Genomic DNA, 243,793 nt, shown 5'->3' on the forward strand with positions numbered 1-243,793 from the left:
CATTGAATCAGGAGGCAAGCCCAGCATACCTCGCGTGAACGCCGTAATATCATCGCCTTCCGTCTGATAAAAGACATACAGGCTGTCCCACACCGTCTCCTCCCCACGCTTCTCAGCAAATGCAGTGACAGTGAGATGTGTACCCCCAAGCCCAAGCACTGGGCCAGCGGGATTAGTAATAGCAAACGTCTCGTTTGCGAAGAACGTCGTATTCTCGGCTTGGTACGTAACGTTATATCCTCTGATACTTCGATCCGCCATTTGTGCGTAAAAGTATGTTGTGTAGCCCAGCGACGTGATGGGATACACGTCCTGTATGGTGCCCATGGTGGCGTTTTGCCACGAGTTGATGGGATGGATTTCTGTGGACGTGAGGTTTTCATTCGTGTCTTTCCACCAGAACTCGACGTCGTTGTCCTTGTTGTTTAGCATGGCGTAGGATGTCGAGCCGGCGCCCCAGCTGTAGCAGCCGACGCCACCGTGGCCATTGAAACCGGACCATTTATCGGTCGCGATCCACGTTTCCTCCGCTTGGCCACTGTACCAAGCATATTGCTGAAACGTCGATTCGTCGATGGCGTACCAGATGTTCTGTTTTAATGATGATGGTGTCAGCGTATCTACTCAAGGCACTCTACAAACATGGAACTTACCATGCCCTTTCGTCCTGTAAATGGGACTGTGTTATTTAGACCAGAAGCGGTGGGGAATTCTGTAAAGTCAGTGTCACCATAGAAGTCACCCTTCCAGCACGCCTGCAGCCCAGTGGTCGGCGAGTCGAATGCTTTGAGGTTGAGGTCGCTGAGTGGTCCGGGCTCCCAGATGTCGGTGACGTTGGTTTGCGTCAGTTGCTTGACTGTGTTGTTCTTGTCAATGTAGAAGATGTGGAACTACTCGTAGTTAGTACATCTACTCGAGAAGAAGACTAAGAAGGGGTCAAAGTCAGTTTCAGAGTACTCACAAATTGGGTTTCATTGATGGCAAACGCGACCGCGGATATGGGCGATGCGTCCTTTGCATCACTGGCCACAGTCTGAGCTTTGGTTCCACCGATCCATTGCCTGTCTGTGGTGTATTGCATGAACCGGATGTCGCCTGTATGATGCTGGAAGTAGAGCGTGAAGATTCGTCGTTGGCCTTTATTCCACGACTCTCCAGCTAGAGCGATACCAGTGCCGTCTGGGAGGAAGTAGATACAAGGTTAGTGTGCATTTCACATTCACCTTACAGATATGTACTCACTGAATACACCCTTTTTCGACATATACTCGGCGTTGAGAGAACCGCCGATGCATGATTCTGGGTTATCGCGACAGAAAGGATGAACAATGTCCTTATGTCTGCGTTGCGTTAGAGTAAGGAGTGCATGAAGAAGTACACTTGTTGAAACTTACGACTCCTTCTTCCTTAGACCCAAACCCAGACCGAGTCCCAAGCCAAGACCGATGAGTGCAAGAACACCGAGACCAATGAGGATGAAGAAAGTGCGCTTCTTCATGCCACATCTTCGATCGTCTTTTGGTGGCACTGGAGGGGCAGGTTCATGATAACTCTCATACGAGTCGACATGCTCTTTGAAACCGTAGGGCCGGATGTTTGGAGACGTGATGGTAGTGCCTCCATGCGATGAAGGTGACATTGGTCGGCCTCCATGAGGGTAGTGACTGAACTGGCCGGGCACTCTGCACATTCGTGGATGAAGTCAGTGTGTGTATCACAAGTAGTTAGTACAGGGCACATACACTTGAGGTCCGGAGAAGTCTGGAGTAGGCGTGCCTATTGGGTCGAGTGTGCTATACGGAGTCTCTTTCTCTGTCGAATACCTGCTATAGCGTAAGATTATGGGCCAAGAAGCGGCCGTGCGGTGTGATGATTACATTGGAAAAGACAATGGGAGAGATCAGACTTACCCTTCTTTGTATGCCTCATAGTTCTGCGGCTGTGGAGACTGGTGGTACTCTTGTTCATATGGTAGTGGGGGTGAGACTGCTGGCGAGGTGTTCGAGTTGGAGTAGGGTCGTGAAGAACCATCGACTGGGTATATCTGATTGTGTTCCTGGAAGTGCGAAGGTGGGCTCCACTGGCTATCGGCATAGCTTCGGGGACTGCTCATGTCCTCGCGATATTCTTCACGTCGATCCATTTTGCCTGATAGAAGGTACTAGGTATGAAGGGTGGATCGGAATCTTGACGGAACAGCGAGTTCACTAGCTTTGAGCTTGCCCGGGTGGGCAAGAGACATGCTCCAAATGCGGCTGCGCCTCTAGAAAATGCAAGAGAAGTGCTGACGGGTAAAGACAGGGTAGCATGCATACCTGAGCGCGCCTGAGTGCTTCTAGGTTTGTGGATCATCCGGACATAGGTTAGGGCATGTCTACCGCACAACAGTAAGCACAGCAGTTAGCAGTTAGCATGTACCTAGTCATGACAAGGACCAATTGGGGTTCGTGAGGCTTGCTGTCAGCACCACCGCATTCAGAATTCATTCAGCGAACACATTATCATTCGTTGAATGCTAGTTATGGTTCGATCGCGCGCATAGTGATGCCAATGGAGCCGAACATTTGATTCTCTTCAGCTGCTGAATGTCTACCGTAAGCACTCCATAGCCCAAAAGATTCAACAAGAAAACAGTTGTACAGTACTGCTCTCACGACAGATCTGTATCGCAAGATATATGCGTCCGTCTGCTTCGATTGCGAGAATATAACCTTCTCGTCGGAGATGCAGCTTTGTGGCTTTCGGTAGCAGCCAAAGTTCAGCCCTGAGCTAGGGTCGGGCTGAAAGCAGAACTAATATTAGGTTCGTGATCTGCTGGGTCCATTCATGCATAATACCATCTCGCTTGCCCCGGAAAAGCCGAGAATATGTCAGCTGGAGGAGACAAAATCGTACGTTCGTTATACAGGTGTGGTGGGTCAGACGGCGAGGTCTTCCTCTAGATTGCAGCGTCGTGCGGGAGCGTCCGGCAACCCCGCAACTCAACCTCCATAACCTGGTGTCGCATTGTAGCAGTGGGTAGAGGAGTATGCACTCAACCGATGTGCGACGCTATGAATCTCACCGAGGAAGCCAATATGCGAAGGCCCAATTACTAATATGAAGGCCGCTGTGACTGGTTGGGTAGGTGTACGTACCCAGATACACAACGTTGCGGCTGTTCGGAAAGTCCGCACTGCGCGTTCGAACCATATTTCGGGCTGAGCTCATCGTGGTAGGTTTGAGTACCACGAGGTGTGGTGACTCAATGGTAGACCTGGCTCACCGGTTGGTGCACAACATGTGTGATTTGATCGTCTGGTGGAGAGCCGACCTGGCGATGCTCACCCTGTCAACTTGGATGCTATCAGCAACGTACGACATTATTTGCGCACCAAAGCGGATACAATAAGAAATGTGGGACATAAGAGCAGTTACAGGAGGAGCGAGGCTCCAACATTACGCTGTGTCTCTATCCGGATGTTTTTCTGTAGCCTCATTAAGGGCATCATGTATCCGAGCGTGCTTCTGAAAGTCGCCGACGACTATGAAGCCGGAGACTTATTGCAAACCAGTGCAAATCCAATGGGGTCCTCATGGAGCAATCAGTGGAATATGACCTGTATAAGTACGCTTCGCAGAGCACACAGCAAGGCGCAGCATCACGTTGTGACGCGAGACCTTTGAGCAATATGTCAGCTCCACACCACGAGAAAGACACAGGGTGAGTTGTACCATCCGCAGACGCTGCAGTAATGCATCAGCTAAAAGCGTGTCAGGCAGGTGTCAGACTGGTTTGAAGAGCGCCCAATAAACAAGGCCAGCCGTCAACAGATTGCTCGTGTACTTGTCGATAGGATCGCTTTAGTAGGCATCGACTGGGCTAAGCCTCCGGGTGGCACAGAAACGGGCAAGGCAGTGCACATGCTGGACTATGCGTGCGGGCCCGGGTTCATGGTAAGTTCTAGCTGTACGAAGTGCATGTGAGACATATACTGACTTCGTACCTCCCTGCAGAGCAAAGTTCGTACACTTGCGTACAATACGCAGGTCCCTCGCTGATTGTAAATCAGATATTCGGACCATACGTATCTTCCATACACGCAGTTGATGTATCTCGTACCATGATTGAGAAGTATATCAACAACATAGACACATTCGGCCTTGGACGCGAAAATATTGCAGGCACGGTCGGCAACTTGCTGTCAGACCCGACCGAGCCTTCTTCGCTCGACAGCGAAGAGTATAGCAATTTCGACCTCATCACAGTCGGCGCAGCTTTGCACCATTTTCCCTCTGCAAAGGACGCTCTCTGGATCTTAGGGCAGAGGCTGAAGCCCGGAGGTGTCCTTCTCGTTCAGGATCTGTACAGCTACGTTGTAAGCGAAGCTGTGCAAGAGACAGGCAAAGCGAAACATACGCAACAGAAGGAAAGTGACATGGCATCGATGATGCGGGAGGCTGGGTTGGTCGGTTTCCGCTTTGAGGTGCTGCAGGGAAACTTCGAGATTGAGCTACCAAGCGAGGAGGTGGGCCAGATTCAGTGCTTCATAGCGAGGGCTGCGAGGCCGCTGAGTTAGACCTAGGAATATTTGATACCATAGGCGTTGTTGCAGTAGTTTTGTATGCGAATCCCATACCTAGGTAGTTATGTCTTGTCTGGTGATGAAGCTATTCGTGAGTCTGAGGTGGTGTGGCGTATGTGTGGCTGAGGAGCTCAGCGACAGGATGATGCGCTAATCTGCACTAGCGCGAACCAAATGAGTCAGGGGGTCATGACGAAACGCCCGCACCGTCCATTCGATAGTGTCGAGCCCAGCCCACGAAAGCTGACCCTTTCACACCCACACGCCCCTACGCCCCTACCCACACTGAAGACGCGATATTACTCGCGATCGACAGTGAAGCCCAGCAGAGAGCCGCCTCACAAGTCATCCATAGCAGACGCGTCTGCCCCGCCTTCTTCTTCACAGCAGCCGCCCTCCCCCACATCCGCACCCGACGCCGGCCCAAGTCGACGGCAACCCCCGCGCGACACATCGCGAAATTTCCACTCCACCCAGCAAAGCGACAGGAATGGATTATATCTGCCCGAGAATCATGGCTTTTTTCTGGTACTCCAATCTCCCCAAGATCGCGAAGTTGGGCGACGACGTCCGCACTGGTCACCGCGTCTGAGCGCGACACTGCCACTCCGAACATCTCTATACACCTATAGCCTCCTGGCGTAGACGTCAGAATTTGAGGGAGCGTTTCAAGCGGAAACGCAGCGACAGTCGCGCTCACAAGTTGCGACTTGTGACAAAGGACGTCCAACCGATCCGAAACAATCTTCGCCTCCACCCTTCACAGCGCGCGCACAAACATCACGACCGTGCTTGCAGCAGTGAACGAACAGAGGCTCGCCCAAAAGACATCTGCGCAACCGAGAGTTTCCCTGGTACCAGCGGTCACATTCCCCGCAAACGAACCGCTCAACCGTGGTAGTGCTGCACCCGTGACTTTCCTCAGGGACCACCTGGACACGCACTACATCTGTCGGACGAGACTGTGAACACTCCTAGCATACACAGCAACAGCACTCAATCTCCATCGCCCCGCGACACGTCTACGACACCACAAGTCCTGCTCTCTACCTGCAGGTCACGGACCTGCCCTTACCACGCAATCCACGACGCCATCATGGCTTGCACCAAGATACCCGCGAGCGTCATCATGCCGCCCCGCGAGCTGAAACAGTACAAGCGATGGCAATGTCTGCACACGAATACTAGGCCAGCTGAGCAAGGCTACATCCCCACAGCACGCGAATACGAAGACTTCCACCAGTGGTTGAAACGACAAGACTCTGGATACTTCTCAGACCCATTTGACGACATCTCCGGTCACATTACCCACGGACGTTCTGCGGAGACGTCATCCTCCTTCGAATCGCCAGTCGCATCGATATGTCAGCATCCTATGCACCCTGTAGCAGCCGGCCAGCTACAATCACGATGTCCCGTCTGTATGATCGACCTGCACATCAGATACATGAATGTATTGTCAGAGGCTCTCGAAAGCGCAGGCGGTTGCGCGCCATCTTGTACACTCACCAGCTCAGAACACCAACACACCGTTTACAGCGCCTGGTGCAAGGGGAAGATCGGCACACTTAAGGAGCTATCGAGACTTGAGCTCATGGCCGAAGAAGAAGCTTCATGGTCTGCGCAGCATCCAGAGGTCGCGCACGAAGACGTGCGAACCGCAGCGAAGGCCGTGGAGCTATACTGGTCAGAGACTACGGGTTGCTTAGAAAAGCGACCTCGATCGAACAAACAGACTGCAGTTGTCTTTGCTCCGGACACCGATTTTGAGCCCGGACGACCCAATCCGTACTTCCATAGGCGATCGCTGCGTTACGAGCCTGGGAAACACACAGTTGTTGAGGAAGGGGAACAAGAAGATGATGTCTCAGAGGATTCGGAAGACTACTCTCACGGAAAGATACATCATGTCGGCTCAACAGACGAGTCAAGCAACATTACTTCGCGGTCTGAGGCGGAGGAGTCACATGCCGTCCTTGACTCAACCTGCGAGATCGAGGAGGATGATGGAGACAGTGACTGGGAAGATGTTGACTCTGACGAGGACAACTCTGACTGCGAAAGCGAATTCAGTGACAGTGACTGCGCATACTTCGAGATTGAGGAAGAAGCGAGCTTCATCGTCTTTGGCGACGACTGAGCTGATCCACAGCGATCTACCTCATACACTCATCGCTACGCGGCCACCCAAAGACAGCCTCACACGAAGCGATCGCTACGAATCATGTACATATACCCAAGATAAGAAGTAGAGGCACGAAGGACTGTGTCTGGGGAGGAGGATAGAGAGGCAAAGCATACAAACAGGTCTCCAACAAAGGCTGGCAGATGTCGCGCGGCGCGGACGTGAAGAGAAGCAGCGGACTTGATAGCACACATGTGAGTAATCGGAAAGACACTCATCTATCGTCAATGACAATAATTCATTATTCTGACACGCCTGATCCATTTCTATGACTCTTTTTTCTTCATCCTCAAAGCATCATTGCAAGCCATTCCCACGCATCCCTTCATCGTGGCGCTGCCCTTCGCGCATCATTGCCAAAAGATACCATGTCCTGGAACTGGCTTCCTAGCTTCTTCAGCTCAGCCTCAATTCAAGAGCACGCCGATGCACTTGGATACGTTTTCCACTCTGAAGGTTACTACGAATCAGCCTACACAGCATGGAAAGGCGCCTTCAGGCATCGTAATACACCTTCCAACGTCTATGATGCCGAGTGGTGCCATAACCTTGAACTTCTCGGTCTAAAGCTTCACACGCTTGACCGACCTGAGGAAGCTTTGAAGCGCCTCAACGAAGCGCTCACCTACAAAGAAAGCACACTCTCCCACGACGATATTAAGGTGTGCGATACCCTTGTCAGGATCGCGAGAGCGCTGGTCGCTCAACACAAGTATAAAGACGCAGAAACGTCTTTCCGGCGAGCACTGGACGGATACACACGCTTTCTCCCTGGGGGTCGTACCGAGATGTTGCAGATATCCAACGAGTTTGCATTTTGTCTAGCTTGTCAAGCCACGCCTGCTGCTGTACAAGAAGCGGAGGAAGTGGCAACAAGGACGTTGGAAGCGAGGGAAACGCATCTAGACAGGACACATCAGGAGACGGTGGAGAGTATGTGGACGTTGGGATTTGCAGTGGAAAAGGCCGGGAGAAGAGCAGATGCGATGCGCTTGTATAAGACGGCGTACGAACAAGGGAGGCGTTTGTTGGGAGAGGAGCATGTTGATGTTGTGGACTATAAAAGTGATCTTGATCGGATGGAGAGGGAGGAAAGAGAGAGAGAGGAAAGGGAGAGAGAGGAAAGAGAGAGAGAGGAAAGAGAGAGGGAGGAAAGAGAGAATGATGAGACAGTGCAGTGACTATTATTATGAATCATATCAACTGTTATATCCAGGCGTCATAATTGTATATACTTGAACTTTGAATTGTCATGGCCTGGCGGGCGACCTACAACACTACGCCTTTTCTTTCCCCTTTCCATAAGCGTCCACAATAGGCGCCTCAGGTACATCAATACCCCCAATTTTCCATTTCATACCGGGGTACGAATCACTGAGCACGCTGATGTCGACCTTCTTGCCCTGTGCCTCAGGCGGCAATGACACCTTGGCTGAAGCCTGCAATCTCGACTGTGCGCCCCCAGATGCATTTCCGCCGCGTCCACCCCGTCCGCGATTGCCATTCTTACTGGGGTCGGGCCAGTTGATGCGCTTCAGAGCGATGATCTCGTCGGTACTAGAGTACGAGACAATAGCGAAGAAGCCTTCCGTCTGCGGCTTGGGGTAGCGTGGTGCGAAGATGCGTATACCGCCTTGTTGCATTCTAGCCGGGTTCTGGCGTGAGATCTTGAAATCCAAGGCGAGCGCGTTGACGTTGCCCAGGTCGAGCTTCAGTACGGGCAAACGAGAGACTGGCTCGATGAAACGCTTAATTCCAGTAGGTGTGACTCCAGCGAACTTGGCTGCACGTTCAAGCACCGCGGGCGATGCGGTAGTTGTCTCAATGAGATCTTTCGGACTGGCCTTAGGGTGCTCGAGACGTTTCTTTTCACTCTCAACTTCCACGCCTGGGAAGATCGATAACGGCCCGTCATTTGGCCAGCGCGCTGACTTGATAGCTTGGAGGATCGTGATCATTGTCTCGCATGAAGAGAGGTAACCCAGTTCAGTGAGTACGTCAATCGATGCCTGTACAATACGGATACTCTGATCCAACACACTGTTTAGATCACCGACATAATCGGATATTGGCAGGTCGATCCGCGAGAAGTGCGCCTGTAGAAGTAGGAATGACTTGACGTGAGGGTCCCACAGGGGTAGGCCGAAGTCGTCCGCGGAAATAGGAAGGGCTTTCGAAAGCTCGGCGTTGATGAGGTCTTCGTTATGGCGAACAGGCAGCTCGTCGTATTCGGTGGCATGAGAGATCCATGATAGAGCGTCGGCGAAGGTTGCGTCGCGCTTGACATTCTTCACAAGGTAGCGAATTGTTTTGTGGCTGAGGTAGTAGTAACTCATAATCTTGCCGAGTGGTGTTGGGTCAACTTCGCCTGTAGGCTCGACAATAGCGCAAGAGGACTCGTCCAGTTCACCGAGGGAGGTCTCCACCAGCTCGACCATATAGTCGTTGGCCAAGGACTGCGCGGCAATCGTGTTGTGCTCCTCTGCTGAAATCTCTAATCCGTAGAATGACGGGTTCTTATGCAACCGGCGGAAGAAGAAAGTCCAGGTCAGGTAATCGAGCGCGTCTTGTTTTGTAGCAATAGTACCTGCAGAGATTTCGGCGCCCAAATGGTTGTCCAGCACCTTGTGCAGAGACGATTCGACGGGAAATCCAGTATGCAGGAAATGCTTGTAGAACTCTTTCTTGGCGTCTTGCGTAAATATACGCGCAATACCAGAGTCATCGAACTGAGGACGTCCGGCACGACCCAGCATTTGCAGCACATCCGTGAGATCCATATCTTTGTACCCTTCTGTTTTGGCATCGAAGAACTGCGTACCCTTGACTACGACAAGATGGGCTGGCAAGTTCACGCCCCATGCAAGTGTACTAGTGGCGACTAGGATTTGAATCTTGTTGTTCGCGAAGAGTTCTTCTGAGAGCGATCGATCAGTCTCGACAAGACCGGCGTGATGCAGGCCTATACCAAAGCTCAGTGCCTCGCGTAATGAGTCATCCTTTACTCGGTCGAGATTGAGTGCCAAGTCGTCTTCAGACATGTGAAGGAAGCGTCTTGGGTTATCTTCCATGCCGCAAAAGTTGATCAAATCGCGAGCCGTCAAACGCGTCTGTCTACGGGAGGCTACGAAGACGATAACTGGCTTTTCCGGTGAGTGAGCTTTGATTGCCAGGAAAGTAGGTCGGTTCATCGATTGCATGAGCGGGCAAAAGCCTCGCTGTTCCGGGAAGCCATCGATGAAGATTTCCAGCGGTACCGGACGCACAGAGTGGCGGAAGTTAAACAAGCCTTCTTTGACACCAAGCCAGTTTCCAAGATCGGACGCATTAGCGCAAGCAGTGGACATGCCAAGAAGACGGATTGACCCGTCTTTCTTCTGTGATGCGATATAGTTCATACGAGAGACAATGATCTCCAGAATTGGCCCACGGTCACCGCCCAGTAGATGAATTTCGTCGATGATGACTAGACTGACTTGCCGAACGTATCCACGAGTCTGCCAGCTACGACTGATACCATCCCATTTCTCAGGCGTTGTAATGATAATATCGGCATCCCGAATTGTGCGTGTGTCCGGAGTGTTGTCACCAGTCAACTCAACAAGCTTGAGGCCCATTGGCCCAGCTAAACGCTTGCCCCAATCCTGAACTCGCTCGCGAACAAGTGCTTTCATAGGGGCGATGTATACGACCTTCGAGCCGGGCTTCTCACGGAACGCCCACCACATTGCGAGCTCCGCAGCAACAGTCTTGCCACTACCTGTCGGCGATCCAAGCAAGACATTGGCAGGTGTATGGTATAGGCAATGGAAGATCTGCGATTGCATAGGGTTGAAGTACTGGAAGCGCTGCGCGTATACTTCCTCCAACAGTGGGTTCTTCAAAGCAGCGATCGGCAAAGGCTGAAGATTCAACAGATCGGTATAGACACTCTCTGTGTCCGGCCGAATGAGATGTTGGAAGGATATGGGATGGACAGTCTCGGCGCCTAACCATCGATCAGATAAGGCGCGAACATATACTTGCGTAGGCAAAGGATCAGAAAGTGGGATCGTGAAGTTCAGTTCGTGATCATCGTAGAGCTTTCGGCGCGACAGGATGAAAAACTCGTGATGGTAAATCTCAGATGTTTCCGAGTTCTCGACCCAGATCCAGAATGATTCGGAAGTACCATGGTGACGATCGTTCCAGACGAAGTCGGGCGTGAGGAACAGCTGGATGCGGAGCACATCTCTGTTGAGCGGAGCGATCTCAGATTCAATGCTCAAGGTTGGGAAGTTGTTCATGAGCTTTGAGATGACGCCACCCATCTTCTTGTTATGTACTAGGTCTCCGATCTCCGTTGCATCCATTTCGCGCAGGGTTTGTATCGACGGATATTTGTGATCGAGCGCGCGCAAGACTGGCTGCGGCAACTCATATTGATGCAGTGGGTGCTGGAAAGACCAGCATCGATGTTCGATAGATTGGCAAAGACTTAGCAGTACCTGACACTGGTAACCCCAGCGCCTATTAAGCGCAATCATGAATAGCGCACGCGCGATACGTGCTGCATTCTGGGTCACATAGTTCGTGTCTGAAACCAGGGTGAAATCTTCCAGTCGTGCTCGCGAGATGTGAGCTTGGAGAAGATAGTTTGTCTTTCCATGCGAAGTAGCATACCCATCCTTGACTTGTGTGATCACATGCCCTTCTTCTTTGAGGGCTGAAAGCTCCTTCTCCTCGGATTCGCGTGATTGTACCTGGTCGAACTCGCCACTCATGCTGACCATAGCCAGAGCATCCGCGTCTGTGCTACGAGGTCGCATCATTGTGTTGAAGATTTCTATACTTGATTGCTGGACGTAGTACTGGCTCGCAATACGCCCGACATCTTTCGCTCGCAGGTCTTCTGTGGTCTCGTTGAAGATGATCATTTGACTTCTCTGCAAGATTCGTGCGGCATCGATGATAAGCTTTCGACGTCTCCCGACAAGCTGTGGGTCGTCGCGTATCTCATTCCATTCAATGCCATACATCAGCGGGCTCTTCTGCATCCGTACAAAGAGGTAAGAGTAACCGAGCCAAGTCACAGCTTCAGAGACAGTAGTCACTGTACCAAGTGATATCTCGGCATTGAGATTGTCTATGAGCTTTGCGGAAAATCTGGATTCGATAGGCTGTTGCTCAGTTACGGCGCGCATGTAGTGATCCAGCCTGTCGTGTGTCGTACAAATGAAGCCGATACCTGTATCCTGGAATTGGGGTCGACCGGCACGACCAAAAATTTGCAGAACATCCAAGATGCCCAAGTCGGTGAACTTACCTTCTTGTGCGTTGTAAACTTGGGTGCCCTTGATGAGGACGGCTGCCGCGGGTAAATTGACCCCCCAAGCCAATGTCGCTGTACAGCAGAGCACTCTTAGAACGCCCTCAGCGAAAAGGCGCTCGATCAGGTTTCTGTCAGAACGAGGCATACCAGCATGGTGAGTACCCATGCCCTTTCCAAGTAGCTCGCGTAATTCTCGGCCCTTTGACTGCTTCATATCGCGTACAGCATTTTCGTAACGAGGATGGTCCTGCGGATCGAATAGATCGGTGCACTGTTCTTCCATAGCCATGTCGTATAATCGCCTGGCTGTTTTGACGGTGTCTTTCCTCGAATGCACAAAGACCATGATCTGGTGGCCCCGTTTGAGCATTTCGACGACCTTATCATAAGCCACTCTCTCCACGTTCTCACGTGACTTCGCTGTGCCTGGCTTGCCCTTGGCGCCGATGAAGTGCTGCTCCAAAGGTACAGGACGGAATGAAGCGTCAAAGTAGAACAGACCGGCCATCTTGTTGACTCGGAGAAAGTCGGCTACGTCGACATAGTTGGGTAAGGTCGCAGAGAGACCGACAATCCGGATGAGTGATTGTGTACTCTCCACTTGTCGCTGAGTACGCGCTACCAAGCTTTCCAATACAGCGCCGCGCTCGTCGTGGAGCATGTGAACCTCATCGATAATGAGCAGACGTACTTTCTGTACCAGCTCGGTGTCTCCAGTGCTTTTTCTCGTCACCACGTCCCACTTTTCTGGCGTGGTAACTATGATCTGGGTGTCCAGAATTTCGGCTTTGGTAAGGTGCATATCACCAGTCAGTTCGCGAGCCTTGATACCCAACCACGCTAGGCGCTTTCCAAGCTTGTCTGTGACCTCAGCAGCGAGCGCCTTCATGGGTGCGACATAGATGATCTTGAAGTCTTCCATCATGACTGTAAAGTCGGTCGCCTCAGGCTCGTCGATCGGGTTCGGCACAACATTCTTGGCCACGGTGTTGAGAATGGTGAGCATGGCAGCATCTGTTTTACCAGCACCAGTAGGTGCGCAGATCAGCATATTCTCACTGGTTTTGTAGGCGACTGGGTACACCAGACTCTGCATGCGATTAAGGGATTTGTAGCCTTTGAAGGTACGCTGACAGAGGCCGTCCAGTTCCTGGATCTCGAGAAGCCTTCGGCCGACGCCGACAGTACCTACCGGAACTGCGGGGATTTCGTATTCTTCATACAGGTTGTTGTCGCGATGCTCAGTATCTGGAGGTAGCGCGTACTTCTTGCCATAAGCCGAGAGCTTGTTGCCGGCTTCGTGAGTCCGATAAACGTGAGGATACTGGGGACCTGTTCGGTCCATAGAAGGTGCCAACGCGGCAGTCTTGTGCTCCCAATCCGCCCGGCGCAACGCTTCTTCGCGTTCGGCTCGGGTCTGTAAACGGCCCATGGCACCATTGCTTTGAGCGGGAGTAGGGTTATGCAAGGATCGCATGATGTCCTTGCGATGCGATATGAGCTCGGCCACAAGGTCCAACTCTCCGTAGCCAACAATGTCTGCGAGCATCATCTGTAGCTCTTCGTCTGTGCATAGTTAGTATGCTGCAGTAATCGAGTATTGGCATGAAGCCTCACCATTGCTGTCACTTGACAGGATCGCGGTGATCTGCTCCTTCAACGCTCCAGAATCCAGACCGGAACCACTTTGGGCTACTGAAGAGCATTTCTCTGCGAGCCATTGCTGGCTGTAAGCCTCGCCACCAACTTGGCCATCGGGAAATTGGTCGAGGTGATCACTGCTGAACTCTTCTTCATACTCGTCGCTGATGATGTCCCAGATATCTTCGCCGCTGACGGTTCCAGAGAAGTCATCATCATCGAGATCGAGGTCGTCTCCGTAGGCTGGCGCCTTCTCAGTATCGGCAGGGAGATTGAGTTCGGCGATGGCTTTGCGCATGGCATCGAGCTGCTCGAGCCATTGCGCCTGGGCGTCCTCGACGGAGGGCGACATTATTACAACTTCTCCGAACGTTGGCGGTCGATCTGATTCAGGTGCGCTCGGTGGAGCGCTCTTCACGATGGAAAGCGTGATTGCCTCTGGGTCAGGCTTGGCAGAATCGATGATGGGTGAGTGTCCTGGATTCGGCTGGACCTGCCCCGCCCCCGCGCATTAGCGGCATGACATAATCAGCGCGCCACATGCTGGTTCCGCCGACCATGAGACGCATGCTGGCGCCAGGAGTGCTATCTCGGGCCACGACTCCAGGCTTCCTTTCTCCACGACCCTACCACGCGCATACAAGCTACACAACCTTGCCCTACCAGTCTCACCACTCACCTTCCTCACGAATAAAATAAACCCGCCGCCAATATGAAGGTCCTCTATATTGGTGTAGGAGCCCATTCACCGCCGCTTCCAGTCTCGGATGAGTACTAACCATGTACAGATCCTCAAGAATGAGACCAAACCCGCGATCGAACTTTGCGCCGAGCGCGATCTGTCCAGCTTCGGCCGCTTCACACGGGGAAGCGTCGGAGAGTTCGTACGTCACCTTCACCGCACAGCCAGAGTTGTGGCAGGTCACACGGACCGAGGGACACAAGCTGATAGCAGTCCAGATGTCGTTCACAGCAAAGACAGTCGCTTCTAGGACACTACCAGGGCAAAGACAGGATGTCGAGGAGTCAGGTACGTCCTTCATCAGCGTAGCCGCTTCATGCGCAGACATATGCTAATCGAGCGCGTCCAGATTACACATTCCACGCCTACGGCCGTTCCGAAGGCGTGTGCGGTCTCATGATCACCGACCACGAATACCCCTCCCTCGTAGCCCACCAGCTTCTCTCCAAAGTTTGCGACGAGTTCCTCTCCAAATACCCGCGCTCCGCTTTCGCCAACGCGACCGAATCAGCCAACATGTCTTACCCCGAGCTCAAAGACTACATCGTCAAGTACCAAGACCCACAACAGGCCGACAGCATAATGAAGATCCAAAAAGAGTTGGACGAGACCAAGATTGTGCTACACAAGACCATCGAGAGTGTGTTGGAGCGAGGAGAGAAGATTGACAACCTAGTTCAGAAGAGTGATGAGCTGAGTGCATCGAGCAAGATGTTCTACACACAGGTGAGTGTTCAAGAGCTGGCAACTAAAAGCTCGGTCATGCTAACACAGTCACAGGCTAAGAAGCAAAACTCTTGCTGTATTGTCATGTAAAGTCCGGGCACGTTTTGGCGAATTTATCATTTTATTGGGCGTTGATACCTGACTTGTGTTCGAGACAAGTAGTCTTGCATACCTATTACCACATGTCAAGGCTGATTATCTCATAATTTCCTTACTTGTCATTTTGCTCTGAAGAATTTACATGTCGACTGGATAAGCATCGGTAAGGATTCTGCTCCAGCGTCTGCGCTGTGTAGCCGAGCTGGCGTTTCCTATTCATCTACACTGATGGCTACTTCCTCGTCCTCTTCTAGATCCATCGGATCAGGGAGCTCGTCTTCGTCTTCATCTGAGTCGGAGTCGGAGTCAGACGCAACGGAATCCTGGTCGAAGAAGTCCTCTGTCACCTCTGCTTGTACCAGCTCGGTCTCATCCTCCTCGTCGATATCGCCAATTTGCCGCGCATAAGCTTCTAGGTTGGTGCCCACGAGTGTCTCAGTCCTGTCCCAGTTGTTGAAATCCGTGTCAGCATCATCGTCGTGACGCGGATCTTGCCAGACAAGAAACATTTCGGTTGTAGCCAGCAAAATGTCAACCCAGGGCTGCTTCCAATCATCTTGCATTTTGCCGAGCCACTCTTCGATGCCGTTGATGAGGGTATCTTTTGAAGCTTCGTCGGCGAGTTCGCGGTAAGTGACGTCGGGTTCATTGGGCGATTTGTTGCATAGCAGGGTGCGACATTGCCGTACATTGTACTCCCAGCTGTTCTTGAACGATGTCTCAGCCCATCCATCCTCTTCAGGACATCGATGGGGTGACTCAGGGTCGTAGGCAAGGCAGCGTCGAGCGAAAGCGGCACTAGAGCGATGACGAGTATCCTCCGGTGTGTCTGGTGAGTACGAGAGGCGCTTTTTTCGTTCCTTGCCTGTTGGTGTTCGGGGAGCTACTTCATCCGGTCCTGCTACGCGTGCAGGAAACTGAACACCCTTCGCATACACATCCACTGCCGTCTTGGCGCTGTACGCACGAACGACCTCCACGTCCGCAGCGGGATGCGCAGCCTCCCAGGTATCTTCCAATCGCGCGACATCCTCCAAGTTATCGACAACGTTGACTAGGTTGGTCTTCCGCATATAGTATGCTCGCTTGGCAATCTGCCAGCCTTCCGCTGTGGAGCCGGGACGTAAGACACGCCACGGGCCGCCGGAGTTCAACCACTTATCCCATAACTCGGCAAGCAGCTTGAGATGAATCTGCAAAAGACACATTGAACACCAAGCAATCGTATCCTGTTCCTCGCCTTCTTCCTCGCCTTCCTCCTCTATTTCGTCCTTTGGTTGTCTTAGAGCATCTGGACGTGGATCTCCAGGATGTAGAGGGTGTCCACATCGCTCCGCTAATACATATCCCGAAAATGATGGATCTGGAGACTTCCTCTCCGCTTCTTGAGTCCCGTCGAGTTTCGAGCACTGTCTGGCGCGCCACTCCATGAAGTCCATGTACTCAAACGCGGTGGGTAGGAGGACATCGTCATCGTTTTCAACAGCGATACCAAAGGCGGACTTGCGCCAGCGTTGGTAGAGTTCGATCTCGTACGGCAAGAAGAGCGCAGAGGCCTTGGGTACGATTTTCGGTGTAGGCAAGGCCATGTTCTAGTCGCGTGATACTAGTGGGTGGAGAAGCGCTGTTGCGAAAATGCGATTGCGGTTTGGAGCGGCAGAATGGAAGAGACGATGTTGAAGATCTCGTGCTCGTATCACGCAGTCAGAAGGATACGGACTGCAGGACATGAATTTTCAATGTTGTATAGCGAAGTGCGCGTGAGTGTGGGATTATGTCAACGGGGTGGGTCGCAAAGCTCAGTGAATGACGCAGCGCGGACATTTTGTAATAACAACAACTGAGCATTCACTCTGCTATTCACTCCGATTTCTATAGAGCACTCGTTGAGATGCTGATTCCGCATATGCATACTCTCCATGGTTATCGAGCTGCTATGACAGTGCCATCATATCCTTTTTTCTCAGATTCGGTCACGTCGAAGAGCACAGCACCTGGTTCCTGAGCCCCTGCACCTGTATTCTCGTTACTGAGATGGAATGCAGAGTTTATCGTCGCTGCATCCCAGTTCTCGTCTGATATCGCCGAGCTCTTCTGATACATAGCCTGCTCAAGCTTCTCGTAATCACGCTTGTAGTCTTTTGTATCCGCATGCGCTTCTCCCAGCGTCTGTCTCGCACCTTCATACGTATCACGATACTTCTGCAAAGCCCGCACAAAGCTCCCCTGTTTCTCTAGTACTCCGGCTAGTATCCACATGATCTCCAGAGTTTCGCGACCATGTGAGCCGAAGCTCTCAGTTCGCCATGAAAGGCAAACTATGGCCAGTTCTTTTGCTTCTTCAAGTTTGTCCGTATGTGCGATTGTATGGGCGAGGTCACTCATCGTCTGGAAGCGCTCTGGATTATCGTAAAACTCGCTGGAATCGTACCAAGAAAGTGCACGACGTAGCAGGGCCTCTGCTTCGATGTACTTTTCTTGAGAAAGTAAGATGCGTGCCAGTGTTGCAGCAGCTTCGGGCACTGTGGAGTCATTGTCCTCGCCAAACATACGCTCTTTCTCTGAAAGCGACTCTCTTAGATAATACTCCGCGTCGGCGGATCGACCATCTAATTGCAATCTCAACCCGATTAGATCCAATTCCTTGACCCAGCTAGTATCGCGTGCTACATTTCGTGCTTCAGAGGCTTGTTTCCAGGTGACGTAGGCTTCATTATAGCGACTTCCTGCTAGAAGAAAATAGCCGCGCTTGGTAAGGGATTCTTGCGTGCTGGGATGCGCAAGACCAAAATTGCGGACTCTGACTTCGAGCGATTGCATTTGGATTGCTTCGGCTTCTGAACGACGGCGTTGAAAAGATAATACATCGCCTATGCGATCCATGGTATCCAGTGTATCGAGATGTCCATGGCCGAGAGCTTTCTGCTGCAAGCGTAAGATATGGCGATACAGAATTTCCGATTCCGCATTTCTGTCTGTCTGGAAAAGTAGGAGTGCTTGCAGTTTACGGCATTTGAGTGCTTCGGGTGTCTTTTTACCTCCTGTAGTTTCGAAAGCCTCAGCCGCAACGCGGTAAAGATCTTGCGCTATCTCAAGCCCGGTTCTTTGGTCGTAGTAACGCGCAATCTTCCTGGTAAGCGATGCCCATGCACGTAAGGGATGTATGGCAGCATTCGATGGCCGGTACGGAATGGCAGCATATGCATGTGCGATCAGAGGCTCGCATCTCTTGAAGTCACCGTCATCTGAGTCGTGAAATCTATCATCGAGGATACGTATGAAGTGTTGACTCCAGATATCGAGCTCATCATGTTGAACGAGCCACCTTTTAGTCGTGAATTGCACCAGCGGATGCATAGAGAAATGCCTCCTGTCCCTGTTCATCTTGATCAGGCTAAAATCCCTGAGAGCGAGCCAGTCGTCCTCAAAGTCACGAGGGAGGCTCTTAGGACAAGACAACGACTGTTGCTCTATTTTCTTTCGGCGCGTATGAGGCCGTCGCTTCCACCATGATTTGCGGATGTTCCGTGACGAAAGTATCACTTCGCTGTATTGCCCCTGGAGAAGCGCCTCCGGAATGTCCTGTCGATCAAAGAGACACATCAGCGACAAGAGCCTAGAGGCCGAAGGCATGGTCTTGCGGACGTACTCGAATGTGATTTTCCATGTCTTGACGATTGAGTTGGAACGCCCTGCCTTACGACGTAGCTGTGGAATATCCTCTTCTAAGGCGTTTGAATCTTCCTCATCCTTCGTGCTAAGCTCTTGTAAATAGTCGCGTATTGGTAAGGACCGTCTGCTGATATAAGCTGCCGCATGAGTAATTGCGAGCGGGATGTAGTCGACAGTCTCAACAAGTAGTCTCTTGTCCTCATCTTCGTGGCTATCTTCTAGATGCGTTTGTAGGAGCGCGATTGCCTCTGCTTCACTCATTGGCTCCACATGCTTTATGTTTTTGTAATTGCAGGTGATCTGAAAAGCAGCGTCTCGGCTTCTCGACGTGACTAGGACTGAGCCATTTGAAGATTGCGGTATGAATTCTCGTATCTCTTTGGACTGGTCGGATCCCTTGTATTTCGGCGGTAGACGGTTGAAGACGTCCTTGTCGTCCGCGTTGTCGATGATCATCAACCATGTTGCATTCGCTTCGTTGCGCAGCCAATCGTAGACGAGACCAAAGACATCCGCGTCCTTGTCGCTTGCGCCATTGATGCGCAAAATTCTGGCAATCTCACGATAGCTCTCTTCCATCTTCGTAATATTCTCCGCATCGATCCAGAAAACCCATGTGTTTGGAAAGTCTCGTTGGACTCTGTAACCGTACTCAATTGCAATCTGTGACTTTCTGTTCTCAATTTTAGCTGCTGCAAATTGCCGTGCTGGGCAACGGGGAATGCGAAGGCTGTAGATAGTTCAGCCGGGTGGTTGTGTACGTACCCGATGCCGCCTGCTCCCACAAGCGCATGTCGCGATCCAGGTCCCCTCAAAACAAGGAGATCAGCAAGCACAGATCTCTCGATGAAGTCGACATCCTTGCCAAAAGGACAGATGAATCTCGGCGTCAGAAGTGGCTGTGAAACTGCAAGTTGTTGTTTGTTAGATCGATGAAGCCCACGTTCTATCATGGGCGACGCCAACATACCTGCGCCACCTCTGTTATCAGCTGCGATAGCAGACTCCAATGTCAATGTCGACACATAGCCTCTGATTACACCTTCTATGTGCTTCACTTCGCTGTCATAACGAAAGCTTGTAACGGCTTTGAGATTGCGAGACGCATTTGAGTTGACCCGCGGGCGCATCTTGAATATGATATCCGACAGAGCCTGAATTTGAAGTTCGAAGTCTTTGATAAGTGGTTCCAACGCTTCCTGGCTTTCTTGAGAAACCCTACCATCGTCAATAGCCTGCCGAATGCGCCTCAAAGAATTTATCAGCGTTGGAAGCTCGACGCTGAGTGACTTCAATGCCCTTGGCAGACCCTCGGTTGTCGCTCTGAAATCGTTAAGCCGCTTGACAACTTCTGTTGTGATGTGAATGATCGAGATGATGTTTGCAGCGACGCCAAAGGCTTCCATGACGGGGAGGACGGGAGGGCTGACTGAAGGCAAAGAAGCTACGGGCAAGGAACACCCAGCGACGAGGAATCCACCGCGGGGCATCCAGAGAGACCTTGATTTACGCATGAGCGCGGCACAGCAAGGCTGCGACGACTTGTGATGCATCGACATGGGTTGCTAGAAAGTCATTCGCTGAAGGCGCGTACAGCAGACGCGCGAAGAAACCCGTGCGATCAATTCACGCGCCCTTAGGCAGCAGCCCTCTTGAAAGTGAGCATGCCCAAATTTTTGTTGAGTTGATATTGGCATATCAAGAGTCAGAATGTTGCGATAGTCGTGCTACAGTGCCCATGGGCAGGATTGATCCCTTAGAGAAGTGCGAAGCGTGTTGGGCTGGAAGGCGCCTGCCAGGCGCAGCCCCGGGGGCGCGCGCGTCCAGGCGTCCAGGTACGGCGCTAACCTAAAACACGATGGATGCGAGGTGGGGCAACATCTCACCAGTTGACGCGTACAACCTTGCCCCATCACCAACGACGTTCGCAGCACTGACAAACTACTGCCGCGGTCGAAGAAGTCAATCAGCTGAAACGACGTGAAAGAGAACATCTTGAAGGATCTGTATCGGAATAGCAAGCTGATTACTACCTAGGTAGAGCTACCATCCTACCGTCTATTGCTGCAACAGCGGTTGACCAACGCCGAACCTGGGTACTAACTCTACACCTCATTAAGTAAATAAGCAAATTGGATATCTCGACATTGAAACATTCAGACCGATTACAACCCCCTCGATTTACCAACACCTTCGTACCGGAAACCCAGAGCTTCGAGAGGCACAGGATCGACGACGTTACGTCCATCAAAGACGTACATTGGACGGCGCATGACCTGCGAAACGCGCTTCCATGATATCTCCTTGCGCGTTGTATCCACATCACCGTTGTGTACTGAGTCGCCGCGAACATGCCCGCTTCTCGTAGGCTGCTTGTTGCTGAACTCGTCCCACTCCGTCAATATGACCACGGCGTCGGCATCGGTACACGCTTCGTAAGTCGAGGAACAGACCGTGAGTCTGCCTTTGATGCTCTGCGGACTCGGGTTACTGCTCTCGATGTCGTGCAGTATTTGCGATTCCTTGACTTGTGGGTCGTAGATCCTGACGTTGGCACCTTCAGCAAGTAGGTTGTTGACGACTGTGATAGCTGCTGACTCGCGAGTGTCTCCTGTGTCCTTCTTGTATGCAAAGCCAAGAATAGCAAGCGTCTTGTTCGAAAGCGAATTGTACAGGCATCGCACTATGCGGCGGGTAAATCGGTCCTTCTGGTACTCGTTTATGTCGACTACTGATCGCCAGTAAGCGGCGACCTCAAACAGGTTCAGGGACTCTGCGATGTATGCAAGAGACAAGATGTCTTTGCGGAAGCAGGAGCCACCAAAGCCGACCGATGCCTTGAGCATTCGAGACCCAATGCGGTTGTCCAATCCAACGGCATAGGACACCTCATCGATGTCGGCGCCTACTGCCTCGCACATGGCACCCAGTGCATTGACACTGCTGATCCGCTGAGCGAGCAGTGCATTTGCAGCTAGCTTGGCCAGCTCGGAGCTAAACAAGTTGATCGTGATGATGCGATCTGGGCTGACCCAAGCTGAGTAGATTTGAGAAAGAGCTCGTGCAGCCGCCAACCCTTGAGGAGTCTTAAGAGAGCCGATGAGAACGCGATCAGGGTTCGAGAGATTTTGGATAGCGGTTCCCTCGGCCAAGAACTCAGGGTTTGATAGGATCTCAAACTCGACGCCAGGTCTACTCGTTGCTCTCAGAACATCTCGCAGCGTATCTGCCGCCCGGCATGGCACAGTGCTCTTTTCTACGATGATCTTGTTGCCTGTAGCAACAGCACCAATCTTTCGCACAGCAGACTCCAAATAGGAAAGCTCACTGGCATGTCCGGCACCCTGACCCAATGTCTTGGTGGGGGTATTGACGCTCAACAGGATGAGTTCGGCTTCGGCAATGCCGCGGTCGACATCTGTGGAGAAAAAGAGGTTTGGCGTTCGCTTGTTGGAGATGCCGTCGCGGGCTGGCTTGACCACATCCATGAGGCCAGGTTCGTAGATGGGGAGATCTTCAGATTGCCATGCAGCAATGCGCTTGCTGTCATAATCGACCACCGTCACCTGAATGTCGGGGTTGGCGTTCGCCATGACTGCCGAAGTCGGTCCTCCCACGTATCCTGCACCGATACAACATATCTTGGTTATGCGTCCGAACAATTTGGACTCATGGGTGGAGCGGTATGAGGGCGCTGGGGTGGGCGCATCTTGCCGTGTGTGACTAGACATGAGGAGTGTGTGAGGGTTTGCAAAAACGAGTGTATAACAGGATGCCTGGTAATTGAGCAGGACAAGGACAAAGAAGCCTTCGTGGAAGTGAGCCGGATACCTATAGGTACACAAGGGTATCGAGATGTTGGATGAAGTATCCACCAGCCATAGTCACGGACCGAGCGGCCGAAGATACTCATGGTCGCCTGGACGGCTATCGGCATCTTCTATTATCGTTTACACGATCTCATTTTGGCAACTACTGGTGCCGAGGATGGACCTGAACGTATCGGACGGCTAGGAAACGCTTGGTTGGGTGACATGATGGTGATGAGCGCTAGCGTGACGGAAGTACCGGGGACGCCACAAGGATCAATTGATGGGGTGCCTGCCAAGCCAGCCGGGGCCTTCTTAGTAACGTCGCATGTTATCTTTGTGATGTAATCCTTAGCACGAGTACTCCACCACTCGGCGAGGCTTGACATCGATTTCGCATTTTGGCCACTATGGCTATGCGCGTAGCTTTTCAGTTAGTTCTGTTGCAGGACTCCAAGCTCCGCCCCGAGTTACGCAGTTTTTCGCTCCGCCCCAGAGAACGCGCAGAGAAGCCAAGTGTCATAGGACACTAACCCATAGGGACTGTTCTTATTCTGCTAATATCGGAACCCGGCAACGCATGATTACAGCGGATGAAGCCACTGTGCCCAAACTATGGCTTAGTTGGACTTCATGGCGCAGTCAATGGTCAGCACAGTTTCAGCGGGCCAGCGCACACGTGCAGCCACTACACATTATTCGCCCTTGCTTGAGATGCAGTGTTAACTCCGGTCCCCGACAGCCACACCTTACCCGGATCCATCGTGTGACACGGCACACACCGTTCTCAGCGGGTCCTGGGCAGACAGGCATGCGAAGGAGCTAAGGTGTCGGCCAACCGCAGCATTATCCGGTCGTGGTTGAGGATTAGACGCGAAGAGACTTTGTTGGCCCTAGCCACAGTGACGCTATAATCTCTTTCAACTAATACTTGTCGGATCAAATACCGGTTCAGCCACCTGAATTTGAACATCCCTTAGACTGTCGAAACGCCTCATCGCGAGGTAGCACGCGACTCCTTCCTCACGTCGACCGACAAAGACGACAACATCATGGAGAAATTCGAAATGGCTCAGGCCGAGCCTGTACTCAACCAAGTGGCCGAAACCGATGAGCAATATCCTGTTGAACTGGATATCAAGGAGAATGAACCGCTACTGGACCTCGAAAGCCAACAAGATGGAAAGCATGTGCTTTCTCAGCGTCCTACAGAGCCAGCTGCCAGTAGGACGAAGACGTTCATATACCTGGCGACTTATTTTATAATGAACTTGAGTCTCACATTTTACAACAAAGCTGTTATGGGTTCGGTATGTAGCAGGAGCAGATACGAGGAGTCGATTTAGCTAACGAGATACCCAGTTTCCGTTCCCGTGGATTCTCACAGCGGTACATACCGGAAGTGCTGCTCTTGGAAGTTCAGTCTTCTTGATGTTCGGGCATTTCCAGCTAACGAGGCTGACGCCGCGCGAGCATCTGGTCCATTTCATGTTCTCGCTCTTGTTCACGCTGAACATTGCAATGTCAAATCTGTCGTTGTAAGTTTCCATTACCTTACATACATCTTCGTACGCTAATAACTTCGCAAAGAGCTATGGTCTCTGTTCCCTTCCATCAAATCATGCGAGCGACATGCCCGCTCTTTACCATTCTGATATACCGTGTTATTTTCTCCCGAAGATATGCACTGATCACGTATCTGTCCATCGTCCCGGTAATGCTAGGCGTCGGACTGGCTACCTTTGGTGACTACTACTTCACCGCCATTGGATTCACCCTGACACTCATCGGTGTGGTCCTCGCTGCCATAAAGGTAAGTAATACCCGAAGGATTATGCACGTTCTCGCGAAGGATGCTAACAGCTCGAAATAGACCGTTGTTACCAACCGTTTGATGACGGGGCGCCTGCGACTACCCGCTCTGGAGCTGCTCCTCCGCATGGGGCCCCTGGCCGCAGTGCAATCTCTGCTGTACTCGGTGCTCATTGGCGAATTCTCAGAATTTCTTGCTTTTGTGAATGCCGGACACTTTACAAGGGAAAGGATTCTGACAGTCTCGGGCAACGGCCTGCTCGCATTCGGCCTCAATGTCGCGTCTTTCGAGACGAACAAGCTGGCGGGCGCGTTGACCTTGACCATCTGTGCAAATCTCAAGCAATGTCTGACCATCGTATTGGGAGCCTTCTTGTGGGACGTGCCTGTCAGTCCGATGAACGGCGCGGGCATCCTGCTCGCTCTGGCAGGTGGAGCGTGGTACAGTAGTATAGAGCTTAAGTCAAAGGCGAGAGCAAGTGGATGAGCGAATGACACATGGCGTCGCGCTTTCTTAGCGTGACGCGCTACTCTAGCGAGAACAGAGTCCGTGCACATGTGATTCTTCTGTGACCCCAGACGTGCGTCCAACCGATCGCTTGGAGCCTGGATCCGAGTAAGACACTAGCATCCGTCTTTCCCGATATCCTGGTAGTATGCCTCGCTCTATCAACTTCTTTCGGAATCATGCCATTTATGCCAATCATGCAGCTCACCATACGAGATTGCCATGGGTGACGCCACGCTCCCGAGGTCTGCCTGACCACGGGGCTGCACGGTATCAATGCCAAAGGAGAGTTTTGTGGGCTATGGCTGGCCTAAAATTAGCGCTCTATTACCACTGATCATATCATAATCGCCTTCAGACGGCTGTGGCTCAATACACCTGCGCCATGCTTCGTCCTAGGACTCTCGTCTTCGGAACCCTGGTTTTCGCGACCCTGGTAGTTTTCTGGACTGCACTACATCTCAACTCCCTCGACACCATACGGCAAGCCGCGGTACAAGATCCACTCACCGCGAATATCCAAGAATCGCGTCTTCACCTGCTCATTGTAGCTACGAGTAGTGGTCTCGACTTGTGCCGCCTTCTTCTCTCCGCGTCGGTGCTCTTGTACCCACCTCCCGTTCTCATCGACTGGGCAGGAGCGGGCGCATTCAACGCTGCAGAAACTCACCTTGCGAAAATCGCGGGTCCTCTTCGCTACCTCGAGAGTCTGTCCCCCGCACAAGATACAGACATAGTCTTACTGGTGGATGGCTTCGATGTTACGTTCCAGCTCGGTCCGGATGTCTTGCTAAAGCGTTACTTCGAAGAAACGGCTGCCGCCAATGATCGGCTGGTCAACCGGTACGGCAAAAGCCATATGCGGAAACACAAGATTTACAACAGCATCCTTTTCGGCCCTGACAAAGTATGCTGGCCAGAAGATGTTCTTCGCTTAGCGTGCTGGGTCGTTCCTGACTCACCTCTTCACCCCGACGCTTTTGGCCCTTACACTGATGGATGGGGTGATATGAATCACGCAAGACCGCGCTGGCTGAACTCAGGCACCATCATCGGGCCCGCTGGCGAAATGCGCGAGATGTTTCGTGCAACTCAAGAAAAGATCAAGCAGACGTACAATCCCGAAGACGTGCTGCGCAACTCCGATCAGAAGTACTTTGCAGACGTATGGGGTGATCAAGAGTATGCGCGCATACTATCGCATGGAGATAAGCCCTACGGGATGCCCGAAGGAGTTCAAGAAATTGACCTACCAACGCTCAAGGAAGGCGAAGTGACTGAATATCACATTGGGCTGGACTATCGATCGAGCCTATTCCAAACAGCTGCGGGGTATAGGAACTACATTGCTTGGATGGCGACGAACCAATCCTCGCTTCCTTCATCATCGAAATCCGTGGAGCCGTACAGGATTGATCTACAGGAGGACGTGCTGCAGTCAAGGAAGCCATTTGCTGCTATATCAGATGATCCGGCCTTGAAGGAAACTTCGTGGCGAGATGTGTCTCTGGGTTTCAACACAGTTACTGGCCAGCCTTTCCCAGTGCTCCACTTCACAGGCGACAAGTCATTTCGAGACACTTGGTGGCCCCGCATGTGGTACTCTGGAGAGGCTGAGCGCCTTCAACGCGCGGCATCTCAAGTAAACGACGAGAAGATTGGGCCAGATCCTATCAATGGAGTTCGGTGGACCAAGAACATGCCGTACGACAGTAAAGTAGGCGAGCCAGAGGAGAAGTCGGGGGCTTGGAGTGACCAGGGGGCATCGCTCTCGTGGAAATCTCTTTGCGAGTCGCATGAACCTGCGTTGTACAGTGGAGAGCCAGAGAAAGTCTCGTTTTGGGACACTATATACCATTGATCGCGAAGCATCAGGCGTTGAATTTACTAAATCTTAATAGCAACGTTGTGTTTCACACCAAACTGTACGATCACATGTAAGGTCTCTCATCGAACTGGCACCAAGAGTGGAATGCACAAATCTTACTGCCTAATTTCGCTCCTGTTCACATAGCCACGCCGCCCCTGTCGTGGCAGTTTACCGAGCAGATGGTCCAAGCCACCAAAGAGACGGCATCTCGGCACACCTCTTCCGGATGGTGCCGGCAAGTAGACCCACTAGTGTACGCCCATCCGCCACCTCCCGGAGTTGACGCCGCACGGCTGGGATATCCGACTAGCTCAAGTGTAAGTTTAGATCCTAAGAAGGCGAACTGCCATCGGTGACAGCTCATTACCAACATGAATAATGCGCTCGGCCGGGTGCAGATGCACTGCCAACTACGGCGCTGTCGCAAGCATTATCTCGCAACGTGAGCTTCACAGTTCCGCCGTGTCAGCACGGTTTTCTGGATGATGCGCGGGTACAAGCAACTCTCCAACGACGCGGTCGCGCGCCTACCAGGCTGGAGTCGCCGGCGTTGGATACTTTTCGCAGCATCTTTTATACTCGTTGTTGTCTTCATTACTACCGTCAACAGCGACCGCCATCTTGTTCCCACTGCTTTCTCGTCGAGCAGCAAGAACAAGGCGAAACACTCCTCTATCCTCCACGTCCTCATCCCTGCGGACCACAAAGATGTCAATCTTTGCAAGACGATGCTCAGCGCTGCAGTGGCTGGGTACCCAACCCCTACGCTGATCAACTGGGGCGCCACATTTGACGATAAATCGCTAGTGGCTGGAGGTTCGCATATCGCCAAGATCAGTGGTGTGCTCGAATACCTGCGTAAACTTGGACCGGAACGCGACGACGACTTGGTATTGCTGGTGGATGGATACGACATCTGGTTTCAACTACGACCCAGCGCGTTAATCTCGCGCTTCCACGCTATCAACGACGCGGCGAATGCGCGAATACGGAAGACCATGGGATCGAGAGCCGCGGCTGCAGAGGGCATAAGTCAGGATATTGTCTTCTCCGCGCAGAAGCGGTGTTGGCCGTGGAAACCAGAGGACCCCCCTTGTTATGCTGTACCGCAGTCTTCGCTGCCAGAAGACATCTACGGCCCGCAGACCGATACCGATATCGGCTGGGATAAGAATCCATACGTCAAGTTCCGTCAACGGTACCTCAACTCCGGAGATGCCATGGGCCGCGTGGGCGCGATGAAAGCGCTCTTCGAACGCGCCATGGAGAAGGCAGATAAAGACCGCAACTTTGGCAGCGACCAGAAGATCTTCAGTGAGATTTTCGGCGACCAGGAATTTCAACGCGAGGTCATGAGACAACGGCACAGGTCTTTCTTCCAAAAGACGGGGGATTGGTTGACGGGGAGAAAAAGCATCCTCAGCCCGCAGTCCGAGCGGCATTTGCGCGAGCACAAGGCTGGCAAGCCAGATGAGTTTGGCATCGGACTGGATTATGCCAGTCTGCTTGGTCATCCGACAGTTTTCGCAGAAGAAGACTCAGCATGGGTAACATATGACGACTCCAAGTCCATCGCGCAAGCGTCTGCTGAACTCAACATCGCGCCAGTACGCGTCCACGACCTTGCCCAGGACATTACAGAGTCGCAACCACCATTCCGCCCCGCAGTCGTCGCTCCAGATGCGAAGTTTCCCGACAAGAAGTCTTGGAACGATGTTCCTCTCTACACGAACATGTGGACGAGTGTCGTTCCTGGCCTGATCCACCACAATGCGCATCGAGATGGGCTCAAGTCCCTCCGCGTTTCGGTCTGGGATCGCATGTGGTACTTCAATCACACTAGGAAGTTGTACGAGTCGAATGCCATGGGACCGGTCGCGCCCGTTGCTGTAGTACATGATGATGCGGGCGTGGAGCAGGCGTGGTGGAGCCCAATCGCGGAGAAGGGCGGGGCAAAGTCGGACAAGGACGAATGGCTGCCATTCAATGATTTGTGCAAGGACTTTGAGAAAGAGGTGTTTAGAGATGTTTAGATTCTTCAGTGTCTTTCTAGTCATATTTATACGATAATACCGATGACAATTACATGCAAAGATAGCATTTGGTCTATGCGTGTGTTGAGAACGTGGCAAGACACCATTGCAATATATCAGCTCACAGTAGTGACATCAGACGCACGATCAAATGTATACTGCCATTGTTCTAGGGATTTCAGAGACAGAAAGAGACAACACGATTCAAGCAGACCCACACGGAATCCCAAACGAACACCATCATAGCCGCAACACTCTCGAAATCGACATCAACGAGACGCACTCACTATACAAGCGTGCGACCTCACATGAACCAATCTGTAACACCGTCCCAATATTTAATCTCGTCGTCATCTTTCGTCGGACTCGTACTCTCGTCAACTCCAGTATGTCGCAATTTCATCGCCTCTTGCAAAGTAGGCCATTCCACTGCGCTCGTGCTGGCACCATCACTCGTCCATCGTGCAGCACTGGTAGGTGTGGCGGGTGTCTCCTCCTAGTGAGACTGGAAGTAAGACTCAGAGTAATACTCGTCATCTTCATCGTCGCAGTCGGAGTCGTCAATGGGTTCGACATCAACCGTAGTCTCGGGTGGTGTAGGTACTTCCTCCCAGGAATCCGCCATGGACTTCGTAGTTACCGGATCGATGATATCGTACTCGGAAAGAAGACTAACAGTGTCGAAGTCATCGGTGTCTGATTTGGAGACGCTTTCTTTATGTTCAGCTTCAAGGAGTGCAAGCACTTTGGAGATTGTGGCCCTGTGATTGTCTTGCGTGGATGGTTTGGAGTTCACGTGGCTGATGTCGAGGTTTGGTGAGCGCTGTGGGATGCTGTCCTCATCATTCCGCGTATTGGGCGATGTGAAAATATCTGAGAAGAACACGCTAGATGCTGCAGGCTTGTCCGACAGCGCAGTATACCATTGATAAGCGTTCCACGGATGTTCTACCTCCGACGTGTTGAACGGGTCCCCAAAGGGTGGACGAGAAGAGCTTTCGGGAGCAGGAGAAGTGGATGAGCTTGTTCCAAACGATGGGGTTCCGAGTACGGGCTGCTGGGCTGTGGAGGTGCTCTCGCGCGCGATGAGTTTGCCGTCGGCGAAGAACTTGGACTTTCGACCGGGTTGCTGAGGAATATAGCAACGCGCGTGGGGCTTTGCTGGAACAGTCACTTCTTGCGGTGACAGCCTGATACGCGCATGACCCGAGCTCATCAGCGTTTCCGACTGACGAACTTTTGCTGGAGTTGGTATTGAACGGCGTTGCCAACAGCCGTGAAAACGCGGGTTGACGTTCATCTTTTCAGCGTCCAAAAATGGAGGTTCCCGCCCAAGGCCATGTGCAATGGATGGAGTTCCAGTTTTTCCATTCGCTGTCTCGGGTTCGGTGGGTTGAGATGCACCAGAAGGGGATACACAGGTTGGCTCAATCATGTTGGAGGACATGTTGACAAGACTGAGGGGACAGGGCGTACAAGGGGTATTCGCCACGGTTGGGAGAAGAGGTGGTCCCTTTTGCTGGATATCTGACTCGTCAGTGGATGTGGTAGGCTTGGTCTATAGACTCCTCGAAGTGAGTGCACGATGTGCTGCTTTTGTTGCGGCGTGTTGTGCGTGGGACGAGGATGTAGGAGGAGGGACTGAAGACTCTGAGGGTTGCGGACCTTTTTCAGGAGCCTTTGATTCTAGAAATTTAGACTTGGATGGAAACCGTCCTGAAAGATCGGGACAGGCAAGAAAAGCGGAGATTGGGAAGAACTGAGAATTCTGCCGCTTAGTCGCTGCGCCATTAGAGGACATTTGAGACCGCAGTGCTTTGATCTGGGAGGACTGGGACTGGCTTGTTGCAGTAGCTGTTGAATCTGGAAGAAATTGTGGGGCCCAAGAAGGTCTGTCGATATCGAAACACGGAGGATTGATAGGTGCGGCCTTTCGACTATGGCTAGAAGTGTCGTCCATCCCTGGTTTAATCGGCTCATCCTCGTTAAGACGCAACGCAGCCATGGTCTTGCACAACGCGCTAATGTTTGCATTTTCGCATCGTTCAGTATCCTTGGTAGATGAGTCTTTGCTTCTATGGCGCTTTCCTCCCCGTTTGCCTCGCCGCCTCGTGCTTCCGGTAGTGGTGGGAACAAAATCGAAATTCCACTTTGGTTCGGTGGGCGAGTGTTGGAGCTCTGCTAGGATGCTGAATTTGTTCGCTATAAATGTTAGAAGCCGTCAAAGCGCATGGCATCTAGTGCCAACGTACGCGTAGGAGTGAAATCATGCTCATGAGGACAGGTAGTCAAGCAGTAATTAGCGGAAATGGCTCTGGTGTCGCGTACTCGACAATCTGAGCAGCGACCGTCCTTCAACGGGCGCGCAGGCTTGGAGAATCGCGTCGAGGTTCTGTCATTGCGGATCGGTTGTGCCTGTCCTAGGATCATGCTAGAGGTGTAACGAAAGGCAATGTTGGACTAGGAAATATAGGGCAAACGGGAGAAGGTGACGGAGCTGTAGGTGCAGTACTTCGGTTTATCGTGCGATAGCAAAGAAGAAGATTGAGGTGTACTCGGAAGGACAGCCATGGCGATAAGGGTGCCATGTGGCTAAGAGGAGCGTTACTGCCCTGCAAAGGAGCGCCGTTCGTCCTGCCTTGAGGTCGTGCCTTCTCCACCAGCGGTCAGTCAGTGGCTCCTTCCAGCTTGAGCCTTCGGTTTGATGTCTGACGCAGGAAGGCGCACCCGGTGAAGTCTAGGGTCCATGTGAATATCATGACCTCGGGAAGCTCTGCATCGTTAGTCGCTTCGACTGGAGCTGTCGGCAGGAATGCACAGGTAGCCACCTAGATGAAGTGGGAGCCAACTGATGAACAGTATTCCCTTGCATTACTAGTCAGCCGATACGCTGTATCATACAGAATATATCATTCTTGTGGAAGCTTGCTTTGCATCGCAGCGTCGCCGCCTGCAGACCCTCCTTGACTGTCACTGACCCATCAGCACGACATGTACTGGCGTAATTTCCGACAACCAGTAGATTAGTCTCTTTAAGCAGCACGACGACAACGCGTATGTAGAGAAAAGGGAACAAAGAAAGTGGTGGTGTTTCAGTGTGGGCGGTGGAGGATGACAAATGGAGCTTAAGCTATGGCCATGAGGTCAGAGGTGTGCAGCTAAAATTGGTGGGGAAGCCATGTCTCCATCTCTGCCTGGACTTCTCTGCTGTCGACTAACCCCACGTAGCAAATACCCTCGCCGCACACTTCTCCCGTCCCAGGGCGCTCCAGGATAATTGGCAACAAGCATCGAGCCGCAATTACCTGGAGCCGCTTCCGAATCTTCAGTCGCACTTTCTTCCGCACGCCCCAGCAAACATGGCCGACACCGCACGCGCAGCCACGGCGCAGAAGCAGCACCGGCGCCCAGGCTCGCGCATCGTGCCTGCCATCCCCTACCGTCTGTCCAAGTCTCAGCCATCAGCCAGACCCATCACACCAGACGGCTCCACCAAGGACAGTGTCGCCCAACCAGCTAAGCCGCAGCCGGAGCCGCAATCCGCGCACGAGAGGCAGGAACAAGAGCAAACTGAAAACCAACAGGCCGAGGCGGTGCAGACTCCTCTTACGCCAGAGTCAAACACTTCGGGCGCAGAAAAGAGAGAGCTCGATGCAACCGCCGCGCCTGGCCCGTTGCAGAATGGCCACTCGGCACCGGCAGACACTCGTGGTGAGCATTCACTACCGGCTCCTTCTTTGACGCAGCACGTACTAAACTCCCAAGATGCAGAGAACCACGTCAACGGCCATGCCGACGAGAAGCCTCCCGCGCCCGTGGAGCCCAGCGCCGAGCCCAAGCCTGTCACGAACGGAGTGCACCGCAAACTGACCATACCCGCCCACCTGCCTCCGCCCTTCTATCCCTCGAACAAGACGGACACGCAGACACCGCCCACAGAAGGCAGCGACAGCGCTCACACTTCCTCGCACCGCCACCAGCTCAGTGCTGGTGCTCTGGTCTTCCAGAGCGCGAATGAGTCACCGGCACCTCCTGTGGCTCCTCAAGAGCCAGAGCTGCACCAGCACGAACAGCACGCGCTGCCACGTCCTCCGCCTGGGTTCGGTCCCCAGCAGTTTGCGCCTTTCTTCCCCGGCCACGCCCAGCATCCCTCAGAGGCAGGAGCGCCCTGGCATGTGCCGCCACAAGCAGTCGCACCGCCTGAAGCTGCCTACGCAAACGGCTCCGAGTTTCGACCCTCGCAGTTTCCCAGCGGTCCTGTCCTCTATCCGGGTCCTCCCAACGGTCACTTCTCGCCGGAACAGGCAGCTTTTGTCGCAAACGGTACCCGCACCTCGCACTCGCAGTCACCAAGCAAGGCACAATTTGGCGACACGGTACCCACGTCAGACCACGGGGACGAGCATCATGCCATGCCCTACCAGAATGGCACTGCCCCTCCTACCGAACGCCTCGAGGAGTCGCCGTTTGAACTTGCCAGCTATTTGTCAATCCAATTCGCCAACCCCGAATTCGCCGACTTCATCCTCCAAGTTCGGTCACCTGAGTCCATTCTGATGTCAGTACCAGTTCACGGCATCGTAGTCGTGCGGAGCCCTGTCATAGCCGAAGCAATTCGTCGCAGCCCGGCCCCCAGCCACCGCAGCAGAGACGCGCGCCGACTGGTCGATGTCCTTGCGCTCGACCCTTTCACTACCGGCGAATCCCTAGAGGAAGCTGTCAGGGTTCTGTATGGCGCCCCGCTCCTTTCTGCCCAGACCTTCCTGTTCGGCCTTGCACCTTACATGTACGAGAACGACCAAGCGTCCCCTTCCAACGACGCCCGCATGCGCATGCGACAAGTTCTGAGCTACATTGCGGCAGCAAGGACTCTCCAGATGCCTAGCATGCAGGCGCGCGGTATTGAGATCGCACGGATGCTTCTCCGATGGGATACTGTCGAGCAGGTACTGCAATATACACTGCAGGCCAGCTCTGGGCCACGATCAAGAGGTGAAGGTCCCGATGCAGAAGACCCCTTCATTTCAATGCTGCTCAATCACGCTCTCGAGTTCATCGCCTACACCTTCCCTGCCGACTTCAAATTGTACGCGATAGCGCCAGAGTTTTCAGATGCTCCACGTCTGCCAGCACTCGTTGAACCACGTAACGCCGCGCATAACCCAAGGCTAAGCAAGATTCGGTTCGGTGACGCGCCACCGGAAGATGATCACCGTCCTAGCCACGCGACCGTCGTGCTGTCGACTATTCTGCTATCTCTGCCACTTCCACTCGTGGAACGGCTCTTCAATCATCGGGCAACAGCGAATCAACTCGGATGGAGTGGTGCCACTAAGATCTTGCGCGAAGTAGTCAATGAGCGTGAGAATCGGCGCCAAAAGGCATCGGCGGGCCAGTTGAAGCCGAGCCAAGATGGTACCATTCCAGCCGGCCTCTTGAACAACGTGTATCTTGAAGAACGCGTGGAGCAAGTCGAGCCATCACCTCTTCACCCTTCCGGCCATCGCTTGGCGACGAAACGGGTGGCCAGCGACACATGAGGAGCAGTCCGAACAAGTGGAGCCTCGACGACGTTAGTTCTTTCCCATGTCAGCATTCGACATTCGGCACGACTTTTCGGGCCGGCGACATACAAACCAGGTCGGTTCTTTCCTTAGGGTGTAAGCATAGTGAGCGTTCATGGGCGTTCACGCAGGCGTTGTGAGCGAGTCCTTCCACCAAAACCTTTCCTACGGTCACCAAAAGTACGTTACGATGTGACGAAGCATATTCCCCAAGATCATGACAGCATGCCAGCTTGACTTTGATTTGTACATCATTACGGCATAAATGTTTTCTTTTCTCTATGATGGTGGCGGCGTCTTAGGCAAATGTGTCGGAATCAGACGCAGCGCGGTATACAAAGGTGGAGGATGAAATCTCACGGGTTAGATAGGCCGCGCTGAAGGGCGGAAAAATAGCATCAGGGTATCAGCAGACTACATATGCGAAGCGCAGTGTTCTTGGAAGGTACGACGATGGGATACAGCCCTGTCTCGGCCGGAATTGCACGGCTGTAATGCGGAGATAACAATCAGGAAAGTTTCATGACGTGCCTGTTGCCGCGCACGTGGCGCGCCGTTGTCTGCAAGGCTGTACTCCCTAAGGTTTTGACTAAAGCATGAAACCGGATCGTTCCTCATAACGAAATCCCCCGATTGGAGTACGGAGTGTTGGACAAACCTTAGCAAGTACGTTTCGCCATGTCTTCCTCAGCCTCAACTTCCAAGGCTGGAGCGAGCCGTCGGTTGCTTGAGAATATGCCCGAAAGAGGAGGAAGTGTAGCGCAGCCCAGGTCTGTGTTGCACCCTTTCTAGCCGATGCCGCCAGTCAACTCCGAAGCTTGATATATGGTCTCCTGGGGCTGCTTGTCTCTCATTCACGTCTCATTTAGACGTCTTTCCAAGTCCGCGTTCCGCCAACTCTTTGATTATTCTATCCGTCATCTCCTGCTTGTGTGCTTCTCAGCAAGCGTTGCTACTGGTAGTTTCCGTTTCGAAGGACCCCATTTCTCCAACAAGAACCTCGTTGGACACTCACTGCCGGGCCACTGCTCCGTCTTGACACCCAGCGACAACACTTCCACTCGCGACAGCTACACTGGCAGCGGGAACGGGTTCAGTATGCCACCCACAAATGTACCGTCGCTGGACCCCGGTAGACAGACTGGACCGGCTTCCTATGAGTTGACGGACTTTGGCGGACCTAGTCAACAGCCATCCCTTGCGACTTTGAACTCGCAGTACAGTGCGGAGTCGTCGAAGGATCCAAGACACCAGCCATCCTATACGACTTTGAATTCACTGCGCAGTACACATAAGGAACGCGTGATAGAGGACAAGGACGATGAAGATACAAACGAGAGCAGGCTGGAACCTGATCGATCGAGTAAACCTAATGTGAACGACGCGTCCGAAGTACCGAATGGTGGGCTTTGGGCATGGCTGCAGGTTCTCGGAGCATTTTTTCTGTTGTTCAACTCTTGGGGCGTAAGTAACAGCCACATACAGAGTTCATGTAAGACCTGAACTGACCCTACACCACAGATTATCAATACATTCGGAACATTCCAAACATATTACGAAACAAATTTGCTCGCCAGCTCGAGTGCTTCAGCCATATCCTGGATCGGGTCTATACAGGCGTTCCTGCTCCTCTTGGTCGGCGCCCTCACTGGTCCCATTTATGACGCAGGCTACTTTCGCGCACTGCTCATCGTGGGAAGCTTCATGTTGGTTTTGGGCCAGATGATGCTCAGTCTATGCCATACGTACTGGCAAGTCCTTCTTGCGCAAGCGTTCTGCATCGGTATTGGGACTGGATGTCTGTTCATCCCTAGTGTGGCTATCCTTTCAACCTACTTTTCTACCCGGATCGGAACAGTGATTGGAATTGCCGCAGCTGGGTCATCGCTTGGCGGCGTTATCTACCCCATCGTATTCCACAAACTCATCTCTCAAATCGGATTCCCCTGGACGACGAGGGTGCTCGGCTTCATTGTCCTCGCCACTATGATTGTACCCAATGTTTGCATGCGCGTCCGCGTTCTGCCGGCAGAATCGCGGTCTCTTCTCGACCTGCGCGCCTTCCTGATGCCGTCATACAGTCTCATGGTCGCGGGATTCTTCCTTGGCTTCATGGGCTTATACATGCCGTTCTTCTATGCACAAACCTACGCTATTCAAGAACACATTACGAGTGAGAGCATGGCATTTTACCTCCTCGCCATCATGAATAGCACGAGTGTCTTTGGACGTATAGTGCCAAATTTGGTAAGTTTTTCCGCCACCCTCCAGAAACTACTTTTGTTCGGCGTGGAGTTACTAACTTCTCTCCGCAACAGTTCTCCGACAAACTCGGCCCTTTTAACGTCGTAATCCCTTGCTGCATAATCTCTGGCGTTCTCTGCATATGCTTCATGGGTGCCACCTCCTCCGCCGGCATCATCGTACTCATGGCATTCTACGGTTTCTTCTCCGGATCTTTCGTCTCGCTTCCACCCGCCATCGTAGTTCAGCTGAGTAGTGACGCGCGAGACAAGGTCGGCACAAGGATGGGTCAGGCCTTCGCTGTCGTGGGTGTGGGGCTGCTGATTGGAACGCCGATCGGAGGTGCGATTCAAGAACAAAGTGGTTTTGCTAGCTTGTGGGTGTTCGGAGGGTGTTTGTTATTCGGATGTGTGCTGTTGCTTATTGCTGCTCGGGTGGCATTCAAGGGGCGGAAGATCATGGTCAAAGCATGAAGTAGGAAACGTGAGCACGAAAGAGAACGAACCGTTACGCATGGAAGTCGATGACAGTCTATATCTTACTCAACATGAAGGGTATTCACCAACTCCAAATACCCGGAACAACAGACATTGAACAATTGCGCGCATCACTTCGCTTCACACCATGCCTTTAGGTCATCGTTGTAGCCCTCCCATCCCTTCTTCGTCTTTCCCGGGAAGCCGAACTGTCGTGCCACCGCGTTTTCACCCATGAGAAAGGACAGCGCGCCGCTGAAGACCTCTTCTTGTGTGAACTTCGTGCCGCCCGGAATGGTACTACTGGGCTCGAAATTGAAAGAATGTGTGCCTGTGAAGAGAAGCGGTATGGACCCTGTCCACGCAAAGGAGGTAGGTGTATTATGCTACAAACTCTATTAGACAATGTCGCGTCATAGTAGTACAGATATGACGTACTTCGATTGGAGCATCCATCTTTTGTCCCGATGAGAAGACCACGCGTATCTTGTTCTCGGGTTCGACGGGGCCGAGTGGGGTCAGAGAAGCGAAGAAGCCTTTGTGGTATTTGGGGAGGGATGCGAAGTCGAGAAACTTGCGATCTTGTAAGCATCGCGACAAACAAGCTTTGTATTAGGCCGAGAGAGGTGGTGCTCGTACTTTTGCGCGGACATCTTCCGGTGAGGATGCGATTTCGATGCTTGCTGTGACGGTCATAGCTGCGAGTTGGCAGATGAGATGCGATGATCACTTGGTAAGTTCAAGGGATAGGATTTGTTCCGACGAAGAAAAACTTGCACCTTAATGTGACGATAGGAGATGCAGTGACGATATTTATTGCAGATAGCGTGACGCCTTCGTATGAATCCATATCTACAGCTGCTCAGCGGACGAAAGATACCATGATATGCCTATGCCTTTTGCGGCTCAATGCGCGCATACATATCAGTGTGACTTTACACTGCAAGGGGACCTGGGAGACTCACTGCGCGTTAGCGTTGGAAGGTTGACGGAAGAACGCAAGAAGGGGCGGTGCGGCACGTCTTAGGGGTCGAGGCATCTCGCCCAATGAGCCGCAAGCGGTTTAGCCTAACCCCAGATTAGGCCGATGTCCCCCCATGTCAGCCCATGACCTCCCCACTTGCCTCTTCAGCCACCTCGTCCAATGTACCGTATCCGTCTCATCCATATGCATCTCGCAAAAACCAAGTCTAGATCATGGTCAATGTAGCCGGCCGTTCGAAAGGATGCTCAACCTGCCGCAGGCGCCGTATCAAGTGCGGTAAGCGCCATCGTCTTGCACATTAGACCTCAGGCTGACCCTACCAAAGATGAGACTCGCCCAACATGTCAGAGATGCGAAAAGGCTGGCTTCAAATGCGATGGTCCACAGTCGATCGTCTTTGTGCAAGGCAAAATCGTCAAGTCTAGGAGGTCACAGAAGTTGAAGAGCAAGGCGGCGGACCCGCCTGTAACGACTGTCTGGAAGAGGCAAGAAGTAGAAGAGTCTACCTCGGAATCTCCTGAACACCGCTTCGACCTCCCTGAAATCAGGCCTAAATTCAACGACAAAGAAGTTTGCATATGTTATGCACGCCGCCATCTTCTACCCAACGGTCCCATAGACCTAGGGTTACAGGAGCTTCAGCCCTCAGACATTGTCACGGATAACTACGCCGTAAGAGGAGCAAGCAGCCCATTATTTGTTCAGGCCGCACTCAGCTTTGCAACCCTCTTCTTCGGCGCGCAGCATCACCAGAGCGGGATCCTCGCCGAAGGTTATGCCATACATGGTGTAGCTCTCAAGCGGCTGAATCAGGCTTTGAGCCAGCCAGAACGCCGTATGCATGACGACGTAATCGTTTCCGTCATTCTATTGGCTATGCTTGAACTTTTCATGCCCACTGGACCAAGAAATTGGCTCAAGCACATGCTTGGGATGGAGCAGCTCCTAGCATTACGTGACCCAGCATCCCTGGTTCACGCGTCATTTCGGACACTTGAGCTGTACAAAGGTGTGCGGCATATGATACTGATAGCATCATTGAGGAACAGAACGTCATCAATCTTTGCGCGACCACAGTGGAAAGCTGTACTGAGAACAGCGCTCTCGCTGGAAACTCCAGATGAACAAGACTTGCATGACGTGCTCGCAGATTGTTCGGTGCTAATAGCTGCGAGTGACGAGCTCTTCAAGCTTCAGCATGCGTCTGGCTTAAGCTATATTCAACGGCGACAGGAAATGCAATGCAAGGCAGATGGGACCTTAGTCTTTCTTCGAGCGTGGAAACGACGATGGGATAGCAATGAGGAGAACGTCCATATCGAAGAAGAGTGTCTTGATCCGACCAGTACCCAGATTTCGCCACGCATTATATACCGGTTCATGAGCGACTCTGTTGCACGGATGCTGATGTTGTACAACACCGCATTGATCTACACCCTCCGTGTCATGGCGACTTTAGGAAGCAAAACTAACGGCACACAACACATTCCGAGCGATCACATACAGGGCGGCACAGGCGCGGATGTTATGACTGAGAGCTCCTACTATCCTGTCATCCGTACAGCAGGACTCGACATCGCCCGCTGCATCACTGACTATCTGCAACACAAACGTGCGCGAGGAGAAACAGACTTTGTCTCACCCATGGTACAGTGGGCTGTGATCACCGCCGGGCAGGCATTAGGCGGCGAGGAGTCTCCGGATGGCAAATGGATGGTCAGCCTACTGAAAGGAGACGCTATGTATACGATTGCGAAGAGAGCTTGGGAAGTTTGAAGGTACTCATAGGTAACTGGCAACGTGTAAGTCGAGAAACCGAGAGTTGCGCCGCTTTGTCGCAGCTGGCCCAGCGTTCACTAATATGATGCAGTTCCTGTGCAGTCGAAGTACGAAGTCACTCTCAAAAGGTCTGACCATGGATGAGTTATCGATTCTTCGTCATCAACACGTCTGAAGCCTTTCTTGGCAGTGCCGTGCCTAGACACTTACAATGCTCCTACTCTGGCAGCCCATATCCCTACCTCCCAACAATCTTCTTCTCGAAATACCGCGCAGGTATGTACACCAGGGCAGTCACAACGAATGTGAACTCATTCGCAATGTCACCACCATCAGCTCCGATGAGCCCACCTAGCGGACCGACATACCACGTTTCGACCATGCCAAGGATCCACGCGACGATTCCGATGGCGAAAGCGGTGCCGGCAGCAATACCCAGCGGCAGACGACTGGGATCGTTCCATGCATCTAAGTCGTAATTATCGAAGTTCATACGACGGAAGATAACGTGCTCGCTGCACAGAATGACAAAGTATTGAGTAGTCCAGTAGCCGAGCAGACTGAGAAAGTTCTGCAGGTAAACACTCAGTTGCTCACGGCCACCAATAGCGAGACCGAGGATGGCAGCGAAACAGACCAGAATCCAGATGAAGCGGGGAACGCGTGCAAAAGGACGGGAAAATTGCTGGCAAGAAATGGCGGCGCTGTAGATGGATATAACGTTTACGTTGATGCCGGAAAGGACCAGAAGCGTGAGGATCAGCTTTGCGAAACCGCGTGGGTAAAGCATGGTTTGGATGAGAAAGCCCAGGCCGTCGTTGTCGTACACTTCTTGCCAGTCTGGTCGGTTGTTCATGCCAAATGATACGACGCAGCCCGCCAGCATACCGATGGAAGTAGGAATAGCGATACCGAAGGTGGTCATGAGGAAGACCTTCCAGCGGGAGACGTTAACGGGGTAGTGGACGTAGTAGTCGGATGCCATGGTCTGCCACGATGCAGAACTACCGTAGACAATAGCAATCAAGCTCAAAACCTGTCCACTGAGGTCCGCTCCCTTCAGCTTGGGCGTATTGCTGTTATCGGTATACTTGCCCGTCTCGGCGAAGAAGATGATGAAGATGATGAAGAAGACGAACCACGCATAGCGCTCGTAGACCAGGATAGCTCGCAAGCCAATGAACGAAATAAGCGTAGCGACGACGGCCAGGATGACGATACCAACGATCAGCGAGATATGGCCATCTGCCACAGCAGTGAGGGCCAAACCACCCGTGATGCAAGCCACAGACGCCCAGCCAATCTGCACAATAGTGTTAAGAGCAGCAATAACCTTGTTAGGCCACCACCCAAACGCATATCTCGACATGGAAATCTGCCTCAGCCCAGTCGGCGCACCAAAAGTGGCGGCAAACCCTGTCGCCGCGCCACCAAGGATAGACGCGAAGATGGTGATGACGATACTCTGGCGAAGTGCTGCAAAACACGAAACAATCAGTCAAGCTGTTGCAAGTACGCGGGAAACGGTACGTTCTTACTCAAACCAAACTCATGTCCAAGGAACCCCGTCGCGAAACAAGACGTGTTCATTGTGCCCGAGGCCCAGAGGAAGAACATGTTGAGTTGGTGGTGCCATGGCACGTGGCCCTTGTCTTCTGGCAGTTTGCGACTGATGGCTTCGGATTCAATGCCTGCAGAGGTAGAGGTACGAAATCAGTATATGTCTCATATGCACTTCGTACAGTCAGAACTTACCTAGTTTCGCATCTAATCGCTCTTCGAAACGGCGCAGTTTGGCGAGGAAGCCTGTTTCGCGGGTGACGGCTGTCGTAGCGCCGACTCCCCTGCCGCTGTCCGTCGAGAGACTGGCTTCGTCCTGGGCTTTTTCCGCTGACAACATCATGGGCAGCGTCGATCGTGACAAAGACTCAGAAAGAAAGGTGACTAGAAAGGGTTGGACAAGACCAACCCAGGGTCAAACAGGGCGAAGCATGGTCGTTCTATAGTAAACTACCCCACCGCGCACACTCGGCTCCCAGCCGCGTCATGAAAAGCCGTTTTGACGCCGGTGGCAGGGTGCGAAGAAAAACGACTGCCGTATGCCGCCTAGCCTGTGTGCTTGCGAAGAACTAGTAGCTCCACTCTTATCTTTGACAAGCACTTCTGGGCAAAGCTTAGCCTGTCGGCAATCGTGGATTACTCCCTCGGTAAGGAGCGTTGCGTGTGAGCCCTGCATATGGCTTGATTCTTATCAGGAGTTGGTACGCTGATCAGGTGCGACTCCGGTTCGTGGCTGACTAGCGGGATGATTTCAGGCTTTCGAGCCGTTCACAGAGCGGCTGGATGATTTGCATTTTCGGAGTAGGCCGATGCGTAAGCACACCATCCTACAAGCCACGTGCGAAGCAGCATCCCATCGCGCGACCATTTCGCAGTCCGTGAAACATTATTGCCATTTGCATGAAGCAAGGCAGAGGGCATTCATTTGGCCCTCCAGCAGAAGGAAGCTATCAACTATGCCAGCTCTCCTAGTGTACATACTATACAATGTATTGACCCGTTCAGATCATGGTTAGGCATAAGTCATGCATCGGATGCAAATGTATTCATGGTTCCAGGAACTGTCCGCTACACCGCTTTTGCGCGTGCTGATTGCAAGGTACCGCTCTTTCTGAGCAAGAAACCGGCGGCCTTGCTGGTTAAGGGGGTGACAGTTCCACGCTCGGGTTGTGCCTTCTTTGCTCCCCTCGATTGCTTCTGCTTCATCTGTTCAAGCCTAGCCGGTATACCTGAACCCAGACCACGCTCCCATAGAGCATAGCTGATGACCTTGTCTTGACCAGTCTTGCTGCGCTTCTCAACCTTGGTAGGCTTGACGCGACGCAATTCGACGTTGCCCAGATTAATCAAATCGCCCAGGTCGGCCCTCCTCTTGGCGTCGGCATCAGATGTGGCCTGCTGCTTCGCTCGCTGACGTGCCTTCTGCCCTTCTACATGCATAGCGCTGAAGAGACTGGTAGGCTGGGGTTTGGCGGCCTCTAATACATGATTGTATAGATCGCCTAGGGTGTTCGCGGAAGAGAGGTGTGGATCGGAGATGCGGCAGCCGGTAAGTTGGTAAAGGCGTTTGTAAAGCTACATAAGTCAGCAAAGGTAAAATAAAAAGGGTCGATACACGTACAGCGAACTTGACGTTGATGTCAGTGACGGGAACGTGCCGCCATTTCGTCTCTTCGGGCTTGATAGCAGACGAATCTCTGCTGCTCTGCTGAACTGAGGTTTTTAGAGCCGCAAAGTCAGCCGCCAAACGCTTCGCTCTCTCTTCGAGGATAGCATGTCGCGACTCGCTCGCTGCAGCTGGAGCGATTTGGTTAACGGGCTCCGGGTCGGCTGCATGGTCAACAAGCTCGGTTTGGGGTACGTCTTGAGCAACTTGAGGTGGCGTAGTTTCTTGAACGACCACTTCCTCAACAATTGCCTCCTTGACGGGCGCTTCAACTGGCTTGGCGCGAGGGACGGGGCGGTTCGACATGAAGTCAAACGGCTTGTTCTCGCCATCCATCTTGACCACTGCTGCTTTCTTGTGTGCTGGTGTGTCGGGGTCCATGGTCTGTACTTGCTCCTGTGCAAGGCCGGCATCCTCAAGTTCCTCAACGACCTCTTCAACGAGCAGCTCGTCCGATACCTCTGGCTCAGCCTCCCAAGCGGGTGCCGTTTGCATCGTCTCCAAGAGATCTTCCAAGCTCTTGTGCTGGGGGAAGGCAAGAGCAAGCTCACCGCTTTCTGTCTTGACTAACTTGATGTCCTTGACCCAGCGTGGCCGATCGTAAACACCTCGGTTGGCAAACTTGGATAGGTCCATATCTAAACCAGCCTGCTTCAGGGCATAAATCTCGGCGACAGCTTGTGTGAAACTGGCACGCATATCGGTAATCCGGGTAGCTTTGGCGTGGAGGCCAAAGTTGTAGTCGGTATATGGGCGCTTGGTCTTCTCGTGTACAGTTTGCGCCATAAGCAGATTCTCGTCCTTCAAAGTGTACGGAGTGCCCGTAAGCTCTTCGATCTCATTGGCCATGTCCAGTGTCAGTGGCGTGTACGTCCGTAGCGTAAGTTTCTCGAATTCCTTAGCCAAGTCCTTTTCGACCTTTTCCTGCAGCCATTCCTCGCCACCGACCCGATGCAGGCCGCGTAGATACTTCGCAGGCTTGTATTGGGGGAATCTTGAGGCTTCCTCGTCAAGGACCTCTTCGTATTCGCCCTGGTCTTCAGGCGCTATGCGGACCGGTGATGTGGGATCATAAGGGTCGACGTGTGCACCAATAGGCTCCGAGTCGCCAAGAAGACGCTTCTGCCATCTTCGCACGAACTGCTGGTGCTTTCTCTTGTCCTGTTTGCCCGGTAGCAGGAAGGACTGGGGTGCGGTTGTGGAGAAGGCGGCGGATGGGGTGCGGAGATGGGTGCAGGGCGACGGGGCGGGGCGGCAGGGCAATGGCGACACTCGTTGCCGCATGCAAGCGGAGAGGGGATGTGAGGGATCAATTGCCCGCGAGGGGCGCGGTATTCGGCGCATTGGGTTCGAGATGCGGGTGATGCACGTCTGCTGGAAATTCCTTCGACATGTCGACGAGCACGCCAAGCCGCCGGACATCAGCCAATCAGCGCCCTAGCAGCCCCGAGCACTGGAGAAGCCCATGGTTTTGGAGAACATGCGTCGTCTGATCTCTGCCTGCACTTTGATTTTTGATCTAGACATGTTGGCGTCAGGAAAGATACTGTCATGTTCAAGTGTCTATTATGTATATCATGAAAACTTCTTTACTAGCCACGTAGAGCCCCTCTCGTCATACTCGGCTTTGGACACGAGCAACTCCTTCAACAAGTCGGGTTGGCTAGCGACGTTTGCTCCTCCTAGCCATGTGTGCTTGATCGGGTCATCTGCCCGCGCCACATTCAGCGTATACTCGGCTGGTACCAGAGCCCTCAGCTCTGTCTGCATTCGTTCCATGAAGCCGGCAATCAACGAGTTCCCGCCTACCACTACAACATTCGCCAACAGGCCGATTCTTAGAGCTTCTGGCAGTGTGCTCAGCGACTCCATGACGGCGCCAGGTATTCCAGCTTCCTGGATGCCAATATCGGAAGGGTTGAAGAGGAGCTCGGGCACGGCGAAGCGCTCATTGCCTAGAGGCAGCAGATCTTCTCTCGGTCCTTGCAGCGGCTGTAGCCCTCTGCGCATGCGTGATTTTGCAGGGTCGTGGGGTCGCGCATGCCCGTGTATAGCATTCTCGTAGTCCGGCAGCACATAGTCGACCACTATGCTCGAATCCAGCTCTCGTTTATCTCCCAGCCGTCCTTTCCAAGTGCGCTCCAGATCTTTGGCGAATTGCTGCGATGATGGCACGACGTACGAGACTGCTTCTTTGATCTCGTTGAGCAGGTATGTCTCCTCCATCATGTTGTAGTGCCGCAGCGAGGAGAGCTCTTTCAGGTAGTTTGTGAGCAGCTTCCCACTGACTGTGAGCCGCCGCACAGCCGATTGTATGAGCTTGCCATTGTAGAGAGGGAGGACGGTCGTGTCTGAGTACGATGTGTCGATGATGAGGAGGCATTCTTGCGGTAGCGATGCCAACGAGGACGCGATGGGAGGGTTGTAGGCATCGAGTGTCGCGCCAACGCATCGGTAGTAGGCCGCGAACTCGAACTGCTCGAAGATGATCTCGTCGCAGTTCTTCTGCAGCTCTTTCGGGCAGTTTGGCTTCTCTGTCAAGACCAGATTTGTGTCTTTCGGGTCACACTGCGTACTGTCAGTTCTCACACCCTTCACGAGCTCGCGACTGTGCGTACCCACCCTCAACCCCTCCCCCCCGGCGTCGCCCATGAACTCATGCTCCCATATCGCCTTCTCCGCCTCCCAGTTGACAATGAAGCCCTTTTCCACTGGACGGCGAAACGCCAGTTCTCCAAAGTCTTTACACAAATCGAGCTCGGCGCCGACGTAGGTGCACTTGTCGCGTGTGCTGCGCGCGATGCAGTTGGGAATGACACTGCAGTCGTCGTAGGTAGGCTCCGAGGCTGGCGAGACTAGACCGGCTTTGATCGAATATGCGCCATTGTCCAGGACGAGCGTCTTGTTGGGCGCTGCAGCCGCCGACTTCTTAGACCCTTTGGGTGCCATCGTTGGTGTTTGTTGGTCTGCGCTGACGGAGCGATTCGCGACGCCCGAATTGCGACGCCTGTTCACGTGCGGCCCACCTGACCCTTGACCCTTGACATGCCGCCATCAACTTCTTTTCCCAACCCCGATGATAGGTACACTGTGCCCGGGACGGCAAGACCTGGCAAGCCCGTCATGACAGATGCAGAATGGCTGGTCCAGCCACCAGCACATGACTACCGTTGTGGGAGTGATCCGACCAATATAAGCAGGTTGGAAGTGCGGAGTATGCATGCCCCGCGATGCACCCCTATCACCGTCCTGACATCCTTTATGCTTCTCCCACTGTGGCATTTCAGAGGCACCAGTGCTATCGGTCGCTTTCTTTAGGCCCTGAGGCTGGAATCCAGCTAGTCTATGACGTCAACCTCTCTTTGGCAACGAGGCACACGAGCCCACGAACACCATTCAAACAATCTTTGACTCTAGAGCCCTAGTATCCAGATTCCTTTGCAATGGACGACTGGCAAGACGCCGCCTTCTCGACGCGGCACATGCACAACCGCACTGGCCGCAGTGGAAAATCCAAACACACGAGCGCATTCGACGTTCACAAGACATTCGCAAGCTATTCTGTCAAATGTCCGGCATGGCAAAAGGCCCTGGGCGCAACTGGGGATACGCAGCCAGAACAAGATGCATCGCTGGAGCTGTATCGCTTGACCGAAGCCGGCGAGGGTGTCGTGGGCCAATTATCTTTGCCGGGCTTGTTACAAGCCTCAGTCATCTTAGCTGGCAGTCGTGACAGTCTTCGGCGAACGATCGCAGAGATAGAACCAGATGAATCAAACGAAGAGGAAGATGAGGAAGAGGTCGAAGAAGAGAGCGAAAACACGGAGCCGGAGTCTCCCGAAAGAACTCGCTTCGAAACATTCGAAAAGAACAGCTTCCGTTCACCAAAGTTCTGGTTGCGATGGAGCGGCAGCCCTACGGAATCCGGCCACAACGCGTCCAAGGCACCCGAACATAACGAGACAGATTTGGGGTACATTGTCTTCTCTGGCAACGATTGTCGCAAGTTCAAGGGCACCATCAATTGCACAAGTCTGAAGTGGAAGAATGTAGCAATCACTGGTCACAAGCTCGTGGCACGATCATCATCCGACGCACAAGTCACTTGGGGAAAGGCTGGAGTGTTGGTTTAGAAGGCATATTCTGAACCATAGCTAGCGACTGTGTTATCCACCAAATATCAGCAAACTTATCGCCAAGGTGGTCGCGAAACCGAGTGAGCGAGAAGCGCATCGTAGCCGTACTACCTCCGTTTGCAGCACGCAATATCAGCAACCGCTAATCGTTCCTATGTCGGATCAGTACAGTATTCCTGCAGAGAATTGACCACGGGTTGAGCGCACCAGGCCAATCCATATACGCCAACGATACCCATCGGCCATTACCAACACCTCCGGAGACCTTGGCCCAGCGCCTTCACTCACGTCAGCACAAAAGTTCTTCCCATGTCACGTCATGACTTACTTGTCTCCATTCACCTCAGTAGTACCAGACGTGGTGTAGCAGCTTAATTTGATCTTGGTACCCTTGGGATATTGACCCGGAGCCGAGCAGGTCGTCTTCGGGCACGTTCGATAGCGCAGCCCGTCGACGGCGACAGTTGCGTCAACGACGGCGCGCTTTTCCATCTGGGCCGCAGGAGCGGCCAAGGCGACCGATGAGAAAAGAGCGAGCACAACGGTCGTAAGCTTCATGATGTACTGATTTCGATGGTTGGCAGGAGAAGATACGAACAAGTTTGGATTGATCGAAGGAAGGACATAGACGACTGCGAACGGCTCTTTATAGCCCAAATTGCGATATCCCCCTCTTTCATATTTGCAGGCGCTCGCATTCGTCGTGTCATCCAGTCGCACGATGCAAGAACTATTGTGGGGTCCGCATTTCTTCCTTCACTTTCTCTATTTCTGTAGTCCCCGATAGATGCAGATTCGAGAACTTCGTTCAATAGATATGTCCCTTACGAGTTTCATCCTCGCGTTGCTCGCATAGCTCTACATATTGAGGCGGTCCGCGCTGCCTCTTGTTGCACGAGGGTTCAGCTTTAATTTGGTCCTCGTATTCATCCATTTGGCCCCGAACACAACTTCTACGTGCCAGACGCACTTCAACTCATCTAGACGATGTATTTATAGTCTCCTTCTCATATCACTATACTCTTACATAGTAAGTCCTTACGAGTCCTAAGTGTAGACATCACTGATGACATGACCCCATCCAGCCATATGACTTCCTTGAATTCCTCCAGCCATTTGTCCTCATCTCAGTTCATCATGCAGACCAAAGACATGCGACACTTTGTGAGAATATGGGACTTTATTCACCCAGTCGCACTACTCAACCTTAGCAAGCCATCCCTAGCTGGCTACCTTGACGCCCTTTTCTGGACCACTTGGTTAAGGCGCACTGGGATGTGTCATTCAAACAGACTTTCCAATGACATAATAGCACCAGAGATGACTTTTAGGCCGTGGGGATTACGTTGCGTTATGATAAACTCGAAGCCACTAGTCTTGGATATAGCTAACTCAGGCCCCCTTTGCCTGTCCGCGCAAAGCCATTCAGTAGATGCTTTGGGAGCAGAAGACTGGTCATGCGATCCCTTCAATGCGGTATCAGACAGGTTTGATAGCTGTCCATCAATCTGAAAGGGCGTCAAGACCCACACTTCCGTTTGTTTGTTGTGCTGCCTAGTCACGTGCATGACTCAGCCTGGACCACCTGCAGCAACTGACAACTCGAATGCGCGCTATAACCTCTGTTTCTTTCCTCTTAACGTCTCTTGTCATTCTCTTGACGGAACCGAACCTCGCGACCGCAACCTCGCAGCACCTCGTCGTCATGACGCAGTACCAAGCTAACACGGTTCAGTCACGCTCACTGCGACGTCGCCTCCTCAAGGACATCGCGGAGATCGAACAAGATCCTTATCCCAACGTCCGCATTCACTTCCAGGACAACGACATCACAAGAGCGTGTCTTGTTCTCACTCCGGAAGGACAGAAGCCACTCCACCTCAAGATCCGCTTCACCGGCCGATATCCGCTGGTGGCGCCCGACGTCACGATCCAAAGCGCAATCATCCATCCAAACGTCTTCAGCGACTATGTTTGCGCCACCATGCTGAACACCGATGAGGGCTGGACGCCGGCGTATACCCTCAAGGGTATCGCTATCCAGCTGCTGAGCTTCTTCTCTAGTGATTCGCTAGAGCAAGATCATGGTAATCGCACTGTCGATCTGGCTTGGTATCGGCAGCAAGAAGCTCAAACGTTGGGAGAAGATCGCTTCAAGTGCTCTCTGTGTAGATTTGGAGAAGACTCGTCACCAGTACCAGCTGGTGGAATGGAGGTCGACTCACCCAGACGAGATGTTGTCGCCCCAGCCCCTAGCCAGCATCAGAGAGGCCCCTCGGGGTTGTTTAGGCTACCAGACGAGATCCTTCTCGAGATCCTCAGCAATTCCAAGACCGTTGACGTTTTGGCCTTTGCCGACGCCATTCCCTTCATCAAGTACAAGATGAACTCCTACGACTTCATCCGCATTCGCGAGCTGCAATGCTTTTGTCTCAAAGAATCATTCCTCGACGCCAAGCTTGGTATTGGTATCGCCGTGACAGGCGGTAACCGGCCGGTCTTCCGAACAGAGTTTGATCTTTTGAGTCACGAGGCGTTCTACAAGCACCACATCCGACGCAGCGTTCAGGGTGTTAAGTTCGATATCTGGCTACCTCTACCCCTGAGCCGACGCCACTGGAATCAAGTTAGAGATCATGTGATGGAGAGCACGCTGGATATCCATAGGACTGCGAACATCACGAACCCTGGAGCTTGCTATGTGGATATCCTGTATCATACTATGAACACCGTTGTCGTTCAGTTCTCATCAGATGCGGAGAGCTACAGCGGCCCTGACGCACGCAGCACCTTGAGTCACGCGTCAGAGAAGGCCGTCGACGCGTATTTCGGTCTCTTCCACCTACTGCTATGCCTGGCGATCGAGAACTCTCACATCACTGACAGTGCCAACAACACGATCAGACGCTTCATGGCCGGTCCGCGCAACAAGGCAAACTTCCCCGATCTCGGTCACGTTCTCATAGCAGCTCTCATCTGCGACGACGGACTTACCGAAGACCTGACGTATGAGATCATCGAAGAAGCCATCATTCGCAACGTCGTCTGGATGCTTGATGAGAAGGGCGCTGGTATGGCCGAGCTCGCATACCTGGAACCCTCCAAGATCTCCGAATACCGTACCAGCAAGACATACGCTGCCTCTCCCACCTCATACCGCCTCATGATGTTCCTGAAGATGTTCAGCGCAGCAGCCCGTCCGCCCGGTAAGACCCTGGTTGAGCTTCGCGACTCGTTGTTTGACGCCCATGGGGCTCCTCCGCCGAGTACCTCAATGCGCATGGCCGAGGACATTCGCGAGATCCAGCAGTTCGACGCCTTTCCGCAGTTCTTGGCCAAGATGGGTCTCAAGGATTTGCCTTCTCAGCCTCAGTTCACTTCGTTTCTTCGACGCACCATAACCGACAGTGTCGCCGCTGGCTACTCAATCATGCCCCTGAGCCAGAGCCGACTTTACCTCTTGCGACAAGAGGAGGAACGCTACGTGGAGAAGTCGGAAGATTTGCATGTCTCGCGGGATGATCACTGGTGGTACGAGAACAACAGTTTCAGAAACCCGTCTTTCTTCCCAAATCGCGGCGGAAGAGGTGGTGGTAGATGGGATCGGGGCACGCGTGGTGGCAGGGGCCGTCGGTACTAGGTAGATGCTTTTGTGGACTCTCTTGGCTTCCAAGATTGTAAAGTGCGAGAATCTTTGCGCAAGGGCTCGGCCGCTTGACGCTCGATGTAGATAGTACCTTGCAGTACGATAGCTCATTTCAGCTCTTACTGTCCGTAGAATCAGCATTTCATCAACATCTCCCTGCTTCCTCGTGACGTCGCCTCTTACGAACTAGTTCAGAAGACGGGTAAACGGCCTGACTAGCATTATGTAGCATCTAGACTTCAGCCAAGTAGTCGAATGTGGGGAAAGGCGCAACAACGTCATGTCGCATGCTGTACCACAAGGCAGGTATTGGAGAGCACCGCACCTTAAGTTCTGGTCACCTCTTCCTCCTCTCCGACATCCCTACAGAGTCAGCCTTCATAACGACTCCATCCTTGCCTTAGCTTCTCTTCACATTTCACATCATGTCAGGTATGCTTTGATTGACGAGTGATCTATGCTCCAGTAGCTCACAGCGTTCAGACCAGCTCGACGACAAGTTCATGAACTCCGGCGGCGGTGGTAGCGCACCACCTCCCAAAGCATCGGGCGACAAGGGCGATTCATCAAAGAAGGACGGAGACAAGAAGGATGGCGGCAAGGGCGAAGAGAAGAAGGGCTGAGAGGCATCGGGGATGAGGTGGCTGGTAGCGGGGTTGGAGTTCGTCGATCAGGGACGCCTCGGTTGACGCGTCGAAACGCGCGACGGGATGCGCAAGCCTAAACACGTAGTCACGAACAATCGAACAGCTCAATGAAATACGATTATTGAGCATTGATGTCAAGTGTGTCGCCGATCAATGATGCATGACGCTCGGTGATGACTTCCGAGTCGTCATCTTGACGTTGACGCAACGCGACGTTCTCATGACGTCTACACACTGTTCAAAAGAACTTCATCTCGCACAAATCTCCTGCTGAGGACCCAAGTACCATAACTCCACAGCATCAGTCCCAGCGAAATCACCATGCCGAGTACGTCTCCCGCGCCTTCCACGTCATTCCTCTTCGCTAACATCCTATTTCAAGACCAGGTCAACGACCCCTCAAAGAACAGCGAAGACACCTTTGGTGTGCAAAAGTCCGCTAAGACGCCTCAAAAAGCCGCACAAGACCAGGAAGACTACGAGGCGCAGAAAGAACATTCGAACAGTGGCAGCAACACGCATTCGGGGACAGGCATGGAATACGTTGATCGGAAGAACATCAAGGGCGATGAGAAGCAGAGGAGAGAGGGGAACTGAGTGGCGCGTCATTCCTTAATACAAATCGAATTCGGATCTCTGCCCAAGTTGTGACTAGGGTAGCACCTAAAGATGGATGTACGAAGTCAGTGTTTGTCTCACATGCAGTTCGTACATCGGCAATTACGCATCCAACTTGATGCCTTTCTTGCACTCTCTGCAAAACTAACCAAAGGGCTCCCATTGGGCAACAGCTGCCGGCATCGGGATGCCGATGAACCCAATCAACATGATCAAGAGCGAGATGATCATCTTAATAGCGCCGAAGATAAGGAGGAAGGCCAACTTGGCAGCGGCAAGGGAAAGGATAAGGAGAACGATCCCAAAGAGCAATATGGCGAGGCCCTGCAAGATTGTTCCCACCACCTGCAATAAAGCCTGAATGTCGGGTTGTGAAGTCAGCAAGTGCATCATACACACTGTAGATCGGATCATTACGTACCCAAGATCGGCGGTAGAGAAGCTGTCGCATCTCTCCATTAGAAGTCGTGGGCGTGGACTTTCTTGTATGGTTTCCGCTGCTAGATTCGAGGCCCTTTTCCGCGGCGCTGATATCGGCCAGGCTATCTTTTTCGTCTTGGCTAACAGTTTGAGACATCGTTGCGATACTGCTTTGAAGAGTTTCGATGCAATGTATTGGGAGGGAGGAGGTACTGAGCCCATTCGGCAGGGCACAGCAGGGCTTTCAAGGTGTGCAGTGATGTCCGGGTAGCGAGACACGCGACCGTGGAGCCCCAGGAGGAGGTACTCTGGTTCTGCCCATGATTAGCAACACTCGCGCAGATCGAGCAGTGAATCACTCAAAATGCATGCAATCTACAGAGACTCGCAATACTGACAAGACAATAGGCGTGTCGGCGGAATCTTGTTCATATGTGCCTGTTGCTTTGAACAGCTCCAATAGAAATTACACCCCAAATGTCATGGAATGTGTGGGCCTAAAAATACGTACTTGGTAAGTCAGTCCGACGATAGAAAACAAGCACATAGTCTGCAAGTGCCCTGACCCAACGTCACTTTTGAGATAAACATGAAAAGCTCGATATGCGTACACCATCCAGTTCAAATGTCGACACGGCATCTAGTATTAGAGCACACGGCTGGCATCCATCTATATGATTACAGTCTTGCCCACATGTCCACAATACAATTCTCAATTTGGTACGAGCCACTCCTGAATATCCACACAATTATACCGTTAGCCTCCAGGGGACAGAACGCTCAATCAAATCCCTTCCAACCACACTTGAAATGGCGCTGCCATCCAGTGTACCCTTTATACATGGGTTGCCAATCTGCCGCGTTGAGATCCTGGCACCACATGTCTTTGGAAACCAGAGGAGCCTTCTTCTTGTTATCCTTACAAGCTTGCTCGCAAGTCTGCAGCCTCCATGGGTCACTTTCGATGCGATTTTCTGTTGTCATGTAAGGCCTGCATGGGATGCCCGGCATGGAATCGCAGCCGGTGACCTTCTTGCGGATCTCAAAATTGACTTTGGCCATATCACCATTGTGTGCTAGGAAAAGTTAGCGCGTGTCTAATAAGGCGATAAAAGAGTTCACTTACGTTCATATACGGTCACGTCAACTCCAAAAGGCATTGAATCACCGTACGGACGATTAACGCTCTGGATGTAGTCGGTGATTTTCGAGTCCTTGTTGTAACCGCGTACATTGTGGAAACCCGCGTGGAAGCCATTGGGATCGTACAAGTCCCATCCTAATTCCGCGTAGTCGTCGTACAAGAATTGCTGAAATTCCACTGTCCAGTGGCCGTTCCTGTCCATAGGTGTATGGCTAGGAGCTGGTGCTGCCGAAGTGGTGGACGACGAAGAACTGGTGGACGACGAGGACCTGCTAGACGACGAGGAACTACTAGACGATACCTTGGAAGAGCTTTTTGAGGTTGATGAACCCATGCTAGAGTACGTCCACGTGTTTGATGGCTCATCGGGATTGTTGTTTCCCTCATCATCATCCAAAGAGAGCGGTGCTCGGGTACATGCTGGGGCGTCGGAAGTTAGCGTGCCGGTAGTAGTCAGCGTTGTCGTGGTGTCGTAGCCTTTAGCCGGCTCGCAGATGGTCCTCGTGGCATCGATCAGCGGCAGACATACAGATGTAACCATCGTGGATGATGTACCACCGCCGAAGAAGCTATAGCTAGAAGGCATGGACGAAACGTCAAAACCCTCCGTGCACATGACGAAGCGATCAGTGATGGTGGTCCGCATGTTGTCGTCGCAATCTTCTGGGTCTGGTTGGTCCGCCGGTTTAGTTGGCGCAGGGCCAGGCTTCGGCCCACAACCGCCCGGAACGGTACAACCTGGGAGGCTACAAAGTTCTGGCGGGCATGGATCACACCCTGTTGGACCTGGACAGTATCCGTCGGCGCCTATGATACCCGTAGGCCGCGGGCCGGTATGACAACCGAAGAAGATGCACGGGTCACAGCCGAAGATACCACATGGAATGGTGAGCGAAATGGGCGGAACGACATCTTCAGGGCAGCCAGGCCCGAACCCTAGTCCCGCCCACCCGCATCCACACCCGAAAAGCTTACATTTAGGGTTCGTAGGTTTTGGAAACGATGTCGGCTTTGGCTTTGGCGGCTTGACTGATGGATCGTCATTGTCGCTATCGCTAGGACTGTCGCTGTCGTGATCCTTGTCACATTTGTGTGGGACACAAAGGCAGAAAGGCCGCTTGAAGAGCAAGAATGATGCGAGTCTCTGTGTGACGCATGCAGCGATACAGTTCTCCTCTTTGCACTCGGGGTCGCTGTCTGTAACAGAGTCTGGATCGCCTGGGTGACCATCCTTACCACCGTCGTCATCCGGGCCAAACCACCATAGATGACACCACTTGTAATTAGCTGGCTCAAGACATTCGTGCGGTGGTTCTTCATCGGGAGGGCGAGGGAACACATAGCCCACACAATACTTTAGGCACCACTCGAGGGAACGACACAATTCGGGACAGCCTACGCCTGTAGGCATCGGACTGGGAGGTATAGTGCTGCTCCCAATCACGATCGGAGCAGAAATGGAGCCACTTGCGGTGCTGCTTCCCGAGACACCAGGAGGGACGATGATGGAGCCGCTTGGGGTGCTGCTTCCACTCGGAGGGATAATGGTGATGCCATTCGAGGTGCTGCTTCCCGAGACCCCAGGAGGGACGATGATGGAGCCACTTGGGGTGCTGCTTCCCGAGACACCAGGAGGGATGATGATGGAGCCACTTGGGGTGCTGCTTCCCGAGACACCAGGAGGGACGATGATGGAGCCGCTTGGGGTGCTGCTTCCACTAGGAGGGATGATGGTGATGCCATTCGAGGTGCTGCTACCAGGAATTCCAGTGGGGATGACGATGGAGCCACTCGAGGTAGTGCTTCCCGTGAAACCAGGAGGGATGATGATGATGCCATTCGAGGTGCTGATACCAGGAATTCCAGTGGGGATGACGATGGAGCCACCCGAGGTAGTGCTTGCCGTGAAACCAGGAGGGATGATGATGATGCCAGTAGAGGTGCTGCTACCAGAAATCCCAGTAGGGATGATGATGATGCCTTCTACAGTAGTGCTGCCTTGGACTGAAGTCAATCGAGTGCTCGGGATTGCGCTTCCAGACGATTGTGCAGCCGAACTGCCTTGAGCACTTGACTGAGCCACAGAAGATGAGCCAGAAGGCGCGACGAGTGATTCAGACGCGGACACAGAGGTACTAGGTGATGCCGATGACCATGCAGTCGAAGTGCTACCGGCTTGGCTGCTCGATATACTCGTGGGCGCTACAGATCCCGCGGAAGAACTCCACGCTCCAGAAGATGGGGCGGCTGATGATCCAACGACTGAGCTTGTCGGGGCGCGGGAAGATGGTGCAGTAGAGCTTCCTTGAATTGAGGATGCAGTGGGGGGCGGCACAACGACACTTGAGCCAGCTTGAGAGGATATTTGACTGCTCCAAGCTGCGGTGGACGACGGGACAGAAGACGGCACGGAGGATGCCCACTGAGAAGACGAGGATGCAGCTTGAGAAGACGAAGACGCAGCTTGAGAGGACTGTTGACTGCTCCAAGCTGCGGAAGACGACGGGGCAGGAGGCGGCACCGAGGACGCCCATTGAGAAGACGAAGTTTGGCTGCTCCACACAGTAGAGGATGGCGGAACAGGTCCTTGCACTGATGATGGAGGCGCGGAGGCTTGCACCGAGGATGCCGACTGAGATGATGCAGCTTGAGACGAGGGCTGACTGCTCCATACCACTGAGGATGGAGTTGCGGAGCCCTGTACTGAAGACACGATCGATGGGGGTGGGACAGCGACTGCAGAGGACGGGCTCGCAGAGCCTTGCACCGAAGACACAATGGACGGTGGCGGGACAGCGACTACAGAGGACGGGCTCGCAGAGCCTTGCACCGAAGACACAATGGACGGTGGCGGGACAGCGACTACAGAGGATGCGGAAGGTCGAGGTGAGCCTTGTATCGAAGACACAATTGTAGGCGGTGGTATAGCGACCACGGAAGACGGAGGCGGGCGGGGAGAGCCTTGCACCGAAGACACGATGGATGGAGGCGGGACAGCAACCACGCTGGAGGCGACCGGGGGATAGTGGACGCTGGTCGGTGGAACGACGGTACCTTGTACAGATGTCGTGACCGAGATCGGGTCGGTAGGAATTCCGTATTGTCGGGGAATTAAGATGGACGAGGGATCCGCCGCACCCTGGATTTCAGCCTGTCCGCTGCCGACCGTAGAAGCGACCGTAGAGGATGGAGAGCTGCCGGCGTAGCCACCGGTAGCGGCCAGCCCTAGAAGAGTGAAGACGGAAAGGCGCATCGTCGGAAGCTGCAGTCGTCGTCCGCAATTGCTTCGATTTTGAAGAGGGCGAAAGAGGGTTGAGGAAGCGAGTGGAAGGCGCGGTGGAGGGGAAGCTGTACGAGGCCGGTGAGCGCGAGCTGATATACAACGGAAGAGCTAGGCACAAGCGCTAGTCGGGTGGTGAGGGTCTCGAGATTAGGGTCCGTGAGGAAGGCGCGACAGGGTGAGGGGCAAGTCCGCGTAGGCAACGGCGTGGCCAGCATGCTAAGTGAAAGAGTGTGCGGCCGCACACCGCTCGGCCTGGCAGAGGTGTCTAATGAATTGGAGCGCAAACATCTCTATCCTTGTCACCAAGAGAGACCGTGGCAAGAGCCTCGAGGTCATTCCTCTGAGCTTGTAGTCATTGAACCCAGTCCGTATCATCACTGCTCTTGCTCCTGGAAGTGACATCACGTTGTACTCTTAGCAGGATTGTCGTGTCCACTTCTCTTCCTGATCCTTGTACTTCCACATCAGTTGTACGTATATACCGGGTTTCAAACTCACGTAAGAGCTGTTGACGATCTAGCTGCAAGTAGACACCCATCGGTCTGGGTAGGCATGCTAGTGGGACTCGATTCACTCGGAGATTCGAGGTTAATACGCTGCGACTCACATTGATGATTCTAACAAGCATGAGACGCGTATTCCAAGCATTCTCGTTATCGAAACAGACCGGTCTGAATAGTTGCGACGCAACTGACTGCCACTCAATGGACTGACGTTGCAAGCGTATGCAACATCGTGAAAAGCGAGGACAGCGTCAGAGGGTAAGTTATTGGAGATGGTGAGATGAAATGTGAACGACTATGACGAGATCATATCCAATGTCTACGTGGAAGCTGAACTCGAAAGGGACTGAAGTCTAGTTGCAGCACACGGGCGAACGTGGATGTTTTCCGAAGCAAACGGATGCGACGCTGCAACCAGTATAGGTCTGAAAAAGATGAGAAAATAGCTTGGGCGGTAGGCAGAGCGCTGATTGAGAGATGAGGATAAGTTGCGTTGATGACCGCACGTTTGCTGGTGACAACGGCAATGATGAGATGGATGAGGAGACGAGCCACGCGAAGAGCGTACCTAGAGACGCGACCGCGATGCCCCACTTTCCGTAACGCGCTAGACACGCGTCAGGCGCCCCGCCGTCCCCGGGGCCTGCGCTTCGTCGAGATGGCGGCTATCACGTCATCCATGATACAGCACGTCGAGATGCTACCACACTGTACATCTGCATTGAACTTATTACCTTGAATTCCTTCCGGCCAGACTCCACACTAGAAACGCGCGCCAGCACCTATCCCCGCCTGATGCTACGGCGCATGCGCTCCACGATCATCCGTCCTCCGCGTCCCTCACGTTCTACACGTCTCGTCGATTCGTTACCTATACAAGCCGTAATATTAGTCCGCGATACGCTCGACTCGGCATCATATCAGTCCACTATATAGCCCAGTCCGCAGGAATATCCCTGAGAGATGCAGTCATGGGAAAGACTAGGCTAGAGGCAGCAGTGTGCTTGAGAACGTCGCGCTACATCCTGTCTATCATAAAGCTTGTGGACCTGCATTGCTATTTTCATCCAGAAAGCAGTTGTGCATGAGCCCGGGTACACGCCCACGCCTGGGTCTTGCACCACCTGCAAAGCCTTTGCTCTAGCCCTATGAAGATGCGTTTGGGTAGCCGGACATGGAATAGCCACCGCGAACATTTGTTGGATCGACGACGTTGAAGACTCATGGGTTCCGATGAGCCTCTGAATAGAATACGACATACCTCATTTTTCTAGCTCAATCGTCGACAGAACCTTCTCCGTGGCATGAGTACCGAGGAGATGACTGGCTGACTGAGGTACGAAACAACCAGTGATTTGGGGTTCTGTAGTTCTCAGAAAGATTGTTTCGTATGGCTTTCGATATCATGGCTTTCCGGTATATGGCATTTTCATGTCCGAATGCTTCGCGGCTACATTCTCACATCCCGAGGTCACCTTGACCGCATTTAGCAAATTGAAACCAATGTCAACCATACATATAGCGTGTTATGTGGCCCTGGACCAGAGGCTGGGTAGCTTAGGAAAACGTCTTTACGCATCACACAACCCGTGGCCAAGCATGCTTCATCAGTGGTTGCACTTTCCTTTCCAAGACCTTCGTCATAGAAGACACGCGCGCAAATTGGGATGTGGAACAATCGCTCCTTCACCTACGAAGTCACTGTGGCAGCCTCCAATAGCCGCTAGTCTTGCGCCTTGCCTCTTGTATCACGCTGTTCGTCTTGCTGACGTTCCTTGTATCTGTTGCTTCGTTCAGTTTCCCTGGCAGCGATCAGCGACATGACCTTCGTCACCGCCCTTGTCGTCGCGGTTGCCATACACACAGTTGTCGGCAGTATCAAGACTCCGCTGGCCTCCGCACCCATCTCAGACCGTAACATCACCCGCATATCTTCAAATTCGACCAGCCGTGAACCCAACGGACTACACCCCACGGTGGCCTTCTGGGACGATGATTATGCCGCGGAGGAGGATTGGAACAAGAATGCAGCCAAAGGAGGCGCCCTGATCTGTGGTCTCGAAGGCTCTGATCAGACCGCAGGCCGTCAGATGAAAGATACTCGCGAACCCCCATCTGCTGCAAGGCCTTACAATAGTGACCTCAAGATAGAGCTTCAGGACTGGTACTGGCGAGAAACTAGCTCATCGTCGTTCAGCTGCAGCTTTTCTGAGCACTGGCATTTCTCACATGCGATGCGCTCACTTGGTCTCGACGGACGGCCGACTTCAGCAGGCGGAGATAACCAGTGCTATAGGGTCGAGCATTGGGACCCAGAGAAAAGAGATAATGAGGGCAACCAGATCCCGGCTATCAATCAGTGGTACAGCACAGCAGGTAACAACAAGCAATACAGAGTGAGTTTAGGCTTGCGTATGAGCAGTAGTTAGATGCTGACGGCGTTACAGGCAACAAAGGCGCATTTTGAATTCGGAATCAACACCAAAGGAGGCGCTATCTATGGTCTCTTCCTTGAAAGCCCTCAAGCATCCGCCAAGACTATCTGGGGCGGTGGTACGAAGGAGCCGAACAAAGACGACCTACCTCAACTTCGCGCTTTCTCAGACATCATCTGGGGATTTTGGGTTCGTAACAACCCCAATATCAAGAACATTCGCTACTTCTTCATGATAGCCATCTCCAACGAGGTGACTAATCAAATCATCGCTTCTTGTCTACGCGACCGTAACACCGAACTAAGCGAGTGGCCGGGAACCGACTTCTCTACCACTACGGATCAGGGCCATGCGCTACTAGGCAAGTCGCGTTCAACTCCGATGACATATAGTAAGACTAACCCAAACCAGGATCTCCAAACGGTGCTGGGTTCGCTTACTTTCTCATGCAGCACAAATTACAACTTGGCCAAAAGACCATCAGCAAGATCACTATCTTCAGGCCGGAAACAGACGACGACGTCAGCCTTGTCGACGCATCTCTGTGTTTCCACGTGGTCGATGGCCCGCAGCCACCACCTGACGATGCTCATGTGGAAGGGACTGATCGCCTGAAAGCTCGACTTGTGCAAGAGACAAATTCAAAAGATTCATCCCCCAACAGCCTGGTCAGGGTCCACGAGATCTATATGTAGCCAACGGTTAGTGGGCGTTTCAGACATGAGGATGGTGTAGGCAGACATGCAAACACGGACTTGATGTACGAATTCCGTGTACTGTCTCCAGGTTTCTACAGCTAGCCCGTTTTAGCACATGCGCGAGTATTGTATCTATTCATTTCGAATGCTCTCCTTGTTCTGTGTGGTAAACAGACATCCGTGGTGGACTCTCCGTTCATCTCACTCCGATTGCGTACATAAATGCAGGTAATTTCTCAGAATGGTTATTGCGCAGCGGGAATCTTACTTAGCGAATAGTGCAAGTAAAGATCTGTTTAAAATGAGACTGCAAGCATATGTTGGGAGCAAAAGGCGCATATTAGCCGTCTTCGTTGTGGACGGCTGGGGGTGTGATATCGTCTCATTGTCATCACCGAATTAGGGAAGGTGTACCGATGGTCTGTGCGATTGAGCTGGCCATTTCTCTTATTGGATCAGCATTGACGTTCAAACACTCAAGTATTGATCAAGACCACTAATTGCTTCGATGCGCGACCGAAATGGCCCTATTTTGCGCCCACGCATACAGTCGTGGGGGCATGCTGCCCCTAGACATCACGGGCCTGCGCCAATCCGTTCATGCCACACCCTCTTGCGACACGTTCTAAAGCTACAAATTACAACCATAAAGAAAGAATAGAGTGCGCCTTTGACTCAGACTGCGGTCTGGTTCTCAATCACAACCATTCATGGATCCCGCACACCAAAGTGCAGACGCAACAACTCGCGCGAAGCAAGACCGGGCATCATCCTGGGTCGAAGATAGGCGCGTACTGCGCTTCGTTGAAACCGACACCTTCAAAGCTTCTTACCGGATGCGCCCATGGCACAGTTCACAGCTCGCTGGGACTCTCGCGACCCGATGTTGTTGACTATGATTACTCGGCGTATGGTGGAGGTTGTGCATCAGTGCTATCACGCATAGCCAGACGAAGGTCAGTAGGACTGCTGAGGGACGGCGATGAGAGCAGAGGCGCATGAAGACGCGCATTAAATCTCTCGCAAACGGGTTCCAGGTGTGTAAGGTCTACCGTCGGCCGTGCTGTTTCCCCGTCTAGCGACCCGCTATCCCTCCTCGAAAAGAGGCGTCTCCAGAATCCCGGTCTCCGTTCTGTGAGCGCCTTCCATTCAATGTCCTCTGGATCCTGACATTTGCCAAAGTCGACGTATCTGGAGACACTTACGACATAGGTTGATTTCGGAAACCTCGACTCGTCTGCGCAATTCCCAATGAACAGCCTTCGCGGAGTTATTTCGATGACCACTTCGGTAGGGCAGGCGGTGCACCGCAAGGCTTTATCAACATATCCATATTTGAGCTCCTCAGGATCGTGGTACGTGTAGAAGCGAGAGACAGCGTTTCTTATACCACAACCCATGGAATATATATTGAGGACCGAGTTCAGGTGTGGACATAACGAGTATGGAATCCCAAATACTACAGCCTTGGGGTCTACATCCTCGACTTCCGGAATACCACTGACCCATCTCTTTCTCAAAAGCAAATGACCATCACAGGGTAATGCATAGATGTCACTGCCCCACCGTTTTGACCCCTGTTGATGAACGCCTTCAGGGCGCAGGAGATTGTGTCCATACCGAGGGGAGTGCCGGAACCCGCGCATCGTTTCGTGGACGGTTTCCCAGTCCAAACCGTCGAACTTTGTTGTGCGCCGTTTGCATATCGTCCTAGTCCCGTACTTGAAGGCGGCCGGAGCGTTTTGACCCCAAACATCCCGACTACCAGGTGATTTGCGCTTATGGTATGAGCCGCAATAATAACATATGATATGGTCCGGATAGTGCTTGTCGAAGCACAGAACCGAGAACCTCGCTCGCTCAGCCTCATTCCCTTCTTTCTTGATCAGGGCGAAAGGGTTCTTGATGGAGCGGACCAATGTATTCGAGTGGTGGCTCGTCACTGCGAACGTCGCCATAGATGATAAAGGTAGAAGTTCCAATATCTTCCTGGATAAATGCCGAGGCAGTCTGTATAAATGAGTCTGATGGCCAGATTCCCATGGTTTGGGAATATTCATGGGTGTTTCTGTGTGTTGAGTCATCTCGTAAGTCTGGTTTGGTGTTTGCTGGATGTTGTGGTCAGAGATGACTTCTACGCTGCAGACCTTGGGGGGTTTGGGATCTTAGGCGATTATATATGCTCTGAAATCACCGTTGTGCGTCATATTCGGCGCGTGCGCGGCTATCATTTTGGGAGGTAACCACAGGCAGAAGGTATGTTGACCATTACGTAGAGCTGATTGGGTTTATCAAATCGCAGATGCAATACTCGGTACCGCGGGGTGGCCAGAACCCGTGTCGCATGTTGCTGCATACACATCACTGAATCTTGATAAGCAAACACCTTCTGAGCTAATGTATACATCTACCCTATAGTAATTGTGCAGAATTCGATACGAATTGGCAGCTACCATTGGCGTCGCGAGGACCATAGCGACAAGCCACTCACAACTAATTCTACGAGGACCCCCGTGGAATATAATCTTCTGATAAGGATGGCGGCAATAAATGATAATTCTGAAGAACACTCAGGGTTTTACTGCAAATCGTTGGAATAGGTCGTAGTTCTCACAAGCGGCTTTTGTTCTGACCTCTCGTCTGAATGTTTCGTAATAGTCGCCATCGAGCGGAGGAAATAACGCTATCCAGGCGGCGCGCTGGGGAAAAATGTTGGAATGTCCTAGGATAAACCAATGCGGAGTATCTGGGCAGACGGTTCAGCTTCCGGGTTAGATCTTCCGTGAGGGGTGCGAAAGCAGTGCGGAACATGGATATTGTAGCTGCGTCTGGGTAGACCTCACTCGTGTCTTGCGTGCCGAAATGACGCACGACGGCTTGTAAGTACTGCACATAACTGGAGCAGGGTTTGTAGGTGTACACCTCGATAAGACCCGATGAGTTCACTCTGGCAGCAGATATGGAGGTCGGGTGCATCGTGATGCCAAAAGGGCCGTGTTGTGAAATAAGTTTGGTTGTGCATGCTTACACGCATGCGAAGAGAACAAAGGTCCGGATCTTCCCAAAGATCTTTGCGGGTTTTAGTAATCAACGGTTTCCTCAGGGTCTTCCCTAGTCACCTACGTAATTTCTGCTTACCTGGATAACCACACGCCGCAAGCGTTGGCGGAAGCGGCTACGCGACATGCTTCCCACTCCAAGATCAGAATAAATAACAGGCGCTACTCTACGATTTGGAAGAAAGGCATGAATATTACGGAAACGAGCTTTAGTATGACCGCAATGCATGCCCGGATGATGTAAACGTCACGTGACTTGTGCAACCTTCTCTATCGATGTAGAAGCAAGAGTGAAACGATGCATGGAAAGACCTCCGTATGTAGGTAGACAGATATTGAGACGTCTCAGAGGCCATTCTATTCTTGAGCATGCGTCCATGCACTGCGGAGAGCCTGACACAGGACCCGAGTAATCCGCCCACCTGCGCTATACCAAGGCTAGCCGGCATAGCCACCCAACGTCAACGTTCATTGGCCAAAACACATACTCGGGGGAGTAAACAAAAGATCTCGCTGTCTCACTACTGCTGCGTAGTACCGCTATCGTGCCGGAGCGACACATCGATTGGCTGACGATGCCAAAAAGCGCCTCGTGTGTACACGCGGCTCTGATGCACTTGCGGCTATGTGCTTTTCGCTGTTGCCTGAGAGATGATGAGACGCTATCCCAGTCGGTGATGTGACTTAAACAGGCCTGTAGACTTCAGTTTGTCTTTGTTGCACCAAGCCATCTGGCTCTTTTCGTCTTCACCTCCATTTTCAGATACCAACAGATTACCCAAACCAACAATATGATCATGGCGCAGGAACGTTCTCTTCGCGTACTGAATTTGTTTGCCAGTGCCCTCACAACACCTTTCCTCATTGCCATCACCGTTCTCTCGCTGGAATCCCATAGTTACCGGTATTGGTACGACCATCGCGATGTAACTACATTCTGCTTCGGCTATATCCCCCTCGCCATGACTGCGGTTGCTTCAACGGCGAGCATTGTCCACCAACGAAGGCACAATCGTATGCCAGGCCCCAAGTTCGCTCTCCTGGACGGATTGGCGGGTATCGCGTATCTTGCAATACTCATTCCGATCTGGGCGGTCGAGGTTGACGATCTGGGGTCAGCGGGATATGGCTTTTTGGCTGGATACGCAACAGCTCCCATGATTGTCAACATGTAAGCCATTCAAATTCAAAGCCAGTCATCAGTAGGGTTGCTAACATGATGACAGGTTTATCCACTTCTACTTCTTTGCTTGCAAGGCTCGCGCGATGTGGTTTGCGTTGCGTGCTCCGACGGTACATGAGTGCCCCAACTGCCACCACGACTTGACGGTAGGCACTCCACAGATCAAAGAGACGAACAAGGATGGAGCGCGGTACAGCTTGCTGCGCGGAGAAGACTATCTCGATGCCGACGCTGATGCCGAGCGCTACATCGATGAGAGCGCGAGGCCTTCCGAGGAGCAGCTCCGACCTGAGGGTGATGACAAGGAAGACAAGGGCAAGTCCAGCATCGATGTCTGAGATGTGAACTGGCATGATCAGCTTTCGTGTTCTCATGTCATCGAATGGGATAGGACGCCGGAGTGTGAACGGACAACTAAGGGGTTGGCGCTGTGATATCGGATATATTGCGAAACGACTCGCATGAGGGAACACGTTCTGCGATCAAAGTTGAACGAGATTGGTATTGCGGCGATGGTGCAAGAGAGACGTATCATGTGTACGACACATCTTTTCTTAGGTTGGTGGGATATCTGGGATTCATTCGTGAAGGGTTTGCGCTGTCGTTATTCATTGGGCTTAACGTATCTACATGTTTTCGATCATACATTCCTATCATGTGTGGTTATATGCATCAATCGATTGCCTATTCAGACATATTGCGGCGGAAATCTCTCGCCTTGATCCCACTGCAGATTGCCACGTCAGTAATGATTCTATTGCAGTAGAAGAGATAAGACTTGCATGCTCCGCGATACACCCACCCTCCCATCGAAAACGGTCAACGACTTCCCCAAAACTTCCGGTGCGGTAGTTAAGCCAGCTTTGTGGGGACTTGAACGCTGTACGTAATGGTGTGATGCTCTGCGAGCCCCAGATTGGAGAGAGGATGTTCCAGGCGGAGTCAGACCCGTTCTGTGCAGCGGGGTTGTGGTTCTATACGTGGTTAGCCGTCATTGATCCTCTTGAAGCTGTCGTGACCCTCTTACAATGTAGTCTTTGGCTATGTATTTGAACGCCTCACTGATGTCCTTCTTGTAGATGAAAGCTTGGGCGAAGGCTTCGGCACGCGTAGCTGTCTGCGCTTCGGTTGTGTTCATCACACGCACGCATGGTGCCGGCTTTGTGGGACGCGCCTGGCGGGCTGCGAGTATATCTGACCTGCTATGTATCTCGGCTGGAGCCGCCAGGGCTATCAGAGGTGCAAGCATGGCACAAACTAGGGTTGTGAAGCGCATTTTGAGGATGATGTCAATATGGCGGCGCAGCGGCAGCGTGAAGATGTAAATGGCAACGAACGTACAGGCGCGAGCACACTTATACCGCGAGCACCATACTTGAGTATCACCGTTGCTCCTCGCACAGACGTGTGATCAACACCAGACTGACAATTTACGGCACAATCTCCCAAATTGATGCGCCGAGCTGCCCCACCGGCAATATTCCGGGGCATCTGCGAGGCGATGTCACCATTCGTGGTATAAAGAACGCTGTGGCCTTGGGATGTTATCGACGTCTCAGGTTACGGTCGGCAGTTGTCGTGGCAAGCATAATCGCTATCGTCGCAATGTGTAGGGCTGGACAAGGGGCTGGGGCTGGCTCAGATAGACAAGGACGCGAATTGGGCCGAAGCTTCCAGGGACGATGACGTTTGCGCACGTGTGGGGCCGACGCGTCCGGAATGCTGACTCATGCACGCGCGGAAGGACAGACATGCGCGCGCAAGCAAAGAGACCTCGGCAGCTTGACAAACATCACGCGATTTCTCTACCCTACCACGATATGCGCGTAAACTACCAGGACATGGCCCACCGCCCTCACAACGACTCAACCCAGGCCCGACCAGCCATCATCCTCATGCCCCGGCAGGCATCATATCCTCCGTTCTCCCCTGTACACGACCAAGCGAGCTCCTGAAGACTCACGCAGCAGTTCCTGCTCTAGCGTGCGAGGTACTCGTTATATGAAATCTCACCAGTCTAAACACCGAATCCAGGCATCGTAGCGCTCGCGCTCACCACCCTCGTCGCCTCTCCATCGTGACTAGTATCCTAGTCCTCGTCGTCGCTCTCGTCTCCATCGATTATCTCCCCGTCTTCACTCGCCCTCCGAGACATGGCGCGCAATTGGCCTGGGCCCTGCAGATTGTCGGGGTCGTAACCGCTATCGCGAAACATCTGCAGCTGGCCCTCCACGATCGCTACTTTCTTCCGCTGAATCTCCGCCGTGTCCTTGGAAAGATTCATACCCTCGCCGGAATAGTTCAGCCCACCTCCGCTTCGGGCAGCGAATCTCGCATGCGTCAGATCAGACGCAATCACAGTGTATTGGGATGGTTCAGCATATGATCCAGGGCTGTTTCGGAAGAGATCGCGAGCTCTGCTGTATACCCGAGGAAGTTGCACAACGATCACATTGACGTCTTCGTCGTCTGACGAGTGTGAGGAGTCGGAGGAAGCACTGTACTCTTTGTCTTCGTCGTGGAGCTCTTGCTGAACCTTCTGAAGCCTGGCCTGCCCGGCTTCCAAATTTGCCGGTCCACGTCCATGCGCTTTATTGGCCTCGCGATCGATCTTCTGGAATGCCACCTTCTTAGCCCAGGCCTTCTCCTTTTCCTCCTTCTTACGATCTTTGCGCTGGTAGGGCTCGGGTCGCTTCTGGATCGTACGGGACGTGGGGGTCGATTGCTTCGCAGCGTTGGACTTCGATACCAAGGGCGCCGTGGACACTACAGACCTGTAGCATCCTGTCGCTGGGCTCCAATGGTGATGGTATGTCGGACATATCGCTGCCGACTCGCTTTTGTTCGCACCTGATGCCCATTCTATTTCCAGCTTCGTGATCAACGCCTGCTTAGATTCATGGTACCAATGATCGAGCCCGGATATCTTCAGCAGTTTCAGGGTATCTTCGGCCTTCATGGCCAAAGCACCGACAAAGAAATTGAAAGCTCGCGTGTCATTCTCCGATAGAAGATTCATGAACGCCGGGCTCATGCGGAGGAATCCGAATTTCTCCATCGTACCATCGATGGTGGGAATCAGGCGCTGCTGGGGACGATGCAGCTCCTCATATACTCTATCGATGATCATATCGCACACCGCAAGTGCGCCCATCGTGTGGGCGAAAACGTATAGGTCTTCAAATTCCCGGATGGACCACTGGATCTCCGTAGTCCGGGTGTCCGGGTGACCCGCGTTGACCAATCCGACAACATCGTGCGTGGGCAGGGCCGCTCGGAAGTCGGGCGAGATGCACGCGACGAAGCGGGCGATAGTATCGGCATCTATGTCTTCTCCGTACTCGATCGTATCGACGGTCGGATCGTTTTTGATGGCGTCCTTTATAAAGGTGCAGTGCTCGATGGCTTGCTTTCGGCTCAGAATAGGTCGAGTGGGATGTCCGCGGCGCACGTCACCGGTCTTCCGCTTAAAGCTCAGAACATCTTCGGTTGCTCGACTGTTCTTGTAGCGTACGACCTCTGCAGCTTCGGCCTCTGGATCGCTCGTTACCTCGCTTGATTGCGCGGCGGCAGGGCTGTCAAGACGTATGATGTCAGTCCTATGGTCTGCAGTCATGTTTGACATAGAGTTACTTACCTCTTCCCTTTTTTCTCAAAGTCACAAATGAGGTCGCTTGGTCTCGATTCTGCCTTCACTTTCCTCGAGAGAAGGAACAACAGCTCCTCATCTTCTCCATGATGCAGTCCCACACGATAGTCTTCTGGCTTGGGCATCGCAACCTTCGTAACACCTCGTGCGGCCTCCTCTTGCGGCTGCGGTGTGGTGTATCGCTGAATACTGGGCACTGGTTCGTCGGCCATGTGTTCACTGCTCTCAAGCACGTTGGTATGGCTAGCAATCGTCAGCGGCTCTCCCTCTTCTATACCAGGTGATGGTATGCGCTCCGTCCGATCTGAGACTGTCTTGGGTGAAACCGTCTTGTGTGGAACTGTCTTTTCTGGGATTGTCTTTCTGGACTGCTCGACGACGCCAATTCTTTTCTTGTAAGCCTTCCGCGCCGATGGAGATACCCACACGAGACCTTTCTCCTCGAGGAACTTCCTCCCGTGGCTGCTGTAGTGCTTCCACATCCCTGATTCAGTAACCTCAGTCTTCTGCTTTTTCGGATCTGCGCGTCCTTCTGCATATCCTTCTTCTACCCATTTGGTGCCGCACTGTTTCATCGAGATGCCTTCGACGTCGTACCATTGCACCAGTTGTATATACTTGGTGTCAACTACCTGAGAAGTCCAGTCTTTGATAGCTGCTACGCCCTCTATGAAGGCTTTGATCTCTTCATCGCTAGGTATATCCTTCGCAGCAACTCTAGCGTGCGCATTCGGTGAGTTAGACTTCGTCTTGCGCTTTTTCTTGGGCGGAGAGTTCGCGTCCTCGTTGTCATTATGCTCGCCGGGCTCATCCGTGTTGGAAGCGGTATTTGTAGGGAGCACTTGGGCGTCCGCGGCGACGTAGGGCTCATTCAACCGACGCTTCCGTGCTGTGATTGACATCCGCGCTGAGGCGTCAACCCCTTTTGTAGGGTTATCTGTGGATGACATGATCACGGTTGCAGAATCTTTCGGCTGGTTTAATGTAGCGGCTTTCTTTCGTGTGTCTTCTGCGATGCTTGGATGTTGTGGTGCTTCGTCACCTACACCGGAGTGTCGGTAGAGAATAGTAGGTTGAGGCAGGAGTATAAGTAGATTGGGCAAAAGCGCAGCGGGAGGATTAGGCTCGCGGACTATGTAACAGGCACGAGCGGAGTCCACCCGGTGAAAACCATTTTCAGTCAGTCTCGTGAGTGCATGGGCTCATATCAAGAGGCGTCAGCCAACAACGGCGTGTGCGATCTGATTGTGATCGGAAAAAAAAGGAAGTGAAAGTAGGAGGCTTCAACTGGCTACGTGACAACAAGGTGATAAGGGAATTTGGCCTAAGACGGTCCCTCGCCCTTCTGCCTCATCCGCTCACCGCGGCGCCGATATGCTCTGGTCCGAACTTCCACGCCAAGAATCCCGGCAGGCTGACCTTCATTGCTTGTCGCTCGAGGCTTGCCAACTTTTGCTCAACTAAATCCGCCATTTCTGTCTCTCCCCTTTCATTCGCCCTCAGCCACTCGCCGTGCTTGGCCTTGATCGCGACCCGAAGTTGCTCAGGTATAACCGGTGGTGGAGTTGAATTGGGTGAATGACCGGGTTGTACTTGATTGGGATTGCGAAGGGGGCGGGAGCTGGAACTGGATGCGCGAGTTGCTGAAGATATTCGAGAGGCGTTGCGGCTTTGGGCGGTATTGACTACACGGTGAAAGATCAGTAAGTTGTTTCTCTTAGTCAAGTTGCCGATGACCGTATAGAAGACGCACCCGGTTGCTTCGCGGCCTTACCCTGAGACCTCCGTCTTGCTGCTTCCTGTCGCTTTTCTTTCTGTCCTCGCGGCTGTCCTCGTACGTGTACAACTCCATTCACCACATCCAGCTCCCGTGGATGCACAAACTTGAAGTCTTCACCGCTCAGTCCTTCTTTCTTGAACTCTTCCTTCTCAATCTTCGTGTAGAGCTCCCATGGTCTGACAGCGCCTTGCTCTTGATACCACACTGGGCCCCACCTCCTCACCTGATACGATATACCGTATTTGGTGCTGACGCTGCCATAGCCAGCGCCGTTGTACATGCTCACAACGTCTTTGTGTGTATAGCCATCAAATATGCACCATTCGATGACTGCGAGGGCGCCGACCGGGACGGCGGAGCTGTTGGTCGTACTAAGAGGAGTAACGGGCGCATGCGCAAGCAAGGGCTGTGTAGACGACATGCTGGTGGTTGGTTGGATGTCTAGTCATCTGGCAGTCGCGACCGAAGGGGAATATGTGGCAGGTGGCCAATCATGAGATAAAGGATTGCTCCAGATAAGGTAATTGCGTCATATGCTCAGCTTTCACTTCACTTGCCATCTTTCTTGCAACAGATTGGAAGCAAACTCCGCAGAGACAGGAAACGCAACGCGTAAATTGATTTCGCGATTAGCCCATAAGAGACAACAAGCCTCCCAAGGCCTCTGACCTGTCACATGGAAAAGCCGAGCTTCAAATTTGCGCTCCTTCTTCAAGCCAGCAGCAAGCTGCAAAACTCAACGAAAAAGAACGCTTCCCAGACTTGCCAATGCCAGCTCAGACTAATCTCCTCATCGCCAGCATCCAAGCCTATCTTCTGTATGCGCGCCGACCAGGTAATGAATTCGTCAACACCCCCGGCAAGTGTTGATATAGGCTCCTCAGGACCAGATGTACTGAGCTTGCTAGAGTGCGGAACACTAGAGTGTAAGACCGCCTCGCGCTCAGGGTAATGTCTGGAAAAAATGATAGGGTCGAACATATCAGGAAACCAGCAACGGATACCACAAGGATTAGCCCGAAGGCCATACAAGGATCTTTTGAGATGAGCACGCATGGAAGCGGTGTGTAAAGGTGCCTTGTTATAGTTGAGTTGAGTGAGCTGCGAAATCTCGGTGTTGAGAAAGGGAGAGAGGGAGGGGAGGGCGGATTTATATATAGAGCCAGCGCAACGCTAGCTGTCGGTTAGTCCGTGCGTGGTTGCGCGGAGCCTTCATCGACAGTGAATGACCCTGCGGTGACCTTATCTTGACTAAAGCCTGTTTGGGCTCAGAGTATAGAGAAAGGTTGACTTAATCAGCTGGAATAGGCAATTCACCGTGGTATTGCGGGGTCACTTGGGTTTCTTCGCTCATTTGCACTGTCCAAATCGCAGCTTCTCACTTTCACTTCCACCCAAGGCGCAATTATGCGCATTCACTATGAGTTTCTGGCTTGTCGGCCAACCTTGGCGCTCACCTTCCTGAACTTGGAGCTGCTTGATTCAATTCACACATCAAGCTCGCCATACAATCTCTACCTAATCACAGCCATACCATACCATCGCCTGGAGTATACATCCGCATAGCATGACGACCATGTCGTGCTCCGACGTGAGCGAGGCGGAGAAGTACCTTTGGGAATCGCTTCCTCCCGAGTTGCAACATATGGTTTGCGAATACGTAAGTAATATACATCTTCCTCTGCTATGTAATACTACACCATGCCGACTACATTGGTCCTGCCAGCGATCTTATGAGCAGGCTATAATCTTTGAAGTGTATCAGGATACGGCATTGCTACTCCTTCTATCGATTATCGTGCTAACGTATACTGTAGTTGCCCCAACATGCCATCTCCCGGCGTCTGAGCGTTGCTGTCTCCAATAGTTGGGATGACAAGGTCGCTCTGTTTGAGCAGTACCTGTACAAGAAGCCGTACCTTCGGATGGAAGCAGGCTCGCTGGAGCGTTTCAACGGCTTGACTACATCTTGGTCTCCGGACCGTCAGCATCACGATCGGCTCTCGAAATTTCGAGACATGTTGATACATGTCACACCTGAAGCGAGTCGGAAGTGCCTGGCAATCATGAGGAATCTCACTGCTTTGTTGGATCTTCCTCAAAGTATATCAAACCTACGGGTAGTCGCTTTCACCAATGAAAGCAGAGTGACTGCGCAGACCGAAAAGCTCTTTTTGAAGTTTTTCAAGCGCCAATTGTGGTATCTCGACGTTCTGTGCATACCAACATGGTATGATGGTGAGAAGGTGGAGAAGAACTTCATCTGGGGTGTATTGCCTCATCTTCTCCAGCAATGGGATTTCTTCCATCCCAAGAACGAAGAAGAGCTTGAGAGCGTTGCTCTCCACAATACTGCTGCTCTGGGCGACTCGGCGAACTCTTTCGAGTTCGATCGGGAGATTCGCATGCCAAAGCTCCTCGAGACGACTGGAAGCCCAATGCTGGGGGTCAAAGTCCGCCGGCCCTTTGACAGCCGCACGCATGAGGCTGGCAAAGAAGTGGAGATCTTGGTGAACCGCGATGCCCCCGCTCACTATTGCCGAAAGCTTTTGGAGCAGAAGCCAGGGCGCGAAGTTGTCTCGATCACCATTGACAACGGTAGCGCGGAGTCTCTGGTGCCACTACAGCCCATTCTCAAGGGTCTTGGTTGGGATAGCATCCTGGAGAGTCTCGAGGAATTCTCCGTTACATACCTTGATCTCGCGGAATACGGCAATTCGATGATAATCGAGGACGAAGACGACATCCTGATCAGCGCGATCAAGTCATTGACGATCAAAGATTGCGTGGGCATTCGCAGCTTCTTTGACGGTTGTCATGCCGCATCGATCGATCCTTCGTCTCTGATCCTCAAACAGTCGCTTCAGAAACTTGAGCAGGACGAGGAGACGGCACTATGCACACTCATAGCGTCTTGCAGTGACCTACAAACCCTGTGCCTGATCTACGACAAGGCCAAACCGATCTTCGAGGGCACCACCACACCAAGCTTCTGGGAAGGCAGCATCAGCAAGACTGACCAGCCCGATTACTGCCACTTTCCCCTGGCCACCATCCTCCCCAGTATCGGTCATTCATTGACATCTCTACATCTCGGAGCTGACCCAAGCCTTCGACTTCACACAAAAGACCTCAATTTGATCGCTACCCAATGTACCAACCTCATCAGCCTTGGTATCCCGTTCCCCGCCTTGACCGAGGACATTACCCCCGACCAGTTCTGTCAAGAGATATCGGATCTTGGTGTTCTACGAGACCTACTACTCCTCCAGTATCTCCACCTATCATGCCCGCCGACCGAGCCCGATGAAGATGGCGATCTGCCACCTCCAGTCGAAGACATAGCACGCTGCGCTCTGGAGATGTTACTGAACAAGTGGATATTGACTCACGTCAAATGCTTCACCGTGGCCTTTCGCACAGCGACGTTTACCCGCGACACTTGCCATTTCCGGGTACTATCATACACCAACAAGGTCGAACGCATCTCCGAGAAAAAGCTAGGAAGGAACATGGAAGCATTTGGTCACTTTGTACGAGGCGACTGGGACGAGATGGTGAGAAAGAAGACGGGACTTGAGCTGCCGCCAGCTGATGAGAACGACTCAAAGGATGGAGGTACGGAGGGATATATGGTGGACAGTGCACCGTACAGGCATTTTGACCCTTGGTCTACAGCTTCGCGCTGAGAGTGTTTGAGCCCTTCAAAGCGTCGTCGATGGCACACATGGCCTGCACCAGCTTCTCTTCTTGTAATCTGGGTGCGACGACTTGTACACAAAGCGGCGTGCCAAGGTAGACCGAACGATCAGTGTTGGTCCCTGCATTTCGTGTTAGTATGTGAGCGCTTCGGTATTTCCAACGAGTCGAGGAAAATAGTAATACTTACAAAGCTCCCTGTTTGCTTTGTCCCAACTTCCCAATGGCTCCGTGCTCGCCATCTCGCCCTTCATATCCGCCTCTTCAAACGACCTTACTGGTACAGTACCGGCAGGGTAGTCTAACAGTACAAACGAACTCGTGTAGCTGACGCCGTTGTACCGGTCAATGGGCGGCACAGGATGTGGCGCGACTGGGCAGATAAAGGCATCGATCTCGCCATGCGCATCTTTCCAGATGCTCAAAAACTCCTTTCGCAGCTTCTCGCGCTTGCCATGAAATTGCTGAACTTTGGGAAGATTCATCGGCTTCTTGCGTTTGAGTCGAGTCGATAACCATGGCGAAAGTGGCTCGTTGAACGATTCCAGCAAGTCGAACATGGCGTTGCCACCTTCAACACCGAATAGCGCATTGGCGAGGGATTGACATTGAGAAAAGAGAGGGGTGATGTCCATCTCCACTGCCTCGATACCAGACTTTTGCAGTTTAGCTTTGACTTCATCTAAGATGCTGGAGATTGGTGGATGTGGTTCAATGACTCCATCTCGCCGGACGATGCCGATCCGTAGCTTCTTTCGCGTAGTTGATGAAGAATTCCATGGCGATGGTATGACATCTGGATCCATATTCCACGGCTGCTGGGATGCGACTGCGCTGAAGAAGAGTTCGACGTCGCGCATGGTGTGTGCGAGCGGCCCTGCACTCGCCGGGATACCAACTTTTGTTGCTCCGGGAAGCATGCCGCCCTCTTGACCCGCATAGGGAATACGTTCCCAGCTGGGCTTAATACCGAACATACCATCGCACATGGCCGGGATCCTGATGCTGCCGCCCACATCTGTGCCTACACCCAAGATTGAGCCGCGCATCGCGATGAGAGCGCCCTCTCCACCTGAGCTTCCACCAGCGGTCACAGCAGTGTTGAGCGGATTAATAGTTCGCCCGAAGACGTTGTTGTGGGAGTCGAGTGCCATGAGCGTTTGAGGTACGTTGGTCTTGCAATAGAGAACTGCACCGGCGTTGAGTAAGCAATCGACTAGGATCGAGTTCTCTTGTGCCGGTTTGAAGCAGAGAGCTGCAAGCCCGATCGATGCATCATGACCTCGGACCCTGAAGGTGTCTTTCAGTGAGATGGGAACGCCGTGGAGTGGCCCAAGGGGTGCTTTTCCTGATGCCAGATGGGCGTCAAGCTCCTGGGCTCTCTTCAGCGCGTCATCAAAGAAGATTTCTGTGAGGCAATTGGTGACTTGGTGGGCAATTGCTGCTGTCTGCCATAATGTTAGTCCATCAGCCGCTACCAAGAGGTCTGCTCCAATTTGGGACGGCTTACTTTACAGAAAGCCCGTGTCACATCGACGCATTTGAGTTTCTTCCCTCTGATTGCTTCGGCCAGTGCCACAGCATCATATCGTCCGGTGATCTCCAGCTCCTCTTCTGTCAATAGCCCTGACTTGCGTGGTATATCGATGTAGCTCTTTACGTCGGCTCCTGGTAAGACATTCAACTTCCATTCTTTTGGTATGCGCTCGTTCTGTTCTGCTTTCTTCCGCCTCGATACGGACCGCCAATCTTTGTCTGCAGATGAGCCTCCTTGCGACATTGTGATGTATGCGACATTTGAGGAGTGACGCTGTGATATCGCGGACATAGAGGACGCGCGGGTAGGAGCCGAGGTATACTAGATTGGGACTAGCTTGAGGGGTAGGGGCCCGGGGACGTCGACACCTCCAGGGCTGCCCAGGTGGTCAACTCGCTTTCGCAGCGCCGTGGATGCGCGAGCAGATAAAGCTAGGCTAAAGCAACGCCTGTCGCTGTACGTTCTACCGAACCTCCTACTCATTACTCGCCTTACGCACCTTGGGGCATACGTGCGCTTAGCCATGTTCATCTTTGCTGCTCTTTCGCGCCACTTCCGGCTTCAACACGACTTATCGCAACGGACGGCCTCTGCTTTGAAAGGTCTTGTTATCCAGAGACGAGAGCTCGAGCGCGCATGGTGCAGGCTGGAGTGCCTATCCGAGACGGCAGGACGCCTCTTTGCGCTAGGGAAATGAGCGTACCGTACCTGGCATACCGGGAGAATGCGATAAGGGCTCAGTCTCGAAGAGCCACGAACAGCCTCAAACAACGACTACGAAGGCATCGGTACAGCCGACGGAGCACTTCAGAACGGTCACATGTCTACGTGTTCGGCCTGACTTTAGTTGCTGACATCTGACACGACGGGGAGTCGCGGTCGCGCTTCTTATCCCTGCCGCTGACAGCCAGGGCGCGCCGCAAGCGCTGTCCCAATTGGATGGCGTCTCCTGCCCCGGAATATTTTCCCACTCGGCCTGCCATCTGGCACCACGACGCACGCCGTGCCCCCATTGCTAGTAGCCCGCCCATAGACACCGCACTCGCTCTTGTACTCCTTTCCCTTCTCTACCTCTGCACCACTTCCATTACATTTTTTGTCTAATTCGATACTCGCATCCTTCGCTATGGCAGCCGGCAACTTCTCGCTGCCCCCGGGCCAGCACCCTTACTACCCCATTGAGAAGGAGATTGTGGGCTATCTGGCCAACGAGCTGGGCACGCTGGACCTGCTGCTCATGTTCGCTGCCGGCTGCGTCGCCATCTTCAGTGTCACGTACGTGATGGTCAAGCGCCTGCGCCCCAATGCCAGCACCGGCGACCTCTCCACCATCATGTGGTTTGTGCTGTGCGGCTGCATCCACTCGTTCTTCGAGGGCTACTTCGCCTACAACTTTAGGAATATGGGCGGACTGAACGACCTCTTTGGCCAGCTGTGGAAGGAGTACGCGCTCAGCGACTCGCGTTACCTGACCCAGGACGCCTTCGTTTTGTGCATGGAGACCGTCACCGCTGTACGTATACGTCTTGTTTGGGCTTCTCTCGAAGAAGGACAGCAACTAATCAACATTCTCACAGGTATTCTGGGGCCCCGGTTCCTTCCTCTGCGCCTACCTCATCGCCATCGACCACCCGCTCCGCTACTCGGCCCAACTCATCGTCTCGCTCGGCCAGTTCTACGGCGACGTACTGTACTATGCTACCTCGCTTTTCGACCACTACATCCTCAACCTGTCGTACTCGCGTCCTGAGCAGTTCTACTACTGGGGATACTTTGTCCTGATGAACGCTTTCTGGATCGTGATCCCAGGATACCTCATGTACCAGAGTGTCATGGCCACTTGGAGCGCGTTTGCGGCTGTCAACGACGCGGCGAAGCTCGTTGAGAAGATCGGCAAGAAGCGCAACTAGAAGGATGTTCCATGCATCAGACGCATACAAGCAGTGCCTCTGAGGAGGACACCAATACCGCTGGAGTGGAGGAGTGACTTGGCCAAGGACATCATTTTTACGGTTTGATTGTTGGGATGCGTTGAAAAAGCATTTTGGATACAGACACGGTACTTGATACCCTAGTTTTGAAGGCGTGGCTTGGACAGGACGCCCTAGATCGATAGACTCGGATAATGCTAATAGAAGATTATGGCAAGTAGATGCAGCTTCAGAACTCCTTTCAACGTATGTTCCCGGAAACTTAGCAAGTAACGCCGGGATTGCCGATCACCCATGTTAGTGTAAACCCTATTGTCGGCATTTTTCGCGTCGTAAGCTCGATCCTTGCCGCCCATCACAAACAGGCCGAGCAGTACATAAGCACTTGGAGAAGTTCCCGGCATCTTTACGTGGGCTAGAACTCTTGACACAAACAACCATGTATCTGTCGACTACTTCCCTCGCACACTGGTGTCTTTTTGCCCTATCGGCGACAGCTCTTCCCAACGCCGTAAATCATGCGTCTCCTCCCATCTCCATTCAGATGGCCCAGTCGATCATCTCCCGGAGCCAGGGTATCCTGATCAGCCAGACCGACTCCTCTGCCCTATTGCAGGCTGGATTTACGCAGAAGACGTTCCACGAGATCCTCTCCACTTATGCAAACAGTTCCTTGGCCCCAGCACTTAAGGCCTACATTACTAAGAGCGCCGACTCTGTGGTACCTGTCGTCTCCAACGCAACGCGCGACACGAAATACCCATTGGACCGTCTGAGCAGCGGAAACGGTCTACTACGATTATGGCAGGAAACCGGGGATGAAAAGTACAAAACAGCATTCGAAGCATTGAGAAAGAGTGTGGATTTGCAGCCTAGAAATGACCAAGGCGGGTTATGGTACTATGTCTACCCGTACTGGAGTTACCTGGATGGCATGTTTAGTCTGACTCCGTTCCTCGCCGCATACACAAACGATGTTGGTAACTCTGCCATGACTGAAGATACGCTAGAAGACATGGTCTTCCAACTCGATCTGCTATGGCAGCGCTGCTACTCGCAAGAAACCGGTCTCCTAGTACACGGTTACGATGCCAGCCACACAGCAGTCTGGGCCAACAGCGCTACAGGCGCTAGCCCTCACGTGTGGGGACGCAGTCTGGGATGGTACTGTATGGCACTCATAGATACGCTCGAGTTGCTCCCCGCAAATGCAAGCCACGCACGCCAGTACATCGGATCTCGGTTCCAACAACTCATGCCTGCTATCGTGGCAGCCGCAGACGGAAAGACTGGGGCGTGGTGGACTGTAATGGACCGACCTGGCGAAGAAGGCAACTACTTGGAGAGTAGTGCGAGCAGTATGTTTGTGTACTCTTTGCTCAAGGGTGTAAGATTGGGGGCTCTATCCACGGATGCGGCATGGAATGGCACCGCTTCATACAGCAGCAACCAGAATGCGTACGTAGATGTAGCGAAGAGAGCGTACGAGTACATCGCCGAGACATTTGTCGTCCATAATGGGAACGGGACGCTAGGCTGGAACGGCACGGTTGGGGTATGCAGTCTGAACTCGACGGCTAGCTATGAGGTGAGTAATGGAAGGTTGCAGCACAGTATGTCAATGCTAACGAGATATGTCAGTACTATGTGAAACAACCGATTGTTTACAACAGTCCTCTGGGGTCGTTGGCCTTTGTGAGGGCAAGTTTGGAGGTTGAAAGATTGGCCCTAAAAGGTTGAGAAGTGTTATGGTAGACACGTTGTCTTGGCGCGTACCAAGGCGGCCGTCTGCGGTCGGAAAAAGCAGACATAGGAGGCTAAAATAAACCATGAGATAATCCCACATTAAAATCTCCGCAACAAGCGCACTGAGTGGTTCGATAGCTTCCAAGCATTCGGCAGCGGGCAAATACAAAACCTGTTGTTGGCGTTTTCCATGCATCGTACCATCAAGGATGTTTGTTGAATAAGATGGCGGGGTTAGATCACAGCCCGCGGAGCATATCATCGCACTTTGTTACGCGCATCTTGGATGTAGTCGTAATGTCAGTAATGCCAGCAAAGCTGCAGCACGGGTTTGTTGATCGAGCCTGTCTTTCATGGATGTTCCCGCGGAATAGCCCAACGTGACTGGGCTGCGAGATAGCAAGCTGGGAATGTCTCAGCCGCCGTGTAAACACGAGGCTGGAAGGACTCGGACTCGAGCGTGTCTAGATGCCGGCGCTGCATGGCAAGTTTATGCTGATCTCGCACAAGCTCATGGGCTTATCGTAGTGCTTGTCGGCGACACTGGAACGTGCGGGCAGACTTGGCCAGTCCGGTTTTACTGGCGGGCCGCAGCCATTATTGGGTCATCAAACATCACACCGTCCCTCTAGCAGTTCGCTCGCCCTGCGCTACATTCAACGTTCCCCTCTTATGGGGTGACAGCACTCACCACACTCACCTATACACTCGCTGTCGAGATTGTTGATCCCGCAGCCGCCCGCACAGAGGCAGCTCCGGCGTAGCTCTGGAAACGGCCCGTCAGCCACGCCCTCGCAAAACACGACAACACTCGCACCCGCCGCCCCGTCCCCGTGACGTCTGCCCGCAGCTCCAATGACACTGGGACTCGATGCCCGCTCCCCCCCGGCCCAGTGACCCCGACAACACGGCTGGACAGCAGAGAAATGGCACGCCGGGCAAGAAGATGGGCGCGACGGACAAACAAGCAGCCATGGACGGCAAGGACTTTGCCAAGGCCATCGGCATCAACAAGCCCGCCAACGTGCGCGACAAGATAAAGCGCTGGCAGCAGGAGGTCGACCCCGACGCCGCGAGCAAGGAAGGCGCCGGCGCATCCGCCTCGGAGACGTCCACCAAGCCCGCCGCCTCGCCCAAGCCCGCGACCACGCCCAAGTCGAAAGCCCACGACGACAAGCCCAACTGGAAACCCACACATGAGCGCGGAAAGTCGGTCGGCGCCAGCCCAGAGCGCCCGGGCAGCGCGAAGAAGACGCCCGTCCCCCACAATGAACTCGACGAGGACCTGCTCACGGCAACAGCGCCTAAGAAGCGCGTCATCAGCGACTCGCACTGGCGCGCCAAAATGTCACCACCCAAGGAAGCCGCCGGTCGCCCACAGCCAAAGACGATCCCCAACGCCTGGGTGCGCCCCTCGAGGATCATCCCCAAGAAGCCCGCAAGCCCTGAGCTCAAGCCCATAGCCCCCGTCACGCCCCAGTCAAACCCTCTCCTGCCCCTCGCCGAGTACATAGGCAAGAGCACAGGACAGAAGAAAGCCCCGCCGAAGCCACGCAGACCGTCCAAACCGTCGAGCTCAGAGAACGAACAACGCCCGGCGAGCAGTGGGGCTGCAAGTGGAAAGACCGCCAAGAGCGATGAGACGCCATCAGACCCTACATCGCCCCAGCCCGAAAAAGAGAAGACGGAGATGGTGAGGATGCGGCGTAGCAGACGGCGCGCGCGCACATCACCCCGCGCATCCATGTCGGCAGAGGATCTTATGCCCTTCACGCCGTGGACTCGGCCCCCAGGACGCCGCTCGGGCTCAGTACAGAGCGACGACCCCCACAATATGGTCACGGTCGAGTACGCAGAGAGCTCTGCCCCATCGCTCAACGAGAGCCGCATCACGTCACCCCGCGACGACGAGCTGCGAGAGAGACGGCGCCGGCGTCGACCGAGAAGCAACGGTGCTCGCACAGAGGACGAGAGCACCAAGCCCGCGCCAAAGCCTTCGCGGAAGAAGAGTCGCAGGTCCTACCCAAGGACCCAGGAAGAAGCTGCAACACCCCTGATCATCCCAGCAGCCCCAGAGACGACCACTCCCACCAAGGCCACGGGAAGCCGCTTAGAAGCCTGGCTCAGCAGCACACCCGACCCTCTGGCAGAGTCGAAACCCCGACGCAGACGCAAGTCCAAAGACTCTGTGTCGAGCCCAGAGTCCGCCTCCAAGGCCGGCAAATCAGACATCACAGTATCCACCGATGCCACACAAGAGATCCCAGTCAAGAAGACGCGCTCGCGCCGCAGGCGGAAGTCCAAAGAATCCGTATCCTCCCTCGACCTGCCCGCTACCGTCGATGCATCCGAAGTCACTGCCTCAGAGGTCACTACCTCCACAAGGACGACACAAGATGAGCCACGCAAGAGGTCACCAAGGAGGAGAAAGTCGAAAGAGTCAGTCTCGTCTGTCGATTTGCCCTACAAGGCCGAAAAGTCAGATGTCAGCGCGTCCACTGATGCGACAAGGGACGAGCCTGTCGAGAGCCGCCGTAGCAGTGGTAGCGGTAGCAGACGGCGCAGAAGACGGTCGAGCCGCGAAATGACCATCAATACCCAGGATATCGACGAGACTCCATCTACTGTCGTCTCGGATACTACGACAGAGACGACAACTCAAGACCAGGAAAGTGAAGTGTCCGTCACTCCAACGCCCTCGCTGAAGCGCCGCGGTGCAAAGCGCGGCCAGTATTCTCCCACCAAAGGCCGATCTATGTCCTCTCCTCTCCGCGAGACCACGTCGATAGACGACATACCCAAGGATGATATCACCGACTTGGACACTGCTTCGTCCGCCCCTTCTTCCTTTGCTGATGCGCCTGTACTTGACGCCATGCCTAAGCCTCTGCGACCGCGACAACTTCTAGGACCGCGTATGTTCCCTTCGACTGGCAAGCGCCTTCCAACCATTGCTTCGCAGTCAGCGCGATCCTCGCAGGTACCAGCTTCTGACACAATCACGACCATCTCCGAGGAAGCAGGCACTGGTCCCGGAGCACCTGCATCAGAAGTAGGCTCGTACTTGAACCCGGAAACTTCGACCATTATCAGTCGCCAGAGTACCCGGCGGAGGAAGCTTGCCAGACATGAGGATCTTATCTCAGTGCTTTCCATGCCCAAGGCAAGCTCGAAGAGCATCGTCTCTGCCAGAAGTATTCGTACCAACAGGAGCCGCCTTGCCACTGCCACTGTCGACGACATCATGAAAGAGCTCTCCTCTGACGAAGCCAAATATATGAGAGAGCTCCGCACACTGGTCGATGGTGTTATCCCTGTCCTTCTTAGCTGCGTTCTCTCCAAGTCCGAGTCCGCTATCGCTGCTGGCCTGTTCTCTCGCTCCTCCAAGTCCGATCCTAGTGAAGTTACTAAGCCAATCGTCGACATGGGTGTCTGCTTAGAGCGACTTAAGAACCTGCACAAGCGCGTCCCTAGGGAGGACTCCGATGCACTTGTTTCCTGGGCTCAGAGTGCACAACGAGTGTACTCTGACTACATCGCTGCGTGGCGCCTCGGCTTCCAAGACGTCGTAATCAGTCTCGCGCCGGCAGATGACGATCCGTTCAAGCCCGCAAAAGTCGTCAATGGGCCAGATGACGGTGCCCCATGGGACGAAGGCATGCCGCGAAACGCTGAGGGATATGTAGTCAACAGCGATGGCGAGCGTGTTGACGTCGCCTATATGCTCAAACGCCCACTGGTTCGACTCAAGTATCTGTCGAAGAGTTTGAAGGTACGTTGAATTGACTTGTCCATGCTGCCGCAGATACTGACATCAATCAAGGGCATCAATCATGTGAAACCTTCCGAGCGCGTCGAGCAAATCTCGAAGATTTTCCAAGACCTAGTTACGACAGCACGCAAGCGGTCGAACGACGAACAAGCCCGCCTCGAAGACGAAGCCGCGGCTAGCGTTGATCCCACTCGCGCACGCGATCCCCGAAGTCTCGCCCCACTTGCCGGCGTTCGGGTTGATTCCACGCGCTGCGTGCGAGCTAGAGACCACTTCGACCTACATCTGTTCCATTCGAGTGGTCAAGAAATGAGTTGTCGCGTTGAGATATTACTCCGCGACAACGCACCAGGTACGGGAGTCGGAGGCGACCTCCTCTTCTGCGAAGTCGATCCTACAGGGCGATGGTTGCTCCTCCCACCTGTCCACCTCAGCAATGCATCAGCACGGAATGGCGATCTAAAGGGCGAAATAATTGTCATGATCCGTGGAAAACAAAACGATGGATCAGAGTGGAGCGAGGTCATGTCTTTGATATCCGATGATGAGCAAGCTGGCTTTGAGTGGGTGCAGATGCTCGGTCTCAACCCCATCCCACCTCAAATCTCTGAAGTCAGGAAGAACCAGGCCACACCCACCACACACAGGCCAACAAGCAGCCATGGATCCTCATCTCTACTTTCAGCTGCAACTGAATCGACACCCCCACAGAAGAGCAGGACACCAAGCCCTCATGAAATTGACATACCTATTGGCGAGCAACATACTGAAGTATCAAAAGTATGGCACTATGACACACCCGATAGGCGCAACCAATCCCGCACCATCTCGCCTGTAACTCCGCCCAGTCACGATGACTTTGTCTTTGGCAAAATAGACGACTCAGAACCCCACACACCCACAGATCCCATGCAGACGGCATACCAACTGCTCAATGATCCCGATCGAACACCCCGTGGTCTTGATGAGGCGGTGCGAAATGAGGGCACTGGATCGCCTTCGAGTCTGAAGCGGACAAGGGCGAAGAGGCTGTCTAAGAACCCTACCCTTTCTCCACATTCAGCACGGCCGTCCCGTCAGATCACTCTCGAAGATCCGGTAGAGCCAGAGAAAATCCAGGTGCCAGTAGCAGAGTCCAAGCCACGCCGGAAATCCACTAAAAAGCGACCACAAAAGAGTTACAGTGTTTGGATGCCATCTTCGCAAGTTGGTGATTCCGACGACTCTGAAGAATCGTACAGCTCCGAAGAAGACAACAATACTACCACCATGGATTCCGAGATCTCACCACCCGGCTCGCCTCCCTCGCCGCAACGTCCACAGGCACACAGACGAGTCTCATCCGTTCCCTCGCTAGAATTACCGAGCATCCCAAGACAAAGGAAATCAAGCCGGCCCTCTACGCCAACGCTGGATCAAGAAGATGACGATGACAATCTCCGGGAAGTCTCAGCCTCCGCGCCGTCGAAGCTGCAAGGAAAGAGACACGACATAGTTGTCGATGATATCGTAGAGCCCAAAGCAGAGGTCGAAGAGCCGCCTCCAACACCGCCGCATCGATCGCCCAGTCCAGCAACCCCTGTGACACTCAAGGGAAGTAAAACACCAGTATTCACTCCTACGTTACCTGGTTTCAAGAACAAACGCCGGTCATCTTCACCCTTGAAGCATGAGTATGAGCCATCTACCTGCACAGAGGAGTCAAGCGAGAGCGAGGAGGACACTGCTTCTGAGGATGAGGTGGACGATGAAGATGAAGAAAGCCTCACCTCGGAGTCGTCAGAAGACGAGTTGGATGACGACGTTCCCATGCCACTTATGCCGATCGGATACCTTGGGCCACGCGGGTATCCTGGACGCTCATACACCACTGGTAGAGAAGCCAGTCGTCCCACTTCATCAGAAAAGGTTGAGAAGGTAGAGGAGGAGACCAAGAAGTTTCCCAAAGTCTCACCTCCTGCATCAATCTACACACTCCCCAACGGCACCATCACCCCATCACAATCCGCGTCGAACACTCCATACAGAGCAGTTCCGCAGGGTTCCGGCAAAGCCTCCAAGACCATCGCATCCATCTTCGCTTGGTCCGATGCCGGCCGATGGGACAGTTTGCATCCAGACGAATGTAGCATCGTCGTTACGCCAGGTAAGATCGAGGTCTTCGAGATCACAATCAACCACTCCAAGCCTTTCCTGGCCGACGGCGACGAGATCATCACTCCCGAGGGAGGTGCTCCCCTTATTGCGGTTGAGCTTACCCCTCTGGTGCCGTTGCGCAAATCAACGGCCATTGATATCTCCATTCGCTCCCCACCCACCGCAGAGTCGCGCATCAAAGCTGGCAACAACATTATGTTGAGAAGTCGCAATGCAGCGGAGTGCGCCCAACTATACGCCATGATCAACCAGTCTCGTATCAACAACCCCACCTACATCGCGCTCCAGAACGCGCGCGGCCCCTACGGACAATCGAGCTGGGCCGAGGCGATGGACCGTCAGAACGCGGCTAGGACAAGCGCTGAGTCTTCTGGCTGGCTCGGAGGTACGCTAGGTAGGAGAAGTAGCTACCGCAAGTCAAGCACACGCGCTGCCTCCATCTCCGCAGCGACTGAGTCTTCTGTTGGAACTATGAACTCTGCTCTCCGCTCTGCACTAGGCCGATTTTCATTCGGAAAGAGCGGCGTCTTCAGCATCCGCAACTCAACACTCGGATCTCGCAGCACTGGCTCCTCATTCGACAGCGGCTCCAACTCCCCACGTGGCTCAGGCGCATCTACACCTACCGGCGATATAGTACGCGCGCCCGGTGCACCAGCTGGAATTACGAACACCAAGTGCAGGCTTTATGAGCGAGAGTCACTCAAGAAATGGCGCGACATGGGCAGCGCACGCTTAACAATAATGCTGCCCTCACCCAACCCAAGCGTGCCATCCTCGCCTACGAACCCTCGACAGCGCGCACCTGGTACCAGGGATCATACCCAGGAGCGACGCATTCTCCTTACAGGCAAGAAACACGGCGAGATACTACTTGACGTCACTTTGTCCGAGACGTGCTTCGAGCGCGTCGCACGCAGTGGTATCGCTGTCAGCGTATGGGAAGACCACTTGAACGAAGACGGTCAGGTCGGCGGCGTCGGCAAGACGGGTGGTGTCTTGGGCGCAAGAGCGAGGGTCTTCATGGTGCAAATGAAGAGTGAGAGGGAGTGTGCTTACTGCTTCAGTTTACTGGGTAAGCTGAGGTACTAGGCCACGAGTAAGGAAAGAGAAGAGAGGGACATGGACCGAAACGGCAAGCGCAGCACAGCAACTCACAACACGCCGCTGCCGCGCACTTCACGCGGTATTCACCATCCATTTTGCGCTTTTTTATTGCGAGCAAGCGTGGCGTTCGTTCATGGGATTTACACGGGCGGTATTTCAAGAAGGCTTCTGCGATACCACTTCCACTTTGCCCACATACAATTTTTCACTTTGTAATCACGCTGTTGTGTTTCTTACTTTCCTTGTCAATACTGGTTTTCATGCATATGGATGGAGTGTGTCTTTCTTTGTTTTCCATGGGGAATATACACGTGTCTTTTGCGCTTGATACCAGGTGTGTATTTGTTTGATGGTTCTTAGGCTTTCGGAAGTGCGCTGAGGATATGTAAGTGATGGACGAAGCTGTGATGGTAAGGGTGGGGTGGCTAGAATTAATGGAAGACGTGTCGATTAAAATTTCCGTGCTGAGCTAACGGATACGTGTCATTACGATGGCTCCACTGTGATGGCATACATCTTCTTGGCGAATACATGTCGTTACGAGGGTTATAACTATCACGACAAACATCCAACTGCCGCTTACATGACCTTCAGTACTTTGGCCTCGCCCACCGCGCCGTCTTCGTATCCACAAGGCCCTCATATGTACACTCCTTTGTGTCACCATACAGTTCTATATCGACTCCCAGCTCCTTCGCCCACACAAGCTCCGACTGCTTTGGGTCCTCCCGGTTGACCTTCAGATGCACAGCCACAGGCTCCGACTTCCCTCCAGCGTGCTCGACGAAGTCCCTTACCGTGATAGAGAGGTACTTGAGTCCTCTGCACTCACTTGAGACGATAGCGAGGACTTCGTACGCAACACGCTGGAGTGCCGTGCTGATGGCCTTGGTGCCCATCCTAGGCTCTGTTCCCAGGTTTGCGACAAACAAATGTAGGTATTCGAGTCCATGAATAGTGGAGAGAATTGTTGCTTGTTCGCCAACATCTCTCCACATATCGTCACTCAAGTGACCTACTTCAATCGCATCCCAGAGCACTGGGCAAGGAATGCCGACGTGTCTTAGATCTGGGAAGTACTGACCCAGAAGTTGTAGTTCCTGGTCAGGAACTTCTGACCTCTCTCCAATGCGCAGGGAAAGTGTCTTCAAAATCGGAGGCAACTTGCGCAGTAGGTGCCCGATGCCATACACCTCGCTTTGTCTTGCCTTCTTTCGCTCTTTTCGCGATACAGGCTTTGTTTGGCCATTGGCATCAGGAGCGCTGAGCGCAGTTTTGACTTGCTCGTCCGAGATGTCTCTTCGCGCGTGGAAGCAGAAGTGCTCCAATTTGCTGCAATGTCTTGTCACATTGCGAAAGACTCCATCCCGTACTTCTGGGTTCAGCTTTGGGTAATCCCATAGGTAGATGAACGTGTGTAGATCAGAGTTTCTGAAGGCATCGACGCTTGTGAATTGGCTTAATCCTGGGCAGTTGTACAGGCGTAAGAGACCGATCTTGTTGACTAGATAGGCATGTTGTGGAATGTAACCCGTCTTGAGAAGGAGATTGACTTCGGCCACTCGAAGTTCTTCCAGTATGATACCGTTGGGCATTTGTTCGAAAAGTCGAACCAGCACATTGTCCATCAAAGTGTTGTCTTTATAGTTGTCGTTGACGATCGATACTGAATGGACGCGGTATTGCCGCTTACTGTCGATCATCCCACGAACGATATCCGCCGGCGCATATGGGGCGCATATCAAGTCGAGCGGTCGGTCTTTGAGATCATCGAAACGCGTGCTGGGTGCAATTCGAATGAGTCGGATGCACATGCCAAAGTGACCGGTAAGCTCTCGGATCTGCGGAGGTGCATTGCCAGATAGATACTTTCCTGGGGGCGCCCGTACATGTGGTCCGATTAGTGTGTGACGCGTGACCGATGCGTTGTGAGATCTGATCCAGTTGCGCTGGTCCTTGTTCCGTGGATCTATGAATGTCCAGAGGCGCCGCATGAAGCCGTGCGTGCCTTGGATTCGAGTCAGGTCTCCAAAGTCGTGACTTGGTATCATGAGAAGTTCGGCCTTTGGTAGATGCTGATAAGTTAACAGCATCTGGTTTAAGACCGATTCGACCACCATGCTGTTGGGCCTAAACATTATCGCCCTGACCGGGGTGTGCTTGAAGTTCGGGAGCACGGTAGCCATGAACAATTCATATCGTGGAGGTATGTCGAAGGTGATGGCGCGGAAGTTATGTGGATGCGTGAGTAGCGAGGAGGTGTTGTTCAGGCACTGCGCGCTCTTTTTCGACATACACAGCTCAGCATATCTGACGAAAATGCGCTGTAGTTTCCGAGTCGCACCTTTGTATCCGGATCGAGTCGATAGCAGTAGGAGGTTATAAAAGTCGTGCTGAGAGAGCTGTAAAGTGTTAGATTGATCTTATACGTGACTTGTCCCGACCTTACATATTGGCAGACCAACTCCATCAACTCTTCGGGTAGAGCCCAGAACACTTTCTTGAGAGATCGTAGTCGGGTTATATCGAGAGTCGGGCGCAAGCGTTTGGGGGGAGGAGGCTCGTCTGGGCCGCGATCATGTGGAATCTTCCGTTTCTCGAGTCGCTGAGCATTGCCATGCTCGCTAGAGTCTGCGACAGTAGGGCGCTCATTCAGGTGTATAGGAGATTCAGAAATCATGCTCGCTGGAACGTAGATAGCTCCGCTTCTGAGGGGCGTCGCGTGCTGATAATTAGTATCGCGGGGTGGAGTGTTTGGAATGGAGTACGCGCGGGTGACTGCGACGGGCTATGAATTGCCGCATTGCCCGTTGCGGCTCGCTCTAGACCCGGATAGGAAAGCGACATTTTGCAGTGAATGAGCGTGTACTGGTGAAAGTGAAGGGGCGAAAGTCACTCCTCCACCGCACCTCCACCCAGCCACTGGCCGTGGAATGAGCGGGCTCTCGACGTGATCATCTACTTATAGCTTGGACTTTGAGAACCGCAGAAGCAGATGAAGTGGTTTGAAAGATGCGTACTATGGACTAAAGTCACGAACAAGACATTGACGAGAATTGCTCTGTGAAGCTAGGTCATCATGGAGGCCTGCCTCAGATTATAAGATATATAGGTCAAAGTCGAAGCAGTAAGTAACGGGAAAAGCTTTGGTAGTGGTGGTCCCAAACACGAAAGGATAGAATGAAAATCACGCTCTTGTCGGATAAGGACATCTGGATTGCTATCGTCTAGTTTGACTCCAAGGTTGCACCCAAAAAAAAACCTCGTATCCCTTCTTCAGCCCAGCAGCAAGCCGCAAAAGCAAACGAAAAGATGATGTAGCAGAATTGCAACGAGACCAATGAATTTTGTCGAGGAACGGGGGACACGCTCGGTCATACACTTCATCGCGTATCCGCCCGTTCCTATCACATGAGGCGCCGACTGGAGGTCGACTTATCAGTACTGCCGTACGGCTTTATCCGTACTGATAATTTCGTCAGTACTCCCAGCAAAGTACTGATATAGGCTCCTCAGAACCAGCGGCAAGAGGTCGACTGGCCGGTGAGCAGCATGCCAAGCACGGCTTTCGGCGCAGGGACTGGACAAGCGGGACACCAATCTCTAGGTTGGTGAAAGGCGTTGTCTCGGATGCCATGAGGATCAGCCCGAAGGCCATACAAGGTTGAAGGTAGGTAGCCGCCGAATCAGCGAAAGATGTAGAAGAGGTCCGCACGAACGCGAAACCGAAAAGAAAACCTTGTGAAAAATGCCGCATGAGGAAGGAAGGATGAGGTGGCTCCCCTCCTTGTTCCAAGATACAGAACAGAACAGCTTGGGGAACCCTACGGCAGGTCGCAATACCTGAGTACGGGAAGTCTCCATACCACAGGCATTGCTACTGTACAGTCGAGATGCTGAAGCAGAAGTGTTGCGCATGTTGAAAAAAGGAGAGTAGGTGTAGTTCAATTTGATATGATGCGTGCGAGCGCGGAGCAATAAAGGGCTTCGTGTGCATTCCGCGAAAGGTGCGGGTTGAGAATCGGAGTCAGTAGATGGTGGAGAGTAAGGGAAGAAGAGAGGGAGGGCAGACTACTTAAGACTACGGGCAGGAGCGGGCGGGCTAGAGAGCGCACGGGCCACGTGTTTGCTCGAACTCGCCACGCTGCCTAGTCGTGAATTCACCGAGACAATTATACGGTCATCTTCACCTACTATGCACAGCCTTCGTCTGTCGCTAAGCTCGGGCGCAAGCGATGTGACGCATCCTTCATTGTACTGAGATGTGTGCTGGAAGAGACCGATGTTCTTTCACTTCAAGTTGCGTCACAGGTTGTAGTAAGATCATGATGTGATCGCGGCGTGATATGAATCATTCCTATTCTCTCATCATCTACTCCAGGTCTTTGTCCTTGCAGCCTTCCGGTGCGATAAGAGGATTGCATCTCGCAGCCAATCCTCCGGGAAGCCTGGCGACATAATCCCAACCCCATCGACTACTCATGCCCCAAGCTGGGAAATCGGTACTAACAATCTGCGCACCACTCTCAAAAGCTAAGTCCCTCATCTCTGTAGTGCGGTTCAAGATGGTATCGATGGGTATATCAGCACGTGTTCGGATCAAGTAGCCCTTCTTGACAAGACGCTGGATATCTGCTGTGCCATTCCCGCGCGGCTCATTGTATTTGATGAATGCAGCATCAGAGGATCCTTCGAGCGCATTGGTGAAGACAGTGCGGTTTTGTAGCGAGGGGGCGCCGGTTTTGTAGAGCTCGCGAGGTGAGTTGGGGTCACTGGGTTTTGGGTCGTTATCGAAGAAAAACAGGAGGCGGCCGCGAACATCCTTTAGCTTCGGCCAGCCTTGTTGCAGGATGGACTGCTCGAGGGTAAGACCACTCTTGCGCACGTCATCGGGGCGAATGAGTTGCTTCTTAGGGAATACGGAGAGGATCTCCGCGTCGACATTCAAGAGGCGAGGGAGCGTCCAGTTTGTCGCTTCGCCAGGGCAGACACCGCCTAACGAACATGCCGGCGCATCGGTCTTGAGCTCGAGATCAATGGTGATAGGGACATGTCTTGGGTTTGCGTCTGACCAACTCTTTAATTGCTTGAGACAGTCGATGAACGTGTGGCAGACAGAATCTGGGTCGAAGTCTGTGACGTGGAACACCTTAATACCTGGCTTCTTCAGAATGTCACCATTGTAAGGAGTGGTGGCGTTTGTCAAGTTTGATAGCGTCCATATGACAGGGGGATAGTACAGGCCGCCCTTTTCATCCGAATGTAAGTCGAGCTCGAAAGAGCGCACGGACTGGTACTCCAATTGATTGTCGAGCTCTGCGTGCGAGTAGTAGTAGTCCTCTGGGGACGGTACGTATTTCTCAAAGACTGGTCGCTCGGCGAGTGAGACTTCACGATGGTAGGAGTTGTGCGTTCCGACGACTTGAATATGGTTGAAACGGATGTCAGACTTGGATGCTAGTGCGCTTTCTATGTGTTGTCAGCTTGGACATCCCCGCGCAAGAAGACAACATACGAGCGAAGAGCATTACGCTCGCAGAAGCCTGATACCATTAGCATCCGTTCGTTCTCGCATACCAGGAGTCATCCTTACCAATGATCCCAACATGTTGCTCTTTCCTTCTGAATTGAAGTCTGCGTTCAAGGTGAAGACGCACAAAGCAAACAAAAAGACCGCGAGCAACAAGGCCCGACCTTTATACGCCATCGCACCCATGCTGTTCGTGCGCAACGGCATGCACTAAAGCTCAGATGTTGAAGTCGTTCCCGCCATGCATCGCGTTGGCGTTAGCTCGTCGCGTGCGCTCATCGGGTCTCGCGATTGGTTAATCGCATCACGTGGGTTCAGTGTACCGGCTCGGAGAGTTCTCAATGTAGCAGGTACAGATTCTGTACGATCGTTATTTTGCACGTGCGTCACTTCGCGTTCGTGCGCGCTTCTGATGGAATCAAGACGCGTAGCAGTAGTTCGTTGGAGGAAGCGATGACGCGGTGACAGGAGCTGCCAGGGCAAAAGCGGGGCAGGTCGCCTGTAACGGAAGGATCACCTTAACCATCAACAACATTGAAGGCCCCCGGAAGATCTCATAGCGTTCTAAAATGCGCGAAACCCATTTTCCTGGGAAATCATCAATGTAGTATTTGTGCTGTGAATTACCACCGCACGGGAGGCTACCAGTCACTACCAACCATACTTCTGTCCGTATCTGCCGACAAACCCTCCTACATCAGCATCTCTCTCGCCTTGCACAATCTGCAACAACCCTAGCGCACTCGTCTCTGAACTCTCAAGGCCTTGTTCCTTTCTTTGCTCCCTGTCGTCGCCTAGGTCCGTCACCACATAGCCTGGGCAGTACGTCCAGACCTTGAAGCCATCCGGCTTGAGCTGGACGTACTGGTATGCCGTCAACATGTTGAGCGCAGCTTTAGTCATGCGATATCCGGGGTATTTAACCTGGGCGTAGGGAGAGCTGTGATCGGAGATCAAAGTGATGCTACCCATAGTAGAGGACACGTTGATGATGCGCGGATTAGATGAGCGCTTCATTGCGGGAATGAGAGCTTCTGTGAGGATGGTAGGGCCAAAGACGTTGGTTTCGAACGTGGTGCGCATCAGCTCCCGGTCCGGCCATGTGCCGTCTCTTTCGGGACATACACCAGCGTTGTTGATAAGCACATCAAGCTTGCTGAAGTCCTCCTCGATCTTCTTGGCCGCAGCTTTGATAGAAGCGTCGTCATTGGCGTCGAGTTGCACCAAGGAGAGTGTGCCTTGGATGCCTGCCTTGGCTTGCACATCTTTCAAGATTGTTTCGCCTTTCGACATGTTGCGCGCGCCGATTATGACATGGTACTTTGGAGATGCAGAGGCAATATAAATGACGGTGTCCAGACCGATACCGTTGGTTGCTCCTACAGAGGCTATCAGTATGACGAGCTTGGTAAACGTCCGGAGGGCTGGTACCTGTTACGAGCACAACCTCCTTGTCTGGGTTCGAGGACATATTTATTTTGAATCGATTAATTTGTGGTAACGGATGACATGCAGATTTTCGACTGAAGTAGAGGAGATGGATTTTGTGATACTCAAGCTGGGGTGGAAGGCGGGCGAATTTATATCTTGCCAGCGATTCAGCACAACATGAACGGGTCTTACGGATGTCCACCAGGCGTAATCCACGACGAATAGAGTACGGTCTGGAACTTGCTATAGACCAAATAGGCAATTGTAACATCAGAAACCCCGTAGATCGAGAAGGAGCTGCGGCCTGATCCGGAGTTAGTTGTCTAACTCCGATTCGCACGGCCTGATGAAGTAATGCAAACGCCCCACAAAGACATGCTATGTATGAAGACTTACTCATGTCCATCGTATATACGAACGCACGAATAGTAAATCGCTGCATGATCAGATGTGAGGATTGAGTGTATGGATGACTACATCGCAGGCTGCACTTAACGCATAAATCCGAGAGGCGCTTTCCGTTTAGAATACCGAGCCAGATCCCATGCATGGTGGACGAGAAGGTGTGACGCTGAATAGCATGACTCACAAAGAACAGGTAGGAACTGTCAGAGCATACCAGGATCGGTCTCCTCATAGGCTGTACGCAATTTCCAAGTGTTGATCGTATCGACGCTGTGCACCCCAGTGTGCCTTCACCCGTTCACTTGTGGCATCCAATTCTGACCTGCACCGCTTTTCCTGAGCGAGGAACGAAGCCTGTGCCAGAAGTACCCCAAAAACCCACCAAAGCCGTGTATTACATGTTGGTTAAAGCCGTGATAACATAATTTGCACTTGACTGGCTTCTCTTTTGCAGCCTAGTCAATGGCGTTGGAAGTGCTTGTGACCGTTTCGAACACTCGAGGACGTGCTGACTTTGCACGGCTTTTGAAAGAATACTGACTGCTTAAGACGAAGTCTGGGTAGATATGGTTGGTTGGCACTTCTGTCGTCGCGAACATTCCTTTGATACAATGCCAGTACTTATGACGCAAGACAAAAAGGGGGCTAATTGAGCATTTCACGATGGTTGACAAGAGGACGCGTGGGGTAAGAAATCTTGAGATTAGCGCGGCGCGACACGACGTCATGGCGGCTCAACCCACCAGACGTCTCAACGCGCCTAGAAGCGACCTGATGTCGCACTTTGTCGAGTCACTCAGCCCTGAACGCGCATAGCGCCGCTGACAAGATGCCCTCCCTTGTTCGCAAGCTGCTCATCTTCGCCGCCGTTGATGGTCTCATCCTCCAGCCGTCCCCGCCCCGCAACCATCCGCCCGCTACGCAGCAGGCCATCAAGGTCGACTACAAGGGCAATGTCGGCCCCCTGTTGAAAGACAGGCGCGAAGAAGATACGGCGCCCGTGTCTGTGGAAGCGCATGGCATCATCGGTACGCGCGCAATCATTGGCGCATTGCGACACAGGCTGACCCTGCTCTAAGGACTACTCAAAGTGGCTACTTCGTACTTCCTGATATCCATATCCGATCGCGAACAGGTGGCGCTCATACGCGGCAAGCCCATCTACAAGATCACCGATATCGCCCTCATCCCCCTCTCCTCGCAAGCCGACGCCGACAAGGCCATCGCAGCCACGCGTGACCATCTGAAGCGCCGCAACCGGGCGCCCGGCCTGGAAGACGAAGACAGCGATAGCGATAGTGAGGATGGCGCGCCCAGTGTGACGGACTCGCTTGTAGAGGACTCATCGTCCACACCAAGCGAGGTCAAGGATTCGGTCACCGGACAAAAAGGCAGTGCGCAGCGCAAGACGAGTGTGGCCGAGGACGTTATACAAAGAAAAGGTGTATATGGCAGATTCGCTGACAAGTGGTTCTCGCGCAAGGGTTGGAGTGCTGACAACAGGCGTCTGCAAGGGCTGAGCTCAGAAGAGAACCTGGCGGCAAAGAATGCGCCGCAGAACGTTGACTCGGGGATGCCCAAGGAAGAAGAACACCCCAAGAGCGAGTCTAAGCCGGATGCCATCCCTACAGATGACAAGGACATTTTGGAACCAGTCAGCCCAGAAGACATACCCAAGGCCCTGGGCGGCGAGAAGGACGCGGCCACTGTAGCACTCTTACCAAAGATTCTGCAGACCACCAAAATGTACTTTTCATCAGGCAACTTCTTCTTCTCATACGACTATGACATCTCACACGGTATTGGCCAGCAGCAAGCAAGTTCTAGTGTTGCCTTGTTTAAACAATTCGATCCTTTGGTCAGTTTACACCTTGTCCATGTAACGGACGATTGCTCACCAGTATCTAGTTCTTCTGGAATCAGCACATCATCGCACCTTTCATTGACGCGGGCCAGCATGCTTTTGTGCTCCCCGTAATGCAAGGCTTCGTTGGTCAACGACCTTTCACGATCAAGACAGCTGATGGCCAGTCGAACAGTCTTGTGGTCGACCCGAGTGCCACTCCAGATGACATCCAGCTCCAGTCCTGGCATGAAAAGCAGAAAGAGGACTCACAGTTCAATACGGAAGCCAGTGGCGAAGCATCTGATCCCGATGCCTCTCTTGTGGACGGCAAAGACTTCCTGTTGACACTCATCTCGCGACGTTCTATCAAGCGAGCTGGACTTCGTTACCTGCGACGGGGCACAGATGACGAGGGCTGTACCGCGAATAGCGTCGAGACGGAACAGATCCTATCCAACCCGGCTTTTAGCACGACGCGAGACAAGATTTTCTCCTTCACACAGATTCGAGGCTCAATTCCCCTGTTCTTCTCTCAATCGCCCTATAGCCTTAAACCACAAGTCTCTACTTGGGGATCGTTTGAGACTAATGCTCGCGCTTTCAAGAAGCATTTTGCCGATCTGTCTTCACGCTATGGCGATATATACTGTGATTCGCTCATAGACAAACACGGTACTGAGGCGAAGATTGGTGAGCTTTATGAACAGCATGCAAAGTCGCTCAATGAGAATGGCGGGATGGACGGGAAAGGCAAGCAGCTGGGTTTCGAATGGTTCGACTTCCACAACGTGTGCCGCGGTATGCGCTTTGAAAACGTCTCGAAGTTGATGGATTCAATCGAACCCTTCATGAAATCTTCTGGATGGGTGGAGATCTTAGGAAATCAAGTACAGCAGAAGCAGTCAGGCGTCTTGCGTACAAACTGCATGGACTGTCTGGACCGCACCAACGTTGTTCAATCTGCGTGCGCCAGGACCGCTCTTGAAGCACAACTGTCAATGGGCAGTTACAGCATCGATCTCCAGAATGACCCCAGTACATCGTGGTTCAACACCCTCTGGGCTGACAATGGCGATGCCATATCTCGGCAGTACGCTGGCACTGCTGCGCTAAAGGGCGACTTCACGCGTACCCGGAAACGGCAGATAACTGGTGCGCTTACCGATTTCGGACTGACACTCACGAGATATTACAACAACATCGTGAACGACTACTTTGCTCAGGCAGTCATCGACTACCTTCTCGGTCGCGCTACCGATACCATCTTCGCGGAATTCGAAGCCGATATGAAGAGCTCAGATTACTTTATCGATGTACGCAAAGTGCGGCAGCAGGCCATTGAACGTTCTGCTGGCATCGTGATTGAGGATCGCGACGAAGACTTGGTACATGGCTGGACGTTGAGCGTACCCACTGCTGTTAACCAGGTCAAGACTGCTACATTTGAAGAAGCAGTCCTTCTACTAACAGAAAAGGCCTTGTACTTCTGCCGTCTCGACTGGGGAACAGAGAAAGTACGCGAGTTCGAGCGTATTCCGCTGGAGAATGTGCAAGGCCTCATGCGAGGTGTGTACGTTACGTCCGCACTGGCGCAACGACACACCGACACAAACAAAAACGTTGGTCTCATCATACGATATCGAGCCGATACCAAGGGCGAGCTAGTACGGCGCAATACAAGGGCTCTAGATTCTGGAGCCGCCAGTGATGAGCAACGCAAAGACGACGCCAAGACAGACCAGAAGCAGGATACTGCGGGCCGCTTCCTAGCGTTCAAAGCGCTTCCACCGAGAAGCAGCGTTCCGTCATCCCCTGGCGACAATCCTGACAATGAAGGCGAGGTTGTCAAATCGGTATGCGATGAGATTGTGAGGATCGCCAATGAGATGAAGAAGGGCGGCAGGGATGAAGACAGGACACTGAAGGTAGAGGAAAAGGATATAATCAGCCTTGTGGACGCGAAGAAGAGCACCGGCTACCTGGAACAGTTTGAGTATTCCTTGAAGAAGCTTGTTTGGGGCTAAGCCCGGTCTGACACTGGCCATGTATAATGTCTTATCGTTTCTCATTGTATCTTGTTCAGGAAGCTGTACATAAACCTATGGAAAGATGCTCGTATCATGCGATACAGTCATCCTGTAAAAAGTTACGTTTTCACCATACGGTGTGTCTGAATCGTCGACTTGCCTTGATTGGGGTGTAATGTCCTTGATCCCTATACTTCCCGATGCTCTCGGACGATCACATCAAGAACATCGGAGTCCAGCGACCAGCACGGCGGATTCACGGCGCTTCCAGGTCCCGGCGACTGAGGTGCGTGTGGGGACAATGCGGGTGGCTGCTGGCTACCTGACAATCTTGCGAGAGCTATATCGGGAAATGCATCCGCTTTACTTGTGCTGCACTGCATGTCGCGGGTGCTAAGTAATGTGATATTAAAGACTTGAGAGCGGTGCACCGAGATATATGAGGAAGTCGCGTTACAAGCAAGCCAGCTGGGGAAGTAACGAAAGTACTGGTAAACATTGACCCAGTTTCCTCTCCGCGCTCCAACATCTCCTTTCCCCATCCATCCTCTGCCCGGCGACTCCACTATTCCACGCGATGAAGCGCTTGCGTCGCTGGGACTTGTTTAATCATCAGCGGACCCGCGCCGCATCCTTTTCGGTGCAACGTTCTACGCTATGTCATCGGCACATGCAGCGAAAGACACGACCGCAACAGTGATCGGTCTCATCGCCCCGTAGCGATGGTCACGGCCCACCTAGAGCCTCACCTCGTATAGATGTGGTCAATGGAGTGCACCGGCGCGTCGACCGACATGCCAATTGCATACCAAAGGATGGGTCAGCTGAACGCCTTACTACGGCCCAAAATGCCACGCCCTCTCAGACGACTTGTTGAAGCTTGACAGCTACAGGCTTGCTCGGCACTCGGCTGCGAGCTTAAGCTTTGCACTCAACGGGAGGCGCATGATACGACAACGCTAGCGGCGGCACGGTTGCACGAGGAAAAGCGGGCCGACGTCAGCGTCTCGCGCGATGACTGGCTGCATGCCGTTCTTGATTGCGGTGCGTGACGTCAACTGTGGAAACTCCATACTGTGCTCTGAGCGCGAATTGCACATCGCAAAGGGCCCCACCAAGAACGAAAATTTCTGCTTCATGGGGTGCCCTTGGGGTGCGAAATTGTGGGTGTCTGGAGTCTGGAGGAAAAATGGAGAGACATTGTGCGGAGTGCGGAGGGCTCGCATCTCCGGGTCGATGAGATGGATGCAACCATCAGCATCCTTTGTGGTACAGCCAAACCAGGAAAGGCGAGCATATCGATGATCGCAGCTCCGAGTTCCGTGGCAGGTGGCGCCATGGAAGGCAGAAAGCTTCATCCGCCTGGTTGCCAACCCGTTCCCGTTGTCTCGGCATCAATTGTCCCAAGATTGCGACTCAAAACACAAGCACTAAGCCGACGGATCGTGTCAGGCTTGTCATTTCTTCACTCCGCTGCAAGGCTCCACATCATGCTCCCACCAATCAACGCGTCGTTCTTCGGAGACTATACCAAGCCAGGAAGCATATCAGAGTGTTTTCCGGCCGACGAAGGGGATGACCGTTACCTGGAACCGTGGAAGGTCCGCTGCGGGGCTCCCACGTTGTTCCTGGCTCCCCTGACCCAACCTGCGCGTATGGTATCAAGCCGAGGGAAGTGTGGCATATAAACCCTTTTCGCACCCCGAACGCCAGGCTTGTTCTCCTGTAACCACGCCTGCCAACCTCCGGGTTTCTTTTATACATCCATTGCAGGGTGATTGGCAAGACAAGATACCACCATGGGTTACCAGATCGGCAACATCTACGGCATCACCGCCATTGCGGTCATCGGCGGTGGACTGTTTGGTTTCGATATCAGTTCCATGAGCGCTATGTACGTACTCGCCGTGGCTATCTGAGACTGATGCTAACATTCATAGTTTGCCAACTCAACAATACCGATGCTACTTCAACCAGGGGCCTAAGGGTCCTCCCTTCACAGGCCCCGAGGACGATTGCTCTGGTCCTACCGCCGATGTCCAAGGAGGCATCACTGCAGCGTGAGTCGGCTCTCACCATGTATTACATCTTCAGCAACTGACTCAGTACAGTATGCCTGGTGGTTCTTTCGTCGGTGCTCTCGTCTCTGGTTACCTTACGGATAAGCTCGGTCGTCGCAGGGCTATTCAAATCGGTTGTGCCATCTGGATCATTGGTTCCATCATCTCCTGCGCCGCTCAAAACATCGGCATGCTCATCGTCGGTCGCTTCATCAACGGTCTCTCTGTCGGTATCTGCTCCGCTCAAGTCCCTGTCTACGTCTCTGAACTCGCTCCTCCCTCCCGCCGCGGTCGTGTTGTAGGATCCCAGCAATGGGCGATCACTTGTAAGTACCCACTCGACAAACTCCTGGTGAGACAAAAGCTAATAAGCGCTTCTCAGGGGGAATTCTAATTATGTACTACATCTCCTACGGCTGCAGCTTCATGGAAGGCACCAAGGCTTTCCGTGTTCCATGGGGTCTGCAGATGATTCCTGCTGTTATCCTTGGTATTGGACTTCTGTTCCTGCCGGAATCTCCTCGTTGGCTCGCCCGTCACGACAGATGGGAGGAGACACAGGCCGTTCTTACCCTGGTTCACGGCAAGGGTGATCCCAACAGTCCTTTCGTGAAGCTTGAGCTTGATGAGATTCGTCAGATGATCGAATTTGAACGCCAGAACGCCGACGTTTCCTTCATGGAGCTCTTCAAGCCCAACATGATCAACCGCGTTCACATTGGTATCTTCACTCAAGTCTGGTCTCAGCTGACTGGTATGAACGTCATGGTAAGTTCTGACTGTACCAACTGCATGTGAAACTTATACTGACTTCGTAACTCTCCTTCTGCAGATGTACTACATCACATACGTCTTCGGCATGGCAGGTCTTACCGGTAACATCAACCTCGTCGCCAGTTCCATCCAGTACGTTATCAACGTCTTGATGACAGTTCCTGCTCTTCTCTTCATGGACCGCTGGGGTCGCCGTCCCATGTTCGTCATCGGCGCAGTCCTTATGATGATCTGGATGTTCGCCAACGCCGGTCTCATGGCATCCTACGGCAATCCCGCCCCTGAAGGCGGTCTTGGTGGTATTGCCGAGCAATCCTGGGAGATTACTGGCGCGCCTGCGAAGGCTGTCATTGCTTGCACATACCTCTTCGTCGCCTCTTACGCGCCAACCTGGGGTCCCGCGTCTTGGGTCTACCCACCAGAGATCTTCCCTCTCCGCATTCGTGGAAAGGCTGTTGCCGTCGCTACCTCATCCAACTGGTATGTACAAACCTGCCTATGATGCTTGAAATCATCAAATACTAACTCCGCTCCAGGATCTTCAACTTCGCCCTCTCCTACTTCGTCCCACCCGCTTTCGTCAACATCCAATGGCGCGTCTACATCATCTTCGGTGTCTTCTGCCTCGCCATGGCTATCCACACGTTCTTCCTGTTCCCCGAGACGGCTGGAAAGACGCTTGAGGATGTTGAGGAGATGTTCATGGCTGGAGTTCCCGCTTGGAAGACTAGGGTCGAATACAGCAGCACTCGCCGTGCTGAGCGTGGCGAGGTTGATAACGAGAAGGGTCTTGAGCACAGCCCCGTTAGGGTTGAGAACGCCGAGACCAAGGCTTAGGCTCTATTTAGGAGGTAATGATCGATGGGAAATGTCTAGCATTGGATATGATGAAGAAGAGTAACAGCCACTGGACTGTTTAATCGCAAAGGTACCAACGTACACATTTTGTCACCATAGTCCCATTTCTTAGTGATGTAGAGTGCAGCTCATTATAACATCCGACCCTGTTGATACAGTGTCTGTCGACCTTTACATCTCGGACGCTAACAACAGTTACACAATATGCGACCAGACCTACCGTCTGCAGTGCTGATTCCCCCCTCCTTTTCGCCGAACATCATTCGCCGCGACGCGTGTGCCCGACTAGGCTAGCGTGACGCGTCGCGACTTCCGCCCGCCTTCCGTTCCTCTTTCACGTTCATCCCCGCTGCAGCGTTTTGCTCGGTATCTTATCCACTGCAGTTCAGTTGGGCATGTGCTCTGGTTCCACCCCTATCTTCTGCAGTTATGCGTCACTCAAGAACGGTTCGTGAGACGTCCATGTAGCCCCAGCTGGTGAACAGAACTCTTTAAAGTAGTATGGATGCTAGGTGATAGGCTAAGCTGCACAGGTGTAAGGAGCGGGTGTAGGTTTCTCTGTTAAAGCTGCTAAGGCTAAATGTAGAGTAGTGCACAGCTAAAAAGAGGCGTCTTACACTCTCTTTAGCAGTAGTAACACGCTATAATAAATTATAAGAGAGCTATAGAGTAGAATTAGGGGTATATAGGCTGTTGCTTTGCGAAAATTAGACTTTATAGGGCCGCTTTGCGGGAGTTAGAGACTCTGTATTGTATTGTTAGATGCTGCAAGTTTGATGGATGGAATCCATGCTGCCCGATCATCACAACATTCGCAGTTTGTTTAGAACAATGATAGCGACTTGTTCATTGGTGGGGTCTATGTATATAAAACCCATATACTCCTTCACCTCGACAGCTAAATAAGCGGCGCATTGCTCACGCTTAGCAGACTGCATGTGTCTTTCCAGTCTTTGCCTGTAGACTGTGGTCCTCGTCGAAGTGATCTGTCGCCTTCTTCTTAAAGATGGGGCTGATAATGGTCGAACGACGACGCATTTCGAATGCATGCTGCCTGTGCTCCTCGATCTTCTTCGCGTCGAGCTTGTCCAGCGTCGACAGCGCAAGCTTGAAGTCGGCAAGCAGTGCGTCACAACGAGACTTGGTGAAGTCCTCGCGCACAACCACACGCAGCATCTTCATCTTCTCGGAGTGAGGGGCCATCGTGTATGCGGGAACGACCCATCCGCGCTCGCGTAGTTGATGAGCACTTCTCTCGTTAGTTGCAGTTGCAGAAAAAATGGGGTGCACACTTACATGGCAAACTCATCGTACTGCTTGCCAAGATCTTCATCAATGCGGCAAGCAACGAGAGGAAGTCCAGCGCCTCCCCTTTGACTCATGATGATAAAGCCCAACGCCTCGAGGTTCGCGGCGAGATAGTCGGCCGTACGCGTCAGGTTCAGCATGATCTTCCTATATCCTCGCTTTCCAAGACGAATGAGCTGGTAGTACTGTCCAATGATTTGCGAAGCGCCGCGGGAGAAGTTGAGTGTGAAAGACGCCTGGTCAGCACCGAGGTAGTTGATGTTGAAGACGAGCTCCTGGGGAAGGTACTTGGGGTCGCGCCACACGACCCAGCCGACACCGGGGTATACAAGTCCGTACTTGTGACCAGAGACGTTGATGGTCGTGACCTTTGGGAGGCGGAAATCCCATAGTAGACCAGGGTTGACGAACGGAGCGACAAACCCACCGGACGCGGCGTCGACGTGAATATCGACATCGATATCCTTCTCGACGAGGAGGTCGTTGATGGCTTTGATATCTTCGTATTCGCCAGTGTAGGTCGTTCCCAGGATTGCGCCTATTCGAATTAGCTCATTGTCCTCTTATAGATGCTGTAATACCTACAAATTCCAATGGTGTTCTCATCGATGAGATCAATGCATTCCTTGGGGTCCATCACATAGCGCTCAGTAGTGCAATATACGTATCGCTCTTCGATATCAAAGTATCGGCATGCTTTCTGCATACAATCAGTATGCTTCTCCTTCTTGTCTGCCCGAAACGGCTCAGCAATAGGGCTACATACCTCCCAGCAGACCTGTACAGCCGAGTTCATGATCATGTTTGGCTTGTCGTAGGGCTTGCCCTCGGCCTTGCGCTTGTTTTGCCAAAGCTTCTTCTGGGCCAGTACACCCAACTATGCTGTGTCAGCTCAACAGCTTCCAGCTTCATACCACTGTATTCACTGACCATGATGGCTTCAGAAGACCCAATGGTAGAGGTGCCGATTGTGTTCGCCTCTGGATCTGCCGGCGCATTGAACAGCCTGGCGATCATCGATACACATCCTGTTCACAATTCAGCAAACATTCCTCAGCCCATTTTGTAGTGTATGTACGAACGGTTCTGGATATCGGCGCTGACAGGGTACTCTTCGTAATCGATGAAGTTCTTCGAGAAGGCGTCGCTGAGGTAGAGGGTTATTGGGAGGTCACGAAACGCGGGCTTGTTCGACATACACCATGAGCTTCTCGGCCTCTTCTTCCTGCCCATATGTCAGTCTGTGTCTATCCGATAAATGATCATAATAGCTTACCATGTAAGTTGTAACGAATGAGGCCAAGTTCAGTGTCGGGGTGCCATCGAGCGTGAGATCGTCCTTGATCATGCGGTATGCACTAGCATATGGTCAGCGATGCTGTCGCAGCTGTGGTGCGGCGCATAGTCTGGTGTGTTCGATGCCAATAGTGCATGTAGCAAAGTACGTACACATGGGGAGGCATTTCTCGGTCCTAGATCGTGTCAATTCCGGGTATAGCTACTCAAAAGGGCTGGGCTCACCGGCATCTCGTGTCTCGGCAGATCTTCAGCAGCATATTTGGAACCGTAGACGGTAGCAGTGTAGTCGTCGGCTTCATCGTCTGGTGTCAGATTGATGGTAGTGGTGGCATCAATGGCCTCGAACTGGCTCTGCTCCTCGGAGACTTCCTTGTGGGTTGCTACACGGTTGATGTGCACCATACTTGCGGTCGTAGGGTGTGTTTATGGAGGGGTCTGGAAGAGATAATCGTGCCTGCCTTCTATGATCGAGGTGCAGGTGCGAGGAAAGATCAAGGAGGAAGAGAAAGCAGGAAGCCACGTCAAGGAAGCAGACAGGGCAGCCTAAGAACAACCGGAGCTGCCGCAGAATCAGCAGCTTATATCGCTCACCAGCTCATGTCGCGCCTATCATGCAGCATCAACACGCCGCCCGCGTTCCAGCTCACTCTGCTACCCCACCACGACTTGCATACGACATACGTTGGGGGCCACCTGCTGCAGGCCGACGCTACACGACGCGTACGTCGATTCATCATCCAGACCGCCTAGCGTGTCTCCGTAGCCATTTACTCTACATGAGGCGTTTGAACTGGGAATAATCCAAGTAAACAGACGCACGATGTCGCGCCCACGGTGCTCATTCGAGAGAGACAACATGTCATAGCGGGGTACAGGCCGTTCGCTAAGCATTTGGCCCGTGAAGCTTGTCTGGCTAGTGGCCCTGTTTCCTCACACCGCCCTGCACATGCCTTCCTGCTTTCGGCGACGAGCTAACGCCTTTCGAGATGGACTATCGGCGGGGTAGTGCCAGGTACGATCTGCCCGGGCGAGTGTCGGGTTCTGCTCCGCAATGACATTTCACAACCTTCGGGGCTGAGAAGATATGTGCTGGTGGTAGGTATCAGCTAAGCCATGCCGGATTATGCGTAGCTGACGAGAACGTTATTGCAGCAAGGTCGTCGCACAACAGGCACCGTGTCAGCAGAGTTCGGTCGCAGGTTCGCTTCCAACCTTAACACTGGTAGCGTCCGAGTATATGGCTAGGTACTGATTGGATGGCTCTTATGTGCCGCTGAAAGACAAGGCTGCGGGTAAGTCGCGGCGCGAACCTAGGTGTGCGCAAGTGAGATTCCCAAGCATTCCAATAGGTGACTATTTCCACTAGTGCTGAGTCAATTGAGCACTGTCACGGCATTGGGGACTGCAGTGCAACATATATTACGGAGGCAAGCAGCGTTGGACTGCAAGCATGGAAGTATATTTGAGTATCGTTTTATACGCAGAGCATTGCGACAATCGGTATCAAATAGCCAAGACATCTCAACGCCTTGACCATGCGTGGTTGCTGAAGCGAATCATGTACGCACCGAATGAGAGCTGAATTACGAGCGCAAGCGTGGAACCATAGTAGCGTCAACCCGTCTTGGCCAAGAGAGCAATGCTTGTTATGCTCGAGCAAATGTCGAAAACTGGCTCGAGAGGTGTACTTGCTTCGGCTTCAATTTGCGGGCGGCAGGACGACCCGGGGGTTTGAATGTGCACAACGAATGTACAGCGCTTTGGAGTTAGCGAATGTGTTGCTCCGAATAGTTTACATGCGGTGGTCGTAGTACCCAATGCAGGTATTCGAGTCCAAACGACTACTCCAGTTGAATGCTGGCCGGAGTGCTTGTCTCAACGAATATCCGTACAGGCCGGCGATGAGCTATCTATAGTCTGTAGGGAGCCTTTTGCTTCATATAATGTTCGCAATGCTGATGCGACTTGTGCCTGACGGTGTCGGACTTGGGTTTGGCGCCATCTTTGGTGGTGGTGGTGCTTCCGGTGCCAACTGCACGCGCTTAACAGGATTATGGGGTGGAGGATAGTAGGCAGGCGATTGCGTGGATCGATGAAGGAGCTCATCCATCAGCTGCTTGACCATTTGCTCAACCTTGCTCCACTCATACGGTTCAGTTGTAGTGTTCATCGGTGAACCAGATGACGTGCGCAATGGTAGTGCGTCCCGCATCGGTTCATCGCCGCTCGGCGATCTTGTAGCGATGGGGGTCGGGTCTGGCTTCATGCTCGAAGAGATCAAATTATCACCCGCCCAAACCCAAGAATGCTCAAGGCTGCTTTGAGCGTCCGCACTGACGTACGCGATCATCTCCTCATCCTGCTCGAGCTGATGACTGCTTGCGCGCCCGGTACGCACTCTGTCGAACATCCTTTCGAGGAAGAATACCACATGCTTTCCGCACGCCGTGTTGACCTTCCGTCGATTGCCAATAGCCCTAGAGAGATGCAAGCAAACGAGTGCAGCCTTGTACTCGCCACGGAAGCATAGCACAAGTATACATCTCCACAAGTGCAAACATACGGCATTGCTCGCTATCGAAGCTACTAGCTCTTCCCATGTTTTTCCAGAATCCTGTTTGGGAGGATTGTGCAAGGCCCTTGACACATACGTTGCCGTGTCTTGAGAAACAGAAAAGCACCGCTTTAGAGCACTCACTCGCTCCGCAAGACCGGCTACTGGAGTCAGATTGCGCCGGTACACACTAAAGCGAGCGGACAACAAGCAAAAGATTGTAGGCAGCGCCGACATGTCGAACAGTGTATTGGAATCAGGCTGGTAGGCTTCAGGAAGGAGCAGCAACTTAAGTCGAAGCTCTTCATCAAAGCTTTGCAGGCTCTGTGGGAGAACTACGCTTGATTTGAGAATTTGCCGCAGTGGCGCATATAGGCGTGTGATGTGTATGTTCGCCATGAACCCAGTATAGTGAGTTGGCTTCGCTAACGAGCGGAAGGAACTGTTCGGTTGGATGTAGCGGTCGTCCACGGCGGATGGCAGAGATATTTCGCAGTCGATTTCGTTGATGATCATAGGCTTGCCTGTCTCAAGCGACATGATCCTATTTCAAAGTCAGCTGCAGTTGGCAAAAACAGGTGAGAAACAATTTCCATACCTATCGCGAACGTAGATGGACCACCAGAGCCTACGTCGGATCTCACCGTCGACAAGAGGCCAGACATCGACTTCAGGGCATATTTGCAATTCCTGAGCCATTCTCGCGGCAGAGGCGAGCCACATAGAGCCCGCAGGGCCCAAGTTGCACTCAGTAGCGTAGATGCTCAACAGAAGTGCTGCTTGGGCATATGTAACTGAGACATCATGCGGCCAGGACTGGAGAACAGCAGTCGCGGTCTCATACATTGCCTGGCCCTTTGACACTGAGGTAGGAGAGTTGGTGTGCCCCGGTTCAGCTTGCAAAGCGCCACAAGCCAATACCGCAAAGAATAATCCGACCCATTCACGAGAGCAACCCTCGAATGTTTTCGAAGTGTACACTTCGTCCACTTCTCGCTGAAAAGTGGGCCAGTGAACAGCAGGATACGACTCGTGTATTGTCTCCATGTATGAGCGAGCGAGGTACGCAAAGTCTGCGCGTATTGGTATCTCGGGTGACCGCCAATTTGCCAATCCAGCGCCCTTTGGATCGTGATGGGGTGTAGAAAATATGCCTTGGGCATGTGTTCGGATGTTGCTGCGGACCTGGTCGAAGTTGTTCAAGGCTGGCATTGTGATCGGACGTGGTCCCTGTATGGCGCCAATCTGAGCTTCAGAAAGCCTGCGCTTCGTGTCTGTCCGTTCGGGATCTAAAGGCTCACCATCGGAGACCTTGGTGCGCAGCTGAGAGTTGACATGAGTCAACTCGGCAATCTGACTCTGAAGATCCTGGACCTGTCTATGCAACGTAAGCAACTGTTCGTCCAAGTGGGCTAAGTCATAACACGTACTTGATGGATGACATTCGCCGGTTGGTCTCCTTGGTGAATTGACACCTGTGGTTGCGGCTCGAGCATTCCGAACAAGCCGATGTCTCGGTTGCATCGCACTGTACTAGTGATCAGTCACATCCTCACATGGTGTCCAGTTCAATGCCCTGACATTGCTCATGGGAGCATGTCAATCTCAGCAAAGCTCATGCGCAACTAGATACGCATGCGCTCGACGCGACTGAAAGGGAAGATGGTCGTCTAGGTGGCCAGTACCTGATCATCCATCCCCAATCTCGCCTGTCCGCCTCTGATGGCATTGCTGGAATGCCACCAAAACACTTGCTTTTCATGTACGTATGAACCCTCTATTTTCTTTACTCACCTTGACTTTGCGTTCTCGACAAGCATCGCACGAGGGATCCTTACGTCTCTGTCTGTATGCGCGTTTTTGCGCGTTCAAGTTCGCGGACGATATCTGAGTAGGGGATATCATCAGGCTGGTGCCATCGTGATTGTGGTCCGGCAGGCTTCCAGATACCGTACTTGGTGAAGTGGAATGGCTATAAGAGTTCGAAGAATACCCAGGTGAACGGGAGCCAAGCTGTGGGCCAGTAGGCGCCGCCAGAGTAGTCGTGCGAGCAACCGGATGCGACATCGTGAACGGACTTGGTGGTGGTATCATGGTCCGTGGCGACTGCCCACTGGAACCTGGCGGAGATTTGCGCATCGTGAGAGATAGCCCAAGCGCTCGAAGACAGGCCGGGTGTGGGTATCGAAATTCGCTTGGTAGGTAACAAGTTCTAGTCGAGATGATGTCGCTATGGAGAAAGAGTAAGTGGTCTCGGTAGAAGCCGAACACAGCGCTACTCAGAACGGGCCAACGATATTAGTAGCTTGTGGGACCAGGTAGACGTGTTGAACCAATGGAAGCCAGCCGTCAACACCTCATGCTGCCTTGGCGTGATGCAAGATGCGGAAGATGGAAACTTGTGGATGAACAAGATAAGTGACAGGTCTTCGCTCCAAGTGGAGAAACCGTGCAAGCGAGCGGTAGGTTGGGCAGATTGAGTGACTCGGGCATACAGAAGGCTGGAGCGCGATAGTCGGGTCTGTGTCGCCTGAGTAAGTGCTGTCAGCCAGCCGCTCGGCTGAGTGGCCGAGATGCCACAGCTTTAGGTTAGGGTCAGTGGCTAGACTGGTTAGGGTGAACTGCGAGATGGTGTGTGATGATTGAACTTTCACGGCCGTGAGGAGACAAGAAACGCTTCGGCAGACGGCAAGGTTCGTGGGAACGATGTTAAGTCTCGGCAAAGATCCGATGAAGGAAATACTGGGTATTTCGGGGCGTCGTATGGGGCTAGTATGCTAGTCAAAATGCTGCAATGATCAGCTCAATTCCCAGTTGCAGTGAAGTTCGTCTAGCAACCTTGTGGTAAGGCGGTAGAAGGACCCTGTCAGGTCGCCACCTTTCGATCTCGGATGGATGCTCTGAGCGACACAGGGGATTGGCGAAGGTGCTTCGTTTAAAGCACGTGTCGACTTGGCGACGCGCTGAAATGGAAAGGAGCTTCGGGGACCCTGTACAAAGCTCCGTATCCTGGGAAAGTAGGGGACTTTAGCAAGCCTTGTTCAACAACACCACGAAGCAGAGGCCTCCTGTGCATTCGACGTACCGGTATACGGGAGGAGCAAAGTTTATTGCGGGTTGATAGTACCACGAATGCCCAGATATGTGGTTTGGCTCCCGTCCACGAGTGGACCGATAGAAGTCGTCGTGCAAACCTATGTTTTTGTGTCTCGTGAGTACTGCCCAATGGCTCCGCACACGGCATACAGCTGGTGCTGCTTCGACTAGAATGAGACGAAGCGAGTGTTCTAGTTCAAATTCTACACGGGCTGGCAGCTCCGTTAGCAGGCTCGGACGTAGATCCGGATGGCTAGTCTTACCTGACAGCTTGTCCGGCTCTGATGAAGCCTCATGTTCCAGAAGATGATCGGTTCGTGCCTAAATGCCAGACGGTCCACATGGCTTCACCCAAAACGTCCAAGGCATACCTTTTCGGCGAGATTCATACAGGGGTGTACCTGCATGCGGCATTGAAGAAAGGCACTTCGCTAACGCCTGCAGCCATGGCAAAAGCACACGGGATTTCGAATCTGCAAGCACGAGGATTACTCGGATGAAGCGCTCTGGACTTTGAAAGACGATGGCGAAAAAGGCGCCGAAGGATCAGTTTTCGGTCCCCAAGAAGATAGGGAACACCGTCATGGTGGTTCACTAGCGACCTGTCCCGACATGCCCTAGTGGGATTCGCGGAGACTGTAGCCAGGCCTCCCCAGCCACAGCACGTTGAGCGGTGGAATCGCCGTGCAAGGTACGCCACAGCCACATCAATTGCCGTGTGGCTTCCGATTTGTTGGCAGACCTTGAAACTACGTAATGCTCACACTGATGTCACTATGAACAAGATTCTTCGTACATCTTCTTGGGTAAGTACACTAAGCGTTGAATTAACACTACCTCATTCAGGACAGTGTTCCGAGAATTGTTCTGCGCGCGTCGCCGGAGAACATCCCTGACCTTGCGGCGCCCGTCATCAGGCGTGGCACCGCTTGCAAAAACGTGGTTCCCCACGTTGCAGCGCGTGCCCGCGCCCGTCGCGGAAGCCCCACAGGCAAGGCCAATGTATCGCTAGTCTGTCCTTCTGTTGATTTCGAGCTTGGCGTCGACAGCGGCTCGGCCAGTCAGATGCAACGTGAAGAGCAATGCGAAGCCGAGGTGACCAGAAACCAGGTCAAGGCGGGTGGAAATTTACTGCCAACTGCCGAACCGCTCGTCTAGACCGCGCCGCGGCCCCTCGCCACCTGAAACTGACAGCTGCCGGATAGCAAGCCCGGATAGGTGCCTTACGAGGCTTTTGACGGGCGTCTCAAGAACGGTGCTATGTTTCTGATACACGGCAGGGTACATTGCGGTATCCGCAAGAGCGAGCACCAATCTCAATGGTCTGTAGCATCTGTTGAGCGTGTCGATCAGGACGTGCATACCAGAGGCCCGCAAAATGCTTCTACGGTACGATTTGTGTCTGCAAGTCGGAGTTTTGATCTTTTTATATCCTGTGCGCCGTTGCACATGTCGCGTGGAGCGGAAGGTATGGAATGTGACACCCGACGTCTGCTCAAGTATCGATTTGATGCCGTCCCCTCCGGCCGCATAGTTGTGTGTCGACGAGGCCCGTACGTACTCTGAGTAGTAAACAGAAGTGAAAAGATCTACAGTTGTGATCGCTCGTTGATCATCTATGATTGCGCGGCCCCCTGGCGGGTCGGTAGCTTCCGTCCAAGGAAGGCAGCCGATGGGGTTTCGAGAAAACAGACTGGGATGACAGGAAGAGTAGCGTGCTGTGAGCCGCTCATCTGCGAGAATGGACCGAATGTGTCTTGGCGGACCCGAAGTTGAGTTCTGCAACCCGAGTTTGACGTGCGATCGGCCCTCCGATAAGACGCCGTTGGAGGCAGGCTAAAATTTCGCCGGTGATCTTTCGCCTGGCGGTTTCCAACCGGGGCGATCAGCACATGTCAGTCCCGAATAGGAGGTCATGCAGAAAATCTCTTAGACGCTTGGAGAAAGGGAGAAGCTTGTCTCTGGCGGGCGGATGGAGATCTGCGAAATTCGGAGTCGTGTTGGGGTAGAGTGGCGACGTGATAACGCGTCGTCCTGTTCGCGGCAGTTTCTCCAGGTCGGCGAGGAGAGCGAGAACAGTATGTATCGACAGCAAAACCGTTGAAGGATGCACGTTGATGCTCCTGCAATATCCGCTACGCTCTTCATGGTGGGTGCGCGTGGTGTCGTCGGAATGCGCCAAGTTCTTCGCGCCTTCCATGCCTCCCGCCGACTAGGAAGCCGGTGTTTACTTCCGATACTCGAGGCGGGCGCACTGGAGCGCGCACACTACCTGGGCATTGGACCTTCGCTCGCGTGCCGTAGCCATCGTCGACATCTCACTTGAGCAATGCGATTCACGTTGAGTCTCGACGTTGTGGCCCTCGAGTCCAGCCATGTCTCACACCAGCGTCCCCATTATGTCCTTGTACGATGCTCCGAGATTGCCGCACACCTAGATCCGACAACCTTAACTGCACCTCTAGCCAACACTCGAGATGATGCTTTTTCTTGTAGCGCAGCGCGCGGCGCAGATAAAAGCACCCTGGTATTCTCCGGAACTATGCGTGGAGGAGATGGGCAAGCTTTAGAGCGAATTATTCTCCGACTCGATGTCACGCATCCGCCTGGTCGCAATGTATCGTGTATATTCCCACCTCGACTTATGAACAACGAATCAACGACTCCCTCATTGAAAGTCCTCGTCACAACCTGAGAAAGAGCATGTGCACTGGATAACACGCTACCCCACGCAGTAGACTAGCGCGACTTACAGCCTCGGTACATCACGTATGCATTGATACAACTTCGGATGGCTGGGCACCGTCAGCACCGAGGTCGTTACATGAGCAGTCGTGAATCACGACTAATCAACACTCCCACATAGTAACGCATTGTTGGTGTGCACATCACGTTCGATTGTTGCCAAATACATAATACTCGATATATACGATCATCATGGCATCAGCGGAACAAGATGTGCAGCTGCACGACTTTACCAACATCTTCAGCTTGAAAGGCAAAGTAGCAGTCGTGAGCGGCGGATCTCGAGGATTAGGTCTCCATGCAGCATCAGGGTAAATGAATCCATCTGCTTCCATCCATCATTCCAGCGCACCTGCCTAACACAAGACCAGTTTGATGCAAGCTGGCTGCTCCAAGATCTTCATCACCTCCCGTAAAGCTTCAGCCTGCGATGCCGCCGTCGCAGCCCTAAATGCGCTCCCCAACAAGTCACCTGGTGCAGTAGCTATTTCTATTCCCGCGGATAGCTCCAAGGTCTCCGAGATCGACCGTCTTGTGCAGGAAGTCAGCAAGCATACCGATCACGTGGACATTCTCTTTGCCAATGCAGGAGCTACCTGGGGCAGCAAGTTTGAAGAGGCGGATGAGAAGAATGGATGGGATAAGGTCATGGACTTGAACGTCAAGGGTGTCTTCTTTACAATCCAGAAGTAAGTCTTTCGTTTCTTTTACTATCTGATAATAGCGCTGATATAGGCGCAGACTCACACCCCTCCTCACCAAAGCTGCCACAGTCCAAGACCCCTCGCGCGTCATCGTAACAGGCAGCGTAGCAGGGATTGGCGTGGGATCTCTCGGTGAGACAGGCTCTTGGTCGTACTCCGCATCCAAGGCCGCAGTCCTGCATCTTGCGCGCAACCTTGCTGTTGAACTAGGGCCCAGACACATTCTTGTCAACGGTATTGCGCCAGGATTCTTCATGAGCAAGATGGCAGGTGTACTGATGGAGAAGGCTGGTGGTGAGGAGGCGTTGGGAAAGACTAACCCGAATGGAAGGGTAGGAAAGCCAGAGGACATCGCAGCTGCAGTTGTATATCTGAGCAGTAGGGCTGGCGGACATGTCAACGGAGACACAATTGTGCTCGATGGCGGCAAAATTCATGGAAGTAACAAGTTGTAGAATTTAGGAAAGACTAGGCCTCGCCCTCAGGAATACGCATCCCATGCATTCCCCTATATCCACTCTTCTCGGGCTTCTTCCATCCCTTTAACACCTCCCCTTTGACTTCTTCCTTGATCTCATACACTTCCACCCGAATAGGTCGGCACGTACTCTTCATCCCCTCATCATCATCTCTCTCTTTCTTCTCTTTTCCCTCTTCCGCCTGCGTCCAGCCCCACCGGCTTAGGTCACCACCTGGGCATGTACTCAGCGCACATAACAAGTCCAACTCGGCGAAGAAGGTAAGACAGCTATCCTTGGTCGCAGGACTAACTTCCATGAAGTAGCGGCCTTGCGAATCTAGACCTGTGACTTGGAATACGTTGAGTACGTCGTGAACGTCGAATTCTGTCAGTCCATATGGCAAGATGGAACGGACGAGGTTGGAGTGGCAGTGGTAATCGTAGGATGAGGATGTCAGCATGTTAGAAACTGCGTTAATCGTTAGCATAACTTCCGCATACTCTATTTGAACGGAAGAATCTAAAAGAACAAGAAGAGTCCAGCGGTACAGCCCGTTCCAAACCAAACCCCAGACCCGCGCATTCAAACATACCATAAGGATCACACCTCGTCCCCAACAAATCATTACACCGTCCACCCCACCTCGTAACCCCACCCCTCTCATCCCTGCTGCTCTCCCTCCCCTTTCCCATTCCCTCACCCTTCCCCTCGGAATCCCTAATCTCACACCCATCCTCCACAAGCCCACACATCGGCCTCATAAACGGGAGGCAACTCCACAGCCTATCCCCCTGCACCACATGACTCCCCTGCAACTGCCTCGTCCTAGACGCCCAGAAGCGCTCTCGGGGATCATGCTGGTTCCACACGTTTAAATCGCCGACTTGGGGGCCTTCGGGCGTGGAGAGACGGAAGAGGGAGCCCGCGGGTACGGTCCAGGCTTTTCCGCTGCGGGGTGGGATGGTGAAGTCTTGTGTTTTTACTAAGGAGGTGGAGGGGAGGGTGCGGAGGGTGGTGTAGAGGGCGGTTGGGGGGTGGAGGGGGGAGTCGGCGGATGTGGGGAAGTAGGCTGGGGCTGGGGGAATATTGGTCCTGTCGTTTTCTGCCATGGTGGTTGTGCTTGTTGGTAGAGGGAATATGCTGGCGGTGGGCAGGGTTATGATCGCGATCTTGTATAGATATGGTGACACGGATCGGAGTTGTAGATAGAGTTTGGGCCGGTATGTCATCCATATGTCGGGCATGACTTCACACCAACCGGTATCCACATCTACGGGTCCATGAGCCGGCGATAAGCGTTGTGTAGGATGCATGTGCCGATGTCGGATACGCCATGAGCATGGTACGAACAAGAGCGATTGCTGTGGGAGCTGTGCCGATGAGAACGTCTGGTAGGCAAGCGAATAAGAACACAGAATGCGAGTATTGTAAGGTTCTACATGTGCGATTTGAGTACAGCTATCGATACCTTTGTTTAGATATTCTCATTCCGTTTAGACAGCACTTTTTAACTCCAATGCCCCGACCTTTTACATCCCAAATGCTATATGCGATATGTGTGAACGGAGAAACTGAACTGTGAAGCGTTTGTAAGACTTCATGCCGCTACACGCCCGCACTCTTGACGTCTGCCTGACTGCCATTAACAGCAGCCTCTAGCTTATCCACTATGGTGCTTCCATTTTGTTTGCCGTTCCGTGTGGGACTTGAGTCTGGGCTGGGGATCTCGAGGGTGTTCGATCGCTTGGGACGGAAAGGAATGGGTGTGGTAGGTCTCGACGATAGGAACTGTGATGTGTTAGTCAAAGTGCTGCTTGTTATCATGAGCGAAGACTTACTGAAGAAGCTGCGCTCAACATAGCGATGAGAGACGCTTGAACCACATCCTGGTGGATACCAACACCCCAGACCTTCTGACTGCTCTGTGCGGCTGTGCAACCAATGTAGGTCGCGGCCTTCGCGTCTTTGCTTGTACCAATTGTGTGTTCGTTGTAGTCTACAACGTCCAGGTCGATACCCAGGCTCCTCAGTGCATCGGCCAGCGATGACAGTGCACCAGTGCCGGAGCCCTGGATCTTGTGTTCCTGTCCATCAATCTCAATGACACCGTTGAAGATACGGCGCAGGTTGCGGCTGCTGACTGTTCGGCCGTCTTGCGGTGGCAGAGGTGTCTCTGATCGGTCGGCCTTGATTTCGTAATCGACAAGGGAGAAACGAGGGTTGCGCTTGAGGTGGTAGGCTTCTTCGAAGAGGTTCGTGATCTCGGTTGGCAGGAGTTCGCGGCCGAGCATGTCGGTCTCCTTCTGCACAATCTTGGAGAAGGCGATTTGCAGACCACGAGGCAGGTCGAGTTCGAGCTGGCGCTGGATGATCCAGGCGATTCCTCCCTTTCCACTTTGTGAGTTGACGCGGATGATGGCTTCGTACGTGCGGCCGATATCTTGGGGGTCGAGGGGAAGGTATGGGATCTGCCACCGGCTCTCGTTGTCCGCGCCGTTCTTCTTGCGCATCTGGAATCCCTTCTTGATTGCGTCTTGATGTGAGCCGCTGAAGGCGCATACAACAAGCTGGCCTCCGTATGGCGCGCGCGGATGTATCGGGATCTTGTTGCAGCTCTCCACCATATCGATGATTGACTTCAGGTCAGAGAAGTCGATCTTTGGATGTATGCCCTGGGTGTACAGGTTCAAGCCCAGGGTGACGAGGTCGACGTTTCCTGTGCGCTCTCCGTTGCCGAACAGCGTGCCTTCTACTCGGTCTGCACCCGCCATTTGTGCCAGTTCTGCCGCCGCTACTGCGCATCCTCGGTCGTTGTGTGGGTGTAGAGAGACGCAGATCTTCTCCCTCTCGGAGATGTTCTTGCAGAAGTACTCGATCTGATCGGCGTAGACGTTGGGTGTCGACATTTCCACGGTGGCTGGCAGGTTGAAGATCAGCGGGTTCTCTACACTTGGTTCCCACGCTGCCTTGACAGCCTCGCAGACCTTGATGACGAACTCTGGGGACGAATCTGAGAAAGTCTCGGGCGAGAACTCGTATGCCCACTCTGTGCCGGCTTGCGCAGGGTCGTCCTTGGTTATCGAGCGCGCGTACTTTGTGCATTCGACTGCGAGGGCGATTGTCTCATCGTCGTTCATGTTGAAGACGATCTGCTGGAAACACGGGCTGGTCGCGAGGTACAGGTGGAGGATGGCCTTGCGCGCGCCCTTGAGGGAGTCGACGGTGCGGCGGATGAGCTCTTTCCGGCATGGCGAGAGGACCTGGATCCAGACATCGTCAGGTACTATGCCGGGTGTTTGGATGAGGCGTTGTGTGAAGTCGAAGTCGGTTTGCGACGCGGAGGGGAAGGAGACTTCGATTTCCTTGTAGCCGAGCTTGACTAGCATGTTGAAGTAGTCCCATTTTTGCGCGCCATCCTGCGGTCCGTGTCAGATGTTGGTTCGCAGCGGCTTCTGGGTGGGTTGGTACTTACCATGGGATCTACTAAACTCTGGTTACCATCTCTGAGGTCGGTCGATAGCCAGCGTGGTGGCTTCTCGATGGTCTTGTTAGGCCATGTCCTGTCCGGCAGGTTCAATGGCTTAAAGGGATGGTACTTCTTCCAGGGCTCCTTGAGCATAGGCATCTTGGTGTGATTAATGCAGTAGGTATCTTGAGCCGCTACTCTGAGAACAGTCTCCTGATGGCCCAGCGACAACAATGGAGGGCCAAAAATGTATCTCGGGTGAATTCGAGCAAAGTAAACACACTTGGGATATGGAAAGACACAGGAGACGTGCGCACAGGCAGACTATTAGTACAGCGCGAGGTATGATTCACAGCAAAAGAAAACTTTGGTCGGTGATACTAAGGCCTTGAGCCGGCCACTGGGAATGGCATATGACGATGCGGGGCGCAGAATTCGCTTGCGCGCGCCCTGTGCATTCAATTGCGGGGTCCGACTTCGGGCTGCCTGAGCTCTACCAAACCGACAAATCATGCTACGCGGATTTGATTGTGTACGGACCTCCGAGGCTTCACGCGGAAACCCAAAGCATGATGACCGAGGTGTGCATAGCTATACGGACGTGTATACAGCCGCAAACATGTTGTTTGTACGCCATTCAGCCTGTGACTGAAAGCGGGTATTCCAGGTACACGATCCCAACATTTTAGCGCCACTAATGCGATGGAGCGGATTCCAACGTTGCCCGCAACAAGTAGACTGTCATTAACCTACACCACAACAGTCTGTGTTCACCGTTGAAGCCCTCCACACAACCGGGAACCTGCCGGTTTGTGGCTAGCTAAACGCTCCCAGCCCAGCTAGAAGATTGGCACCCGCAAACCACAGCACTCCACTTCACTGCCCTTGACCCCAACAGTGCGTCCAAAGTACAGACTACCAAATTCCTGCACAAAGGCGCGATCAGCCTCTGACCATGTATCCAGCCCCATTCGCGACAGGTTGTCTCTGTCCACAATCAATGCATCGCTGTCATTATCGTCGTCGTCTCCTCTTTCGCCTTGTGTATCCGCCTCGATGATTTGCGACAGCGTTCGTATGAGCAGCGAAGACTGTCGATGGAAGTACGCAATTATTGCTGTCTCCAACGACTGTGAGTAGGCGGAGAGATCGCCAATCAGCTCGCGGTCCGTCTCCCGCTCGGCTGTCGTGTATGCATCTCTCTCGCCAGCCGAAGCCCACCACATGTAGCCCATATATGCAAGCCTTGACCACGTTGTTGGTTCTACCACCGTGTCGTCGTATGCTTCGTTGAAGTCGTCGTCGGCGCGTTTGGTATCGACCTCGTCGCGTGACAGCAGGGGAGCAGTGTCGTCGTTTTCGTCGTCCGTATACGGCTCGGGCGATGTTTCCGATCTCGTACGCTGCTTGAACAGCTCCTTGTGCAAAAGCTTGTAGCGCGCAACGTCCCGCTGGCTAGCCTTGATCAAACTGCCATCGCTCGTTCGTATCCGTGGCCAGCGGCGGTCTTGCGGGGGCGCATCGTAACTGGGTGGTAGTTCGACGATGATGTCGTAGAGCTGCGTCTTTGTGACAATGATTTCGTCCGTTGTGCACGCCGCCCAGCCCTCTGATGGCTCGAGGCCTGGTGTGTGTCCGCCGTGTTTGGGCTTGCGAAGGTCGTCGAGGAGAGGTATGTCGTGTACGCCGACGGAGAAGAGGGTGGGTAGGCGTAGGAGGTTTTCGGTCTCTGGAGGCAATCGTTCGGTGTCGCGAGGCGATATGCTAGACAGGACAGACAGATTGTAGACTGGCATGTTAGCTGGAAGATAACCAATGACAAGATCCCAGACGTACCAAACTCGCAGGCAGTCCTGACCGGCGGGACGCCCACGAAGAGGATGCGTTTCCTCAGCAGGGCCGCTTGTTGGAGCCGAAAGACCAATGGTCCAAATACGTCGAGGAAGCGTTGTATAGATAGAGCCGGGTGGTACTCCGGGAGGCTCTCCTCGTCCTTGATGACAGCGCTCACGGTGGATATGGCGCGCGCTCTGCTGTGACCTTTCGCCTCTCCGGCATCTGAGGAGGTGTCGCCTTTGCCATGTCTCGAGACCTGCTCCTGCCAGAACTCGTCCAGCGGCGTCACAGCTTCCGGGTCGTCTGCCAGAGCCGCAGCCAATTTCTCCAAGCGGCCGGCCAGTAGCCAACTCCTTCCTAGCCTCCCGAATCTGCCCTCCTTCTGGATTAGGATACCCACGGAAACGAACGTGGCATTGCGATCCTCTGCGCTCGCGTCGCCCTTTGCGAAGGCGCTGAGCCCGGCATAGCCATCATGGGTAAAGTAGACGAGGTCATTCTGCACCGAGTGTAGACCTGAGGGTAGCGACTTGTATTCAACGGCGTTGTCGAGGGTAATATCCGGTGTCGTTGTGCGCTTCCAGGCGATTGTATAGCTGTGAATGATCAGCGCATAGCTCCCTGAGGTACTCCGGCTGTCCAGCGTCGCATGACGTACCCAACTTTCTTGTCGAACTTGATGAGGAAGAGCGCTTCAACGCGGGGCGCGTCTTCGCTGTGAGAATCTACATTGGTTGCGCTCGATTCGGTCGAGGCCGACATATTGGATGGGAATTGGGCGAAGGTTGACTGCTGCTGCTGCTGCGCAGGCGGCAGTCGGTGATGCGCCGCGTCCCAGGAACGCTTCGCTTACTCCTGCCCGTCGCCCCTTCTCCGGCCATACTCGTCACTGCACATGGGAAACATCTTTTCGATACCCACCTACCGTCGGTTGATATTCCTTACTCTATCGTACAGTTGCTGCAATTGCTCCACGTCGTTCATGGGAATCTCCTGTTGCATTCACCTATAGTGCTATCCGCCATTGCATTACTCATTGCGCCGGCACCAACAGCTTCCTTCGCTCAACAAGTTGGATGTGCTTTACGGAACTTGTAGCCGGCGACAAGAGCGGCTATATGAAAAGCCTGGCCAACTACAGCGCAGACATGATGAATCTGGTGAGAATGGCCCCAAATATCAAATGAGCCTGGGCTCAGTCTCTCTGGAAACCTATCGACGAAACATGAAACCCCGAGCACAAGGACCAAGATCTCGCAAAGATAATACTGAGCGCCTATCTCAGCACACGCACGACTCCATCCAAGTTTGCCGATGCCATGAGATATTGGGAGCATTGCCGTAAGAGCGAGTGCACCGAAGCTACCGCCACGAAGCGCTCTCATCTTGTTCCCACCACCGCCAGTATCAAAGAGCACAGCAGCAGCAGCGATAGCGGCGCCCCCATTAAGACACCAATATACCCGTCGAGCTATTGGATCACAGCGAGCGGCATAATAAGTGGCCGATGATCCTCCACCAAGAGCAAGAAGACAAATGCCGAAGATGTCGAAGCGGCCCCAGAAATGGTGAATGTTGTAGGAATGACTCCGAAGTGTATGGAACGTTGTACTGAGCCCAAAGCACAGGGCTGCTGCGCACAGAGAAATGCCGAAAGCAAATTTGTCGCCAGTGCTCAGATTAAGCTGCGTCGAGATAGCAAGTCTGTGCAACCCAATGCCAGTCCCAACGAACGCGGTACTCCCAAGAAGGTGGGTCCAGATATTCATCGTTTCCATATGAAGGCAACGCCACAGCCGAAAGGATCGTTTATACGAATGAGTCGGCATTGGATGTCCCGTGATGATGAAGTCGTTATCTTGGAGCCATGTCGGAATGTCGTCTTTGGTACCGAGTTTAGGCCAATATGGCTGGGCATATTTCTTATCGTGGAGTGTTTGACAGGCGCTGGAAGCCGGTGAAGCGGGATTGGGTGAGAGCATTGCGCCCTTGGCCATGTTGGCGGCTTCAACGTGTCGCGACTCCAGCGCTGGAGTTATTGTACAAACAGTTATATCATTATCAAGATACAGACGCCATTGGTTGTAGTGTCGAATACAGGCAACAGTCGTGTAAGAAGAATATGTGGAGTCAAACACCTGACTTGCTTAGGCCTGATGTGTCTAAGTAGCGTTTGCACCTACCACTCGTTGCTAGATATGTGAAGGGCATTCGTTGACTCAGTTGAACTCCAACGTATCTCGGTGTGCAGCATCATCGCGGCGCAGCCTCCCAGGGCTACAATTCCTCGCTAATCCAAAGCTTCTGTGATCATATATGTAGGTAAGATGCCACGATATCTGGTGTCGACTTGGTCAGTATCAGGCATGCTAACGATGCTGTAGCTACCGGGCAGTCCTACGCATGCAGCTATGATGTCACCGGTTTCGTGAACAGCCATTGCGGGGATTCCCTAACGATCCTTCTGCCAACATTCGTACAAACGGATAAACTGCGTCCCTTTGTCTGGGGAAAGCTTACGCTCTCTCCGCGTGATTGCGTGGGAAAAGGTTGCACGATAGTGGAGATTTCTTTGAGTCAGACAAATACCAGTCGGACTGTATGGCGTTCGACGTGGCTATGCTGATCCTCACTAGGAACATATCCTTGGAGCTCTAAGCGTATAACTTGCGAAGTCGCATGTTTTCCCTCAAAATCTGACGTCCATAATGCGTGGAAGTCTTGTCGAACGTATGCCTTCAAGATGCTTCTGGTGCCAACCTGAGCAGATCGCAAGCCGTGCTCACTAATCAACAATCACTGTTCAGAAGGCCCTGCTGAACAAGGCCTCATAGTGATCATAATATCACAGAGATGCCCATGGGCAGTTCAAAAGTCGTCAGATATCGAGTCTTGCCCGTATGGCGACTGCGAATTACGGATGTGTGACAATTGCCGGTGATGGTGCGTGCGTGAGTTGCGCGGGCAGTGGATACAAAACGTGCAGTCGGCCTTTTTCTCGGCAAGACCCACCAGACTGGATAATCACGAAGCCATCAGACTGCAATGAACTCCATTCAGACACCTATGCATAGAAATTGCGTCGAATTCAATGCATGGAGTCAGCGTTTGCATAAGGTATGACGTCATGGCTAACGTACCTGCCACGCACAGAGTGCACTGGCCATGCCGCTGCATCCGCCGACCACTCGAGGCATCCAAAGCTGGTTGCTTCATCACTTATAGCACATTGGCCTATCCGCCAATAAGGAGCAGACCGCACCTTTAGCTTGTACTTTGATCCAAGCTCTCGCACTCCCGGTTGTTAGGAATGTCATCGTCTTCTCTCAGAGATATCGCGCCGCGTCCACAAGACTTGGCTGCTGCCGCCGCTGTTAGTAGAGCAACTCCTACCAGTCGCAGGCCGTCACGCGTGACAGTCGCATGTCTGCCCTGCCGTGGCCGACGCACCAAGGTCTTTCACCGAATTCTTTGCTAGTAACGACAGCAATTCCGTGAAGTCAAAGCTGACACACGACAGTGTGACGGTGGCAGACCGACATGTCGCTCTTGCTCGGAGAGAAATTCACAATGCGGATACGACCCACCGCTCATTCAGGCGCAAAAAAGAAAGATTGAAGAACTGGAGGACGATAAAAGTTCGATGTATGAGGTTTTGTGGTATCTACAGACGGCTTCACCTGACAAAGCCACGGCCTTGCTGCAGCACCTGCGGGCGACCCAGGGTGACGATCTGGGAGTCATCTTCAAGAACTTCGAAATGGGCCGTCGCAATTCTTCCGAGTCTGGGCCTGCATCTGAGACCAAAGTTGGTAAGAACGATTCACCACCGACATTTACGGATTCTCCCTCATCGACAATGCTTTCCGTCCCTGAGATAATGGATCATCCCCGATTTTCTACTGTTCGAAAGGGCCAGACCGAAGTCACGGGCATCACTCTGCTTGCTCCAAACCACGAAAACGCAAGTGTTTCCAACGTCCACGGCCCATTAGAGATGTTCTTTAACTGTGTAGGAGCACTCTTTTACATTATGAATAGGAACGACGTCCAAGCATGCATCGAAGCAATCAAAGCCTCCGGAAACGAGAACATGCCACTCGGACACATGTTCAGCAACGGAAGTACAATCGAACTTCGTACTTATGCCGCAGAAATTGCGGGTATGGCCTCTATCGGTGTTATACATTCACAGCTAGCCGACCCAACAAAGGCACCGCCTCCCGAGCTTGCCGATTACTTCTACGCAGTCGCCAAACATGGCCTGGACTCTGCGATTCTCTACGATCCGCTTCGAGCCATGAATGTTTGCGCGCTGCTTGGCATGTATAACATCGTCGTCAAGGCGACAGTTGCTCTGGCTTACATTGGTACGAGTCACACTTGGGTATACTCACGAGAAATACGCCACTGATGACTTTCAGAACTTGGTCTGAGCCTTCCTCGCAACCGCAAAATATATCTCGAAACATGTCCGCCAGACTGGTCCCCAAGCTATTACGACGACATTCGTCGCACGCATATGACTCTTGTCCACTTGCAATGGTCAGTTTGGCATGCCTTTAGTTATGTGTGATATATCGCTGACTACTCCGATAGCTGGCTGAGCGCATCTCTTGACTACAACTCTGATTCGTTAACCTTCGACGTCCACTCATCTCTCAATGGACTAGACGCGCCGCCCCAGGACATGATTCGACGCGAATGCGTCAAAGTTTCCATCATCAAGGCAAGCTTACTTCACCGTCTACCAAGCAAGGCGCCTGTACCGGAAAATGTCACGCTAGAGTTTCGCGCGCAATTATCGAGATTCCATGCGCAACTCCCCGACTGGATGTCAGTTGCTGCGCTGTTACGCGGCGACAGCAGCCCGCTGATGGCCACATTCCGCCCAGTAATATTCTATGTTCATCTCTTTTACCTTTCGGCTATGATGCTGCTTGCTCGGCGGCTAATAATTGCATACATCCCGCTCGATGCAGTTGGCATCGTAGTTCTTCCACCAGAAGCACGAAGGGCTATCGAGGAAGGATACCAAGCTGCGGAAACAAACGCGTCTGTCATGAGTCTAATGCTACAGGAAGGGAAGGTAGTACAAGTTTGCTGGCTCTGCATGTGAGTCAGGCGTATGCCACGGTGGCGAAGGATGCTAACCCAGAATTCCAGTTACACAGCCTACACGGCGGGAGTCATGATCGCTTACCAGGCATCGCAGAGGGCTCTGAACAACGAGCCATACACTGACGACGTGAAACTGCTGGAAAAATGCATTAGTGTTCTCGAGTACTGTGCGATCAAAGACACGCTTGCTGGCAGGTTTCGTAACATTCTTGCAGCTCACATGGGGAAGCTGCAAGATTACAGATCTCAGACAAGGGATGGTGAAGAGTTCGCGACGCCCCCGACTTCTCTGGCGAGTGACAGCCTCTTCTTCTTTGATCGTGGTTCATCTGAGCTTCACGCAGCAGTTTTTGACTTACTTCGCCTCATACATCGCCCATTCAGTGGCCTGAAAGACGTCGCGACAAAGAGTACTCTCTCGAATCGCGCCGAGACAACTATGGGCACCCACCTTGAGTGGGAGTACGAGCTCAAAAACAGAGACGATCCAGAAGTACCACCGAACGTAGATGAGGGTGCATGTGTGACTGATGTCAGATGCGAGCCAACGCAGTCTCAGTGTTCGCCCTTTGACCCAATTTGCGCTTCGCAAGAGCTGTCGGCCCCGCCTTCGGAGGAAGCCTGGACAAAATGGACTCCAGCAACGTGGCAAAGTTCCTTTCACACATCACCAAAATGAGTTCGAAACCTCGTTGGCCCTTCTACGAGCACGATGATACGGTTCACACGAGATGTTACAGACGTTGGCTTTCAAGGCCACACCATGGTACGCGTTCTAGGAGTAAGATTCGGAACCTTGCCAGCTCTCACGTAGCCTGGCTCCTTCCGCGTCCGAAAGATGACGGCGATAGAACTTGACATGGTGTCTTTGTTATGGAAGGGTGCTTCCGGTACTTCCGGTACCACAATATAATCCATGGGACGAACCTATCCAGAGCTAGAGGAATCATACACTGCTCATTTCCCTTTTATACCCATCGATCTTGATATTCCATAACTACAAAAGTCTGTATACAATGGGAAGCGCGACACGGGCCTAATGGTCAGCAACGTTGAATCTTGCACAACCTATCCTGCAGCTTTACATACGTCATAACCCCGCTTCACAATATAGCAACTGCTCGACGCATTTGAACTGCGCTGCCAAACCATTCCATCTTCTCATCAACATAATCTTTAACTCTGTACCTTGCCATGACACATCCTCCACCTACTCATATGGCGACGAAAGATCTTTTTAGGCTGAATGACCGGACTATCATAGGTACGGCTTACCAATCGACGTATGGACTGGAGCTGACACAGTCTTCTAGTTTCCGGAGGTGCCGGTGCAGTAGGTACGGCCGTAGGTGTAGCGATCCTAGAGAGTGGCGCAGAGGTCGTATTTGTCGATGTCTCCGACCCCACTCCCGAAAGCTGGGGTACACAATGCCTGTAATCTTCCCAATTTGATCTCCTGTATAACTGTGACCAGATCGGATTCAGGAAGTTGCGCGAGGTAATCACACCCATGCGCTATTCCAACGCCTCGACGTCCAGGATGAACCCAGCATCACATCAGCCTTCAACACCATCCGTGCTAAGCTTCGTCATCCGATCCGGGGGCTCGTCTCCTGCGCCGCCATCTCCGGCGAAAGCGATGCTTGTTCGTACCCCATCGACACGTTTCGTACAATCCTCGATACTAATATCTCCGGCACCTTCCTCATCGCCCGTGCCGTAGCGAACGAATTGCACAACGCCAAGCAATCGGGAAGCATCGTCCTATTCGCCTCGATATCGGGTCACATTTCTAACCACGGAATCAACACTGCCGCGTACAATGCTTCGAAAGCGGCAGTGCATCAACTTGCTCGATCGCTTGCCGCCGAATGGGGTCACCCACAGAACACTTTTCCCGGTAGCACGGTCACGGCAACAAACCCAAATCCCAGCCAAGAGCCACGAAAAGCTTATCCGCCGATCCGAGTGAATACCATCAGCCCCGGTCACATTGACACGCCTCTGAGCGCGGAAGCGCGGAAGAGGGGGTTGACGGACGAGTGGGCGAAACAGAATATGCTGGGGCGAATTTCGGTGCCCGAAGAGTTTCGAGCGCCGGTGCTGTTCTTGCTGAGTGAGGGAAGCAGTTATGTCACTGGTTCTGTAAGCTGATATTCTTTGACTAGTATCAAAAAAGACGGGATTGCGAGGCTAACATGTCACGTGTAGGACTTGAGGGTCGATGCAGGGCACTGCGCGTGGTAGAATTCGACGGAAGAGATGTACTCGTTGATTCATGCGTCCGAAAGAGATAAAGGTATATGTATATACAAGAAGAATTGTAGAAGATAACCGCCAAATGTGGGCCATCAACTGCCCCAGCACCAACGCCTCGCTCATTCGTAATCGCCCTTTTATACAATGCAATGTCTTTCCCTACCACCAACTCCAGGTTCCTCATCATGCGTCAGAGACAATAATCTTCTCGGACCCTCTACTCGTTGATTCTGTGCTGCCAGACTTCCTGCTCCGCTCTCGCAGAGTAAGTGCTAGCACCAAGAATAGCCCTCATCTGATCAACTCCCGTGAAGAGGATTTGCCTAGCAACGAACCAACGGATACCCTCAGTGCAAGGGGGGCTTGTCAAGCTACCCTGGTACGTCCAGAACTCGTTGAAGTACAGGACGCTCTCAAGCAGAGGAGCAAAGTCCATAGTAGTAGGCTCCTCAACTCCCATCTCGGTGTAACCAATCATGGCGGGTAGTTGCTCGAAGAAAGTCGAGTTGGAGTTACCAGGGTCGAGGCGGATAGCCATGACGGCGGCTTCGTGACCCTCAGCGTCGACGTGGACGAGATGGAGCTCGGCTTTGCTGCGGTCGCCACCGACGGAATGGTCGGCTGGAGCGTGGATGTGCCAGCCCTTGAGGTAAACGGTCTCGTTGTCGTAGGTGAAGCTTGGGTGGCTGGTCCAGTCAATGTCTTCCTCTGCTGCCTTCTCGTCGTGTGCAACGGTGAATGCGGGACCGTAACCCCAGTTGTAGAAGTTGCCGGCAATGCTGCCGTTGTACTTGAAGGTCGGCACGTGGTTCAAAGCCAGTCCGTTGCCTAGTGAGAGTGCAATGGGAGACTGCTGAGTTCCAGTCTGGCAGAGCTCGTAGTCGGGGTTGATCTTTCCCCAGTTGAAAGATGCTTCGTAGGCCCAGTCGTTCTGGGTTACGTTGGTGCCTGGAGGCACTTGTTGTCTTGTAGTGAGGTGTACATTGCGTTTGGCGTTGGTGTGTTGGGGACAGCTGAGTGCTGTGGGTGCTAGAGTGGCGGCGGCGAGGAAGATGGATTGGAACAACATGGTGACGGTGCTGGTCTTTGTGTGATATGAGTGTCGGATGACTTGGTAGAAAGACTGAATTGGCTGCTGTGATGAGAAACTTGCTCGTCGTGCGAGGATATCTTATATATAGTCCAGCGGCCGGATTATGGAATGTTCCTCCGCCTTCACAACGACTACCCTAGTCCTTCAAGCAAAGGTCTCAGCCATGTCCTTCAATTCCGCCAAGCAGTCTTCACACATGCCCTTTTCGTGCGCCATGGAAGGTCTCCCATCGCCAAGTGCCCTATCTTTTCACTACCGTTGCGCAGCCTCTTTGCTTGCGCAGTCAGTACCATTAGGAAATGCACTTGGTTTCCTTGGGAGACGGCACGCGCTTGTATGTTGGAAACCAAACATCCAGCCCATTCCTCGTAGCAGTTCGGACGCCAAGCATGAACCCTGTTTTCGACAAGAAACGCTTGTTGACCAAAGGCGATAGCGCAGGGGCGAGATCGCTCTTTACTATCTCGAGTTAACCCGGCGATCTTGGCGGGAAACGGTCGCGTGGCTTCTACCCAATGCATTGATACTGGGGATTCCGACAAGATGAGACTTGGCGTGGAGAACCATGACTACCGTATACTGTAATAAGCTCAGCGGACAAGAACGGCCGGGAGAGGTCGAGTTGCTTAAATGATGACACGCAGCACGGATGTAGCAGTCGGCCCGTCGCGGGAACGTCAAAGCAAAACCTTTCCGCTGCTTAAGAGCTCTTGACGCGTGGCATAAGCATGATGCGACGACCAGGAAGCCACAGACCCCAAAGTCGAACATAACGTTCGATTGTGTAGATCAAAGAACGTGGGAGTAGTTCCTGCAGGTCCCACGGATCCGCCTAAATACCCAGACCTAGACCCTTCCATTACGTTGTACAACATCACCCATCGTTAGCTTGCACGCAGATCGATACCGCCGTGCAGCGCCGCCGCTACTCATCGAAGGCGTGCCACAATCAGGGAAACACGACCGCCAAAGCGGCGCATTGCTGGATCTGTGAAAATCTCCGCTGTCGACCCGGATACGTCGACGAAACAGAAGCGGGCCGACGAAAGCTCTCTGTTCAGTCATCAAGCTGTTTCTGCTACAGCCTTGGCGCGTATAGTGTCCAAACTTGCCAAGGGAGCGAGCTGCTTGGATTCGGTACGTACTAGACATGAGGCGGGACGCGCAGTCGAGAGAAATGACTTGATGCATGACGGCACGATGCTGAGTATATCGAGAGGAGACCGGGTGGTGTGAGAACATGGCATCCGGCTCCTCCGCATCGACGACAATGCCTAACTTTAACAACCAATCCATGAAACAAGTGAACACCCACATAACATGGATGACCTAGGAGTCTACATTGCCTTAGGGTTGTGTCACGTTTTGTTTGCGAACTAATGTGGACCGCAGCACAGTTACTCGGTTTCTTCGTTGTACGAGGTGAACGAATCCATTCCTAGCAATCAGTATCCAGGCCACACTACCTCGTCGCATTCGGGATGCTTAAAAGCTCCATTGCTCATCTCGTACTCGTACTCCAGATCAGGTTGAAACTCCCAGTATAGGCTCTCAGCATCGGCCCCCATTTTGTATGTATATGCCGCTGCATCGTCGTCGACGTAGACCTTTGGGACGCCGTTGGCCGCTGCCGCTTCAATCTTCAACTGGACATCGCAAGAGCGTTCCATGAGGGTGTACAAGAAGGCGGCTTCGTCGACAGTACCTCCTACCGTCTGTGTGGTATTAGCTGAATGCCGGTCGCGGGATCGCGCACTGGGGGACGTACCAAGAGGCCATGGTTTCGCAGCACCATCCCTTTTCCCTTCGGTCCCAATGCCGCTGCCAGCCTCTTGCCTTCTGCCTCATCGAGGACAACGCCGCCAAAGTCATCATAGACGGCTTGCGCATCGCCGTAGAAGTAGCATACGTCTTGGTTCAGCATCTCCAATGGCTTCGCGAAGGCGCTCCACGCTTTGCCTGCCTTTCCATGGCAATGGCATGCCGCGTTGACGTCTGGCCGCGCCTTGTGTATTGCCGAGTGGATAAGGAAGCCAGCTGCGTTTGCAGGTCTGCTCTGGTTTCCTCCCACCACCTTGCCATCGTAATCAACAAGGACCATATCGGATGCCTTCAGGAGACCGAAGTGCTTTCCGAGCGGGTTCGTCCAGAAGTTGTGCGGGTGCTCTGGGTCTCTCACCGAGATGTGACCCGACATGCCTTCGGTCAGGCCGTGCCTTGCGAAGACGCGGAAAGCACCCGCCATGTGCGATAGTATCCATGCGCGATGCTTGTCGTACGAGGAGAAGAGGGGGATGCCGGGGAGGCAGACGCCCTGCGAGATGGCTTGCAACGGCGTCAACTCCTTGGTCGCGTCATCTTTGGATCGTGGGACAAGCTGCTTGGGTTGCGCGACTGGCGCTGGCTCGACCTGGATAGCGGAGGGTGCCATGTTGGAATGCGATGCGATGGGTCTAGCTGTGGGTAAGTAGGAAGTGTAAGTTGCAATGGATCAAAGATGGCCTTGAGTCGAAGCTCTTGGATGCGCCGTTGTTATACTTCAGACGACCGCGATCAGGCCGATGTTATCGCCTCAAAGGGCGCGTGAGGTGGAGAAAGGTGCGATAACGGTCCAGTCGAGCTCAAGATGCGCTGCGGGGTGCCGCCCTAGTCGCCCGCCAACTTATCACCGGCCCTTTCTCCACGCCGCTGCCACATCGACGACTATCCAACCATCTCACACGACGAAGAAAATGAACCGAACCTTGCAGCCGACAGCATGAACAGGTTAGAAGGTAAGGGTTCCGGCATTTACGTTTGCGTCGAGGCCACCAAATTATATGATAAGAGTCTCAAGGCAACGCGTTTGGTTCTTCTACTGAACAGGATGAGCCCTTTGTTTATGCTGCCACTTCGATGACTATCAAACGGCGAGCAGCGCCGATGGCATTCGAGACTATGCTTGCCAATATGAGGGAGATCGAAGAGCTTACTCTGTGCTGCAATCAGCTCAGCCACGCTTTGTCGCTTCGCTTCTTCTCGAGTTGAGCAAGCAACAAAGACGCAGCAGTGCAACTATCTTATATCCCTGTCTTCTAACTTACATCTAAGTATGTAGTATAATACTTTAGTTTTTACTCTTTGTCTTATAGTACTACAGGGACGCAACGTAGATAAGCAACTTACAACTTCTAAAATGTACATGTATTTATCTAATTAGGTCCTTTTGAAAAAGAGAAGTATCGTTAACACAAGAACTTCGCTTCTCCTCGCTGGCGATCATTCGTCCGCAGCATCACGAACGGGGATCAGATGCCGTCTACCTTCAGCTCTCAACCGTCATACCGGCACCTGGAATACTGCTCACTACCTAGGCATCTCATGCACATGGCAGCGTTGGGGCCAATTCTGGATAACACCCCACAATACGTCGTTCTTCGAGCGGACGCGGAATCCATCCAGGTGACCTCAGAACTGAAGGATGTCGTGTAACTCAGTTCATTCAAATGCACTTAGTAGGAAAGAAAGGTAGGTCCGCTTGAAACATTGTCTATCTGGGACGTTGTAACAATATGGGGAAGCGGTCATTGCATGAACATACGCCTATGCCGACATCGACTGTCATCTCAGGATTCGCCGGAAAGAGACGTGTTACTTCGTTTTCTCGCAGCCAAGATATGAGACGCGGAGCATCTCGTCAGCCATCGACGTCTCGGTGGCATTACAACCGAAAGGTCCGCCCCACCAATGCGCAGCTGCAAGGTAGTCCTCCCAAATCACGATAGCGGGGTGCATCTTCGTCGCGAGAGCAAGTAATTCTCCCGCCAGCCCAGCCAACATGGTGCTGTGCCTTGCTGTGTACGTCCGACATCCCACGTCCTGGAGTAATTTCTGCAAGACATACATAAACCCTCCCGGCCGACACGATGGCCGAGAGCGCTCGAGATGCGATATTTAAAGAGGGCAATTCTGCCTTCCTTGATCAAATCACCCACCCCACGTTATTCATTCCCAGCATTCAAACTTCAAGTATCATTCAGGATGTCTTCAGGCAAGACCGTCACCCTTAGCTCTGGCTACAAGATCCCGTATGTTGTTCCAGCCTGTGCTTATGATGATTCGTTGTTCTGACGTCGCTTTAGTCAATTGGGATACGGTACATGGCAAGCCGCTCCAGGTGAGGTCGGCAACGGTGTCTACGAGGCACTAAAGATCGGATACCGTCACTTGGTAAGTCTCCGAGACCCTGAAGACCCTGGAACCGTTTACTCCATCTTTTGAACGACGATTGTGTTCAATTTCAACGGCTGACTCGATCAAATTAGGATCTTGCAAAGATGTATGTCCACCATCACAGCTCACACTCACAATCCCGTTTTCACCCATCTCACTTCGGGCTTGCTCCCACCTGACGTGGGACAATTTTTCGTCAGCGTTGGTGGAAGTCCAACTGCAATGCCCCTCAGTGGAGATGGAAGCTTAGGAAGCTATGACCATACCCCACTAGCATTCCTGAGAACACAAGCTGACGAGATATTCCACCAATCACAGCTACGAGAACCAAAAGGAAGTTGCGCAGGGCATCAAGCGCGCATACAAGGACATCCCAGGTCTGAAGCGTGAGGACATCTTCATCACGGGAAAACTGTGGAACTCTCAGCATGATCCTGCCACTGTAGAGGCAGCTCTCGATGACACTCTCGCTGAACTTGAGCTGGAGTATCTCGACCTGTACCTCATTCACTGGCCTGTCAACTTCGGGCCTGGAAAGAACCCTCACTCGGATCTGTTCCCCATGACTTCTGACCCCAATGAGGTTAACATCGACAACTCCGTCCCTAACAGCGAGACATGGAAGGCCATGAACAAGCTGCCAAAGAGCAAAGTCCGCTCGGTCGGCGTCTCCAACTTCACATACCAAACCTTGAAGGCTTTGGTTGAGAAGACTGGCCTCGTGCCTGCCGTCAACCAAATCGAGCGTCACCCCATCCTCCCCAGCAAGGAGCTCGTCGCTTACGCCAAGGAGAAGAACATCCACATCACCGCGTACTCCGCCTTTGGCAACAACTTCTTCGACATCCCATTGCTCATCCACCGCCCTGAGATCAAAGCAATTGCGGAGAAGAAGGGCGCCACACCCGCACAGGTCATCCTGGCATGGTCTCAAGTCGGCGGCCACTCTGTCATTCCCAAGTCTGTTACTCCGTCGCGCATTGCTGAGAACTTCAAGGAGATCGAGCTGGACGACGAAGACATCAAGGCTATTACCAAATTCTCGGATGAGCACCAGGGAAGGAGAAGGTACAATGTTCCCTACACGGCGAACAAGCCTAGATGGAGCATCAACATCTTTGATGAGCCAGAGGAGCAGGAAGCGCCCAACAAGGTCGTCTTGTAGATAGCTTGAGCCTGCACATAAGCCGCAATACCATCAATGTTTACTTGAGCTTCTCGAACAACTGCGCGTTTGGGGGAGTGTGATTGTTGCAAGTGACTTACTGCGTAAAGCCAGATTATGTATTTGATCTTTGAGGAGTTGAGTATTACAACGCCAATTCGTTAGAGGCTCCTGGGTAAGGAGGTTGAGGTGCGACGCGTAGATTTGGAAGACTGAGCCGGCACGCGAGCTAACATCTTTTCGGTTAGGTCAAATCGCGTACCTGCGTCATCCATGGATATACGTCGCGTCGCGTTACTCCGCTGCCCACGGCTTCAATAATGCTATATCCTCTCTGTGTTTTGTCACACACGATACCTCCTCTGTCTTCCTCGCCCAGGCCTTGCAGCCATCGTTAAACCGATCATGCTGTTCAGCGCTCTTCACGACGCCAGCAACGCGAACAACGTATCTTCATCGAGGACTCTGGCTCGTCTGGTATCTTGAGGAAGAAGGATTTATTTTGTCATCAGTCAAGGAGCTGAAGGAGCGTAGCCACATCAGTGGCCAGCCTACATAGTCGCTCCATGTGCCACTGGAATCTCGACACCTACCACACCACCTGGCTCAATGCCAACAGGACCTCTACATGCCATCGTTGATCTGCACTCCACCAGGTAAGCTCTTCAACCCTGCTCAGTAAGTTAGCATCGTGCCTTGAGTGTCTAGTATTGCGCTTACAAGTCTCAGACCCGTCGACATCCTCAACCACCGTCTGCGGAATACTGCACTTCATCGCGTCTTCGTCGCTCTGCCTAGCCAACTCGCTACATTGATCGTTACTGCACCGTGCGTCCAGCGCTCGTTGCAGCGCATCGCCCTTCCAACCGAACATATAATCACCATGGTTACCATGGCCGGTCCTACAATCAGTCGTTAGCATGATTACGGTCCTTCACGCGTTCCAACGGGAAGAGGGGGTCTCACGCATCGCCCATACTGAACACAAATGGCTGTGTCCCCTCCTCGCCCCACAGCTCAGGAGTATTGAATGGGGTCGTGTCGAACATGACCTCATACATGATTTGCGGAAGCTGCACGGGATAGCCCTCTGGACACTTGCCCCTCTGCTGCTCGGGTGTATACGGAAATGTAGCCATGGGCGGGAAGTATGGCTCATACGGGATCTCTGCATATGCGACGTGGCTCTGGTGATCTGGCGAGTCGAGGTTGACGCCGTCCCAGCATGTAGGGAAGGTGACTTGGGTACGAATGCCACCTTCGCACATGCGGTTGGGGAGGAATGTTGTATCTTCTCCTGTACACGGAGCGCCACCAAAGGGCTGTGAGTCCTTGTAAATGCAGCGATGGCAGATACCGCGGGACTCGCCAGTGGTATTGCGAAGGATTGGGTTACCAGCGAGCATGCGAAAACCCTAATGAGAAGTCAGCAACACCGCTCATTGGAAGGAAAGCGAAGTCTCTCGCCCTCAAGAGTGGAGGACGGACGGGTCTGAACGCAGTCACGTTGCTGAAGCCATCATATGGAGGTATGTAGTACACTGTCATACCGCCTCTCTGATTTAGCCCAAGATTGGGGAACTGTTGGACACGTTTGTAGGTGCCATTTTGAGAGGCGCGGTAGTACAACGCTGCAGTCCAGTAGTTGCTAAGTTCCGTCAGCTATGACTCCGCTACAGCTAGGCGCCTCATGGCATACCTGAAGTCTTCGCTGAAAGTACACGTAGTACAAGTACTCTTCTCGACCAGATCATACTCCACAGGCTTCATTTCAGCCTGAAAGCTGTTCCCTCCGACGATTTGGTGCGTATGCGGACTTCCAACGACTCCAGGGTTGACCAAGGGGTCTAGCCGCTCGACGGTGAGTTGAGAACATGCGAAGCGCATCATCGCAGCGCCGCGACTGACATTTTGACCTAGCGCCGCACTGATGAGCGTGGCCGCTACGAGGATCGAGTTCTTCATGATGATTAGACGGCGGAGCAGATTTCTTTTGCAGACCAGTCAACAGGATGACCGTCGTTCAGACCAGATGAATATCTATGGAGAGACCTGTGCAGTCATCTATGTGGGGCGCACAAGTGCCGGGACCCAAGCAGTCTCGTCCAAGACAACTCCCTTCTAAAGGTTCCAGTACAGTGGATTCTGGGACGTTGGGCCATTCGAGGGAGTGGTGTACAGTGCACTCGCATATTGAGCGACCAGGGTCTACCCAATCATGCATCTACCGCACGATAACATCACAGGCTTCTGATAGTCCAACTAGTGACGAGGCACTCAACTACAGTCAATGTTGTATTCATCTCCTACTGGCACAGAGCAACATTCCGTTCCATTGGTTTGGACAAGCTGACACTGATTTGGGTTACCATTATGTCGAGCAATACAGGATATTGACGAAATGGCAGGCGAGACATCAATTAAGGATGTCAAAAACGCTCAACTTGTTCATCCGATCCACAAAAGGCTCTTTCCAATGACGAGTGTCGTCTTCATAAGGTCGAAACCGCTGAACCTCAATCCGCGGGATCGTCCCTCCTTCTTCAACCCAGAGCCACCTCCGATACTCCCTGAGCTCCTGGGGCCAAAAATCGCAAGGGTCCATGTCCGCATTCCAGTCATTAGGAGGGTACCAACGCGGGTCTTCAATCTCAAAGAAGACTTCTGTCACCTTGAAAATTATCTTCCCATGCTCGTCCTTGCCAGCGGGTATCTTGGTCTCGCGGTACTTGGTCGCCCCCGCGGGGACTTCGCGCCTGATGACCTTCCCCCATGGCTCGTCGTAGACATCTGGCTCTCCAACCGGATGTGTCCAATCCTGGTTCTGATAACCTGGATGGCAAGGGTATCGGCCATGGGCATCGATGGTATCCAGCTCATAATAGATCGGCTCCAGGTGCCACTTCCTGCGGCGAGCATCAGGAACTAGAGGGCCTTCAACGAACGTGGCGATGGAGCGTATGCGCAGCCAGTCCCACTCCGATTTGTCCTCTACTAGACGCTCAAAGCGGAAGATGACCCCGGCATAGCTAGCGCGATCCTCGATCTCCAGATCCACAGTACCGAAGCGAACTTTGATGATCCTGGGTTCGTCAGTCTCCTCGGGAATGAGTTTGGAGGACTCAGGTTTGGCGCGGAAACACTCAGACTTAGAGTTCCCATGGTCGTGGTATCGGGCGCAGAAATCTTGGAGATTTCCCTCGCCCCGTCTGAACCTCTGGACAATGTCGCAAGGCCCGGCCATCATTAAGAGAATGGTGTGGAAGCACCAGTCTATCACGAAATCCCTGTTCAGATGACGCTTTTGCTTTTCCACTTTAGCTCGTAACAGCTCAACTTGGTCAAACAATGACTCGAGCACTACCATACGGATCTTATCATTGGCCTTGGTGTGCTCCCAAAGTAAGTTGACGTCGTCAATTCTGAAGCTCATGAACTGGATGGTGTTGTCGCAATCCTGCATGGTAACTTTCCCCTCTTCATGCTCTTTGACAAGCTCGATTTCTTGCTTGAAAGACAAGACAATTTCGTCAAGGATCATATCGCAGACCTCCGTAGTCCCCATCGCTTGGGAGAGCCGGTATGTCTCGAACAAATCGCTCATCGCGATGGACGGTGTGCCGTTATCGCGGTGAATGAAGCTTGTGTCATCGTATGGCTCAAGGCGGTATATGCGTCTCGGGAAAGTGTGACGACGACCTAGAAAAGCCGAAGTGTACCACCGATCGAAATTATCGAGAGAGTACTCAAGAAAGTGTTGGTCGTTGATCGGCAGCCGGTCCATGACCTCTTGCGGTACGAAGCGATTGACGCCACCATCTTGTCCAGGCGGAAAGATCACAAGCTGAACAGCCTCACCGTCGTAGAACAATGGGTTGGTGATAGGTTCTTTGCTCAGAACCGGAGACGCTTCGCTTGTGTCTGGAAGGAAGTTCTTCAGCTCTGCGTACAAGGGGATGTCATACTCGGCAAGCCCAAGGGGGCTCGTGGCGAAGTAAACTCCCGTGAGCTCAAAGACTGCCTTATTGGCTGACGCGAAGCGCTTACGTACGCCCTCTGCACTGACATTGCCCAGCTCTGCCATCTTGTCCCAAGCGACTGGCTCCTGTTGCCATGGCCTACGTAGCTCATAGGCCTTTTCGCATCTTTTGGAAACTTTGGAATCGATGACGACTTTACTCCAATCGACTGGACAACTGGATTGGTCGTGATAGGGGAGTGTCGGCGCTGGGAAATCGTAGTCCCAAGGTGTAATCGCCGGGCGAGGTGGTGGATTGAAGACTGTGTTTGTCAGCTGGAAACGCCCATGGCAAAGACGAGATAGGCTCTTACCTGTCGCTCTAGCGCGCAGTTGTTGTGCAACTGCGTCGTCGTCTTCTTCCTCTACATCATTTTCCTCTTCCTCTGAAGCATAATGCTCTTCCTCGAAGGCAGAAGCCTCTTCCTCTGAAGCAGTGTCGTCTTCTGTCTCCATGATGTACACGTCTTCAGCACCTGACACAGCGCTGTTGTGAACCTTGGTCTTCGCAGCCCTCAACTCTGTCGACATTGTCATCGAGCTTTGTGTAGGCGTATCGTTTGTTGCGACATGCACTGCGCCAGTGGCTGATACACGACTAGAGGCTATAGTGCGACTCGTGGTGCTCGCGGCAGGACCTGGAGCTACATTGCGCTTCGCATGGGTGGTCTTCAGGCGCTTTGCTGGCGTCTTCTGATCGTCTGTGTGCCCGTTCGGAAGGAGATGGTCGCGAGTAGGAGCTGTCAAGGATGGATCGCTGCGCTGCGCCATATCAGAGCCGCTCTTGGAGATCGGGTTCGCTTCTTCGGCCTTGCGCTTCTTGCTAGGTGACGGCGCCATTACTGAAGCGGGATTCATAGGCGCTGTCGATCGGGCTTGAAGCGCAGTGGGGATGGTAGGCATGTTGATGTCAACGTTGCCGGAAGTCAAGAAAGTATTCCCGCGAGTGTGATACACGGTATGCAAGCCAAGGTGGAATCAGGTGTAGTATAGGGAGATGGACCCGTCATTTATATGCGGAAGGGGAGTGCCCGTTATCCAGGCCCCAGCGAAGAGCACATGGTCGCTGCACTGACCTCGTCAGCGGTCTTCTGGGGCAAACTGGTGGCATCTGCCCGATATAGGAGTGAAAGCATTTGTGAATAGTGGTGAATGCTAAGATTGACATGTGATGGATGATATAGCGCAATATCAGACGAGCGATGGGGAGCGGTGCATAGTGACAAGCAAATGAATGCGTGTATTCGCCAATACATATCGAGCTGCTAATCTATACCAAACATATGCAGCAACAGACTACTGTAGCATGCCTTCCAAACTCTCTCCCAAAATCTCCTCCATACCATTCTTCCACCTCTGGCACTCCCTCTCGACCATCTCATCGTCATCTTCCATGAGCTCACTGATGAACGGCAGCATCTCAGGAAGTAGACCCAGCCACTCTTCTCCTAATCTCCTCGTCAAGCTCTGCTCACACAGCACTGTCGCTAACCTAGTGTTCCTGTCGTCGCTCCTCATGTTCTTCAGCAATATGCTGTTCATCTCGCGATGGTTCTCCATGGATGATGCAGATGCAACAGCAAGTTCGGTGATGGTAGGAATGACGTTGTTGGTGTTGTCCTCTGGTGTAGATGTCGATGCAGATGGTAGGCTGAGCAAGGACAGCAGGGGTGGCATAATGGTGCCAAAGTGAGATGGCGCTTGCCAGAAGCCGTCTTGATCGTGTTGGAATGTCTTCTGGAGAGCGTCAAGCACAGCCCTGCGTGTGGTAACATCAGAGTCTTCTTTAGCAAGTTTAGTCAGCAGCTTCGCGGCATGCTCGATGATGTAGCTCGAATAGCTTGTTACAAGAGACTAGTTGTGTGTTAGTGATATTTTGATGGGGAATGAAAGAGCAAGACGTACCTTGAACTTGTCGAAGAAGGCGCCGAGGAACTTGTAGAAGGTGACAGCCTGTTGAGGCTTGCTCGACAGTGGGCCCTCCTGGTCCACAAGCTGAACAAAGAACGGTCGGAATGTAGCATCGCTGAGCTTCAGTACCATAGAGATGACGGAATCAATAAGCGTAAGCTCCAGCTGCTCCAGCTCCTCCTCATCAACTTCGACGGTAGTAGATTGGACCGTCTCACGTAGTCGGAAAGTTTGCAGAAGTAGAGTGAAGAGGGGCGGACTGGCTTTGACAAGCTTAGCCTTGGTCTGATTGTTGACAGTCGCGCGCAAAAGCTCAAGCTGCTCAAGTGACGCATCGAAGCCTTGAGAGGCGGCATGTGGCCACGTTGACTTGATAGCAGCGAACACTTCCTGAGCACCGAGATGCTCAGATACACTCTGGAAGAAACTGCTGCGGCTTTCGTCGCAGGACTGTTGCAGATCGGCAGCGGCAGAGCGTTGGCATAGTCGAAGAGCGGTGTCCAAGTAGTCGCGCGAGAACATGTAGCCCAAGCGCTCGACAATGTTCGAAAGCACGGTAAACACAGCGTTGTGAAGACCAGTCTTTTCCTCTTCGATCGCATCCGATAGATATTGGAATGCTGTTGGCAACACGGTAGGGAGGAGCGAGATGGCCTCATCTTCGAGAACGTCAACGACAGATGTGAGGCAGAGGAGGGAGAGGATGCGAAGGCGATCATCGCTGCTGGAAAGCGATTGGGGACCGGACACAACTTGAGCTACTGATACAACAGCAGATACGTCCTTCTTCCCGAAGCGGTCGACGATGCGATCGATGCAGCTGACAGAGACCATCTTGGCATCCATGTCAGGAGATTGTTCCAGTAGATCCTGAACACTAGGCAAGAAAGAGATCAGGGCCTCTACAGATTTGCGGTCGTTCTGCTTGGCGGTGCCCGCGCGCAGCTCGACCGACTTGACGGCAGCTACCTGGACGTGAGAGTCTGTGCTCGCAAGAAGTAGCTGTGCTGATTTGATAAGGTCGGTCGTTGGCAGGAGGTCTAGGCAGCTGGCGAGAACACGACTACATCCGGCGTAGGTCTTGGGGTTTGTTGCAAGCTTCTTTGACAGTTGAATAGTAGTCTCGACGATGTTTGCAAAGATCTTGCGTGGTCGTTCAGGGTCATCCTTCTTTCTGTACGCTCGAGTAACGTGTGCTTTCACCTTATCGTCAAGCGCGAGATCTGTCAAACACGACAGCATACTCTGAATTGACAGGTCGAATTTGTTGTCTTTTGTCTTTTCCTTGAGACTGAAAAGTGTTTCCGCGACCTGGGGTTTCGGTCCCACGGCATCAGTGAGGAGATCGACATATCCCTTGAAGGTGACGAGGGTGTGGACAGGTTCGAAGTGAAGTAGCAAGTCCGCACAGAACCTTCGTTGCTCCTTGCTGTGGTAGCGATCGGCAAGAAGTGCCACGATAGCCGGGAGCGAATCCTCGGGGCCTAGCGTACGAGCAAGCTCTGTGAATAGCTTCATCCTTCTATGCAGGGGAATGTGTTCAAAGGCGGCAGTGAAACTGAGCAGCAAGTCGGACACGCCAGCGATGAAGTCTCTGTGTTTTGAGCGGAGAGAGGCAGCCAATTGAGGCACGACCCGAGAAATAGTCTTATCAACGACCTGAGCGGAATAGTCGTCATGCTGGCGAAGCAGAGTAGATCCGATGAAGGTGAAGATAGGCATGAGATTGTGAAGAATGAGATCAGGAACCCATGAGGCAAGATTGGAAATGAGAAGTAGCGCGCTGTTTTGAACCTGTGGGCTGCTGGAGTGTCGAATGCAGTCGATGAGTAGGTCCGCTCGTACTGCCGATTGGTAGTCGGCGGTGTCGGCTTGCTCTTTCAATGTGTTTACGATCGGGCTTAGTGATCCCAGAATAATACTCTGAAGATACACTAGCTCGGACCCAGACTGTTGCTTGAGTGGCTGTAGTTCTGCAAAGATGCCGAAAAGGTTCTTGAACAGTGTCGGGTGCTGTCCAGGGTTTGACCCTTCAACCAACTCAAGTACCAACGTGAGCTTTCGGAGTAGTCGCTGAACATCGTCTTGAGATGAAAGCTCGACTCGAGCCATCTCACTCTTGCTTGTCCTTCGCCTTTTCGCTGAAGGCGGTCCTTCGGGCATGGAGGTGGGAGATGGAATGCTTTCCAAGAAGGTGACCAGGATGGCAGAATCAAGGTCAACGTTGCGCAGAATCTCAACGGATCGTTCTCTACGAAGCTTATCGAAAGATTTGTCACTTTCACTGGTTGATAGGCTGAGCATGCACTGAGCCAACGCGTGACGAGCTTCAGATCTGAAGGAAGACCATGAGGTTTGAATGCGATCAAAGGCGGCCATCACTAAAGCTTCACGCTCCGTGTTGAAAGTCCCAGAGATGATGTCCTCGAGCAGTTTCGCGCTCATCGCCTCCCTGGGCATTGTCGCGGAAATGTGAGCCCGCTCCACTTCATCGAGCGAGAGCCCTTCGCTGTCGCAGATGGTGTTGACGGAAGCTGTCGGTAAGGTTGCCCATTCGGTCAACAAGGGGATCACGGAGTTGGTACGAACGGAGTCGGAGACCTTTCCGCGGATGTTTAGCATCGGCAGTAAGCCGAGGCGGACACGCAATACCGGTGTAAATCTCGCGTGGCTGGCGAAAAACGCAAGAATAGAAGTCCTTGTCTGCATCTTGAACGTATTCTTCGGATGATTTTTCAGTTGTGTCCCTTCCAGGACATCGCGAAGAGCGGGAATGGCGAACTTTGAGTCCATGACGCATTCTTCGAGGATCGGCTGTAGCATCGAGGAAACAAACACGAGGACATCTTCAGGCTTGAGTTCTGCGAGATTCTTCGACTCTTTCCCATACAGATCGGACTTGCCCCAAGTTGGTGTTTTCGACTTGGCGGAAGCCTTTCGTACCAGAGACCCAACGCATGCAGCCGCTGAACGTCGGATAATTGGCGATGCATCTGCAAGTGCGTGTACGAGGTATGGCAGGATGTTCTGCAAGACATGTGCAGCCTCAAGCTTTTCGAACGATGATGCGGCTGCACGGAGGGCGGCAACGCGAATGGCGACAGGTCGGGAGCTACTCCAGACGCGAGCGAGAAATGAAAGGTAGAGTGGCTGCTTGAGAGCGGGTTCTTGGTGCAATGCGTCCGAGGCGAGGAATCGCCGTGTTTGCTTAGTCGTCACAGCCTGCTCGAAAACGTTGGCCGCTTCTGAAAACTCGGTCGCTGATCCGGCGTCGAGGAAGCTTTTTACAGTAAGCTCTGGGAGTTGTATGGCAGGCTTCTCGGCTGTGTCATCATCCGCATCAAGCATCTCCTCGTCAGAGTCCTCGCCCGGAATATCTTCAATTTCGAAGGTTTGGACAACGGTAAGTCCCAGAGACTCCAGATTGACATTGTGCTGCTTCGCCGCTTCTTGTAACGTTGCTTGTAGGTCTTTTGATTCAGCCATCTTAGTAGCGACTTGTAGCAGTTCTCCGTGCTCTTCGGAGCCCGGTGGACTGTCGCGGAGGAGTTGGACCAATGCCGATAGCACCATCTGAATGTGCGATGTGCCGAGGAGGCCTGAGGCGATTAGCTCATGGAAAACCCTGCAGTTCTCGTCGGAAGTATCGCTGAGAGCGCCAAGGGCACAGCCTAGAACAAGTCGTTGAACCTGGCATTGTTTTGACACTGTCGTCAACTTCTGCACAAGATGGGGAACCTTGAGTAATCTCCTCGATACTTTGGCTGGAACCTGCGCTTTGGAGCGCTCCATGGCGATGATGGCCAGACAGCCAAGGCACGATTGAAGGGAAGCTTCGTCATATGCTACGATGACAGCCTCCATCAGCCCATCCAGAACCTTGTCTCCGACCTTTGCCTGGCTCACCATCATGATGACAATGGCGTAGCAAGCCAGAACCGTGTCAGCGCCGTGGTTGGCTCGCATGCAAGTATTGAGAACCGGGAGCAGTTCCAGGACTAGCTTTTCAGTTCCCTGAGCCTGGAGATCCTTCCTGCCAATGCTTGCATTGCTCACTATTCCGTATATAGCTTCAACGGTGATTCCCGACCAGAAGGACAGCATGTGCGAGGCCTGGTGTCCCGCCTCTACCACCTTTGCGACGTATGATTGGTATGCCTTGAAGAATTGTGGGGTGTTGATGGCGGTGTAGGCGATGGTTCGCTGCGGTACGTTGGTCGGGGCCTGGATGTACGGGAAGAGGAATCGGATGGCGTGCGGTGGCTGTGGGGGCAAGATGGAGAGCAGCGCAAGGAACTGTGGGGTGTTGTGGTAGGGCAGGTAAGTAAAGACGAGAGTCTCGGTGTTGTACTCGTGGATGCGGAATCTTCGCACCAGCCACTCGAGAGCCTTCTCTGCCGGCTTCAACAGCAGTCTTGGTCCGACCAGCGTGATGAACGCCTCGAGCACGTTGTTCAGCTTGGCGTTCTCATCCTTGGTCATCTGGGTGCGGTCCTCGGCCTTGCTCTGCTCGCTGAAGAGATTCTTGGAGAAGCGCAGGAACCGCGAGTCCAATGCGCAGAGGTCCTTGTAGCCATCGTAGCAGATGAGGTAGACGGTCTCGAAGGATTGCGACGCGGCGACTTTGGAATCGAAGAGTAGCGATTTGCCATGCGCCGACTTCTGCGCGCGCAGGTCTAGCTGATGGGTGCTCGAAGCCGCGATGGTCGCGAGCTGTTTCTGGAGAGCCGTCGCCATTTTCGGAAGTTTTCGTTATTATGACAGGCTCTAGGGTATGATTCGGGTAATGCGATGAGCCATGAGACGCAGCGGAACAGCGTAGAGTTTGTCGTGGCGGATTGGTTGAAAGCTTGAAGCTGGCGAAGCGCATACAAAATTTCGGGAAGGCAAGATTTCACGCTAATGGTTTTTACGGCGGGCCGCTCGAGCCAGACACGCCGCCGGACTCCCGAGCACGTGCCATGCGCCTTTCATCTCTCCGAACGTCTTACCTCTGGTCTTCCATCCTTTTTGTCTTCACAGTAGAAGGCATACGCCTGCCAGTCCTGTCTCTGTGAGGAACATGTCTGACTCCTCAATGCGCAATTTGTCTCATGACTCATGACTACGCGCGTCGCATAGATTCCTGTACTGAAAGCAGCGACCACAACTATGATTCTAGCCTGAAGCTCCATCTACAGATAGAGGATTGCTGGCGTTGCACCTTGCGCAATGGCGTCGAACATCCCCAAGTTTGCGAGCTTCCGGCCAAAGCCCAAGGCCGCCCCAGAGCCACCCAAGGAACCCCAACACCATGAGAATGCCGAACGATCGTCAAAAGAAAAACATTCTACCAAGGGGAGATCACCATCACCAAAGCGAGTTATTCGCGAGCACGATTCAAGCAAAGACAGGCCCTACTTCAGCGACCGACGCGGAGATCCTGACGTACTGCGCTATGGATCAATGAACCGTTACGACATCCCGCCCTATCGTCGCTTCGGTCATGGCTTCATACTCGGTCTTTCTCTAAACCAAAAGATCGATAGAGAGTACACAGCCGATCGGAAAATACTCGTGACGCCAACGACACGAAGACGGCAAGAGCGACTGCTGACAAGCAAGCGTGCGAACAAGCCGGGTGAGCGCGCTTTGCGGCTGCTGATGGCCGAGGTCCCCGATGTGGATCACTCTCAGGATTTTATGTCACTGTCTGCAAATACCAAGAGGAAGCGCGATGACAGTGCAGACGAAGATGCCGAAATGGAGCCTGAGACAGACTACCGCGCCATCGAAGGGCCAAAGTCAACAGAGCCTGTGGATCCAGACACGCAATATGAGTCGGACCCTGATGTCATAATCGACACTGAAGTCACTCGCAAGAACTCGCAGCTCGCACGGCAGACAAAACAGCATCCTGAAGATCTCCAAAGCTGGCTGGAACTGATCAAACACCAAGAGGCCATGCTGAAGCTCGAAAGACCATCTGCTGAGCTGACTGCATCTGATAGAGCACATCTTGCTGATATACGTATCTCCACATACGAGGAGGCCTTGAAAAAGATTGGCGCGGATCAAGACAGCAAGCTGGAGCTGCACAAAGGACTGCTGGAAGAAGCAGAAAGGGCCTGGGACGGCGCCAGACTGGCTAGCAAATGGAAGGACGTGCTTGCGAAGCATCCTCAGAGTGTGGAGCTGTGGATGAAGTATCTTGACTTTGTGCAATCACGATTCACAAGTTTCAAATTTGAGGAGTGTCGGGCGACCTTCTTTAAATGCATCGAGTCGCTTCGTACAAACAAAAGCGAAATGTCACCGGAACAGACCTTGCACATATTGCTACGTTTGACATCCATGACACACGATGCAGGATACCAGGAACTCGCTCTCGCCGTATGGCAAGCTTTACTCGAGCATCATTTGCTACGACCAGAAGTAGACGTAGATTTGCAGGCTTTCGAGCAGTTCTGGGAAAGTGAAGTAGCACGTGTGGGAGAGTGCGGAGCCAAGGGATGGAAGCACAGCAACACAGATGATGCGCCACCCCCAGGACCTTCATCACTGCTGGACAAAGAAGCACTGGATGGGGTCTTTGAAGATTTCCGAAAGCGCGAAGTAGAGGCTACATCGGTGTTACGTCTACCTGGTCGCACGTCGGACGATGTAGCAGAGGACGATGCATTTCACACAATCTTCTTCTCTGATGTCGAGCCATACCTGACCATCATATCGCTCGAGATACCGGCAATGCTGCTGATTGAGGCTTTCTTGTGTTTCTGCGGCTTGCCAAATTTACCACATCGCATACCGCAACAACGTTCCTGGTCCTCTGATCCGTTCTTGCAGCGCTACTGGCACACTGTGTCCCCAGACACCGACGATTCTACGGAACTCACCAAAGCCACCAGACGCTTTTCAAACTACTCGGCAAAACACTTCCAAATGACTACAGAACTCTTATTTGAGCAAAGCTTCTTACTAGATGGCATCAGGCTTGATGCTGACTTCGTCAGGCGCTTGCTCAAGCTCCTAGCCTCAGATCCTTCGAGCGATGATATCATAGGAGAGTATCTGCTGGCTTTCGAATCGAGACACTTCCCATCTGAAGCTTTCAAGTCCGCAAAGCGATTACTCAAAGCACGTCCGTCAAGCCTGCGCTTATACAACGCCTATGGCTTAGTCGAATCGCGTCTAGGTAACTCAGCCAAAGCAGATCAAGTCTTCAGCATGGCGCTATCTATGCAAAAGGGGGTTAGCGTGCTATCGGCGCCTTGGAGTTTGGAACTCTTCAGCAATTGGGTGTGGGAAGCGCTCCGAAGAGGCGAACACAGCGAAGCTCTATGGCGGCTTGTCTCACCAAAGGGACACCTCTCAGCCGGCGCACCCAAGGACTCGCATCCTGGTAACACTTTCCTGGAGATGGGACATCTAACCCTCAGCCAGAAAAGTGAACACGCCCTCCTCCACCACGACTACACAACAGCAATAACAAGCACCTCTCTCCTCGCCCTCCTAACCTACCTCACCCACAACAACTCCGCCTCACACGCCCTCGAACTCCACGCCAACCTTACCTCATGGTTCACATCGCACCACATCTCCATCTCCGCCGTCGCAGAACTGCACGCGCAATCCATCGCCAGCCTCCTGACCCACCACACCATTCACGCCCCCATCGTCAAACCCTCTCTCATCCGCACGACTCTCGAACCCCTCATATCCCGCTTCCCAACCAACACGATCCTCCTCGCTCTCTACGCCGCCAACGAAGCCCGTTTCTCCATCGACGATCGCGTGCGCGGTATCATGCACGAGAACGCCTTGCAAAGCCCCGAAGAAAGGAGTATAGCGGGCTGGGCATTCGCAATACACTACGAAACTCTCAAGGGAGAAATCGCAGGCTCGACGACGCATTCCATTCGTGCACTGTACAAACGAGCGACGGAGTCTACCACTGGATCCCGGTGTCCCGCGCTGTGGAAAGCGTATGTGGAGTTTGAGATAAGGTGTCTACGTGATGAGTCGGAGAGACAGCGGGCGAATAAGAGACCGCGTAGGGATGGCAAGAAGAGTAGATGGGAGGTACGCGTTGAGGAGGCGGAGCAACGGGTCAAGGATACGTTTTACGCTGGGTTGAGGAATCTGCCTTGGTGTAAGGAATACATCATGCCTGCTTTTACGGAAGCGAGGGATGTGTTTGGGGAGGAGGATAAGGGGAGGTTGTATAGGGTTATGTTGGAGAAGGAATTGAGGCTTTATGTTGAGTTGGATGACGGGGATATGTAGATGGGATGACCGATGCAGTGGATTGGATAGTCAGATGTATTAGCATAAGCATGTAATGGCCCTCTTGTACAGAGAAGCTTTTTCGAAGAAGACATATGCCCATGCACATTAATCGCCTGTATCTATCCTACTAGCGAGCCTCATAGAGAAGATTGAACGGAAGTCTAGAAGATGTCTTCCGCGCCGGCATCCTGCCATGTCGTCTCTCCCTTGGCGACACGGTCTCGCACCTTCCAGTACTCATGGTTAAACACCCAGTACTCCTCGCCAGTAGTCTCACACCTGCCCTTGTGGAACCACCTGGGTACAAACTCTTTGCCTTCAGCCTCTCGCTGTCTGCGAGTCGCTCTCTGCTTCTCTTCGACCCTGTTCTTTTCCACGGCCGCAAAGTCGTACTCGCCGTCCTCCATAGCGCGCTGGTCGGGACGGAGACGCGTGTCCGTTGGTGCGACGACCGGGCGAAGCTTGTCGGGAATATCGTTGAGAGTTACCACGAAGGGGGTAAGGTTGAAGGGAATGCCCGTTGGACGCTCGTGAGCTTGCCAGACCAGGAAAGCCTTGTTGTCGTCGTGCTTTGAACTCTTCCCACTCTTCTCAACGTCTGCATCTTCAAAGCCCGGCGTAAAGCGCGCGTAGATCTTGTCGTTCCATCGTCCACCGATACTCCAGCGGACCCGGTTCTCTTTATCGAAAACCTTACCAACCACTTGGTAAGCTGACGAAGCCTTCCAACCACGAGGCTTGAACTCGATCAGACATTTCTCACCCGTCGTCCAGTTGGTGATTTCCATAGTACCGTAGTTGTCGACAACGGGGTTACCAGTTATGATGCCGATTACCGAGGAGGTGACTTTCTTCCAGGTGTAGAGCTCCTCTTTCCCACCATTGACGGTAGGGCGAAGACGAAGGAACCAAGTTCCGAGAGGGTTAATGTCGAAAGATTTTCCATAGAACTTCGACTTCACAGCAGATTCACCCTGGACGTTGTTAGAAATGGTAAAGAGAACATACTTCTAGTACTTACGTAGTAGTCCCACTTCTTGGATTCCGCATAGGCGGCACCAATCGGCGGGTGATGGCTGACCTGCTCGATGAAGAAACGGTAACCTTTGTCTGGTCGGGCATACTCGTAGGTTTCGGCAAGAAGGGGGTTGAAAGGTTTGGCAACACGTCCGATAGTCGAAGCATATTCTGACGCAGCAAATGCAGCCACGTAAAGTAGTCGCTCGGTAGAGTCGTCGCGTTCGGCAGCGGTGTCAAGGAGATCTGTGTACTCCATGTCTTCGGCGACACGCTGAAGCAGGGAAGTGGGCTCGTTGAAAGAGACAGGCAGTGTCATCTTGGTCATGTCTTTGCCAATCATGGACTTCAGAATACCCTGAACGATGTTAGCATCTGCACAACTAGTTACGTCATCAAACTTACCCATAGTGATATCTTAGGCCTGTCATCGGCATCCATTGCTAGCCTTTTCCGCGGACCATCTTCGTAGCCTGCCCATGCCGTGGCAATCTCCATGTGCTTCCTCTCGAATGGGTCGTCTGAAGAGGCCGGAATATCTACTTGCGTGGGCTCCTTGGGTGCAGCTGCAGGCATTTCAACAACCTCGACCTCGCCAGCACCAACAGCATCGAAAAACTCCTCGTCATCTTCCGAATCGGAGTCTGAGATATCGGCAGCAATGTCTGCAAATGTAGCCTTCCTCCTAACCTTTTGGCTCTTGGCAGGAAGTCCCACATGTGATGTCATATCCGTCTGTTGCTGGGCATCTTCTGGCGCGTCGGCGAAGTCGTCCTCGTCGTCCTTGACATCCGGCTTCGGGCCAGTCGTCTCGTAATCTTCCAAGGCTTCCCGCAGAGCTTTCTTCTGCTTCCGTCGCTTTTCCTCAGACTCGCCTATCCGGTTCTCGAGCTCTTCCTGCTCTTTTGCCACCTTGGCCATGCTCTCCTCCCACATGCGCCTCACATTGGCCTCGCGGTCTAGGCGGTACTGCCAATAGGCATCACGATCTCTGGATATGCGAAGCAGATCGCCAATTAGCCCCTTCAGATTCCCGATAGCGGATTCGTACGAAGCAAATGCTTGTAGCATCATTGGGTCGGAAATCTTCAGGTCGGGTGTTCGGCTCCTCTCTGTCTGGAGTGCTGACGACACGGATGTCAGGAGATCGAGTTGTAGCTTAGCCGATTGCGCTGTGATGTTGAATGCGTCTTTGCTTTGGGGCTTCATCTCATGACTGCTCGTATCGTCGCCGTAGTCGTCTTCGTCTTCGTCGTCGCCAGCTATGGTAGCGGTACCCATGTGGCTGACCATTCTGTCCAGACCTTGGCCGTTCATGCTAGGCTCGTAGGCACTTCCTGGGTCCTCTGTTACGCTGACCGCAGTTCGTGAGGATGTGTTGTCCAGACTTGGGTGAGGGACCCCGAGAGTGGATGCTGGACGTGTTAGTGTGTCATGCATGGTCGGAAGTTGGTGACACTTACCAGCAGTCAAATTTCGCGAACTTGGTGCTACCTTGGAGCTGCCAATACTGGACGCATCGCCTTCGCCCTTGATCTGCTCAATCTTGGCTTGCTTCAGCATCTCCTGGTCCTGGTTCGCCCGCTTCTCCTCTTCGCGGGCCTCGTCCTTGGCCCACTGGATTGAGTTGTTCAGAGCCCAGTACCATCGCTTAGCCTCAACCTGGTGGTTTGCCTTGAGGTGGTACTTGACCGACGACTTGCCCTGGATTTCAAATCGCTGCTTGTCTTGGGGATCCATGTACAGTTTCGCGATGCGCATGTTGATGGCACCGCGGCATGCAGACCCAATATCGTCCTGGTGCTTGTAGTAGCTGAGGACGCCGTCCTCAAGCACGAACCACCGCAACTTGTATCCGGTTGTGTAGTTGGTCCATTTCTTGAGGTAGCCCTTCATCTCACGCGACTCTCTTGCGCCCATTCCGCTCTCTGTCGCGGTTTGGCCCGGGGGTCCACCTGCGAGTATGGTCTTTTCTTGAATTCCCCTCTGGGCTGCGGCTGCGGCGGGTGATCGCTTCAGGATGGCGCGCGTGCGGTCGTCCTTGGTGTAGTCTTGAGGAAGCTTGCCTTTGCGGTCACGACGGAACGGGTCAGCTCCGTTGAGCAGCAAAAGCTGGGCCAGCTTGATGTCCTTCTTCTTGGCTGCCTCGTGCAGCAGGGTACCGCCCGCATCCATTACGACCGGGTCAGTCGCCAGCTCTCCGCCGTTAACATCCAGCGTACTCCTTATCCTAGCATCCTGTAGTATCTTCTCTAGTGAGTCCATGTCCCCAGCGGAAACCATGTGCTGTATCTTTTTGACGTTGGTGTCAATGAAGATGGATCGCGAGAGCTGTAGCTGTTGGAAGATGTCCGGTGTGCGAGCGAGATCCAAGGGCGTCTGGCCGTTGTAGTTGGTGACAGAGTCGTTGATACCAGGCTGGTCGAGAAGCATTCGGACGACGGGTGCGCGGCCCAGCGTGGCTGCGAGGTGGAGCGGGGTGTTGCCATCGCGGTCGCGGCCATTGATGTCGATGGGCGAGTCTGGTGTGGCCGTCGCGTTGGATAGCACGAACTCGATGACGGGCACTTCGGCGCACTGTATGGCCAGGTGCAGGATGGAAGTTCCTTCCGTGCGCGCGCTGGGCAGTTGCAGCGACGACCTGCCCTCTTCGCCGTCTGTTGGCCCTGCCTGGTCCCTGATGGCTCTCGATATGGCTGCGGTGTCGCCATTGCGGAGCGACTCGAATACTCGGAACAGCTTCACCGACTGCTCTATCGAAGTTGACTTGCCCGTGGGCGAGCTGGGCGCTTGCTGGACGCTGGGCGAGACGGGGCTCAGGCTGTCCTGCCCGGCGCCTGTATTCGACATGCTGGTCGAGAGGTGTGGGTTGTGTTTCTTGGACACACTGCGACTGTGTCCCGATGTTGCTGGTCTAGCTTGCGCGGGCTGCGAGCTGGCCGAGACGGCTGTGCTGGGCGGCGAAGTGTCGCTGCTGTCTGTGGTCGCGGCAGCTCCGTCGGGCTTGGAAGTGACACGCGACAGGAGGTTCTTGACGCTCGACGACTTGGAGCGCTTGTGCCTGCAATACGCTGTCAGACGTGCTTCTGGGCTATCACCGTCCTCCTCCACATGTCCCCCGCCATGACGCCAGCGGGCTTGGAGCACCTACCCTTCCATGCTTGTGTGATTGGCCGACGGGCCAAGGATATGCGGGCCTGTAGGCGACGGGCAGAGGGAGGAGGGGTTCGGTTGGATGTGTGTCAGCACCGAGTCCTGTATTCTATAGATCGTGTGCAGCTGTTGCGACTTTGTAGGATTTCACCACTGACGCGGCGGGGCTTCGTGACGGTTTTGGGGGCTTTCGTCAGGGGCGCACCATCCAGGCCGCTGCTTCAGCGAATCACGACTATTGCTCCGCTAGGCTGGGCTACCGAGCGATTATCCCAACATCCTGCTCGGGCATATGTCATGGCGGATTCGCCTAGTGAATGCGTGCATTGGGCGACTCCAGCTTGGTGAGGCTAAGCTTTGGCCCTGCCTAGGTACAGCACTACGTCCTGACACGTGCATTGGAAATGTTCATGTTGTACATTGTCTACATAGTATCTTCACATGCTTAGGCTGAGTCGCCGCCCACGAGGATGATGGCACTACCAAGCTGCCTCCGTAGATCTTCCTTCTGGACATCGTGCGTGTCCTCTACCTCACCCCACTGCTTCGTCTGCCACGTAACCTCCAGACTCGAGGCCTCGGTGGCTTCCTTGATGCCGAAGCGCGGCGCATCAGTCACCTTTCGCGATTGCGCAAATGCTTCGCCCCATTCGTGGATCAACCGCACGCTGACTAGCAGGCTCTTGGACGCCAGCACCGCGCGTTCCAGTCCAGCGAGTTCATAGGCTGGGAGACCTGCACACCAACCCCGGATCACTTGCTTTGTCATCTCTGGCTGCTCGGTGGGGATGATGGTCTCGGGGTCGAGCGTGGGCTTGATCTCTACACCAGGCCACACATGTGTCTGGAGGTAGGCGATGATGCCTGTGGCGACTTCCTCTTGAAGCTCGCGCAGTGTCTTGCCGTTCTGGAGCGTCTCGTTCATGACCTTTGCGGGCGCCCAGCAGAGCAGCGTGTCTGTGTCCAGCACGCGCATGAAATAGCTGAGGATATCATTCCTGATGTTTTCCCTCCCCTCTTTGTCCGCCGCCTCGATATCAATTGCACGCGCGGCGAGCGAGGTCATGGGGATGTAGTCGTTCTTGAGGGCCTGCTGCGCGCTCATGAGGAGATCCCATTCGAGGGCAATGGCAGTCGCCAGCTGGGGCTTCGATGCGGGCACCGTGAGGATCTGCTTATTCGGCATTCGGACAGGTCGGTGGTCGAGAAAGACCTGCAGGCCGCCCTCGTCCTCCTTGATCGAGACGTCTTTCCAGAAGCGCTTGGCCAGCATGTTCTTGGGCTTGTTGGTGGGGGCGTAGACGTCGCGCATCTCGCGCGCCTGCTTCATCATGTCGGCCTGCCGCCTCTTTCTTGCAACCCGCTCAGATGCATCTGAGGGCTGTGGCTCGGGCGTCGCAGGCGGTGGTCCGGGTACTGTCAGACGTTAATTGCTGAGCCATCTTGGCTACGTCGTGTCTCCTACCCGATGGATGAGGCAGCGGCGTGGCGCCCCGTGCCGCTGATGTGTGCAGACATTGGTAGAGGGGTCTGTAGGCTCTCTTGGGCGCCGACAGCCGGATGCTGGCGAGGGCTGGGCGAATTGACTCCATGGCGGTGCTGGGCGAGGGTGCAGACAGCTTGCACGCTGCTCCCAGCCCAGGTGGGACCGCCGCGGCGACTTTTTCCCAGCACGCCAGACGCGCTCGGACATGAATTGATGCATGGCCCGGGTAGCGTCGACGACTAATCTGGGGTTCTCCGCTCCGCAACCCAGACCACCACTCGCCGTCAACACACGCCCGTCGGGTAGCAGAGTCACGTCGTAGCGTTTGCCGATCGCCCTGTGCCAGCCTTGCTGAATATGCGCTGGCTTCTCCACAGCTTCTCGTCTCCTCGCAGCTTCTCCACTGTCTGGTCTGGCTCGTGATCGACCGTTGACGCGCATCTGGCAGCTGTTGCTACCCCACTCAAATCTACCTTCCCTGCAGCATCCAACACGGCCTTTGATGCGGTCATTCCCGTTTGCCGCTGAGACCACACTCTGCTTTTAATGAATCAAGGAGCCCCTCAGACGGCCTCTGCGAATGCTGCCGCGCCCCAGCCCAAGCCTATCCGTTTTGTGACGAACCATGATGGTCCCTATGCGAAGAGGCGGCGCATCAATTCCGCGTGCCTGACATGCAGGAAGAAGAAGACGCGGTGTTCTGGTACGGAGTTTGGCAAGTCTGTCTATCATTTGCTGACGGTAGAGTAGGTGAGCGGCCTGTATGCGGAACCTGTGTCCAGAACAAGCACGAATGCGCCGGCTACGGAGACGATAATGGCACGAGCGAACACCAAAAAGAAGGCAAAAAGGCTGCAAGAAGAGAGAGCTCTGTCTCGAATAGCGCGCCTTCCCGAAAACAAGAGCCTCCCATCGACCCGCTGCTCACACGGCCGCACCTTCCCCATACGACGTCGCAAACCTCCGAATCAAGCGTCCATGCCTCGCCCAAGGTTGAGTCGACCGGGAGCAGCGGAGGCTTAAGCCTGAGCACGCGGAACAGAATGCCATATTTCAGATACTTTGGGCCTACAGCCATTCTGCCCGGTTTGCGACAGATGGTGGTCAAAGTGCGAGGAAAGCAGCATGGTAGTGCTCAGACTACATCAGATCGTACGTTCATCCCGCGCACCATGGATATGCAGCTCATGATGCTGTTACCGGAGAGCAACTGTGTCTCAGAAGCCAAGCAACCAGCCCATGAGGCTGTGCTTGTGCAAAGGCCGGCGCATCCGGCTCTTACTGCTCTGCTGTAACTCCGTATCATGTAGCTAACAAGTCCAGAACACGCAATCGAGTCCTCACCCGCGCAACCATCAGTAGGCTCACCACCAGTGCCAGAAGCCCGTACACCCGCCGAGATACCCGTATACGACGCCTCGTCAATGTCTCCAAGTCCACTCATTACCCACCTCTGCAAGCTGTTCTTTGTGCATCTCGGCTGCTCTTTCCCATTCTTACAACGAGAGCGCTTCATGCGTGACTTGGAGGAGAAACAGGTAGACGCAATACTCGTGGATGCCGTCTGTGCGTTAGCGGCCCGATTTTCGACACATCCTATGCTGACAGGCAAGAGCGACGCGCAGAAGGAAGGCGATGCAGAACCCTCCACGATACCTCCTTCTGAGCATGGTCAAGCCTTCGCTCAGCGAGCCAAGTCAGCTATTCCCGACGCTTTTCCGTGTCCCAGTGTAGCAGTGGTACAGGCGGCGCTGCTTCTTGCATACGACGAATTCGGTGCAAGTCGCGACAGTGGACTTTGGATGTATCTGGGCATCGCCATCCGAATGGCGCAGGATCTGGGGATGCAGTCTGTGGGAGGCCTGAAGTATGAGGGACGAAAAGGCCCAACCCCAAATTCTGTCAAGAGCGACCCGGATGGTGGACGGCATTCGGAGCAATCGGCAGTTTTAGACAATCAGGGGGCTAGCGCAGAGGAGCAAGAGCAGAGAGCTGCCGAGCGAGAGAGACTGGATACTTTCTGGTCCATCTTCTTCCTCGACCGCGTCATATCTTCCGGAACAGGACGGCCGGTGACTCTTCGCGATCGCGATATTGAGATCTCGTTTCCCTCCCTGGATGAAGTGGACTCTTCCGGTTGGCCATTGCCCTTTCCTGCGCTGATCCGCATCATTCATTTATACGGCCGCGTTACCGATCTCCTCAACCGGATACGAAGCGCCGCTGACATTACTGCTGACCTGCAGAAGCAACTCGGAGCTTGGGAGGATAGGCTGACAGGCATATATCAGAACCTGTCGCCCAAGCTGCACTTCAATGCGGTCAATTTCCAGCAATACGTCAAGCTTCACCAGGGCACTAACTTTCTCCTCCTCCATTGCTGGTTCCATACCTTGATCGTTCTTCTGCATCAGCCAACGCTGCTCAGGACATTCGAGGGAACCCCGCAGTCTTTGTCCACCAATAGCAGAGAACTTTCCATGTCTTCCGCAAAGACTGTTGCCGACATCTTGGCCTTTACCGAGCTTATCGATGTGAAGACTGGCATCGGAAATCCTTTTACCAGGTATGAGAAGGTCAGGTTTCCAATTCAAAACTCTCATACTGACTGTTCTTAGTCAACCAATATACATTGCCGCATGTGCTTTCCTCAAAGAGACGGCACTGCATTCGGCATCGTCGCAGCCCCAGTCTCGCCCTGCAAGCCCAGGTCGTAACGGGGAGAATTGGCAAAAAGCTACTAACCACCAATCTCTTGACCGTCTGAATCCAAACAACAGCTCTACCAGAGATTTGGAACAGAAGCAGACCGCTGCTAAGCACACATTGCTTGCTTCTGCGGCTAACCAAAATTATCAACGCTGCTATCGTGCCCTCAAAGCCTTGGAGACCTACTGGGCGGGTGTCAAGTACATTATGACTGTGCTAGACCAGAAGGCAAAGGGTGTTGGCGACCCCTTGCTGTATACCGCCGAGGAGATGGAAAGTGCATTAGAAGCCCCTCGACCCGAGCCATCTTTCACCAGCCCTGGTTGGAGGAGGAAACTGAGTTGGGGAACTTATCTGACTGCACAAAACTCTGACGCGGACGTCGCAAAGATGGCAGCCGCCATTCGGAAGGGCGCGAGAACGCCGAACATGCCTGGCTCGCCCATGGTACACCCAAGTCAAGGTATGTTATCAAAGCCTATGTTCTCGAAATCTTACTAACAGCTCATAGCAATCGGATGGTCGCTTACTGGTACCATGAACTCGCCATCAACCAACGTCGCTGTCATGTACACTTCCGAAAATGGCGAAAATCGGAGCACGAGGCCACCACCTTCTAAAACACTCCCTGCAAGCACTCAGCCTTCTATCGCGTCGTTGATATCCGATCATCCCATCAAATTCGAGCCACGCCAATCTATAGCATCACCATCGGGGTTCTCGCAATTCAGCTCGTCATCCATGCCTCCGCCGCCCTCAAACCCAACCTTCAACCATATGCCCACACCAGACCCAGTTCTAGTATCAGATGCTGATCTGCTTCTGAACCTACATTCCCCGTTCTCGGGCGGCTCACCGACAGCGATAAGAACGCCATTACAAAATCCGACTTCATACACCCGCTCGTCTGCCCAACACAACCAGCTACAACCTACACCTCAAACGGAGTTCTCACCTACATTCGGAAATTTCAACACACCTTCAGACAACACATTCGGCGACATGGTCATCGACACCCAGGACGTCGACATGTCACTACTAGGCGCCGACATGATGCCTTGGGACTTGGAGTACCTACCCCACGATATGCTTTACTTTGGCGATGGCACCTTCGGAAACAATGGCTTTGGAGCAGATGGCGCGCCCGGAGATCACAACACCGGTTGATACCCTCGGCGCTGTCACAAATGTATACTAGACTACTGCGTGTGGAGTTTGCTTTTTCTAAGGTGGGGTTTCGGTTGTCTCATTATGGAGTGGATCGGATGGCGTATGATACCATTTTGCCACTTTATATACTATTTGAGTTGAGATGAAAGTCAATTACCTTGTCGGATCCCATGTCTTAGCTGGCCTGCTGTTGTTCACTCGCCTTACCCTGGCAGCTACTTGAGGTTAGCAGACGTCTTTCTCTACGGGGATCTATGAGGCTGGAGGTATTCGCTGTGTTTCCCGAGTGCACGCGCATCTGGCTGAGGTATCAAAGCACATCACGGTACCTCAACAAGGTCATGTTCTGAGACTGGGGTATACTTGTATAACCCCACGGTCACGTGAAAAACTTGATATGCAAGGGGGATGTTGACTGGACATAGTGCTCTAGTGTGCTTTGGGACGGTAATTGGAGACATGCAGAGGTATTCTTGATTAACGGCAGTGCTCTGGTGCGCTTTCAGATAGTTCAATTAGTAGCGATAGTGTATACTGTAAGAGACGTTAATAGATAAGATAATTATATTAAGTTAAGTACTAAGTAAAATATTGCGTACAAGTTAGAGAGAGCTATATAGACTAAACTTTAATATTTAGCGTATAGGCTATCTACTAGCGCCTTAGTAAGTAGAGGTTATAAGTTTAATCTATAACACTACTCTCCTCTAAAAAGAGAGTAAGTTCTAATACTTAAACTACTTTTATCTAAAGAATAAAGAAAATAATAAAACTTATATACAAAGACTTACCTACTTCGCAAAAGCTACTATAGGCTAAACATATTACTTACTATGTTATTCTATTCTATTACTATATTTCTTTAATGTATTTATATGCTAATTATAGCTTTAATTATATATATTATATATCTATTATTATACGCGTGCGCTTATATTAGCTAGCTAGGTATATTATTATATTAGAGCATTGTGTGTGCGTAAGCGCGCGCGCGCGTAGACGTAGATCTATTTCTATATAGTAAGCTTAAGTTACTAGTAGCATAGTAATATTAGCGTCTAGTTATAATAGTAGTAACTTAATAAATAGTTCTTACTATAAGTATAGTGTTAGTAAGTCTCTTGTAAAGGTATAACTTAGTTAACGCCTCTAATTATTATAAGTATAACTAATTATTCTAGTCTTGCTATTATTTCTATTAGCTACTATTACTACAAGACTTCTAGTAATTATTTATACTTTAACCTATAATAGAGTTACTAAGTTAACTAAGAGTATTACAGGTAGAATAACTTAGATAATATTATTATAACTACTAGTTATTAGGTAACTATTAACTAAGCGTAGTTAAAGACGTAAAGTTGTATAACTAGTATATCTTATTTACTAGCAAGAAAGTTAAACTTCTTATATATAGTAGGCTTGTTAGAGTAATTACAGTAATACTAGATTATAGTGTTAGCAGAGTTAACTAGATTTATGTATAGTTTCTAGAAAGAGTTATTAGAACTCTTAGAGTAGTTTAACTACTAGACTAAATACTAAAGAAGCCTAGAGTACTTCTTTTCTTTACAAGAGTAGGTAGCAGAGTTCTTAAGCTTTATATTAATATAATAGTCTTTAATCGCTTCTACTATATACTCTATATTGTCTTTAACGTCTAGATTAAACTTAGCAGAAACCTTAGAGTTCTAAGTCTAACTAGAAAGTAGATTACCTTTAACTAAGTATAATAACTATAAATAGAAGACGTTGTAGATGCGCTTTATATAAGCTAGCAGGTTAAGTTTATATATAGTATTATTAATAGCTTGTATAATAGTAAAGAGGCTATAGTTCTTTAAATCTAGTAAAGTAGAGAGGTAACGCGTTCTTAGATTACGCGTATTAAGCATTACTTAGTTACTAACTTTAAACGTAGAAGTAGAGAGCTATTCTTTATTAGCGTATTTAGTCTACTTAGCCTAAGTCTATCTTATAGAGAAATGTAACTTATTCTAGAGTGCCTTTATCTAATTAGTAAAGATATTAGTATTAAGACGTTCTTATTAAGTAGGTGCTATTAACGTTGTTACTAGAGCTAGAGCTATAGACTTAATACCTCTATAAGAGTAGTAGCCTTTAGTTATAAAGAAAGGTAACTTACCTATAGTAGAGCTAACGCTAGAATTTACTTTAAACTTAGCTATTAGTAGAAATAGTGCCTAGTTATCTTGCTTGTAGTTAATATAAGATCTAAGGTACTATTTAAGATAAGAGTTTACGTTCTCTGTCTAACTATCTATTTATAGGTAGTAGGTAGTAGAGAACTTTAGTTAGACGTCTAGTCGCTAGTAGAGGCGTCTCTAGAAATAAGAAATAAACTATAAGCTCTAGTCTAAGATAATCTTCTTAGAGAAATCTTTCTTGCGCTAGATATACTTAATAAAGGTAATAATAAAGGCGTTAGTAGTTATACTTACTATTAGAATAAACTTCTTCTTCTTAGTAAGTTAATTAATAATAATAAGAATATCTATAAAGGTCTAGCTATTATATTTGTATAGTAGCAAATAGGTAATAAAATCTATAGAAATATATAACTAGTACTTATTAGAAACTAGTAGTAGGTGTAGTAATCTATATTTACTTTCTCTATAGGCCTTACTTCTTTTGCACGTTAGATAAGCGCGTATATACTATATAATGTCTATAGTTATACGTAGCTAGTAGTACTATTATAATAGCTTAGAGTAAAGTTTATATTTACTACTATAACTACTATATACGCTATAATAAGCTTATTTAATAACCTAGGTTTATATAACGCTAGCGGAGACGTAGACCTTATTCTATACGTATAATAAGCTATTAGTAATCTTATAGTCGCTAAGCTTAAGCCTTAAGTGTTTCTTGCTATATATAAGTTTAAACAGCAACTATTATAATCTATTCTTTTTAGCTTAAATAATTACTTATAGCACTACGTTATCTTTATATATAGCCTTAACATTATTAAGTAAGGTTTTAATTAATATCTTAGTAGGCGAAGGCGTAGACAAAGGCGCAGGCAAGAGCGTAGATATAGATAGTGTTAGAGTAGTAGGTAGATTATTATAAGAAGTAGTAGGTAATATAATTTATAGTATATCTAGTGTTACGCTAGGTAATACAACGCTAGGTATAACGTAGTTTAGTAGTGTTGTAATAGGTAGTGTTACAGAGTTAGGCGTAATTATAATATATAGAGTTACAGTAAGTAAGTTTATAACGTAATTATACACAATAATATTACTATAATTAGCGTCTTCTTCTCTCTAAGGCTTAACGCTAGGTAGCGTAGTAAGAAACACGTAGCGTTTAGAAATATTATATTCTTTACTAAGTTAATAAAGCATCTACGTAATAGCAGAAATTAACTTAGAAAGATTATAATAATTACTACTAAGGCGCGTAAGGTAGAGTGTATAGTAAGAGCCTCTATTCTTTATAATACTAATAGTATATATACATACTTTAGAATTAACTTAGTTAGGCTTAATAATAATCTATACTTAGTGCTGCTAATAAATATTATCTAGAGACTTTAGTAGATTACTAGAATGTCTTATTAAAGTATTAGGCTTAGTTTCTTACTTTCTAGGTCTGTATTTAATAAGAAAGTTAAACTTAGCTAGAAACTTAGTCTAGCGTACTTATCTATAGTTAAGTCGCTTAGTAGTTATAAAGGTTTATAGTGCTTAATAATTTAAGAGAACTTTAATAGCGTTGTCTATTCTAGAGAGCTTAAACCTCTATTTCTTAAACATATTAATAATTACAAGTAGTTTCTTATTATAGATCTTATAGTTATACTCTACTAGTATTATCTTATAAGAGAGAAATATAATAGGTTATAAGATACCTTCTAAATTCTTTTGTAAAAGAATAGTAGTAGTAATAAAGTTAGAGGTATCTATTTCTAGCTAAGTCTTAAGATTAGAGTTAAAGTATATAAGTACGTCTACTATCTTAAATGCGTTCTTAAAGTAGTAGAAGGTAGTAACTACTTTACTATCTAGAGCTAGAGAGAATTAATATCTTTAATTTTTACTATCTCTATTCTTTTACGTAAGTTTAGTTAAAGCCTTAGTAATATATAAGAAGCTCTTAATAAAGCAATAGTAGAAATTAGCAAAACTAAGAAATAACTATACGTCTTTAACTAAATAAAGCACTTACTATTCTAATATAGTAGCTACTTTCTTAGAGTCTATCTTAATACTATTAGTAGTAAGAATTAGACTAAGGTATTTAACTTTCTTAACTTTAAACTTATACTTAGTAGAATCTAAGTAAAGGCTAGCATCGCGGATCTTAGTAAGAACTTTAATAACGTTAGCCTTATAAGCTACTTTATTATTATTGTATATATATATAAGAACGTTATTAAGATATACTATATATATATTATCTAAGTATTTGCGAAGAGTCTTATTAATAAATATCTAGAAAGTACTAGATATGTTATATAAGCTAAATAGTATAATAATATACTTATATAGCCTATACCTTATAAGAAAAGTAGTTTTTTTTTTATTACTTTCTTTAATATAAATAGTATTAAATGCTATAACTATATTAATAATAGTTATCTACTTAACCTTAGCTATCTATAAGAGAGTTTTCTTAATAGATAGTAGAGTATTATAGTTCTTCTTAGTAATAGTGTTAAGCTAGCAATAATCTATATAGATGCGTAGGCTGCTGCTAGACTTCTTAACTACTAATATAGGTAAGGTGTAGAGTAATATAGAAGAGTAGATAAAACTATAGCTAAGTATATTATTAATATAGACTTTAATTACATAAGTTTTAGTGCGCGTTAACTTGTATATTTTAGACTTATAGACGCAACTATTAGTATTAATTTTATAGTTAACTTCTTTATAATAGAGAGCTAGCTTACTAGCGTCTATAGAATTAAATAAGTCTAGTATCTTATTATATAGCTAGTTAGAGACAAGCTTACAAATCTTAGCTTTAGTTATATAAAGGCTTTCTATCTTATTTATATAATAGTTATAGTTCTCTTAGCTAACTATAGTAAGGCTAGTAACCTTACGCTTAAATGTATCTAAATTGCAATTCTTATCTAGTAGGTTAGTAAGCTTTTTCTAGTTCTCTAGTTAAACCTAGATAGCTTTATCTAGATTACGCGCAGCTATAAGATAGGCAGCCTTTACTATAATAATATAGATCTTGCCTAAAGAACTAGAGCACTACAATTTAGACTTTATAGGCGTACTATTACTATAGATAGTCTTAGAGAGACTATACTTAAGATAGGTAGAAGTGTAATAAGGTAACTTAAATATTATACTCTATAGCAAGAAAGTAAGTATTAGGTTATAGTTCTCTAACTAGGTTATACCTAAGATAAGATTAAACTTACTAATATCTACAATAAAGTAAGTTACTATAGCTTAGTAACTACTATACTTAATAGATAGTTCTACTACTTAATCTAATATATCTATAACTTTACTATCTATAAGAGAAAGATAAATAGAAAACATTATAGTTATAGTAGTTAGGCTATAGTTCTTAACCTATTACTAATTTATAAAGCTAGTACTTACTTCTATATTAATAAGAGTTGTAGTCTTACGCTATTATTTAGATAGCGATATAGTGTAGAAGTTGTAGTAGAGTTAGTTAGTAGAGTAGAGATTGCCTTTAATAGTAACAGCAGAAATATAATAATTTAAAACGTTAGTAGAATAATTCTAGAAGAGTAGTCTAGTAGTAGTAATCTTAAGGTAATTATAATGTTTGCGCGTCTTTTAATTCTACTAGATATTCTTACGCTAGTTTAGCTTCTAAATATAACTAGTGTTAAAAGTATCTAGTTTTCTAACTTAGATTTGCTTATATTATTTATATTACTCTTCTTATCTATTATAACATTAGAATTATTAGTATTAGCGTTATTATTATCTTTAATAGTGTATTTAGTGTCTACTACGTTAAGGCGCACGCTACTAATCTTAGCCTTAATCTTGTTCTAGTCTAAGATAGAGTAGCTTTTCTTATTATAAGCTTAATAACTTTTGTTGCTATAGTAGAAGTAAACCTAGGCCTTAGCTATTATATTCTTCTAAGCTTACGTGCGTTATAATATAGCTTTACACTACTAGCTACGTCTAGACTTAGCTTTACACTCTAAGTTATAATTATTAGATAACTAGTTATAACTCTTTAGTATATAAGCCTTATTAGTGTTAGCGCTTATAGTAATAGCTTTACTATTATTAATTTACTTCTATATTAAGTTAGCCTTATAAATAGCGTCTAAGAACTTTATAAAAGCTCTATCTTATTAGTTATTAAAATTAGATAACGCAGAGAAAGTAAGTTGTAGGCAAAGCTACTAGTAATAATATAGAACTATAACGTAGTTAGAGAGCTTAGTTAGTTAGTATATAGCTATAACACAGCTACGCTAGTTAATAAACTTCTCTAATTAGCCTATTACTAGAGAGCTATTACTAATCTTTATTTACGCTTCTTGCTAGCGTTTAAAGGTAGATTAACTAAAGTATTTATCTAGAGCTTCTAGAATATTAAGATACTTATAGAAGAAGCTAACACTATTTTTAATATATATCTAGGCGTTGCTATTAATTCTAGTCTCTAAGTAGGCTATGCGCTTATTCTCTAGAAGCAATTTACACTTCTAAAGAGCTATATAATACTACTTAGAGTAGTTCTTACTATTCTTATTATCTTTCTAGATTTCTACGTTAGAGAGCTTAAAAGAGGTATAACCTATTCTACTAACTATAGACTCTACTAGTTAAGTGTATACTTAGTGTATAACTTAATATCTATTATAGAGTAGAGAGTAGTAGCTATAAGGCTTAGTATTTATTAGGTTTATATAGCGTTATAAGCAGAAGTAAAAGCGTAATAAGAAAGGTAAACATTACTAATAGTTGTAAGAGTCTTATTAAGAGCGGCGCTTAGGCTCTTATATACGTTAACTTAGGTATAGGTTTAGAAAAATAGTGTAATAGTTAATAGTGTAATAGTTAGTAGTTTATTAATTATTAGTGTAGCAGTTACTGCAATTAGTGCGCTTAGTGCGCTTAGTGCGCTTAGTGCGTTACTTAGAGCTACGTTATAGTATAGTAAGTAGCTAATAGTTAGGCTTAAAGGCTTAAAAGCGTTAGACAACCTTATTATATTATTGCGACTACTAGTTAAGGTCTTCTTTTAACCTATCTATATTATTATTAGCTAAGAGTACTTATTTCTTAAGGCTTTTATTCTAGGCAAGAATATCTTTATAGTCTTAATTCTTCTAAGTATAATCTTAGAACTAACGTAGTAAGCAAGCCTTCTCTTTAGTAAGCTACTTAGAGGTAGTCTAGTGCTTATTATAGAATTCTATATATAACTTATAGAACTTATTAGCTTCTTTCTTATTAAGAGCAGCGTTAGCGTACGTAGAATTAGTGTATAGAGAGTTAGAGAAGAAAAGCGTACATAATATATTAACTTTATCTTAGAGCTTATTACGTTAGCGCTCTAGATTATTACGTAACTTAGTAGCTATAGCAAGATAGTCTTAAGTAGTAATAAGATAGTCTTAAAGACTAGTAGTTTTATTCTTATAGAAGTAAACTAAGACCTAAAGCTTACTAAGTTACTTCTCTATTTCTAGAATAATAGAGATAGCCTAGTTAAAGTTCTCTTTAGTAACGTTACTAGGCTAGAGATTATATAGATCTAGTGTAGTCTTAGATAGGCCTCTTATAATTTTAATAAAGAGGGTTTATAGTAGATCTATAGAGTATTATACTACTTTAAGAAAGTTCTTATTATTATAGATAGTGTAGTAGGTATCTTCTAAGAGAGATTCTTAGCCTAGGTTTAGACTATACTATTTCTTCTTATTATTAGTATTATTATTATCTTTAAGTTTAATAATCTCTACAAAAGTAAAGTTAGAGTAACTAAGTTTTGTATAGACTTAGAACTTATCGCGAATAGACTAAAGATAATAGCTACTAAAGAAGATATTATATAGATCTTTAGTAGGTATAGAAACTATTATAGACTTAATAGAGATAATATAGTTATTCTATAGATCTTCTTCTAGATTTAGAAGAGCAGAGTAGCTAAAAGTGCTCTATTAGCTAGGCTTAGTGTAGCGGATAGTAGAAATATTATTAGAGTTACCTTAGCTAATAGTTTATTAGGTATTAGTCTAAGTTAGAGAGTTAGTAACAACGTAATTACACTATTACTATTACTTATAACTTAAATCTTAACTATAAAATAGCGCTTATAATAGCGTTAGAGCCTAGCGCTTATAGCTAGATTCTTAGCTACGTAAAAGAGTAGAAGCTTTACTAGTAGTAGTTTTAGAGCTACGCTTAGTGTAGGTAATTAGACTATTAGATAGAGCTACAGCCTTAGCTATAGAAGAACTTATAGTTAATTAGTAGTAGCTAAGTGTAATATTAGTGTTAATAAGGTTATTACTGTTAGATATTATAATAGTTAATAGTTAAGTGCAATAACATTAGTAGTTAAGATAGATAGTAGAGAGAGAGAGAGTATATATATAGAGGTAAGAGAGTAGTGCGTTAAATAGGTAGAAGCAGAGTAATTATTTACTACCTATAGTTCTACTTACTTATTATAAAGTAGTAAGCTAGATCTTCTACTATTTACTAAGAAATAGTATAGCAACACTATAAATAGTAATATTATTAACTATAAACGTTTTTACGCGCTAACGCAACACTCTCTTAGAGTTGCAATACGCTTAGTAACGTTCTTTAATAATAGGCTTCTAGCGTAATACGCTATCTACAGTTAGTGCGCGTACACTACCTATATAGTAAGTTCTACTCTATAGTTATATAATAGAGCCTTAGAGCAGCGTAATATTAGTAGCTAATCTAAAGGTATAACTAAAGGTAGAGAATATATTATAAGAGTGTAAGATTATTATCTTAAGCGTAGAGTCGCAATTAGTAGCTTTGCAAAGTTATGCAAATATTTACGCGCGCGCTCTAAGTTCTTTAGTGTAGTTACTTACTACGCGTGTTCTAGGTACTATAAGATAGACGTAATATAGTGTAAGAGATATTAATAGATAAGATAATTATATTAAGTTAAGTACTAAGTAAGATATTATATATAGGTTAAAGAGAGCTATATAGGCTAAACTTTAATGTTTAGCGCACAGGCTATCTACTAGCGCCTTAGCAAGTAGAGGTTGCAAGTTTAATCTACAATATATACATACATACTAAAACATCCAAATACACGGCATGTCGAGAGGGATACAAACGTGTTACACCTTGAAGATAGCTCGCTAATATAGAGGCCGGGAGGTATTCAGTACCCATAGTATTTACAGAGTGATAGCCGCGAAGGTACTAAATGGCACAGGATACCGTAAAGACGTCGAGAATAAGAAGAGTTTTATCATTGAATGCCTCTTCGCTATGGCATCTACGTACAGGTATGGCTATGAACACAGTTGAAGTACCCCACGCTCCACCCTCATCTCTCGAAGTAATCGTATACGGAACCCGTTTTGGTCGGCACAAAGTGTTCGAAAGAGCACGAGATGGTAATCAAACACTTCTTTCCATGTATATTTTGTAGAGGCCAGAAGGTTCCAACGTGTATGAGGAGCGCAATTGTGAGTCAGGGAGGGCATTGAAGGTCATCACGGTACTGCATAAGTCTCGTGACAGGGGGCATTGGTATCATTGATCATCTTCTGGCTATGGCGTCGATGCGCAAACTTCATCCAAGAACTACTTGACTCATCCCACGCACCATCCTCCTCCTCCACCAGCACTCAGTAATCGTACGCAAAGCCTGTCTTCTTCTGCACAACATCCTCAAAGTTGCATCGCAAGCAATCGCCATACATAGCCATGTCGCGCTTCAGTGTCTTCTCACCCACAGTCTCAGACAAATCGGCATCGGGATGGACGCGAAGATGGCATGCTTCGGCGCCGTATGCATGCGGATGTTCATCGTTACGAAGGGCGATGGTGAAGTATTCGATCTGCAGACCATGTTCTGCAAGACTCTTGATTACTAGACGCGTAATGCGCTCTAGGGGGGAGACGTATCCAGGAGAGAGGTCGCGGTGGGCGCCGCTTGCGATGAGCTGGAGGTATTTGAGGTTCTGGTAGGCTTTGAGAACATCGGCGAGAGCTTTGAGTTGCAGCTTGACGTAGGCGTCAAGATAGGCCCCTGGAAAAGTGTCGGCGATGTCGGGGAAGGCTATGGCGAGGTCTGTCAAATAGGGACATGTATTGCCAATGTAGACCAAGTCCTCCGTGCGAATCTTGCATCCCAGATCTTGTGTCAGCGCCAGGCTGCGTAGTTGACGATTCACCGGACCGAGAAGACGAGCAAGAGGGAAACGACAATACTCCTGCGTGAAGACGGCTTGATCGACATCATCATGCGCCTGCTCCTGGGTACCGTCGAGGCGACTACCGGGACTCATTACCGGAGAGTCTTCGTCGGCAGCGAGCTCTGGGCTGTCGGACGACTGTGTCTTTGCCGGGATGGGAGGAGGTATGTATGCGAGAGAAAGTGTACGCAAGTTTTTCGCCGATTGAACAAACTGCACAAGAGCGTCTTCCTCGTCGTCATGGATCGCTCCGTCGTTCACAGAGAACAGGAATGTCTCGACGTTGACTGAACCTTCACAGATACCCTTGATCAACTCAATGTTGCCGTCGCACTCGTGGAGTTGGAGCAGTTTGATGGACTCCATGTTGATAATCCTTGGTCGCTCATTCATCTCACTAGAGATCATTGCCCTGCCGTACTCGGCGCAATTCACGAAGTTGAGTCGCAACTCCTCTAGCGAAACGGGGTGAGACCATCCCAATCCTTCAATGATAGGACCAATGGACATCCTGATGCGCGGATCTTGGCGGAGAGAAGTTATGGAGAGGTCACGAACGCGATATCGGTTGTCCTCGGCTACCATTTTGCGGCAGAGATTGGCGGGCGCCCAGGAGTGGACCAGAACATCCAGCTTGGTTGAAACAGACTTTGATAGCTTGTTTTCTGATGAGTCAGGTAGGTCTGGCCTGCGCTTGGTGACTCTCAGTTCGAAGTCGCCTGTCTGCTCCAAGATGCAGGACTGGTGACCGGGGAGACCAATTGGCGGGTTGCTTGAAGCGACGATCAGGTTCTGGCGATCAATCTCCTTGACCTCGGCCTTGGTTCTTGGATAGTGGAAAGCCCATGCGTTATGAATAGGGCCGTCGTCGTAGCTCGGGATGACGATGGCCTCTAAAGAAGTCATGTGGCGCTGGAAGAATTTCTCCAGAACTAGCAAGGTCGCGTTGTCGACGAGCGATCCTGCTGTGAAGGAGACGATGCGGACATTGGAATCACTGTCTTTCCGGAAGCCTTGCAGTAGACGGACAAAGATCTCGTTGGTCGGTATGAACGTTTCGAAGAGTACGTTTCGGATCGCGCTGAAGTTGGCCGTGGTGGAACCCTCAACCAAACCGTCGAATGTATGCACATCTTGCGGATGTAGTGAGAAGAAGACCGTCTTGTAGAGCGTCTTGAGGAAGTATTCTGCGGCGCCCTGCTTGTTGATGGGTGGGCCGTGAGTCTGTATAAGACCTGAAGCGACTTGCAGGCGCTGCTTGAGGTCGTGTTCGGAAAGCTAGCAATGTTAGACAGAGTGATTGGCATATGGGAGGAGACTTACATGAGCGGATACTAAGTCCTTCAACTCCACTGGTAGAGTCCAGAAGAGGCCCTCAATGACACGAGAAGATGTCTCAAGCAGTTTTTGTGGATCCGCCTCATGCTTTGTACGCTTGACTTCCTCGGATTCCGACAGTGAATGCTCATCGGCGACGTGCTTACGCTTGAGATCCTGCGCGACAGTCTCCATCCTAGTGTGGCAATGTGAGGAGAACCTTTTTGTCTGTGGTGGTGTGAGGAGGTGAGGAGATCAAGCCCAAGTCGAAAATAGCCACGGACACAAACATCGGTCAGAACCGGGATCTGGGCACTTGACGACGACCGTTTGCTCGCGTTGCACGTGGGGGTCTCCAAACGCGAAATTCCACGTCCTCTAGCCAATGAACGATGGCCTTGAAGCTACGAGTATCGACATTGCTCGCCGCCACGAGAGCATATGAGTGTATATGAGCCCGATAAGAGCACCTGACGACTTTTGCATACATGTTAAACCAATCAGACAATATCTTACGCGTAACAAGAACTTCAGCTCCTCCTTCACTTCGCACATCAACGAGGCGACGTCCCACGTGATGGGACCTGTGCTGTACTAGTGCCTTGGCGTCACAACAATCAAAACCTTTGCACCCCGCGCTTCTCTTCCACTCTACACAACCACTTCTCCATTTCGTTTCCAAAACAGGTGCTGGGGCTTGCGCTTTCGCGGACATACTATGAGTGCAGATAGCGGAACCCCCGTTAGTCAGTTGTTGTCTATGAGCAACATGTCCTCGGATTCTCGAACAACAGTGCCTGCACCTCAGCGGATCATTACTATAAGGTCTCTTCTCAAGCTTGTGTTCGTACCGGCTTCTTCTCTACTCTTTATAGCTTCGGCTGCCTTTACGACCTTGTATGCCCTCGGGCTCTATCCTCATGGTATTAGGGGCTGTCGCTCTTCTAGACGTTGGCTCTAGTTTTCCTGCAGACATTACCCTAACTCAGAGCCTTGCTTGTGCAATTTGCCGCGAGTTAGTACCTCCGCTTGACCCATGGAGTCTATATCAACACAAACTAGCATGTGTTCGATGAATCGATCGGGGCTAGTCTACGCGTCGGGAATGGCGGCGTAATGGATTGGCGATGATGAGAATAGTCTGAGTCAAGAAGCTACGTTTCCGGGAACAGTGGATTTTTTCGTTGGGTCTTGCGGCTTGCTGCTGGCTTGAAGAAGGAGTGAAACATCCGGCGCGACTGACAATCGGATAGACACAGCTAACACTGCCAGACATGATCAAAGCCGGGCTTACTAGGACAAAATCGGGGTACCTGGTTTCCAGTGTTAGCAAGAACACCCCATACTGGACAACGTAAACATACCTCCACAGCTGGCGCCTATGGAGTCCGCATCATTGCTTGGGGAGTGGTGAGGTTCCATTTCCGATGCAGGTTGAAAGCAGTTTGTGATGTGAGTAGCGATCCTACACGCGCAGAATGCAGACAGAGAAGACAAAAAGACACCACACCCGCGAGGAGACTCTGGAGTGATGCCTGGTCATCATTTCATACGTTTGAGCGCGCAGTCCCGCAGCGCGCAGCGGCGTATCGCAACTGCACATAACCATTTAATTAGTGCATGTCGCGCGACCGGTCAGCTTGTCCAGAGGGCGCAGCCTTGATCGGACGCCACAAGCCGTCTCCTTTGCTTCACAATACAGTACTGTCGTTCTTGTCCTGGAACGCGTCGCGCCGAGTAGTCGCCATCAAGTCCGGTTCAAAAGGATTGAGGTTTGAGCCTTGGAAAGGTGCCCGAATGGCAGTGGGGTAGGCAGACAAAGCCGGCGTTCAGGGGCGTCGCATGTGACGTCACACGCAAAGTCACCATTGTCATCAGCAAAACAATGTCGCTGGAAGCTATGGGCTACACGCTCACAGCGCAACTAAAAATGACGTCGCCTGAAAACCGATGTTAAAGACTTAGCTTGCCACACGGCTGCCTTGGATCCAAATCTCGTTCGTTCTTGCGCATACCTGTTCCGATGCATGCGACGCGTTCCGATTCCGACGCGTCCTTTTCGCGTAATGCAGGAGCTCTTGACGGTATGCATCATTGACCAGCGCGGCGCACCATACCGACACCATCAGAAACAACAAAATCTTGACAGTGTGCTCACCGGGGACATCAAGTGTTCCAAATATCAGAGCTGCTCGACGTCGTCTCCCGTTTTGCGGGACCCGAAGTACAAGTCTCTGCATGGAACGTGTCGCGAACCTGGCGGCGTTCTTCCAAGCCCGTCATCAGCAGCAACAGGCAATCGTACTGGCAGACCTACCCACCGAAAGATCCAGTAAAGTATGGCCTCCTCGTCTCTACCACTGATAAAGCAAGGTGCGATCCAATTAGGAACGAGCTCGATAAGTTCGACCAAACGGCTACTCGTCTGGAAAAGCGGGTTGAAAGTGGCCATACTAGATTCATTCCGACTCACTACCTGTCCGGTTAAGAGGGATGCTGTCATACCTCCCTGCTCGATACACATAGTGCGCAAAGCTTGCGGCCACTTGCGCATTATAGCTTAAAGATATGCGGGCATATTCTAGCCAATTATGCCTGTGGTACTCACATAGTACCCTTTTCGGTCACGAATTCCCGACTGCTCAGATCATTTCATTGTAAGGGCACGATGCGGTTTACCGTCGCCATCGACGTCATCACACCTAGAATGCACGCTGTCGGGAAACCATGTCAACACCATGTTCGACATCAATCTCGTTCTTAGACTCCTGACGGTACATTCCACGGGCTCAAGTTTAAAATCCCAACAACCGTCGAGAAGCAACGCAACATCGCCACCGCATTCATGGCTACTCTCGGGGATATGAGGAAGCAGTTGTCCGATATTGTAGCCAATGTCAAAACGAAAGGCTATCAGATAGAGGACGCCATCCCAGACGTCTTACGCGATCACTTCAAGGAGTTGAGCGAACTCAAAGCAGCGCGAGAGTACATTAGGGAGATTCAAGATCGTGAGCAAGACCTGCAAACTCATAACAATACATTGCGAGCGAAAATCAAGGAAAAGGAAGCAGAGATTGACGACCAACCAGCAGAGTTCAAGGCGCTCAAAGTCGATCTCCAACAGGCGCACCGGCAGATCGAATACTACCGTGAGCTTGCTGAAGATTCGCAACGGCGTGCACAACGTTACGAGCGCGAGCTTGCTCTCGCTGTCACGGACCAAGCTGCCTCCGATGAAATTATCGCCAGAGCTGACCGTTTGCAAAAAGAGCTAGAACAACTTCAGTTCACCATTGTGCAACTACAGGCCGAGAACGAACGGGCAGCTGAAACTTTCACCAACCTTCGCGCACACGACGCAGCGATCATAGCAGCCAACGAAGCTAAATTTGCAAAGATACTGTCTCATACGTCTGAAGTCGAGAATGAAAGCGAGCAATTTAGCGAAACGTTCACTACGCTCATTCACGACTTAGAGTCTGAGGTTTTATCTGCTTCCGCCTCTCTTAACGATAAGGCTGCTCTGGTACAGAAAACAGAGACGCTGTATAACGCCATCGTTAGTGAGGCAGCACCTTTAGATCGGTTCTTCTCTCGCGCATTCAGGATATTGAACATCTACCAAATTCTTTTCCGGTCGCTTTCCGATCCAGCCCACTCCAGCACTTCAAGTTTGCCCCTTGAGCTAGATCCGCTCATGGAAGGAGCCAGCCAGGACTTGTATGTCTACGAGCAGGTGCATCGGACGATGTGCGAGGACCATGGTCTTGCTGGAGAGCGAGCTCGTACACATCTCAATGGTATTTCGAAAAGCGCGAACGAGATGATGCTAAGCTTCAATTCCATCAAAGCTGACGTAGCAATGTTTTTGACTCGTCTGAAGAAAGAGCCAGGCAGTTGGGTGGCTATGAGGGCGAAATTTGGTGGGTCTAGTAAGAAGAAGGGGATAGGAAAGCGTTTTTCCATGGGCTAAGGCTCTAGAGACGCTTTTTTAACGTCACCTAGTGAATTTTTGGCGATTTCGTAGTCAGTTCATGTATCCCACTCTATTTATCAGCGTGCGCACAACTACAACAAGTATCAGTATCACTTTTTGCCCTTTTGGAGATCAATGAAACCGGCCTTGGCCTTCTCTCATCCCCAAAACTATGACCGTAAGCATTGTGCACCTACAGCATGTGAAATTATGCTTTTGGAAGATGCAAGCTCAACACCTTGCGAACATCGCAAGAGCATGTCTCAACTAGAATCATCTAGATGGGACGTGCTATGGGTATCGAGGTTGTAACTAGTCATCCCGTCCCGCTGAGTAGTAGCTAGGTACGTCGACAATGCACCCCGAAACTCACGCGTGTGAATACATACCGTCTAGTGAATGTCTACACCAGGCAGGTACATTTAGCGTTGTAGATCTCTTCTATCTTGAGATCACCCCAGCTTTGCTCAACTATGGTTCTTGATGCTGTTGCTACTTCCGAAAGCGCTTTGTTGCGTGCTCTGGAGATGTTGAAGGCCACTGCAGGTCCCGGAACAGTTCATCATTCGTCCGACTCAATTGTCACAGGCGAGACAGATGACAGCGAAGATGAGTATCAGCCGGGTCAAAAAGAGTCGGAACAGGATCAAGCGGATGAGACAACATTAGTTACGCTGAAGAATGCTCACCGTGTCACTCAGCGCGCCATGCTTACCATGGAAAGAGAGGGGAAGCAACGCCATGCCGAAGAGCAGGTCGGGTTCATCATCATAAAACGCGACAATAACAAGCCAGATGCCTATGGCGAGTCGTCAGAAACATACGGCCCGCTGCCGTGGCCGGGAGTCGCCGAAGCATACAACAAAAAGTACGATATGTCTGTGGGTCCAGCGGCGATGGAGAAGCGCGCACGACAACACCGACCTGCTTGGTTAGCCAAACATCCAGGTTATCCCCTCAAAATAATGTACGCAAAGAAACCAAAGACACAAGCCATTCGGCGCTCGAAGGTTGCCGCCCTACACGCTCAAGCTCCTTGCGTGCAAGCCTACACCAGCAACCAAAAGGTTCGTGGTCCTACTGAGGTCTCTCATGCTGACAGACCGCAGATGCGTGTGGACAAGGGCGAAGTTTCCATCTCCAATGAACGCATCGCCGGATGGATGCCTCCAGATGCCATTCGAAATCGAGCAGACGTACATAACTACATAGACGACCTAATGTCGGCACACGTCGAAAAGGTTGTACTAGAGGTACATGACGCACATGACTCACCATCTGAAGTTGTCATCGGCGACCTCGAAGACCTTGGTAGCAGCTCCGTGGTGCTTCAGCAATTAATGGCTGCCGACAGCGAAACGACAGTACAGGTTGAATGCTCATCTATAGAGGTCGTTCAGTGGTACGTGCAATGCAGCTCCGCCGGATGTTTGACAAAAGCGCCGGCAGGTTTCCATCGCGGAAACGGCTCACTAATGGACCTGTACTGCTTGGCTGCACAGCTTCAAGATGACCATATGTGCGGGCTGATATTGGCGCGGTGGCGCACTCTTGCGGAAAAGAACGCCGAGATGGATTTAAGTGTCGAGAACATGAACTTGCTCTTCGAAATCACTCGCTATGAGGATCCAGCCCGCGGATTTTGGGTTGGTATCGCCCATAGAGCGGGGATAGCTCCTGAACTTGTTAACATGGGCGTCTGCAATGCGGAATTGATTGCTGCAATCCAAAGCAGAGGACCAGAGGTATCTGATTGAGTTTGACGAGCCTTCTGGGCCGGCATGTCGCCACAACGACGATACCTCTCTAAACCTGATGGGTTAGGATTGAATACAGGACGAGACCGCTAAGGACGATCCGACCTATTCACAGGTCGATACACAATCTTGGAATAGTCGATGTAGTTCGATGCACCCTAGATATGTTACCATCAATTGTTAGTCTTAAACGCCTTGTTGTAGTCCTATAACGCTTGATTCCAGTCCTCGATGATACCGGATCTAATGCGTCATCTCGTTTTTCGTCGCGCTAAACATGTCCATTTTGACGCAGTGTTTTTAGGCTTGACTCAGAAATTCGCCCGGTGACCTGAACAAGATGTGTTCGGAGCAAAGTCCAAAGATTTTTTAAGGATCTAAAGACAAACGTCAAGCGCTGTGATTAGTATTAGCAATCGACGAGGATAGAAACGGCCCGCATTACCGATGGCCACAATCTGATGATTAGACCTCCCCTTTTTGTACCTAGGTAGGATCAATACTCACCCACCGCACGCCACATGCCGCACCCTAACCCAGCAGTTGAAATTCATCTCAAGGCAGACTGCAACTCAAGCTAGAATAGCCAAGCCTTCGTAACGTACCCGTGGACTCTTCTTCTTCTGCTGGCATGCTAACCAAAGTAGTCCCGGAGCTCATATTGTTAGCCTCTCCACACACAGAGCGTATGCCTCTTACCGTAGTAGAGCTTTCGTGAAACCGTTGGTTTAAGGTGTTGTTGACCTGACCGAAGCTGGCACGGAGACAGGCTCTCCGTAGCGCCTGTCCGCATTGGTCGTAACCTCGGGAACGCCACAGTAGCGCCGTCGCTTACGGCTGGGCAACCGAGTGATGGGGGCTCCTCCGTTGCACCACGACATCCTTACCCCATTACTCGTCCATAACGCGCCAATGTGCATACACCTAGCTCTCATCTAATCGAATTTTGCTTGAGACCCCCGGCATGCAACGAGGCGCTTCCAGCCGACTGTCATGCAGAATCATGCGTCAGCAACCGCCCTAGGCCATGTGCTGTGCCATGCGCTTGCGCTCGCGCCAATCCTCGACATCGGAGCTCATTCGCGGATAAAACCGCTACTATCAAGACAAGCCTTTCTATCACCTGGGGTCACCTCCTGCGTCAGCCTTCAATGCCTCATCCAGCATGATCCTGCTGATAGCTTTGTGCTGAGCTCGCCCAGCGCCGCCGTTGGCACGGGCGATCTACATTCCAGCTAGTGTTGGCCATTGTCTGCTGAATTTGAAGGATTGCCCTTCTATTTTCTAGACCAAAAGCATACGCGGGGATAGGCGATCTGTCCCCCATACTGTTGCAAGTTGGAGTAGCCCTGTCGAGACTGGCGAAATGGGATACCTTCATATGACAAGGATATGTCCCGGGTTTGTGAACACCAGGAGATTCCCCGCGTTCTACTGTTTCGCTATCAGGGACCTTGTCGGCGTACTGGGATCGTCTTGGCCTAGTGGCAGCTGTCGTGCAGCAGCCAACACGATTGCCCACGGTCCACGATTCCGATAGTTATGCCTCTCGATACTACACTTCTCCCAAGTATGTGGCGCATGCGCTTGAACGGGACGGTTGAGGCTTGTTCGAGATGCTGGAGCCGCTTCCCAATTAGGATGCGGGCCAGAGCCTTCCGTGTCCATTTAGCTCGGGAACATATTTCCAGAACTGCGAGTCCGACAGCACGCCGCTGGGATGCAGCATTAGCCGGACATTGCGGGCCATAGCCCGGCAGTCTGGTCTTTGAGGTCCTTCCCTTGTGCATATCCGATTTTGTTTAATAGTCCACCCGTTTCCCAGACGTATTCCACACAGCTCATCTGGAGTGTCTCCACCAAAGCAATGTCGGACATCAAAGAGTCTTATGCTACGACGACCTCAGAGAATGGCGTAAGTATCATGTTCAAACTACGAGCCGTTGACTGTACTTACACCTACCAGGACCACAAAGGTGCTGTGGCTGACATCGCCATCATCTCTGGCTCTGAAGCCATAGCAGAAGCCAAGCTGAAGGAGCCTGTTCAACGTTTCTCCAGCTCTGCTATGCTGCTCTACGTCTGTGCATTTGTGGGATTCTTTTGCTCGACATGCAACGGGTTCGACGGATCCATGTTCAACTCGCTCCTCACCAACAACACCTTCAAGGAGTACTACAACGTCGAGAGTACTGGAGCCTGGGCTGGTATCGTCACCTCCATGTACCAGATTGGTGGTGTTGTTGCCCTTCCCTTTATCGGCCCCGCCTGCGACACTTGGGGTCGTCGCATTGGTATGATGATTGGCGGAGTTCTTGGCTGCACTGGTGTCATCATCCAGTCAACTGCTCCTGCGTCCAACCCTGTCGGCCAATGTAAGCAACGCCCACGTACGACGTCTCGATGAGATTTATGCTGATTTCGCGTTCCTCCTTAGTCATGGGTGGTCGTTTCCTCCTCGGCTTCGCAGTCCCAATCATGACAACCGCTGGTCCGCTTCATGTCATCGAGACTGCGCATCCAGCTCACCGTGGTATCATCACTGGTCTTTACAATACTTTCTGGTTCGTCGGATCACTTCTCGCTGCTGGTGTCACACGTGGGTCCGCCAATCTCGCGGGCAACCAATCTTGGAGGATTCCCGTCTGGCTTCAGATGCTCTTCCCAGCCTTACTCGTTATTTTACCTCTTCTTCTTCCAGAGAGCCCTCGCTGGCTGTACACCCGCGGCAAACATACCCAGGCTAAGAAGACTCTCGCCAAGTACCATGGTTGCGGCAATGAGGACAGCATCTGGGTTTCCATGCAGATTCGCGAATACGAGGAATACCTCAACATGGACGGAGGAGACAAGCGCTGGTGGGACTACGGCTCTCTCTTCAAGACTCGTCCTGCGCGCTACCGCCTCGCTTGCAATTGCATAGTCGCGATCTTCGGTCAATGGGCAGGCAATGGGTAAGTCTGCTCGACTAGTACAAGAAACGAAGTCACTAATCGTGTGTCAAACAGTGCTGTCGACTACTTCATCTCTGGTGTTCTCGAATCTGCAGGCGTCACGGACGAGATCAAGAAGATGAACATCAACTTGGGAAAGAGCTGCATGCAGCTTGCCTTCGTAAGTCTATTCACAGAAAAGCTACATGTACGATTACTGATTGCTGGCGCCTAGGCTGTCGTGGGAGCTCTCTGCGTCGACAAACTGGGTCGACGACCCATGCTGATCGGTACCTTTTCGACCGTGACAGTAATTTGGGCCGGAGCCATCGGCGCTGTTTCTTACCAGAACAAGACCGGAAGCATCCCTGCCGGTAATGCCTTCGTAGCATTGGTCTTCCTCTTCAACGCCGTCTTTGCCTTTGGTATTACTCCGCTCCAAGCCCTCTACCCCGTCGAGGTGCTCTCATTCGAGATGCGCGCCAAGGGTATGGCCTTTTCCAACTTGGCGCTTACCACAGCCATGTTGATCAACCAATTCGCCTATCCTATTGCTCTAGAGAAGATTGGCTGGAAGCTGTACATCGTCTTTGCCTGCTGGTGCCCGGTCCAGGCTTTCGTCGTCTGGCTCTTCATCCCGGAGACCAAGAACCGCACGCTCGAGGAGATCGATGACATCTTCAACGCGCCGAACCCGAGGAACGCGTCGCTTATTAAGAAGAGGCTCGCCACCGACGCGCAAGGCAACGTTCTTGAGGTCGAGAAGCTGTAAGCCTCTCATTAGCAAATAGTGTACATGTCGCGCTCTCCAGTATACATGCACATGTTGTTACTGCTTTAGTAGTCAAATTTGCAATGTTTATTAATCAGATTGATGTATCTACCGCTCTCTGCGAAAATGCTCATCTTCAGAAGCTTTGGAAATAAGCATAACAATCTATAGCAGAACGCATGAAAATGAACAGTTGAAATACATTCATCTAAAAGACTTTCACTGCCCCTTCGCGGACGCCTCGTGACTGTACATCGACCGCGCGATCCTGTTCGCTTCCTCCGTGGCAGCCTTCTTCTCATCTTCACCAGCGACTCGCGCTTTCTGCATCGCCATCTTCGCCTCGTATAGACGACCTTCCATGTCCAATACCATCTTCTCTGTGTCTAGCATAGATTGTGTCGAGTTGTCCTGCTTCAACTTACTGGCATTGCCAGTGCTGGAGTACATGATGCTAGTCAGACTACTCGTTGAGTCAAGTCCTTCGGAGAGACGAATCAGCGCTTTCGGAGACGAATCAGCATATAGAGCATCGATGTTATGGGTAGCCGAATGGACGCGGTGGGCTGTGTAGCAAGTTTCCGAGCCTACTGCATGATGGTGATATCGCGCGCAAAACTCCTTTCGCGCAGTCGTTGCGTCAAGATAGTTTTCTTCCGGTTGAGACAATATACGTTGTACGTCTTTTGACAAGGCCGGAAACCATTCAGCGCTTTTCACCTCCTCGCCTAATGCGTAGAGCAAGTCTGCGAGAAATCTCCATACGGGCGTACTTGCTGACATCTCGGCTAACAGTACCATGAAGTCTCTCTCAAAGTCCTTGGCCGTCACGCGAGCCAGCGTATTGTCCACGGGTGGCAGTTTACTTCCAACGAACACCTGCCGCCCAGCAATATTAACGTAGCCATCGACAGGCTTACCCATGTCTGCAAAGATGTCTTCACATCGCGCTTCTTCGGCAAACAGGAAGTGCAGTCGATCGACCACCATGTCGACGATCCAGTACACTTCCATCCACTGCGCGAAAAGCAAAAGATCGAGAAGCGCGTCTACAGTCCAGATGATTTTCTCCACACGTATAGCGCCATAGCGATCGTACACGCCTGGGACATATTTTTTGGCTGACCAGAGATAGTGTGTGGGCAGCTCATTTGCGCGTTCCGGCGAGATGAGCTGAATGAAGATGTTCACTGTTCGTATAGCAATGTAATCTGGTACAGTGATGACGGTATTCCTGGGATCTTCTGCTGATGTTCGAGCGTAGAATGGTGAGATGGAAAGCAGCGTGTTTGTATCGACGTATTGTGCATCTTCGCTGGCTAGGCTTGGTTCGTGTGGGTCGGAGAAGCGAAATGTGACTCTTTCGTCTGTGCGCTGCTGGAGGTGGAATTTTGCGCGGGTATTAGGCGGTATGTAGCTTTCTTCCACGGTAGAGGGGTTGAAGGAACCAGGCGAGAGAGTGGTAATTTTGGAAGTAGAGGAATGTTCATGACGGGCCGGCGGGCTGGATGATACAGGCGTCGGGAGTTTGTGGGCTGGCAGTGTTGCGACAGGGGTTTCCAGATGTTGAGTAGCAGATCCTCCTTGCGGTTCCGCGGTCTTGCCGTTTGGCATGGCATCTGCATCCTCATCCGTCGTATCGCTTTCACTGTCATCTCTATCAGAGTCCACTGTGTCTGGGCCTCCAGATCTTTCCTCTGTCCCAGTTTCTACTTGAGGAACTGGGTAAACGCACACCCCGGCATATTCCGGGTTGTTCTTCAAAAACAACTTCCTCGCGGCTCCACATCGCTTACTCAACGTGTTATAGGCCAGTGGCTTCTTCAACTCGTGGTCGAATCGTGCGTTAAACTCTTCGGCCAGGACATGCCAGTCTTTTGGCCCAGTCGCGCCGGGAACCAGATTGTCGCGACAGTGCAGTATGAAGAGATCTTGTTCGGATATCGGTTGAGCACGCGTGAGCCAGGGCCGTGTTTGTAGGAGAGAAGGAGCACTCGTGGTTTTAGCATCCCCATTACCGGCGACGTTGGGAGGTTGTCTTCGCGGCTCCTTTGTCGCTGCTACTCTCGGACGCTTTGGTGTCGAGGCAAGACCGTCATTCTGCGAGTCGGTGGCTTTGCGTTTTGATGTCATGTTGGTGGTAGGCTTTGAAAATTCAGTCTTTCGGTAGTAAGGTTGGTGGCGAATGTGAGTTGAGAAGAATCCTTGTAGGCTGAAGTACTCAGGTGGGTGCTATGGTACTAAGGAAGTATATTTTTATGCGTATTGGGGGAAAAGTGAAGTATTGAATGGACGTAAACAACAACCACTGCTCGAAGCGTGGAGAAGGTGAGTGATGAGTGCCTTGGTAATGGCGATTCTCAGACCCCTGCAAATACTGCTGCCCTTACCAAGTGAAAGGTTTGGACATGACATCGATAAAGACGCATGTGAAGGGTACCTGGGAATTACGTCAGAGCGGAACAAGTGAACCGAAAATCTCATCGCGTACCAATATCTTTTCTACTTTCACTCCTAAACACACCACCAGTGCTACTATCATTTGCAATATTGAAAAGCCACAGTTGACGAAGTTGAATATAATCGTGGGTAGCGACAGTGGGCACGTGATAATGTTGGATTTATATAAAACAGACACTGATGAAATGAGCATGGCGGATGATAGTTGGATGTGATCGTTTATTTGTATTGGTTCCTGATAACACGAAGCAAATAAAGCCCGTATGATACAAGCAACGAACGGGAATCCTTCCAATCATTGCGAATCGGTTTCCTACATGACAATCTCAACCAAGCTAATCTACATGGAAAGTATCTACGACTCCCAGAAGTCACCAGACAACCACCTGTTGAGCATCTCAAGCGACGCCTCAGGCTGGTCGTAAGGAACCATGTGGCCACCAGCGTGGAGCTTCATGAAGGTGAAGTTGCCACTGGACTTGACCTGGCCAACAGTCTTGCCGTCGCCGTCGATCTTGAAGTCCTCCATCTCGGCCTTCTTGAAGCCCTTGGCACCGGGCCACTCAAGCGCCTCAGTCCAAGCCTTGTTACCTAGCCAGTTGCAGATGTAGTCGGCGTCACCAGCGTAGATGAGGACGGGAATCTTCTCGAGGATGCCGGGAACGACGCGGTGGAAGGGCTTCATCCAGTCACCCTGAAGGAGGAAGTTGCGGTTGATGTCGAAGTTGCAAGACTCGTAGTTGGAGACCTCAGCGCCGACGGCCTTCATGACCTCCTTCTTGTTGAGGTAGCCCTGTATCCAGTCAAGCTCGTCGTAGCAGAGAGAGTTGCTGCCGCAAGGCTTGCGGACATCGTAGACATTCTGACCGGTGCGTTGGTAAGGACCGATCATAGCGTTGTTACAGTAGATCGAGGCAGGCACGCAGGACCAGACGGACTCGGAGTTGTAGCAGTTCTCAATGAGGCTGGCGCAACGGGGGTAGGCGTTGTCCATGGACTGGCACTGAGACTCATCAAGGACAGCGGGCCAGCCACCCTCACCGCAGGCCATGGGGCGGTAGTACTCGTACTGAGTAAGGCCATCGGTCAGACCGTTACCGATGAGGACGGACTGGAGGTTGATGTTGCGGTTCTTGTGGGACAGGATCTCGGAGGCGAAGACGGGGATGTAGTGACCGGCGTACGACTCTCCCGAGATGTGGAAGCTCTGGTGAGAGTACTCGGGGAACTGCTTGAAGAAGAGGGTGAGCAGGGCGTAGATGTCCTTGCCTGCAGCGACAGTGTTGCTGACTGAGCCGCTCGAGTATGAGTATCCGACGTTGACGGGCTGGTCAAGGAAGATGACGGAGGCGTTGGCGTTCCACGAGTAGGGGTTGTGCTTGACCTTCTGGTCCTTGGTGATGGAAGCAGGGCCGAGCTCCATGAACAGACCAGTCAGCGAGGAGCAGCCAGGTCCGCCATTGAGCCAGAGCACTACGGGGTCGTTCTTGGGGTCGTTGCGCGACTCGAAGAACCCTGGGATACGTTAGACACAGGTGTGTTTGTGGTGGTCATGCAGGTACTCACAGTAGAAGAGGTGCTTGTCCTCCTCGTCGTCATCAAGGTAGCCGGAGTACTGCTTGACCTTGTCGACGCCGAGGACGCTGGGGTCGACCTTCTTGGCCCTCAAGCTGTATTGCTCGAGCTTGCCGTCGATCTCGCGCTCCTTCTCGCCGTTCTCGTTCTCGACCCAGACGCTCTGGATGTCGGCGCCCTTGACGATGTGGTCCCACTCACTATCGGCCTTGCGCGTGTGCGGCTTGGGCTCGGAGAAGAAAGCGGCCTTCTCAAAGCTCTCGGGGAACATCATGGCGACCTCGTCCCAGACGGCGCGAGCCTCGCCGGTGAGCGACTTGAGGCTCTCCTCGAGGTTTTGGAGAGGCTTGGTCCATGAGGACTCCTTGAGCTCGCTGAACGAGTCGGGGAACTTCAGGACCTGTTGCTGCTGGGTTCCAACAGCGGCCGAAGCAGCTCCAACGAGGAGCGCCGAGGCAGCGACCTTCATGATGGCGGTGCTGAGCTTCCGGAGCTCTAGCGGTAAATGAAGTAGATGAGAAGGGTGCCTCTACGTTTTAATGAAGAAGCAGGCGATGAGTGATGGGGGAGGAAGAAAGGATGGAAGAGAGATGGGATGGGTGGAGTTAAGTCGAGCTATGGATAGCTCGTGTGGAGGAGGCGCGGCTTGTCCAGGCAACGGAGCATGACGCATCCCGACAGCTTATCAGCGTGGCTGGAGTCCAAGCTCCCCGGGGCCAGCATCACATGCCCGGCTTAGCGTTTCACGATAGCGTTGATCGGCGCCTGTGGCAGGACACCAGACGGCCGGGGACTTGGATCATAGACATCATTACGCCAGTCGCCTCATTCCAGGCACCTTGAGATGGAAGCCGTGGCGAGATGCTGCTGCCGAGCTCTCTCTGCGGACCGGGAAGCTAGAGCCGGACCTGCATGCATGTGGTCCGGATTGGGCTTAGCGCGCGTGGGATCGTAGTGAGTGAACCTGCGCATGTCATCGGCGGCAGACCCCACCAAAATGGAATGCAACTTTTGCAACTTGCGCCAAACACCTGCACTTCAGTCAACACTATACCCATATCAACCCCCATAATCCGCCAAAATGCCTGTCGGAGTGTTCCAGCCGTCAAACCAGATCAGACTCACCAACGTCTCGCTGGTGCGCATGAAGAAGGGTGCGCAACCCCCGCCCATGTCTATGCCTCTGTGCACTAACGACCAGCAGGCAAGAAGCGCTTCGAAATCGCATGCTACAAGAACAAGGTCCTCGAATGGCGCAATAAAATCGAGAAGGACATCTCCAACGTACTGCAAATCGAGAATGTCTTCCTCAACGTATCCAAAGGCCAAGTCGCACCCAAAGCCGATCTCGAAAAGGCCTTCCCCAAAAAGTCGCTCGAAGACATCATCACCGACATATTAGACCACGGCGAGCTGCAAGTAGGCGAGAAGGAGCGCAACGCCGAGTTGGAGCGAACCAAGAATGAAGTCATCGATATCGTGGCGGGAAAACTCGTGGACCCCAAGACGAAGCGCGTCTACACCACAGGCATGATCGAGAAGGCGCTGGATCAACTGAGCTCGGCAGCGGCGACGCAACAGGGAGACAAGGGCGAGAGCAAGGAAGATGGTGAGGACAAAGCCAAAGCGAAGGAACTGCCCAAGTGGACCGGCATCGTTACGAACAAGTCAGCCAAGTCGCAGGCGCTATTCGCCATGAAGGCCCTCATCGCCCACCAGCCGATACCTGTCGCCCGCATGCAGATGAAACTGCGCGTCACCTGTCCGACGTCCGTCCTCAAGCAATCCATAAAGACTGCGCCCAAGGCGCCAGCGGGCACTGAAGAGAAGGGAACTACCGGTACTGTTAAGGATGCGATATTGGCCTTCATGGAGAAGATCGAGAGTCAAGACACAATAGGCGCCGAGTGGGAGGCAGTGGGTCTCGTTGAGCCTGGAGCCTTCAAGGGTCTGAACGAGCTGATTGAGGGCCAAACAAAAGGAAGGGGCAATGTCGAGGTTCTCGAGATGGCTGTCGGTGCCGACGACTGAGTGGTGACACGTCTTGCCAGCACGCGTCGCGCAGCATGCTCGTCCTCACGTGCTGTTGTATAAGGACAGGAACGCCTGTGCAAAAGGCGCTTCCATACACCCGCGAGGGGTAAACACTCTGTTCTATGGATTGCAAGGAACAGGGCGACTGCAGTCCTCCTGCACGTCTTTCCAAGTCCACGAAATGCCGCTTCGGGCTACACCACCAAGGGAAATGCGTTATATGCTTCCATCCGCCGGAGCGTCAGAGTCAGAGACCATCGCAAATCATCATAGATCTCGCCGTAGGCACTGCACTATGATATGTAGTAGAGCAAGTTCATGGGTAGCGGCTTGTGGTTTCCAATGCATACGACTGTCATCCCTGTACCTATTCCATGCAAATCGTAAGCCTCACAAGACGCACCACGACTTCGCTTCTCATTCGCTGTGTCGTCATGTCTTCCCAAACTTCCCCTCTTCAGACTGCTATCTGCAATGGTCCCGATGCATCGTCGCTGAGCCACTCGCTGCGGGACAGCTGTTCGAGAGCTGCATGATCTTGCATCCTCCCGCATGCAAATTTGCGTGGGGCAGTCAAGCCCGGGTACCGGGCCTCATGAACCTGAGCAGGTTAATTAGATCCCTTCACAGTATACCGACCGGATACTTGGTAAGATCTAGTTTTATCACCTTTTGTATCACTAAGAAGAACTAATTGCGAATATGCGGAACAGTTTTGCTTCATGATTGTAGTTTTACATTTCATGTATGCTAATCGTGAGTTCGTAAATATGTCATCGTTAAGTTGTGCTTCGTGCTTCCTCGTTATCATCTGAACGACGCACTCGTTTTCGCAGTGCGTTCGTGAATAAGAGTCGTGAGTCGTAATCGTTACCATGCAAATGCCGTACCTGAAACATGCGTTGAGAACGGAGCGCCGGTACACAACAAGTAAGAAATAGCGAAAGTAAAGACCGAGAGGCAATGAAAGCGCTCGCATCCCCGCCGTACACTGCGGTTCATCTCAGATGACATCGAGCGCGCTCAGTGCGTCTCCTCATCCCTGCAGCAACGTTTTCAGTCGCTTGCTCAGTCCCACCAGCGCCGATTGAGCACACGCCCATTGTCACTCAGGATCCCAAGGACATCAGCGCTACTAGTTTGTACGCCCCATACCCGCTCAATTGGATCCGCAATGGCCATCCAGTCCAGTCCCCTGACGTCGTACATGTCTAGTACTACACGAACCAGCCACGGCGAGTACATTGCATAACTTGTATCTTGGTAGAGAAATGGTGAGGTTGGTCCCGGGACGACTGCATTCTCATGGCTCGTCGGTTGTGCGAATTGTAGAGGGTGAGGACGTGGGCGTTGACGACGGGACGAGGACAGTGGTGGGGTGGACAGTTCTATACCGCCTCCAGCCGAGCTGGGAGAACTTGCTGCTGAGGAGGCGGGGCTGGATGCGTCGGAAAACATTGAATCATCGCTCAGTTTGGTATTCAGGGGTAGTAGCATTCTGACGGAGCGTAACGCTTCCTGTGCGGCGGCTTTGATGGCATCGTAGCTTGAGAGTGTAATGAGCGAGCCCGTTGATTTTGACAGAGGCCCATCGTCAAGGGGCGTGTCAGTGATACGCGAAGAGGGCGAGTCGAAGGACAACGATCGTATGCGCAACTTGGGCGAAGGAGTCCGGATAAGTGTCGTCATAATCGAGCGCTGACTGCGACCGGACAAGAAACTCAATACGAAAAGAGGAAACGCAAAGAAGAGACCTTCCGACGGCCTAGCGAAAGCCCGCGCTTTCAGGAAGGGTTATATCCACAGTACTCACCTCAGCCATGCGGCCCTTTCACTGGCCCTGCAGGTGAAATATGCAACCATGCCACGACTTCGGCGCCGTAAGGAAGACTTTACGGGCCTTCCGAGTCACGTCCTGTGAGAGAGGCGTAAATAGCGGGGAAGGCGTACCATCGAGCAGGACGCACTGGCACTGCAGATGCCGACGATCGCGAGGTTGAAATGTTGCAGCATGTGCGGGACACAACGCACTCCACACTTGGCGCTTGATAAATCGAGTAGAATAGGTTGCTTTGGACTGGGATAATTGATTGGGAGAGTATGGAGGATAGGAAGGCCTGTCTCGCACCCAAGATTCGCCAGGTGCCGCAGCTTCGATGGGGATCATGATTCGTGGGTTTGTCCAATGTGCCCTTTGGAAAGCAGGTGTGACCAGCCTAGACGCCGTTAGCGGATCGTGCCGATGACAATGTCCACTCAGTACAAGAACCAGCACTCAGAACACTCTAGTGCGCCGAAGCGTGGTCGTTGTGTGACGTGGTGCCTCGTGAGCGGAGTGTGGGCGCAAAGCGATGTTAGTCCTCGTCGCCAATCACTAGCCTATTCTAGGCGCCACACAATAAGCTCCCTCACATGACTGATGCGGAACCCTTGACTGTCGAGAGCGAATACGCATCATGATGGAACAAGTCGAAATTTGAATGTGTGATTTTGGTACAGGCTGTATTCGGCCAACCCTAACCGTGCCGCATCACCTCACCTCATATCGTGCATTGCCGCATGAAGTGTAAGTGTGAAAGCCAATGAAAGCCGTTTGATAAACACCGTAAGTGCACCACCCATTTCGTAAAGGCATGTTCCAGCCCCAGCTGCCCAGCGCATGCGAAAACCTTTAACCCTTCTTCTTGGAGACACCGACGGTTCGGCCGCGACGACCGGTGGTCTTTGAGTGCTGACCACGGACACGGAGGCCCCAGTAGTGACGGAGACCACGGTGAGCGCGGATCTTCTTCAAGCGCTCGAGATCATCACGGAGCTTGGAGGCGACACCGTTGGCGAGGACCTGGCTGTTCTTGCCATCGACAATATCGCGCTGCCTGTTGAGGAACCAGGCGGGGATCTTGTCTGCAGGGTGTCAGCGTCATTATCCATGTTAGAGAGATGGTCGTGGCGTACACTGGAGGGGGTTCTGGATGATGGTAACGATACGCTCAAGCTCTTCGGAGGTGAGGTCACCAGCGCGCTTGGACAGATCGACATCGGCCTTCTTGCAGACCAAGTTGGAGTATCGGCGACCGACACCCGTGATCTTGGTCAAGGCGTACATGACCTTCTGCTTGCCATCGACGTTCGTGTTCAACAAACGGATGATGTATTGGAAGCTGGTAAAGTCAGCACTGCTCTTGTGGTGCGAATATGCCTCCGTTTGTGCGCCGCCTCTATGCGTAGACCTCCGCAATCCGAAAACCATCAGCCATCGCAATTGGCCACTCCAGCCCGAACAGCACAACAAAGCTTCCCCTTGCACAGATAGTTCCCTTCATCTTTCTGCAACGCCTGGTGCGTACGATTGTCTACTCTATTCCCTCCCATTGGCTTCTGAGTGCTGTCGGACTGGAAGGCGGCTGCGAGGTCGTGTGGACTCATAGGACTAGGCGGTTCGATGCGAAGGAAGCCGAGGGCTGAACGGGGAATCGCAGGCTCTTGTATGAACGTACTTAGACTTCTCTCCGGAGACGAGCGCTGGAAAGTTGTCAGCATGCCTCTATTACGAGTGTCTGAACATCAATTATTGCGACCCCACTCCACGCGCTGGGTGAGGCACACTCGGCGCGATCAAAGCCAGGGTCGCAACAACTGATATGAGTCGATAGAATCCGGGTATACTCACACATGATGGCGGCTTGTCGTACGTCGTCGATGTGGTGTTGTCGATGCTCTTACAGTGGGAGGAATTTCGATCGTTCTCGCTTGCGAGTGTTGGCTTGCCAAGGGAAATGGCACGTGCGAGCGTTCTAACCGCTTCGGGCCTCCGCTGGCAAAACCACTCCGCTCCTCTGTCTACCCCCCGGGGCCATGTGGGAAGAGTGAGGCGCCAACTGCATTGTGAGCAGAGGGAGACATCCTGGGATTCTATTTTGCTGTTGGAGTTCATGTGCGTCTGGATTCCATGGGGCTTGAGGCTGCAGAGTAGACGACGACCTGCTCACACCGACTCAGTCCCTTCCTCGCATGAGCTGTGCTCTTGCAATTTGTGTGCTTTGCGTGCCGCCCATCGCTCGCGCGCGATATAATTCATCTCGCAAACTATCGGTCAATGCACTCGCGTGTGACGTCTTCCTTCACCGCTCCTGCCGCCATAGTTCTCCCGTCGTCACCCATGCAGTCCCAGTGCGGACAGTTTGGGGCTGTGTGCGCGAGCAGGCGACGCGCTGCCTGGCAATGCACACGTCTCTTTCGCACGCATTTGGGCATGCTTACGGAACAACAGGAAAAAGCAACGACATGACCTAACAGTGAAGGCACGATAGCTATGTCTCGATCACGAGTGCTGCCTGTGATTCAAGGCTAGCACGTTCAATCGCATCCAGTCCTCCGCGTAGTACGTCTTCGTGTCGTACTTCGCGTGTACCAGAGGTCGCGCTCGGTATCGTCTCGATGCTTATTTTATCCAGGACGGCCTTTGGAAGCACTTTTAGCAAGCTCTTTGTCTATCATGGGGACTACCTCACCGTATTCTCTCGGTGAATTTCACACGTTTCCTACGTCACAGTTTGCAGTTCCCGCCCCAACTCTATCGACCTCCATAGGTTCGTTATGAGGCGAAGCATCTCTAAGCGTGCTGCGCCACCGTTCGACCTCAACACTTTTCCCACATCGTCAAGTCATTTGCCAGGATGTATGGTGCCTGGAAGTAGGCACACAGTATCTGTGGCTGTAGCTGCCTTGCAGCCACATGTATGCCTGGCTGTTAAAAGCTCCGCTACACCCGTGTGTATTTGTAAAGACAGCACTTCACAGCCTCATCCAACTTATCCATACAGCCTACCCTAGACTGATTCGACCTTGAGCCACGGATACACTCTCACACTATACTGACTCTACTCAATTCGGTCACTGTATTTGTCTGACCGGATCATCCTATGCATCAGGCGAAGAACTCTTCTGGGCAACACAGTCGTGGAAGCCGGTTCATCGCTTAGCCCTGACAACGACCCGGACATTTCTTCCAAAGATGGATTCTCGGGCCCACATTATTACAGACGGATCGTTCACCAATGATGAACTTACTACTGGAACCGCACCCGTCGTCGAGCTTACCAGACATGACACGATCTCCTCCGTCGAAAGTGTCCCACGATTATCCGAAGGCCGTTGGGCACTGAACCTCAGTGGAAACTGTTCGACCTGCCATCATCACCACAGATCTGTACAGGTGCATGTTCAGGTTTCGGGCGACTCTACTGAATTCGGTGATGTGTATTGCCACAAATGCCAGAAATTGTGGTTGGCCTTCGGAAAACTCAATGGCACGCGCCTGTCTCTTCTCTCTACAAAGAGTCTAGAGCCGGAGACGCTTGCAGCTGAGGCTGATTTCCGCAAAACTCTGGTTCGGGCTATACAGTCTGCCACTCCTATCGCCACACTATCTCCCACTCTTACCGTCATACCGGAAAGCACACCGGCCGGTCCATCCCGGGAGACATCTGTACGGTCAACCGCTCAGAGAGACACCCAGCAACACCCAGCATCCATCGGCAGTCACCCAGGGCCAGTGTCTGTTGAATCCAGTAATGGGGAACAAGCTTCAGGTCTCAGCCATATCCGCTCGGGTGGCCAGAGGTATGCGACATTCCGCCAAAACGCTTGGTCCAAAGGTCGGCAGGCCTTCTCTCGCCTCAGTATGAGGCTTACAGCACGACTACGCAAATCAAAGCCCAGTCCCCCAGTTACAAGGTTCCCTGAGAGTAGCTCCGACCAAGATCGCCATCGCCAAGTCGGGGGATCTTTACCGGCTGGTATAGCGCCCATCGTGGAAAACTCGGAATCCCTGGCTGAGTCTACAGAGACTCACGTCGACCTCCAAGGCGAATCAACTCAGGAGTCTCCTAATGTCCGCGACCGGTCAGCTGCCGCAACGAATGCGCTGGTTTCGCTCCAAGATCTCGACCTTGAGGCGATCCATGCTTTATCTCCACAAGAGCGTTGGGAATGGGGCCGCAGGCAACTAACAGACTTCAGAACACAGTATGCCGTGTCCACTGTTCCGATCAGTGACCCAGTCATGATCAATAGTGGAACGCAGGCAAACCTTTCGGAAGATTCGCTGTTGTCTCATCGTCCACTTACCAGACGTCATTCTGCCTTGGCTTTCGTTGGAAACACTTTTGGCACTCACGACTACTGGGACGTCTTTCGGGGAAGTACGCAGACTTTCCATAATCGTCCACTGAGCATGAGCGAAGCGAATTTATCAGACGCCGAAACCGTTGTTGAACGAATCAGTATCGCTCCTACCACACACCAATTACTGATCGATACCTTACATCGAGATCGCCGCGGATCTGAGTCTTCGCGCCCTCTTTCGATGTACAGTATTGTGCACGAATGGCAGCAGTATGCTCGGAACAGGGCGGAGGTTCGACTATCGATAGACTCGGCAGCGACTGGCGGTGCTATCAGAAATATCGCTATGGGGAGGGCGCGTGCAAGCAATCGCCTATCTCGTAACTCGATGAATCGGGCGTCCTATTTATACGATACAGAGCTAGGAGGGTCGAGAGTTCAGCTGCCAGTGGCGATGGAGACCGAGCGGAGCGATATACCGGAACACGCTAGCTCGCCTACCGGATCGCCACCGAGCCCCGAAGCAGATGTGAGATCACAGGGTTGAAGTCTCGATATGTCTGCGAGGCTCCGCAAGACCCGGAACTCAGGGGCTCTTCACTCGTCAATTTCACCTTCGTATACGATGCTACGGCGAGTTACCACGGTCTCTTAGGTCATTTCATTTTAACGCTGCACGAGCTTTCCCTGGTCTTACGAGCCAGATAGCCTCGGATGCATTCCTTAAATCACCATCACGCCCCACGATATGCTGTTTCTTAGTTTTCTTTCAGCACAAATGTATACAAATAGATCACTCTGCTTGCCTTTCGCGATCTTCGAGAAGACCCGTTTGTCAACATTCATCTCATCTTTTAATCTATCGTGACTGCTTCAAGGGTTGTACTGCTTGCGCCAGTCCCAGTGAAAATAGTTTGGCTCATGATGTGATTCAGGGCTGAGTGAAAGTCTACGCCAAAGAGGTCGTGCACGAGGGAGACTGCAGCTCCCAGCTACTCAGCTGTACTTAGAGTCGACTCTCCAAGCATTTCTTTCGCCTCCACAGTTGGGTGGGATTAGCCAGCACTTATTTCTCTTGCGTGCCATCTCAACCAACACCATGACGCAACCAACGGATGCACAGGCCTTCCTCTCTTCCCTCGAGTCTCTCGAATGTGCCATATGCATGGAAGGATACGACGCCAATCACCCCCCTATAATTCTCGAATGCCATCATATCTTCGGCGAAAAATGCGTAAAACGTTGGATCGAAAGTGGCAATGGTTTGTGTCCTAATTGCCGCGCGCCTCTACATGGAGAAGAGACTACTGTCCCAACAAGCCAAGGGATCCCACAGCTACCAATGGAAGTACTGGCAGAGTTCATTCGAGAGGACAACATGGTTCGGTGGAGCCAAGAACCCCAGCAGCGACCGGTCCAAGTACGGACAGATTTCCTTCGAGAAGACAACATCGTTCGATGGAGCCAAGAACCCGAGCAAGGACGGGTCCAAGTACCGACAGACTTCATTCGAGAAGACAGCATGGTCCGATGGAGTCAAGAACCCCAAGAGCAACGGGTCCAACCACCCCAGCAGCGACCAGTGCAAGTACCCTCTAAGGTTATGCGCGTTATAGCCCGTCAATCCGATTGGGATGTGCTAGTAAGTCAGCGTATGAGGTGGCTAGTGTCTCGATCAGAACGTCTTGTGGCCTCTCTACTGCGACTACCCGGACAGGCTGGGGTCAAGCTAGGTCTACTTCGACGGAATGGTGCAGATGACCGGTCCGCTACTCCTCGTGCTCGGAAGCGCCTGCAGCGAAACCCAGAACATCATCCACAGGCTCAGGATACCCGTAGGATAGCCGATGCAGCACGTCGAACGGGAAACGATAGAGGCGACACTCACCAGGCCACCCGCGAACCAATCGGCCGTACTGATATGCAACGGCTTACGGACGGACGAGACCGCCATTCATCCCGTAGCGTTTGGCAAGCGCTGCGAGACCGAGCACAACCTTCTCGTGCCCATCGGAGACGCCAAGAGGATCAGGATCGAGAGTATGCACAACTCCTCCAGCGTACATACGATGAACAAGATGACGCGTATGAGGCGTACGACGACGACTTTGACGTACCACACCGGCCTACATACTCGATACGTGACGGTGTACATAGGATCCGCGAGCCACCATCGAATGCCTATATACCTCAGCGGTTTAGAAACGCAGGGCTTAACGGCTTGTATGATTCTGTCTATGAGTTCTACTAGGGCCATCTTGTGGAAGGTGAGATCAGCTTGGTCGTGTGAAGCGCTGAGTGCTAACGGGTAGTCAGGGCTGAAGAGTGCAAGGGAGAATAAAGCCGTATCGGATGATGCAATTTTTCAGAATCTTGAAAGCGTACGCAAGGGTATATATCGGCTGCGCGTTTCATTGTCTGTAGCCTTACAATGAAGACGAGGTTGATGGGAGTTCATGGAGAGCCATTCTTGATCATGCTGTTTATTATTCAAATATAATGTAGAGTTGGTCAAGCCAGAACGGCCAACATTGACTTACCAAAACTACACCGCGATGTCCGTTATTCTCACCAGTCATCAATCATGTCATTAAATTCTTCACTCTCCACATCCATAACCTTCCTCGCTGCCTCACTTCCACTAACTGGTAGCATCTCGAGCCCACCATCTTCATTGTCATCCTTCTTCTTGAACTCCTTAGGCACCTCTTCAGGATCCATGAGGCCGACCTGGAAAAGCACAGAAGCCTGGTCCCAGTAAAACCTCTCGCACCATATCTTTCCAGCTCTGAATCCCACGATGCTCACCACGACTATCTCGACTTTCTGGTTTGTTGGTGCAACGCCAGGAAGAATCCAGGGCATCTGGCATGTGTGTTTGAACTGGATGTAAAGTTCGTCTACTATTCGATCGACGCCTATTGTGCGCGAGATGAGGCGCATGTGCATTGATGGTGGGGCCGTTTTGAGAAAGTAGTCGCGGTAGAAGCGCTTGAGATCTGGATGGCCGCTTGCCCCGGTCATAGTCGGAGTAAAGTTGACGTATGGTGTCGGGGTTTTGGTATAGGTTTCGAGGATCTTATCGAGCGATTTTCCGCGGTACTTTTCTGTTGAGTGTTAGCTTTTACAATAGATACGATTGGTCGCCATGCATACGCTCTTCGTTTTCCTCCCATAGCCGCTCCAGATCTACCTCGGCGCTGAAGCCCTTTCGAACAGTGCTCAAACTCCTGCTCCATGCGATAGCGTCGGCCACGGCGTCGTATTCATCTAGATCGTGCTCTGCAAAGCCTGCATCAACGCCCTCGTATGTGAAGCACGGATACAGTATCTTGTCCTGTAAGCCTCCCGCGCCAATACCGTGCGTGACGCGCTTCTGCACCGTCCGTCGCTTGCCTTGTATGCCAAGAACTTCGGGGCGACGCGTCACACCAACGGTGATGTCGTTTCCGGATGTGCCCTCGGCTAGATGTACGAGCACGCGAAAGGACGATGTGAAGCGGTGACGTGTATCGGGAATGGAGGACGGATAGTAGGCGATGAGGGAGCAGAGTTTCGAGGTGGCGGTTTTGGGTTCCGAGTAGACGTCTAGACATACGGCTGCAGCGTCACCGAATGCTACAGAGCCATGGTCAGTACATGAGTCGGAGGGTGCTGGCGCAGAGCACGTATACTCGTGACATGCGCCAGAGTGTGAAAGGGCTGTATACCCACGATTGCGTAGCGTTCCCCAATGCCCATCTTGTCCCCCAGCTTGTGAAGCGTCTGCACGTATTGCTTGCCACCTTTGCCCATAGGGATGTATTCGACAATGAAGCCCTCGTCGCGCCACGCCTTCATAGTCTCGATGTCGAACTCGGCGTCTTCGGCTGTGATGTACAGCACGGGCGTGCTGCTCCGGAACGACAGCCAGCCATTGCGGTCAGCGAGGAATTGTTGCGCCATGTCGTGGTCCAGAGTCGTTGTCGCAAAGGCAGGCGCGCTCACGCGATGGCTGCGGGAGGTCCACTATAGGCAAGCGTAGCTATGCTGGTTCCGTCTTGGTAGCGTCCGATGATGGTTGGGACGTTGTCAACGGTGTAGTGCGATGCGCGGTGGTTAGGCCAGCCCTTTGCGCGCGGATGAACAAGGTCAGACCATTCATGGATGCAACGGCGCATTTTCGGTGCGGGCTCACAAGAATCCTGCTCGAGGCTGGTTGCATGAGGATTTAGTGGAGTCGTGCCTGTCTCCAACTCGTGAATGACGTAGGCGCTGTAAGCCTCCTTCGGGACTAGCCGGAATGCAGCAGGAAACCGCTGTCGCAACACCGAGGATCCTGACATGTTCATACTTCATGGGATATCGTTGACGGGATCCATGCGCTATGCGACGTGCCTGAGGCTGGCGTAGGCCGCAGCGACTACTCCAAAATCGAATCAAGTACACCTGGGCAGTGTCTGCTGCCTGCTCAGCAGCAGGAGGCCTAATATGTGGCAAGGACAAGTGAACAATTCATAAACAGAATCTCATCCTTCAATTTCATCCTTCAATTTCATCCTTCAATTTCATCCTCTTTCTGTAGCACTCTTGCGAGCGACATGTCTGGCCACGAGATGGAGTTCAAGGCGACTTTGGTGCCACATCGGTCCGACTCGACAGCAGCGAGACAACCGCCTGCGTACGATGCTGCTCGGCTCTATACGTCCGTCTCGTCTTGCTAAAACTTCCTAGGCTATCAGACCCAGCCATTGACCATCGGCTCTGGGGTCTGAATGCTGGAGATCGTTCTCGTGTTCTTGGTCTCTACGATCAAGGCAAGAAACTCGTTCCAAGCTACAACAAAATCCAGAAAAATGTCCAAACGAGGCAGGACCAGATCATGCGATCTGTAAACGGAACCGACGATTGGGATTGGTTCATGCACACCGACGTACCAGGATATGATGGGCTTGAACTGCGAGAAGAGCGCCTTGCCGTGCAGGAAGCAGCACTTAGACGTGAGAAGATCAAGTATTTTTTTGAGCGCGATCCCGAGCTATGTCATCTCATGAGAGAAAGAGAGGCCGTCGAGCGCCCTATCTATCAGGTCGCTGCGGCCTGCGCAGATCTGCAGCTATGCCAATCATTCACGGCAATCATCCTCCAGAAGCTCCCTCGCGAACTGCGAGACCAGATATACAACTATCAGTGGACAGAAGAGCACATCAGAAGCCTAAACGACGCTATCTCATTTGTCCCCAAATATCATTCCGCCGACGAAGCTGGCACAGGAGTACAATATCTCCCTGTGCCACGTTTCGCAAACGCCGCGTTGGTGGGCGAGGAGTTCGCATCTGAAGCTGCAACCACGTACTTCAAGGACCTTTCAAACGTTGAGCTTGACTATCGCTATGTCCGCGCCTACCTTGAACGCGACCGCTTTGGTTCCATGGCATTCTCGTTCAAGGATGCTATACGACGTCTCGTCATCACGATCGATGAGGACTATGGTAATATCTATTCAGGAAAATGGATAGCATGCAGGGCATTGTACGACAACATGAAGAGTCTGCTGATGCTGAGAGATCGTCAAGAACTCAGTGTTGAGATATATCTGGAGTCAGATATGCAATGGAATCTGGCCCTCTTCCAGGCTCTCGAAACCATCAAACCAGTATTCTTGATGATTCGCGAGGCCAACATGGATGTCAAAGTTCTAGGCTACGACTTCTTCAGCACAACCGAAGATTACGATGCAGACGTATTCTCCGAACAACTCAACTACTACCTCACTGCGGGTACTCCAGAAGAGTGGCTGGAGATGAAGGCCAAAGAGATCAAAGAGATGCCGCGGGGTCCGTTTCGGCAGCGATGCAAACGGGTAAGTGGTCCATTATTTTCAGCGAGAGACCAAGCTCATACCAATCGTAGACACTGCGAATCATGCGAAAGAACCTTGAGTCTGTCATGCGAGATTCTCGCAAGGCCGCTGAGTCTGCTAGAGCCAGCGTATAACTACAAGGCACGTCTTGGCAGCGCACACAAAGTTTGACTCCATCTGTCCGTCGTTACTAGCTTCATGTGTTTTCCAGGTATCCTCTAATCTATTTCTTGTGCGTGAAGGTACATGTATCACTAGAATCGTCATGTAGAGTAGGCGGTAAATGGTAATGGGATTTAACTTGGTCCCCCGACCGTGTGCTCAACTTGCTAGATCAAACAAAGCTGGCAACCCAGACATCCATCGCCCTGACTCCCATTCTGCCCCCCTGGATGCCTTCTAGGCTTGCCTCACATACATCTCGCAACGCAAAAATAACTCCCCGTTCCCTCTCATCCTTCACATTCACCTCTATCTCTCTCTCAAAAGAGGGAGAGAGGCAAGCGGAGACTTCCCATTGTCCATCCATCAGTCCCTCGTCACTCTGCACGCGCGTCTCGTTCTCCAGCTGCCACCCGGCCGCTAAAGCCAGCTCGATGAGTCGTTTTGGGCCCAAGACAGTGCGAACATTCGAGATGCTGTTGCCTTTACGGCACTCCAGCGCTGCCTGCGTAAGTGCTGCTAGTACATGAGGCTGAGCAGATGGATGTGTCGCTATCAAAGACCATTCAGAAAGGAGAAGACGCTTGCTGTGCTGTCTGATGGCACGGAAGGTGGAGAGGATGAGCGAGGGGGTGGGGAAGTACCATAGACAGTGGGCGAGCACTGTCGCGTCAAAAGCTTTGTCGCTGCTGGTGAGTGCCGAAGAGATAGAAGACGATATGGGAAGGGAAGAGAGATATTCCAGGGGGGGTTGTTGAATCCACGTGATTTGTTTTCCGAGCGGTCCTTGTGAGATGTGATCTTGTGCTTGGCCGAGGGTATACGGAGAACCTAAAAGGTCATAAACCCACTACGTCTATACGCCTACCAGGAAAGCAAGAAAAAAAAATAGTTCGGAAGGACTTACCATAACCCAAGTCTGCTGGATCGACGGCCACTACGCTCCTTTGCTCGCCAACGGCGCAAGCAAGGACAGTCGTACAATCTCCCTGCCCGCACCCTAATTCGAGCACCCTCGAGCCATAAGAGATATTCCATTGCTGGAGGAGCCTTATACGGTGGAGGGTTTGGGCGTGCTGGATGCTGAAGTTACGAGGATCGTGCAAGGAAAGACGAGCAATATAGGCGGCGTCGAGTTCGGCAGCCATCTTGAGCTCGATAGGTGTTGAATAGAAGACTGCAGATTCTTGGATTGCCAGTTGGATTGTGAGGGCCTTTATTCAACTCCAGTACTATTAGGCAGAAGCTGATAAAGATAAGGCGAGTATTGAAGATGACTCAACCGCCTTGTCTGAGTCAAAACCTCCGGAGATAAGGCACGACGTGGAGATACGTAGGAGGATGCGCACTAGATTCATACCACCTTCCGAATTAGACTGCCCTGTCTTCCATCTTCGTTTGCACATCATTACAATTTCGACCTAGGCGCCTCACCATCGTGGTTCCATCCTGGCATGTCCGCGAGGTCCTTCGCACGAGCCGCCCTTCTTGACTTCAGCGCATCACCAGTACCAGGACGCCATCTCCATGCATGCGCGAGGTCATCTGCCAGTGTACCTTCGAGTAACTCGACCACATGCTTACCAATGTTTGGAAGTAGCTTGAAGGTATGGCTACATATCAGGTCAGTAACTCAGCAAAACAGCATTCGTAACGAGGAAGAAACTCACCCGCTATCTCCGGTAGCAAGCACGAAATTCTTCCAATCAGGATGTTCGCACATCAAAAGTGCCGCATCTGCTGTGTCTGTACACCAACACAGATGTCTGTTGAACAACTCTTTGTCTGTGAACTTTGGCAGGAACGTCGCAATAGCTTTGCGGATGCTGACCTCGGAGGCATCCGGATAGGTATCTGTGGGATGCTTCGCAGCAGATCTAGGTACCGAGATGCGCTTTGGTGCCGATGCGCCAAAAGGCTGATGTTGCTTGAAGCGTGTGAAGCCTGGAAATTCGTCGCAGACTTTGATGACGCCGTGTTCATCAGGCTCGAAGAAGAAGCCCACGTCACCGTTGTAGACTACAGGGACGTTCTTGTACTCTGCGGCTTCGCTGGGAGAGAGTTGAATGTGGGCATATACCCATGCCTGAAGACGTTAATTTGGAAGTAGTTAGCTGAGCTGAAATAACATACCTTCGAAACACACTGGTCTTGCAGATCGACAAGCACGGGACTCCATGCACCAGCCGCAAGAACCACCTTGTCAGCGTAATACCTTGTGCCATCCACCGTTTCAACACCAACGCACACACCTTCAGCCAAAAGAGGCTGCTTGAAGGATCCTGCTCCACCGAAGCCGAATTTGACGCCTTGATCGCGCAGATACCCACCAATGGCATCGATGGCCTTTGCTGCAGCAAGCCAGCCGCCGTCATCGCTATAGACAGCTTTCCAACCTTTGATCTGTTCGCGATCTAGGAGTGGGATCTTCTTCAAGATCTCGTCCTCCGAATCTAGCCATTCTGTTGTCGTCTCTAGGCCAGCACCCGCGTCGAGAAGAGCCTGGTAAGCTTGCTTGAGGTCCTTGAGACCCTTTTCACTGTGGGCGCAGTCAAGCTGCAAATACCATTAGTCTCTAAATATATTTCTTGCTAGGTTGCGCTTGAAATACTCACTCGACCGGTGTTGTGAAAATATTCTTTGAACAGATCGTCTTCTTTCCACATCTGTCTCGCCTCCAGACTCAACTGTAAGTCCACTTTGTTCCGCAAGCGGATGCCCATGATCTTGTTCAAGTCATTTCCAGCCGATTGTGACGATGGTATTGGGTACGTGTCTAGCACTGTGATGTTTGAAGGTTTGTATCCTGAGCGTACGAGATGTAGGGCTGTCGACGACCCTATCGTCCCGCCACCACCAGCAACGATGACGGACGTAGTCTCTCGCGACGGTGCCATGCTGAACTATCAAAGTCTATCGCGCTTGAAATGGCTCGCGTGTTGGAATGGGGAGGCGCTGCCGGAAGTCGTTATCAGTAACGACCCACGATGTAATCCCGCCGGTTAAGTATCCCTAGAGGCTGCACACGCCACCAGCACGGTGACACGATGGCGACGCATTCTCCACGCGCCAGATGCGAGCACGCGAGGTTTTGATTGAGTAATTGAGGCCTGACGTCCCAAGTATCGCGGCCGTTCTCGCTTGGCGATCCCCGACTGTTACCCCTTCCAAACGGGGTTAGGCTGGCGGACGTCAGCGATGCGTCAAGCCCGGGCGGTTTCTCCGATTCTGCCCGGTTTGGGGATGAAGCAGGGCCACGACCTTCCATGCTTGACATTGCGATAACGAAACCGGGTCTATGCAGCCAAAGGGCGATATCAACAAACCTCTTCTCTATAAAACTCGCCCTCAACCCGCGGAGCACCTGAACAGCTGACTCACGCCTTGCATCAACCCGACATCGAAGCCTCGCAACCATGTCTAGCGCAAGCTTACCATTCCTTAATCACATTAGTTCCCAACCTCCACTTTTCCAAACTGTTCGCACTTCCATATCCAGCCTAGTCTACACTCTCATCTAAACAGCCCTTTCCCTCGGAAACCGGTCTATCACCGGAGCGATTGACTCCACAAGTCACTATCAGCTGGACGGGAACGACTCGTTTACCCCAGCTTGGGGTAACATAGTTCCGGGATCCACAGATAAGCCGATGCTGGTCGCGCGGACAGACGGTAGGAGGTAGATGTGTGCGGGAGGGACATGGTGTATATAAAGGTCGCGTGCGATGCCTTTGATCTCGCCTCAGCTCGAAGCTCAGTCGCATCTGCTCCGTATCGTTTTTGGTCTTCCCAGTAAGAGTATTTCAAGATGTCTAAGTTCGACGCTGCTCCTCCCAACACACATGCCGGCGGCGACGACGATGCGCTCCGCACAAAGGGCAACGACCCGCTCAACGCTCCTCCAACATACGATGTCGCCGACGAGAGAATCAACATGGAAGAGTATGCTAGAACAGTTCCAAAGTGGAAGAGAATATGGCAGCACAGCTTGACGCAGATGCTGCTACTCAGTGTGCAGGCTTTCTGCGGTCCTGCGATGGCTGATGCTATTGCTGGTAAGTCGTCTTTGAGCTCATGAAACGGTACTTGGAATTGATAAGTTTGCAGGCCTTGGCGGAGGTGGTCTCGCTACTCCCCAGACTTCGAACATCGCGACCGCTGTCAACTACACCATGCTTGCCGTCTGTTGTGCTCTCGGAGGACCCATCGTCAACAAACTCGGAACGAAATGGGCTTTGGTCATCGGCGCCTGCTCGTTTCCAATCCGCGGCTCTTCCTACTACTGCAACTCCAAGTTCGGAAACCAATGGTACTTGATCTTGGGCGGCTTCATAACTGGTATCGGGACCGGTGCTTGGTATGTTGCAGAATCCGGAACTATAATGTCACTCGCGCCAGCTGGATCTCGTGGCAAGTACCTCGCTCTTTGGATCGTTGCTAGAAACTTGGGACAGCTTGTCGGTGGTGCTATCAAGTGAGTTCTGCAGACTGGAGCCCAGTTCGCAGCAGCTAAAATCTGTGTCACAGTCTGTCAAAGAACCACGAGAAAGGTGTCGAAGGAGGAGTAACGCCAGATACCTACGTCGCCTTTTTGATCATCGAATGTATGGCCTTGCCATTCGCCTTCCTCATCTCACCTCTTGAACGAGTCGTACGCTCAGACGGAACGCGTATCCTCGTCTCTGAGAAGATCGGTACCATTATGGAGTTCAAGCAGATCAAGATCACGATGACGTCGAAGCTTATTTTGCTTTCCGCATTCTGGGCCATATGGTCGTTCTTCTACAGGTCAGTCAACGCACGATCATAAAGGAGCAGCAGCTAATCGGCTATCAGTGGGACATGGTCGACCTATCTTGGAACCTACTTTAGCGTCCGCGCCCGCGCTCTTTCCTCCCTCATCTCGCCATTCTTCTGTATCGTCGGTTGTTTCGGTCTGGGTTTCATACTCGATCTCAAGGGTGTTAGCCAGCGTCGTCGTGCACAGATCGGTCTCTTTACCGTCGTGCTTCTCAACCTCGGTGTCTACATTTGGTCCATCGTCATGCAAGTCGGGTTCAACAGCAATGACCCAGGCAAGATCGACTGGGATGACTCGCTGTATGCGCGTTCTTTCTTGCCATACTTCTTTGTGCAGACGACTGGTCCTCTGTCGCAATCTTACATGTACTGGCTACTCTCTTCTTTCGCAACAGACGCTCAAGGTATGTCTCCTCATTCAGAAAGTCCTCTTGATTCAGTCGCTGATGATATACAGCAAACGTACGTAATGGTGCAGCTTTCCGCTGTCTCGAGGCCATCGGACAAGCCATCTCCTACGGAATGAACACCCAAATCAAGACATCCCCTCTCATCGGCTTCTGCGTCACTTTTGGCTTGATGGCACTTGCGCTGGGTCCGATGCTGGTACTGGTGAACCAGACGCCAGATCGCATCCCCGCTGATGTGATTGCGGAAGAGCAGTACCGCGAAGAGAAGAAGATCGGTAATGTGAACGTCGAGACCAAGGTATAAGGCCTGTTTAGTTAACGATATCTCGATGAGATTGGAATGGAATTCTCTATGCCCTCGTAGTATAAAGTCAATACAATGCCAGAGACGGGTTCGACATTGCCATCTGACATATGCACCAGCTGTGTGACATTGCAACTAAATATGCATAGTTGATTCCTGGCATATAGGATAGCAACACTCTGGGTGATGCTTTGCTGCAGATATGATTAGAAAACAATAATGTCGGAGTGTGTACATGATCTAGCCGCAGAGGTTAGAGATTAGTCTTTTTCCTCCGCGACAAATAACTAATCAGTCGCTAAGACATTACAAGCTTTTATCTAAAAACCTTCGCATAAATTGCGGCATGGATCGTGGCCACACATAGTGCGGCATGTGAAAGAGAGAAATGTATTAATAAGCTGCGAGTCGCCCTTCGGATTGCCGTCACTAGAACCACCCACTGCACTAGCTAAAAATGATTTCATGTTGTTTTGATGGATTCAGTCTCTTCGCTGAATACGCTTTGCACCCAGACACATTAGTGCATGAGTGGCGCGTCAGGGAGCTTGACTTCTAGCCTCATTGCCCATGTTCGATATTCTCGTGGAGCGGCATGACCCTTGCAACTATATCCCATTGAATACAAGCTTCAGGCCGGCACTTAAGGTTGTATGCTAAGACGCGTGTTGCTGATGAGCTAAGCACTAGCCGAATGGGGAAAGACATGGAGCTTTGTTGGCAACGGGCCGATCGATGAAGTATGCGAGTGTTTGGACATGTATCAGATAGTGAATTGAGCCAGACTGGCGGCTTCCTTACGTGCGTACAGCGGGAGAATTCATGTATACCTGGCCGACACGATTAAAAAACAAGTGTACATAAAGACAGTATTGGGCGAGCAATAGAGGTCAACTTTCATTGGCTATCACAGCAGCCTTGCTACGTCCCTTTGTTTGTCAAGCCCTCATTTTCACATTTCAAGATGACTATCACAGCAGAGAACAACTTAGAGTACCGCCAGGGTAAGCTCTTCGTGCACGCCATCGAGGAGAAAGCGCAATGGATACCGAACAACATGTACATGCGTTATGCGCCGGATGACTGGTTGCACAGCGGTTACAAAACGATTACATGGAAGCAATACGCAAGTGCCATCGATAAGATGGCTTTCTGGTTTGACGAGCGGCTTGGTAAAGCGGTGGATTGCGAGACGATTGCTTATTTCGGGCCCAACGATCCACGGTATGCCATCTTGATACCAGCTGTTGTAAAGAATGGACGGAAAGTAAGTGTCAGATCGTTCGGTGTGACCTCACGGCTGACAGCCTCTGTATTTGCTGATTCCCGATGGACGAGTGACCAAAGAGGGGCTTGCGGGCTTGATTAAAGCGAGTAGTTGCAAAGTATGGCTCTATCCAGAAGACGATGCCGTAGGGCCGTTGGTCGATGCAGATTCAGGCTTGAAGCTATGTGCTTTGCCGTCGCTTGAATGGATGCTTGACAACGGAGGCCAAAAGCGATACACGTATGACAAAACGTTTGGAGAGGCCAAATGGGATGAAATCGTCATCATCCATACATCAGGCACTACTGGTAAGCTGTCTGAAATGATCTGTTATCTCATAAGCTCACTTCTCTTTAGGCGAACCCAAGCCTATCTTTCACACAAATGGCATGTGGAGCGGATTAGGGAATGTGCCGATACTGAGTCGAAGACATTGGCCCCGCGGCATTGAGTACGAAAGCTGGATCGGGAAGACGTCTCTCAATCCATGTCCACCGCAATGGATAGCCGGCTTACATGCGATGGTTTTGAGCCCGCTCTTCCTAGACAGTCCCTGCGTCATGACGCCCCGGGACGAAGTTTCCCTGACTCCTAACCTGTTCAAGAAGATCGTGTCGATGAACAGAATTGAAGGCATTAGGTAAGTTCTGACTGTACGAAGTGCATATGAGACATATACTGACTTCGTACCTCTACCTCTGCAGATGCCCTCCATTCACTATCAATAGCCTCTACGCGGACCCAGAAACTCGACAAATGCTGAAGTCACTGGACTTCATTGTGTACACGGGTGCACCCTTGGATCGAGCGATTGGGGACGACCTTTGTCAGCATACGAGATTGAGCCCGATGATTGGCTCCACGGAAAATGGAGATCAGATTGGCCTACGACCAGCCGATAGAAAGCTCTGGTATACCCATGACTTTGTTCCAGAAAATGGTCATAGGATGGTGCCTTTGGACGCAGGCTCGGACGGTCTCCACGAGCTCATATTGGAGCAGGTTGGAGATGGGCGTACCAATCCTTTTCAGACATCCTTCTGGAACACAGCACATCGTTTCCTGGAGCGGATCGAAACGAAGGAGCTCTACAGGCCCGTCAAGGACTCTGACGGTCGCACGCGATGGGCGTTTTCTGCCCGCAAAGACGACTTGACGAAGCTGAGTTGGCTGGCAAAGTTTCATGCGCAGGATATTGAAAGGCGTATTTTGCAACATCCAGACGTCGAAAATGTGCTGGTAGGTGGAGAAGCCCGGCCTGCGCCGTATGTTATCGTTCAGGCAAAGGAAGGTGTGCTGGACGGAAAGAGCGAGGTGCAGTTGCTTGATGAGCTTTATGATGGGGTTATTGCTGCCACCAATAAGGCTGATTTGAGTGAGATCAGAATTCCCAGGGAAACGATCATGATTGCGAAGAAAGAGAAGCCGCTCAAGGTCAGCTTGAAGCAGTTGGTCCAGAGGAAGGCTGTTGAGCAGGACTATTCGGAGGAAATCGAGCAAGCATATGTGCGGCTGGAGAACAGCAGGAAGCCTTAGGCCCATCAAATGATATTTGACCTCTCCAGCAGCCGATCCTTCTTCGCGACATGTTGTTTGGTGTGGTGTCTTAAGTCGAGTCAGCCGAACCTAGGTGCCTAGGAAGGCGCGTCTGGCAAAACGCGCTAACGGCATGAACCTCGGCATGGCCAGTGATGATGTCGGCCGTTGCGGTTGAGTTACTCCGCATTTCAGGAAGGAGCGCCCATAAACCTTGAGGTGTCTTCTCAGCTAGAAGACTAAAAACTCTGTTTTATCTCCCAAGTGAACGCGGTATTTTAAGTACAATGTCTTACTCCAAGCGCATCGATCAGATTGCAGGCCATCTCAACTACCCCAAGGGTATGTTAGCTGGCCAAACCGCCATTATCACTGGTTCAGGACAGGGAATCGGCGCCGAGGCTGCGAAACTGTTTGCGAAGGAAGGCGCGAAGGTTGTGGTTGCCGATGTAGATGCCAGTAAGTCAATGCAGTCGCTGCATGCAAACACGGGCTGATGATGTTGTAGAGAAGGCAGAATCGGTAGCTGCGGAAATCAACGAGTCTGGTGGCAGCGCCCTGGCTGTCGCAGGCGATGTGCTCGACGACGCCTACATCAAGACGCTTATTGCAAAGGCCGCTGAGTTCGGAGGCGGCAAAATCCACATCATCGTGAATAACGCCGGCTACACATGGGATGGCGTCATCCACAAAATGACGGACAAGCAATGGCACACGATTGTCGACCTGCACGCGACAGCGCCTTTCAAGATTGTGAGGGCTGCGGCGCCATATTTCAGGGTCAAGGACGGCGAGCCGAGGAATATCATCAACATCTCCAGCACAAGTGGAGTGAACGGCAATGCTGGACAAATCAACTACGCCCTGGCGAAGGCGGGTGTGACCGGCATGACCAAGACCATTGCGAAAGAGTACGTCTTCCCTCTCTCCCTCGAATGTATTTCCCTCTAACGTGTCTGCAGATGGGGTCCTCAATTCGGCGTGCGCTCCAACACAGTAGCCTTTGGACACATCCAGACACGGTTGACGGCGGCGAAGGAGGCGGGCGCATTTATCACCACGCCCGACGGCGAGAAGGTAGCGCTGGGAATACCACAGGCGCAAAAGGCAGGCGCAGGGCAGGGCCAGGAGCACATGGACATTCCTCTGAGGAGACCGGGCACGGCGACCGAGGCGGCGAGTGCCGTGCTGGCGGTTGCGAGTCCGCTGTTCAGCTATGTAAACGGAGAGACGATCAAGGTGACTGGAGGGCGCGGCATGTAGAAAAGTGCAAGCCTCGTGCGACACCTGACAAACTTCTTTCCAAGCTCAAACACATGCCGTGGTGATGCAGTCGCAAAGATGGACAGCTATGGTTTCAACTACCAAGATCTTGGACAGGGTCTCGGCACCCATGTTCCGCTCCGCCATCCCCAGATGCTGGATGCACATCAGCCACCTGCATCCGACAAGACGCAGCCCCTCGTCCGCCTTCTTCTTGCCTGTATTGATATAGTTGTCGTCGTTCCTTATACCCGTCCACCATGTACATGCCGAATCGATAGCCCATCTACCCGATTACCCTTCAAAGCATACGCGTACGCAGCATTCGCTTCCTGCGGACTATTCGCCGCGGGCGAGCGAGCATCCCTTACCACGACACCGCGCACCACGTGGACGACGACACCCTCACGTGGTTCTAGCTCGCCATGAGCGACGAGAAACATGGCTACGTCCGCGAGCCATCTCCTCCACCCATCCCCACATACGACGAGGCAACTTCCTCGCGCAACGCCCCTGCGCGCCTCGGACCCAACGAGACCAGCGACGATGCCGAGCGGCAAGGCCTCCTGAGCCCGGATGTGCGCATACAAGCCGATCCGCGCAGGCGCAATGGATACTACCAGGCCCCCTCCGTACAGTCGGTCGACGACGATGGCGACTCGGATCTCGGGAGTCCGGTGCGAGAGAGCCAGGACGAGGACCTGCGCCAGACCATGGAGGAGATGGACATTCTAGATCCAGAGTCTGCTGAGGAGGGGCGCTCGAGGCGGAATCGATCAAGAGGCAGGTTCTCGAAACGCTTCTACAGCATCAGACATTCCCTATCGAGTTGGAATCTGCCGCGAATACCCTGGCCCAGCTGGCGTCCCAATTTCAGCGCCATGACGGACCACATACCGACGATACCGGAAGAATATAAGCCGGGATGGTCGATTATCGCGCGACTGTTCGGTCTCATACTGATCATCGTCCTGGTATACCTGCTGGTCGTCAGCGAGGTGGTGCCCATGGGCGGAGGATTCGGCACGCCATTCAACCCCGAGTGGGTGCGTTCGACGGCTATGGAGAGCGTCGAGAGCTGGCGAATTGAGAAGAATCTGGAATACATTACAAGCTACGACCACATAGGGGGCACTGAGGGGAGTTATGTGCTGGGGCAGTGGATCGAGGGCAAGTTCAAGGATGCGCACATGGACACATATACCCACGACGAGTACGTTACACATTGTGAGACGCCACAAAGGATCACGCTAACTTCAGCAGGTACTACGTATACATGAACTATGCGAAGAAGGGCGGACGGAGGGTCGCCATCGTCGAGCCACAGGATAAGAAGTGGGAGGCCAAACTCGAAGAGCCGTCCGTCTTCAATCCTGCCAAAGCGCAAACGCCCGCCTACCATGGCCTATCTGCGACAGGAAACGCCACCGGGCCCTTGATATATGTCAACTACTGCGACAAGAAAGACTTCAAGCGATTATGGGATAGCGGGGTGGACGTACAAGGAGCGATTGCGCTCTGCCGATATTACGGAACACAGCCAGATCTATCCATGAAGATCAAGGCTGCGCAAGATGCTGGGGTTGTGGGAGTCTTGGTATACTCGGACCCAGCAGATGACGGCTTCAAGAAGGGGAATCCCTGGCCAGATGGCAAGTGGCGGCCTGGAGACAGCGTGCAGCGAGGATCCGTCGGACAGACAAATATGATTATGGGGGATGTGCTCACGCCTGGACTGCCGAGCTTCAAGAAGGTGGAGCGCATGCCCCGAGACAAGAACCCGGCCTTGCCAAAAATCCCAAGTCTACCGCTCTCGTGGAAGGATGCGCAGAAGCTGCTCAAGTCGCTCAAAGGCTCAGGCGAGCAATTGCCAGATGAATGGATTGGTGGTGTACCGGATGTTGGTGAGCACTGGTATTCTGGTCATCCAAAGACTTCGCCAAAGGTGTTCCTGCAAAACGACCAGGATGAGGTCGAACAACAGCGGATCACCAATGTTTTCGGATCTCTCAAGGGCAGCGAAGATCCGGCTAGCAAGATCATAATCGGCAACCACCGCGATTCCTGGTGTTTCGGTGCGGCAGACCCTGGCTCTGGCACGGCTGTCATGCTCGAAGTTGTACGTGTACTAGGCGAGTTGCGCTCGCAAGGATGGCGACCGCTCCGCACAATCGAATTTGCGTCCTGGGACGCTGGTGAATACAACAGAATCGGCTCTACCGAGCATGTTGAAGCCAACGTACAAGCCCTTCGAGATAGCGCCATCGCCTACCTGAATGTCGACGTAGGTGTAACGGGTGACAAGCTGTGGGCCAAAGGCTCTCCGATCTTCCAACACGCCTGGACGCGCGTGCTCGACCGACTTTCCGACCCCCGGGAGAACAAGACTATGAAGGAGCTGTGGGAGACCTCGGACTCCAAAATTGGTAACCTAGCTGCTGGAAGCGACTACGTTGCTTTCCAATCCATTGCTGGTACCTCCTCACTCGACTTCGGCTTCACCAGCAAAGAGGGTCAATCAAACCCCATTGCGCGCAGCTGCTACGAGACTCTCTCCTGGATGCGCAAATACATCGACCCCGGTTTCGCTTACCACGCCGTGCTCGCCCAACTCTGGGTTCTTCTCATCCTCGAGCTCGCTCAAGAGCCCATCATTCCTATGAAGATTGATGACTACGCCCGCGCTCTGCAGGAAGAAGGCCAGCAGTTGTTGGACTGGACCGAGAAGAAAAGCGGTGGTGGCGAGTACGACATTGAGATGTTCCAACCTCTAGTCGACAGTCTGAGCATGTTCAAGAAGAAAGCAGAGACGTTCGGTCGGTGGGAACAAAGCTGGTATAACCAAGTCTATGCCACTGGTGGCTTCGAAAGTAGCGGTGTCACAATACAAAGGGTAGGCCACAATGGGAGGATCGCAGGTTTCGAAACAGACTTGCTTGATCTCGCGAGGGGAAAGGACGACAAGGGGCCGCATGGTGTAAGTTTCTCGCCTCCGCCATAAATATGGTTATCAGTAACTAACACACAGACAGTTGCCCAACCGCGATCAATACAAACACGTCGTATTCGCCCCCGACCTCAACAACGGCCTCGAAGCCAGCGTCTTCCCTTTCGCACGTGAAGCAATCGAGAAGAAAGACTGGGATGCTGCATCCAAAGCCATCAAGAAGACGGCGGATATATTGAACCGCGCGAGCGACCGGCTCGGCTAAGATATGTGTGTATATGTACAGCAAAGTTGCATTTCCGCGGTGTTTGGGCGTAGCGAAAGACTGGCTGCATAACATTACTGGGTCGGGGATATATCTCGTATCTAGTGCCGGGCCTCGGCTTTCTCATATGGGTGTCATATTTATCTCTGTTTGGTGACCTTCGTCATCATCGCTAGCTAAGAGGCTGTTTGTTGGGCCACTTTTTCACGTGCTTGTGCTAGCCTGACTCTGTCCACGTCTATATAAAGTCTATTCTCTGTGCTCTTCTGCTTCAATTATCGTCCTCCCTTATTTCGCCATCCTTATGAACATAACAAAATGCCACTCGCTTGGATGATGCCCAGGTGTCGGTGAGAATTCTGCTGCTTTCCAAAAACATTCACCGTACTCTATATGATGGCTTCTTATCCACGCTCTCAATATCTCAAAAGGCGGCCTAGGCGTCGGTCTGTTCTTCTGTGCGTGCCTAAAAAACAGAGTGCCACGTACCGATGTCCTTCTTCTTTTGTTTCAAGCAGTCGTACATGGATGGTTGTGTGATTCCCTAAAAGATCTGCAATCCTACCAGTGCATAGACTCGGGCCTCTCTGATTTTTATTTTTATTTGAATTGGAATGAAGTTCATGCCGGATTCTAATATGACTGCCGACTGTGTCGCTGGTCTTGAAAGTGTCAAAGCATCAAAAGTACATGCGACAGAGTGATGAGTTCACCATCTACCATTTCCAAAAAAGCGCAACCCGATACTCATGTCTACCCTCTCGCTCTTCTTCGCGGTCTGAAATGTCAGATACCGTATACACTCCATCGGTTATCTCCCATCGCATACCGTTGCTCAAAAGCGAATTGAAATACCTCCTCCGGTTTATGGATGCCTCTGCATATTCTCGAAAAACCGATGGGAAGTGTGATGCAGACTTCAAAACACTGAGCTTCTGAGTCTATGGTCTTCGTTGCATGTCGCAGTGTTTACAAGTGTTCAATGCTTCATGTAAAAGCTGGCAGTTAGTTCTGAAGGACGATATCGAACTACATCCGAAGAGGAATAGAGTTTGGTGTGAGTGATATATAAGTCGCTTGCCTGCTCGATACCCAACTCATACCATCATACTCATCGTCTCCGGGTATCCAAAAAACTACCTGCTCAAGTGGATGTCTGTTTCCTCGGGAATCTTTTTCTAAAAAGCCACAATACATAGCATGGCGCTTCTTCTCTTAAAGATGACTATAGTAAAGTTATGGTTCTGTTGTTGTCCCGCAAGCCTCCAAAAGCTTTCCTCGTACCCTACATGTGAGCTTTGGAATCGAAGCAAGTTTCGAGCAGATGCATGACTGTTCATGCGATACACAACTTCAATACTTCTCACTCTATCTCTCAAGGAAAGCTTAAATATCTTTACCAACACGTCATGTGCAGTCTCTCAAACATAGCAAGCATAGAAGAATGGAGAGAGATCCTGTCGCTCTTTCGACTGAGGGAGTACAGGTACTTTGTTCGGAGAAAGCCGTTCCTCATCTGTTGCCTAGTGTGCACTACCCGAGCGGACGAGCTGGAGCAAAACGCGAGATACGCTGGCAGATGATCCAGAGACTTGATCGTACTGCCTTTGTATAAAGATCTGAAACTAAAGCGGCATGTTTGAGCGGAACTACGTTTGCCACGTGCCTATGACGGTCTTCGGACTTGAGTACAAAATCTTCGCCGTCTTGCTAGATCGTCTTTTCTACAACGTTGAATAGGCTGGCTCGTTCCCTGGATCAAACGCCTTAATAAGCATGGAGCAGGCCAAATCCTCTTTCCAAAATCTTCCCTAGAAGTGCCCATGGTTTGATATCGAGGTCGCTACAATATCGAATTGGCAGTCGCGTGCCACTGGATGATCAGATACGGAGTCAAATGTTTCGATTCAATTCGTGATTTGGGTCATGAGCTGCCAAAACAGGCCATATTGGAAGACATGTCTTTCCCCTTTGCTCACATCTTTCTCTGGGCTCAATTTCTGGATTTGAGCGGAAGTAGCCCCTACACGATTCAACAAGGTATAAAGAGGCGCCCGCTGGAGTGATACACCTTCATTCTTGTCAAGTTCGCATTGAAATAATTCTCCGAAAGAGTTAGAGCAGACAGTCATGTTGTTGCCTCTAGCTCGGCAATTGAAAGTCTCGCTTCTACCAGGACATGTTCGTAGGTGGACCTGGCTGTACACAATAAAGAATGTCGAATCCGCAGTCATGGCCATCATTTGTTCTTATTTCCTACCTGTTTGCATCTGCGGAGTAAGCAGAAGCTGGGGAGATTGCGGGGTAGAAAATGCCTGGCCAGGTGGGAAAAGAAAAGCGTGGCGGTTCTGAGCGATACCTGGAAAAAGACGGCTACATGTTTCCTGTCTCTTGCATGGCTTACACCGTACATTGGCATGCTTCGAAAAAATCCCACGATTCTAGGCCTGGAGGAAGTATGCCCATCGCTTACGTGCCGGAAAGCTGACTACAATGACGCTTCGTTTAATCGCAAGGCGGGGGTGCCAGCTCCGAGAACGATACCAACGATCGACGATCGAGTAGCATCCGAGCGTTTGGGGGCGCATATTGTGTCTCGCGTCCTGGTGTGCGACAGCGGCTTCGAGATAGTATGTCAGTAGTATGAACCTCTATCGGCGCAATCTCTTGCTAGGTGAAGCCGAAAGTTTCCAAAGTTGTCTCATGGGCTCGAGCTCGCTTTCCTGGCGAGGAAAGCAGCAACCTCAAAAGTACCGGGAGCCCGTAGATCTGGTAGCAGGGTCAACGTGCGAGTAATGATGGTGCAAATCTCCACGTTGTGACTGTGTGAAGCGAAGCCCATGTCCCAGCTGAACACTGCCGCGGCTGCAACCGAAAAACGTGGAGTCAGGCAGGCGCTAACGACGCTAAGTGGCTGCTAGCTGTCACTCATCAATCCTTCAGCGGCATCTCGGCCGCGCCGACAAACTTCTCATAACAACATCGGCGCGTGGACAAAACAACGCACTGGTCAGTCATGCTGTTCTGTCATCGCTTGCATCTGAGTTCGGGTCCTTGTTCTACACATACCTGAGCGCTGCGCTGGCCAGCACGCCACCACAGGACGCCATGCAACTTCCAGATTGACCAAAAGAGCTTTTAGAAAAGAAAACACGAAGGATCTCGTCAGGTACCGGTCTGAGGTGCCGCTAACCGATGCGCTGCACAACACATCTCTCGCTTCGAGCGCACTCATCCGGTGAAAATAAAGGCGCTCTGAATTCGATACAGCCATCAAGCCCAAAACACCTCATCGCGTTAGCGTTCAGCCCTAGCACCCCTAAGCAAATCAGCCCACGCGGCGAAGAGTGCCGCTTGGGACATTCGACTATTCTCACTCGCACGGAAGCTCATCCGCTGACGAGACAAAACATCAGGCCCATGATGCCAAGTCTCGTGGCTTGCGTTGCTGGCCTCAGGAAAGTTGTAGCGTTGCTGCATTTGTTCGATGAGAAAGCCACCAGCTGAAGTTTCAGCACAATGTGGATTCTTGAAAGGCTAGAATGGCTCGACATGGGAAACTTTGCTCGCTTCTTTGCTTGGGGAAATGGATGACAAGGTGGTGTGCTGGTTTGTATAAGGAGACTGGAGCGCCGCGATGGTGTTGAGGTGTAACTGCATCCTCCAGGCGCTACAAATACGCTCACACTCGTTTTTCTCTATCGCAATTAGCTGGACGACATACCACGTTGACGTACATTCATATAAACCTCTTCCAATCACTGTCACAGCCCTCTACAGCATCGGTCAACCACACCTCAGCCAACGCCAACCACCATCTTTCGATCACAATGTCAGGACCGTCAGGTAAACTCGGCGGTCTTTCCACCAGTGTCGTCGCCATCATCGCTGTCGGTGGTGTAGCAGGCCTGCTAGCCCTCATTGTCGTTACGTCTCTCATCTTGGACATACCAAAGCGTATGAAGCAAAAGAAGAACACTGGCCTCATGGCACCAGAAGAGATGGAGAAGAAGAGTGTAGAGATTGACGACGCGGAAAAGGGTGCTATCAAGCAAGCGACAAGAGAGATATCAGTTCAATCCCCGAGCTTGTATTCAAGCACATATATTGCTCGGCCAGCGTCGCCAGAGTGTCAATGCGCCCACCCATCGATAGTCGTACATCCCTCGCCAGTCTATTCGAATACCACAACGTTAAGATGAGTTTATCGGCACTACATTTAATGTTCTACGACACCTTTCTGTGAATACTTTATCCATTCGCACACGTCTACACCGCCCGGGTGGGACCGGGTCAGAGGACATTTTACATTCCAAGGTTACCTTCGGCGTTAAGACCTGGAATGTTCTTATAACCTTTCAAAAAAATTGTTCAGATGAGACGAGAGCGTCACGGCCGGAAGTTCGATACCCTGTTTGATGGATGTTCGGAGTTAACTGTTATCACCGTTGGGTAACGCAAGGCTGCGTGTCATGATACTACGTGAAAGCCCCATACACCACGGTCTAATCCTACTTGAGTACGATTATCGGACACTCTGTAGTATACAAAGCAGATTGTTCACTTATGTCACTGCGTTTCGGGACATCATTCGGCCGAATTGCATGTGTTACACAACACCTGCATGATCGCTTCCATGCAGCACGGTAGATTGCAACTGTCCACAATTGCTCGGCGTCAGCACTTACGATAGTAATGAAGAAACCAAAATCACTCATCAAGAAAGAAGACCATTGTTGTTCGTCGAAACCTCTATGATCCGTTCAGACGTGCAATGTTGACACGCTGCGCAGTACGCACCTGTGCAGGCTAGTGCGAAAGGTCGTCGGTCTTTCCGTAGCGCGCATCTCACGACAATCTTATGATGGAGCGGGATTAGCACTGTGTTAACGCATAGCATCGTCAGCGCAAGAAGTCTTCGGTAATAAGCGCTAACCGGGCGAGGCCACCGTCATCCTCGACGTTGCCCAGTTGTGTATCTAGACCGGACGACTTTTCGCCCTACCAAGGCAGCAGTCATGGCCGCTCCGAAACATGCGGGTGCGACTACACGGTACTACCGCTTACTCACGCATGATAAGATGTGGAGATATACTCAGCAGGTATAAAGACTGAGTATTCTTTGCACATCAAAGTCAGCAATTCAACCAGAACATACGAGCTTCAACCTCTTGGAGTCTCTCACGATCTTACTGCACTTCCAATACCTCCCACATTCACTACGCTGAACACATCATCCAAGATGGCAGACTTCAAGCCGTACAGCGAGCAACCCGAGCTCCACGCCAAAGCACCCTACCGTGCCGCTATGCTCACGCAACCTGCAAACCTCAAACAAGCACTTAAAGACGCCCAGGCAGATGCGAGTAAGACCCTCATGGGCATTGCACAAGGTATCCCAAGCACCTTTGTGACCAAGTTGATTGCCTCCACCAAGCCGGATTTCATCTGGATGGATGTTGAGCACGGCATGTACAACAGGTTGACGTTGCACGAGTAAGTTCTCTTCGATCCAATTGCGACAAGACTTTGAGAACTTGAATGTGTATAAGAAACCAATGCTAACCTTCACGATAAAGTTGCATTCACGCAGCTCAGCATCATTCCGAGGGTAAATCAATGGTCATCTGCCGTGTACCGAAGCACGATGAGCTCAGCCTTACCACTGCCCTCGACGCAGGATGCGCCGGTATCGTCATCCCACATGTAGAGAGTGCGCAAGAAGTCCGAGACTTCATTAAGGAAATGTACTTTGGCGGTATGTCCCTCATATCTTTACCATCACCACCTATTCTGACACAATATGTCTTCCCAGGCGGCAAAGGCCATCGTTCATTCAGCCCTTGGACATTTACACCTGGTATGGTACAATCGCTCTACCCCAACGACCCCTACAACGTTCAAACGGCCAACAACCACGTCTGCCTCATCCCCCAGATCGAATCTCTAAAGGGCCTTGAGGCTTGCGAAGAGATTGCTGCTGTAGAGGGCATTTCCGGTCTCATGTTTGGTCCTGGCGATTACATGATTGACGCTGGCATGGACATACATTCATTCATGAACGGAAACCCCGATCCGAAGTTCTTCGAAGCCATGGGGACATTCAATGCGGCGGCTGCCAAGTATGATCTGCCTATCTTTGGGTACGTATATCGCATGTTACTTCGTATTGGGCCAGACGGCTGACGGATGCTTTAGTGGTGTGATGGGGCTCGACCAGATACCCATGGCTATCCAAACTGGTATGCGAGGTATCGCAGTGCAATTCGATGTCTGGGGTACTACACGGCTCTTTGCGAGTTCTTTGGAAGCGGGCTGGAAACATGCGAAGAGCTTTGAGGGAAATCCGAAGCCGAGTATGGCGAACGGACAGGCGAAGCCGGCTGAGTAGGTAGAGGCTTATGACTGCTATCAGAAGACAGGCATCTCGTTTTTCCCCTATGACTTTCGCCCGCCAGCGGTATTCCGTGATGCATAAGGCTGAAGACATCAGGCTGCCAAGCTCAACCCCGATGAGTAATTCTTCCAACATCTTATCCGAAAAAGCACACTCATTGGTGAGGCCTCGCTAGGTATTACTAGATCCGGTCCCTGGCTATCCAAACGCTGAGGTTTTATCGCTATTATGAGAACAGGCGCCAATTATAGGAAGAAGTGTAGTAGTTGGCTGAAGTGAACGGCTGGTGTGGTGTGGGGGCCGTCCGAGGGAGGTATGATTATCTTCTCGAGTTCCCCCTTGCCGGTCTCCTTATCTCCTCGTCCGTTATTATCGTGTGAATTGACGAGGCAACTTCAGACTCGTCGGTATCTTGTTTACTGCGCGCGTTTCGCAAACGTAGCTCCAGATCCCTACATTACAAGAATATGTCCCTCTTTGTCTCCGCATTCATCACGACGCTTCCCCCAGCGGTTGTGCCGTTTCCTACAACGCCTCCGGTGTCGCCTGTCACGCCGCAAAGGTCCAGCTCGACTCTAGGGACCTTCCCGATCACCGTTGTCTTCCCTTCCTCATCCTATGCTTCCTCTTCAACATCCGTTGCAATAACAATCCCAGCTACACAATCTTCAGTGACACCTTCCTCATCCGCACTTCCACCACCAAACACCATTGCGCCAGCTTCAACCTCTCCCAACACAGGCTTATCGAGCGGGGCAATCGCCGGCATCAGCATCGGAGCCATACTTGGGGTTCTTCTCATCGCAGTCGCCGCCTTCCTACTTGGAAGACGCAGCTCTACTCATCAGTCATCCGCAAGCGACCTTGTTGTTACTGAACGCGATGTTCCGATAGGTGGATACAAGGCAGAATCGGACGGACAGGGAAGAGCAACAGTGGAGCGTGAAGGACGAGGCATTGCGCGGTGGTGGAGCAAGAAGTTCAGCAAGAGTGTGAAAACAAGGGCTTTGAACGAGGCTGAACCACGAGACTTCTCGGCTGAAGAGGCTAAAGAGGCTAAAGGTGAAGGTCATGTGCGACAGGTACGGGTGCGAGATGAGGATTTGCCAGAATTCCGTGGGGTCTGAATGTCTTGTCTGAGACGTTTGCTAACAGTATTAAATGAAGCACGTTTCCCAGTCGCTCCTCCACCGCTGTTGCCACCGTGCATGACCATCGGAACACGCGAAGTGAGCAGTGATATATGGTAAGGATGGATCCGAGTTTACCGTAGTGCTGGGCGACAATCCTGAAAGCCATCGTTGCAGCGCACCCCAAAGAGGATATAGATCTTCCTGTCAGGTTAGGCGTCCGACGTGACGAGGCTGAGCGTGCTCCGCATCTTGTGAGTCTGCCAATCAGCCTTACCGGTTGGCGGGGCGGTTCCTCGCGTGCATGCACTTTTCCTGAAGGAGTTAGCTCTGTGCTACTCCAACGAGAGAAGGGTGGACATAGCCCTGAATTGCCATCACTGTGCTGTGATATAAGTAGAACGAGTAGATCGTCTCGCATACATAGTTAGTGCTTACTGCCTTTCCTTGACACAGGATCAATAAAGTATACGTTAGAGCAGAACTGTATATCAAGGGATTATACCCATCCCATCTTCATGTCCTTCCCAACTTCAGTATCGATTTCAGATTGCGAAAGAGACTCATCCGGAAGCTTAGTCTGTATGTCTAATCCAAGTAGCGAGTTCGGTCAGTATGCCTGCCTCCCTCACACATTTGAGTCTCTAATATGACGCCAGATGCCAGCCGAGATGATATGAAAGACACCTTCGGTGAGTCCGAAATCCGAATTTGCAGCCGTTTAATTTGACTGACATCAAATCAGACAAAGCCGTCGACGCGCAACAGAGGATGATCGGCATTGGTGTGGGTGTCGGAGTAGGACTGTTTCTTCTCTTCGCCGGCCTGGGTTTTTGGGCTTTCCGACGACATAGCAAGAAACGCTCGCGACAGATCAACCAGCAGGCGCAAATACAATCGGCTCTGATGCAACCGAGGATGCAACGGACGGATCCGCCGCAGTCCTGGATGAGGCAGGGCCAGGAAGTGGACGGCATGGTATACAGGAGTGAGGTCGAGGCTCAGGACAAGCAGCCTCATTACCAGTCACAACACTACCAAGAGATGAACGCGAATCCGTATGGGAACCAGTTCCAGGGTGGTCCAATGGTTGAAGCGCAGGGAACGCGGGATCCTCAGGAAATGGCGCTGAACCAGAGGCCGCCGCAGGAGATGCCGGGGAACGGGGCCTTTGGACAGCGCTGAACTAATTAACGTTATAATTGTATCGATTACCCGACATTGACATGTGATGCGACAGATAACAACATGCTACATGGGTCGCAAAGTTCCAAGTTTTTGACGGTCAAGAGTTTGGATGAGTCCAGCCTGTCGCGTCTGCCAGCTTCGCGTCGCGGGAGCCGTGGTCCGTGCACGACCAGCCATCACCCAACCACCACATTTCCAGCCCTCGAGAAATTGCGCAGCACGACAGCAGCTATGGATCTAATAAACGGATACCTACATCGTGATTCCCACACTGTGCTCTGCCAGCGCATACCCACACCGAAGCCGTGCTCAACACGTGTACACGACTATCAACGGCGCAGTCAATAAACCATCCCAATCCTTTCGATACCATGCTTCTCAACGCTCAGACTCTGGCACTGGCCGCTTTTTTCTCGACACTGGCTACCGGACGGCCTTTGGACTCGTCGAAGCCCCGTGAGATTGTCCCACGCAACAAGAGCTATTCGGTTGTCAATGTCGGTGGAGACGCCTCAACCCCGGTCGCAACAGCCACTTCGGTGATCAAAACGACGAAGACGGTCGAAGTCGTCGGACCGGCACAGACTGTCACCCAAGAAGTCACTGCGACTGTTGTCGAGCCTCAACCGGCGCCCGCGTCGACATCTAGCTGCAGCTCGAGCAGTATGTTGGAGTCGTCGTCGTCATCGTCAACACCCACACCAGTCTCGTCTACTCCTACGCCAACACCTACATCAACATCATCGGTCAAAACTACATCAACTCCTAGCCCATCGGTTCCCTCGCCAACATCAACTGCAACACCGACGATCTCAGGCCTGTCTTCCAGCAGCATCTCAACGCCAGTTGAGACGCCGAAGCCAATCTTCGTCACGGTCACGCTATCGCCAGACAATGGCCCCACGGAGTACTACGATGATGGCATGTGGCACACGCATTACCGCGTTAAGACGTTCGAAGCCGCTGCAGCTGTCACCGCGGCGCCATAGCTAGCTGCGTGATGTCTGCGGTCCAGGCTTCTTTGGTGTTTTTGCTTTGGCGGCAGACTGGCTCGACCCGCCTGTTCCTTTCTCCCTGTGTTTTACGATATACGATTAATGGCCGGAAGCCAGCCTAGTACGGCGAGGAGTTATATTATGAAGATTAGACACGTCTGTGGGACGAATGCCGATGTACCAATAGATTTAATAATAGACGCATGCACAAGCCCAAGTTCTGACCTGGCCGAGTGATGGTGGATGATGGTGTGAAGGCTGATGACGCAGGTCGAAGGGGAGCTTGCATCCCTGCGTGCTTGGCGAACGGTTACACCCAAGGCGGCGGTGCGTATCCACGACGAGCTCTCCACACCCCCGGACGATCCGCCTCTCTCGCTCACAATGGCGTCGCCGCCCCCCGTAGAAGACCAGGCCCGGCTGCTCGAAGATGCCCTGGCCGTGGTGCGCCAGCAGACGATGCTCATGCGGCGCTGCCTCGAGACGCCGGGCAAGCTGATGGATGCGCTCAAGTGCAGGTACGCGCCGCCATACTCTAAGCTCCGAGGGCCCCTCTGGTGATGTTTTGTGTGTGCTAATGACCCCCATGATAGCTCGACCCTCGTGTCGGAACTGCGCACCAGCAGCCTCGGCCCCAAGCAGTACTACGAGCTGTACATGGCCGTCTTCGATGCCCTGCGCCATCTCTCCGTCTACCTGCGCGAGAACCACCCCGTCAACCACCTCGCCGACCTCTACGAACTCGTCCAGTATGCCGGCAACATCATCCCGCGCCTGTACCTCATGGTCACCGTCGGCACCGTCTACATGGCCATTGAGGATGCCCCCGTCAAGGAGATCATGAAGGACATGATGGAGATGAGTCGCGGCGTCCAGCACCCCATCCGCGGCCTCTTCCTGCGCTACTATCTGGCCGGCCAGGCTCGCGACTGCCTTCCGTCGGGCGACAGCGAGGGGCCCGAGGGCAATCTCCAGGACTCCATCAGCTTCATCCTGACCAACTTTGTCGAGATGAACAAGCTGTGGGTGCGCCTGCAGCACCAGGGCCATTCCAGGGAGCGCGAGCAGCGGACCAAGGAGCGCCAGGAACTGCAGCTCCTTGTGGGCAGCAACTTGGTGAGGCTGAGCCAGCTGGTCGACTTGGACAACTACAAGAAGATCCTCAACCCGCTGCTGGAACAGATTGTGCAATGTCGCGATGTTTTGGCCCAGGAATACCTCCTCGAGGGTATGTATCCGATTGCCGACCTCTGGATATCACTAACCCGCAGCAGTTGTCACCCAGGTCTTCCCGGACGAATTCCACCTGCACACGCTCGACCAGTTCCTCTCCGCCGTCGCACGCCTGAATCCACACGTAAATGTCAAAGCCATCGTAGTCGGCCTCATGGACCGATTGTCGTCGTACGCGCAAAGAGAAGCCGAGTCGGAAAGCCCAGAGCAGCGCAAGAAGACGGAAGAGGAGTCAATAGCACAACTCATGGAGCAAATGCGGATAGCGAAGGAAAAAAAGGCCGCCGAACCCGAATCAGCGCAAGCGCAGCAGAACGGAGACGCAGAGGAACCCTCAGAGACGCAACCAAGCACCGAAGAAGACTCCGAAGAGGCATCGAAACCCGCAGAGACCTCCGCCGAGAACGACGAGACCCCAGCGACCGAGACAGATGGCGATATCGAGAAGAGACGCGGCATACCGAACAATGTCAAGCTGTTCGAGATCTTCCATGAGCAGGTGCAGACGCTGGTCAAGATGCAGCGGCTACCAATACAAGACACGATCGGACTATTGGTGTCGCTAGCAAATCTCGCCTTGTACGTCCCAGCATACTTCCTAAAATAGCGACGATACTAACATCCATAGGAACATCTACCCCGAAAGACTCGACTACATCGACCAAGTCCTGACGTTTGCGAATCAAAAGGTCGCCGAATACGCCAACAGCGCCGACCTGCACTCGCAAGCAACCCAAAGCCAGATCCTCAGCCTCCTCCTTTCGCCGATCAAGACCTACATCTCTCTCTTTACCGCGCTCGCATTACCCAACTTCATCCCTCTGCTACATTCACAACCATACCCGACTCGGAGAGCCGTGGCCGGCGAAGTCGCAAGAAGTCTGATGCGGAATCAGACCTACATCGCATCTGTGGAGAACCTCGAGAGTGTGCTGGAGATCTTGAAGGTTCTCATTCGGGAAGGCATCCAGCAGGCGCAGGGATACCCAGGAGGACCGATTCAAAGACGGGCACAGGAGACGGAAGAGACGATAGAAGAGCAGGGATGGCTCGCGCGGATAGTACACCTTATTCGCGGCAAGGACAACGATATCCAATTCAAGGTGAGTTCAATTAACATGCAGACTATAGTACGTACTAATAACTCCTATAGCTCCTTCAAGCCGCACGCAAGTCCTTCGCCGAAGGCAACGAGCGCGTCAAGTACACATCGCCCGCCATCATCACAGCATCACTCAAGCTCGCACGGCAGTACAAGAAGCGCGAACACTTCGAAGACAACTGGCAATCACAATCATCCGCTCTCTACAAGTTCATGCACAGCACACTGTCGACACTCTACACCCGCGTTACTGGCTCCGCAGACCTATCCCTCCGCCTCTTCATCGCCTGTGGTCAAGTCGCAGATCAGAACGGTTTCGAAGAGGTCGCGTACGAGTTCTTCGCGCAGGCGTTTACGATATACGAGGAGGCCATCAGCGACTCAAGAGCGCAGTTCCAGGCTGTGTGTGTCATTGCGAGTGGCCTACACACAACGAGGAATTTCGGCAAGGAGAATTACGATACCCTGATCACGAAGTGCGCGTTACATGGAAGCAAGCTGCTCAAGAAGCCGGATCAGTGTCGCGCAGTGTACCTCGCAAGTCACCTGTGGTGGGCGACTGAGATCAGGGCATTAGGCGAGGAGGACCCGAAGAACGTGAGTGAACCCAACCCGACTTTCAAGAAACCAGTACTGACTAGTACAGCTGTACCGCGACGGCAAGCGAGTGCTTGAGTGCTTACAACGTGCTCTCCGTGTGGCCGACGCATGCATGGATGCCGCGGTCTCAGTCGAGCTCTTTGTCGAGATTTTGAACAGATACGTCTACTACTTCGACCAAGAAAACGATGCTGTAAGTTGCCATCTTGCAAACTCCGAAGCTTTTCTAACGATTACTAGGTCACGACCAAATACCTCAACGGTCTCATCGAGCTCATTCACTCCAACCTACAATCCAACGAAAACGCTTCTTCGCTCGAGAACCCAAGGAAACACTTCCAGCGCACCCTGGATTACATAGCGAGTCGAGAATACGAGGGTGTGGTAACAGCGGCAAAGTAATGTTAGTGGGAAAGGGAGATGCGGCGCCTGTTTTGAGTTGGAAGTCCTTGTACGACTAGATGGACATGGATATTGCACGCTCGTATACCAAGTACATAGTATGGGAAAATGGAGAATGCTAATGAAGCCGAACATGTTGTACCATAGCACGCATGTGCCAAGCGTCTTCATAACCACTTGCAAGCAATATGGTGATGACCACCATGACGGCGTTGCACAGCATCTGCCAGTGCGCTAGGAAGTATTTAAACTATCTCTATGCCCTTCTACTTCATCTCTTTATCACTCTGATTGCTCGGACTTTCTCCAAAAATTAACAAAAAAAACACCCGATGGTCATATGGAGTTTCTCGGTGTCAGCATTGTCTCAAAACCCTAGCAGCAAATCTCATGGATTTGCCTGATTTGTTTAATGTTACTCTTGTATGATCAGCAAATATCCAAGGAGAGAAACATTTGTCCTTGCTTCTGCTCTAGAAAACTGTGCGGTTGTTCCTCATGTTGGTCGCTGTCGACTTTGTACATCAGATATTATCCCGAAACGAATTTCGAAAAATCGGATGTTGGTGGCTGTAGTTGCGACTGCTGTACCCATTGACTGAAGTTGTGCTTCCAAAAACGTATCCCAAAATGGACATGAGTTTGGGTTCTTGGTGGACTGACTTTACCAGAGAACAGTCTTACAGTAAATCATGGACTGCTAGGAGGTTTGGCTGGAGTGCAAAATATGTCATCTGCACTTTCATGGCTGGGAAGTCTTCTACAATTTACCATTTCATCTTCATCACCAGAAACTACTCGATGACGACGTATGCATTGCGCCGGGATTCCTCCAAATTACATCGAAGAGAATGACATGGATGTCCTTCTCCGTGTGGACTTCAGCGTCTGCCTCTCAAATGGTGTCCATGTGAATTGATGGTGTGCCTTCAGGCTTTCTCAAAACTGTCCACCACAGCCTACATAGGCCTTCTTGGGCCTCTTCATCATCTCAATGGCTTATACACCAGTAGCTTCTACACATCTGTTACCTGATTTGTAATAAAAGCCAAAGGTGGAATTCTGCTGTGATATTTGGAATGCGACTGTGGCAGACAATGAGAACAAAAAGTCATGCATGTTGACATAATGATCGCCATGTATGAAAAGTGAGGAAAGCGAAGGACGTGTCGCTGTAGTGCTGTGGGGTGCATCAAGAAATGTATAAATTCCAATCTGGCTTTCTGATTCTTTCTCCTCGCATAAATTCCAACCCTTCTTCTTTTCAACAAAAAATCATCAAAGCCATGGGAATATGTCTGGTCTCTCTGTTCAAATCGAGCGTGGAAGCTTACGATGTCGTCCATCGATCTCATAATCAGGGCATGATGGAACTCAAACTGCTACATATATTCATTCAAAAGCTTATATGAAGCTGACATGTCCTTCTGCAATACTCATTCAGGCCATGATCATATCAGGCAGCGCTCCTTTGTAAAACTCGCTACGCCCTTCAAAGTCGAAATCCAATCCCACGCATCCAAACTCCACCATCTTCTTGTCGAAGTTCTGGTACGTATACTCAATGAACATATCAATACCTGCATTGAAGTCAGCACCAATACATCTCAACCCAACTTCCTCATCAAAGAGAAAGGAACTCACCACACCCCGCGCCCCCAGCGGTCCAAATCTCCGCGCCATCAAACCACCCCTCATCAACAACCCACCTACGATCCACCCACTCCGTGCCCGGGAACATCTTCTGCGCCATTCCCAACATGACCCTGTTCGTAGTAGCCTTCTTCCCCTCCAACACCCCACTCCTCGCCAACCACATACCGCCCGTGCACGTGGTAAGAATGACTTTCGTCTGCTTGCTCGCCTCTTTCAGGAACACCAGACTCTCTTCGTGAACAGTCGCGGGGTTCGGGCCGCCGAGGAGCAGGATATCGAGGTCACGCGGCGCGGTTGCGTAGGTATGCGTGGGTCGCACGTACATGTCTGGGGTTACGTGGGCGGGCTCCATGGTAGAGGATATGTAGAGGAAGGTCATGGGGATGGCATGGGGTGCCATCGAGGCGAATTGTGGGTTCATGGCTATGATCAGGTTGATGGTTTGGGGCGTGAGGTTGCCGAGGAGGTCGAGGCCGGCGAGGTCTGTCATTTGTGTTCCTTCGTAAAGGACGCCGACGCGGATGGGGGTTTGGGTTGAAGACATTGTTGCTGAACTGTGAAGGTTGAGATGGAACTCAAACTGTGATGCTGTTTGGTGATACGGAAGGTTGCTCACTGCCTTCAGCTACTTTATACATATCTACTCACTTCAATGTGAACGCACCGGATGAAGACTCCATCTCCGTTCCGCTACAACGTCCTACATGATTCTGTATACGTGCGATACTCAAATCGTCTGCGGACTGTATTTAGCGTTATGAACGAATGGTGGTTGCAAGAATGTTGCTGCCTGAAATATCGGGTGGAGACAAAGAACCGGAGCGGATATGTGTGATGCGCCGTGCCGTTAGGCGACCAGCATGATAAATTCAATTTAATAGCACTAAACGCCTAAGATAATTGTATAGGAGATACTCAGGATTGAGTTGTAAGTATGTACAATAAGGGAAGCGTCCAGAGAGTGGGACGATATGTGGACCAATATGCGCGTAGTGTACCATAGGTACGAGATGCTGCAGACGCCGGTCAAAACAAGAATGTATGATGGTCAAGCCATTAAAGATTAAGGAAAGTCGTGAGTTCGTGGGTATTGCTCAAAGAGACGAACCCTATCTGTGCGGTGCCTCTGAGCTGAAGCGACGGAATTCCTCCCTCGCGAGTTCTTTCTCTCGCACTTCGGAGCTTGTTGCGCTGCTATTATCATTACTGTACTTTGAGCTTGTCTGTCGAGTAAGATCGCAAGAAGCAGGAGTCTTAGGTTCGTCCGATCCCGCGACTGAGGTGGCGCGTGTTCGCTGGAGTGATGCGTCTCGGATGCGAGTGGAATCGCCACTCATGTGGTTCAACAAGGAGATAATTTCGAGACTAGGAGTTCTTGTCGGTCCAGTTCGGTGAGCTGGTCTTGATGACTCGGAGGGCTTCTGGATCGGGAGTTCGGGGATCTCTTCGATAGCAGGGGTTCTTGCACCCTGAGAATTGGCGCTGTTTGCGCGGCTGCGGATGACCTCTGTCTGCGGGAAACTAACGCGCTTCCTGGTCTTTCGGGATGGCGAAACACTTCCACTTTTAGATGGCATAGTAGGAGTGTAAACCGGTACTGGCGTTTTGCGATGAGATCTCGGAGGTGGGGTCGAAGGGTTGGCTCTACGTCTGTCACTGTTTGATTCCAGCCTGGCCAATGCGTCGGTAACCGCATCGCCTACATCGAACTCATTCAATTGGTGATGTTCAAGCTCGTATGTCTGTTGTTGCGGGGTGCCCCGACGCGATGGCGGATTTGTATGCTCCAGAACAGAACTTGCACCCGGCGGTGGCGTGGAAGCTGGCAATGGCCATTCAGCAGGCAGTTCTGGAACTGGCGGCACATTGATATCGGGGCGCGAAGCCTTGTCATTTAGTGTTGTCTTAGATGAGGCTGCGAAAGAAATGGTAGTGTGGCGGCTTCTCGATGAGTCGCCCGAGAGACGCTTGACCTTCCAGCTACCTGTGTTGTCTACTTCTAGAGTCGAATGAGGGTATTGTAGTGAATCAGCCAGTGTCTGGGTGTCTTCGAACACGGAAGACTGGTATCTGTGTAGCGTTTGACTTGAGTCGTTGGGGTGGGCCATCGGGTGAGCCAGAGTGGGCGGGGGTACGGTAAGATTCTTCTCGTTCTCGTCGTGCAAGTCAACGCGGCTCCTGGAATAGTCACCTGACTTCCTGGCCCCATTTGGCACGTAGAAACGTAGGTCGACGCGAACCACTGCAAACATGATGATGACGAGGATCTCAGTGACAAAATTGAAGCAGTAGAAGCTTCCCTTGGTCAGGTACCACGGCAGCTTGATGACGTCGCGCTGTACATCAATCAAGGGGGTTCCTGGAATCCAGGCCAGAACGCAGCGGAAGATCTGCCCGATGGAGAGAACAGACACCGATATGAGGAGGATGATGATGTTGTACCTCAGACGACCAGCGCCAAACTTCTCGACTTCTGTCCTAGGAACGAGGAGCGAGATGCCTACTAGGATAGCTGGCGCAAAGCAGAATATCGTAAAATATGTCTGAGCGAGGACGAATAGGTCGTGGAAAGCAGTAAGCTTGCTTTGGTCGCGTGTGAAGAACTGCCAGATCTGGCTTATGATGAGCATAAGTAGAGTGGCTACCAACAGAACCAGTCCGCCTCGGTGAAAGATGCGGTACGGCGTTGACCATCCTAGGCGCGCATGCTGGGAGCGGACAATACGTTGGACAAAGAACCAGTTCACTCCGTACAAGATGATGGTACCGATGTAGACGAAGATGTTGGCCGCGATGGCGAGTCCGATGTTCCTGGGATAGTTGGCCCATGCTATCCGCAGGGACATGGTGATGATTCTGATCTTGCAAAGACCTGCAATGTGTTAGCCGTGTGCATACTAGTCAATAGGACTGAAAGGACTTACCGAGTATAGCGCCATTGAAGATGAACTTGTGCCCGCGATGCTTGTTACCCTTGAAGATCTTGATGTGGATAACGCCAAAGATCAGGTAGAGTATGAGAAAGACAATGGCGAGAGGTACGTCAGGCACAATGGCAGGGGTTCCACCCAGGCCGGCATTGAGGGGCGCATATGGAGGGCCTCGACTGGCTTGCCCAGAAGCTCCAGACTGACCATGGTTAGTTGCGCGTAGGAGGAGGCTGGAATTGACATCACTCACTGGAGGTCCTTGGGTTCCTTGCTGCGACATCTTTGCCCGTTTGATGTTGGACGTATGAAACGTTTGCTGCAGAGGAGGTTGGAGAGAACCAAAAAGCTCCACCTGGGAGGCGGGAACGAGGTGGTGTATATCAGGTTCTACTGCCACGCGACTGATGCAGTCTAAACGGTAGTATGCATCGCTTAGAGCAGAGCAGCGGCTGACCCAGATAAGCAAACTAGATGACGACTATGCAATAACCATACCATGTCCAATCCAATTGGGTGGACGGTCGTTCCATACGACGTGCCCGGCCTATCCGCAGCCGTGCCTAGATGTGGCAGCACAAGGCCTCACTGGATTGGGGCTACCGGCTTCTGCGGTGAGTGGATACCTACCGCACCCGTGGTACGCGAGCGATCTTTCCGCAGATCTAACGTTTGCTATTCTCAACGCATAGTATGCTTTTTCTCATTCAGTCTCCTTTCTGCGGTGTATAGGTGTTCTTGCATCTTGAAGAATGTACAACACGTTTTCCATGACCAAGAACACTGCTCACATTGCGCCGCAGTCAACTGTGCCTCAATAAGGTGCCTTCATGTTGACGTTATCGACGGCTGACGGTAGTACCGGGTCTCCTCAGTGATGCCGGAGATCAGCAGAACGCAGTTCCTGAGTGGATGGTCGGCGAAAACGTCAAACGAGCTCCGACCCAGATGAACCCAAACCGGGACAGGGCACTGCCTTGGGCACGGTGCTGAATGATGCGTCCATCGGGGGGTTTTGCAGAACAAAGGCCGACCTGCTTTTGCCCCGAAATAGACGTCGCATGTGAAAGCCTTGGGGAGGCTGAGAGATAAGGTGTCGCACTTGCATAAAGGAGCGAATTGAGCGTGTGTCAAGCTAGGGAAAAGGAGCAGTTGAGGTTGAGAATGGATATCTCGAGGTGTGGTGTGGCGGATGGATGGCAGCTACCCCAGATTTTCGGAACGGTGAAACTGATCGGAATGATGCTGGAGCTCGACGTTGCGTGTGTCCAACCACAACGTTCAGTACATCGTAATTTCGGCCAATGCTTCCTCCAAACCCCGTCGTAGTTTCCGCAATTTCGTAGCCTTCGCCATGCCGCCCAAGACTAAGCAACGCGCGGTCAAGCCCGCCGGCACAAAGTCCAAGAAAGCCATCCCACAGCCCTTCACCGCAGCCCCGGCTGAACTCGAGACGCTCCTGTCCACCTTCGACCGCTCGCTCGTTTACATAACACATGTCGATGTGCATCCAGCCTGGTTTAAGCGGCGTATATTCGGCGTCCCAGTCCTCCTCAACACGGCCATAACCGCGCTCGTACTATGGCGCCTGTACGTCATCGGGCCTCACTACTGGGCCATCCTCATGTCCGTCATGGGAAACCACAATGAGACCACCATATACTGGGCAGGCACGTCTTGGGCAACTCTGCTATGGAGGGTAGGAAAGCGCATGGCAATGTTCATGCTGGACTTCCTACTTTTCCGGTTCGTGGCGCTCTGGCCGTTCACCTTCTTCATTGAGCAGCCAGGCAATCCCGTGAGCTGGCGGTGGAATGTGGGCTTTAGGGACGAGGAGGTATATGTGAGGGTCAGCAGAGGATGGGGAGCCAAGGACCTGCTTGGGGAGGCTGAAGGTGGAAGTGGGCGTGCAGGCGCGGATAATCCCTTCTTCAAGACCAGAGTTCTGCCCGCGGTTGACAAGACGAGGTTGAGGGAGAAGACGGGATATCTGTTGATGGATTCAGACTTCGACCTGGACTTCTTTGGCATGGTTGCTGCCACGCAACTGCTCGATCGCAAGGACATCACACTCGACCACCTCCGCAAATGCGTCTTCGTCTACGTCGGCGACCCTGAAGCAGAGAACGGACAATGGGCCGTCTGGGAATGCGCGAAGCTCGACGAAGGCTCGGAAACCGAAGCGAGGGACAAGGTCATACAGTTCAAGGACCGGCTCACAGCCATGGGCAAGGAGAGCTTGTTCTTCAGATGGGTCGAGCTCATCCAGTACGAAAGCAACGCTCCGGGTGGCTTCACGCAAGAGCGACAGATAGCTGCCGCCGAGAAGGTGAAGAAGATGTTCGAAGACGAAGGAGTGGACTTCGAGGTATTTGAAAAGGAGATTGGGGGTATGGATGGGTTGGCAGGTGCATAGACTGGACCTAACGTCGAGTTTCAGGATAGACAAAAAGGAAGCATGATTGGGGTTCGTGAACGCGTTGATAAGATACCCAATTTTGTACATTTCGAAGATTTACATCTACTCGTAAAGTCATGCCTACGTAGCATAAAAGGTTATACATAATTCGTCTCGGACTCTCCGCTCAACTTCAGCCTCTACTCCTCAGCATCTTGCCCAATGATCCACCTAGTATCTTGGCCTCCTTACTTCTCGATCTTGGTGTTGGACTCGCATGCCTCGACTCCCGTGTCTTAGACTCTATGGGAGAAGTTTCCCTGCGCCTCCGTACGGCAGTGCCCTTAGCCTCTGCGCTGCTGGAAGAGTTGAGCGTGTCGCTGCGTTTCCGAAGACGGCGGGTAGGACTCGAAGAGGAGGTGGTTTGCGGGTGTGAGTGGGACTGAGAAGTAGCATGTGGAGATACGGATGTAGATGTCGTTCTGCGTCTGCGCTTCTCTTCGGTATGTCTGGACTCTGGTATCCGCGCCGCTGCAGGGCTAGGAGTGCGTGTCCGTTCTTGTTCCCGTTGTTGATGTTCTTGTGTTTGTCTTTCCTGCTCGGCAATCACACTTCTCCTCTCCATGTCTTCCAATTCATCGATGGATACCTGCACCACCTTCTTCACTGGTGCAGCCTCTTCTCGACGTCTTCTCACAGGCACGTCACTCCTCGACGCAGCATACGCGTCTAGAAGTTTCTCAACCTCTTTGCGATTCGCATCTGTGCTGGCTAGACGGACAACTTCCAAGACGAGGAGGAAAGCGATAATGTAGCCGACGAAGAAGCCGGTCCTGGCCCAGAACTCTGGATTGATCAGGAACGAGAAGAGTTTAATTGTGGCGAGAAACATTTTGGCGTTTTGAGAACTGATCTTGCGTTGAACGTGGGAATGACCGAAGGATCGTAGGCGCAAGTCAGATAGTGAGGTCGAACAGAAACGAGGGGCGGCGACAAAGAATGAGTGATAGTAAGCCTTCCGACCCCAAATTACGGCGTAAATACGGCGTCGTCGTCAACAAGAAGAGAATGTACTGTGTGCGGCCCGCGCTCGAAAGATAAGAATGTTGTTACACCGCACCGTCCGCAAGTTGCTAGACCTGCTTCACGTTGCCTTTACCTCCCTCGCGCAGCAGCGAGCCCCTCCACCTTTTAAGGTCCTGTCAAGCCCCCACAGAGGGCGGCATACTGAGACACTTCGAGTCCACAAGGTACGCGTCCCAGGTGTTCCGCCCCTAAACCTTGCGAACGACACCCCAGAACCGGGAAACTATTAATGGTTGGAGGATTGGACGGGCGGCGCTTGAAACCAATCAGCATGTTTCAGCTGGGGTGATGCAAGGGTGTCTGAGTTAGCAGGTGTTTGAAGTCCGCAACACCATGCCGGATGCAGATGTAAACTTGTCCAGAAGCGAGGAGCGCGCGCCAATGGGCTGGGGTAGCGGCGCGATTGTGTATCAGTACCCAGGCGACGGTTCGCGTTGGTCGCTCGTCATCGGAGTCTGGCCGAGCAATCTGCAAATGGTGGCTTGCGTAGGTTTTGAGTTGAGGGGCAGGCAGAGTTTGGAGAGTGCTCAGGTGGAAGCCCATACGTCACGTGCTGCGAGGACGCGCCGCTGCTCGCGGGGCAACAAGATGCTAGCCTTTCGGCATCACTGATACATCCAACAACAGCCGCATTGCGTATCGCATAACGAGCACTATAGTATATCGCAATCGCAAAATGCGATACTCTGCTGTCTGGCGACCACCCCAGAATATATTCCTCGTTGTTCCTTGTCGACGCTGCCCAGGTGTTCACTCATGCCCTGACCTATGTCGACTAATCGTCGATTACATGACGGCATACTTCTATTACACAGCGTCAGTATGTACAAGATCATGTAGCACTTCTAGTCCCATGTAACGGCAGTATCAACCATGGAGACGCGTTGCTGGATGGTCTTCCAACTATCGACGCTCAACAGCGAGAACAGCTTTCAAAGAAGGGAGTAATCCTGTCGTTTAGAGTGATGTGCTAGGCAAAGGCTTCGACTACGCGCGCTACACTGGCGTAGATGAGGTAAGTAGGGCTACCACCAGGTCGCTGTTGAGTAAACACTGGGCTCCACCTTTCACGTTGAGTTTGGAGCCGAGAGACCCCGCCTGCGCGCTCGAAGATACAAGTACAGGCTTGATCATCACGGCTGAAGCCAAAGCGTGTGAAGAAAGGCTACGCCGGGAATTGGAGAAGGAAGAGGAAGAAGCCCGAGAACTGCAGGCCAAGCTTGAACAGAATAGACGACGAGCTACTCGAGGCTGATGCCACACAGGCGGAACTACCCAAAAAGATGCGAAGCAGATGTCTTAGTCCTTCATTCCGTCTCGATCACAAAAGCATCTTAAAGCCGAAGTTGAGGTATGCGATAAATTTCTTCTTATGCAATGATCAAGGATCAGTCGATAAACCAACACGACCCTTGCTACTCACACGCGATATCCAAGACGCTATCATAATAATACAATCGTGGCGTATCCAACTCCTGTTTCAAACATGCGGCCCTAATAGACAAGACGCCTTCGCTGAATCAATGCGACAAAAGGAAAGTAGTGAATGACTATGACAAAAGCAATTCCTTGCCGTCACCTGCCCCCGGGCAGAATCTCGTCTTCAAACATGCTGTGATCCCAGCCCTTCTCCTCCATAAGTTTAGCCGCCTCGTCGCTAATCCAGTGGCTTTCCCTCATGGTGCTCCCAGCTTTAATAGTCTGGCTGGCACTGTAATTAACGGCCTGCGCCTCTTCGAAACCAAAGAATAAACTCCACATGGTGGCGGCAATCCAAGAAAAGAAGGACGATATTGGTACCCACCAGCCTTGAACGAAGGTCCGGTAGATGAGTGTGGGTATGACAAAGGGGAACTTGGGAGCCTTCATGTTGACGCTGAATGGGTGGGGCGACGAGTAAGCATACATCGGCTGGCAGTACATCTCGCTGTGAGACTAGTCAGTAACGTTCCTGTACGCGAAACGGCAGAACAGATGCAACATACCAAGCAATCTCTTCACTTATCCACCAAGTGAAAAGGATTATCAAGAAGATACTCAAGCCTGTGAGCCCGCCCCACGCTCTCCCCCAACTGTTCGATGTCTGGCGTAGGGTCTTCAATTGTTGCTGCCAAAACAGACTTTTCCACCATCTCAACATGGAAAAGTTCTGGACATGATCGTCTATCGCGCAAGGGCATGCACGACTCACCACTTTGACTTTTTCGCCATTCTCGCCCTCTTCTACGTGCTCGACTTGGTCTTCGACGCGCTTCATGCCGCGGCTTGCGTCGCGAATGCTGGTCCGCGCTGCGCGAAGGCGGTCGTTCATGCGGTGGAGATGTAACAGTTCTTGCTGTCGCTGGCGCTCTGCCTCGTTACGAGGAGTCTCGGTCGGTAGCTGAAGGCCTTGAAGAGTGTCTTCGTCTATTTGGCTTTCACCTGACGGAGCGATGAGATCCTCGAGTGAGTTGATGGTCGAATCGCCGAAGTCGGCTGATGGCCGTCTGCCTTGAGATTTGGCTTCGTCTACGAGAGCCTGCAATGCAGACTTTGGAAGTTGAGGGCGAACAGGCTCTACGGACACGGCTTCGGATGGCTCTTCGGCCTTCTCAGACGGTCTTTGCTTGCGCGGACTGCCTTTCTTGGGTGAAAGTGAACGCGATCTGGACGCCACGACAGGTCTTTGTACTGTACGCGGGCCTGGTGTATCGACCCAAGCACCAGTCACCACTGGCGTCTTTGGGTTTAGGGCGGGTCGCTCTTTCGGCATTGGTGTAGCTTCCACCTGCTCGGTCCTTGCCGCAGCTTCCTTGGATTCAGTGTGCTCTTGCCGCACGGTCGAGGTCGCTGCTACTGCATCAGGAACCTCGGCAGAAACAGGCGTCTCCTCCACAGAGGCGGGTTTGCTTTCAGATTGCGTAGTCTCGGTCAGCAAAGTCTGCGGTGCGCTGTCGAGCGGTGCTGGGGGCGCAGATTCCGGTCTGGATGGTGCTGTCTGTCTCGGGCTTGGTGTATTGGAGACTCTCGCGAGCCGCCGCAATAGATCCTGCGAGTCTTCTCTTCGGTTCGGTATGCGTCTTGGAGGGACAGGCTGGGCCGTGGCGACTACTTCGCGATCTACTGCAGCTATGTTCTCGGCACTCTTGTACATGGCAACTGGCGGATCTTCCATGCCGATGCCCGTGACCGGCTGCGCCTTCCCAATGGACTGCCACGAATGGGTCCGCGTGCGCAGTCTCCGCTTCGGCGAAGGAGCTGGCTGTGTCACCTGATCTGTTATTCTCGCGCTGCTATCTACAGTGTCTACCGTCCGTATAGAAGATGTCCGCGGGCGCGATTGTTCGGGCGACCCTTGGCGCATTCTCTCCAGCCGGGCAGTGGCTGCCTGCTCCTTGACAGCCTCCATTTCTCTCTGCCGTATATCGTCTAGCACCGTGTTCCGTGGTATGTAAGGCGTGGATGCTATCATAGAGGCTTCGTTGAGCTCAAACGTAAGGTCCCACTCTTGCGACTGGTCGTTGCGTGGTGTGCCCTTGTGCGAGAGCGGGCTGTCTTCGACTGAGCGACGCGGCACGTTTGCATGTGCTTCATCGTAGTGGTCGTGTATTGTGTCGTCGGCTCGCTCGGGTGTCTGCTGCTGCTCTTCCTCGTACGTGATGGTACGCATCCAGTTCCGGTTGCTCCTGCTCTTCCTCCCCCATGTAGCTGGCGCGTGTATCGCCGGGTCGCTCCTCGCGCTCCCGGTGCTGCTGGGCGGGCTCTCAAATTTGACCTGGTCATCCGCCCCAGCTACCGCGTTGTTCCTCTCCAGGTTGTCCAGAGTCAGCCCGACGCGTGGGTGGATGCGTGCCTTCCGGAAAGCCTGCGGTCTGCTCCCCAGCGCCTGGTTCAGCCGCCGCTCGTCGCGCGCATTCTGGATCATGCGCTTCTCGAATTCGTCCTCGGCATCGTTTTCGAGATCGCTCAGCGCAGACCCGACGGAAGCTGCATCCTGCACGTCTTCCTGGGTGCTCGCGGGCCGTTGGAGGTGGGCGTAGCGGGTGTTGATAACGTTGGCCGACGGCGGGGGAAGGGTTTGGAGGGGCTGGCGCGTCGTCATTTCCGGGCAGCCGTCCTGTCGTGATGGTGCATAGTAGTCTGAGCTGCGCGGAAGCTGAATCTAGGCGTGGCTAAGTTATGTTGCGGCGGGATTGCAGCGGTAAGCGCATTGGCTTGTGCAGTTGTTGTCAACTCGACGCGTCCCGACTTTCACTAGGAACGTGCACCACAGATCGCTGCAGGGATCTTATCGTCTATCTTGCCCAGGTGAGCATGCTTAGCCGACTCGACGCAGTTATATCGAAGTCAACGCTCGTCATTAGGCATTATAACATTATGCTTCGTATCATCATGCAGCCCTACGGCTCCTGGTCGTCTATGGCTGCGCATCTCTTCTTCACCATCTCCAAATCAGTATTGCCCTGCTCGTCCCTCCATGCACGCAGTACCTCCTCACGCATCACCCTCCGTGGCGCTCGCTTGCCAGTAAACAGCTCGAACTGAGCGAATGCCTGCTCGGGGATAAAGTCTAGACCGTCCATGTACGTCCATAGCTTCTTTGGCGCGTCTCGCACTTGCTGCGACAGTGGTGTATTGAGCGTCTTGTATGCCGTCTCCATCACGACACCGCCAGTCGGACTCTCCATCCACTGTGGAGGTAGCGAAAATTGCGCTGCTGGGCCCCCATCTATTGGATCCGTAGGTATGCACGAAATGATGATAGTAGGCTCCCGGAGATGCTCCGGCCAGCATTCATCGCGCGATTTCAATATCGTCAAGTTTGGCCGCATCTGCCACATCTTCCGTGAGCTGACTTGGTCCACTGAGCTCGAGGCGAGCCGCGAGAAGTGCTCTACGAGACTCTCGGCTCTCTTGTAAGTTCGGTTGAAAATGGCAATGTTCATTACACCCAATTGCAAGAGCGCGTAAACAGCTGCCCTCGCCATACCGCCAGCCCCAATAATGAGCCCGCACGTTGACGGCCGTACCGCGTTAGCTGGAGAGAGACCACGTCGTACGCAGGACCGGATCCCAATCCATTCGGTGTTGTCTCCATAGAGAGCTTGGACGGGCCCAGACTGGTTGCGCTCATGGAAGAGTTCGAGGTCGCTTGGGATGCTGCCATCGTCCTTTCTCCGACGTACAGGTATAACCGTGTTGACAGCGCCAATCGCTCGGGCATGTTGACTCAGTGAGTCTACCAGCGCCATTACCTCCATCTTGAAGGGCTGTATGACAATGGACCCACCGAAGTTCGGCTTGCGTACAAGCTCCTGGAGACGGTTCACAGTCGGGCTCTCGATGCGACTGAAAATGTGTGGCATTCCGCAAGCATTGTACGCTGCATTGTGCATCGCTGGCGATACGCTGTATCCCAGGCGCACACCAATGATGTACATTTGCATGGGGTCGAATGTGAATGAATTGTAGAGGGCTTGTGTCACTTCTTTAGCAGTAAGCCAAGAATCGCGTGGGTACTGTGCTATTGACGCGGTATCGTCAGCCTCGTCCCTTTTCGAGGCCGCAACAACAGGCGTAAAATGTTGGTTGAAGCATACGGAGCGTCGACCAGCTCGTCCTGTATTATAACAAATCAAAGGGATCTGGGCATCCTGCGCTGCCATTCGACGACTGAAGCTGCGAACCGAGGCATCGTCATCAATGGAATGAGCTGGCCGAGTAAATCGAACGACGGAACACCCAACACGTACGGCCTTTTCGTACTGTGCCACCCAAGAATGATCCTCCCATGGCTTGTCGGCATGCAGATGTCCGATCATCTTGGTTGTACCACGAGAGTTGATGACGTCCGCAAGCGCGCCAGGGTCCAGCGACAAGTCGATAGTCGCGTACTCAGGGACCAGGCGCAAACCATGATGTATGTATTCCAGATAGAGTGTTCGGCTGCCATCCGAGGTAGAAGTAGGCAGCACATGGTATATGATCGGTACCACTGTGCTTCTGCGTACTTTCGACACACAAGCGCTAACATCGTCCATGAGGGTGGCCATGGGACGTTGTTGACTCAAATCAAGGGTGATCTCAAAGGCGTCAGCGCCAACTTCTAGGCTCTGAACGTCGGCGTCTGGAGCAAGTATGTCTTGCAGCGATACCTGCACGGCACAAGTGTATTTCCGAAGCTCGGTTGCTACATCGGACAGCGGATAACCAGGTTCTAGTGGTGGAATGGACGCCCCAACCGACTCATCCGGAAGCTCGGGAGTCGTTATAAGCGACAAGTACTTGAGGAAGGTCCTCTGCGCCCTCTTCAGTGTGAGAAATGCTGGAGCCATGGTCTGGTCATCTGACGTGTCAACGTTCCCGGCTTTGGCTTCGGATATGTTATAAAACTCGTAATTAGAGCAGCGCCGTAGCATAGGTGCGGTAAAGGCGAACATGTCATTGAGTCTCTGCATGTCAGGCCGGCCCAGGTAGCTATGCAGGCTAGGAAGATCGCGCAGTACATGTACTACGGGATGTGTCCGACCGAAGTCTTGTATCAAGGTTTGCCCATTCCGCTCCAGAGAGACACCATTGCAGACAAGTATCGCGTCGTGGTCATGCTCATGAAGAAGACCTCTTAGCAGTTCTTCTTGTCGCAAATTATAGTTGGCCGCACCGAATTGCTTGCGGTATTTGGCAGTAGAAAAGCCCGTCGTATCTTGGAACATGTCATCAATATCGACAACGCGCCTCCGGCAAGCCATCGAGGCAATGACAGCCAGGGTGGACTTGCCAGTTCCTGGCATACCGAGAAGCACGATGGAGGCATCCTTCTTGAATGTGCGGCGGCGATAACTCGCAGGAGCGGCGGGGGTGGGGGCAGCGAGAGGAGTGGAGCGGGTACCGAACATTGCGGAGGCTGTCGCTGGTCAGTATGCGACCGATCAAGGTACGGGTTATTTTCCTACACATGTCGCCCACACTGAGCTTCCGCCTCTGACGGGATCCACCAGTCCTGGATGGAGCGGCCTCCCCTGAAATTGGCCTATTGTGCCGGCGGTAGAAGTCACTGGTGGCTCCATCGTCCTCGCCCAAGGACGCAAAGACGCGTTTCCCAACCACCACAGAAGCCATAGTCGAGACCTCCAGGATGCGCAAGACTTATTTCAGGTACCCCTTGGCCCCCGGATCCGGTATCTGGTGTTCGGGAAGTGTGCTGTAGTTCCGGTGATCCCAGGGACAAAAGGTGAGGTGCGCTGTATATTGCTGAGCCGGGTGTGTTTGCGACCTCTATGTATATGCATGGTAAGGCCGTAAACACACAAAGAACCCCAGTCAGCCTGGGGAGTAGGGGAAGAGGTTGTAAGAAGGATAACGATTACATTTACGCGACGCCATGTCGCGATGGTGGTTGGGTACTGGCGCAGGCTACTTGTGTGCGAGGAGCACTCGCACATTGCAAGTTCCGGATAAGCTATCTTCCCCCTCTTTTGCGCCTTCCCGACTTCGCCTGGACACGCGACAACTTTGCACTCCCTTAACGTGCCTTGAGGGCGTACGAAAAGACTATCCGCGGGTCAATTATTACTCACACATGATAGATCCCCGGCCTTGCAGCTGATGAGCTCCGCGGCGCAGGTGGACAGTTCAAACGGTGGGTTGGCGGCGCCTGCCACCGAGCTTTGCCGCGTTTACTCATAATACCGCAGAAAACAAATCCGCGAACCATGCGAAGACGTCATTGGCAATTTTGTCACCCGAGATTAGTTTCGGCACCTGCTCACTCGCTGTCTTTTCGTCCGAATAAGGCTCATGCCTGCCCAAGCCCAGGCAAAGCGCCGTTCCGCACCCCAGCCGGAGGAGAAGCCTGCCAAACGAACCCGAGTATCACGAGCATGTGACCAGTGCCGTGTCGCCCGTGAGAAGTGCGACGGAGTACAGCCAACGTGCTCCACTTGCTCAGGAACGTCGAGAGAATGCTCGTACACTGCAAATCCCAAGAAAAGAGGTATCCAACCTGGCTACATTCGCACTCTTGAGCTAGCACTTGCCTATTTGTTCCAGCGAGACTCTGAAAATGAGACAGCTCTCCATGAGAAGCTGGCGCAAGAAGGAGCATCTTCACTACTATTGGGTCGTGGTGACTCGAAAGAGGCAAACAAGCTGCACAGACGATGGCGGAAAGCGAAATTTTACACCGAGGTGGATAAGCTACTATCTGGAGGAGAACCTTCGCGTCATGAACAATCGACTGGGATTTCACCTCATACCAGTGATGACGACTCCGGAGTAGATGAGTCTGTAGCTGCACATGCTAGCCATACCCAGGATCGTAGCGCCTACCTACAGGAGCATGTCGAGCATGCAAATCTCGATCAGCTTATGGCAGCGTCATCTGAACCACTATTGGGAGACAGCTGGAAGCTTATAGAGGTCTACTTCACCAACGTACAATCCTGGCTTCCAATCTGCGAGAAGCATGACATCTTGAAGACTGCCTACGACCTCCCTGTTCAGGGCATTCCAAGTGTATCTGGTCAGCCTGGATCTGGCTTGTTCGCTGAACTATGGAGCGTGTTGGCGGTGGGATCACTTTACGGAACAGCCATGACGTGTAATCCGTTGGACTCTTCATCAGTAAAGCCCAGGAAACTATACGAGCACGCCAAGTCGCTCGTACCCAGTGAACTGGATCGCCTCGACATTGGCCACATCAAAGCCCTTCTCAATTTGGTTGTCTTTAACATGTTGCGAATACATACTGGAGATGCCTGGTTGCTTGTTGGATCTGCCTCAAGGGTCCTGGAAAGTGTAGACCAGGTGACGCTGATGAGTAATCCCAGAGGCAAGCATGTTTATTTTGGTTGCTTTCTGCTCGATAGCATGCTAGCACTTCAACTCAAACGGCGTCCGCATTTCCGAAGAAGCGACTTCGTGCACCTTGGAACCATTGATGAAGACGGTCTGGAAGAGTGGCAACCATGGTCTGGCTTTCAGGATCCCTCACACGCAGGAAGGCGAGCCCCGTTACTCTCTCTCAGCATTTTCAACAGTCTTGTCGACCTTGTCGACGTACTCATTAGCATCGAAGATACAACGTCACAGTATCTTTACAAAGATGCGGTCGAGCATCTCGAAAGATGGAGAGCGCTGATGCCTATGAAATTAGCTCACATATGTTCCGACAATACTTTCGCGATCTTGACACCACCGGTCGTCTTACTGTTAACGACGTATCATTGCGCCTCTTTCGCATGCACTCCGTCTGACAGAAGCCTCCACCGGCTGTTGGATGTGCTAGACCATTGCTTCGAACATGCTTTCTCTCAATGCCTACCACCAGCAATCCGGTGTCTGATAGACGTTGTCAATAGGCATGCAGCTCGCATTGTCCTGCATGACGTATACCACATGCGGCTACAAAGACTGCAGGAAAAGGTCATAGCCTATTTTGACGTGCCGACTCATTTGCAAGTGCCGGAGAGCTCGGTCATGCCTTTCAGACAGCATATAAACGATGCCCATATGGTAACTCCGGATCCAGGACAATCGATGTGTTCAAACACACGTCCTATAGCTCAGCCGGTGGCAGTCCCTCAACATACGCTGCATCCGGGCTCTACTCCGTCTCAATTCGATCCTCGCTGCCCAGAGCCTACCAGCGATCTGGAGAGCTTTTTCGACGAATTGGCGTCACTGGATAGCACAACTAGGTCGAATTCCCAACCACAATTCATGCAAAACCTTGGCTTCGGTCCAGAAGCGAGCATGGCCGACTTGTTCAGCGAATACACACCCATGCAGTCTTCGAATTTCATCCCTCGCGAGGACACCACGCCGACACATCTGGATCAATATAACTTCTACGATGCCAGCTGAACTCAGCTGTCCAGTTGCACTGTCAGACTGCCATAAATTTCAGTCTTCCGCCCTCGATCTCGTCTTGTCTTCCACCACTCGATGTCGAACATATATAATATGTAGCGGCATTCATCCGATCTCTGGACTGTATCCCGCAGATGGACGTGGAAGTAAGATTTACTCTTTGAAGTCCCTGCACCCGAAGTACTCTTCCAAGGAAATATCACTGTATTCCATATTCCCCGGGCTAGTATGACGAAGCGATTAATGGAGACAACCTTCACGGCCTTTCTCAACTCTGTTATCGCCATGACGCTTGGAAGAACGAAGATGCGTTGTGGTATCCAACGACAGCACCGGATAGGATGCCTTCCGGCCTATGGGTTTACTCAAAGGCGAGAAGACGAGATTGCCCTCGGGCTGGCTGCCGCTGAGTAGGAGACGTTCCTGCATTTCGGATTTGCGAAGGGGTTGTTCGGGGGAGGCTCAATGTGCAATGCTCAGGCCACCGACGAGGCTGCACAGCCAAGCAGTGGAATTTTGAAACAAGAGGCTACGGACCATTTAGTCCTCCGACCGACCGAACTTCGAAACAAGCTGCTGACAATAATTGGCATGGATATAATTGTCATCTGGGTGATTCCAGATAGACGAGTTTCTCGATATCTCCTTGGTACATCAAAGCGAGGCGCAGCACGAACGGAGCAATGCCCTACTCGAGTATGAGTCGATACGGCGCAGAACAACGAAATAGGAGGACATGTCGCATCGTGTAATGTACTGCAATTCTGGCTAGAAATGCTAAGAGTCGCCTTGTCCTAAAGTAAGACTTGCCGGCAGCACAGTCCACGATGCCTAGAAAAAGTGGTACGGAGGTCCGCGCCGTCAGCTTATGCGAGCTAACCTACCACTCCTCTCAGATCAGGGTCCTGACTATACAAACTTGTATGGGTACCTGAATTCACCGCTAGGGCTCGATGTTCAGGGAAAATGGACAGGGGTCTGTATAGACGAGTACGGAGTCGCTTGGAACAACGAGACGACATTGGTGTGAGACGCGTCTTGGTAGCGCGTAGCAGTCTTATTCGTGATCTTCGGTTAAAATGATACTCCGGGCTTGGAGGAGGGTGCAGGGTCATCGGTGAAAATTTGCCGTGATGTTCTTTGTTGTTGTAACATACGGGCCAATGTCGGTTTGATTAGAAATGGATTTGTATTACTTAGAAAGACGGTTGAGGGAGAGATCTCGAGATCGATGTCGTCATGCATCGTTGCTTGAATCTTGGTGATACCTTGGAGTGATGCTTGGCTATGACATTCACGGTTGCGCGAGAGGTTTAATTCATACTGTCGACGCGTGTTGCTTGTAAAAGCATGCGACTGTGCCACCAGCACCGGCTCCGGCATGTTGACCAGTGGTGGGTTGAGAAAATAACAAACAAGGCTGTGTGAAGAGACGCGCAATGGTTCCTTAGCCACATGGCGTGCCCGCCCGATCTGCTGTAGGAATGTTCGATGCTTGCATCGTATGCCCAAGAAACGGAGTTAGGTACGCGCCCCAGACCTTCGAGACGAGCTCGATTGGGTCATGGTGTCGTCTGCCAAGCTACTGGTGCATGCTTACCCCACACTTTCCGGATCGAGCGGCGCATGCTTGTTGCACTTCACCTCAGCCCAGCGCCCTGGGTCTAGAAACAACGCGGACTCTCTCAATCGATTTCTGACAGCCAGTCTACCAAACTTGACCAGGAAGTCGCAAGCACTACTGTAAAAGAGCGGCCGCTATGGGTACCGTCGTTGGCAGAAAACCTCCAAAGAGCAAGAGCTTGTAGAGAGTGAATACACACGGGTGATCAACAGCCTCAACGTCGCTATTACATGCCACCCAAGTGCATGCGGAGAACGCTAGCTGCTTGTTGGTCGCATCTATGTACGGCTTCAGCTGTGTCATAGCTCCACTTGTGCAATGACTTGGCAAACTCTTTCCCGTTGTCACTGGGCAACATCGCGAGCTACAAGCTTCGCCCTGGAAGGCCGTGCTACGAAAGGAGGCCTTATTGGCCAGCATGGGGTGCGGAAAGAACTGGCCGGTGGCGTTTGTTCGAGATGTGCTTGGAAGAGCAAATGCCAACCTTGCTGAGGCCCGGCGGAACAATTGGTCTGTGGCTATGTGCATGGGTGGCATAGTACTTATTGTCCAGCTTCCCCTCTTGTTGTGTACCATCTGGACAATCATCCACCTCATACTACCTCCTCTCGTGATATCCTAGTATCATCAGGTCGGCCTGTCATCAACATGCTCAAGCAACTCTCCGTCCTCGCCCTTGCGGGCTTCGCACTTGCTCAGAACGAGACTGTCCCTGATCTCGCTGCCGCCTTGAACTCCACCGACGAGCTCTCTACCCTCCAGTCGGTCATTCCCGCAGGTGTACTTGAGTCTTTGGCTGGTCTCACCAACATCACCATTCTCGCACCCTCCAACAGTGCTTTCGGAAAGATCGACAATGAGACACTTTCCAGTCTCACTTCCAACGAGGGCCTCCTCACCGCCCTGCTACAGTACCACGTGCTCAACGGTACATTCAGGTCGACCGACATCACCAACACCAGCACCTTCGTTCCTACAGCGTTGACCAACCCAATGTTCACCAATGTCACTGGAGGTCAGGTCGTCGAGGCAATTGCCATGGATGACAGCGTAATGTTCTACAGTGGTCTGCTCGCCAACTCAACTGTTACAACAGCCGTATGTGCTCTTCTCTTACTTTGTCTTTTGCTTAGCTAACAAACGCAGGATGTTAACTTCACTGGTGGTGTGATCCACATCATCGATAGTGTCCTGACTCTACCTGAGAACACTGCCGACACCCTTTCTGCCGCCGACCTTGTTGCCCTCCGCGGAGCCATCAACGCGACCGACTTGTTTGACACCGTCAACAACACCCCGAACATCACCATCTTCGCACCCAACAACGAGGCTTTCCAGAACATTGGCTCTGCTCTCGGTAACCTAAGCACTGAGGACGCTGCCAGCATCCTTACCTACCACGTCATCGCCGGCACCATTGGCTACTCTTCTACCCTTGAGAACGGCACCAACCTCACCACTGCCAACGGCGAGCAACTTACCATCACTATCGGTGAGGGCGGTATCTTCGTGAACAACGCTCGTGTCGTCGCTTCCGACATCCTCATTGCCAACGGTGTTGTTCACGTCATCGACGAGGTCCTCAACCCCTCCAACGCGACCATTGCCGACTCCACCTCTGACGAGGGAGAGCCAGCATTCGAGGGCGCAACTCCCGTCTCTGATGTTCCCTTCACCAGTGGCCAGCCCACTCCCACCACCAGCATCGGCGAAGACGCTAGCGATGCTGCTGACCCCACCAGCACTCCTTCCAACACTGACAACGCTGCCCCCAGGCAGACTGGTGCCATTGGCATGAGCGCGCTGCTCGGCGCTGCTGCAGTTTACTTCTTGTAAGCGTATACAGGTTCGCAAATTGTGTAGGGCTTGTTGTGTGAATGATATCCATAGGGGGTTTCTTGTAAGGGACGATCGTTATGGAGTAATGTAATATACCTCAGCGAATTACTCGCTCATCCAGTCACGTTATTAGACATGAAATCGAGATTCATTTTACTCTTCGTAGCTAATTGCGGAAGTATGGTAGTTCGCGCATCCGATATCCAAGTGTTCGCGCAGGTGACTCTACGTAGATTGCGTACATCTTCTTCGTTGGCTAGTGATCTTAGTTGTTGATAAGTGGTGTTCGCGTCATAGTCGATGAATCTGCCGAGACATCGGTCTCTAGCACTGTGCGACGGCTTTTGAGTCAGAGTCTCACAGCTCGATGTCACCGTATCATGTCTGCTCTAGATTAATCGCTCCATGTGACTGCGTTTCAGGTCGGCAGACTTACCCGGTGGCACACCATCCTTATTTGAGATAATGACGTTGTACAATACATCGCGCACAATGGATAATGGCATCTGGTGCACAAAATCCTATGCTACTAAGCACAACACGCCTCAGTCCGACCGAAAAGCAAGGTGACCACGGCAAATGCCCAATTACGCGTGTCTTTGCGCAAGAGCTTTCTTCAACTTGTTAACAGAGAGCCTCGCGCGCAAAGACGGGAAGACCCCTTCATCGCATCGTCCCTGCTCACTTGGTCTGTTGCGAACTGTGCCACAAACCAGCGTTCAAGCCACCGCACCGGCTGCCCCATTAAAACAGTTTCGGCACGTTCGGTGTCCATAATCCTCCGAGCTTAAGAACCGCTCGGGCAAGGGTTCAAACGCTAAA

General features: G+C 52.0%; 83 protein-coding genes across 83 annotated transcripts in view; 44 read left to right on the top strand and 39 right to left on the bottom strand.

The window, feature by feature from the left end:
- Nucleotides 1-2,143, bottom strand: part of J4E79_004573 (uncharacterized protein) — a gene marked incomplete at both ends in the record, with an annotated part of 2,221 nt that extends 78 nt beyond the window's left edge. The window contains 7 exons of the mRNA XM_049353456.1: nucleotides 30-591; nucleotides 654-890; nucleotides 962-1,179; nucleotides 1,243-1,340; nucleotides 1,395-1,682; nucleotides 1,743-1,823; nucleotides 1,911-2,143. Of these exons, the coding sequence (XP_049211904.1) occupies nucleotides 30-591; nucleotides 654-890; nucleotides 962-1,179; nucleotides 1,243-1,340; nucleotides 1,395-1,682; nucleotides 1,743-1,823; nucleotides 1,911-2,143 (1,717 nt within the window). The remainder of the gene's footprint in view (nucleotides 1-29; nucleotides 592-653; nucleotides 891-961; nucleotides 1,180-1,242; nucleotides 1,341-1,394; nucleotides 1,683-1,742; nucleotides 1,824-1,910) is intronic.
- Nucleotides 2,144-3,671: 1,528 nt separating this feature from the next.
- J4E79_004574 (uncharacterized protein) lies at nucleotides 3,672-4,559 on the top strand (the record flags this gene model as incomplete). The annotated part of the gene is made up of 3 exons (XM_049353457.1): nucleotides 3,672-3,703; nucleotides 3,837-3,936; nucleotides 4,053-4,559. 3 exons carry the CDS (start codon nucleotides 3,672-3,674, stop codon nucleotides 4,557-4,559), a joined length of 639 nt encoding a protein of 212 aa, XP_049211905.1.
- Nucleotides 4,560-5,661: 1,102 nt separating this feature from the next.
- J4E79_004575 (uncharacterized protein) lies at nucleotides 5,662-6,705 on the top strand (the record flags this gene model as incomplete). Its single annotated transcript, XM_049353458.1, has 1 exon — nucleotides 5,662-6,705. One exon carries the CDS (start codon nucleotides 5,662-5,664, stop codon nucleotides 6,703-6,705), a length of 1,044 nt encoding a protein of 347 aa, XP_049211906.1.
- A 413-nt stretch (nucleotides 6,706-7,118) lies between these two features.
- J4E79_004576 (uncharacterized protein) lies at nucleotides 7,119-7,468 on the top strand (the record flags this gene model as incomplete). The annotated part of the gene is made up of 2 exons (XM_049353459.1): nucleotides 7,119-7,412; nucleotides 7,433-7,468. The coding sequence occupies 2 exons, from the start codon at nucleotides 7,119-7,121 to the stop codon at nucleotides 7,466-7,468; spliced, it is 330 nt and encodes a 109-aa protein (XP_049211907.1).
- A 559-nt stretch (nucleotides 7,469-8,027) lies between these two features.
- On the bottom strand, nucleotides 8,028-14,054 carry J4E79_004577 (uncharacterized protein; the record flags this gene model as incomplete). Its single annotated transcript, XM_049353460.1, has 2 exons — nucleotides 8,028-13,627; nucleotides 13,679-14,054. The coding sequence occupies 2 exons, from the start codon at nucleotides 14,052-14,054 to the stop codon at nucleotides 8,028-8,030; spliced, it is 5,976 nt and encodes a 1,991-aa protein (XP_049211908.1).
- Nucleotides 14,055-14,414: 360 nt separating this feature from the next.
- J4E79_004578 (uncharacterized protein) lies at nucleotides 14,415-15,260 on the top strand (the record flags this gene model as incomplete). Its single annotated transcript, XM_049353461.1, has 5 exons — nucleotides 14,415-14,435; nucleotides 14,491-14,586; nucleotides 14,663-14,732; nucleotides 14,794-15,170; nucleotides 15,225-15,260. The coding sequence occupies 5 exons, from the start codon at nucleotides 14,415-14,417 to the stop codon at nucleotides 15,258-15,260; spliced, it is 600 nt and encodes a 199-aa protein (XP_049211909.1).
- Nucleotides 15,261-15,481: 221 nt separating this feature from the next.
- On the bottom strand, nucleotides 15,482-16,858 carry J4E79_004579 (uncharacterized protein; the record flags this gene model as incomplete). Its single annotated transcript, XM_049353462.1, has 1 exon — nucleotides 15,482-16,858. One exon carries the CDS (start codon nucleotides 16,856-16,858, stop codon nucleotides 15,482-15,484), a length of 1,377 nt encoding a protein of 458 aa, XP_049211910.1.
- A 334-nt stretch (nucleotides 16,859-17,192) lies between these two features.
- On the bottom strand, nucleotides 17,193-20,071 carry J4E79_004580 (uncharacterized protein; the record flags this gene model as incomplete). Its single annotated transcript, XM_049353463.1, has 3 exons — nucleotides 17,193-19,671; nucleotides 19,707-19,848; nucleotides 19,912-20,071. The coding sequence occupies 3 exons, from the start codon at nucleotides 20,069-20,071 to the stop codon at nucleotides 17,193-17,195; spliced, it is 2,781 nt and encodes a 926-aa protein (XP_049211911.1).
- A 1,035-nt stretch (nucleotides 20,072-21,106) lies between these two features.
- J4E79_004581 (uncharacterized protein) lies at nucleotides 21,107-22,672 on the bottom strand (the record flags this gene model as incomplete). Its single annotated transcript, XM_049353464.1, has 1 exon — nucleotides 21,107-22,672. The coding sequence occupies one exon, from the start codon at nucleotides 22,670-22,672 to the stop codon at nucleotides 21,107-21,109; it is 1,566 nt and encodes a 521-aa protein (XP_049211912.1).
- Nucleotides 22,673-23,802: 1,130 nt separating this feature from the next.
- J4E79_004582 (uncharacterized protein) lies at nucleotides 23,803-25,049 on the top strand (the record flags this gene model as incomplete). The annotated part of the gene is made up of 4 exons (XM_049353465.1): nucleotides 23,803-24,060; nucleotides 24,113-24,288; nucleotides 24,341-24,563; nucleotides 24,624-25,049. The coding sequence occupies 4 exons, from the start codon at nucleotides 23,803-23,805 to the stop codon at nucleotides 25,047-25,049; spliced, it is 1,083 nt and encodes a 360-aa protein (XP_049211913.1).
- Nucleotides 25,050-25,455: 406 nt separating this feature from the next.
- J4E79_004583 (uncharacterized protein) lies at nucleotides 25,456-28,973 on the top strand (the record flags this gene model as incomplete). The annotated part of the gene is made up of 2 exons (XM_049353466.1): nucleotides 25,456-26,843; nucleotides 27,551-28,973. 2 exons carry the CDS (start codon nucleotides 25,456-25,458, stop codon nucleotides 28,971-28,973), a joined length of 2,811 nt encoding a protein of 936 aa, XP_049211914.1.
- Nucleotides 28,974-29,469: 496 nt separating this feature from the next.
- Nucleotides 29,470-30,420, bottom strand: J4E79_004584 (uncharacterized protein; the record flags this gene model as incomplete). Its single annotated transcript, XM_049353467.1, has 2 exons — nucleotides 29,470-30,215; nucleotides 30,393-30,420. 2 exons carry the CDS (start codon nucleotides 30,418-30,420, stop codon nucleotides 29,470-29,472), a joined length of 774 nt encoding a protein of 257 aa, XP_049211915.1.
- A 1,912-nt stretch (nucleotides 30,421-32,332) lies between these two features.
- J4E79_004585 (uncharacterized protein) lies at nucleotides 32,333-34,513 on the top strand (the record flags this gene model as incomplete). The annotated part of the gene is made up of 1 exon (XM_049353468.1): nucleotides 32,333-34,513. One exon carries the CDS (start codon nucleotides 32,333-32,335, stop codon nucleotides 34,511-34,513), a length of 2,181 nt encoding a protein of 726 aa, XP_049211916.1.
- Nucleotides 34,514-36,523: 2,010 nt separating this feature from the next.
- Nucleotides 36,524-37,254, top strand: J4E79_004586 (uncharacterized protein; the record flags this gene model as incomplete). The annotated part of the gene is made up of 2 exons (XM_049353469.1): nucleotides 36,524-36,784; nucleotides 36,856-37,254. The coding sequence occupies 2 exons, from the start codon at nucleotides 36,524-36,526 to the stop codon at nucleotides 37,252-37,254; spliced, it is 660 nt and encodes a 219-aa protein (XP_049211917.1).
- Nucleotides 37,255-37,388: 134 nt separating this feature from the next.
- J4E79_004587 (uncharacterized protein) lies at nucleotides 37,389-37,953 on the bottom strand (the record flags this gene model as incomplete). Its single annotated transcript, XM_049353470.1, has 3 exons — nucleotides 37,389-37,643; nucleotides 37,696-37,830; nucleotides 37,897-37,953. The coding sequence occupies 3 exons, from the start codon at nucleotides 37,951-37,953 to the stop codon at nucleotides 37,389-37,391; spliced, it is 447 nt and encodes a 148-aa protein (XP_049211918.1).
- Nucleotides 37,954-38,483: 530 nt separating this feature from the next.
- J4E79_004588 (uncharacterized protein) lies at nucleotides 38,484-40,018 on the top strand (the record flags this gene model as incomplete). Its single annotated transcript, XM_049353471.1, has 3 exons — nucleotides 38,484-38,518; nucleotides 38,593-39,251; nucleotides 39,411-40,018. The coding sequence occupies 3 exons, from the start codon at nucleotides 38,484-38,486 to the stop codon at nucleotides 40,016-40,018; spliced, it is 1,302 nt and encodes a 433-aa protein (XP_049211919.1).
- Nucleotides 40,019-40,259: 241 nt separating this feature from the next.
- Nucleotides 40,260-41,921, bottom strand: J4E79_004589 (uncharacterized protein; the record flags this gene model as incomplete). The annotated part of the gene is made up of 3 exons (XM_049353472.1): nucleotides 40,260-41,497; nucleotides 41,560-41,712; nucleotides 41,777-41,921. 3 exons carry the CDS (start codon nucleotides 41,919-41,921, stop codon nucleotides 40,260-40,262), a joined length of 1,536 nt encoding a protein of 511 aa, XP_049211920.1.
- A 728-nt stretch (nucleotides 41,922-42,649) lies between these two features.
- Nucleotides 42,650-44,531, bottom strand: J4E79_004590 (uncharacterized protein; the record flags this gene model as incomplete). Its single annotated transcript, XM_049353473.1, has 2 exons — nucleotides 42,650-43,156; nucleotides 43,203-44,531. The coding sequence occupies 2 exons, from the start codon at nucleotides 44,529-44,531 to the stop codon at nucleotides 42,650-42,652; spliced, it is 1,836 nt and encodes a 611-aa protein (XP_049211921.1).
- A 291-nt stretch (nucleotides 44,532-44,822) lies between these two features.
- On the bottom strand, nucleotides 44,823-46,196 carry J4E79_004591 (uncharacterized protein; the record flags this gene model as incomplete). The annotated part of the gene is made up of 2 exons (XM_049353474.1): nucleotides 44,823-45,815; nucleotides 45,870-46,196. 2 exons carry the CDS (start codon nucleotides 46,194-46,196, stop codon nucleotides 44,823-44,825), a joined length of 1,320 nt encoding a protein of 439 aa, XP_049211922.1.
- A 533-nt stretch (nucleotides 46,197-46,729) lies between these two features.
- J4E79_004592 (uncharacterized protein) lies at nucleotides 46,730-47,380 on the top strand (the record flags this gene model as incomplete). Its single annotated transcript, XM_049353475.1, has 1 exon — nucleotides 46,730-47,380. The coding sequence occupies one exon, from the start codon at nucleotides 46,730-46,732 to the stop codon at nucleotides 47,378-47,380; it is 651 nt and encodes a 216-aa protein (XP_049211923.1).
- Nucleotides 47,381-49,088: 1,708 nt separating this feature from the next.
- Nucleotides 49,089-51,023, top strand: J4E79_004593 (uncharacterized protein; the record flags this gene model as incomplete). The annotated part of the gene is made up of 1 exon (XM_049353476.1): nucleotides 49,089-51,023. One exon carries the CDS (start codon nucleotides 49,089-49,091, stop codon nucleotides 51,021-51,023), a length of 1,935 nt encoding a protein of 644 aa, XP_049211924.1.
- A 974-nt stretch (nucleotides 51,024-51,997) lies between these two features.
- On the top strand, nucleotides 51,998-52,273 carry J4E79_004594 (uncharacterized protein; the record flags this gene model as incomplete). The annotated part of the gene is made up of 2 exons (XM_049353477.1): nucleotides 51,998-52,004; nucleotides 52,059-52,273. The coding sequence occupies 2 exons, from the start codon at nucleotides 51,998-52,000 to the stop codon at nucleotides 52,271-52,273; spliced, it is 222 nt and encodes a 73-aa protein (XP_049211925.1).
- A 1,221-nt stretch (nucleotides 52,274-53,494) lies between these two features.
- Nucleotides 53,495-54,060, bottom strand: J4E79_004595 (uncharacterized protein; the record flags this gene model as incomplete). The annotated part of the gene is made up of 2 exons (XM_049353478.1): nucleotides 53,495-53,790; nucleotides 53,841-54,060. The coding sequence occupies 2 exons, from the start codon at nucleotides 54,058-54,060 to the stop codon at nucleotides 53,495-53,497; spliced, it is 516 nt and encodes a 171-aa protein (XP_049211926.1).
- Nucleotides 54,061-59,464: 5,404 nt separating this feature from the next.
- J4E79_004596 (uncharacterized protein) lies at nucleotides 59,465-60,774 on the top strand (the record flags this gene model as incomplete). Its single annotated transcript, XM_049353479.1, has 3 exons — nucleotides 59,465-60,040; nucleotides 60,092-60,470; nucleotides 60,491-60,774. 3 exons carry the CDS (start codon nucleotides 59,465-59,467, stop codon nucleotides 60,772-60,774), a joined length of 1,239 nt encoding a protein of 412 aa, XP_049211927.1.
- A 3,853-nt stretch (nucleotides 60,775-64,627) lies between these two features.
- J4E79_004597 (uncharacterized protein) lies at nucleotides 64,628-65,357 on the top strand (the record flags this gene model as incomplete). The annotated part of the gene is made up of 2 exons (XM_049353480.1): nucleotides 64,628-65,007; nucleotides 65,063-65,357. The coding sequence occupies 2 exons, from the start codon at nucleotides 64,628-64,630 to the stop codon at nucleotides 65,355-65,357; spliced, it is 675 nt and encodes a 224-aa protein (XP_049211928.1).
- A 1,751-nt stretch (nucleotides 65,358-67,108) lies between these two features.
- J4E79_004598 (uncharacterized protein) lies at nucleotides 67,109-70,869 on the bottom strand (the record flags this gene model as incomplete). The annotated part of the gene is made up of 3 exons (XM_049353481.1): nucleotides 67,109-68,594; nucleotides 68,657-69,800; nucleotides 70,422-70,869. The coding sequence occupies 3 exons, from the start codon at nucleotides 70,867-70,869 to the stop codon at nucleotides 67,109-67,111; spliced, it is 3,078 nt and encodes a 1,025-aa protein (XP_049211929.1).
- Nucleotides 70,870-72,024: 1,155 nt separating this feature from the next.
- J4E79_004599 (uncharacterized protein) lies at nucleotides 72,025-74,112 on the top strand (the record flags this gene model as incomplete). The annotated part of the gene is made up of 3 exons (XM_049353482.1): nucleotides 72,025-72,108; nucleotides 72,266-74,005; nucleotides 74,092-74,112. The coding sequence occupies 3 exons, from the start codon at nucleotides 72,025-72,027 to the stop codon at nucleotides 74,110-74,112; spliced, it is 1,845 nt and encodes a 614-aa protein (XP_049211930.1).
- An 8-nt stretch (nucleotides 74,113-74,120) lies between these two features.
- On the bottom strand, nucleotides 74,121-75,975 carry J4E79_004600 (uncharacterized protein; the record flags this gene model as incomplete). Its single annotated transcript, XM_049353483.1, has 3 exons — nucleotides 74,121-74,269; nucleotides 74,338-75,595; nucleotides 75,658-75,975. 3 exons carry the CDS (start codon nucleotides 75,973-75,975, stop codon nucleotides 74,121-74,123), a joined length of 1,725 nt encoding a protein of 574 aa, XP_049211931.1.
- An 835-nt stretch (nucleotides 75,976-76,810) lies between these two features.
- J4E79_004601 (uncharacterized protein) lies at nucleotides 76,811-77,594 on the top strand (the record flags this gene model as incomplete). Its single annotated transcript, XM_049353484.1, has 2 exons — nucleotides 76,811-77,197; nucleotides 77,262-77,594. 2 exons carry the CDS (start codon nucleotides 76,811-76,813, stop codon nucleotides 77,592-77,594), a joined length of 720 nt encoding a protein of 239 aa, XP_049211932.1.
- A 460-nt stretch (nucleotides 77,595-78,054) lies between these two features.
- On the top strand, nucleotides 78,055-79,333 carry J4E79_004602 (uncharacterized protein; the record flags this gene model as incomplete). Its single annotated transcript, XM_049353485.1, has 2 exons — nucleotides 78,055-79,170; nucleotides 79,289-79,333. The coding sequence occupies 2 exons, from the start codon at nucleotides 78,055-78,057 to the stop codon at nucleotides 79,331-79,333; spliced, it is 1,161 nt and encodes a 386-aa protein (XP_049211933.1).
- An 899-nt stretch (nucleotides 79,334-80,232) lies between these two features.
- On the top strand, nucleotides 80,233-86,382 carry J4E79_004603 (uncharacterized protein; the record flags this gene model as incomplete). Its single annotated transcript, XM_049353486.1, has 2 exons — nucleotides 80,233-83,133; nucleotides 83,185-86,382. The coding sequence occupies 2 exons, from the start codon at nucleotides 80,233-80,235 to the stop codon at nucleotides 86,380-86,382; spliced, it is 6,099 nt and encodes a 2,032-aa protein (XP_049211934.1).
- Nucleotides 86,383-86,987: 605 nt separating this feature from the next.
- Nucleotides 86,988-89,077, bottom strand: J4E79_004604 (uncharacterized protein; the record flags this gene model as incomplete). The annotated part of the gene is made up of 2 exons (XM_049353487.1): nucleotides 86,988-88,799; nucleotides 88,847-89,077. 2 exons carry the CDS (start codon nucleotides 89,075-89,077, stop codon nucleotides 86,988-86,990), a joined length of 2,043 nt encoding a protein of 680 aa, XP_049211935.1.
- Nucleotides 89,078-90,769: 1,692 nt separating this feature from the next.
- Nucleotides 90,770-92,104, bottom strand: J4E79_004605 (uncharacterized protein; the record flags this gene model as incomplete). Its single annotated transcript, XM_049353488.1, has 3 exons — nucleotides 90,770-91,866; nucleotides 91,913-91,940; nucleotides 91,991-92,104. The coding sequence occupies 3 exons, from the start codon at nucleotides 92,102-92,104 to the stop codon at nucleotides 90,770-90,772; spliced, it is 1,239 nt and encodes a 412-aa protein (XP_049211936.1).
- Nucleotides 92,105-92,578: 474 nt separating this feature from the next.
- J4E79_004606 (uncharacterized protein) lies at nucleotides 92,579-93,398 on the bottom strand (the record flags this gene model as incomplete). Its single annotated transcript, XM_049353489.1, has 2 exons — nucleotides 92,579-93,306; nucleotides 93,359-93,398. The coding sequence occupies 2 exons, from the start codon at nucleotides 93,396-93,398 to the stop codon at nucleotides 92,579-92,581; spliced, it is 768 nt and encodes a 255-aa protein (XP_049211937.1).
- A 1,194-nt stretch (nucleotides 93,399-94,592) lies between these two features.
- J4E79_004607 (uncharacterized protein) lies at nucleotides 94,593-97,633 on the top strand (the record flags this gene model as incomplete). The annotated part of the gene is made up of 3 exons (XM_049353490.1): nucleotides 94,593-94,791; nucleotides 94,843-95,621; nucleotides 95,672-97,633. 3 exons carry the CDS (start codon nucleotides 94,593-94,595, stop codon nucleotides 97,631-97,633), a joined length of 2,940 nt encoding a protein of 979 aa, XP_049211938.1.
- A 1,802-nt stretch (nucleotides 97,634-99,435) lies between these two features.
- J4E79_004608 (uncharacterized protein) lies at nucleotides 99,436-101,307 on the top strand (the record flags this gene model as incomplete). The annotated part of the gene is made up of 6 exons (XM_049353491.1): nucleotides 99,436-99,530; nucleotides 99,577-99,696; nucleotides 99,748-100,022; nucleotides 100,079-100,464; nucleotides 100,529-100,950; nucleotides 101,007-101,307. The coding sequence occupies 6 exons, from the start codon at nucleotides 99,436-99,438 to the stop codon at nucleotides 101,305-101,307; spliced, it is 1,599 nt and encodes a 532-aa protein (XP_049211939.1).
- A 945-nt stretch (nucleotides 101,308-102,252) lies between these two features.
- On the bottom strand, nucleotides 102,253-104,337 carry J4E79_004609 (uncharacterized protein; the record flags this gene model as incomplete). The annotated part of the gene is made up of 10 exons (XM_049353492.1): nucleotides 102,253-102,577; nucleotides 102,625-103,174; nucleotides 103,222-103,336; nucleotides 103,403-103,513; nucleotides 103,567-103,664; nucleotides 103,719-103,783; nucleotides 103,836-103,861; nucleotides 103,913-103,994; nucleotides 104,086-104,108; nucleotides 104,158-104,337. 10 exons carry the CDS (start codon nucleotides 104,335-104,337, stop codon nucleotides 102,253-102,255), a joined length of 1,575 nt encoding a protein of 524 aa, XP_049211940.1.
- A 1,534-nt stretch (nucleotides 104,338-105,871) lies between these two features.
- On the bottom strand, nucleotides 105,872-108,628 carry J4E79_004610 (uncharacterized protein; the record flags this gene model as incomplete). Its single annotated transcript, XM_049353493.1, has 4 exons — nucleotides 105,872-107,033; nucleotides 107,088-107,867; nucleotides 107,920-108,017; nucleotides 108,284-108,628. The coding sequence occupies 4 exons, from the start codon at nucleotides 108,626-108,628 to the stop codon at nucleotides 105,872-105,874; spliced, it is 2,385 nt and encodes a 794-aa protein (XP_049211941.1).
- A 1,733-nt stretch (nucleotides 108,629-110,361) lies between these two features.
- On the top strand, nucleotides 110,362-110,743 carry J4E79_004611 (uncharacterized protein; the record flags this gene model as incomplete). Its single annotated transcript, XM_049353494.1, has 2 exons — nucleotides 110,362-110,391; nucleotides 110,432-110,743. The coding sequence occupies 2 exons, from the start codon at nucleotides 110,362-110,364 to the stop codon at nucleotides 110,741-110,743; spliced, it is 342 nt and encodes a 113-aa protein (XP_049211942.1).
- Nucleotides 110,744-112,522: 1,779 nt separating this feature from the next.
- On the top strand, nucleotides 112,523-113,489 carry J4E79_004612 (uncharacterized protein; the record flags this gene model as incomplete). The annotated part of the gene is made up of 3 exons (XM_049353495.1): nucleotides 112,523-112,641; nucleotides 112,702-113,019; nucleotides 113,072-113,489. 3 exons carry the CDS (start codon nucleotides 112,523-112,525, stop codon nucleotides 113,487-113,489), a joined length of 855 nt encoding a protein of 284 aa, XP_049211943.1.
- Nucleotides 113,490-113,502: 13 nt separating this feature from the next.
- Nucleotides 113,503-114,604, bottom strand: J4E79_004613 (uncharacterized protein; the record flags this gene model as incomplete). Its single annotated transcript, XM_049353496.1, has 2 exons — nucleotides 113,503-113,963; nucleotides 114,088-114,604. The coding sequence occupies 2 exons, from the start codon at nucleotides 114,602-114,604 to the stop codon at nucleotides 113,503-113,505; spliced, it is 978 nt and encodes a 325-aa protein (XP_049211944.1).
- A 496-nt stretch (nucleotides 114,605-115,100) lies between these two features.
- J4E79_004614 (uncharacterized protein) lies at nucleotides 115,101-117,120 on the bottom strand (the record flags this gene model as incomplete). Its single annotated transcript, XM_049353497.1, has 3 exons — nucleotides 115,101-115,283; nucleotides 115,334-116,911; nucleotides 116,968-117,120. 3 exons carry the CDS (start codon nucleotides 117,118-117,120, stop codon nucleotides 115,101-115,103), a joined length of 1,914 nt encoding a protein of 637 aa, XP_049211945.1.
- Nucleotides 117,121-117,800: 680 nt separating this feature from the next.
- J4E79_004615 (uncharacterized protein) lies at nucleotides 117,801-119,559 on the bottom strand (the record flags this gene model as incomplete). The annotated part of the gene is made up of 3 exons (XM_049353498.1): nucleotides 117,801-118,750; nucleotides 118,798-119,393; nucleotides 119,456-119,559. 3 exons carry the CDS (start codon nucleotides 119,557-119,559, stop codon nucleotides 117,801-117,803), a joined length of 1,650 nt encoding a protein of 549 aa, XP_049211946.1.
- A 2,881-nt stretch (nucleotides 119,560-122,440) lies between these two features.
- On the top strand, nucleotides 122,441-123,916 carry J4E79_004616 (uncharacterized protein; the record flags this gene model as incomplete). Its single annotated transcript, XM_049353499.1, has 3 exons — nucleotides 122,441-123,167; nucleotides 123,222-123,342; nucleotides 123,397-123,916. 3 exons carry the CDS (start codon nucleotides 122,441-122,443, stop codon nucleotides 123,914-123,916), a joined length of 1,368 nt encoding a protein of 455 aa, XP_049211947.1.
- Nucleotides 123,917-126,394: 2,478 nt separating this feature from the next.
- Nucleotides 126,395-127,246, bottom strand: J4E79_004617 (uncharacterized protein; the record flags this gene model as incomplete). Its single annotated transcript, XM_049353500.1, has 1 exon — nucleotides 126,395-127,246. One exon carries the CDS (start codon nucleotides 127,244-127,246, stop codon nucleotides 126,395-126,397), a length of 852 nt encoding a protein of 283 aa, XP_049211948.1.
- Nucleotides 127,247-128,715: 1,469 nt separating this feature from the next.
- J4E79_004618 (uncharacterized protein) lies at nucleotides 128,716-129,701 on the bottom strand (the record flags this gene model as incomplete). The annotated part of the gene is made up of 2 exons (XM_049353501.1): nucleotides 128,716-128,985; nucleotides 129,039-129,701. 2 exons carry the CDS (start codon nucleotides 129,699-129,701, stop codon nucleotides 128,716-128,718), a joined length of 933 nt encoding a protein of 310 aa, XP_049211949.1.
- Nucleotides 129,702-131,290: 1,589 nt separating this feature from the next.
- GLD1_1 (mitochondrial glycerol dehydrogenase Gld1) lies at nucleotides 131,291-132,647 on the top strand (the record flags this gene model as incomplete). Its single annotated transcript, XM_049353502.1, has 4 exons — nucleotides 131,291-131,337; nucleotides 131,392-131,479; nucleotides 131,575-131,588; nucleotides 131,801-132,647. 4 exons carry the CDS (start codon nucleotides 131,291-131,293, stop codon nucleotides 132,645-132,647), a joined length of 996 nt encoding a protein of 331 aa, XP_049211950.1.
- A 624-nt stretch (nucleotides 132,648-133,271) lies between these two features.
- Nucleotides 133,272-134,053, bottom strand: J4E79_004620 (uncharacterized protein; the record flags this gene model as incomplete). The annotated part of the gene is made up of 3 exons (XM_049353503.1): nucleotides 133,272-133,318; nucleotides 133,368-133,549; nucleotides 133,614-134,053. 3 exons carry the CDS (start codon nucleotides 134,051-134,053, stop codon nucleotides 133,272-133,274), a joined length of 669 nt encoding a protein of 222 aa, XP_049211951.1.
- A 1,010-nt stretch (nucleotides 134,054-135,063) lies between these two features.
- On the bottom strand, nucleotides 135,064-137,568 carry J4E79_004621 (uncharacterized protein; the record flags this gene model as incomplete). Its single annotated transcript, XM_049353504.1, has 2 exons — nucleotides 135,064-136,928; nucleotides 136,980-137,568. 2 exons carry the CDS (start codon nucleotides 137,566-137,568, stop codon nucleotides 135,064-135,066), a joined length of 2,454 nt encoding a protein of 817 aa, XP_049211952.1.
- A 393-nt stretch (nucleotides 137,569-137,961) lies between these two features.
- J4E79_004622 (uncharacterized protein) lies at nucleotides 137,962-143,313 on the bottom strand (the record flags this gene model as incomplete). The annotated part of the gene is made up of 2 exons (XM_049353505.1): nucleotides 137,962-138,519; nucleotides 138,571-143,313. 2 exons carry the CDS (start codon nucleotides 143,311-143,313, stop codon nucleotides 137,962-137,964), a joined length of 5,301 nt encoding a protein of 1,766 aa, XP_049211953.1.
- Nucleotides 143,314-143,787: 474 nt separating this feature from the next.
- Nucleotides 143,788-146,841, top strand: J4E79_004623 (uncharacterized protein; the record flags this gene model as incomplete). The annotated part of the gene is made up of 1 exon (XM_049353506.1): nucleotides 143,788-146,841. The coding sequence occupies one exon, from the start codon at nucleotides 143,788-143,790 to the stop codon at nucleotides 146,839-146,841; it is 3,054 nt and encodes a 1,017-aa protein (XP_049211954.1).
- Nucleotides 146,842-147,005: 164 nt separating this feature from the next.
- On the bottom strand, nucleotides 147,006-151,020 carry J4E79_004624 (uncharacterized protein; the record flags this gene model as incomplete). Its single annotated transcript, XM_049353507.1, has 5 exons — nucleotides 147,006-147,818; nucleotides 147,866-148,219; nucleotides 148,267-149,276; nucleotides 149,325-150,922; nucleotides 151,013-151,020. 5 exons carry the CDS (start codon nucleotides 151,018-151,020, stop codon nucleotides 147,006-147,008), a joined length of 3,783 nt encoding a protein of 1,260 aa, XP_049211955.1.
- Nucleotides 151,021-151,459: 439 nt separating this feature from the next.
- J4E79_004625 (uncharacterized protein) lies at nucleotides 151,460-152,606 on the bottom strand (the record flags this gene model as incomplete). Its single annotated transcript, XM_049353508.1, has 2 exons — nucleotides 151,460-152,430; nucleotides 152,480-152,606. 2 exons carry the CDS (start codon nucleotides 152,604-152,606, stop codon nucleotides 151,460-151,462), a joined length of 1,098 nt encoding a protein of 365 aa, XP_049211956.1.
- A 440-nt stretch (nucleotides 152,607-153,046) lies between these two features.
- Nucleotides 153,047-156,376, top strand: J4E79_004626 (uncharacterized protein; the record flags this gene model as incomplete). Its single annotated transcript, XM_049353509.1, has 5 exons — nucleotides 153,047-153,203; nucleotides 153,251-153,652; nucleotides 153,824-155,066; nucleotides 155,119-155,672; nucleotides 155,721-156,376. 5 exons carry the CDS (start codon nucleotides 153,047-153,049, stop codon nucleotides 156,374-156,376), a joined length of 3,012 nt encoding a protein of 1,003 aa, XP_049211957.1.
- A 9,850-nt stretch (nucleotides 156,377-166,226) lies between these two features.
- On the bottom strand, nucleotides 166,227-168,308 carry J4E79_004627 (uncharacterized protein; the record flags this gene model as incomplete). Its single annotated transcript, XM_049353510.1, has 2 exons — nucleotides 166,227-168,074; nucleotides 168,120-168,308. 2 exons carry the CDS (start codon nucleotides 168,306-168,308, stop codon nucleotides 166,227-166,229), a joined length of 2,037 nt encoding a protein of 678 aa, XP_049211958.1.
- A 2,650-nt stretch (nucleotides 168,309-170,958) lies between these two features.
- Nucleotides 170,959-172,089, top strand: J4E79_004628 (uncharacterized protein; the record flags this gene model as incomplete). The annotated part of the gene is made up of 1 exon (XM_049353511.1): nucleotides 170,959-172,089. The coding sequence occupies one exon, from the start codon at nucleotides 170,959-170,961 to the stop codon at nucleotides 172,087-172,089; it is 1,131 nt and encodes a 376-aa protein (XP_049211959.1).
- A 476-nt stretch (nucleotides 172,090-172,565) lies between these two features.
- J4E79_004629 (uncharacterized protein) lies at nucleotides 172,566-173,622 on the top strand (the record flags this gene model as incomplete). The annotated part of the gene is made up of 2 exons (XM_049353512.1): nucleotides 172,566-173,494; nucleotides 173,595-173,622. 2 exons carry the CDS (start codon nucleotides 172,566-172,568, stop codon nucleotides 173,620-173,622), a joined length of 957 nt encoding a protein of 318 aa, XP_049211960.1.
- A 2,094-nt stretch (nucleotides 173,623-175,716) lies between these two features.
- On the top strand, nucleotides 175,717-177,554 carry J4E79_004630 (uncharacterized protein; the record flags this gene model as incomplete). The annotated part of the gene is made up of 4 exons (XM_049353513.1): nucleotides 175,717-176,224; nucleotides 176,287-176,803; nucleotides 176,858-176,963; nucleotides 177,018-177,554. The coding sequence occupies 4 exons, from the start codon at nucleotides 175,717-175,719 to the stop codon at nucleotides 177,552-177,554; spliced, it is 1,668 nt and encodes a 555-aa protein (XP_049211961.1).
- Nucleotides 177,555-177,773: 219 nt separating this feature from the next.
- J4E79_004631 (uncharacterized protein) lies at nucleotides 177,774-179,687 on the bottom strand (the record flags this gene model as incomplete). Its single annotated transcript, XM_049353514.1, has 1 exon — nucleotides 177,774-179,687. One exon carries the CDS (start codon nucleotides 179,685-179,687, stop codon nucleotides 177,774-177,776), a length of 1,914 nt encoding a protein of 637 aa, XP_049211962.1.
- Nucleotides 179,688-180,369: 682 nt separating this feature from the next.
- On the bottom strand, nucleotides 180,370-182,058 carry J4E79_004632 (uncharacterized protein; the record flags this gene model as incomplete). Its single annotated transcript, XM_049353515.1, has 2 exons — nucleotides 180,370-181,529; nucleotides 181,581-182,058. The coding sequence occupies 2 exons, from the start codon at nucleotides 182,056-182,058 to the stop codon at nucleotides 180,370-180,372; spliced, it is 1,638 nt and encodes a 545-aa protein (XP_049211963.1).
- A 612-nt stretch (nucleotides 182,059-182,670) lies between these two features.
- J4E79_004633 (uncharacterized protein) lies at nucleotides 182,671-183,620 on the top strand (the record flags this gene model as incomplete). Its single annotated transcript, XM_049353516.1, has 2 exons — nucleotides 182,671-182,743; nucleotides 182,794-183,620. The coding sequence occupies 2 exons, from the start codon at nucleotides 182,671-182,673 to the stop codon at nucleotides 183,618-183,620; spliced, it is 900 nt and encodes a 299-aa protein (XP_049211964.1).
- Nucleotides 183,621-186,294: 2,674 nt separating this feature from the next.
- On the bottom strand, nucleotides 186,295-187,297 carry RPS18 (ribosomal 40S subunit protein S18B; the record flags this gene model as incomplete). The annotated part of the gene is made up of 4 exons (XM_049353517.1): nucleotides 186,295-186,527; nucleotides 186,579-186,784; nucleotides 187,121-187,145; nucleotides 187,294-187,297. The coding sequence occupies 4 exons, from the start codon at nucleotides 187,295-187,297 to the stop codon at nucleotides 186,295-186,297; spliced, it is 468 nt and encodes a 155-aa protein (XP_049211965.1).
- Nucleotides 187,298-191,041: 3,744 nt separating this feature from the next.
- Nucleotides 191,042-191,822, top strand: J4E79_004635 (uncharacterized protein; the record flags this gene model as incomplete). Its single annotated transcript, XM_049353518.1, is given in 3 exon segments — nucleotides 191,042-191,349; nucleotides 191,641-191,789; nucleotides 191,809-191,822. 3 exon segments carry the CDS (start codon nucleotides 191,042-191,044, stop codon nucleotides 191,820-191,822), a joined length of 471 nt encoding a protein of 156 aa, XP_049211966.1.
- A 495-nt stretch (nucleotides 191,823-192,317) lies between these two features.
- Nucleotides 192,318-193,694, bottom strand: J4E79_004636 (uncharacterized protein; the record flags this gene model as incomplete). Its single annotated transcript, XM_049353519.1, has 3 exons — nucleotides 192,318-192,856; nucleotides 192,906-193,367; nucleotides 193,460-193,694. The coding sequence occupies 3 exons, from the start codon at nucleotides 193,692-193,694 to the stop codon at nucleotides 192,318-192,320; spliced, it is 1,236 nt and encodes a 411-aa protein (XP_049211967.1).
- A 635-nt stretch (nucleotides 193,695-194,329) lies between these two features.
- J4E79_004637 (uncharacterized protein) lies at nucleotides 194,330-195,725 on the top strand (the record flags this gene model as incomplete). Its single annotated transcript, XM_049353520.1, has 3 exons — nucleotides 194,330-194,409; nucleotides 194,463-195,591; nucleotides 195,642-195,725. 3 exons carry the CDS (start codon nucleotides 194,330-194,332, stop codon nucleotides 195,723-195,725), a joined length of 1,293 nt encoding a protein of 430 aa, XP_049211968.1.
- Nucleotides 195,726-197,161: 1,436 nt separating this feature from the next.
- On the bottom strand, nucleotides 197,162-198,650 carry J4E79_004638 (uncharacterized protein; the record flags this gene model as incomplete). Its single annotated transcript, XM_049353521.1, has 4 exons — nucleotides 197,162-197,366; nucleotides 197,424-197,839; nucleotides 197,887-198,309; nucleotides 198,369-198,650. The coding sequence occupies 4 exons, from the start codon at nucleotides 198,648-198,650 to the stop codon at nucleotides 197,162-197,164; spliced, it is 1,326 nt and encodes a 441-aa protein (XP_049211969.1).
- A 911-nt stretch (nucleotides 198,651-199,561) lies between these two features.
- Nucleotides 199,562-201,267, top strand: J4E79_004639 (uncharacterized protein; the record flags this gene model as incomplete). The annotated part of the gene is made up of 5 exons (XM_049353522.1): nucleotides 199,562-199,808; nucleotides 199,861-200,227; nucleotides 200,281-200,541; nucleotides 200,590-200,957; nucleotides 201,032-201,267. The coding sequence occupies 5 exons, from the start codon at nucleotides 199,562-199,564 to the stop codon at nucleotides 201,265-201,267; spliced, it is 1,479 nt and encodes a 492-aa protein (XP_049211970.1).
- Nucleotides 201,268-202,231: 964 nt separating this feature from the next.
- J4E79_004640 (uncharacterized protein) lies at nucleotides 202,232-202,985 on the top strand (the record flags this gene model as incomplete). Its single annotated transcript, XM_049353523.1, has 2 exons — nucleotides 202,232-202,534; nucleotides 202,575-202,985. The coding sequence occupies 2 exons, from the start codon at nucleotides 202,232-202,234 to the stop codon at nucleotides 202,983-202,985; spliced, it is 714 nt and encodes a 237-aa protein (XP_049211971.1).
- A 109-nt stretch (nucleotides 202,986-203,094) lies between these two features.
- Nucleotides 203,095-204,070, top strand: J4E79_004641 (uncharacterized protein; the record flags this gene model as incomplete). Its single annotated transcript, XM_049353524.1, has 2 exons — nucleotides 203,095-203,174; nucleotides 203,263-204,070. The coding sequence occupies 2 exons, from the start codon at nucleotides 203,095-203,097 to the stop codon at nucleotides 204,068-204,070; spliced, it is 888 nt and encodes a 295-aa protein (XP_049211972.1).
- Nucleotides 204,071-204,357: 287 nt separating this feature from the next.
- On the top strand, nucleotides 204,358-205,333 carry J4E79_004642 (uncharacterized protein; the record flags this gene model as incomplete). Its single annotated transcript, XM_049353525.1, has 3 exons — nucleotides 204,358-204,529; nucleotides 204,579-204,981; nucleotides 205,033-205,333. 3 exons carry the CDS (start codon nucleotides 204,358-204,360, stop codon nucleotides 205,331-205,333), a joined length of 876 nt encoding a protein of 291 aa, XP_049211973.1.
- Nucleotides 205,334-205,758: 425 nt separating this feature from the next.
- Nucleotides 205,759-208,545, top strand: J4E79_004643 (uncharacterized protein; the record flags this gene model as incomplete). The annotated part of the gene is made up of 3 exons (XM_049353526.1): nucleotides 205,759-206,546; nucleotides 206,597-208,310; nucleotides 208,366-208,545. The coding sequence occupies 3 exons, from the start codon at nucleotides 205,759-205,761 to the stop codon at nucleotides 208,543-208,545; spliced, it is 2,682 nt and encodes an 893-aa protein (XP_049211974.1).
- Nucleotides 208,546-212,375: 3,830 nt separating this feature from the next.
- Nucleotides 212,376-212,791, top strand: J4E79_004644 (uncharacterized protein; the record flags this gene model as incomplete). Its single annotated transcript, XM_049353527.1, has 2 exons — nucleotides 212,376-212,635; nucleotides 212,719-212,791. 2 exons carry the CDS (start codon nucleotides 212,376-212,378, stop codon nucleotides 212,789-212,791), a joined length of 333 nt encoding a protein of 110 aa, XP_049211975.1.
- Nucleotides 212,792-213,787: 996 nt separating this feature from the next.
- On the top strand, nucleotides 213,788-214,936 carry J4E79_004645 (uncharacterized protein; the record flags this gene model as incomplete). The annotated part of the gene is made up of 4 exons (XM_049353528.1): nucleotides 213,788-214,041; nucleotides 214,125-214,303; nucleotides 214,361-214,688; nucleotides 214,744-214,936. The coding sequence occupies 4 exons, from the start codon at nucleotides 213,788-213,790 to the stop codon at nucleotides 214,934-214,936; spliced, it is 954 nt and encodes a 317-aa protein (XP_049211976.1).
- A 1,785-nt stretch (nucleotides 214,937-216,721) lies between these two features.
- J4E79_004646 (uncharacterized protein) lies at nucleotides 216,722-217,257 on the top strand (the record flags this gene model as incomplete). Its single annotated transcript, XM_049353529.1, has 2 exons — nucleotides 216,722-216,764; nucleotides 216,818-217,257. 2 exons carry the CDS (start codon nucleotides 216,722-216,724, stop codon nucleotides 217,255-217,257), a joined length of 483 nt encoding a protein of 160 aa, XP_049211977.1.
- A 374-nt stretch (nucleotides 217,258-217,631) lies between these two features.
- On the top strand, nucleotides 217,632-218,249 carry J4E79_004647 (uncharacterized protein; the record flags this gene model as incomplete). The annotated part of the gene is made up of 1 exon (XM_049353530.1): nucleotides 217,632-218,249. The coding sequence occupies one exon, from the start codon at nucleotides 217,632-217,634 to the stop codon at nucleotides 218,247-218,249; it is 618 nt and encodes a 205-aa protein (XP_049211978.1).
- A 390-nt stretch (nucleotides 218,250-218,639) lies between these two features.
- On the top strand, nucleotides 218,640-221,592 carry J4E79_004648 (uncharacterized protein; the record flags this gene model as incomplete). The annotated part of the gene is made up of 7 exons (XM_049353531.1): nucleotides 218,640-218,773; nucleotides 218,849-219,483; nucleotides 219,530-220,067; nucleotides 220,117-220,591; nucleotides 220,642-221,187; nucleotides 221,237-221,383; nucleotides 221,431-221,592. 7 exons carry the CDS (start codon nucleotides 218,640-218,642, stop codon nucleotides 221,590-221,592), a joined length of 2,637 nt encoding a protein of 878 aa, XP_049211979.1.
- A 1,440-nt stretch (nucleotides 221,593-223,032) lies between these two features.
- On the bottom strand, nucleotides 223,033-223,792 carry J4E79_004649 (uncharacterized protein; the record flags this gene model as incomplete). The annotated part of the gene is made up of 2 exons (XM_049353532.1): nucleotides 223,033-223,172; nucleotides 223,237-223,792. 2 exons carry the CDS (start codon nucleotides 223,790-223,792, stop codon nucleotides 223,033-223,035), a joined length of 696 nt encoding a protein of 231 aa, XP_049211980.1.
- Nucleotides 223,793-224,357: 565 nt separating this feature from the next.
- On the bottom strand, nucleotides 224,358-226,458 carry J4E79_004650 (uncharacterized protein; the record flags this gene model as incomplete). Its single annotated transcript, XM_049353533.1, has 3 exons — nucleotides 224,358-226,120; nucleotides 226,173-226,377; nucleotides 226,429-226,458. The coding sequence occupies 3 exons, from the start codon at nucleotides 226,456-226,458 to the stop codon at nucleotides 224,358-224,360; spliced, it is 1,998 nt and encodes a 665-aa protein (XP_049211981.1).
- Nucleotides 226,459-227,529: 1,071 nt separating this feature from the next.
- Nucleotides 227,530-228,591, top strand: J4E79_004651 (uncharacterized protein; the record flags this gene model as incomplete). The annotated part of the gene is made up of 1 exon (XM_049353534.1): nucleotides 227,530-228,591. The coding sequence occupies one exon, from the start codon at nucleotides 227,530-227,532 to the stop codon at nucleotides 228,589-228,591; it is 1,062 nt and encodes a 353-aa protein (XP_049211982.1).
- A 326-nt stretch (nucleotides 228,592-228,917) lies between these two features.
- On the bottom strand, nucleotides 228,918-229,465 carry J4E79_004652 (uncharacterized protein; the record flags this gene model as incomplete). The annotated part of the gene is made up of 2 exons (XM_049353535.1): nucleotides 228,918-229,082; nucleotides 229,184-229,465. The coding sequence occupies 2 exons, from the start codon at nucleotides 229,463-229,465 to the stop codon at nucleotides 228,918-228,920; spliced, it is 447 nt and encodes a 148-aa protein (XP_049211983.1).
- Nucleotides 229,466-231,234: 1,769 nt separating this feature from the next.
- On the bottom strand, nucleotides 231,235-233,740 carry J4E79_004653 (uncharacterized protein; the record flags this gene model as incomplete). The annotated part of the gene is made up of 3 exons (XM_049353536.1): nucleotides 231,235-231,586; nucleotides 231,645-231,742; nucleotides 231,851-233,740. 3 exons carry the CDS (start codon nucleotides 233,738-233,740, stop codon nucleotides 231,235-231,237), a joined length of 2,340 nt encoding a protein of 779 aa, XP_049211984.1.
- Nucleotides 233,741-234,038: 298 nt separating this feature from the next.
- J4E79_004654 (uncharacterized protein) lies at nucleotides 234,039-236,757 on the bottom strand (the record flags this gene model as incomplete). Its single annotated transcript, XM_049353537.1, has 2 exons — nucleotides 234,039-236,542; nucleotides 236,592-236,757. 2 exons carry the CDS (start codon nucleotides 236,755-236,757, stop codon nucleotides 234,039-234,041), a joined length of 2,670 nt encoding a protein of 889 aa, XP_049211985.1.
- Nucleotides 236,758-241,780: 5,023 nt separating this feature from the next.
- Nucleotides 241,781-242,968, top strand: J4E79_004655 (uncharacterized protein; the record flags this gene model as incomplete). The annotated part of the gene is made up of 2 exons (XM_049353538.1): nucleotides 241,781-242,230; nucleotides 242,279-242,968. The coding sequence occupies 2 exons, from the start codon at nucleotides 241,781-241,783 to the stop codon at nucleotides 242,966-242,968; spliced, it is 1,140 nt and encodes a 379-aa protein (XP_049211986.1).
- Nucleotides 242,969-243,793: the final 825 nt, after the last annotated feature.

This window comes from Alternaria viburni (genome assembly GCF_023758015.1).
Source record: "Alternaria viburni strain BMP 2772 chromosome Unknown scaffold_8, whole genome shotgun sequence".
NCBI classification, from domain to species: domain Eukaryota; kingdom Fungi; phylum Ascomycota; class Dothideomycetes; order Pleosporales; family Pleosporaceae; genus Alternaria; species Alternaria viburni.